This window comes from Bufo bufo, chromosome 1, assembly GCF_905171765.1.
Source record: "Bufo bufo chromosome 1, aBufBuf1.1, whole genome shotgun sequence".
In the NCBI taxonomy this organism is placed as follows: Eukaryota; Metazoa; Chordata; class Amphibia; order Anura; family Bufonidae; genus Bufo; species Bufo bufo.
In genome coordinates, this window is record NC_053389.1 from 816,700,267 (window position 1) to 816,988,624 (window position 288,358).

Consider the following 288,358-nt stretch of genomic DNA (forward strand, 5'->3'; position numbering starts at 1 on the left):
AGGAGGGTTTCTAATCCAGTCTACTACCCTTGAGAGCTGAATAGCCTTCATGTACATCTCCGGGTCGGGAAGTCCAATACCTCCTTTAGACCTAGGTTTGGTTAGAGTCTCAAAAGACATACAGGATTTTTTCACCTGCCAGATATATTTACGGATACACTTGTTGAGGGAGGAAAAGTAGGATTTGAGGATTTCAATAGGAAGCACTTGCATCAGATACGTAAGTCTAGGTATTACCAAGGACATGAGAATATTTTTCCTCCCAAACCAGGACAAAAAGGGGAAATCTAGAGATTCTAATTGGGTAATCAAAGATGCTAAAAGGGGTTTATAATTAAGTTTAAATAAGTCCACAACATGTGGGGATAGTTTCACACCTAGGTATGTCAATTATTGGGTTTGCCAATTAAAGGGGGAATTACTCTGAAGGGATGAGAGAGTATGTGGGGAAAGGCCCATATGGATTATCTGGGATTTAGAGGCATTAACTTTAAAATTGGATAGGGAGCCAAAGTGACTAAGTTTAGACAATATTACAGGTATAGATATAAGTGGGTTGGTCGTAAGTATCAATAAATCATCTGCGAATGCAGCCAATTTAAATTCACAGCCACTAACTTGCAGGCCTTTAATATCTGATTCTTGTCTAAGGGACTGTAGTAGGGTTTCCATCACTAGGACAAAAAGAAGGAGGGAAAGTGGGCAGCCCTGTCTTTTTCCATTTCTAATGGGGAAACCAGTGGATAAGGTATCATTGACTGACACGGACGCCGAAGAGTGGGAGTACATGGAAAAGACAGCATTGATTAATGGTACAAGTATTTGAAATTTAGATAAAGTCAAAGATATAAAGGTCCAATCTACTCTGTCAAATGCTTTTTCGGCGTCCGTGACAATCAATACTAGGGGGGGTGGATCTATGGGAGGCATAATATAAAGCATTTAATACTTTAGTGGTATTATCTTTACCTTCTCGACCTCTGTTAAAACCAACTTGGTCTGGATGAATTAATTGTGGCAGAAGGCTCTGTAATCTAGTGGCTAACATTTTTGATAGTAATTTAAGATCCACATTTAATAGGGAAATGGGGCGGTAATTGGAACATGAAGTGGTATCTTTGCCCTGTTTAGAGATAACTGTAATGATGGCTTTTGTCATATCTGCGGTAAGTGGATGTTTGTCTAAGGTGAGATTATAGATTGGGAGCACAAAGGGGAGAAGAATTTCCTTGAATGTCGAATAGTAAGTTATAGGCAGTCCGTCCGGACCAGGGCATTTTCCTTTAGGAGTCGATTTAATGGCAGCTAATACCTCAGGAATAGTAAATGGCTTGGATAGAGATATTTTTTGAGATATAGAAAGTGATGGTAATTTAAGAGAGGATAAGAAGGAATTGATATTGGATTTTCTATCTTGTGAGGGGTCTGGAAGTATAGAAGGGGGGAGATTATAAAGAGACTCGTAAAATTTCCTAAACTGTTCAGCTATTTCCTTCGCTTTAAACAGGTGAGTATTTTGGGGAGACTTAATGCTCTGGATATAACGGGATGTTCGTCTCTGTTTAATTCTCTGCATTGCAAATTTAGAGGCCTTATTTCCATGGGTAAAGACTTTCTGCTGAGCAGATAAGTAATATTTGGCTGATTTATCATTGAGAAAGTTTTTTAATTCCGTCCTGAGGGAGGTAAGTTCCGAAAGGTGCTGAGCTAGTAGCGATTGTTTATGGGCCTTTTCCAAGACGTGGATTTTGGATAATAAGGTGGAGAGTTTTTTCTCTGATTGTTTTTTAATAAAAGAGCAGAGACTGATTAATCTACCTCTGATAAAGGCCTTGTGGGCATCCCAAAGCATTTGGGGGGAAATATCTTGAGTATTATTGATTGAAAAATACTCTTCAAGAAAGGAGGATATTTGAGTTTTGTATTTCTCGCTCCCTAACAGGGATTCGTTGAGACTCCAGTTTGAGTTTTTATTTGATCTATTGAGTGGGTGGATGTCGCAAAATATAGGGGAGTGATCCGATAGTGTTATATCACCTATCCAGGAGGATGAGCATAATTGCAGGTTTTATTTTGAGATAGAAATGTAATCTATCGTGCTATAGGATTTGTTTGAAGGGGAGTAGAAGGAGTAATCTAATCCCTGGGGGTTATGACAACGCCATATGTCTAGGACACCAAGGTTTTGGAGTTTAGAATGTAGGAAGTTGAGAGCTTTTAAGGAGATAGATGATTTCTTGGAGGTGGTATCTACTAGCGGGTTAAAGGCTAAATTAAAATCATAATTAGTATACCTTCTTGATGAGTTTCTATTAATGATATTAACGTGGTGAGCCAGCTGATCTGTTCCGTATTAGGAGCATATATATTTACAAATGTATACATTGATCTGCCCACAAGGCCCTTGAGTATGAGAAACCTGCCTTCTGGGTCCTGTATATGGGAATTGTAATGGAAGGGTAAGCCTCTATGGAAACCAATACTGACTCCCCTCGAGGCGGCACCCCCAGCTCCGCAGTGGTACCAATTAGGAAATTTGGAAAAGGAGAGGTTGGGGAAATTGCCATGTCTAAAGTGAGTTTCCTGTAGGGAAACTATAGAACATTTCTCCTTATTTAAAAGAGAGAGAATCTGACATCTCTTCGAAGGAGATCTCAGCCCCTTGACATTATATGATACAACTCTAATGTCAGACATATTTGTAAAAATATGAGGGTGTAGATAGGGCTAAAAATGTGAATGGCAATTGTATGTCATCAACCAACCGGAGTAGAGGGAGGGTGCCACCTCAAGGTAAGTGTTGACTCCAACGAGTTCTGAGGGGAATGCCTATTTCAATGTTCTTGTTTTCCATGTTCCCAATATTGAACTGAATACAAATTAGAAAATTTAGACAATAGAGTATTTCACAGATCTGGAAATGCATCAGTTATTAAACTATATATTCTAATGCGCTCTTGGGACCTGTCAGAGGACAGAAAGAAGTTAATAACATAAACATTTAAACAAAAACAAAAACAAAGACAGCACCAGAATGGTACTAAAAAGTAAGAGCAATCTAGCTCTAAGGCCATGGGGGGGGGGGGTAATGCGGTTCTCTTACTAGAGAGCAACTATGACGATCCCTCATTAAAGAGAAAAATTCTTTGGATTTGAGCTCCAACTAAAACAGGAACTAAGAATAAGGGAGGTGGTACGACACATCTGATGAAATATAAGAAAAATGGGTACATATAGTAGAACATATTTCAATGTTATAACTATCAAGCATTTGAGAAATGAAAACTATAAGAGTTCTGAGTACTCTTTTTCTATTAATTAGGCTTCAACTGAAGGAAGGCTTGGACCATATTTATCTTCTCCTAGTGGTTCAGAGGTTATATCAGTTAAAGCGTCCTCTTCCAGTGTGAGGGTTAGAAGTAGAGTTGAGCGAACACCTGGATGTTCGGGTTCGACGAGTTCGGCCGAACTTTCGAAAAATGTTCGGGTTCGGGATCCGAACTCGACCCGAACTTCATCCCGAACCCGAACCCCATAGAAGTCAATGGGGACCCGAACTTTTGGGCACTAAAAAGGCTGTAAAACACACCCGGAAAGGGCTAGAGGGCTGCAAAAGGCAGCAAAATGTAGTTAAATCCCCTGCAAACAAATGTAGATAGGGAAATGATGAGTTAACATAAAATAAATAAAAATTAAACAATATTAATTGGAGTGAGGTCCCATAGCACAGAATCAGGCTTCAAGTCACCCACCAATGGAGAAGGTCACTTACTATTATTTTGACCACAGCACCCAGACAAAGGAGAGAGGTCCCACAGCAGAGAACCAGGCATCATATCACCCACCACAGGAGTAGGCCACCATTTAGTTACTTTGACCCCTACACCCAGACGGAGGAGAGAGGTTACACAGCAGAGAATCAGGCATTTAGATCACCCACCACAGGAGTAGGCCACCATTGAATCAGACCCCGGCAACCATGTCAGATGGCACAAGCATAAGCTTTATATCAATCAGCACAGGAGAAGGCGACTTTGACAGACTTTGACCCCTACACCCGGACGGAGGAGAGAGGTTTCAAAGCAGAGAATCAGGCATTTAGATCACCCACCACAGGAGTAGGCCCCAATTTAATGGGACCCCGGCAACCATGTCAGATGGCACAACCATCAGCTTCATATCAATCAGCACAGGAGAAGGCGACTTTGAAAGACTTTGACCCCTACACCCAGACGGAGGAGAGAGGTTTCACAGCAGAGAATCAGGCATTTAGATCACCCACCACAGGAGTAGGCCCCCATTGAATCAGACCCTGGCAACCATGTCAGATGGCACAACCATCAGCTTTATATCAATCAGCACAGGAGAAGGCGACTTTGAAAGACTTTGACCCCTACACCCAGATGGAGGAGAGAGGTTTCACAGCAGAGAATCAGGCATCATATCAACCACCACAGGAGAAGCCACCATTTAGTTACTTTGACCCCTGCACCCAGGAAGAGAAGAGAGGCACCACAGCACATATTCTGGCATCATATCAGCCACCACAGGAGAAGCCACCATTGAGTTACATTGACCCCCGCACCCAGGAAGAGGAGAGAGGCACCACAGCACATATTCTGGCATCATATAAGCCACCACAGGAGAAGCCACCATTGAGTTACTTTGACCCCCGCACCCAGGAAGAGGAGAGAGGCACCACAGCACATATTCTGGCATCATATCAGCCACCACAGGAGAAGCCACCATTGAGTTACTTTGACCCCTGCACCCAGGAAGAGGAGAGAGGCCCCACAGCACATATTCTGGCATCATATCAGCCACCACAGGAGAAGCCACCATTTAGTTACTTTGACCCCTTCACCCAAACAGAGGAGAGAGGTTCCACATCAGAGAATCAGGCATCATATCAACCACCACAGGAGTAGGCCACAATTTAATGGGACCCCGGCAACCATGTCAGATGGCACAACCATCAGCTTCATATCAATCAGCACAGGAGAAGGCGACTTTGAAAGACTTTGACCCCTACTCCCAGACGGAGGAGAGAGGTTTCACAGCAGAGAATCAGGCATTTAGATCACCCACCACAGGAGTAGGCCCCCATTGAATCAGACCCTGGCAACCATGTCAGATGGCACAACCATCAGCTTTATATCAATCAGCACAGGAGAAGCCACCATTGAGTTACTTTGACTCCTGCACCCAGGAAGAGGAGAGAGGCCCCACAGCACATATTCTGGCATCATATCAGCCACCACAGGAGAAGCCACCATTGAGTTACTTTGACCCCCGCACCCAGGAAGAGGAGAGAGGCACCACAGCACATTTTCTGGCATCATATCAGCCACCACAGGAGAAGCCACCATTGAGTTACTTTGACCCCTGCACACAGGAAGAGGAAAGAGGCCCCACAGCACATATTCTGGCATCATACTAACCACCACAGGAGAAGCCACCATTGAGTTACTTTGACCCCTGCACCCAGGAAGAGGAGAGAGGCCCCACAGCACATATTCTGGCATCATATCAGCCACCACAGGAGAAGCCACCATTGAGTTACTTTGACCCCCGCACCCAGGAAGAGGAGAGAGGCACCACAGCACATATTCTGGCATCATATCAGCCACCACAGGAGAAGCCACCATTTAGTTACTTTGACCCCTTCACCCAAACAGAGGAGAGAGGTTCCACATCAGAGAATCAGGCATCATATCAACCACCACAGGAGTAGGCCACAATTTAGTTTATTTGACCCCTGCACCCAGGAAGAGGAGAGAGGCCCCACAGCACATATTCTGGCATCATATCACACACCACAGGAGAAGGCCTCTTTCAGTGATTTAGGCCTTTGGACCCAGACAGAGGAGAGAGGTCAGAGATTAGCTTCATATCCCCCAGCACAGCAGAAGACCGCTTTATTTGACTTAGGCCTCAGCACCCAGACAGAAGACAGAGGTAGCATGGCAGAGGTTATGGCTTCATGTCACCCGTTAGTTTAACCGGCCACTTTCATCTGGTTAGGCCCCGGCGCCCAGACAGAGAAGAGTTTCATTCAACTGTGGGTTTCATAAAATTTGTATCAAATAAAGAAGTGGCCCGTAGCACAACAAGACATGTTTTAGGCAGTTAATAAGGACTACTCTGCACAAGGGAGGGACAGGTCCTGTGGGATCCATGCCTGGTTCATCTTTATGAAGGTCAGCTTGTCCACGTTGGCTGTGGACAGGCGGCTGCGCTTGTCAGTAATGACGCCCCCTGCCGTGCTGAATACGCGTTCAGATAAAACGCTGGCCGCCGGGCAGGAAAGCACCTCCAAGGCATAACATGCTAACTCTGGCCACGTGGACAATTTCGAAACCCAGTAGTTGAATGGGGCCGAACCATCCGTCAGGATGTGGAGGGGTGTGCAGACATACTGTTCAACCATGTTAGTGAAATGCTGCCTCCTGCTAACACGTTCCGTATCAGGTGTCGGTGCAGATAGCTGTGGCGTGGAGACAAAACTTTTCCAAATTTCTGCCATGCTAACCCTGCCCTCAGATGAGCTGGCCGTGACACAGCTGCGTTGGCGACCTCTTGCCACTCCTCTGCCTTCACCTTCCACCTGTTCCCCTGTGACATGTGGGAATGCTCTCAAGAGCGCCTCTATCAGCGTGCGCTTGTACTCGCGCATCTTACGGTCGCGCTCCAGTTCAGGAATTAAAGTGGGCACATTGTCTTTATACCGGGGATCCAGCAGGGTGGCCACCCAGTAGTCTGCACACGTTAAAACGTGGGCAACTCTGCTGTCGTTGCGCAGGCATTGGAGCATATATTCGCTCATGTGGGCCAGGCTACCCATGGGTAAGGACAAGCTGTCCTCTGTGGGAGGCGTATCGTCATCGTCCACCGTATCCCCCCAGCCACGCACCAGTGATGGGCCTGGGCTGCCACCCCGCTGTGAACTTGCGTCATCCTCGTCCCCCTCCACCTCCTCCTCCTCCTCGTCCTCCAGTACAGTGCCTTGGCTGGCGACTTGTGAACCTGTCCTCTGCTGCTTAAACAATCCTTTCTAATAAAGCTTAAGAGAAAGGGGTTTCTAATAGTAATCTTAAAAAGATCACAAATAAAAACAAAGTTTTGAAACCGCAAGCTCCGAATTCCTAAGAGAGGAGGGACAGCTATCTCTCAGTTCTTTAGGAGCTAAGGCGATCACGTCTTTTATAAAGGTAAAAGGAGAGGGGAGAGTTAAGGCCCCCATGCTGGCCGAGAACCACCCCCAGACCTTTAAGGTATTTCGAATCAAGGGGTTCGGTATAGAGCTGGGAACTGGGGGAGATTTATCAGCCAGAATCAGGGCCCGAATGGGGGAAGGTAAGAAAGCATTTTCTAAGACTAGCCAAGATTTATGAGGAGGGTTTCTAATCCAGTCTACTACCCTTGAGAGCTGAATAGCCTTCATGTACATCTCCGGGTCGGGAAGTCCAATACCTCCTTTAGACCTAGGTTTGGTTAGAGTCTCAAAAGACATACAGGATTTTTTCACCTGCCAGATATATTTACGGATACACTTGTTGAGGGAGGAAAAGTAGGATTTGAGGATTTCAATAGGAAGCACTTGCATCAGATATGTAAGTCTAGGTATTACCAAGGACATGAGAATATTTTTCCTCCCAAACCAGGACAAAAAGGGGAAATCTAGAGATTCTAATTGGGTAATCAAAGATGCTAAAAGGGGTTTATAATTAAGTTTAAATAAGTCCACAACATGTGGGGATAGTTTCACACCTAGGTATGTCAATTATTGGGTTTGCCAATTAAAGGGGGAATTACTCTGAAGGGATGAGAGAGTATGTGGGGAAAGGCCCATATGGATTATCTGGGATTTAGAGGCATTAACTTTAAAATTGGATAGGGAGCCAAAGTGACTAAGTTTAGACAATATTACAGGTATAGATATAAGTGGGTTGGTCGTAAGTATCAATAAATCATCTGCGAATGCAGCCAATTTAAATTCACAGCCACTAACTTGAAGGCCTTTAATATCTGATTCTTGTCTAAGGGACTGTAGTAGGGTTTCCATCACTAGGACAAAAAGAAGGAGGGAAAGTGGGCAGCCCTGTCTTTTTCCATTTCTAATGGGGAAACCAGTGGATAAGGTATCATTGACTGACACGGACGCCGAAGAGTGGGAGTACATGGAAAAGACAGCATTGATTAATGGTACAAGTATTTGAAATTTAGATAAAGTCAAAGATATAAAGGTCCAATCTACTCTGTCAAATGCTTTTTCGGCGTCCGTGACAATCAATACTAGGGGGGGTGGATCTATGGGAGGCATAATATAAAGCATTTAATACTTTAGTGGTATTATCTTTACCTTCTCGACCTCTGTTAAAACCAACTTGGTCTGGATGAATTAATTGTGGCAGAAGGCTCTGTAATCTAGTGGCTAACATTTTTGATAGTAATTTAAGATCCACATTTAATAGGGAAATGGGGCGGTAATTGGAACATGAAGTGGTATCTTTGCCCTGTTTAGAGATAACTGTAATGATGGCTTTTGTCATATCTGCGGTAAGTGGATGTTTGTCTAAGGTGAGATTATAGATTGGGAGCACAAAGGGGAGAAGAATTTCCTTGAATGTCGAATAGTAAGTTATAGGCAGTCCGTCCGGACCAGGGCATTTTCCTTTAGGAGTCGATTTAATGGCAGCTAATACCTCAGGAATAGTAAATGGCTTGGATAGAGATATTTTTTGAGATATAGAAAGTGATGGTAATTTAAGAGAGGATAAGAAGGAATTGATATTGGATTTTCTATCTTGTGAGGGGTCTGGAAGTATAGAAGGGGGGAGATTATAAAGAGACTCGTAAAATTTCCTAAACTGTTCAGCTATTTCCTTCGCTTTAAACAGGTGAGTATTTTGGGGAGACTTAATGCTCTGGATATAACGGGATGTTCGTCTCTGTTTAATTCTCTGCATTGCAAATTTAGAGGCCTTATTTCCATGGGTAAAGACTTTCTGCTGAGCAGATAAGTAATATTTGGCTGATTTATCATTGAGAAAGTTTCTTAATTCCGTCCTGAGGGAGGTAAGTTCCGAAAGGTGCTGAGCTAGTAGCGATTGTTTATGGGCCTTTTCCAAGACGTGGATTTTGGATAATAAGGTGGAGAGTTTTTTCTCTGATTGTTTTTTAATAAAAGAGCAGAGACTGATTAATCTACCTCTGATAAAGGCCTTGTGGGCATCCCAAAGCATTTGGGGGGAAATATCTTGAGTATTATTGATTGAAAAATACTCTTCAAGAAAGGAGGATATTTGAGTTTTGTATTTCTCGCTCCCTAACAGGGATTCGTTGAGACTCCAGTTTGAGTTTTTATTTGATCTATTGAGTGGGTGGATGTCGCAAAATATAGGGGAGTGATCCGATAGTGTTATATCACCTATCCAGGAGGATGAGCATAATTGCAGGTTTTATTTTGAGATAGAAATGTAATCTATCGTGCTATAGGATTTGTTTGAAGGGGAGTAGAAGGAGTAATCTAATCCCTGGGGGTTATGACAACGCCATATGTCTAGGACACCAAGGTTTTGGAGTTTAGAATGTAGGAAGTTGAGAGCTTTTAAGGAGATAGATGATTTCTTGGAGGTGGTATCTACTAGCGGGTTAAAGGCTAAATTAAAATCATAATTAGTATACCTTCTTGATGAGTTTCTATTAATGATATTAACGTGGTGAGCCAGCTGATCTGTTCCGTATTAGGAGCATATATATTTACAAATGTATACATTGATCTGCCCACAAGGCCCTTGAGTATGAGAAACCTGCCTTCTGGGTCCTGTATATGGGAATTGTAATGGAAGGGTAAGCCTCTATGGAAACCAATACTGACTCCCCTCGAGGCGGCACCCCCAGCTCCGCAGTGGTACCAATTAGGAAATTTGGAAAAGGAGAGGTTGGGGAAATTGCCATGTCTAAAGTGAGTTTCCTGTAGGGAAACTATAGAACATTTCTCCTTATTTAAAAGAGAGAGAATCTGACATCTCTTCGAAGGAGATCTCAGCCCCTTGACATTATATGATACAACTCTAATGTCAGACATATTTGTAAAAATATGAGGGTGTAGATAGGGCTAAAAATGTGAATGGCAATTGTATGTCATCAACCAACCGGAGTAGAGGGAGGGTGCCACCTCAAGGTAAGTGTTGACTCCAACGAGTTCTGAGGGGAATGCCTATTTCAATGTTCTTGTTTTCCATGTTCCCAATATTGAACTGAATACAAATTAGCAAATTTAGACAATAGAGTATTTCACAGATCTGGAAATGCATCAGTTATTAAACTATATATTCTAATGCGCTCTTGGGACCTGTCAGAGGACAGAAAGAAGTTAATAACATAAACATTTAAACAAAAACAAAAACAAAGACAGCACCAGAATGGTACTAAAAAGTAAGAGCAATCTAGCTCTAAGGCCATGGGGGGGGGGGGGTAATGCGGTTCTCTTACTAGAGAGCAACTATGACGATCCCTCATTAAAGAGAAAAATTCTTTGGATTTGAGCTCCAACTAAAACAGGAACTAAGAATAAGGGAGGTGGTACGACACATCTGATGAAATATAAGAAAAATGGGTACATATAGTAGAACATATTTCAATGTTATAACTATCAAGCATTTGAGAAATGAAAACTATAAGAGTTCTGAGTACTCTTTTTCTATTAATTAGGCTTCAACTGAAGGAAGGCTTGGACCATATTTATCTTCTCCTAGTGGTTCAGAGGTTATATCAGTTAAAGCGTCCTCTTCCAGTGTGAGGGTTAGAAGTAGAGTTGAGCGAACACCTGGATGTTCGGGTTCGACGAGTTCGGCCGAACTTTCGAAAAATGTTCGGGTTCGGGATCCGAACTCGACCCGAACTTCATCCCGAACCCGAACCCCATAGAAGTCAATGGGGACCCGAACTTTTGGGCACTAAAAAGGCTGTAAAACACACCCGGAAAGGGCTAGAGGGCTGCAAAAGGCAGCAAAATGTAGTTAAATCCCCTGCAAACAAATGTAGATAGGGAAATGATGAGTTAACATAAAATAAATAAAAATTAAACAATATTAATTGGAGTGAGGTCCCATAGCACAGAATCAGGCTTCAAGTCACCCACCAATGGAGAAGGTCACTTACTATTATTTTGACCACAGCACCCAGACAAAGGAGAGAGGTCCCACAGCAGAGAACCAGGCATCATATCACCCACCACAGGAGTAGGCCACCATTTAGTTACTTTGACCCCTACACCCAGACGGAGGAGAGAGGTTACACAGCAGAGAATCAGGCATTTAGATCACCCACCACAGGAGTAGGCCACCATTGAATCAGACCCCGGCAACCATGTCAGATGGCACAAGCATAAGCTTTATATCAATCAGCACAGGAGAAGGCGACTTTGACAGACTTTGACCCCTACACCCGGACGGAGGAGAGAGGTTTCAAAGCAGAGAATCAGGCATTTAGATCACCCACCACAGGAGTAGGCCCCAATTTAATGGGACCCCGGCAACCATGTCAGATGGCACAACCATCAGCTTCATATCAATCAGCACAGGAGAAGGCGACTTTGAAAGACTTTGACCCCTACACCCAGACGGAGGAGAGAGGTTTCACAGCAGAGAATCAGGCATTTAGATCACCCACCACAGGAGTAGGCCCCCATTGAATCAGACCCTGGCAACCATGTCAGATGGCACAACCATCAGCTTTATATCAATCAGCACAGGAGAAGGCGACTTTGAAAGACTTTGACCCCTACACCCAGATGGAGGAGAGAGGTTTCACAGCAGAGAATCAGGCATCATATCAACCACCACAGGAGAAGCCACCATTTAGTTACTTTGACCCCTGCACCCAGGAAGAGGAGAGAGGCACCACAGCACATATTCTGGCATCATATCAGCCACCACAGGAGAAGCCACCATTGAGTTACATTGACCCCCGCACCCAGGAAGAGGAGAGAGGCACCACAGCACATATTCTGGCATCATATAAGCCACCACAGGAGAAGCCACCATTGAGTTACTTTGACCCCCGCACCCAGGAAGAGGAGAGAGGCACCACAGCACATATTCTGGCATCATATCAGCCACCACAGGAGAAGCCACCATTGAGTTACTTTGACCCCTGCACCCAGGAAGAGGAGAGAGGCCCCACAGCACATATTCTGGCATCATATCAGCCACCACAGGAGAAGCCACCATTTAGTTACTTTGACCCCTTCACCCAAACAGAGGAGAGAGGTTCCACATCAGAGAATCAGGCATCATATCAACCACCACAGGAGTAGGCCACAATTTAATGGGACCCCGGCAACCATGTCAGATGGCACAACCATCAGCTTCATATCAATCAGCACAGGAGAAGGCGACTTTGAAAGACTTTGACCCCTACTCCCAGACGGAGGAGAGAGGTTTCACAGCAGAGAATCAGGCATTTAGATCACCCACCACAGGAGTAGGCCCCCATTGAATCAGACCCTGGCAACCATGTCAGATGGCACAACCATCAGCTTTATATCAATCAGCACAGGAGAAGCCACCATTGAGTTACTTTGACCCCTGCACCCAGGAAGAGGAGAGAGGCCCCACAGCACATATTCTGGCATCATATCAGCCACCACAGGAGAAGCCACCATTGAGTTACTTTGACCCCCGCACCCAGGAAGAGGAGAGAGGCACCACAGCACATTTTCTGGCATCATATCAGCCACCACAGGAGAAGCCACCATTGAGTTACTTTGACCCCTGCACACAGGAAGAGGAAAGAGGCCCCACAGCACATATTCTGGCATCATACTAACCACCACAGGAGAAGCCACCATTGAGTTACTTTGACCCCTGCACCCAGGAAGAGGAGAGAGGCCCCACAGCACATATTCTGGCATCATATCAGCCACCACAGGAGAAGCCACCATTGAGTTACTTTGACCCCCGCACCCAGGAAGAGGAGAGAGGCACCACAGCACATATTCTGGCATCATATCAGCCACCACAGGAGAAGCCACCATTTAGTTACTTTGACCCCTTCACCCAAACAGAGGAGAGAGGTTCCACATCAGAGAATCAGGCATCATATCAACCACCACAGGAGTAGGCCACAATTTAGTTTATTTGACCCCTGCACCCAGGAAGAGGAGAGAGGCCCCACAGCACATATTCTGGCATCATATCACACACCACAGGAGAAGGCCTCTTTCAGTGATTTAGGCCTTTGGACCCAGACAGAGGAGAGAGGTCAGAGATTAGCTTCATATCCCCCAGCACAGCAGAAGACCGCTTTATTTGACTTAGGCCTCAGCACCCAGACAGAAGACAGAGGTAGCATGGCAGAGGTTATGGCTTCATGTCACCCGTTAGTTTAACCGGCCACTTTCATCTGGTTAGGCCCCGGCGCCCAGACAGAGAAGAGTTTCATTCAACTGTGGGTTTCATAAAATTTGTATCAAATAAAGAAGTGGCCCGTAGCACAACAAGACATGTTTTAGGCAGTTAATAAGGACTACTCTGCACAAGGGAGGGACAGGTCCTGTGGGATCCATGCCTGGTTCATCTTTATGAAGGTCAGCTTGTCCACGTTGGCTGTGGACAGGCGGCTGCGCTTGTCAGTAATGACGCCCCCTGCCGTGCTGAATACGCGTTCAGATAAAACGCTGGCCGCCGGGCAGGAAAGCACCTCCAAGGCATAACATGCTAACTCTGGCCACGTGGACAATTTCGAAACCCAGTAGTTGAATGGGGCCGAACCATCCGTCAGGATGTGGAGGGGTGTGCAGACATACTGTTCAACCATGTTAGTGAAATGCTGCCTCCTGCTAACACGTTCCGTATCAGGTGTCGGTGCAGATAGCTGTGGCGTGGAGACAAAACTTTTCCAAATTTCTGCCATGCTAACCCTGCCCTCAGATGAGCTGGCCGTGACACAGCTGCGTTGGCGACCTCTTGCCACTCCTCTGCCTTCACCTTCCACCTGTTCCCCTGTGACATGTGGGAATGCTCTCAAGAGCGCCTCTATCAGCGTGCGCTTGTACTCGCGCATCTTACGGTCGCGCTCCAGTTCAGGAATTAAAGTGGGCACATTGTCTTTATACCGGGGATCCAGCAGGGTGGCCACCCAGTAGTCTGCACACGTTAAAACGTGGGCAACTCTGCTGTCGTTGCGCAGGCATTGGAGCATATATTCGCTCATGTGGGCCAGGCTACCCATGGGTAAGGACAAGCTGTCCTCTGTGGGAGGCGTATCGTCATCGTCCACCGTATCCCCCCAGCCACGCACCAGTGATGGGCCTGGGCTGCCACCCCGCTGTGAACTTGCGTCATCCTCGTCCCCCTCCACCTCCTCCTCCTCCTCGTCCTCCAGTACAGTGCCTTGGCTGGCGACTTGTGAACCTGTCCTCTGCTGCCTAAACAAACCTCCCTCTGAGCCACTTCGAACAGACTGGCCCGAAAGTGTTAGAAACGAGCCCTCATCCTCCTCCTCCACCTGGGCCACCTCCTCTAACATCATTGCCCTAAGTGTTTTCTCAAGGAGACATAGAAGTGGTATTGTAACGCTGATAACAGTGTCATCGCCACTGGCCATGTTGGTGGAGTACTCGAAACAGCGCAGCAGGGCACACAGGTCTCGCATGGAGGCCCAATCATTGGTGGTGAAGTGGTGCTGTTCGGCAGTACGACTGACGCGAGCGTGCTGCAGCTGAAACTCCACTATGGCCTGCTGCTGCTCGCACAGTCTCTCCAGCATGTGCAAGGTGGAGTTCCACCGGGTGGGCACGTCGCATATGAGGCGGTGAGCGGGAAGGCCGAAGTTCCGCTGTAGCGCAGACAGGCGAGCAGCGGCAGGATGTGAACGGCGGAAGCGCGCACACACGGCCCGCACTTTATGCAGCAGCTCTGACATGTTGGGGTAGTGGTGAATGAACCTCTGCACCACCAAGTTCAGCACATGCGCCAGGCAAGGGATGTGCGTCAAACCGGCTAGTCCCAGAGCTGCCACGAGATTTCGCCCATTATCGCATACCACCAGGCCTGGCTTGAGGCCCACCGGCAGAAACCACTCGTCGGTCTGTTGTTCAATACCCCGCCACAACTCCTGTGCGGTGTGGGGCCTGTCCCCCAAACATATGAGTTTCAGAATGGCCTGCTGACGTTTACCCCGGGCTGTGCTGAAGTTGGTGGTGAAGGTGTGTGGCTGACCGGATGAGCTGGTGGAAGCAGTGGAGGAGGAAGCCGAGTAGGAGGAGGAGGCTACAGGAGGCAGAGAATGATGCCCTGCGATCCTAGGGGGCGGAAGGACGTGCGCCAAGGAACTGTCCGCCGGGGCCCAGCCGCCACTACATTCATCCAGTGTGCAGTTAGTGAGATATAGCGTCCCTGGCCGTGCTTACTGGTCCACGTATCTGTGGTTAGATGGACCTTGCCACAAATGGCGTTGCGCAGTGCACACTTGATTTTATCGGACACTTGCATGTGCAGGGAAGGCACGGCTGTCTTGGAGAAGTAGTGGCGGCTGGGAACCACATACTGCGGGACAGCCATGGCCATCAGCTGTTTGAAGCTGTCTGTGTCCACCAGCCGGAATGACAGCATTTCAAAGGCCAGCAGTTTAGAAATGCTGGCGTTCAGGCCAAGGGCTCGAGGGTGACTCGGGGGGAATTTGCGCTTCCTCTCTAAGGTTTGAGATATTGAGAGCTGAACGCTGCTGTGTGATATAGTGGAGACGCTAGTTGATGGTGGCGGTGGTGGTGGTGTCGGTGGCACATCCTCTGTTTGCTGCTCGGCAGGTGGCAACATTCCTCTCGAGGCGGAAGCCGAGGCAGCAGCGGTAGAGGGAGCAGGGGGAGCCTCAGCGAGTGCCTGGTTTTTAAGGTGTGTACCCCACTGCAGTTCATGCTTTGCATGTAGATGCCTGGTCATGCAGGTTGTGCTGAGGTTCAGAACGTTAATGCCTCGCCTCAGGCTCTGATGGCAGAGCGTGCAAGTCACTCGGGTCTTGTCGGTAGGACATTGTTTAAAGAAGTGCCATGCCAGGGAACTCTTTGAAGCTGCCTTTGTGGGGCTGGGTCCCTGTTGGCGATGTCCAGTAGCAGGCGAACTCTGGGGGCGGCGGCTCGTCTGCTTTGGCCCCCTGCTCCCTCTTTGGCTTCGCTGTTGTCTCGGTCTCACCACTACCTCTTCCTCTGAACTGTGAAAGTCATCGCCACGACCTTCAGTCCATGTGGGGTCTAAGACCTCATCGTCCTCTGCATCGTCTTCCACCCAGTCTCCCTCCCTGACCTCCTCCTGTTCAGTCTGCACACTGCAAAAAGACGCGGCAGTGGGCACCTGTGTTTCGTCATCATCAGAGAGTCGGTGACTCTGCTGTGGTGGTATTCCCATGTCCTCTTCATCTGGAGACATAAGTGGTTGTGCGTCAGTGCATGGTATGTCTTCCTCCACTGGGGAAGGGCTAGGTGGACGCCCCTGGGAAACCCTGGAAGCAGAGTCTTCAAACAGAAGAAGAGACTGCTGCATAACTTGTGGCTCAGACCGTTTCCCTGATATGCTTGAGGGTGATGTGACAGACTGATGGGCTTGGTTTTCAGGTGCCACCTGTGCGCTTTCCGCAGAAGACTGGGTGGAAGACCATGTGGTGAACGTGCTGGAAGCACTGTCGGCCACCCAATCGATTAATGCCTGTACCTGCTCAGGCCTTACCATCCTAAGAGCGTCATTGGGCCCCACGAGATATTGCGGTACATTCTGCCGGCTAGTTGAGGGAGTTCGTTCCCTACTGTGTGCGCCTGGGGCCGAACGGCCACGTCCTCTACCAGCAACAGAGGCTCCACGGACACCACCACGACCGCGTCCTCGTCCCTTAATAGTATTTTTCTTCATTGTTGCGATTCAACTCGCACCACAATGAAATATATTATTTTTTATAAGCAAAATCCCCTCACTGGAATACTTTCAGTCTTTTGACTGTATGGATTACAGATGGAATGACTGTTATATGTGAGTACCGCTTTCTTTGACAGATTCTAGTATGGGTACATATATGTTTTCCCAACCCCAGCACATTAGTTTGCTAATTCCAGATGTATGAAACGCAGGCCTAACTGTATCTAGTATATTGAACGCCAGATAAACTAACTTGGCCTTTTTTAAATAAAAAAAAAATTCCCTCACTGGAATACTTTATGGCTTTTCACTGTATGGATTACAGGTGGACTGGTATTAGTAGGGGTGACACAAGCACACCCAAGTCCCTGATGTAGGATTTCTATGGCACAGACCACTATTACAAGTGATTAATGGACGTTGGGAGAGATTGTGCTGCAGCACTAGTCCCAAGATGGCCGCCGCCTATCAGCCCAGTAACATGTGCCACAAAATGGTCTGCACAACCTTTAAAAAAAATAGCCTTGGACTGTGCTGCTAAATCGCTATTGGTCTGAATCCCAGGTGTAGATGTCTGACTTGTTTGGAGCTTTGGAATGCACACTGTGGCAGCTTCTGCTGCTGCACTACAAGTCGCAAAATGGCGGCCGGCGGTCAGCCCAGGTACATGTGGATGGAAAAATCACTCTGGCCACTCTAAAAATAGCCAATCCCTATCAAAAAAGCAGCTCAGCTGCAGTTGTTCAGATGAATCACAGGTGGAGGAGAGAAATTTGCTTCCAGTTATTCAATTATCCCTGCCTATTCTCGCCCTAGCATCAGCTGCGTCTATCCCTGTTCTATTCACATCGGGAGTGAGCACGTCCCGACGTGCGCACAAGCTTATAAAGAGGCTGAGTCACATGCTGCACTTGGCCAATCACAGCCTTGCCAATAGTAGGCATGGCTGCGATGGCATCTTAGGGCAAGTAGTATGATGCATGTTGATTGGCTGCTTTGCAGCCTTTCAAAATGCGCCAAAATACATGCCGAACGACGAACCCGAACCCGAACTTTTACGAAAAAGTTCGGGTTCGGGTCCGTGTCACGAACACCCCAAAATTCGGTACGGACCCGAACTATGCTCGAACTGTTCGCTCAACACTAGTTAGAAGGACTAGCGTGAGTTAAGTCAGTCGTCTGTGAGTGTCAGACGCTTGGAAGAGGAGGACTGATGGTTTCTTCTGGTTCTTTGAGACCTTTGAGTGCGAGGGGTCTCCCACGGTTCATCTGGGGTCAAGCTGGGTATGTCAGAGAGATCTCTGACTATTTCCCAGTTTTCAATGGGAAGCGGTGGAATTTGCAGGATGTTGTAAGCTTTATCCAGGTCACCATATGATTGGATGGAGATTCTGCGCCCATTGTGAAAGAAGGACAGCCCAAACGGAACTAACCATCTATATACGATCTTTCTGTTTCTCATCAGGTCAGTGAGTGGTTTCAGGGATTTACGTTTTTTCAGTGTGGATTGGGCTAAGTCCTGTTATATAGAAATTGGGTTTTCATCCCATGACAATTGGAGGGTATTTCTTGCACTGTTTAAAATTGCCTCTTTGGCAGGAAAATGCAAAAATTTACAAGTTATGTCCCTAGGAGGGTCTGTGGGCTGAGGCTTGGGGCGCAGTGCTCTGTGGGCACGCTCAATGATCACTTCATGCGTGGAATCTGGGCCCAGGAGTTTCAGACATATTTGCATCACTGTTTCAGGTATTTCCTCAGGGCCCACCGATTCAGGGACACCTCTGAAACGCAGATTGTTTCTCCTGCCTCTATTTTCCTGATCCTCTAACTGCATATAGAGGGCGTTCAGATGCTTTTGGTGTATATTCAGATTAGAAGTGATCGCATTTTGATGAGCGGTAAGGGCTGTATGCGCTTCCTCCAGCGCTTCTACCCTTCTCCGTATATGTCTCACATCTTCCCTGATAGAGTTAAGGTCAGTTTTAAGTGGCTCTAGGGCCTCCGATAATGCTTCTTTTAGAAAAGATCTAGAGAGCGTGAGTGTATCGGCCCCAGGGGACTTATCTCTCACCTTCTCAGCAGCGCTTCCAGCTTGCTGCTTGTTTTTCGGTGTGCGAGGTGGTTCCGGCGCCATTTTGGAGTCTCTGGCCGCATATGTCTGGGCGGATTTCTTTATGGATTTCTCCATATTGCCGGCTTGAGACGTCGATTGGGTCGGCTTCTGAGTGTCAGCAGACCTTGGACCTCCGATTTTAACCATTTTGGGCTTGAATAGCTGAAGAACTGTGCTTATGAGGGAATCGTTCACTGCAGAGCTTCACATCACACAGCCATCCGGCTCTGGCGTTAGCTCCGCCCCCCACATCCTTGCTTTCTAGCAAGTATATTATAGTGCATTTGTATTGTGCGGCAGTTGTGTGCGGTTCTGCTGCGATACTGCAGGTATACAGGGAGTGCAGAATTATTAGGCAAGTTGTATTTTTGAGGATTAATTTTATTATTGAACAACAACCATGTTCTCAATGAACCCAAAAAACTCATTAATATCAAAGCTGAATATTTTTGGAAGTAGTTTTTAGTTTGTTTTTAGTTTTAGCTATTTTAGGGGGATATCTGTGTGTGCAGGTGACTATTACTGTGCATAATTATTAGGCAACTTAACAAAAAACAAATATATACCCATTTCAATTATTTATTTTTACCAGTGAAACCAATATAACATCTCAACATTCACAAATATACATTTCTGACATTCAAAAACAAAACAAAAACAAATCAGTGACCAATATAGCCACCTTTCTTTGCAAGGACACTCAAAAGCCTGCCATTTATGGATTCTGTCAGTGTTTTGATCTGTTCACCATCAACATTGCGTGCAGCAGCAACCACAGCCTCACAGACACTGTTCAGAGAGGTGTACTGTTTTCCCTCCTTGTAAATCTCACATTTGATGATGGACCACAGGTTCTCAATGGGGTTCAGATCAGGTGAACAAGGAGGCCATGTCATTAGATTTTCTTCTTTTATACCCTTTCTTGCCAGCCACGCTGTGGAGTACTTGGCCGCGTGTGACGGAGCATTGTCCTGCATGAAAATCATGTTTTTCTTGAAGGATGCACACTTCTTCCTGTACCACTGCTTGAAGAAGGTGTCTTCCAGAAACTGGCAGTAGGACTGGTAGTTGAGCTTGACTCCATCCTCAACCCGAAAAGGCCCCACAAGCTCATCTTTGATGATACCAGCCCAAACCAGTACTCCACCTCCACCTTGCTGGCGTCTGAGTCGGATTGGAGCTCTCTGCCCTTTACCAATCCAGCCACGGGCCCATCCATCTGGCCCATCAAGACTCACTCTCATTTCATCAGTCCATAAAACCTTAGAAAAATCAGTCTTGAGATATTTCTTGGCCCAGTCTTGACGTTTCAGCTTGTGTGTCTTGTTCAGTGGTGGTCGTCTTTCAGCCTTTCTTACCTTGGCCATGTCTCTGAGTATTGCACACCTTGTGCTTTTGGGCACTCCAGTGATGTTGCAGCTCTGAAATATGGCCAAACTGGTGGCAAGTGGCATCTTGGCAGCTGCACGCTTGACTTTTCTCAGTTCATGGGCAGTTATTTTGCGCCTTGGTTTTTCCATACGCTTCTTGCGACCCTGTTGACTATTTTGAATGAAACGCTTGATTGTTCGATGATCACGCTTCAGAAGCTTTGCAATTTTAAGAGTGCTGCATCCCTCTGCAAGATATCTCACTATTTTTGACTTTTCTGAGCCTGTCAAGTCCTTCTTTTGACCCATTTTGCCAAAGGAAAGGAAGTTGCCTAATAATTATGCACACCTAATATAGGGTGTTGATGTCATTAGACCACACCCCTTCTCATTACAGAGATGCACATCACCTAATATGCTTAATTGGTAGTAGGCTTTCGAGCCTATACAGCTTGGAGTAAGACAACATGCATAAAGAGGATGATGTGGTCAAAATACTCATTTGCCTAATAATTCTGCACGCAGTGTATAGAGGGACAAGCGTTATTGGAACAAATAATTTCCACTGGTGTCATATACCAGTCACCCCCAAAAAAAACTGATTGAAGCGGGGTGTTATATACCAATATACTTTCTTTATAGTGCATTTGGGTACTGTATAGTGCATTTGCGCATGCGCGTGCGCAAAAATTATATTGCCGATATTTCGCATTGAATAAAATAATGAATGGAGATTGCAAATTCGAATAATACATCTGGTATGTCACTGTCCATGTTGTGGGACTATTTGTGCACTTCTAGTAATTATTTCTTGGCTGCAAATATGAGCTGAAAGTTTTTCAGCTTCGCCTGCCATTAAAATGAATGGTTCCCGCCGCGAACTTGCGGTTTGCGAGCATTTGACCTTCCTGGCAGATGTTCGTCCATCACTATTGACAACATGAGCGGTGTCCCGAATGCTTAGTCCAGGTAGACGTGGGTCAGTCTTTGCCAACTCTAACTCCATGAGGAGGTCACTTAGATCTTGGAGCTTGTCATAGTCTTTGTTCCCTATTTTTGGGAAGTTTTGCAGTCTCTTGAATAGAGCGCTTTCTATGGCTTCAGAGCTACCATAGGTTTTCTCAAGTCTTGCCCATGCAGAAACAAGACTTGCATCTGGGTGGTCAACATGTACTGTTCTGAGTCTTTTATGCAGATTCTGGTCCCAGCCACTTTATGAGCAAATCAAGTTCTTCCTTAGCAGTAAGGTTGAGATCGGCAATAGTAGCCTTGAAGGTTGATCTCCAGGCCCTGTAGCTCTCTGGACAGTCGTCAAACCTTGAGAGGCTGGTGTTAATGAGCTTACGGCATACCATGTATTTGGCAAAGTCATTCATGTCTGGTCTCTCACTCCTTGGTGTCAAAGTAACTTGTGGAACCCCTTGGGTGTGAAAGTTCTCTGGTGATGTAGGGTGAGGTTTACCAGGGTAAAATGATGTTGCATGAGCGTTTAACTGTGGTGTAGTCTCTAAGGCTTGTGCTGGCTTTGGTTTGAGCTGCGGCTTATCGCTGGAAGTCAGCTTGTTGTTGACATGAGTTGATCCGGTTTGCTGCATAGATGTACTTGCGTTGTAGACTTGAAGAGGCTCAGACATATAGAGCTGAGAGGTCTCTGCGTTGAGAGTCAGAACAGTGTTGTTAGTAGGAGGTACAGGAGATGACTCTGAATCTTTGCAGATGTTATGCTTTAGAATGTATTCACTGGTGTGTTCAGCTGGATCTTCCAGTTCTGCTGGGATAAGGCAGTCTGAATTAGTACTTTGTCCCATTGCTTGTTCAAGGACTTTCAGCCTTGCTAGGGAAGCTGCTTCCTCCCCTTCCATTTGCAGAATCTTTATTTGTGAATCTGCCTCTGCTTGGAGAGCTTTGCTTTGAGCTTCCATATCTGCTTGACGAGCTGCCATCTCTGCTTGTTGAGCTGCCATTTGAGCTTCTATCTCTGCTTGCTTTCTGGTAAAGGAGCTTTGCGCCTTTTTTGATTCGGCCTCAGCGCGGGCCTCTATTAACTTGTCGCTTAATGTTGATCTTCTGGAACGAGAGGATCTGGAAGAAAGTGCAGTGTGCTTGGTTGTGGCAGATCTGTGAGATCTGGTCTCCTGCAGTTGAGTAATGCGGAGTTCTGCCTTAAGCTTAGCATTTTGCACTGCGAGATCCCTTTGTTGGTTCAGTGCATCAGTCTTGGTCAGTTCTGCTGAAGAATCCTCTATATTAGCGTCCTGCAAGAAAGCTGAGTATTTTGCAGACAGCTGCTGGTAGCGTACATACACAGCAAATAGGTGATTTATAGAGTCTCTTATTTCAGCTGGTTGATCATTAGAGTGTGACAAAACTGATATGCGGTGTGAGGCTCTGTCCCAGAGGTCTGACAGATTGCTGGAGAACTCATCTCTAGTGGCTTGATAGTTTTCTCTGAGTTTCTGTGTTGGTTTTAATGTACGTTTGGATCTTACACTCTGTTCGGTAATATCTGCAGAAATTGCTCCCTGTACGTCTGCCGGTTCAGAGGCATGATGTATCTGCGTTGGTTCAGCCATAAAAGAGTGTTCAGAGCCTTGTCTAGACATTTTTTATGGTTTTGCTAAAAATTGTACTGTCTCTTAAAGAAGACGAACAGCAGCTTAGACAGGTGAGGTAACACAGTGCAATGTAGAGAAACTGTTTTGAATATTCACTTGAAGTACAGTAAGCTTGTGAGACCATGTGCTTTCACAAGATGGCGGATGGCACTGAGCTTGATTGCAGATTAGGCACACACATATACACAGCAGGCTGTAGGAATTCTATGCATATTTTGACTATTCTGACTCAGAGTGTTGTAATAGTGATTTATCCCTAGTGAGACCTGTATGCCTGGCCTGTATATGCAGATAATAATCACTGTGGACAATCATTATCAGATAGCTTGAACTTACCAACACATAGTATATCCGTGTAAGTTGCTTTATTCTGTAAGCCAGATAACAGAGTACAGCAGTACAGATGGATTGTGGTGTTGTGCGGTCAAAAGATGATGCTTTTGTAAGCTTACATGAGAATACATGTGTACCTGTTCAATGCCTGGAGCAGTATGGAGAAACAGGAAGTGAGGTACACAGAAGAAGGGGTGGAGCAATGAAATGAATCACAGATATCACGAACAGAAAAACAAGTGCAATACTAAAAATGGCCACTAGATATGACCAAATATAGAATATCATATGAATTAAACGATATAGATTTTTAACTGCGTAGCAGCACACACTCTGTGTAGATGCGGTAACGCAGCAAAACGGCAGACAAATGCTGCACTACCTAAATGCACTGGGGGGCAACTCGTATATCACACCAGTAGAAATTATTTGCTCCAATAGCGTTTGGCACTCTGTGTAGCTGCAGTATCGCAGCAGAACCACACATAACTGCTGCATAATACAAATGCACTATAATATACGTTCTATGTTAGAAAGTATATTATAAGTATATTACACCCCTTAGTATATATCACTAGAGTTGAGCGAACACCTGCATGTTCGGGTTCGAGAAGTTCGGCCGAACTTCCTGGCAATGTTCGGGTTCAGGATCCGACCCCGACCCGAACTTCGTCCCGAACCCGAACCCCATTGAAGTCAATGGGGACCCGAACTTTTCGGCACTAAAAAGGCTGTAAAACAGCCCAGGAAAGGGCTAGAGGGCTGCAAAAGGCAGCAAAATGTAGTTAAATCCCCTGCAAACAAATGTGGATAGGGAAATGAATTAAAATAAAAATAAAATAAATAAAAATTAACCAATATCAATTGGACAGAGGTCCCATAGCAGAAAATCAGGCTTGTTGTCAGCAGAGAATCAGTCTTCATGTCATAGCAGAGAATCAGGCTTCACGTCACCCAAAACTGGAACAGTCCATTGTCAGATATTTAGGCCCCGGCACCCAGGCAGAGGAGAGAGGTCCCATAACATAGAATCTGGCTTCATGTCAGCAGAGAATCAGTCTTCATGTCATAGCAGAGAATCAGGCTTCATGTCATAGCAGAGAATCAGGCTTCACGTTACCCACCACTGGAACAGTCCATTGTCAGATATTTAGGCCCAGGCACCTAGGCAGAGGAGAGAGGTCCCATAGCAGAGATTCAGGCTTCATGTCAGCAGAGAATCAGTCTTCATGTCAAAGCAGAGAATCATGCTTCACGTCACCCAACAATGGAACAGTCCATTGTCATATAATTTAGACCCCGGCACCCAGACAGAGGAGAGAGGTCCCATAACATAGAATCTGGCTTCATGTCAGCAGAGAATCAGTCTTCATGTCATAGCAGAGAATCAGGCTTCATGTCACCCACCACTGGAACAGGCCACTGTCAGATATTTTTAGGCCCCGGCACCCAGACAGAGGAGAGAGGTCCCATAGCAGAGATTCTGGCTTCATGTCAGCAGAGAATCAGTCTTCATGTCACCCAACATTGGAACAGTCCATTGTCATATAATTTAGGCCCCGGCACCCAGAAAGAGGAGAGAGGTCCCATAACATAGAATCTGGCTTCATGTCAGCGACTCAGCAGAGAATCAGTCTTCATGTCATAGCAGAGAATCAGGCTTCATGTCACCCACCACTGGAACAGGCCACTGTCAGATATTTTTAGGCCCCGGCACCCAGACAGAGGAGAGAGGTCCCATAACAGAGATTCAGGCTTCATGTCAGCAGAGAATCAGTCTTCATGTCATAGCAGAGAATCAGGCTTCATGTCACCCACCACTGGAACAGGCCACTGTCAGATATTTTTAGGCCCCGGCACCCAGACAGAGGAGAGAGGTCCCATAACAGAGATTCAAGCTTCATGTCAGCAGAGAATCAGTCTTCATGTCATAGCAGAGAATCAGGCTTCATGTCACCCACCACTGGAACAGGCCACTGTCAGATATTTTTAGGCCCCGGCACCCAGACAGAGGAGAGAGGTCCCATAAAAGAGATTCAGGCTTCATATCAGCAGAGAATCAGTCTTCATGTCATAGCAGAGAATCAGGCTTCATGTCACCCACCACTGGAACAGGCCACTGTCAGATATTTTTAGGCCCCTGAACCCAGACAGAGGAGAGAGGTCCCATAACAGAGATTCAGGCTTCATGTCAGCAGAGAATCAGTCTTCATGTCATAGCAGAGAATCAGGCATCACGTCACCCACCACTGGAACAGTCCATTGTCATATATTTAGGCCCCGGCACCCAGACAGAGGAGAGAGGTCCCAGAGCAGAGAATCTGGCTTCATGTCAGCAGAGAATCAGTCTTCATGTCATAGCAGAGAATCATGCTTCACGTCACCCACCACTGGAACAGGCCACTGTCAGATATTTAGGCCCAGGCACCCAGGCAGAGGAGAGAGGTCCCATAGCAGAGAATCTGGCTTCATGTCAGCAGAGAATCAGTCTTCATGTCATAGCAGAGAATCAGGCTTCATGTCACCCACCACTGGAACAGGCCACTGTCAGATATTTTTAGGCCCCGGCACCCAGACAGAGGAGAGGTTCATTCAACTTTGGGTTGCCCAGCAATATAATGGTAAAATGAAAATAAAAATAGGATTGAATGAAAGAAGTGCCCTGGAGTACAATAATATATGGTTAAGGGGAGGTAGTTAATGTCTAATCTGCACAAGGGATGGACAGGTCCTGTGGGATCCATGCCTGGTTCATTTTTATGAACATTAGCTTGTCCACATTGGCTGTAGACAGGCGGCTGCGTTTGTCTGTAATGACGCCCCCTGCCGTGCTGAATACACGTTCAGACAAAACGCTGGCCGCCGGGCAGGCCAGCACCTCCAAGGCATAAATGGCTAGCTCTGGCCACGTGGACAATTTGTGCACAGGTACTGTTCCACCATGTTAGTGAAATGTTGCCTCCTGCTAACACGTTCCGTATCAGGTGGTGGTGCAGTTAGCTGTGGCATGGTGACAAAACTTTTCCACTTCTCTGCCATGCTAACCCTGCCCTCAGAGAAGCTGGCCGTGACACAGCTGCTTTGGCGACCTCTTGCTCCTCCTCTGCCTTCGCCTTGGGCTTCCACTTGTTCCCCTGTGACATTTGGGAATGCTCTCAGTAGCACGTCTACCAATGTGCGCTTGTACTCGCGCATCTTACTATCACGCTCCAGTGCAGGAAGTAAGGTGGGCACATTGTCTTTGTACCGTGGATCCAGCAGGGTGGCAACCCAGTAGTCCGCACACGTTAAAATGTGGGCAACTCTGCTGTCGTTGCGCAGGCACTGCAGCATGTAGTCGCTCATGTGTGCCAGGCTGCCCAGAGGTAAGGACAAGCTGTCCTCTGTGGGAGGCGTATCGTCATCGTCCTGCGTTTCCCCCCAGCCAAGCACCAGTGATGGGCCCGAGCTGCGTTGGGTGCCACCCCGCTGTGAACATGCTTCATCCTCATCCTCCTCCACCTCCTCCTCATCCTCCTCATCCTCCAGTAGTGGGCCCTGTCTGGCCACATTTGTACCTGGCCTCTGCTGTTGCAAAAAACCTACCTCTGAGTCACTTCGAAGAGACTGGCCTGAAAGTGCTAAAAATGACCCCTCTTCCTCCTCCTCCTCCTGGGCCACCTCCTCTTCCATCATCGCCCTAAGTGTTTTCTCAAGGAGACATAGAAGTGGTATTGTAACGCTGATAACGGCGTCATCACCACTGGCCATGTTGGTGGAGTACTCGAAACAGCGCAACAGGGCACACAGGTCTCGCATGGAGGCCCAGTCATTGGTGGTGAAGTGGGGCTGTTCCGCAGTTCGACTGACCCGTGCGTGCTGCAGCTGAAACTCCACTATGGCCTGCTGCTGCTCACACTGTCTGTCCAGCATGTGCAAGGTGGAGTTCCACCTGGTGGGCACGTCGCATATGAGGTGGTCAGCGGGAAGGCCGAAGTTACGCTGTAGCGCAGACAGGCGAGCAGCGGCAGGATGTGAACGCCGGAAGCGCGAACAGACGGCCAGCACTTTATGCAGCAGCTCTGACATGTCGGGGTAGTTGCGGATGAACTTCTGCACCACCAAATTAAGCACATGCGCCAGGCAAGGGATGTGCATCAAACCGGCTAGTCCCAGAGCTGCAACGAGATTTTGCCCATTATCGCACACCACCAGGCCGGGCTTGAGGCTCACCGGCAGCAACCACTCGTCGGTCTGTTGTTCTATATCCCGCCACAACTCCTGTGCAGTGTGGGGCCTGTCCCCCAAACATATGAGTTTCAGAACGGCCTGCTGACGTTTACCCCGGGCTGTGCTGAAGTAGGTGGTGAAGGTGTGTGGCTGACTGGATGAGCAGGCGGAAGAAGAGGAGGAGGAAGCTGAGTAGGAGGAGGAGGAGACAGGAGGCAAAGAATGTTGCCCTGCGATCCTTGGCGGCGGAAGGACGTGCGCCAAACAGCTCTTCGCCTGGGGCCCAGCCGCCACTACATTTACCCAGTGTGCAGTTAGGGAGATATAGCGTCCCTGGCCGTGCTTACTGGTCCACGTATCTGTGGTTAGGTTGACCTTGCCACAGATGGCGTTGCGCAGTGCACACTTGATTTTATCGGATACTTGGTTGTGCAGGGAAGGCACGGCTCTCTTGGAGAAGTAGTGGCGGCTGCAAACAACATACTGTGGGACAGCAAGCGACATGAGCTGTTTGAAGCTGTCTGTGTCCACCAGCCTGAATGACAGCATTTCATAGGCCAGTAGTTTAGAAATGCTGGCATTCAGGGCCAGGGATCGAGGGTGGCTAGGTGGGAATTTACGCTTTTTCTCAAATGTTTGTGAGATGGAGAGCTGAACGCTGCCGTGTGACATGGTTGAGATGCTTGGTGACGCAGGTGGTGGTGTTGGTGGTACATCCCATGTTTGCTGGGCGGCAGGTGCCAACGTTCCTCCAGAGGCAGAGGAAGAAGCCGAGGCGGCGGCAGCAGAAGAGGCAGCAGGGGGAGCCTGAATGACTTCCTTGTTTTTAAGGTGTTTACTCCACTGCAGTTCATGCTTTGCATGCAGGTGCCTGGTCATGCAGGTTGTGCTAAGGTTCAGAACGTTAATGCCTCGCTTCAGGCTCTGATGGCACAGCGTGCAAACCACACGGGTCTTGTCGTCAGCACATCTTTTGAAGAAGTGCCATGCCAGGGAACTCCTTGAAGCTGCCTTTGGGGTGCTCGGTCCCAGATGGCGGCGGTCAGTAGCAGGCGGAGTCTCTTGGCGGCGGGTGTTCTGCTTTTGCCCACTGCTCCCTCTTTTGCTACGCTGTTGGCTCGGTCTCACCACTGCCTCTTTCCTCCGAACTGTGAAAGTCAGTGGCACAACCTTCATTCCATGTGGGGTCTAGGACCTCATCGTCCCCTGCATCGTCTTCCACCCAGTCTTTCTCCCTGACCTCCTGTTCAGTCTGCACACTGCAGAAAGACGCAGCAGTTGGCACCTGTGTTTCGTCATCATCAGAGAGGTGCTGAGGTGGTATTCCCATGTCCTCATCATCAGGAAACATAAGTGGTTGTGCGTTAGTGCATTCTATTTCTTCCTCCCCTGGGGAAGGGCTAGGTGGATGCCCTTGGGAAACCCTGCCAGCAGAGTCTTCAAACAGCATAAGAGACTGCTGCATAACTTGAGGCTCAGACAATTTCCCTGATATGCATGGGGGTGATGTGACAGACTGATGGGCTTGGTTTTCATGCGCCATCTGTGCGCTTTTTGCAGAAGACTGGGTGGGAGATAATGTGAACGTGCTGGATCCACTGTCGGCCACCCAATTGACTAATGCCTGTACCTGCTCAGGCCTTACCATCCTTAGAACGGCATTGGGCCCCACCAAATATCGCTGTAAATTCTGCTGTCTACTAGTTGGTTCACTAGGACGTGTGGCTGTGGCAGAACGGCCACGTCATCTCCCAGCACCAGAGGGTCCACTAACACCACCACGACCATGTCCGCGTCCGCGTCCCTTACTAGATGTTTTTCTCATTGTTACCGTTCACCACAATAAGAAAAATATTATTTGGCCCAATGTATTGAATTCAAATTCAGGCCTTTTTTTTACAGACACCTAACACTATCTGGCTATCTATTTAGGTACCGTAATACACTAATACAGGCACACAAGTAATGACAGATTTAGCTGAATATAAATTTGAGGCCTATTATTTAGGCGCTGGGTGACAGGTATACGTTTACACACAGAATTAGACTTGGATCTGCACAGTAGCGTGTGTGTGAAGTTATTGAGAATTACCCTATCAGCACCTTGACTCTTATATACCCTTTTAGGGATAGATTTAAAGTAGGCCTGATACAGCAGAAACCACTAATTTAGAGAATTGCAAAATTGGGAATTGTATTTCAACCCAGAACAAAAACTGTGCTTTGACGGACACTAAATAACTTGACCAGCTAAAGCAATAATGACAGATTTGGATGAATATAAATTTGAGGCCTATTTTTTAGGCGCTGGGTGACAGGTATACGTTTACACACAGAATTAGACTTGGAATTGCACTGTAGCGTGTGTGTGAAGTTATTGAGAATAACCCTATCAGCACCTTGAATCTAATATACCCTTTTAGGGATAGATTTAAAGTAGGCCTGATACAGCAGAAACCACTAATTTAGAATTGCAAAATTGGGAATTGTATTTCAACCCTGAACAAAAATATATCCTTTGCCAGACAGCAGACAGTATTACAATTGACTGGCCACAGCTGAAACACCAGATTAAGGGTACTGCTATTTTGGCAATTGTATTTCACCCCTCAATAAAATAGCAAGCACAGCCAAGCCCCTGATGTAGGATATAGCCAAAAAACAACCACACTATTGATGGTTAAATGCACTTGGTGTGACAGCTTGCCCCATATGTAGGATATGGCCAAAGAACAACCACACTATTGATGGTTAAATGCACTTTGTGACAGGCTCAGCTTGCCCCTGATGTAGTATATGGCCAAAAAATAACCACACTATTGATGGTTAAATGCACTTTGTGACAGGCTCAGCTTGCCCCTGATGTAGTATATGGCCAAAAAATAACCACACTATTGATGGTTAAATGGACTTGGTGGCAGCTTGCCCTGATGTAGGATATAGCCAAAAAATAACCACACTATTGATGGTTAAATGTACTTGGTGGTAGCTTGTGCTGGCGCACCACAAGACACGAAATGGCCGCCGATCAACCCAGAAAAAAGTGAATGAAAAACGCTCTGGGCAGCCTAAAAACAGTGAGCAATTGAATAGCAGCAGTTCAATGATCCACAGCTGTAGATCGATCACTGAATGAAGTCTTTTGGAGGAGTTAATCACTGCCTAATCTCGCCCTAACGTCGCAGCTGCAACCTCTCCCTACACTTGTATCAGCAGAGTGACGTGCAGCGCTACGTGACCCAAGCTTATATAGAGGCTGGGTCACATGCTGCACTGGCCAATCACAGCCATGCCAATAGTAGGCATGGCTGTGATGGCCTCTTGGGGCAAGTAGTATGACGCTTGTTGATTGGCTGCTTTGCAGCCTTTCAAAAAGTGCCAAGAAAGCGCCGAACACCGAACCCGAACACAGACTTTTACGAAAAGTCTATATCACACCTATAGATAGCACACCTATACCAGTCCTTAAAAGGACTTTTGTGGCCCTATTAGCTAGCGTTTGGTATCCCTAACAGCCTGTCCCTGCTCCACACAGCAACCTCTCCCTACACTGGCAAAAGACTGAATGTAAAATGGCGGCCAGATCAGGTTTATTTATAAGGCAGGGTGTATGTCCATGAGCTGAAACCTCTCAATTGGCTGTCCTGTACCACCTGATGGATGTACCATGGGTCAAAGTTCTTCACAATGTAAAAGAATATGGCGGGTGCCAATATCGCCATATGTTTGCCCGTTCGGCAAACAGCGAACGAGCAAAGTTCGCTGCGAAACGACCGCCGGGCGAACTGCAAGGCCATCTCTATTCATCATCTTTCCCCCATCTTGCTCAACCCCCTCAACAGACCTATCTATCACGATCAATGGCTGCACACTCTCCCCGATCAACCAAGTCCGCTTCCTTGGAGAGACCTTGGATTCTGCACTCTCCTTCCAACCGCACATCCAAGCCCTTTCCACCATCTGCCGCCTCCAACTCAAAAGCATATCCCGCATCTGCTCTTTCCTCAACTTTCAGTCTGCGAAAATACTTGTACATGCCCTCATCATCTCCCACCTAGACTACTGCAACATCCTCCTCTGTGGCCTTCCATCTAGTACTCTCGCACCCCTCCAATCTATCCTCAACTCTGCTGCCCGACTAATCCACCTCTCACTCCGTTACTCCTCTGCCTCTCCCCTCTGCCAATCCCTTCACTGGCTCCTCATTGCCCAGCGAATTCACTTCAAAGTACTAACAAATACATACAAGGCCATCCACAACCTGTCCCCTCCCTACATCTCTGAGCTACTTTCCCGATACATCCCCACACGCACTCTCCGATCCTCACAAGACCTTAATTTGAGGCTATTTACATCTAAATCAGATGAACAGTGTAGGAATTACAGCAGTTTCCATATGTGCCTCCCACATGTTAAGGGACCAAAAGTAATGGGACGATTGGCTTCTCAGCTGTTCCATGGCCAGGTGTGTGTTATTCCCTCAATATCCCAATTACAATGAGCAGATAAAAGGTCCAGAGTTCATTTCAAGTGTGCTATTTTCATTTGGAATCTGCTGCTGTCAACTCTCAAGATGAGATCCAAAGAGCTGTCACTATCAGTGAAGCAAGCCATCATTAGGCTGAAAAAAACAAAAAACATCAGAGAGATAGAAAATACATTAGGCGCGGCCAAAACAACTGTTTGGAACATTCTTAAAAATAAGGAACGCACCGGTGAGCTCAGCAACACCAAAAGACCCGGAAGACCACGGAAAACATCTGTGGGGATGACCAAAGAATTCTTTCCCTGGTGAAGAAAACACCCTTCACAACAGTTGGCCAGATCAAGAACACTCTCCAGGAGGTAGGTGTATGTGTGTCAAAGTCAACAATCAAGAGAAGACTTCACCAGAGTAAATACAGAGGGTTCACCACAAGATGTAAACCATTGGTGAGCCTCAAAAACAGGAAGGCCAGATTAGAGTTTGCCAAACAACATCTAAAAAAGCCTTCACAGTTCTGGAACAACATCCTATGGACAGATGAGACCAAGATCAACTTGTACCAGAGTGATGGGAAGAGAAGAGTATGGAGAAGGAAAGGAACTGCTTATGATCCTAAGCATACCACCTCATCAGTGAAGCATGGTGGTGGTAGAGTCATGGCGTGGGCATGTATGGCTGCCAATGGAACTGCTTCTCTTGTATTTATTGATGATGTGACTGCTGACAAAAGCAGCAGGATGAATTCTGAAGTGTTTCGGGCAATATTATCTGCTCATATTCAGCCAAATGCTTCAGAACTCATTGGACGGCGCTTCACAGTGCAGATGGACAATGACCCAAAGCATACTGCAAAAGCAACCAAAGAGTTTTTTAAGGGAAAGAAGTGGAATGTTATGCAATGGCCAAGTCAATCACCGGACCTGAATCCGATTGAGCATGCATTTCACTTGCTGAAGACAAAACTGAAGGGAAAATGCCCCAAGAACAAGCAGGAACTGAAGACAGTTGCAGTAGAGGCCTGGCAGAGCATCACCAGGGATGAAACCCAGCGTCTGGTGATGTCTATGCGTTCCAGACTTCAGGCTGTAATTGACTGCAAAGGATTTGCAACCAAGTATTAAAAAGTGAAAGTTTGATTCATGATTATTATTCTGTCCCATTACTTTTGGTTCCTTAAGAAGTAGGAGGCACATATGCAAACTGTTGTAATTCCTGCACCGTTCACCTGATTTGGATGTAAATATCCTCAAAATAAAGCTGCCAGTCTGCAGGTAAAGCACATCTTGTTCATTTCATTTCAGATCCATTGTGGTGGTGTATAGAACCAAACATGTCAGAATTGTGTCTATGTTCCAATATTTATGGACCTGACTGTATATGCACATTATTGGTATTGATACCCACTTTTGTGCCCCCGTTACCAGACATACTTTTGTTACAGGGATATTCAAATAGCGTACACTGGTGGCATATCTGTAGGATATATCCCCACGGAATGATAGGTGTGGGTCTAGCACCTATGGGAACAATCAGCCATCTGGTAAACGAACCCAGTAAAGTCCTGAATGGGCGGAAATCAGCAGAAGCCATTGGAAGATCCTGATATCGCCCTTCAGGGTCCGGAAATCTCTCCCTTAGGCCTCTTGCATACGACCATATGGCTTTTTCAGTATTTTGCGGTTCGCAAAAAATGGATCCGCAAAAAATACGTACTACGTCCGTGTGCATTCCGTTTTTTGCAGAACGGAACAGCTGGCCCCTGATAGAAAAGTCTTATCCTTGTCCGTTATGCGGACAATAATTGGACATGTTCTATTTTTGAACAGAACGGAAAAATGGAAAAACGGAAACTGAAGGCATACGGAGTACCTTCCGTTTTTTTTGCAGATCCATTGAAATGAATGCTTCCATATACGGTCTGTATACGGAACGCAAAAAATGGAAAGGAAACAGAAAAAAAAAAAACGTTGTGTGCCCATGGCCGTATTGTGGCTAGTGATAAGTGGCATAGGCAATACTCGAATTTGCGATATTTTGCAAATTTTTGGGCCGAATATTCACCATAAATTTGCAAATTCAAGAATTTGTGATCTTCAGTAATTATTTTTTTGATTGAGAAAATCGGCAATGTAATATATTCGCGATAAAAATTTGCGATTAGGATTTTCGCGATCAACACTAAGGGGTAGGCAGCTTTCCTATTGGTTGCTAGGGATGTTGCTAAGTGCCGATATTCGCGATAAATTCACAATAAATTTGCGATTAGAATATTCGCGATCAACACCATTCACGAATACGAATATATAGCACTATAGTCTAAATATTTGTGAATTCTCGAAGCGGCGATATTCGCGATTAAAATTTGCGATTCGAATATTCGCACTCAACACTAATTGTGGCCTGCATATGGTGGTTCCGCAATCCACGGGGCATCGGCCATCACTTGAAGGGGTCCGCAATCACAGAGATGCGGAATGGAAGCACGGATCGGAATCCCATGGAAGCACTATGGCGTGCTTACGTGGTGTCTCTGTCCGTGCCTCCGCACCGCAAAAAAGTAGTACTTGTTCTATTTTTTTGCGGAGCGGACGTATCACAGACCCATTCAAGTTGAATGGGTCTGGATCCGTCCCGGCCGCCGCACAGACGTTGCACTTGCATTGGGGACCGCGAATTGTGGTCCCCAATGCACAGAACGGAACCACAACGTTCGTGTGCAAGAGGCCTTATTGTTCTTGTTACACAGGACGGGAGCGGTATCCGTACATGTTCTCCTAGGTATCCGTAAATCCAGGGGGTAAATTGTCGATAAGCTGTACGTCGAAGAGAACAAACAAAATAATGCTTAGTGTGGCAGAGGCTATCCGGCTGGTTCTCCTGATGGAGGGAAGTGCCGCTCACTCTGACAGCAGCAGTCGGACTGGCTGGGAATACAACTTTTAGGAATGTCAGCCACCGCCCCTCCAGCATAAGCCCTGCGGATGTCACTACTGCATGTGTGTCTTCCCCTCCCCCACCAGCTCTGTGGCTGAACCATCTCATATACAGCTCTGCTACATCTGTCTTCCCTGAACTGCTATATATATATACACACACACAGCTCTGCTACATCTGTCTATTCCCCTCCCTCTGGCTGTAGCTGCACATCCTGCCCCACTGTATGTCATAGACAGAAACACATAAACACTCCAATAAATAAGGTGCCACATCGCACACCCAGCTCTGCTTTAAAAGAAGAAAATTTAAAAGAAGAAAAACTGCCACAAGAGGACATAGTTTTAAATTAGAGGGGCAAAGGTTTAAAAGTAATATCAGGAAGTATTACTTTACTGAGAGAGTAGTGGATGCATGGAATAGCCTTCCTGCAGAAGTGGTAGCTGCAAATACAGTGAAGGGGTTTAAGCATGCATGGGATAGGCATAAGGCCATCCTTCATATAAGATAAGGGCCGGGGGCTATTCATAGTATTCAGTATATTGGGCAGACTAGATGGGCCAAATGGTTCTTATCTGCCGACACATTCTATGTTTCTATGTTTCTATGTTGTACGGACACGCAGCAGTACTGTGTATGTGATGTAGCACCTTACTTTACTAGTTAGTAGGTTTCTGTCTATGACATACAGCAGGGCAGGATTTGTAGCTATAGCCAGAGGGCCACAGTGCTGGTGGGGGAGGGGAATAGACAGATGTAGCAGAGCTGTATATATATATATATATATATATATATATATATAGATAGATAGCAGTTCAGGGAAGACAGTTGTAGCAGAGCTGTATATGAGATGGTTCAGCCACAGTATTGGTGGGGGAGGGGAAAAGACAGATGTAGAGCTGTATATTTATATATAGCAGTTCAGGGAAGACAGATGTAGCAGAGCTGTGTATGAGACGGTCCCACCACAGTGCTGGGGGGTAGAGATGAGCGAACTTCTGTTTTAAGTTCGGCGTCTAAAGTTCGGCTTCCGATTAGCGGAGAATTCCGATATGGATTCCGAATTCCGTTGTGGTCCGTGGTAGCGGAATCAATAATGGCCGATTATTGATTCCGCTACCACGGACCACAACGGAATTCGGAATCCATATCGGGATTCTCCGCTAACCGGAAGCCGAACTTTAGACGCCGAACTTAAAACAGAAGTTCGCTCAACACTAATTGGGAACACATTCTATTCCAAATCAAAACATGAAGAAAAATATATCAAATTTGTGTTGTTCAAAAATTGAAGAAAAGTGAATATTAGACTGTTCAAAAAAATAGCAGTGTTTGCATTCTTCTTTACAAACTCAAGCATTCTCTATATAAACTGAAAATTGTTTGAAGATTTTGCTTTCCTTCGAATCACTTCCGGAATATTTAGGCCTCATGCACACGACCGTTGTGTGCATCTGTGGCCGTTGTTCCGTTTTCCGTGATTTTCTGCGGACCCATTGACTTTCATCCACGGCCGTGATCCGTGTTTCCTATCCGTCAAAAAAATATGACCTGTCCTATTTTTTTGATGGACAACGGTTCATGGACCCATTCAAGTCAATGGGTCCGTGAAAAAACACGGATGCACACAAGATTGGCATCCGCATCCGTGGCCGTAGGCCACTTTCACACAGACGGATCGCAGATCCGTCTGCATAAAAGCTTTTTCAGAGCTGAGTTTTCACTTCGTGAAAACTCAGATCCGACACTATATTCTAACACAGAGGCGTTCCTATAGTGATGGGGACGCTTCAAGTTAGAATATACTAAGAACTGTGTGCATGACTCCCCCCTGCTGCCTGGCAGCACCCGATCTCTTACAGGGGGCTGTGATCCGCACACCCGATCTCTTACAGGGGGCTGTGATCCAGTAAATTTTGTGCATCATAGCACCCTGTAAGAGATCATGTGCTGCCAGGCAGGAGGGGGCACACCCCCCTCCCTCCCCAGTTTTAAAATCATTGGTGGCCAGTGGGCCCCCCCTCCCTCCCCTGTATTACTGTACATTCATTAATGGCCAGTGCGGCCCCCCTCCCTCCCCCTCTAATTAAACCCCCCCCTATCATTGGTGGCAGCGAAGAGTTCCGATCGGAGTCCCATTTTAATCGCTGGGGCTCCGATCGGTAACCATGGCAACCAGGACGCTACTGCAGTCATGGTTGCCATGTTTACTTAGCAATTTTTAGAAGCATTATACTTACCTGCGATGTCTGTGACCGGCCGGGCGCTCCTCCTACTGGTAAGTGACAGGTCTGTGCTATAAGCAATGCGCCGCACAGACCTTTCACTTACCAGTAGGAGGAGCGCCCGGCCGGTCACAGACATTGCAGGTAAGTATAATGCTTCTAAAATTGCTAAGTAAACATGACAACCAGGACTGCAGTAGCGTCCTGGTTGCCATGGTTCCCGATCGGAGCACCAGCGATTAAACTGGGACTCCGATCGGAACTCTCCGCTGCCACCAATGATGGGGGGGGGGATTTTAATTAGGAAGGGGAGGGAGGGGGGACCCACTGGCCACCAATGAATGTACAGTAATACAGGGGAGGGAGGGGGGGCCCACTGGCCACCAATGATTTTAAAACTGGGGAGGGAGGAGGGTCTGGCCCCTCCTGCCTGGCAGCACCTGATCTCTTACAGGGGGCTATGATACGCACAATTAACCCCTCAGGTGAGGCACCTGAGGGGTTAATTGTGCGGATCACAGCCCCCTGTAAGAGATCGGCTGCTGCCAGGCAGCAGGGGGCAGTCATGTACACAGTTCGTAGTATATTCTAACTTGAAGCGTCCCCATCACTATGGGAACACCTCTGTGTTAGAATATACTGTCGGATCTGAGTTTTCACGATCTAACTCAAATCCGATGGTATATTCTAACATAGAGGCGTTCCCATGGTGATGGGGAAGCTTCAAGTTAAAATATACCATCGGATTGGAGAAAACTCCGATCCGATGGTATAATAGGGACTCCTGACTTTACATTGAAAGTCAATGGGGGACGGATCCGTTTGCAATTGCACCATATTGTGTCAACGTCAAACAGATCCGTCCCCATTGACTTGCATTGTAAATCAGGACAGATCCGTTTGGCTCCGCACGGCCAGGCGGACACCAAAACGCCATTTTTTTCATGTCCGTGGATCCTCCAAAAATCAAGAAAGACCCACGGAAGAAAAAACGGTCATGGATCACGAAACAACGGAAATCCGTTTTGCGGACCGCAAAAAAAAACGTCCGTGTGCATGAGGCCTTAGTTGTATAACCGCTGTTTCTGAGAACTGCTGTACATCTGTGTTGCATGGAGTCAACCACCTTCTGGCCCCTGTGAACAGGTATTCCAGCCCAGGATGATTGGACTACAGTCGTGGCCAAAAGTTTTGAGAATGACACAAATATTAGTTTTCACAAAGTTTGCTGCTAAACTGCTTTTAGATCTTTGTTTCAGTTGTTTCTGTGATGTAGTGAAATATAATTACACGCACTTCATACGTTTCAAAGGCTTTTATCGACAATTACATCACATTTATGCAAATGGTCAGTATTTTCAGTGTTGGCCCTTCTTTTTCAGGACCTCTGCAATTCGACTGGGCATGCTCTCAATCAACTTCTGGGCCATTTCCTGACTGATAGCAGGGATGGACTGGGACAATAAAGTGGCCCTGGACTTCAGCCAGACCGGCCCACTTTATTTTTCCCAAACACACTCAAAAAAAAACATGTGAATGGCGCTGTTATGGAGGGGATCTGTGAATGGCACTTTTATGGAGGGGATCTGTGGATGGCACTGTTATGGAGGGGATCTGTGGATGGCACTGTTATGGAGGGGATCTGTGGATGGCACTGTTATGGAGGGGATCTGTGGATGGCACTGTTATGGAGGGGATCTGTGGATGGCACTGTTATGGAGGGGATCTGTGGATGGCACTGTTATGGGGGGATCTGTGGATGGCACTGTTATAGAGGGGGATCTGTGGATGACACATACCGTATATAGCATCTTATGCTATGTGTCATCCACAGATACCCCTCCATAACAGTGCCATTCACAGATACCCTCCATAACAGTGCCATCCACAGATCCCCCCCCATAACAGTCATCCACAGATCCCCCCATAATAGTGTCATCCACAGATCCCCCCATAACAGTGTCATCCACAGATCCCCCATAACAGTGTCATCCACAGATCCCCCCATAACAGTGTCATCCACAGATCCCCCCCATAACAGTGTCATCCACAGATCCCCCCCCATAATAGTGTCATCCACAGATCCCCCCCATAATAGTGTCATCCACAGAACACTGTTATGGAGGGGGATCTGTGGATGACATTGTCATGGGGTGGATCTGTGGATGACACATATAGCATAAGATGTTATATACGGTATGTATCATCCACAGATTCCCCATAACGGTGCCATCCACAGATCCCCCTCCATAACGGTGCCATCCACAGATCCCCTTCCATAACGGTGCCATCCACAGATCCCCCTCCATAACAGTGTCATCCACAGATCCCCCTCCATAAGTGTCATCCACAGATCCCCCTCCATAACAGTGTCATCCACAGATCCCCCTCCATAACAGTGTCATCCACAGATCCCCCTCCATAATGGTGCCATCCACAGATCCCCCCCATAAGTGTCATCCACAGACCCCCCCCCCCATAAGTGTCATCCACATGACAGACCCCCCCCCCCATAACAGTGCCATCCACGGATCCCCCTCCCTATAACAGTGCCGTCATCCATAGATCCCCCTCCCCGCCACTCACAGTAGTATACATTAATAAATCGGTAATATCCTGCAGGCTGCAGACAGTAACTTTAATTTTAACACAGCGCTCATCTCTTTACTACCTTACATTCAGCTCCCTCCAGCCTCCAGTAACAAGTGCGGGCGGCAGCGCTCACTCACTGACGTCACGCGCCTGCGCCGCCTAGTGGGAGGAGCAGGCGTGTGACGTCAGTGAGTGAGCGCCGCCCCCACACTGCCTGCTGTTACTGGAGCTGAGTCAGTGTAAGATAGTAAAGAGATGAGCGCTGATTTTAAAGTTAACACACTGACAGCAAAAAAATTAAAATGGCTCGGGACCGGCCGGGCCCCCCCGGGGTCCGGGCCCCTTACTGGGGTATCGGCTTTACCCAGGGGCGTACCTAGAGCATTTGGCACCCGGGGCGAACCCTTTGTTTGGCACCCCCCCCCCAAGAAAGTTAAGAAAACATGCACAAACTTTTTTCAATGTTTTCAATAATATTTATAAATAAAAATAAAACCCCTTAATAAAATAAACCTCTGCACACACCCTTAACCCCCCTTAATAGACCCCTTAACCCTTCCTTAATAAAATAAAAACCTGCACCCCCAACACCCTAGTATAATAAACATTGGTGGCGCAGTGTGCCCCCCCAACATAATAAACATTGGTGGGCAGTGCGCCCCCCCTCCCTAGCATAATAAACATATAAACATTGGTGGTGCAGTGCGCCCCCCCCCCAACACCCCAGTATAATAAACATTGGTGGCGCAGTGTGCCCCCCCCAACATAATAAACATTAGTGGGCAGTGCGCCCCCCCTCCCTAGCATAATAAACATTGGTGGTGCAGTGCCCCCCCCCCCCCCAGTATAATAAACATTGGTGGCATAGTGCGCCCCCCCCCCCCCAGTATAATAAACGTTGGTGGCATAGTGCGCCCCCCCCCCAACATAATAAACATTGGTGGGCAGTGCCAATGAGGGTTAAAAAAATAAATAAAAATTAACTCACCTCCTCCAATTGATCGCGTAGCAGCCGGTCTCATGTACTTTCTTCAGGACGCAGGACCTGTGGTGATGTCACTGAGCTCATCACATGATCCATCACCATGGTAATGGACCATGTGATAGAGGCTGGAGCTCAGTGACGTCACCACAGGTCCTGAAGAAATTACAAGGAGACCGGCAGCAGCTACGCGATCAATTGGAGGAGGTGAGTTAATTTTTTATTTTTTAACCCTCATTGCCACTGCCCACCAATGTTTATTATACTGGGGGGGGGGGGGGCGCACTCAATGTTTATTATACTGGGGGGGGGGGGCGCACTCAATGTTTATTATACTGGGGGGGGGGGCGCCGCAATCAATGTTTATTATACTGGGGGGGGGGGGCGCACTCAATGTTTATTATACTGGGGGGGGGGGGCACTCTGAAGATAACTGAGCTGTTAATACAAATACAGGAGGCGGGTGCTGGAATCACATAGCACCCGCCTCCTGTATTTGTATTAACAGCTCAGTAATCTTCATTGGTGGCGCAGTGGCCACAGCCCCTCCCCCGGCCCTGTCCCTCTTCTTATTGGCCGCGGCGGCAGCAGCACAGGGGGAGGGAGAGACCATCTGGAGCCCTGCCCCTATCACAGCGCCACGCCTGGGCCGGCCCACTCGCCACATTTTTTTTTTTTTTTTTTTTTTTTTTTTTTTATCCTCAGTCGCGGCTGGCACCCCCCTTGTGAGTGGCACCCGGGGCGGGCCGCCCCCCCCGCGGGCCGCCCCCCCCTTGGTACGCCACTGGCTTTACCCCCCTGATGGCGGCCCTGGCCGGCCCATAATTCGATCGGCCCACCGGGATTCTCCCGGTACTCCCGATGGCCAGTCCATCGCTGACTGATAGGAACCCATTCTTTCATAATCACTTCTTGGAGTTTGTCAGAATTAGTGGGTTTTTGTTTGTCCACCCGCCTCTTGAGGATTGACCACAAGTTCTCAATGGGGTAAAGATCTGGGGAGTTTCCAGGCCACGGACCCAAAATGTCAACATTTTGGTCCCCGAGCCACTTAGTTATCACTTTTGCCTTATGGCACGGTGCTCCATCGTGCTGGAAAATGCATTGTTCTTCACCAAACTGTAGTTGGATTGTTGGAAGAAGTTGCTGTTGGAGGGTGTTTTGGTACCATTCTTTATTCATGGCTGTGTTTTTGGGCAAAATTGTGAGTGAGCCCACTCCCTTGGATGAGAAGCAACCCCACACATGAATGGTCTCAGGATGCTTTACTGTTGGCATGACACAGGACTGATGGTAGCGCTCATCTTTTCTTCTCTGGATAAGCCTTTTTCCAGATGCCCCAAACAATCGGAAAGAGGCTTCATCGGAGAATATGACTTTGCCCCAGTCCTCAGCAGTCCATTCACCAAACTTTCTGCAGAAGATCAATCTGTCCCTGATGTTTTTTTTGGAGAGAAGTGGCTTCTTTGCTGCCCTTCTTGACACCAGGCCATCTTCCAAAAGTCTTTGCCTCCCTGTGCGTGCAGATGCGCTCACACCTGCCTGCTGCCATTCCTGGGCAAGCTCTGCACTGGTGGCACTCCGATCCCGCAGCTAAATCCTTTTTAGGAGACGATCCTGGCGCTTGCTGGACTTTCTTGGACGCACTGAAGCCTTCTAAACAAGAATTGAACCTCTTTTCTTGAAGTTCTTGATGATCCTATAAATTGTTGATTGAGGTGCAATCTTAGTAGCCACAATATCCTTGCCTGTGAAGCCATTTCTATGCAATGCAATGATGGCTGCACGCGTTTCTTTGCAGGTCACCATGGTTAACAATGGAAGAACAATGATTTCGAGCATCACCCTCCTTTTAACATGTCAAGTCTGCCATTTTAACCCAATCAGCCTGACATAATGATCTCCAGCCTTGTGCTCGTCAACATTCTTACCTGAGTTAACAAGACGATTACTGAAATGATCTCAGCAGGTCCTTTAATGACAGCAATGAAGGCAGTGGAAAGGTTTTTTGGGATTAACTTAATTTTCATGGCAAAGAAGGACTATGCAATTCATCTGATCACTCTTCATAACATTCTGGAGTATATGCAAATTGCTATTATAAAAACTTAAGCAGCAACTTTTCCAATTTCCAATATTTGTGTCATTCTCAAAACTTTTGGCCACGACTGTACATTCCACAGTTCTTCTCTATTTCTCGGTTTTGCCTCAGAAACTGCATTTTTGATGTCACCCCACAAATTTTCTATTGGATTAAGATCCGGGGATTGGGTTGGCCACTCCATAACATCAATCTTGTTGGTCGGTAACCAAGATGTTGCACGTTTACTGCTGTGTTTGGGGTCGTTGTCTTGTTGGAACACGCATTTCAAGGGCATTTCCTCTTCAGCATAAGGCAGCATGACTTCTTCCAGTATTCTGATGTATTCAAACTGATCCATGATCCCTGGTATGCGATAAATAGGCCCAACACCGTAGTATGAGAAACATCCCCATATCATGAGGCTTGCCCACTATGCTTCACTGTCTTCACAGAGTACTGTGGCTTGAATTCAGTGTTTGGGGGTCGTCTGACAAACTGTCTCCGGCCACTTGACCCAAAAAGAACAATCTTACTTTCATCAGTCCACAGAATGTCTCTTTAGGCCAGTCAATGTGCTCTTTGGCAAATTGTAACCTCTTCAGCACATGTCTTTTTTTCAACAGTGGGACTTTGCGGGGGCTTCTTGCAGGTAGCTTGGCTTCACATAGGCGTGTTCTAATTGTAACAGTTTTCACAGGTAACTTTAGACCTTCTGTGATCTTCCTGGAGCTGATTGTTGGCTGAGTCCTTGCCATTTTGGCTATTCTTCTATCCATTCGAATGGTAGTTTTTCACTTTCTTCCACGTCTTTCAGGTTTTGGTGGCCATTTTAAAGCCTTTGCGATCATTTTAGCTGAGCAGCCTATTATTTTCTGCACTTCTTTATATGTTTTCTCCTCTCCAATCAACTTTTTAATCAAGGTACGCTGTTCTTCTGAACAATGTCTGGAACGACCCATTTTCCTCAGAATTTAAGAGAGAAATGCCCTGTAACCAGCATGCACAACATTTGCTGCCTTCCTTCCTTAAATAAGGGCAATAATTGCCACCAGTTTTTCAAAGAATAAATGACCTCACTCATTGAACTCCACACTGCTATTATTTTGAACATGCCCCTTTCAATAAGTGATTGAATTACACAGAATCAGCAGCATGCATGTCATGACTGTTGGGTCTGTTGGATTTCTATTACTCTACTACACCTGCTAGTAAATTATTTGCCATGTAGAAGTATAATTTATACCAAAAACAGTGATTGATCAGGTTAGTGATGTCTGACTGCTATTATTTTGAACACAACTGTATATATATATATATACACACACACAATGACATGTTCACAGCTTATTCACCTCACAGCAGCTTCCCATAGACTTCAAACCCCCCATAGACATATGCTTGAAATTCTGAAGGGGGTTCAGTCCCTGCCCCTCATTGCCTTATTACTATTTCTAATAGGGCAATGAGCGTCAGGGACTGGATTCCCCTCAGAATTTCAAGTATATGTCTCTGTATTGTTATTAGGGATGTGCGAACTTGTGTTTTGAAGTTCGGCGTACAAGGTTCCGGTTATTTAAGAATTCCGTTATGGATTCCGTTACCAAGAACCATAAGTTATGGCCCGTGGTAGTGAAATCCATAATGGAATTCTTAGATAAGCCGAACTTCAAAACACAAGTCCGCTCATCCCTAATTATTATCTGTGTGTAATAATTAGGAAGTGATCCAGGGCACTGGGGAAGACAGATGTATCAGAGCTGTATATATAGCGGTTCAGCCACAGTGCTGGTAGGGCACTGGGGAAGACAGATGTATCAGAGCTGTATATATAGCGGTTCAGCCACAGTGCTGGTAGGGCACTGGGGAAGACAGATGTATCAGAGCTGTATATATAGCGGTTCAGCCACAGTGCTGGTAGGGCACTGGGGAAGACAGATGTATCAGAGCTGTATATATAGCGGTTTAGCCACAGTGACAGAGGGGGAGAGGAAGACAGATATAGCAGAGCTGTATATGAAGTGATTCAGCCACAGTGCCGGTAGGGGACTTGGGAAGACAAATGTAGCTATGCTGTATATGCATCTATACAGATACATATACACAACTGTAGTAGAGATGTAATGGAAACAAATCCGTGCTGGTCAGTGGGGGATAGTCATGTTTTATGGAGTCAGTAGCACAGCTCATATGGCAATAGCTGACATGCTTTAAGCTCTTCAGGACACATGACGTACCGGTACGGCATGTTGTCCTGGTACTTAAGGACACATGACGTACCGGTACGTCATGTATAGTTCCGATCACCGCCGCCCGGCGGGCGGTGATCGGAACCCGGTGCCTGCTCAAATCATTGAGCAGGCACCTTGGCTAGATGCGCCGGGGGGTCTTGTGACCCCCCCATGTCGGCGATCGCAGCAAACCGCAGGTCAATTCAGACCTGTGGTTTGCTGCGTTTCTGGGTTATTCGGGTCTCTGAGGACCTGATAACCCGGAACAGGATGGTGATCGGTGGTGTAATTTTACCCCACCAATCACCATCCTGCGATCCTGAGAGGTAATGTGACATCACCTCTCAGGATCGCCTCTGATTGGTAGGTGGGCGGACGGGCGGGAGATTCAAATGTTGCCAGCGCTCCTCTCCTCCTCCTTCTGTGTCCGGAGCGGAGGAGAGAGGAGCGCTGCAGTGCACGTCGTCGGATCTGTGCCAGCATCACCCCATCTGTGCCCCAGCACCCATCCTTGCCCCCAGGACCCGATCTGTGCCCCAGCACCCCCCATCTGATCAGCAGGTAATTAGGGAAAGTCTAGGGAAAGGTTGTGCTAGGCAGGGATAATAAAGGGAAAGTTAGTGTGAAAAAAAGTTTTATTGCATCACCCTAAGACCCCCCCAGGGGTGTTGCCAGCGTATGCTGACTGTGGCCGGCACTCTTAGCGTCCGGCCACTGTTAGCGCATCGCACACCCGACCACTAATCAACTTCAGCGGTTTTGAATTTTTTTTTCACATTTTTTTGCCCTTTTTTTAGTTAGTCTTTTTTTCTTTTTTCTGTTAGTTTTAGGGATAAGTCCGCAAACACCCGTGTCCCCACACACACGCACACCAAATAAAGATTTACACGCACGCACATACACACGCAGACACACACACACTCCCCTATGGCCTGCCGGATGTTCTCGGCCGAGGAGGCATACGCCCAGCTTACCTCTGAGTCCGAGAGTCCCAGTGAGGACGAGGATGACCCCACTTTCCTGTTGTCATCCGCGTCCTCCTCATCATCTAGCGATGATGATGAGCCTCCAAGGCAGCGGAGACGCCGCCAGGCGGAGCAAGTGGACCGCAATGTTAGGGACCCTGTGGCCCACTCCAGATTTCCACAGTGGGCTTCACTGAATATTACTTTTTTAGTCATTTTTTTCATTGACCAACTGGTGAATCTAATGGTGGAGCAGACGAACCTGTACGCCCAACAGTTCGTTGCTCAACACCCGGGCTCCTTTTTGGCTAGGCTCGGTGGCTGGATGCCGGTCAGTGCAGCCGAGATGAGGAAATTTTGGGGCCTCGTGCTGCATATGAGCCTAGTCAAGAAACCTAGTGTCAGGCATTACTGGAGTGGGGACGTCCTCTACCAGACCCCACTTTACAGTACGGCCATGACACGCTCCCGGTTTGAGGCCATCCGGAAATGCCTGCATTATTCAGATAATGCAGCATGTCCCCCCCGAGGTGATCCTGCCTATGACAGCCTGTACAAAATCAGGCCGGTCATCGATCACTTTGGGGCCAAATTTGTACAGGCCTATGTACCTGGAAGGGAGGTCGCGGTTAATAAGTCTCTCATTGCGTTCAAGGGGAGCCATATAATGCCATGCGCAAAACCCGGGCATGGTACAAAAAAGTTGCAGTCTACTTGGTGCAGGTTTCCATGCACAACTCTTTTGTGCTGTCCCAGAGCGCTGGCAACACAGGGACATTCCTTCAGTTCTATGACGCAGTCCTCAAGGCCCTGATCTTTTCGGACCGGGAAAGAGCAGGCCAGAGTACCTCGGGAACTGTAGGCGCCCGGAACGTCCCTGGCCAACACTTTCCAGGAGTGGTCCCCCATACTGGAAAGAAGGGACGGACCCAAAAAAGGTGCAGAGTGTGTCACAGGAGGGGGATACGGAAGGACACCACTACTCAATGTGACACGTGCCCCGATCATCCGGACCTCTGCATTATTGGTTGCTTCAGGGAGTACCACACTTCCATACTAAATATATATCCCAATGTAGACACTGATAATCGGATAAAAAAACTATGGTTCTCAGACTTGAGACACCAAAAAAATTGTAAAAACTAAAATAATTTAAAAAAGTAAACAAATTAGGTTTTTCCGCATCGGTAATAATCTCCTCTATAAAAATACCCAATGACCTAACCCCCCCAGATTAACACGGTCCAAAAAAAAAAAAAAAACGGTGCAAAAAAAGTTTTTTTTTGTCACCTTACATAACAAAAAGTTTAATAGCAAGCGATCAAAAAGTCATATAGCCCCAAAATAGTGCCAATAAAACCGTCCCCTCATCCCGCAAAAAATGAGCCCCTACCTAATACAATCGGCAAAAAAAAAATGACTCTTAGACTTTAGAGATACAAATTATTATTTTTTGTATCAAAAAGGATAATATAGTCTAAAACCTAAATAATTGTAAAAAAGTAGACTTATTAGGTATCGCCGCGTCCGTAAGAATCTCCTCTATAAAAATACCTAACCCCCCAGATTAACACGGTCAAAAAAAAAATGGTGCCAAAACAGCTATTTTTGGCACTTTTCCATTTCAATCCATTTTTTCCGGTAACAAAGCAAGGGTTAACAACCAAACAAATTTAATATTTATTACCCTGATACTGCAGTTTACAGAAATGCCACATTTGTGGTCGTAAACTGCTGTATCACTAAAAGGCAGGGAGCAAAAGGAAAGGACCGACATGGTTTCTGGAAAGCCGATTTTGATGGCCTTTTTTATTGACACAATGTCCCTTTTGAAGCCCCCCTGATGCACCCCTATAGTAGAAACTCCCTAAAAGTGACCCCATCTAAGAAACTACACCCCTCAAGGTATTCAAAACTGATTTTAAAAACTTTGTTAACCCTTTAGGTGTTCCTCAACAGTTAATGGCAAATGGAGATGAAATTTCAGAATTTCAATTTTTGGTATCCTTACCTCACAAAAATGTAATATAGAGCAACCAAAAATCACATGTACCCTAAAGATAGTCCCAACAAAACCGCCACCTTATCCCGTAGTTTCCAAAATGGGGTCACTTTTAGGGAGTTTCTACTCCAGGGGTGCTGAAACAGGACACGGTGTAAATAAACCGGTCCATAAAAATCAGCCCTCTAAAAACCACACGGCACTCCTTTCTCTCTACGCCCCGCCGTGTGGCCGTACAGTAGTGTACGACCACATATGGGGTGTTTCTGTAAAAGGCAGAGTCAGGGCAATAAAGATACAGTCTTTTTTGGCTGTTAACCCTTGCTTTGTTAGTGGAAAAAATGGGTTAAAATGGAAAATTTGGCAAAAAAATGAAATTCTCAAAATTCATCCCCATTTGCCAATAACTCTTGTGCAACACCTAAAGGGTTAACAAAGTTCATAAAATCAGTTTTGAATACCTTGAGGGGTGTAGTTTCTTTGATGGGGTCACTTTTTATCACGGTCGGCGTGACTATCACATACGTGACGCAGAGGGAGGGAACAAGGAAGGCCCTGCCCAAGTGAGAGGGAAGGTGGTGACCCCTGACTCACCTAGCGGCTGGCACCTGGCTGCCCTGACGTCCCTAGACGGGTTCCTCACCTGTACGCCGATCACGTGCCTAAAGCCCTGGCTTTCCCTAAGCTGAGCCCTAGATAGTGAACAGGGCGGTGGGAACACTAGTCTGCACCACTAGCTCTAAAGGAAAACACCAAGGGAAGGACAGACAATGCAAACTCAACATATAATCCCAGGTGGGCGACAACAGGAGACAACAAGAAGCCCAACAGGGATCCGGAGGGTAGCACACAGGAACAACAACCAGGATACACAACTCCAGTGGGTCAGTATAGATGTCCAGGCAGGAAGCTCTATAACTGGCAACTAGAGAAGAGTGAGGGGAGAATATAAGGAGGTTGGGAGTGGCAGACAAGAAACAGCTGAGGAGGAGAAGCTACGGATCCCTGATTGAGACAAAAAGGATAGCAAGGCAAACACAGAAAACAATCACTAAGAAACAACGTGATCTTTAGATATAGAGCGCGCAGCCACCCGCTGCGACCTCCTGACCCCGGGTATAACGGAGTCAGACGTGGCTCTTGATACCCTCGTGACAGTACCCCCCCTTTCACGAGGGGCCTCCGGACACTCAGGACCAGGTCTCTCCGGATGAGAGGCATGGAAAGCCTGAATTAACCTGTTGGCGTTTACCTCTGACGCTGGAACCCACATTCTTTCCTCGGGACCGTAACCCCTCCAATGCACCAGATACTGAAGAGAGCGGCGGACCCGACGAGAATCAACAATTCTGGCTATTTGAAACTCCAGATTACCATCCACAATAACAGGAGGAGGTGGCAGCGGTGATGGTTCTAGAGGTGGAACATACTTCTTGAGTAACGATTTATGGAAGACGTTATGGATCTTAAAAGTCTGAGGTAGCTCCAGGCGAAAAGCCACAGGGTTAATGACGGCTACTATTTTATAAGGACCAATGAACCTAGGGCCCAGTTTCCAAGAGGGAACCTTCAACTTAATATTCCTAGTAGACAACCACACATAGTCATTCACCCCTAGGTCCGGACCTGGCGACCGTTTCTTATCGGCCATGCATTTATATTTACCACTCATCTTTTTCAAGTTAACTTGCACCTTCTGCCATACCGAAGAAAGAGATGAAGAAAACCTTTCCTCTTCGGGAACCCCAGAAGACCCCCCCTCTTTGAAAGTACAAAATTGGGGATGAAAACCGTATGCACCAAGAAATGGTGACTTGCCAGTGGACTCCTGATAATGATTATTTATGGCAAACTCAGCTAACGGTAAATATGATGACCACAACTCTTGGTTTTCAGACACAAAACACCTTAAATATGTTTCTAGGTTTTGGTTGGTACGCTCAGTCTGTCCATTCGACTGAGGATGGAAAGCTGAGGAAAAGGACAAGTGTACCCCCAAACAGGAACAAAAAGATTTCCAAAACTTAGAAATAAACTGGGTTCCCCGATCCGAAACCACATCGGAAGGGACCCCGTGAAGCTTCACGGTTTCACTGATAAACACCTGAGCAAGAGTTTTAGCATTAGGAAGTGCGGGTAGCGCAATAAAGTGTACCATTTTGCTAAACCTGTCTACTACTACCAAAATAACTGTTTTACCCGCAGACAACGGTAAGTCAGTGATGAAATCCATCGACAGATGTGTCCATGGCCTATTGGGGATAAAAAGAGGCAATAAAGACCCTGCTGGACGTGTATGAGAGACTTTCGCGCGTGCACAAGTAGAGCAAGTAGACACGAAATCCATTACATCCTGACGCAACCTTGGCCACCAAAAACGACGAGATAATAGCTCCAAGGTTGCTTTACTACCCGGGTGCCCAGCAAGTGCCGAATTATGATGTTCTTTTAATAATTCAAGACGCAGGTTTAACGGTACAAACAATTTCTCTGAGGGGCAAGAGGCCGGGGCGTCCCCCTGGGCCTCTTACACCTTTCCCTCTAGAACAGAGTGTACAGCAGAGACAACCACTCCTCTTTGTAAAATAGGTACCGGATCACTAGCATTGCCCCCTCCAGGGAAACTACGAGATAACGCGTCTGCCTTGGTATTTTTTGCCCCAGGACGATAGGTGATTACAAAGTTAAATCTGGTAAAGAATAGCGACCACCTAGCTTGTCTAGGGGTGAGACGCTTAGCCGATTCTAGGTACAGAAGGTTTTTGTGATCCGTAATCACCGTGACGGGGTGGATTGCTCCCTCTAAGAAGTGACGCCACTCTTCAAGCGCCAGCTTAATCGCCAACAGTTCCCTATTTCCAACATCATAGTTCCTCTCTGCAGAAGATAATTTTTTGGAAAAGAAAGCGCAAGGGCGCCATTTGCCAGGAGACGGACCCTGAGACAATACAGCCCCCACTCCCACCTCTGACGCATCTACCTCAACAATAAAAGGCTCGGAGACATCAGGTTGAATTAGAACAGGTGCCGAGGTAAACCTCTCTTTTAGAGAGGAAAATGCATTTTTAGCGGCGTCAGACCATTTAGAAAAATCAGTCCCCTTCCTAGTCATGTCGGTAAGGGGTTTAACGATCACTGAATAATTTTTAATGAACTTTCTATAGAAATTTGCAAAACCCAAAAACCGTTGTAGGGCTTTAAGGTTCTCAGGAAGATCCCAATCTAAAATTGCCTGGACCTTCCCAGGATCCATACGGAAACCTGAAGCAGATAATAGATATCCCAGGAACTGTATTTCCTGAACGGCGAAGACACATTTTTCAATTTTTGCATATAATTTATTCGTCCGTAGGACCTGCAGTACTTGCCTGACATGCACCTCATGTGTTTTCAGATCAGCCGAATAAATTAAGATATCATCTAGGTATATGACTACAAACCTGCCGATGAGATGACTAAAAATATCATTAACGAAATGTTGGAAGACAGCGGGGGCATTGGTCAGACCGAAAGGCATAACTAGATTTTCATAATGCCCCTCAGGGGTGTTAAAAGCTGTCTTCCACTCATCCCCTTCCCTAATACGAATCAGATTGTAGGCCCCCCTAAGATCAAGTTTGGAGAACCACCTAGCACCCGCAATCTGATTAAAAAGGTCAGGAATGAGAGGAAGAGGGTATGGGTCTTGGATGGTTATCTGGTTTAGCTCACGGAAATCTAGGCAAGGACGCAGGCCCCCATCTTTCTTTTTAACAAAGAAAAACCCTGCAGCCACGGGTGAAGAAGAGGGTCTGATGTGTCCCTTAGCCAGACTCTCGGAGATATAATCTTTCATGGCTTGTCTCTCGGGACCCGAAAGATTATACAACCTGGACTTGGGTAATTTTGCACCGGGAATCAGGTTAACCGGGCAATCATAAGGACGATGAGGTGGTAGCTTCTGACAACCCTTTTCAGAAAAAACGTCCTCAAAGTCCGAAATAAATGTAGGTAGGGAAGCTATGGAGGCGATTAAGCAATTGTTATTTAAGCAATTCTCTCTGCAATGCTCACTCCACTCCAATATCTCCCTGGCCTGCCAATCCACCACTGGATTGTGCGCTACCAACCAGGGAAGACCCAATACCACAGGAGAGGGAAGGCCCTCCAGAACGTAACATGAAAGACACTCATTATGGTGGTCCCCTACCCGAAGGTGTAAATTATGAACAATGTGGGTGAGGTTTCTCTGAGACAGAGGAGCCGAATCTATAGCGAATACGGGAATAGGTCTCTGCAGCGTACAGAGAGACAAACCCATAGTGCGGGCAAAATGGGCATCTATCAAATTTACCCCTGCTCCACTGTCTAGAAAAAAAGAAATAGACTCCGTCTTAACACCAAAAACAATAACCGCTGGTAACACAAATTGAGATGTTCGTATGGAGGAAACGTATACCCCCCGGCTGACATCCTCCGCACAGCCTGGGGTTAGTAGTTTTCCGACGGTCTTTTGTTTTTGAGAAAGGAGGGACAGACATTAATGAAATGACCCTTCCCCCCACAGAAAAAACAAGCCCCCCCCCCTACGGCGAACCTCAGGAGGACGGACCTGACGAGAAGTTCCGCCTAGCTGCATAGGCACATCTAAGTCAGTACAGACTAATTGTTGCTTGGGAGAGGTAACCAATTGCTCAGGAATTTTCGATCTCTCCCTAAGACGCCTATCTATTCTGATAGAGAGGGACATAACAGCATCAAGGGAAAGGGGGGTCTCATACAGCGCCAGTGCATCCTTAACCCTTTCAGATAACCCAGAGCAGAACTGACTCCTGAGAGCCGGGTCGTTCCACTGAGTATCCGTAGCCCACCTACGGAACTCTGAGCAATATTCCTCTGCTGACCGATCTCCCTGTAGGAGTCTCCGTAACTTCGACTCAGCCAGGGCGACTCGGTCAGGGTCATCATATATGAGACCCAAAGCCCCAAAAAATCCCTCCACTGACCGGAGAGCCTGGGAACCAGAGGGTAACGAGAACGCCCAGGATTGTGGGTCCCCCTGAAGCAGGGAAATGACAATCCCTACCCGCTGTTCTTCATTACCTGAGGAGTAAGGGCGCAACTTAAAGTATAATTTGCAGGCCTCACGGAACGTCGCAAATTTGTCCCTTCCCCCAGAAGATCTGTCAGGAAGAACAACCTTGGGTTCTGTAACTACCTGGTTACCCATAGCAACCGCTGGGGGTGCGGTCTGCTGCATTTGCTGCTGTTGTTGGAGGACAGACGACTTCAATCCTGCCACCTCCAAAGACAGGCCTTGAAGCTGTTTTGCCAAGGCAGCAATAGGATCCATATTGGATTCTAAGTAGAGAAAAAAAAACAACAAAAATTTTTTATTTTATTTTTTTCTCAAAAAGTAAAGGCCAGTTATAATATCACGGTCGGCGTGACTATCACATACGTGACGCAGAGGGAGGGAACAAGGAAGGCCCTGCCCAAGTGAGAGGGAAGGTGGTGACCCCTGACTCACCTAGCGGCTGGCACCTGGCTGCCCTGACGTCCCTAGACGGGTTCCTCACCCGTACGCCGATCACGTGCCTAAAGCCCTGGCTTTCCCTAAGCTGAGCCCTAGATAGTGAACAGGGCGGTGGGAACACTAGTCCGCACCACTAGCTCTAAAGGAAAACACCAAGGGAAGGACAGACAATACAAACTCAACATATAATCCCAGGTGGGCGACAACAGGAGACAACAAGAAGCCCAACAGGGATCCGGAGGGTAGCACTCTGGAACGACAACCAGGATTCACAACTCCAGTGGGTCAGTATAGATGTCCAGGCAGGAAGCTCTATAACTGGCAACTAGAGAAGAGTGAGGGGAGGATATAAGGAGGTTGGGAGTGGCAGACAAGAAACAGCTGAGGAGGAGAAGCTACGGATCCCTGAGAGAGACAAAAAGGATAGCAAGGCAAACACAGAAAACAATCACTAAGAAACAACGTGATCTTTAGATATAGAGCGCGCAGCCACCCGCTGCGACCTCCTGACCCCGGGTATAACGGAGTCAGACGTGGCTCTTGATACCCTCGTGACACTTTTATGGAGTTTCTACTCTAGGGGTGCATCAGGGGGGCTTCAAATGGGACATGGTGTCAAAAAAACAGTCCAGCAAAATCTGCCTTGCAAAAACCATATGGCACACCTTTCCCTCTACGCCCTACTGTGTGGCCGTACAGTAGTTTACGGCCACATATGGGGTGTTTCTGAAAACTACAGAATCGGGGCAATAAATATTGAGTTATGTTTGGCTGTTAACCCTTGCTTTGTTACTGGAAAAAATGGATTAAAATGGAAAATTTGCCCAAAAATCTAAATTCTGAAATTTTATCTCCATTTGCCATTAACTCTTGTGGAACACCTAAAGGGTTAACGACGTTTGTAAAATCAGTTTTGAATACCTTGTGGGGTATATTTTCTAGAATGGGGTCATTTTTGGGTGGTTTCTATTATGTAAGCCTCGCTTAGTGACTTCAGACCTGAACTGGTCCCTAAAAATTGGGTTTTTGAAAATTTCTGAAAAATTTCAAGATTTGCTTCTAAACTTCTAAGCCTTGTAACATCCCCAAAATATAAAATATCATTCCCAAAATGATCCAAACATGAAGTAGACATATGGGGAATGTAAAGTAATAACAATTTTTGGAGGTATTACTATGTATTATAGAAGTAGAGAAATTTAAACTTTTATAAATTAAAAATGCATTTTTTTTACTTCATTTTACCAGTGTCATGAAGTACAATATGTGACGAAAAAACAATCTCAGAATGGTCTGGATAAGTCAAAGCGTTTTAAAGTTATCACCACTTAAAGTGACACTGGTCAGATTTGCAAAAAATGGCCTGGTCCTTAAGGTGAAAGGCTGTGTCCCAAAGGGGTTAAGCTGATGTATAGTAGTGAATTATTGTTTTGCTGCACAGAATGGGTTTGTAAAAGATAAAGAAAGGTTTTGTGTGTATTAGACTGCAGGACAGCGACATGTACTGTCTCCTGAGCTCACTGACCACTGCTCTCTGAGTGATGACACTGCAGGCTGCCAGACTGATGACTCCCACTATCCACACAAGGACTGAGTTCTCAGTGTGATGTCATAAAGAGGCGTGGCCGGCCTTCACTCACACTGCCTAAGCCTGCCCAGCCTTAAGCCTCATGCACACGTCCGTGGAACACAGACCGAGAGATCCCGTGCAGAAGCGCACAACGTCATTGGTTGCTATGTGCGCTTCGTGCCGCCGCTGCTGTACAGTAATACACTCGTATAGATCTGTACGAATTTATTACTGTACAGCAGCGGCGGCACGAAGCGCACAGCGTCATAGCAACCAATGACGCGGTGCGCTCCTGCACTCAGCAGGAATCCAGGCCGGGATCTCACCGTCTGTGTTCCACGGACGTGTGCATGAGGCTTTAGAAGCGGGAAACCCGGAAGAGAACAGCAGAGCTGGCTGCAGGTGAGGATTAATTAGCAAGATGGGAAAACCCCTTTAGGTTCACCTACAGTTTATTAAGCGCGGCAACAGGGCCCCAACATGCAGACCTTATATTTGATATTCAGACTGTAGTATAAATTATAGAATATCGTATATATATTTAAAATGCATGCAATTGTCGGAGGATTGTGAGATGTGTGATAATATCAACAGTATGCAAAAAGAGCAGAGCTATTTCCAAAAGTTTAATATCATATCTGCAGATGAGCAGATTTTTTAATAATTTGATTAGGGCCGGTTAGCAGAATTTTTTGTTTTTTCTTCGGGGCGAATCACGTTAAAAAACTGCTATTTCCTGGCTGCAGAGAGCCTGTATAGTGGTGTAGAACACTGTGCCTTGTAGTAACAAGCATGGGGAGTCTGCTGTGGTAGTGAATCAATACTGTGAGTCAGTATGACATGTAGATGACAGGTGTCGCTCTTAGAATCACTGCGCACTTCACTTATTTGGGCAGTCAGGGGGCCAAAACTGACCAAATAACTCAAGTATGAACTCAGCCTTACAGGTTGATGTTAGCGCCAAGAAGAAGCGCACTCCTTTTACACCGTCGCCAGCTGATTCCACATAGATGTCTACAGAACCTGTTCTATTAAACGCTTATACAAGTAGAGCCCCCCGACAGAGTGGAGAGGGTGTCAGCAGTAAGTTTGTGTTGATGTCACTGATTTTTTTGCCCTTCCTCTGATCCGTCAGAACAATAACCCCCAAAAAACGGATCCCGTCTGTGGAGCATCCGCCTTCACTCGGTCAGTATTTTGTCAGTAATCCATCAGTATTGCTAAAGCCCAAAAAAACAGGAGTGGATCCAAAACAGAGATGTTAAGTGAATGGAATATTTGCATGTCTACTGTGTTTTGTACCCACTCCTGCTTTTGGCTACCAAATCAGAAGCCAATTCTGATGGGACCATACAGGCATTGGTAGGTGGAAATCCTGGCTGATCCACGCCTGATTCATCTTGACAAAGGTCAGTCTCTCCACATTTGGACAGGCACGTTCTTCTTGGGGTAATTATGGCCCCCGCTGCACTAAACACCCGCTCTGATGCCGCACTACTGGCCGGGCAGGCCAGCTTTTCCAGGGCAAACTCGGACAGTTGCAGCCACAAATCTAGTTTGGCTGCCCAGTAGTCCAGCAGATCTTCAATGATGGCTGGCAGGGTGCACTCTAAATATGCCACCACCTGCTGGTTTAGGTTCTGCTCTATGTCTAGCTGCTGGTAAGTAGTTTCTTCACTTTGCGGGTAAAGAAAGCTGCTCATCAGCGACTATAGACTTAGGCTTCTGCTGATGGAGCTGGTACTGCTCCTTCCAACCCACCCCTCCCCAGCAGCCATGGCAGTGGAACGTGAACCCCCGGTCAGACCTGAGAGAGGATGGACGATGGCGCAGATTGGCAGTGGCCAACTGACTACATAGGATGTCTCTGTAGTAGTTCAGTTTGCCTTCCATCTCAGCGGGTGTAAAAAAGGCCCCCATTTTGGATCGGTAGCGAGGGTCCAACAAAGTGGAGAGGCAGAAGTCATCGCTCTGCCAAATGGTGACAATTCGTCTGTCACTACGCAAGCAAGTGAGCATGCAGCAGGCCATTTGTGCAAGTGACTCAGAGGGACTCCCTGCCTCCATCTCCACTGCATACTGCCACGATGTGTCTGGGTCCTCTGCCTCGTCTTCCTCATCACCCTTTAGCTCCTCTGGCTGCTCCTGCTATTCCTCTCCTTTCACCTGTGTGGAAAAACCACCCATTTCGCTACACATTGCTTGTGCTCCAATGTCCTCCTCCTCCAGTTCAGCCCCCACAGGGCTCATGTGGTCGTGAGATGGATTTACCAGCCTCTGTTCCAGGACATGAAGCAGTGGAATGACATTGTTCATCCCGTAGTCCTGGCGAATGACAAATAACGTGGCCTCCTCAAAGGGCCTGAGCAACCTGCTGGTGTCACGCATGAGCTGCCACTGGCTGACATCGAAGTTACACAGTGGAGTACTCCTATCCGCTTGCATTATCAAGAAATCATTGATGGCCTTTCTCTGTTCGTATAGTCGGTCCAACATATGGAGGGTGGAATTCCAACAGGTGGAAACGTCGCATATCAGCCTATGTTGGGGTATGCCGTTCTGCTTCTGCAGCTCAAGGAGTGTGTGCTTTGCGGTGTACGAGTGGCTGAAGTGCATGCAAAGTTTCCTGGGCATTTTTAGGATGTCTTGCAGTTGGGTGGAAGACTTGAGGAACCGTTTGACAACCAGATTGAACATGTGTACCATACAGGGCGCATGGCTCAGCCTTCCTTGAGGCAGCGCCGACACCATGTTCTTCCCGTTGTCGGTCACCATGGTTCTGATTTTGAGTTGTCGCAGAGAAAGCCAGGATTCGATTTCTTCATGCATCACATGGAGCAGTTCCTCCCCTGTGTGACTCCGTTCGCCCAGGCAAACCAGGTGCAGAACAGCGTGACACCGCCGTGCCCTGCACATGTGGTATGCTGGAGGGGCACTGTGAATTGTTCCTGCAATGGAGGCTGAGGACACGGTGTAGGATGAGAAGGCAGAGGCGGACATTGTCGCGGGACCAACGGCGTGAGAACGTGGAGGCGGAAGCGGCGTCATCTGGCCAAGTTTCTTGTTTGGCTGTGCAGGAACCACATTCACTCAGTGGGCCATAAAGGACATGTATTGTCCCTGACTTTAGTTACAGCTCCAGACGTCAGCGCTGCCATGCACTTTGGCAGACACCGACAGGCTCTAGGACTAACACACCTTATGTTCTACATATGTGTGCAGGGCTGGCACTGCCTTTTTGGCAAAGAAATGACTGCTTGGGGCTCTCCACCTCAGCTCGGCACAAGCCCTCAGTTCTCTGAAAGGTGCAGAGTCCACCACTTGGAAAGCTGCACCACCACATTGGAGCCACAGTTCTCCCAGGCCACTTTATGGTGACGCTGCATATGTTGACGCTGGGCCGTGGCACCTTGGTCACGCTTCACCTTCTGCCCACAGATTCTACATATGGCCAGGTTCACCTACTCCGGCTTAACAAAAAACTGCCACACCACGAGTAGCTGATTTTACCCCCAACACTCTGTACTGACTGACTGCTACCGCCGCTTCTTCCGTGAACCCGTGCACCACTACTTTCTGGGCAGGGAGGCTGCTGCGAAGTGGGTGGTCTACTCCGGGCACTTTTGGCTCCCGACCTCCCACTGCTGCCCCTCTGCTGACACCCGGCCATGTTAGTGACTTGCTGGCTCCGCTGCTGACTCATGAGCAAGCTGCCACCCTTTTCTCCCGATGATGATGAAGCCTCTTCGTCACCCTGTTCCCAAGTGTGATCAGCTACATCATGAATATAGAGTACTGTCTACACATCACTGATGTCCACCTCAACGGTCTCAGGGTCAGGAGCCTGACCGCTCGCAACACCAGCTCCCATGCCACTCTCCTTATCACTACTTGCCCGCCTAGCGGAGGAAGCGGCGGATGTCTCCTCCACATCTTGGCTGGCCAGTAGCTGCTGACCGCCCTCTAGTAGCTTGTCCTCGTTGTATAGTGGAGCTGAACCCACAGCATACAATACTTCTCTGGCTGAGGGAACAGAAAAGGACAGAGGCAGGTTGAATACAGGTGAGGGCACAGGGCCTGTTCCTGGGCCATGCCAACTAAGGTTTGTGTCTGACGAACCCACCGACTCTTGGCTGGGGGTGTCTGATGTCAGTTGGGATGTAGTGGATGACAGAGTTAACCATTTAAGAACCACTGGTTTGCTGGTCGAGACACAACCGCTAGATGACACTGGGAGCTCAGGCCTTTCGCTGCGACTCCTTCTGCCACGGCTCCTTACTCTGCTGCGACCTATGCCTGCGCCAGGAACATTTAGGCCTCTGGCACTCCCCTGTGCAGGGCCTGGCACCTCGCTGTCTGACATACATTTTAGCAGCCATTTTAGGAAATTCGGATTTGTTTTGCGAATCAAATAATTCCTGAAATTAGGATCTAATTCCACTTCGTCAGCTTCGATTAGCTCATCTCTAATTATATCATCGATATTATATCTATTTGGTGTCACGGCGGACGGAGAACTTAGACACACAGATAAACCAACAACCAGGCTCTAGGCGAGAAGCAGGGGAAGGGTCACCTCCTAGCTAAACCCTGACCTCTCTCCCTGCACTGCTCAGCCCACATTCAGACCTTGAAGGTAGGAATGAAGTGTCCTCGTGCCTGGGCTAAAACACCCTAGAATCCCTGAGATATGAAAAGGGGAAAAGGAGCAGCCTGCTCGCACAGATCCTGGATGGGAAAGATGACACAAACACAACCTAGACAGCAATCAACAAAAACTGAAACCACACTAATCTTTTCTGAGCTGGAACAGACAACCTTCCTTCCTTGCTTCCAAGGCCAGACTGATTTCTATAACCTGCTCAGAACACTGGATTAGAGTGATATTTAAACCAATGACCCCACCCAGTGCACCTGATGGGAGGCGGATCCAGCACGACTCCAAAACAAAACAAAACTAAACACGTGCTGCTATTCTGGCCGACCTCCGCACATAGTCAGAGCAGGGCATGACATTTGGTCAGTACCATTTGTCTTATCTGAATATCCCATTCTTATTTCTGATTGTCTCACCTTTAGGCCTCTTTCACACTGACGTGTGTGATCCGTGGCCGTATTGTGGCCCGCAAATTGCGGGCCGCAATACACGGCCACAGTTCCGTGTGCATTCCGCATCACGGATGCGGACCCATTCACTTCAATGGGTCCACAAATCCGGAATCGCGGAACAGCCGCACCGAACGGGACCCCTCGGAAGCACTACGGAGTGCTTCCGTGGGGGTTACGTCCCGTACTTCCGTTCCGCAAAAATATAGAATTGTTCTATCTTTTTGCGGAACGGGCGGATCGCGGACCCATTAAAGTGAGTGGGTCCGCGATCCGATGCGGCTGACCTACGGCTGGTGATCGTGCATTGCGGCCCGCTATTTGCGGGCCGCAGCACGGGCACGAGTCACACACGTCAGTGTGAAAGAGGGGGGGGAGAAAAATTATATACTGTGATAAAGAAGTACCCAGCTTTCCTGTGGCTGCCATTTTACAGACAGAATTTTGTGTTTAATTTCTATGTGCGCCATAAGAAGAGGGCGATGACTTATAAGCTAAAACTATAGAAGTTAGCAACTGTGTGTGATAAGATAAGATAAGCTGTGAACTGCTAAATAACCAGTGTGTATTTTACTAAAAAACATAGTCTGAGAAATTAACCCGTTAGTAGGAAACAGAAAGCTCATAGAATATTAACTAATCAATAGATGGATTCAGTTCTGACGAATTAGAAGTATTATTTGTGTACCAATGAGAAGCCATTGTTGGAGTATTGGTAAACCAATTATGTCAATACTTTGAGAAGTTACACAGAGTCCACCCTGTTGGAATGGGTATAAAAAGGGCTAGGACACGTCCCAATTGGGATCCCGGCAGATTTTTACCTGTATGCTGACTTCTGTCATTTTCCTCCTCGTCATTCACCTGGAACACGTGGCTCGATCCTCACGTGACCCTTAAGTGTAAACCTTGGAAGCTGTGGTCAAGCGAAATACATATACTTGAACTGTTCTATACCCAGCCAACTCATCTGACCTGAACTGTTCTACATTTAACAAACTAACCCGATTTGAACAGTTCTATACTGAGCCTACTAACCCGGCTATTATATGTTATTTTATTTATTAAATAGAGCTTTATATTTTAGCATTCTCCCGTGACCTCATATGTAAGTGTGCCTGTCCACTTATTAGTTAATGTATCTAACAGAATCTTAACCAGCCTATAGTTGTATAAAATCTGGCTAGATTATTTAAAGGGGTTTTCAGGGAGAGTTTTTACAGATGACTTATGCTCTGGATAGGTCATCAGTATCTGATAGGTGGGGGTACGACAACCGGGACACCCGCTGATCAGCTGTTTGATAAGGCAGCAACACTTGCAGTAGCGCTGTGGCACTCTCCAGCTTTTCATAGGCCGTGTGACATCCTGTTCATCGGTCATATGGCCTAGGCACAGCTCTGCCCCATTAAAGTGAATGGGGCTGAGCTGCGTTACCAAGCACAGCCGCTATACAATGTACAGTCCAGTGCCTGGTGCACACAGAGAAGAACGTGGCGCTACTGTGAGCAATGCCTTTTCAAACAGCTGATCAGGTAGAGGACTCCTGCATAAAGGAAACCAGACGGATCCGTTATGCGGTCCATAGACTTCTATTATGACGGAATGCAAAACAGAATGTCTCTTAAAGGCATTCCATCCTATAATTCCGTTATGGCCCGTGGTAACAGAATCCATAAATTGCTAGAAAACCTGAACGCTGAACTCGAACTTCAAAACATGAAATTTGCTCATCACTACTGATGACCTATCCAGAAGATAGTTCATCAGTGTAGAGATCTCTGAAACCCCTTTAAAAGACTATCCAGCTTATTATAGATGCATCGGGTAGCTGAGATGACTTCTAGACACAGAGGTAGGCCAGCCAGTACCCTCTTTCCCAGGGACCTACCTCTCAAGGACCCCCACAATCAACCATCTTGTAGCATTTTGCTGCTGGGGCTGTTTGTGCAGATATTCGCATGGCCCTCGGTCCGACTCTGTCTGTGAGTATAATCAATCTGTCTGTGGACATAAGCTTCTCCATGGTACCCTATATTTACACTACAGCCACACGTTCAGGTTTCTTGATGCAGTTTTGGAAGCTAAAACCAGGAGTTAATTGAAAAAGAGGAGGAGTTGTATCTGTCCTTTTATATTCCTGATTTTGACTTTCAAAACTACACTCAGAACCCTGACCGTGTGGCTGTACCCTAACACTGAAAAGACTAAAAGTATTTCACTAGTAGAACAAAATATAAACAAATCTTAAAGGCTTGATTAAGTAATATTTAACATTCCTTCTCCTTTAAAAGCAGAGGCTAAACTCAGTAAATCAGATTTGGGACCTCCCAGTGGGCAAGGATTCATGAGAACTCCCCCTAAGAGGAAGTATCTCAGGAACGTAAAACAAGAATGTATTATTCTCAGCAGATGTTACAGTATTCAGCATGAGATAATCTCCACTGGATCCAGTGTAGGGTATGTGTCTGGTTGGTGACTTCTCCGGGAGTCTTCTCTCGGTTCTCTCATCTCCATAGTGGGTGCATGTTTCTGCATGTGATGTCATTTACTTTCACTTTCATCTTCTAAAAAAATTGGGTGGAATAACAGGATCTGATAACATGAGAATGAGCTGGGACCCGAGATAGATGGTAGCCTATAGAGGTAAAGAATATAAAAAACTTTGGGAATTCTCATGTATAAATATTGTGGTAAGGAGTGAGTGACTATATTAAATTTGTAGCCTGTTTAGAGGAAATACTGCATGAGGAACATGACAAAGCTAGATCCAGTAAATATGACCACACACATCCAAGACTCCTGCTATGTCCACCACAAAAACCTTTCTGAAATCTGTACTTTCCTCAACCTGTAGTTAACAAAAATGTTTGCACATATTATTGTCATCTCCCACCTGAACTACAGCAACATCCTTCTATGTAGCCTCCCCAATAATACTCTTGCAACCCATCAATCAATCTTCAACTTATTTCCCAAGCTTAGATATATTTCTCCTTGTTCCTTACTGCTTTGCCTCTCCTTTTTGAATACATCCCCACATCCAATCTCTAGTCCACAACCTGTCCCCTCCATACCTCACTACACGTAATCTCCAGTCCACAACCTGTCCCCTCCATACCTCACTACACGTAATCTCCAGTCCACAACCTGTCTCTTTCATACCTCACTACACGTAATCTCCAGTCCACAACCTGCCCTTTCCATACATCTGTGATCTAAGCTAGGAAAATAGCTCAGCTTGCTTTTTTTTTTTAAGTTGCAAGGCCTTAAGGGGAACTTCTGGGTGGGTACTAATTCTATTATAAGACCAATTGATGTACAGTACTAGAGATGAGCGAATCGACGCTGACGAAGTGGAGTTCGATCCGAATTTCCTCACGCTTCGTGGTAACGACTCACATTTTTTCCTAACATGGTGTCACGCCTTGCCCTGTGAATGTGTGGAGGTCTGTCAGACTGGCTGCACATGTCTGACTTCTCTGTTTGTTTTGGTTTAGGTTTGAGCTGGATCCACCTTCCCTCAGGTGTACTAGGTTTGATTGTTAGTGAGGCTATTTATCCCTCCTTCCTCCAGTGGGGGTTATAGTTCTTTGCTGTGAGCTCTGGATGTGTAGTGGATCGTCTGCGTCAGCTCTGCTCAAGATAAGTCCTCTCCATTATTTCCCATTGTGTCTTTTATCTAGGCCTCTAGGGAGATGCTTGCTTCCTCCGGATTTGAAGAAGCAGGTTGCCTCTTCTCTTTTCCCTACAGCTTAGGGTTTGCCCAGGGTGCATAATTTTAGGCACGAGGGCATGTGCATATCCACCATTAGGGTATGCACATGGGCACAACAGTTTAGAGAAAACTTTTAGGGATCGCTAGGAGGTGACCCTTTTCTCCCTAGCTTTTGGGCCTAGTCATTTGTTCTGTTTGTTTTCCTGTGTTTGGTTATTTTCCTGCTTACCTACCTATTGTGAAATTATAACCCGCCAAAAAACTGTCATTTCCCTGCTGTTTGCGAAATGGAGGCTATTGAGGCTGTGGTTGATCGCATGCAGGGATTATCGCTGGAGGTTGCTGACCTCCGCAGTAATGTTGCATGGTGTCAGAATGCTCTGGCGTCTGGCACCGTTGGAGGAAATCTGGTCTGCTTAGAGTCTAAAGTTGCTCTCCCTGATAGGTTCTCAGGGGGTGGTGATGACTTTATTCGGTTTAGGGAGTCCTGCAGGTTGTATTTTCGTCTGTGGCCGGTTTCATCTGGTGACGAGAATCAAAGAGTGGGGATCATTATTTCTCTGCTCAAAGGGGATGCGCAGTCCTGGGCTTTTTTTACGCCGACCGATTCACCATCCCTCCGGTTGGTAGATACATTTTTCAGAGCCTTGGGCTTGATTTATGATGACCCAGACCAGGTCTCTATGGCTGAATCTAAGTTGCGCAGTTTGTTACAGGGAGAACGTACTGCGGAGTCGTATTGTACAGAATTTAGAAGATGGGCAACTGACTCGGGGTGGAATGATCCTGCACTCCGGAGTCAGTTTTGTCAGGGGCTATCCGAGAGGTTGAGAGATGCCCTTGCTTTTCATGAGTATCCCAATTCATTGGAGACGTCTATGTCTTTGGCAGTGCAGCTTGATAGACGTCTTAGGGAGAGGTATAAGATTCCTATTGAGCGGGGGGTCCCGTCTGAAAGTGGATCCGTCCCACCTATTCCCCGGGGTAATATGACATTTGAATCTGGGGCAGGAGAGGAGCCTATGCAGTTGAGCCAGGTTTCCTTTCGCTCAGATGATAGGGATTTTAGGAAGCTGAATAAGTTATGTTACTTCTGTGGAAAAGTAGGTCATTTTGTTTGTGCGTGTCCTTTTGTTAAACCTCAAAGCGGTAATGAAAAACTACGGAGGTATTCACATAAAAAGAAAAAAAAAAACTTCCCTGACTCTTGGTAGTGTGAATGGGGAGTCTGAGCAAGCAAATATGCATTCTCCCTGCAATACCCATTTCCTCCTGCCTGCCATGGTGGCGCTAGACTCTGGAAATTTTGATTTTGAGGTATTTGTTGACAGTGGTGCTGGGGTAAACCTTATTGATTTTCATTTCCTCCAAAATCTTGGTTTTAGAACTTGCACATTAGATAAAAAGATACCAGTGTTTGCTATTGATTCCTCCCCTCTCTCACAAAAGAGTCTTACTCATATCGTTCATGACATTCAGTTAAGGGTGGGTGATTCACATGTTGAGTTTATTTCTTGTTTTGTTATGAAGGGCTTGCCTGCTCCGATGGTTCTAGGTTTACCGTGGTTGATAAAGCATAACCATACTATTGACTGTCAAACAAGACAAATCAGTAGCCGGAGTGAATTTTGTACGGACAACTGTCTTTGTGCTTCTATCTCAGGGGTGTCAACTACCGACCTACCTCAATTTCTCTCTGATTTTGCAGACGTATTCTCGGCGGGTGAGGCTCAGGAGTTGCCCCTCCATCGAGAATATGATTGTCCGGTCAATCTCATCCCTGGAGCTAAACTGCCAAAATCTCGACTATACAACCTTTCCCAACCTGAAAGAGAAGCTATGCGGAAGTATATTGCCGAGAGTTTGGCAAAGGGACATATTATGCATCTAAGTCCCCTGTGGCCGCCGGCTTTTTTTTCGTAAAAAAGATAGACGGATCACTTAGACCGTGTTTAGATTTCCGGAAATTGAATCTCATTACGGTCCGTGATCCGTATCCCCTTCCTTTGATTTATGATCTATTTGATCAAATTGTCGGAGCCAAGGTGTTCTGCAAGTTGGATTTAAGAGGAGCTTACAATCTGATCAGAATTAAGGAAGGAGATGAGTGGAAAACGGCCTTTAATACACCCGAAGGTCATTTTGAGAATATTGTCATGCCTTTTGGTTTAACTAATGCGCCAGAGGTCTTTCAGCGATTTATCAATGATATTTTCCATCATTTAGTGGGAAGGTTCATTGTTGTTTACCTTGATGACATACTGATTTACTCACCCGATTTGGAGACCCATCAGGATCACGTGAGACAGATGTTGTCGATCCTTCGGGAGAATAAATTGTATGCAAAATTGGAAAAGTGTGTACTTGCTGTCCAGGAGCTACCGTTTTTGGGATACTTGCTTTCTGACTCTGGTTTTCGTATGGACCCCGAAAAGGTCCGGGCGGTACTGGAATGGGACCGGCCTGAGAATCAGAAAGCTCTAATGCGTTTTTTGGGTTTTACCAATTACTGCAAAAAATTCATCTTGAATTATTCCACCATTGTAAAACCTTTGACAGACATGACTAAAAAAGGCGCTGACTTCTCTGTCAGGTCGAATGAGGCATTACAGGCCTTTTCTGCTATTAAGAAATGTTTTGCGTCTGCTCCCATTCTGATGCAACCTGATGTGTCTCAACCATTCGTCGTGGAGGTTGATGCATCAGAAGTGGAGGTCGGAGCAGTTCTGTCGCAAGGTCCATCCCCTAGCAAATGGCGTCCATGTGCTTTTTTTCTCCAAGAAACTCTCGGCCGCTGAAAGAAATTATGATGTAGGAGATAGAGAATTACTGGCCATCAAATTTTCCTTTGAGGAATGGCGTCATTGGTTGGAAGGGGCTACTCATCCTATTATGGTATATACTGACCACAAGAATTTGGCTTAGGCCTCTTTCACACTTGCGTTGTCCGGATCCGGCATGTACTCCACTTGCCGGAATTACACTCCGGATCCGGAAAAACGCAAGTGTACTGAAAGCATTTGAAGACGGAACCGTCTTCAAAATGCGTTCAGTGTTACTATGGCACCCAGGACGCTATTAAAGTCCTGGTTGCCATAGTAGGAGTGGGGAGCGGGAGAGCAGTATACTTACAGTCCGTGCGGCTCCCGGGGCGCTCCAGAATGACGTCAGAGCGCCCCATGCGCATGGATGACGTGTCCAATGCGATCACATGATCCATGCGCTTGGGGCGCCCTGACGTCACTCTGGAGCGCCCCGGGAGCCGCACGGACGGTAAGTATGCTGCTCCCCGCTACACTTTACCATGGCTGCCAGGACTTTAGCGTCCCGGCAGCCATGATAGCCATTCAGAAAAAGCTAAATGTCGGCTCCGGCAATGCGCCGAAACAACGTTTAGCTTAAGTCCGGATCCGGATCAATGCCTTTCAATGGGCATTAATTCCGGATCTGGCCTTGCGGCAAGTCTTCCGGATTTTTGGCCGGAGCAAAAAGCGCAGCATGCTGCGGTATTTTCTCCGGCCAAAAAACGTTCCGTTCCGGAACTGAAGACATCCTGATGCATCCTGAACGGATTTCACTCCATTCAGAATGCATGGGGATAATCCTGATCAGGATTCTTCCGGCATAGAGCCCCGACGACGGAACTCTATGCCGGAAGAAAAGAACGCAGGTGTGAAAGAGCCCTTACCTGCAGTCTGCTAAGCACCTGAATCCTAGACAGGCTAGGTGGTCACAGTTTTTTACTAGGTTCAATTTTGTGGTCACCTTTCGCCCTGGGGTTAAAAACGTCCAAGGCAGATGTGTTGTCATGTAGTTTTCCTGGGGAGAGTGATTCGGTGGATCCCGCTCTGATTTTGGCTGATGGGGTGGTGGTTTCCGCTCTGTACCCCGAGTTGGAGATGGAGGTGTTGGGGGCCCAGGAGGAGGCTCCTGATTCTTGTCCTCCAGACAAGTTGTTTGTTCCTGCTGAACTGCGATACAAGGTGTTCAAGGAACATCATGATACGGTCCTTGCGGGACATCCTGGAAGCAAATTCAACATAGATCTTATTTCCCGGAGATTCTGGTGGCCGGGGTTGCGCAAGGGTGTGGAGGGTTATGTGGCAGCTTGTGAGACCTGTGCACGTGTAAAGGTGGCTCACACTCGGCCTTCAGGATCCCTTCTTCCTTTGTCCATCTTGTCTCGTCCTTGGACACATTTGTCCATGGACTTTATTAACGATTTACCGAGTTCCTCTGGGAAAACTGTGATTTTGCTGGCAGTGGACCGCTTCAGTAAGATGGCCCACTTTATACCGTTACCTAGCTTGCCCAATGCCAAAACTCTCGCTCAGGTTTTTATTGATAACATTGTGAAACTACATGGCATTCCCTCTGATGTGGTGTCTGATAGGGGGACGCAATTTGTTTCCAGGTTTTGGAGGGCGTTCTGCTCTCGTCTGGGAATTCAACTGTCTTTCTCTTCAACTTTTCATCCCCAGTCGAATGGTCAGACAGAGCGCACTAACCAAAACCTGGAGACCTATTTGAGGTGTTTTGTTGCCAAGAACCAGGATGACTGGTCCTCGTTCTTGTCTGTAGCCAAATTTGCCTTGAATAACCGTAGACAGGCGTCCACTGATAAGTCATTATTTTTTGGCGCATATGGTTTTCACCCTCAGTTTGATACTTTTTCTGGGACTGGATCTTCTGGGATTCCAGAAGAGGAGAGATTCTCTTCTGCCTTGTCCTCTATCTGGCAGGAGATCCAAGTTAATTTGGAAAAGATGGGTTAAAGATATAAACGGATGGCAGACAGGAGACGTGCGACTGGTCCGGACCTGTGTGTGGGTGATTCAGTGTGGTTGTCCACTAAAAACATTAAGCTGAAGGTACCATCTTGGAAATTGGGTCCAAGATTTATTGGCCCTTACAAAATCTCTGCTCATCTCTTGTGAACCCGGTGGCGTTTCGTCTGGATCTTCTGCAGACCTGGAAAATCCATAATGTGTTTCACAGGTCTTTATTAAAGAAATATGTGGAACCTGTGGAACCATCTCCATTGCCACCTCCCCCTGTCCAGGTGGATGGCAATTTTGAGTTTGAGATCTCTAGGATTCTCGACTCACATGTTCTTCGGGGTTCCCTTCAGTACCTGGTGCACTGGAAGGGATACTGTCCCGAGGAAAGAATGTGGGTTCCGGCTACTGATGTTAGTGCTAGCTGCCTGGTGAGGACCTTTCACAGGGCCCACCCGGATAAAGTTGGTCCGGGGTGTCCGGAGGTCACTCGTAGAAGGGGGTGTACTGTCATGCCTTGCCCTGTGAATGTGCATACGTCTTTCAGACTGACTGCACATGTCTGACTTCTCTATTTGTTTTGGATTGGGTTTGAGCTGGATCCACCTTCCCTCAGGTGTACTGGGTTTGATTGTTAGTGAGGCTATTTATCCCTCCTTCCCCCAGTGGCCTGTGCGGGTTATAGTTCTTTCCTGTGAGCTCTGGATGTGTGGTGGATCGTCTGCTCCAGCTCTGCTCAAGATAAGTCCTCTCCGTTATTTCCCATTGTGTCTTTTATCTAGGCCTCTAGGGAAACGGTTGCTTCCTCCGGGTTTGAAAAAAGCAGGTTGCCTCTTCCCTTTTCCCTACAGCTTAGGGTTTGCCCAGGGTGCATAGGTTTAGGCACGAGGGAATGTGCATATCCACCATTAGGGTATGCACATGGGCACAACAGTTTAGAGAAAACTTTTAGGGATTGCTAGGAGGTGACCCTTTTTTCCCCTAGCTTTCGGGCCTAGTCATTTGTTCTGTTTCTTTTCCTGTGTTTGGTTATTTCCCCGCTTACCTACCTATCGTGACACATGGCTGCTGCACGTGTGAGGATATGGAGCAAGGAACTCTGGGAAGGTGTGATCATCCATAATGCCATGCATGCAGCCAATCAGCAGCCAGCCAGCCCTGTGATGTCACAACCCTATAAATAGCCTCAGTCATCTTAGATTCTGCCATTTTCCATTGTACTTAGTGCAGGGAGAGACGTCAGCAGGTGCTAGGGACAGTGCTAGGAAAGACTTTATTGTGCTGAAAAAATGATTTACAAGTTCAGGGAAAGATCATTCAAGGTGTAGGGAAAGGATAGGGAGGAATCATTGCACAGCATTTATGTAAAACAGGGTTCAGTAGTGGAGGTTACAGCCTGGGTAATAGGAACAATCCTATTACACCTTGCTGCACTGACTGGGGATCCAAATTGCTATTATACAGCTCTGTAATTCCAGCAAACCGTTCTTAGGCCTCATTCACACGTCCGCAATTCTGTTCCGCATTTTGTGGAACGGAATAGCGGACCCATTCATTTCTATGGGGACAGACTTTGTCCCGCTCGGATCCGGAATTGCGGATCTGCACTTCCGGGTCCGCACTTCTGTTCCGCAAAAATATAGAACATGTCCTATTCTTGTCCGCAATTGCGGACAAGAAAAGGCATTTTCTATATAGTTCTGGCAATGTGCGGATCCGCAAAATGCGGAAAGCACATTGCCGGTGTCCGTGTTTTGCGGATCCGCAAAACACATACGGACGTCTGAATGGAGCCTTATTGGGGTACAAGTGCTGTTTGATACAGCCATTAACAGGGGTTATTACAAGGAAATATTTCTATATCTTATTTGCCCTTGTGCGGTGCAGTTATATGTTCTAAAGCCCTTTTTGCCGTGTATTAGTGGCAAAAGAAAAATATAAAATATTTCCCGTTCAGCGGTGCAGTTATAGATTGAAAAGCCTTTTGTGCCGTGTATAAGTGGAAAAAAATATGGCCCTATTTGCCATTCAGCGGTGCAGTTATATATTCTTTGCCATTCAGCAGTGAAGTTCCATTGTACTACAGCCATTAACAGGGTTTATTAACAGGATAGATACGTACGTTTTATTAGCTGTTCTGCAGTGAATTGTGATTGTAATATTTATTTTTTGGAGGTGTATTAATAGAAAAAAGAATACATCTTATTAGCCGGCCTGCAGTGAACTAACATTGTTATACAGCCATTGTTGGAGTCTATTAATGGGAAAAATAAGTACAGTACGTGTTATTAGCCATTCTGCCATGAATTTAAATTGTCATTCAGTAGTGAAATTTGTTTGTGATACAGACTTTTTGGGGAAAATTGATGGGTGATTGTAGACCACCTTTTGCTGTACGGACCGAATTACGTCAATTATCCTTTCGTTGGTTAAATTTTTTGTGAAACAACCTTTTTTGGGAAAATTGATGGGTGATTGTAGAGCTACTTTTGCTGTACAGACCGAATTAAGTCGGTTATCCTTTCGTTGGTTACTTTTTTTTTCTAAAACTGCCTTTTTTGGGAAAATTGGTCTCTAGCTGTAACTACGGTCAAGGACAATATATATCCTTTACGGCCCACTTAGTGAATGTGGTTCCTGCCCAACCACACCAGCAACTTGGCCAGGTGACGCCGCTTCCGCCTCCACGTTCTCACGCCGTTGGTCCTGCAACAATGTCCGCCTCTGCCTCCTCGTCATCCACAGGGTCCTCAGCCTCCACTGCTGGGACAATTCACAGTGCCGCTCCAGCATACCACAGAGCACGGCAGCGTCAGACTGTTCTCGTTTGCCTTGGCGAATGGAGGAACTGCTCAGTGTCCTTCATCAAGAAATCGAATCATGGCTTTCTCCGTGACAACTCAAAATCAGAACCATGGTGACAGACAACAGGAAGAACATGGTATCAGCGCTGCATATAGGGGGACTGAGCCATGAGCCCTGCATGGCACACGTGTTCAATCTGGTTGTCAAGCGGTTCCTGAAATCTTCCACCCATCTGCAAGACATCCTAGAAATGGGCAGGAAACTTTGCATGCACTTCAGCCACTCGTACACCGCAAAGCACACTCTCCTTGAGCTGCAGCGGCAGAACGACATACCCCAACATATGCTGATATGCGACGTTTCCACATGTTGGAATTCAACCCTCCATATGTTGGACCGACTATACGAACAGAGAGAGGCCATAAACTTTTTCTTAATCCAAGCGGACAGGAGTACTCCCCTGTGTAACTTTGATGTCAGCCAGTGGCAGCTCATGCGTGACACCTGCCGTTTGCTCAGGCCCTTTGAGGACGCCATGTTATTTGTCAGTCGCCAGGACTACGGGATGAACAACATCATTCCACTGCTTTATGTCCTGGAACAGATGCTGGTAAATCTGGCTGGTCAGGGGACTGGAGATGTGGTGCCTAGATCTCATTGCCACATGAGCCCTGTGGGGGCTGAACTGGAGGAGGAGGACATTGGAGCACAAGCAATGTGTAGCGAAATGGGTGGTTTATCCACACAGGTGACAGGAGAGGAGGAGCAGCCAGAGGAGCTACAGAGCAATGAGGAAGACGAGGACACACCGTGGCAGTATGCAGTGGAGATGGAGGCAGGGAGTCCCTCCGAGTCACTTGCACAAATGGCCTGCTGCATGCTCACTTGCTTGCGTAGTGACAGCCGAATTGTCACCATTCGGTAGAGGGATGACTTCTGGCTCACCACCTTGTTGGACCCTCTCTACCGGTCCAAAATGGGGGCCTTTTTTGCACCCACTGAGAGGGAGGACAAACTGAACTACTACAGAGACATCCTATGTAGTCAGTTGGCCACTGCCTATCTGCGCCATCGTCCATCTTCTAGCAGGCTGACCGGGGGGGGGGCCTCTGCTCTCACGTCCCACTGCCATGGCTGCTGAGGAGGGGTGGGGTAGGGTGGGGTGAGTCTAGAGTCGCTGATGAGCAGCTTTCTTCACCCGCATAGTGAAGAAACTACTCAGCAGCAGCTAGACATAGAGCAGAACCTGAACCAGCAGGTGGTAGCATACTTAAAGTGCACCCTGCCAGCCGTCATTGAAGATCCGCTGGACTACTGGGCAGCCAAACTGGATTTGTGGCCGCAACTGGCCGAATTTGCCCTGGAAAAGCTGTCCTGCCCGGCCAGTAGTGTGGCATCAGAGCGGGTTATCAGTGCGGCTGGAGCCATAGTTACCCCAAGAAAAACTCAACGGTCCACCCAAAATGTGGAGAGACTGACCTTTGTCAAGATGAATCAGATGTGGATCAGCCAAGATTTCCACACACCACACAATCAGATTAGATCATCCATGCTGCCTCACCCAAACCTTAACTAAAGAGATCAGTTTCTTCTGGCTACCTGCCTCAGCTACTATTCTGATGCTGCCACCCGCCTGATGCCACACATCTGTTGCCAAGTGCTACTTCTTTCACCCACCATTTTCAGCTGGTATTCGTATTGCCACCCACCTTCCCACTCTATCACCGGGTCACTCTGTGGTCTACTGATGCTGCTGCCACCTCCATACTGTCATTGTGTTGTTATGTGGCCTTCTGATGCCTCTGCCACCTCCAGACTCAGTCATTCGGCCACTCTGTGGTCTCCTCATGCTGCTTCCACCTCCATACTGTCATTGTGTTGCTCTGTGGCCTCCTGATGCTGCCACCACCTCCAGACTCAGTCATTGAGCCACTCTGTGGTCTCCTCATGCTGCTTCCACCTCACCACTTTGTCATACGGCCACTCTGTGGCCTTCTGATGTTGCCACCACCTCCAGACTCTGTCATAGGGCCACTCTGTGGACTTCTCATGCTGTTCCCACCCTCCCCACTTCCAGACTCTGTCATTGGGCCACTCTATGGTCTTCTCATGCTGCCTCCATCTCACCACTATGTCATTGTGCCACTCTGTTGCCTCCTCATACTGCTGCCACCTCCACACTCTGTCATTGTGCCATTCTGTAGCTTCCTCCTGATCCTCCCCACTTCATGACTTGGCGACTATTTTGCCTTTCGGCCTGGCTGACATAATTTATTTGACCCTTCTGATTTGGTAGCCAAAAGCAGAAGTGGGTACAAAACACAGAACATGCAAATATTCCATTCACGTGTCATCTGTTTTGGATCCACTCCTGTTTTTTTTTTGGGCATTTGCAATACTGATGGATTACTGAGTAAATGCTGACCGAGTGAAGGCGGATGCTCAACAGACAGGATCCGTTTTTTTGTGGGTTATTGTTCTGATGGATCAGAGGAAGGGGAAAATAATCAGTGACGTCAACACAAACCTTCTGCTGACACCTTCTCCACTCTGTCGGGGGGCTCTGCTTGTATACGCGTTTAATAAAACCGGTTCTGTAGACATCAATGTGGAATCAGCTGGCGACGGTGTAAAAGGAGTGTGCTTCTTCTTGATGCTAACATCGACCTGTAAGGCTGAATTCATACTTGAGTTATTTGGTAAATTTTGGCCCCGTATCTGCCCAAATGAGTGAAGTGTGCAGTGATTCTAAGAGCGACACCTGTCATCTGCATGTCATACTGACTCACAGTATTGTTTCACTACCACAGCAGACTCCCTATGCATGTTGCTGCAAGGCACAGTGTTCTACACCACTATACAGGCTCTCTGCAGCCAGGAAATAGCCGTTTTTTTTAAAGCGATTCCCCGTGAATAAATTTGGATCAAACCAAATCTTTTCAAAAAAATTCGGAGAACTGGCCGAATCGAATTTTTGAAAATTTCGCTCATCTCTATACAGTACGTGAAGATTATTTTAAAGGGGTATTCCCATCATAATGATCACTGTCCTGAACGCGCATGCCACCGCGCATGCCACCGCGCATGCGCGATGGTGACTTCTTCCTGGCCAGAATAGTACAGAGCGTCGAACGCGCACGCCGGCTCTGTACTATACTGGCCAGGAATAAGTCATCATGGCACATGCGCAGCGGCGTGCGCGTTCAGTCCAGCGCGCGGCCCGGCCGGGAGAAGACTTCAATCAAGATGAAGCCCGCCCCTACCCAGAATCCAGGAAGTGAATGGCGCGCTGGCAGCAGGTAAGTATGAAAAGGCGAAGTGGGATAACCCCTTTAAGCTAGACAACGCTAGATTTCTGTGAAAAATATATGCACATTTTCATGTCTAACATTTTCCGGCATCAGATTTTGGAATGCTAAATCTAATATATAGAGCTGAGTGTATGTATGTACGCTAAAGAAATCTGCACCATCGCATCACTGTTAAGGGAGCGGAGTGCTGTGGAGGTCACAGTTAAGGGGGCAGGCTGCTGTGGAGGTTACAGTTAAGGGGACAGTCCGCTATGGAGGTCAGTGTTAAGGGGAAGATTTCTGTAGTGGCCACTGTTAAGGGTCGGGGTGTTGTGAAATTACTGTTAAAGAGGACCTTTCATCGGTCCAAACATTGTAAGATAACTATCGGGCTGTGTAGAGCGGCGCCCCGGGATCTCACTGCACTTACTATTATTCCGCTTCGTATTCCTGCTATGTCCCCTGGTATTTTCGCTGACTTGGTAACACTAGGAGGAGACTGCCCTTTTTCTCCTGGGCGTCTCCTTCTCCCAGGCTGTAGTGCTGTCCAATCGCAGCACAGCCTGGGAGAAGGAGACGCCCAGGAAAAAAAGAGCATGAATAATAGTAAGTGCAGTGAGATCCCGGGGCGCCGCTCTACACAGCCTGATAGTCATCTTACAATGTTTGGACCGATGAAAGGTCCTCTTTAAGGAGATGTGGTACTGTGGAGGTCACAAATAAAGGTCCGGTCACTGTGGAGGTTACTGTTAATGGGTAAGGTGGACTCTGGAGGTCACTTTTAAAGGGGCAGCTGCTGTAGAGGTCACTGTTAAGGATGCGGGTTATTGTGGAGGTCACTAATAAAGGGGCAGCTACTGTGGAGGTCACTGTTAATGGGGAGGGTGCTGTGGATGTTACTGTTAAGGGGGCAGGCCACTAGGGAGGTCACTGTTAAAGGCGCGGGCATTGTGGAGGTCACTTAAGGTAACAGGGGACTGTGGATGCCACTATTAAAAGGGCAGCGGGGTACTGTGAGGTCACTGTTAGGGGAGCGGGGTACTGTGAGGTCACTGTTAGGGGAGCGGGGTACTGTGGCAGTCACTGTTAAAAGGGCAGTCGCTGTGGAGGTGTATTACGACCAGAGGATGTGGATCCTCTGGATCAGTTGATAGAGGACTGGGAATTAGCCCAATATTGCTGACTGCTGACTCCCAGAGTCAGGACCCTGGTGTTCTCACCAGTCACCCAGAACGCAGCTAACTGCAGCAGTGTGTACAGAGTCCAACAAAGGCACAGAGGTAGAGGAACAGATGATCTTTACTGGCAGAAGGTAGACAAAAGTCACTTGAAGAAAAGGCAAAACAAAGTTCAGAGTAATACGGTATACTGGATCAGGCGGACTCGTGGTCAGGCAGTGCAAGGTCAGGGGTCCAGACGAACTTACAGATGATGGCAGGCAGATTCGTAGTCAGGCAATGCAGGGGTCAATAGTCCAGGTAATCAAAGTAGCAGACGGCAGTCAGAGCCGTAGTCAGGCAATGCAGGGGTCAGTGCTGGAGACAGGCAGGAAAGGTCGGGGTAAACTTGGCAGAAGTCCAAAACACATCAGAAGTATAATCAGGTATACAACCACGCTTGGGCACTTCATGGTAAGTGAAGCTGCCCTATATACCAGTATCCCTGCCTCCAGGTGGAGCCAGTAATTAGGAGCATGCTCTCCACTCCCATAAGAAAGGGAGAGGTGCGCACGTGTGTGCTATAGCGCACCAGATGATACCTGGCAGTGATGATGGATGCAGCGGTTGCCTGCTTCTCCTGTGAGGTGAGCCAGAACTGGGACCCATGGGGCTGCAGTGTGCAGACGACGATCTGCCACCCTGCGGTGAGGTCACAGACCCAATGCTGACAGGAGGTCTCTGTTAAGGTAGCCGAGAATGGTGGAGGTCACAGTTAAAGGGGTTGTCAGAGTTATGAAAAAAAAAATATATATAGCACTGAAAATCTGATGGGCAGCAATATATAGCTAAGCTAAGCAAGTTTTATGCTAAAAAAAAAATATATATATATATATATATATATATATATATATATTTCCTTATTTCCCTGGTTCTCTTCTGGCCCTTTGTTTACATGCAATAAAAACAATCCCTGCCCCTCCCCCTGCTCTGCTAAGGGAGTGGATACAAGAACTGCCCTGAGTGACATGTCTGCCTGCTAGGAGACTCTGCAGCATGTTGTATGTGTAGAACTACAAGTCCCAGCTGTATAATGACACTGCTAATACACACAGGATCTTCCCCCTACCTCCTTGTGCAATGCTCTCTCTAGTATGTCAGCTCCATTGCCCAGCATTGTCTCCTTACTGTCTGCAGAGCTACCCAGTCTGTGCAGCTGAAGGGGTTAAGAATCCTAGCAGAGAGTAGATGGCAGTGAAGGGGGGGGGGGGCGTGGCCAGCACAGTGACATCTGGTTTACAGGTTTGTAAACGACCTTTATCAGAGCAGGGAGAGAAGCTGACATCACAGGTCATGTGACCCTCAGTGAAATCTGAGAAACCAGCCACTGGAGATAGTGAGTGAATTGGAAAGCTGTTACATTTGCTTAATTAGGAACATAGAAAGAACAAAAAAATAACTCGGACAACCCCTTTAAGGGGACTGTAACCGATGGTCAGTGTTAAGGGGGTGGGGTGCTGTGGAGCTTACTATTAAAGGGGCAGGCTGCTGTGAAGGTCAAAGTTAAGGGGGTGGGCTGATGTGGAGGTCCCATTTTAAGAAGACAGGGGCACTATGGGGGGGGGTCAATATGAGGGGTTGGGGGCTGTGGAGGTCACTTTTAAGGTGGCGGGGTACTGGAGATGTCATTGTTATGGGGAATACTGTCAATATTTTTTACACACGAACATTAAATGAAATAGATGAAATATTCTCGTGCGAATCCGTTTCCTTCTGCTAGTTGAATATATTTCACAGAAACCCAAATTTGGTTTCATGTTATTCACGAACCAGTTTGCTCATCCTTACCCCAAATGTAACCTCCAGTCCACAAACTGTCCTCTCTCACCTAATCTCCTGATATTTCCCCACTAGGAATGAGTGAATTGGTTCTAACAAATCTATTTGTCTCATTAGCAATAACTCTTCTTTCATGGCGGACAGTAAAATTATATCACTCGGTAGATATGCGCTAAAAATATATATTGCATGCTACATTGTGATTAAATAATATGTTTGACTGACTTCATCATATTAAACAAAAGCAAACAAATCTAGTAAAGTGTTAGCCAGTAGAAAACAGTTTTTTCTGTACTTAAGAGAAACTTAAACGAGTTCTCCAGGAATTAAAAAAATGAAAATACTTAAATATTATTTTATAATAAATATATTCACAAATACCTTTAATTACTTAGTAAGGCTTGTTTTGTCTAGGGAGTAATCATTAGGATAAATAAAATGGCCGCTGTCCTATTAGTACACACATAACCTGTCCTAATTACACTGGATGACAAGTTACTTCACCACAATGAGCCATAGAGCTGCCTCATCCTCCTCTCTGCTTGTCAGGAATCATGATCCTGAATACAGGTGAATCTCTGTGGGAATGGAGATGATGAGGAGACATGAGAGGAGGGTGACATAGTAACACAGTATATAAGGCCGAAAAAAGACATCTGTCCATCCAGTTCGGCCTGTCATCCTGCAAGTTGATCCAGAGGAAGGCAAAAAAAAACATGTGAGGTAGAAGCCAGGTGTAGCTAATGAGCAGCAAGTATGCAGTGTCCATTACCACAGCCTGTCCTGTCCGTCCTCTCTGTACTTCGTGTCTCCTCACGAACTCCATTTCCACAGACACTCAGCTGAAGATCTTATCAGCTGTATTCAGGATCGTAATCCCTGACAAGTAGAGAGGAAGAGGAGGATGAGGCAGCTCTTTACCTCAGTGTTGTAAAATAACTTGTAGAGATGGCCTTGCGGTCGTTTCGGGGCGAACTTTGCCCATTCGCGATTCACCGAACATGCGAACATATGGAGATATTTGCTCCCTCCATATTCGTTTACATTGTGAAGAACTTTGACCCATGACACATCCATCAGGTGGTACAGGACAGCCAATTGAGACATTTCAGCACATGGACATACCCCCTACCTTATAAATAAACCCGATCTTGCCGCCATTTTACATTCAGTGTTTTGCCAGTGTGGGGAGAGGTTGCTGTGTGGAGCAGGGACAGGCTGTTAGGGACACCAAACACTAGCTAATAGGGCCATAAAAGTCCTTTTAAGGACTGATATAGGTGTGCTATCGATATGTGTGATACACAGAGGGGTGCGATATACTTATAATATACTTTTATAATGAGTCATAAACACATAGAGCTATATAGTGATCACCTGGAAGTCAGGGGCCCAGGGGCTAGGGGCTTACTAGGGCCATTTTTATATAGGGTAAGGTTCCGGACAGGGTTGCTCTTATCAGGGCGGGTGGTCTGTGGTTAGGCTATCAGGGCCAGAATAGCACCCCTCTGTAGGGCAATATCAGGGACAGTTCTTTGCCCACCCGGTCCTTCAATACCACATCATCATCTAGCCCAGGGAAGGATGTTTTTTGCTTTCCCTCCTGGATTCATCGATGTGCACTGGAACCCCCCGGATTGTGGTAGGACATATGGTTTCTGATTTAGTGCCGCCGAGCACTTGTTATTGCCGACCACATCTATGCTTTTTGCTTAACTTTAATAATTAAATTTATTTTCATTTTGAGGGATATCTTTTCCATTCACACATCCGCAAAATGGGTCCGCATCCGTTCCGCAATTTTGCGGAACAGGTGCAGCCCCATTCATTTTCAATGGGGCCGGAATGTGCTGTCCGCAACCGCATTTGCGGATCCGCACTTCCGCATCTGTGCTTCTGTTTCCGCCAAAAAATAGAACATGTCCTATTCTTGTCCGCAATTGTACAAAAGATTAGGCATTTTCTATTATAGTGCCGGCGATGTGCGGTCCACAAATTGCGTAATGCACATTGCCGGTGCCCGTGTTTTGCGGATCCGCACAACCTTTACGGATGTGTGAATGGACCCTCATAGTAACATTATTAAAGGTTACGTTTTATCTTCCTGTATATTCTAATGGATTGCCTTCCTTGTACAATGTTATAATATACTGTCTGTTAGAAAGTATATTATAGTGCATTTGTATTGTGCGGCAGTTGTGTGCGGTTCTGCTGCGATACCGCAGGTTTATAGAGGGACAAGCGTTATTGGAACAAATAATTTCTACTGGTGTGATATACCAGTCCCCCCCCAAAAAATACTGATTGAAGCTGGGGTGTTATATACCAATATACTTTCTTTATAGTGTATTTGGGTACTGTATAGTGCATTTGAGCATGCGTGTACGCGAAAATTACATTGCCGATATTTCACATTGAAAAAAATAATGAATGGAGATCGCAAATTGGAATAATACCTCTGGTATGTCGCTGTCCATGTTGTGGGACTATTTGTGCACTTCTAGTAATTATTTCTTGGCTGCAAATATGAGCTGCAGGTTTTTCAGGTTCGCCCGCCATTAATATGAATGGGACCGCGTTCGCGAACCGTCCCGGCAGATATTCGTCCATCACTAATAACTTGTCCTCATGTGTGATCAGGACAGGTTTTGTGTGAACTAATGGGACAGCGGCCATTTTGTTCCCCCTGATGATTGCTCCCCAGACAAAACAAGCCATTATAACTAAGGGTACTTTCACACTAGCGTTTTTCTTTTCCGGCGCGGAGTTCCGTCCTAGGGGCTCAAATCCGGAAAAGAACTGATCAGTTTTAGGCCTCCTGCACACGACCGTTGTGTGCACCCGTGGCCGTTGTGCCGTTTTCCGTTTTTTTTTTCGCGGACCCATTGACTTTCAATGGGTCCGTGGAAAAATCGGAAAATGCACCGTTTTGCAGCCGAGACCGTGATCCGTGTATCCTGTCCGTCAAAAAAATATGACCTGTCCTATTTTTTTGACGGACAACGGTTCACGGACCCATTCAAGTCAATGGGTCCGTGAAAGAACACGGATGCACACAAGATTGGCATCCGTGTCCGTGATCCGTGGCCGTAGGTTACTTTTATACAGACGGATCCGAAGATCCGTCTGCATAAAAGCTTTTTCAGAGCTGAGTTTTCACTTCATGAAAACTCAGAACCGACAGTATATTCTAACACAGAGGCGTTCCCATGGTGATGGGGACGCTTCAGGTTAGAATATACTAAAAGAACTGTGTACATGACTGCCCCCTGCTGCCTGGCAGGTGCTGCCAGGCAGCAGTGGGCAGACTCCCCCCCCCCCCCCCCCCCCCCCCCCCCCCCTGTAGTTAACACATTGGTGGCCAGTGTGGCCGCCCCCCCCTCCCTCCCCTGTAGTTAACTCATTGGTGGCCAGTGCGGCCGCCCCCCCTCCCCTGTAGTTAACTCATTGGTGGCCAGTGGGCCCTCCCCTGTAGTTAACTCATTGGTGGCCAGTGCGGCCGGCCCCCCTCCCTCCCCTGTAGTTAACTCGTTGGTCGCCAGTGGGCCCCCCCCTCCCCTGTAGTTAACTCATTGGTGGCCAGTGTGGCCGCCCCCCCTCCCTCCCCTGTAGTTAACTCATTGGTGGCCAGTGCGGCCGCCCCCCCCCCTGTAGTTAACTCATTGGTGGCCAGTGGGCCCTCCCCCTCCCCTGTAGTTAACTCATTGGTGGCCAGTGCGGCCAGCCCCCCTCCCTCCCCTGTAGTTAACTCGTTGGTGGCCAGTGCGGCCGGCCCCCCTCCCTCCCCTGTAGTTAACTCGTTGGTCGCCAGTGGGCCCCCCCCTCCCCTGTAGTTAACTCATTGGTGGCCAGTGCGGCCACCCCCCCCTCCCCTGTAGTTAACTCATTGGTGGCCAGTGGGCCCCCCCCTCCCCTGTAGTTAACTCATTGGTGGCCAGTGCGGCCGGCCCCCCTCCCTCCCCTGTAGTTAACTCGTTGGTCGCCAGTGGGCCCCCCCCCTCCCCTGTAGTTAACTCATTGGTGGCCAGTGCGGCCAGCCTCCCTCCCTCCCCTGTAGTTAACTCGTTGGTCGCCAGTGGGCCCCCCCTCCCCTGTAGTTAACTCATTGGTGGCCCCCCATTATACTTACCTGCGAGCTGCGATGTCTGCGTCCGGTCGGTAGCTCCTCCTACTGGTAAGTGACAGGTCCGGCTGGGAGCTCCTCCTACTGGTAAGTGACATGACCTGTCACTTACCAGTAGGAGGAGCTCCCGGCCGGACTTGTCACTTACCAGTAGGAGGAGCTCCCGACCGGACGCAGACATCGCAGCTCTCAGGTAAGTATAATGGTTCTACAAATTGCTAAGTAACCATGGCAACCGGGACTGCAGTAGCGTCCTGGTTGCCATGGTTACCGATCGGAGCCCTAGCGATTAAACTGGGACTCCGATCGGTACTCTCCGCTGCCACCAATGATAGGGGGGAGATTTTAATTAGGAGGGGGAGGGAGGGGAGAAGGCCCACTGGCCACCAACGAGTTAACTACAGGGGAGGGAGGGGAGAAGGCCCACTGGCCACCAACAAGTTAACTACAGGGGAGGGAGGGGGGCCGGCCGCACTGGCCACCAATGAGTTAACTACAGGGGAGGGGGGGGCCCTCTGGCCACCAATGAGTTAACTACAGGGGAGGGGGGGGCCGGCCGCACTGGCCACCAATGTGTTAACTACAGGGGGGGGCTGCCCCCTGCGGCCTGGCAGCACCTGCCAGGCAGCAGGGGGCAGTCATGTACACAGTTCTTTTAGTATATTCTAACCTGAAGCGTCCCCATCACCATGGGAACACCTCTGTGTTAGAATATACTGTCGGATCTGAGTTTCACGATGTAACTCAAATTCGACGGTATACTCTAACATAGAGGCGTTCCCATGGTGATGGGGACGCTTGAAGTTAAAATATACCATCGGATTGGAGAAAACTCCCATCCGATGGTATATTAACTCCTGACTTTACATTGAAAGTCAATGGGGGACGGATCCGTTTGAAATTGCACCATATTGTGTCAACGTCAAACGGATCCGTCCCCATTGACTTGCATTGTAATTCAGGACGGATCCGTTTGGCTCCGCACGGCCAGGCGGACACCAAAACAACTTTTTTTTTCATGTCCGTGGATCCTCCAAAAATCAAGGAAGACCCACGGACGAAAAAACGGTCACGGAAAAAAGGAACCCCGTTTTGCGGACCGCAAAAAAATACGTTCGTGTGCATGAGGACTTATCCTAATGCATTCTGAATGGAGAGTAATCCGTTCAGGATGCATCAGGATGTCTTCAGTTCAGTCTTTTTGACTGATCAGGCTTTTCAGAAAACCGTAGCATGTTGTATTTTTACCTCCAGCCTGAACACTTTGACTGAACGCCGGATCCGGTCTTTTTCCCATTGACTTGCATTAACGCCGCATCCGGCGCCTTGTGGTCCGTCAAACCGGATCCGGCTTTTGCATGTTAAACCCGAAAAATGTGAAAAAAAAGTTAAAGTCCATAAATGGCTGATCCGTTTTTTCCAAAGCATTTTTTCATTGCGATCAAAATCTTGATCAGGATTCAAATGTAATCAGTTTTCACACGTTTTTCCGGATCCGGCGGGCAGTTCCGGTGTCGGAATTGAATGCCGGATTGAAACAACGCTAGTGTGAAAGTAGCCTAATGTATGGTATTTCAGAATCTATTTATAATAAAGTAATATTTTAGCATTTTCATTTTCTTAATTCCCGGAGAACCCCTTTAAAGGGATTGTCTCACTTCAGCAAATGGCATTTATCATGCAGAGAAAAGTCAATACAAGGCGGCACTTCCTAATGTATTGTGATTGTCCGTGTTTGAAAAATCGTCGGTCTCTCTGGTGGCTGGGCCCTTGAGAGTGCGCATAGTGCAGCACTTTTTCCTATAGTGTACAAGCACAAGATCTAAAGGGCCTTCTCTAGAGACAGTGAAGGTACCAGGTCCCTGAGATAACATCAATTTGGAGACCATAAAATGTTCCCACTGCTTATCTGTAATATAATTAAGGACTCATCCTCAAAATTTTTGATATTCTATTGTTGTTTGTCACACCATGCCTCTGCTCTTTTTGTATCTGTATGTTTTAGTGCGCGTGACAAAGGGCGATGTCTCGAAAGCTCTCTATGTAACATCATTGCTTTTACTTTTGTTAGCCATTAAAAGGTATCAGAACTGCAAGACTCTTATTTGGAGAGTAATAAACCAAGTTCAGCTCTGCTAAATTTGCATGGAACACAAAAAAAAAAAGTATAAAAAATTTAATTTGTAAAATAAAAACAATAGGAAAATACAAGATTTTCTTGAAAATAATTTACTGTAAATGTGCTTTCTCCTTTAAGATTGAGACATAAATTCAATCTTTCAGATTTGGCACCACCCGGTAGGTGAGGCTTTATGCTCATTGATCAGACAAGGAACTATCTCTAACAGAAGACAAGGAATGTAAGAAATGAAATTCTCCCAGCAGGTGCTACACTATCTGTATGAGACAATATCCAGTAGATCTAATGCCCTGGTCACTGAATTCTCCTGATGTCTCTTCTCAGTTTTTCCCTCTTTATAATCAGCACCAGGTTCTATATTTTACATCATTGACTCTTTTTCCACTAGGTACAGTGAAGTAACGGGATTTTATAACAGAAGAACAAGAACTGGGCCTGAGAGGAGAAATTATATAGAGGTAAAGAAGATATTAAGACTTCTAGGACTCTCACCTTCTGAGGTTAGGTATGAAAACGGTGGTCAGGAGGCGCACCTGAGACTCGTTCATAGAAAATGTTACAAGAGGATGAATCCAGGTCCATGAAGTATGTGCTTATATGTGGAGAGCAGATCAAAAACCTCTCCTTAATTTATTTTTTTCTAAAAAAAAGGTTCAGAAAAAGTATCATTTTCAGTACTTTATGTGTTTGTCAAGCTGTAGGCCACGTTGTGTGTTTCTCTATGAGTTGTGTCTTCACTAGATGTATCCTTTTATGATATCCCCACTCAGTATTGTCTAGTTCTTTTTTCATTGTATCTGTACATAGACATGATGATTCAGCAGCAGTGGCCTCACTGTGTACAATCATCCTGCTGTATGTGTACACTCAGGGGCGTAACTACCATACCGGCAGACCATTTGACTGCTATGGGGCCCAGAGCAAGAGGGGGCCCAGTCTTAGTTGGGATTATCTCCTCTTCTACTGGAGGTGAAAACTTGGTCAGGACTCTACCTACTCTAAAGCAGGCATCCTCAAACTGCGGCCCTCCAGCTGTTGCAAAACTACAACTCCCAGCATGCCCGAACAGCCTACAGGTATCAGCCTACAGCAGGGCATTGTGGGAGTTGTAGTTTTACAACAGCTGGAGGGCCGCAGTTTGAGGATGCCTGCTCTAAAGGAACAACTTTTAGCAAATGAGGCAGTGGAAAAATGTCCCAAGGTTCATTGAAAGGGGTTTAGGCAGAAACCTTCTGTCCTGTGTGGGGGGCCTGGTTTGATCCTTGCTAAGGAGCCCTTACTTCTCTATGTACGCCACTGATCACACTTCATGTATTCAGAGGAAGCCATGTTTCATGTCCTGGAAGAAGTTGTGCTGAAGAGTTTATGTATTCAGTAGAAAAGATATTAAAGACAAAGAACTGTTACAGTTAAATACATACAAGAAACCATTCAGGGAAGTATCTGTAGAGAGAGAGAGAGAGAAGAGATTCACAATTAAAGGGGTTATCCAATTTCTCAAACGGCCCCCCCATGTGCTGGCCCTGCATGGAGAATATACTTAGCCCGCTCCCGGCGGCGCTCCTGGTCCCCGCACCACCGCTGATGATTCTCCCTGTACACAGATGAAAACATCCGGTGTTCGGTGGAGCAGCCAATGGTAGGGGGGGATGGGGATGACCCTCCCTAGCTTCACCCATGGCACCAGGAGCAGGGAGCGGGGTAAGTATATTACCTGTGAGGGGCCCGGCATATGGGGGGGCTGTTTGAGAAATTGGATAACCCCTGTAAGATGCTCCTCTGCTGACATTCTAAATCCAGTTGTAATGCTTCATCCGAAGTCGGTTCAGTATCAGGGATGAGCGTTTTTAGAAACACGTATGCCCAAACATTAGCTTGTACAAATGATCACAGCAATCAGATAGTACCGCCTCCCTCAATCCCTCTTACAGATGCACTGTATGTGTAGGCACAGATAACACTGCCTTCCTACAAAAGTAATAGGCACAGGTAGTAATTTCCAGCTGTAACTCCCTGTAAATGATGTAGGTATAGGTCGTACTGCCTCCCTGTCTCTCCTTGTAAATGACGTAGGTACAGATAGTTCTGCCTCCCTTTCTCTCCCTGTGAACGATGTAGGTACAGATAGTACAGTCTCCTTGTCTCTCCTGTAAATGATGTAGTTACAGATAGTACTACCTCCCTGTCTCTCCCTATAAATGATGTAGGTACAGATAGCACTGCCTCCTTGCCTATCCCTATAAATGATGTAGGTACAGATAGTACTGCCTTCTTGTCTCGTTCTGTAAATGATGTATGTACAGATAGTACTGCCTCCTTGTCTCTCCCTGTAAATAATGTAGGTACAGATAGTACTGCCTCCTTGTCTTGTTCTGTAAATGATGTACAGTACAGACCAAAAGTTTGGACACACCTTCTCATTCAAAGAGTTTTCTTTATTTTCATGACTATGAAGGCATCAAAGCTATGAATTAACACATGTGGAATTATATACATAACAAACAAGTGTGAAACAACTGAAAATATGTCATATTCTAGGTTCTTCAAAGTAGCCACCCTTTGCTTTGATTACTGCTTTGCACACTCTTGGCATTCTCTTGATGAGCTTCAAGGGGTAATCTCCTGAAATGGTCTTCCAACAGTCTTGAAGGAGTTCCCAGAGATGCTTAGCACTTGTTGGCCCTTTTGCCTTCACTCTGCGGTCCAGCTCACCCCAAACCATCTTGATTGGGTTCAGGTCCGGTGACTGTGGAGGCCAGGTCATCTGGCGCAGCACCCCATCACTCTCCTTCATGGTCAAATAGCCCTTACTTTCAAAGTTTTCCCAATTTTTTGGCTGACTGACTGACCTTCATTTCTTAAAGTAATGATGGCCACTCGTTTTTCTTTACTTAGCTGCTTTTTTCTTGCCATAATACAAATTCTAACAGTCTATTCAGTAGGACTATCAGCTGTGTATCCACCTGACTTCTCCTCAACGTAACTGATGGTCCCAACCCCATATATAAGGCAAGAAATCCCACTTATTAAACCTGACAGGGCACACCTGTGAAGTGAAAACCATTTCAGGGGACTGCCTCTTGAAGCTCATCAAGAGAATGCCAAGAGTGTGCAAAGCAGTAATCAAAGCAAAAGGTGGCTACTTTGAAGAACCTAGAATATGCCATATTTTCAGTTGTTTCACACTTGTTTGTTATGTATATAATTCCACATGTGTTAATTCATAGTTTTGATGCCTTCATAGTCATGAAAATAAAGAAAACTCTTTGAATGAGAAGGTGTGTCCAAACTTTTGGTCTGTACTGTAGGCACAAATAGTACTGCCTCCTTGTCTCTCTTGTAAATGATGTAGGTGCAGATAGTACTGCCTTCCTGTCTCTCCCTGCAAACGATGTAGGTACATATAGTACTGAATCCCTGTCTCTTTCTCGGTAAATTATGTAGGTACAGATAGTACTACCTCATTGCCTATCCTTGTAAATGATGTAGGTATAGATAGTACTGCCTCTCTGTCTTTCTCTGTAAATTATGTATGTACAGATAGTATTTCCTCCATGTCTCTCCCTGTAAATGCTGTAGATACAGATAGTACTGCCTCCTTGTCTCTTCCTGTAAATATTGCTGGTACAGATGATACATTCACCCTGTCTCTCCCTGCATATGATATAGATATAGACAGTACTGCTTTCCTGTCTCTCTCTGAAAATGATATACTGTAGATAAAGATAGTACTGCCTCCCTGTCTCTTCTTGTAAATGATGTAGGTGCAGATAGTACGGCCTCCCTGTCTCTCCCTGTAAATTATGTAAGTACAGATAGTACTACCTCCTTGGTATTCCCTGTAAATTATGTAGATACAGATAGTACTGCCTCCCTGTCACTCTCTTTAAATTATATATGTACAGATATTACTGCCTCCCTGTTTCTCCCTGTAAATGATGTAGGTGCAGATAGTACTACCTCTCTGTCTCTCCCTGTAAATTATGTAAGTACAGATAGTACTGCCTATTTGGTATTCCCTGTAAATGATGTAGATACTGATAGTACTGTCTCCTTGGTATTCCCTGTAAATGATGTAGATACAGATAGTTCTGCCTATTTGGTATTCCCTGTAAATGATGTAGATACTGATAGTACTGCCTCCTTGGTATTCCCTGTAAATGATGTAGATACAGATAGTTCTGCCTCCCTGTCTCTCCCTGTAAATGATGTAGGTACAGATAGTACAGTCCACCTGTCTATCCATGTAAATGATGTAGGTACAGCTAGTATTGCCTTTGTCTCTCCCTGTGAATATTGCCAGTACAGATAGAACAGATATTACTTCATCCATGTGTGTCCTAGTAAATGATACAGGTAGAGACACCACAGCCTTCATTATATATAGTATACAGATTAAAATGTGTTTATCACTTAATTTAACAAGTTACTAGATTTGTTACAAAAAAACAAACAAACTTAAGTGGAGAATATTTACTTCTGATAATTAAACATGTATTTTCTCAGAGGAAGACGTGATACCACAGTTCACATCAAAAACCTCCTAGCTGTGAAATAAGGATGGGGCTGACATTACAGGAGGTCCTAGTAAGGGCTCTGAAGAAGCTGGAGGATTCAAGTTTCCAGAGATTCATACAGAAACTGAGTGTCTGGGAAGTCAGAGAAGAATATAAGAATATTCCTAAAGATAAACTGACCGGGAAAGATCCAGAACACGTCGCTGATCTGATCAATAGATATTACAGATATGGCTATGGGGCTGAGGTGACCCTGAGTCTTCTAGAGGACATAGGGGAGAAGAAAGTCCGGGAGGAACTCCAGCAGGACCTGAGGGAAGGTAAGATGTCAAAGTGGCACATTTATCATTTAAGAGTGGATTTGAGACAGGTTAAATTTGGGGCAGGTGGTCTATTGTGAGGGAGTTGCATAAAGATGTTGCAAGTATAGACCTGAGACTTTTCCAGTCTGAACCTATAAGAAGCATCCAAATTAGACCAGAGTAGACCAGACCACTTCTACACAGACATGGCACATAATGGAGCGAATCCAAAGAATATGGCCAACCTCTTAGCTGAGTTTCTTGCTGCAAAAATGGGAATACAAGAAACTTGTCAGCAGTCACATCATCAATAAATACAAGAGAACCAGTTCCATTGGCAGCCATACATGCCCACGCGATGGCACTATCACCACCATGCTTCACTGATGAGGTGGCATGCTTAGGATCAGGAGCAGTTCCTTTCCTTCTCCATACTCTTCTCTTCCCATCACTCTGGTACAAGTTGATCTTGGTCTCATCTGTCCATAGAACTGTGAAGGCTTTTTTAGATGTTGTATGGCAAACTCTAATCTGGCCTTCCTGTTTTTGAGGCTCACCAATGGTTTACATCTTGTGGTGAACCCTCTGTATTCACTCTGGTGAAGTCTTCTCTTGATTGTTGATTTTGACACACATACACCTACCTCCTGGAGACTGTCCTTGATCTGGCCAACTGTTGTGAAGGGGGTTTTCGTCACCAGGGAAAGAAATCTTCGGTCATCCACCACAGTTGTTTTCCTCAAACTGCGGCCCTCCAGCTGTTGCAAAACTACAACTTCCAGCATGCCCCTGAACAGCCTACAGGTATCAGCCTACAGCAGGGCATTGTGGTAGTTATAGTTTTACAACAGCTGGAGGGGTGCAGTTTGAGGATGCTTACGCTAGACTGTAGAATCAGAGCAGTGTTTATGCTAGACTGTAGAATCAGGGCAGTGCTTACACTAGACTGTAGAATCAGTGCAGTGCTTACACTAGACTGTGGACTAAGATACTTTGGAGGTTACACTAGACTGTAGAATCAGGACAGTGCTTACACTAGACTGTAGAATTAGAGCAGTGCTTACACTAGACTGTAGAATCAGGGCAGTGCTTACACTAGACTGTAGAATCAGGGCAGTGCTTACACTAGACTGTAGAATCAGGGCAGTGCTTACGCTAGACTGTAGAATCAGGGCAGTGCTTACGCTAGACTGTAGAATCAGGGCAGTGCTTACACTAGACTGTAGAATCAGGGCAGTGCTTACACTAGACTGTAGAATCAGGGCAGTGCTTACACTAGACTGTAGAATCAGGGCAGTGCTTACACTAGACTGTAGAATCAGGGCAGTGCTTACACTAGACTGTAGAATCAGGGCAGTGCTTACACTAGACTGTAGAATCAGGGCAGTGCTTACACTAGACTGTAGAATCAGGGCAGTGCTTACACTAGACTGTAGAATCAGGGTAGTGCTTACACTATACTGTGGAATCAGGGCAGTGCTTACACTAGACTGTAGAATCAGGGCAGTGCTTACAGTATATGGTAGAATCAGTGCAGTGCTTACACTGAACTGTAGAATCAGTGCAGTGCTTACACTAGACTGTAGAATCAGGGCAGTGCTTACAGTATATGGTAGAATCAGTGCAGTGCTTACACTAGACTGTGGACTAAGATACTTTGGAGGTTACACTAGACTGTAGAATCAGGGCAGTGCTTACACTAGACTGTAGAATCAGGGCAGTGCTTACACTAGACTGTAGAATCAGGGCAGTGCTTACGCTAGACTGTAGAATCAGGGCAGTGCTTACACTAGACTGTGGACTAAGATACTTTGGAGGTTACACTAGACTGTAGAATCAGGACAGTGCTTACACTAGACTGTAGAATTAGAGCAGTGCTTACACTAGACTGTAGAATCAGGACAGTGCTTACACTAGACTGTAGAATCAGGGCAGTGCTTACACTAGACTGTAGAATCAGGGCAGTGCTTACACTAGACTGTAGAATCAGGGCAGTGCTTACGCTAGACGGTAGAATCAGTGCAGTGCTTACACTAGACTGTGGACTAAGATACTTTGGAGGTTACACTAGACTGTAGAATCAGGACAGTGCTTACACTAGACTGTAGAATTAGAGCAGTGCTTACACTAGACTGTAGAATCAGGGCAGTGCTTACACTAGACTGTAGAATCAGGGCAGTGCTTACACTAGACTGTAGAATCAGGGCAGTGCTTACGCTAGACTGTAGAATCAGGGCAGTGCTTACGCTAGACTGTAGAATCAGGGCAGTGCTTACACTAGACTGTGGACTAAGAAACTTTGGAGGTTACACTAGACTGTAGAATCAGGACAGTGCTTACACTAGACTGTAGAATTAGAGCAGTGCTTACACTAGACTGTAGAATCAGGGCAGTGCTTACACTAGACTGTAGAATCAGGGCAGTGCTTACACTAGACTGTAGAATCAGGGCAGTGCTTACACTAGACTGCAGAATCAGGGCAGTGCTTACACTAGACTGTAGAATCAGGGCAGTGCTTACACTAGACTGTAGAATCAGGGCAGTGCTTACACTAGACTGTAGAATCAGGGCAGTGCTTACACTAGACTGTAGAATCAGGGCAGTGCTTACACTAGACTGTGGACTAAGATACTTTGGAGGTTACACTAGACTGTAGAATCAGGACAGTGCTTACACTAGACTGTAGAATTAGAGCAGTGCTTACACTAGACTGTAGAATCAGGGCAGTGCTTACACTAGACTGTAGAATCAGGGCAGTGCTTACACTAGACTGTAGAATCAGGGCAGTGCTTACACTAGACTGTAGAATCAGGGCAGTGCTTACGCTAGACTGTAGAATCAGGGCAGTGCTTACACTAGACTGTGGACTAAGATACTTTGGAGGTTACACTAAACTGTAGAATCAGGACAGTGCTTACACTAGACTGTAGAATTAGAGCAGTGCTTACACTAGACTGTAGAATTAGGGCAGTGCTTACACTAGACTGTAGAATCAGGGCAGTGCTTACAGTATATGGTAGAATCAGTGCAGTGCTTACACTAGACTGTGGACTAAGATACTTTGGAGGTTGCACTAGACTGTAGAATCAGGGCAGTGCTTACACTAGACTGTAGAATCAGGGCAGTGCTTACACTAGACTGTAGAATCAGGGCAGTGCTTACACTAGACTGTAGAATCAGGGCAGTGCTTACGCTAGACTGTAGAATCAGTGCAGTGCTTACACTAGACTGTGGACTAAGATACTTTGGAGGTTACACTAGACTGTAGAATCAGGACAGTGCTTACACTAGACTGTAGAATTAGAGCAGTGCTTACACTAGACTGTAGAATCAGGGCAGTGCTTACACTAGACTGTAGAATCAGGGCAGTGCTTACACTAGACTGTAGAATCAGGGCAGTGCTTACACTAGACTGTAGAATCAGGGCAGTGCTTACACTAGACTGTAGAATCAGGGCAGTGCTTACACTAGACTGTGGACTGAGATACTTTAGAGCTTACACTAGACTGTGGACTGAGATACTTTAGAGCTTACACTAGACTTTGGTCTGATGAACTGCAGTGTTTACACTAGGATTTAATATTTTTGTGAGAACCAACTATAATTTTTTGCCCAAGAGTGTCCACTAACTTCAGGCCTGCTGTTAAGTCTAGTGTCAGAAATCTTCTGTAACTATGCTAAGTGTAACTATTGAAAGGTTTATATAAAACTAATGGTATATAATAAGTTTTGTCTGTTACATCCAATAAAATGTTTGGCGTATAACAATGTGTTGTGCTCCATTATTCTGATGGCATTTCTGAACAGAAGCAATATCCCTCACTGCATGCAGAGCCTGTATGGCAGCACTTGGAGGCTGTGCAGCTCAATACCAGGGCTACCCTCTCTGCATTGTCGTATGAGCCCCATATAACCACTGTCACTTGTTTTGTTTACCTTATTCTTAAATACAAATTCAGAATGAGTAACTTGTGACTTTTCTGATTTTATATTCACAGTGGATTTTTCAGGACATGGACTTGGAACCACAATGTTTACAGGTACAGCATTTAGGTTTAATGGGTTAAAATTGGCTGATATTTTCATTGATTATATGCCTCATGCACACAACTATATATTCGGTCCGCATCTGATCCACATTTTTTTTGCGGATTGGATGCAGACCCATTCATTTCAATGTGGCTGTAAAAGGTGCTCAAAATCCAAATTTGGTTACATGTAGCAGGGTTAACCCACAAACTCTTAACTCAAATTTCTTAACTCATCTTGTTATCTTGAAACAAAAGCCATTGAAAAGCAATTTCTAAACGCATTTTGTTTAGATAACATGTCTCCTAAAGCATGTGTGTTAACTATACTACATCCATAATTCAGAATTGGAATTTGTTGAGAAAATATAATTGATGAGCTTTAACGATAGATAGATAGATAGATAGATAGATAGATAGATAGATAGATAGATAGATAGATGATACTCACACAGAGCTCTGGAATGTTTTGGACCAAATGTACTCAGTGTCAGTGGCATCACCAGATCCCAAAGCAGATGTGGCCCCGGGCTGTTCTTTGGGTGGGTACACGGTCTCTGCTCTTTATTGCTGCCACCATCACCTTCCTCCTCTGGAGATGCCTTGACACAGATTTCAGACTAGTATTTCAGGTGTTTTTGCTGAGATTTCAAATGCTATCTATCCTTTGCATGGTGAAACATGGGTTGTACAGTTTGAGCTTATTCCCCCCACAAAAAACTATATTTTTGTTAAAAAGGGGGGGGGGGGTGTTCTTAGAGGTAGCTGCTTTTAAGATTCTGCAGCAGATAGAGCTGAGTTAGACGAGGGCAATTTCAACTTGAGGATCTAAGGCCCCCAGCCTTAGATCCTCACTTCTCACTCCCTGGCTAACAGCTTCCCTGCTTGTCCCTATTCTACACGCACAAGTCTTCCTCTTTGTAATTCTAGCCTTTCCCTTCACTCTTCCTGGCAGTAGAATACAAGATTGAATGATGATTGATTTCTGACTGTCCGTGTAAGACCCATCCACCCTCATTTACAGCCCAGCACAGAATGGTGTTCTGCTCGTTCTGATAGGGCATCTCCCTGCCTTCTGCAGCACTGATTGGGTCTTAGGCTGACAGACAGGGCAAGTGTTCCCCTCCCATTTCCTCTCAGGGTCATGTGAGAACCCTTCTTCCTCCTCCCTAGTGCTTTTTCCAGCTGAAATTTGGGAAGTTGGTACTGAACCTAGTTCACTACAAACTGGTTCGCTCATATCTAACTGTGGTCAGCATGGTGGCTCAGTGTTTAGCACTGGTGCCTTGCAGCGCTGGGGTCCTAGGTTCGAATCTGACCAAGGACAACATCTGCATGGAGTTTGCATGTTCTCCCCATGTTTGCGTGCGTTTCCTCCGGGTACTCCGGATTCCTCCCACACTCCAAAGACATACCGATAGGGACCTTAGATTGTGAGCCCCATTGGGGACAGTTGGTTGCTAATGTCTGTAAAGCGCTGTGGAATATAGTAGCGCTATATAAGTGCATTAAATAAATAAATATCTAACACCATGCACTGGATTCGTGGTCAGACAGACCATGTTGTATATTTAAACTTCAGTCGTATTTAAGATAAGCCCGATTATAATAATGAGTTCTCTATATCAGTATATTATTATAAAGGTTTGTGACTGATGACATTTTTCGATAATTTGCTCATTCTCTGTGCCAAGTGTCTTCTAGAATTCTTAGAAATCACAAGCTGAAAATGTGAAAATATCTATAATGACCTATAATATAAAACATCTCCAGACATCTTGTGTCTTTTTCCTCATTTCCAGACAGGGTGAACTTTATATTCAATCACCGATCAGATCTTATCAGATGGATATCGGATATAGATCCAGTTCTATGTGGTCTCCGGAGCCAAGGTCTACTGACTGAGGAACAATACAATGATGTGATGGAAGAGAGAACATCTAAAGAGAAGATGAAAGCTCTGTGTGATATCATCAGTCACTGGGAGGACACTGGGAAGTATACAGCATATACACTTCTCAAACAACACAATGGAAAAATCATCAAGGACTTGGAAGAAGAGACTAAGATAAGGAAAAATCCTCTGTTCTATGCCTTGGGTAAGTCTAGAACTTTATTTTTCACTTTATATCTTACAGATTTTTTTCTATGGCATCATTTTGTGGTACAAGTATTGATTAACTTTGAATTTTTCCTTTTTTCTGAGGGGGAATGCAAGAAAAAGTATTATTATTTATGTTTTTGGGGGTTAAATAACGTGATAATTTTATAGTTTGGGTCATTACGAATTTGGCCATTATGTGCACTTTTTGTTTTGTGACATAAGAAGCCATTTTTTCCAGTGAAAAGGTCTATTTTTAAACATTTTGGTGGAGATTTATCAAAAATGGTGCAAGGGAAAACCGGCTTAGTTGCTCATAGCAATCAATCAGATTCCACCTTTCATTTTTCAGAACCCCTTTTGGAAAATGAAAGGAGGAATCTGACTGGTTGCTATGGGCAACTATGCCAATTTTCCCTTGCACCACTTTTGATAATTTCCCGCTTTTATTTTTACTCACACTATGGGACTGCGGGAGCTGAACACTTTGATAATGCACTGCAGTACATCTGTAATACAGTCTATTATACTTGGCAGTGTTATGCTGACAGGCAACCTATTAGACCCTGCCTCCTGTTGGTTCCCCATATGCCATATAAACCATTAGCACCTTGCAAACACATTGCAGAGGGAGGGGATGGTGTCAGAGAGATACCTTACCCCTGTTTAACTACCTAGATGCCACAGTCACTTTTGACTGCAATATCTAAACAGTCAAAGGGCTTCTGTCACGAAAAATATTCTACATTTTACAAATGAGCACCTGATTACTTTTGTAATTGCATATAATTTAAAATGTAATATAGCCAGTTAGCTAATTACTAAAATGTATCTGTATAGCGCCACCTTCTGTTTAATATTTTCCCACCTAATTGAGATAATCGAACATGCTCAGTTCAACTGACACCAGCCATATCTTCTGTTAGAAGCTGTAGCAGTTACAGGTAGAAAGGACACACCCAATGAGAAATGACACACCTTCTAAGCAGCAAACCTGTAGAGAATCTAGCAGAACGATTGTAGCAATGACTGGAAAGAAATCTGGACCCAAGTGCAGCACAGGGCTGGTTCTAGCTATGTTAGAAAGATATTGTCATTTACGTACTATTGATTTTCATCTTTTAAATCAATCATACCATTACATAGTTACATAGCTAATATGGTTGAAAAAAGACCTAAGTCCATCAAGTTCTACCAAGGGATAGTTGGGGGTGCGAATCCCAGAAGGAAGCGAGGCTCAGATTTCTACACATTTTTATAAGCATTAATGTTTTTTACTTTTAAGAATTCGTCTAAACCCTTTTTAAAACTGTCCACTGTTCCTGCTCTGACCACGTCCTGATAAAGTCTATTCCACAGATTCACAGTCCTTACAGTAAAGAAGTTTTGACGCTTCTGGAGACTGAACTTTTTCTTCTCCAGTCGGAGGCAGTGCCCCCTTGTCTTTTGAGGGTATTTTACATGGAACAGTTTTTTACCGTATTTTTTGTATGGTCCATTTATATACACTGCTCAAAAAAATAAAGGGAACACTTAAACAACACAATGTAACTCCAAGTCAATCACACTTCTGTGAAATCAAACTGTCCACTTAGGAAGCAACACTGAGTGACAATCAATTTCACATGCTGTTGTGCAAATGGGATAGACAACAGGTGGAAATTATAGGCAATTAGCAAGACACCCCCAATAAAGGAGTGGTTCTGCAGGTGGTGACCACAGACCACTTCTCAGTTCCTATACTTCCTGGCTAATGTTTTGGTCACTTTTGAATGCTGGCGGTGCTTTCACTCTAGTGGTAGCATGAGACAGAGTCTACAACCCACACAAGTGGCTCAGGTAGTACAGCTTATCCAGGATGGCACATCAATGCGAGCTGTGGTAAGAAGGTTTGCTGTGTCTGTCAGCGTGGTGTCCAGAGCATGGAGGCGCTACCAGGAGACAGGCCAGTACATCAGGAGACATGGAGGAGGCCGTAGGAGGGCAACAACCCAGCAGCAGGACCGCTACCTCCGCCTTTGTGCAAGGAGGAACAGGAGGAGCACTGCCAGAGCCCTGCAAAATGACCTCCAGCAGGCCACAAATGTGCATGTGTTTGCTCAAACGGTCAGAAACAGACTCCATGAGGATGATATGAGGGCCCGACGTCCACAGGTGGGGGTTGTGCTTACAGCCCAACACCGTGCAGGACGTTTGGCATTTGCCAGAGAACACCAAGATTGGCAAATTCGCCACTGGCGCCCTGTGCTCTTCACAGATGAAAGCAGGTTCACACTGAGCACATGTGACAGACGGGACAGAGTCTGGAGACGCCGTGGAGAACGTTCTGCTGCCTGCAACATCCTCCAGCATGACCGGTTTGGCATTGGGTCAGTAATGGTGTGGGGTGGCATTTCTTTGTAGGGACGCACAGCCCTCCATGTGCTCGCCAGAGGTAGCCTGACTGCCATTAGGTACCGAGATGAGATCTTTAGACCCCTTGTGAGACCATATGCTGGTGCGGTTGGCCCTAGGTTCCTCCTAATGCAAGACAATGCTAGACCTCATGTGGCTGGAGTGTGTCAGCAGTTCCTGCAAGGCGAAGGCATTGATGCTATGGACTGGCCCGCCCATTCCCCAGAACTGAATCCAATTGAGCACATCTGGGACATCATGTCTCGCTCTATCCACCAACGTCACGTTGCACCACAGACTGTCCAGGAGTTGGCAGATGCTTTAGTCCAGGTCTGGGAGGAGACCACTCAGGAGACCGTCCGCCACCTCATCAGGAGCATGCACAGGCTATTCAATCTATGATCTACAAGGACACCCAAATCCTTCTCTATAGGTGACTCTCCCAGTGTTACATCCCCTAGGACATATGAATCACAGAGATTATTACTACTGAGATGCAGAACTTCACATTTATCCACATTGAACCTTATTTGCCAGATTGATGCCCAATCACTCAGAGTGTTCAAGTCAGCTTTTAGTTTATGGACATCTTCCATAGACTGTACAGCACTACATAGCTTAGTGTCATCTGCAAAAATAGAAATGGTGCTATTAAAACTGTCCTCCATATCATTAATAAATAAACTAAATAATAAAGGGCCCAGCACTGAACCTTGGGGTCACCACTTATAACCCAGGACTATTCTGAATAGGAATCATTGACCACAACTCTCTGGACATGGACTTCAGCCAGTTTTCAATCCAAATACAAACTATACTTTCCAAGCCTATAGACCTTACTTTACCTAACATAGTAACATAGTTTATAAGGCTGAAAAAAAAGAAATCTGTCCATCCAGTTCGTCCTGTTATCCTGCAAGTTGATCCAGAGGAAGGCAAAAAAAAAAAACTCAGTTAGAAGCCAATTTCCCTCAATTTAGGGGGAAAAAATTCCTTCCCGACTCCAATCAGAATAACTCCCTGGATCAACGACCCCTCTCTAGTAGCTATAGCCTGTAATATTATTACGCTCCAGAAATACATCCAGGCCCCTCTTGAATTCCTTTATTGTACTCACCATCACCACCTCCTCAGGCAGAGAGTTCCATAGTCTCACTGCTCTTACCGTAAAGAATCCTCTTCTATGTTTGTGTACAAACCTTCTTTCCTCCAGACGCAGATGATGTCCCCTCGTCACAGTTACAGTCCTGGGGCTAAATAGATGATGGGATAGATCTCTGTACTGACCCCTGATATATTTATACGTAGTTATTAGATCTCCCCTCAGTCGTCTCTTTTCTAAAGTTAATAGCCCTAATTTTGATAATTAGTAATGTATTGTTATATTGAATACCCTTTCACTTATTTTAACAGTGCCTAACTGCTGGGTGACCTCCATCTTTTGACCTCCCTAAGCCGGCTTTGACATCTGTGCTAGATTACTGGGGTCATTCTTGCCCGTGTTGACATTTTTGTCTTGTGTGGGGGAGGTTGAACAACCTTTTACCCCTCACAATGTTTGATCTTATGTAAGTGTGACTATTGAGCATATACTCACTCTTTGACCCTAACCATTTAATAACTATCTGTGGATCTGGTTCCATTGTATCTATATTTTTGCCGTTTAACCTTTTTGGTCTAATCCCCTGATGAATCCTCTGCCCATCAGGAGGAGGAAATGCGTCGGGACTGGCTTTGTATGTGTGCATTCTGGGACTGGCTTTACTGATATATAGTGAATATTGTCCAAGTGTAGGCTAAAGACAGAATAAGGAAAGTGTAGCTCTAGGCACGAGGACGGGGAGCATCTACCATCAAGGTGCGTCCCCGGGCTGAGCAGGTTAGAGGGTGAGATCAGGGACAGTCTTATATTTTTCACACAGTCTCCCGGAGTACTCATCCCACTGCTTGAGCCCACGTGGATTTTGGTGATAGCTTTCTGCGGTGTTTTGTATAGGATCTTTTTGGATCCGAGTTATATATTATATATACAGTATACTGTCCTCTGTAGTACATATTTACAGTATACTGTCCTCTGTAGTATATAGACAGTATACTGCCCTCTGTAGTGTGTGTGTGTGTGTGTGTGTGTGTATGTATGTGTGTGTGTATATATATATATATATATATATATATATATATATATATACACAGTACAGACCAAAAGTTTGGACACACCTTCTCATTCAAAGAGTTTTCTTTATTTTCATGACTATGAAAATTGTAGATTCACACTGAAGGCATCAAAACTATGAATTAACACATGTGGAATTATATACATAGCCAACAAGTGTGAAACAACTGAAAATATGTCATATTCTAGGTTCTTCAAAGTAGCCACCCTTTGCTTTGATTACTGCTTTGCACACTCTTGGCATTCTCTTGATGAGCTTCAAGAGGTAATCTCCTGAAATAGTCTTCCAACAGTCTTGAAGGAGTTCCCAGAGATGCTTAGCACTTGTTGGCCCTTTTGCCTTCACTCTGCGGTCCAGCTCACCCCAAACCATCTTGATTGGGTTCAGGTCCAGTGACTGTGGAGGCCAGGTCATCTGGCGCAGCACCCCATCACTCTCCTTCATGGTCAAATAGCCCTTACTTTCAAAGTTTTCCCAATTTTTTGGCTGACTGACTGACCTTCATTTCTTAAAGTAATGATGGCCACTCGTTTTTCTTTACTTAGCTGCTTTTTTCTTGCCATAATACAAATTCTAACAGTCTATTCAGTAGGACTATCAGCTGTGTATCCACCTGACTTCTCCTCAACGCAACTGATGGTCTTACTGAATAGACTGTTAGAATTTGTATTATGGCAAGAAAAAAGCAGCTAAGTAAAGAAAAACGAGTGGCCATCATTACTTTAAGAAATGAAGGTCAGTCAGTCAGCCGAAAAATTGGGAAAACTTTGAAAGTAAGGGCTATTTGACCATGAAGGAGAGTGATGGGGTGCTGCGCCAGATAACCTGGCCTCCACAGTCACCGGACCTGAACCCAGTCGAGATGGTTTGGGGTGAGCTGGACCGCAGAGTGAAGGCAAAAGGGCCAACAAGTGCTAAGCATCTCTTGGAACTCCTTCAAGACTGTTGGAAGACTATTTCAGGGGACTACCTCTTGAAGCTCATCAAGAGAATGCCAAGAGTGTGCAAAGCAGTAATCAAAGCAAAGGGTGGCTACTTTGAAGAACCTAGAATATGACCTATTTTCAGTTGTTTCACACTTGTTTGTTATGTATATAATTCCACATGTGTTAATTCATAGTTTTGATGCCTTCATAGTCATGAAAATAAAGAAAACTCTTTGAATGAGAAGGTGTGTCCAAACTTTTGGTCTGTACTGTATATATATACACTCACCTAAAGAATTATTAGGAACACCTGTTCTATTTCTCATTAATGCAATTATCTAGTCAACCAATCACATGGCAGTTGCTTCAATGCATTTAGGGGTGTGGTCCTGGTCAAGACAATCTCCTGAACTCCAAACTGAATGTCAGAATGGGAAAGAAAGGTGATTTAAGCAATTTTGAGCGTGGCATGGTTGTTGGTGCCAGACGGGCCGGTCTGAGTATTTCACAATCTGCTCAGTTAATGGGATTTTCACGCACAACCATTTCTAGGGTTTACAAAGAATGGTGTGAAAAGGAAAAACATCCAATATGCGGCAGTCCTGTGGGCGAAAATGCCTTGTGGATGCTAGAGGTCAGAGGAGAATGGGCCGACTGATTCAAGCTCATAGAAAAGCAACATTGACTGAAATAACCACTCGTTACAACCGAGGTATGCAGCAAAGCATTTGTGAAGCCACAACATGCACAACCTTGAGGCGGATGGGCTGCAACAGCAGAAGACCCCAACGGGTACCACTGATCTCCACTACAAATAGGAAAAAGTGATAATGGATTTTATGGAGTGGCTCATTGCTGATTCTGGTTGGTACGGTGCTGCAAGCTCAGATTGAGGACACCCAACCTCAATTGTTAGAATAAGTGAAAAAATTTGTTATGAGCGAGCACTCACTCTGCGGCATAGATTATTATTTATTAAATGTTGTCTATCAATAATACATACAATAAAATATAAAATTCACAATCATAAAATGTATAAAAAAAATTTGGCCATATACTACATCAGGGGGAAGTTGAGCCTGTCACCCAGCGCCTAAAAAATAGGCCTCACATTTCTATTCAACCAAATCTGTACTGTTTTAGCTGGTCAAATTATTTGTAGTGACCGTAAAAGCACAGTTTTTGTTCTGGGTTGAAAATCTATTCCCAAATTTGCCATTTTCAAAATTGTGGTGAACGGGAACAATGAGGAAAACATCTAATAAGGGACGCGGACGTGGACATGGTCGTGGTGGTGTTAGTGGACCCTCTGGTGCTGGGAGAGGACGTGGCCGTTCTGCCACAGCCACACGTCCTAGTGAACAAACTACCTCAGGTCCCAGTAGCCAGCAGAATTTACAGCGATATTTGGTGGGGCCCAATGCCGTTCTAAGGATGGTAAGGCCTGAGCAGGTACAGGCATTAGTCAATTGGGTGGCCGACAGTGGATCCAGCACGTTCACATTATCTCCCACCCAGTCTTCTGCAGAAAGCGCACAGATGGCGCATGAAAACCAAGCCCATCAGTCTGTCACATCACCCCCATGCATATCAGGGAAACTGTCTGAGCCTCAAGTTATGCAGCAGTCTCTTATGCTGTTTGAAGACTCTGCTGCCAGGGTTTCCCAAGGGCATCCACCTAGCCCTTCCCCAGGGGTGGAAGAGATAGAATGCACTAACGCACAACCACTTATTTTTCCTGATGATGAGGACATGGGAATACCAACTCAGCACGTCTCTGATGATGACGAAACACAGGTGCCAACTGCTGCCTCTTTCTGCAGTGTGCAGACTGAACAGGAGGTCAGGGATCAAGACTGGGTGGAAGACGATGCAGGGGACGATGAGGTCCTAGACCCCACATGGAATGAAGGTCGTGCCACTGACTTTCACAGTTCGGAGGAAGAGGCAGTGGTGAGACCGAGCCAACAGCGTAGCAAAAGAGGGAGCAGTGGGCAAAATCAGAACACCCGCCGCCAAGAGACTCCGCCTGCTACTGACCGCCGCCATCTGGGACCGAGCACCCGAAAGGCAGCTTCAAGGAGTTCCCTGGCATGGCACTTTTTCAAACAATGTGCTGACGACAAGACCCGAGTGGTTTGCACGCTGTGCCATCAGAGCCTGAAGTGAGGCATTAACGATATGAACCTTAGCACAACCTGCATGACCAGGCACCTGCATGCAAAGCATGAACTGCAGTGGAGTAAACACCTTAAAAACAAGGAAGTCACTCAGGCTCCCCCTGCTACCTTTTCTGCTGCTGCCGCCTCGGCCTCTTCTGCTGCTGCCGCCGCCTCGGCCTCTTCCTCTGCCTCTGGAGGAACGTTGGCACCTGCCGCCCAGCAAACATGGGATGTACCACCAACACCACCACCTGCGTCACCAAGCATCTCAACCATGTCACACGGCAGCGTTCAGCTCTCCATCTCACAAACATTTGAGAGAAAGCGTAAATTCCCACCTAGCCACCCTCGATCCCTGGCCCTGAATGCCAGCATTTCTAAACTACTGGCCTATGAAATGCTGTCATTTAGGCTGGTGGACACACACAGCTTCAAACAGCTCATGTCGCTTGCTGTCCCACAGTATGTTGTTCCCAGCCGGCACTACTTCTCCAAGAGAGCCGTGCCTTCCCTGCACAAACAAGTGTTCGATAAAATCAAGTGTGCACTGCGCAACGCCATCTGTGGCAAGGTCCACCTAACCACAGATACGTGGACCAGTAAGCATGGCCAGGGACGCTATATCTCCCTAACTGCACACTGGGTAAATGTAGTGGCGGCTGGGCCCCAGGCGGAGAGCTGTTTGGCGCACGTCCTTCCGCCGCCAAGGATCGCAGGGCAACATTCTTTGCCTCCTGTCTCCTCCTCCTCCTACTCAGCTTCCTCCTCCTCTTCTTCCACCTGCTCATCCAGTCAGCCACACACCTTCACCACCAACTTCAGCACAGCCCGGGGTAAACGTCAGCAGGCCGTTCTGAAACTCATATGTTTGGGGGACAGGCCCCACACCGCACAGGAGTTGTGGCGGGGTATAGAACAACAGACCGACGAGTGGTTGCTGCCGGTGAGCCTCAAGCCCGGCCTGGTGGTGTGCGATAATGGGCGAAATCTCGTTGCAGCTCTGGGACTAGCCGGTTTGACACACATCCCTTGCCTGGCGCATGTGCTGAATTTGGTGGTGCAGAAGTTCATTCGCAACTACCCCGACATGTCAGAGCTGCTGCATAAAGTGCGGGCCGTCTGTTTGCGCTTCCGGCGTTCACACCCTGCCGCTGCTCGACTGTCTGTGCTACAGCGTAACTTCGGCCTTCCCGCTCACCGCCTCTTATGCGACGTGCCCACCAGGTGGAACTCCACCTTGCATATGCTGGACAGACTGTGCGAGCAGCAGCAGGCCATAGTGGATTTTCAGCTGCAGCACGCACGGGTCAGTCACACTGCGGATCAGCTCTACTTCACCACCAATGACAGGGCCTCCATGCGAGACCTGTGTGCCCTGTTGCGCTGTTTCGAGTACTCCACCAACATGGCCAGTGGCGATGACGCCGTTATCAGCGTTACAATACCACTTCTATGTCTCCATGAGAAAACACTTAGGGCGATGATGGAAGAGGAGGTGGCCCAGGAGGAAGAGGAGGAAGAATTTTTAGCTCTTTCAGGCCAGTCTCTTCGAAGTGACTCAGAGGGAGGTTTTTTGCAACAGCAGAGGCCAGGTACAAATGTAGCCAGACAGGGCCCACTACTGGAGGACGAGGAGGACAAGGATGAGGAGGAGGATGAGGATGAAGCATGTTCACAGCGGGGTGGCACCCAAAGCAGCTCGGGCCCATCACTGGTGCGTGGATGGGGGGAAACACAGGACGATGACGATACGCCTCCCACAGAGGACAGCTTGTCCTTACCTCTGGGCAGCCTGGCACACATGAGCGACTACATGCTGCAGTGCCTGCGCAACGACAGCAGAGTTGCCCACATTTTAACGTGTGCGGACTACTGGGTTGCCACCCTGCTGGATCCCCGGTACAAAGACAATGTGCCCACCTTACTTCCTACACTGGAGCGTGATAGGAAGATGCGCGAGTACAAGCGCACGTTGGTAGACGCGCTACTGAGAGCATTCCCAAATGTCACAGGGGAACCAGTGGAAGCCCAAGGCGAAGGCAGAGGAGGAGCAAGAGGTCGCCAACGCAGCTGTGTCGCGGCCAGCTCCTCTGAGGGCAGGGTTAGCATGGCAGAGATGTGGAAAAGTTTTGTCACCACGCCACAGCTAACTGCACCACCACCTGATACGGAACGTGTTAGCAGGAGGCAACATTATACTAACATGGTGGAACAGTACCTGTGCACACCCCTCCACGTACTGACTGATGGTTTGGCCCCATTCAACTTCTGGGTCTCCAAATTGTCCACGTGGCCAGAGCTAGCCTTTTATGCCTTGGAGGTGCTGGCCTGCCCGGCGGCCAGCGTTTTGTCTGAACGTGTATTCAGCACGGCAGGGGGCGTCATTACAGACAAACGCAGCCGCCTGTCTACAGCCAATGTGGACAAGCTGATGTTCATAAAAATGAACCAGGCATGGATCCCACAGGACCTGTCCATCCCTTGTGCAGATTAGATATTAACTACCTCCCCTTAACCATATATTATTGTACTCCAGGGCACTTCCTCATTCAATCCTATTTTTATTTTCATTTTACCATTATATTGCGGGGCAACCCAAAGTTGAATGAACCTCTCCTCTGTCTGGGTGCCGGGGCCTAAATGTGTGACAGTGGCCTGTTCCAGTGGTGGGTGACGTGGCCTGTTCGAGTTGTGGGTGACGTGAAGCCTGATTCTCTGCTATGACATGAAGACTGATTCTGTGCTGACATAAGGCCAGATTCTCTGTTACGGGACCTCTCTCCTCTGTCTGGGTGCCGGGGCCTAAATATGTGACAGTGGCCTGTTCCAGTAGTGGGTGACGTGAAGCCTGATTCTCTGCTATGACATGAAGACTGATTCTGTGCTGACATAAGGCCTGATTCTCTGTTACAGGACCTCTCTCCTCTGTCTGGGTGCCGGGGCCTAAATATGTGACAGTGGCCTTTTCCAGTAGTGGGTGACGTGAAGCCTGATTCTCTGCTATGACATGAAGACTGATTCTGTGCTGACATAAGGCCTGATTCTCTGTTACGGGACCTCTCTCCTCTGTCTGGGTGCCGGGGCCTAAATGTGTGACAGTGGCCTGTTCCAGTGGTGGGTGACGTGAAGCCTGATTCTCTGCTATGACATGAAGACTGATTCTGTGCTGACATAAGGCCAGATTCTCTGTTACGGGACCTCTCTCCTCTGTCTGGGTGCCGGGGCCTAAATGTGTGACAGTGGCCTGTTCCAGTGGTGGGTGACGTGAAGCCTGATTCTCTGCTATGACATGAAGACTGATTCTGCGCTGACATAAGGCCAGATTCTCTGTTACGGGACCTCTCTCCTCTGTCTGGGTGCCGGGGCCTAAATGTGTGACAGTGGCCTGTTCCAGTGGTGGGTGACGTGAAGCCTGATTCTCTGCTATGACATGAAGACTGATTCTGTGCTGACATAAGGCCAGATTCTCTGTTACGGGACCTCTCTCCTCTGTCTGGGTGCCGGGGCCTAAATGTGTGACAGTGGCCTGTTCCAGTGGTGGGTGACGTGAAGCCTGATTCTCTGCTATGACATGAAGACTGATTCTGCGCTGACATAAGGCCAGATTCTCTGTTACGGGACCTCTCTCCTCTGTCTGGGTGCCGGGGCCTAAATGTGTGACAGTGGCCTGTTCCAGTGGTGGGTGACGTGAAGCCTGATTCTCTGCTATGACATGAAGACTGATTCTGTGCTGACATGCAGCCAGATTCTCTGCTATGGCATGAAGAGACTGATTCTCTGCTGACATGAAGCCAGATTCTTTGCTATGGCATGAAGAGACTGATTCTCTGCTGACGTGAAGCCAGATTCTCTGCTTTGGGACCTCTGTCCAATTGATATTGGTTAATTTTTATTTTTTAAATTTTTATTTTAATTCATTTCCCTATCCACATTTGTTTGCAGGGGATTTACCTACACGTTGCTGCCTTTTGCAGCCCTCTAGCTCTTTCCTGGGCTGTTTTACAGCCTTTTTAGTGCCCAAAAGTTCGGGTCCCCATTGACTTCAATGGGGTTCGAGTTCGGGACGAAGTTCGGGTCGGGTTCGGATCCCGAACCTGAACATTTCCGGGAAGTTCGGCCGAACTTCTCTAACCCGAACATCCAGGTATTCGCTCAACTCTACTTTTGTTCTATAATCTTATACCGCATGCGGTTTTAATGCGGTTTTGTTGCGGTTTTTCCGATATTGATGCGTTTTTTCTCATTCTTGATTGTATTCAATGCGGTCTTATACTGTGTGTAATAAAAACTGTATCCAATGTTCTGGATATATATAAAATCGGAAAACATACATATCTCTTAAAACTATGCCAATCTTTCGATAGACACACACATTCGATAAAATTAAAATCGATAAAATTTGAAATTAAATCCCTTGTTCATAACATTAAATATTTGGCAGCATAAAATAACCATCTTAGTAAAATCGATAGATAAAATTCTGGATGTTATTGCTGATGATGGGGTTGGTTGGGATAGGTCGGATTCCCAAACCAGAGGATGGGTCCCAGTGCCGATAATCGGCCAAACATGGGACTTACCATCGGGGATGGGACACCGACCTTACAAAAACCCAAACAACTCCATATCCGAATTCAATCCAAATGGTAATAAGGATCCAAATTCATATATCTGTCTAGACTCTGCTCTATACATTTTCTGAATGTAGTCACCTCCCCTCCAATGTTGATTTATTTTCTCTAGTCCCATAAATTTAGAGTTTCCTGGATTACTATTATGTATTTCTTTATAATGTTTCGATAATGCATGTTTATCGTATCCTTTTTTGATATTTGAGATGTGTTCGTTAATTCTCGTTTTGAGGGTTTGTTTCGTTCCGCCTATATATTGGCGATTACACGGACACTGGATTAAATAAATAACCCCAGATGTATTACAGGAAATGCAATATTCAATTTCCCATATATAGTTATTTTGGGTCTAACGAATCTCCACAGTTTTTCGTGGTAAGTTATTAACTTTACATCCTATGCATCTTCCACATTTATAGAATCCTTTCATGTTCATAAAGGAGCTCAAAGTATTTGTTTGTCTAATTTTATTTAAATTTTTATTTATTTTATTTATTTATTTAAATAATTTAAAGGTACTACCTTTAAACCCAAATTAGTAGCTTTTGTAAAGGTTATTTTCGGTGCATGTGGTAGGAGGTGCCCAATTATCTTGTCACTAAGTAAATGTGACCAATGTGATCCAATCATTCTCTGGATTTTTTTGTAATTAGTATTGAAGGGGAGTATAAATCTGATATCCAACAGTTCATTGTCTACCTTCTCCAGTTGTCTTTCGTTAACCACCTCCCGACCGCCTAACGCACGGATGCGTCCGGAAGGTGGTTGATTCATTCCTCCTGGACGCATCCGTGCGTCATCTCGCGAGACGCGAGATTTCGGGCATTGCCGGCCCGCGCATGCGCATCGCGGGCCGGCAAAAGTTAAAGAACAATTTCGTCACCAGCCTGCCAGCAACGATCATTGGCTGGCAGGCTGGCGATTTTCAAAAAATCCAATCACAAGCCATATAACAGATCATATTAGTAAATATGATCTGTTATATGGCTTGTCTGCTCCTGTGCTGGTCCTTTTCGTCGGTTGGATCCAGCAGAGGAGCAGACTGAACTGTGAGTACACCAAACACTACACCTTAGCCCCAGATCACCCCCCTGCACCCCAATTAACCCTTTGATCACCCCTTTGATCGCCCCTGTCAATCACTAGTGAAAGGAAAAAAAGTGATCAGTGTAAACTGTCACTTTTTTTTTTTCACTGGTATTGGCTGTTAGGTTTTAGGGATAGTTTAGGCCCCTTGGTTAGGTAGTTAGCGTCAGTTAGCGCCCAGCCCACCGCACCGCAGTCACTTTTATTCGCTGAATAGCGTATCGCTAATCAGCATTTGTACTTTTATAGTATCTGTAAGTGATCAAAACTGATCACGGTCAGATCTATAATAGTATTAGTGTCACTTTAGTTCGCCCTCCACCCAAAACGCAGTGTTTGCCCGATCAGGCCTGATCGGTCGCCCACACGTGCGTTCACCCACGCCCGCCCCACCGCAGTGACAAAAAATATATATTTTTTGATCACTGCACTTTCATTTTACACGCACTGCGGCGATAAAAAAATCAGTTTTGATATTTTTTATCAACCGCAGCGGCCTCCGGTACTTCGCTAGCCTCCCCTTTGTAAGACAGGCTTGCTTTTTTTCTTGGGTAGTCTCAGGGAATACCCCTAAATTTAGTAGTCCAAAATGTCAAACAGGGGGTATTCTTCTGAAGAGGCCTACAGGATTCTGACCCAGTCGGATGAGGAGTGGGAACCCTCATCTGACGAATCTAGCGGGTCAGAATATGAACCTGTGGAAAGCAGTGGCTCTCTGACCCAAAGTTCGGACGAGGAGGCTGAGGTCCCTGATAGCACCAGGCGTACCCGGCCCCGTGTCGCTAGACCACAGGTTACGCAGGATCCGCTTCAAGAGCAGCAGAGTGGGGCTGTCGCTGCCAGATCACGTGGTGAGGCATACACCAGCAGCGCAGCCCTTCCTGGACCTAGTACCAGCACTGCCGTACAACATGGTGAAGTAGCGAGCACCAGAAGGGCAGTTGAAGCTGGTACGGTGGCACGTGCAGTAGTTACCCCGTCGCAGCCACCGCACAGACAGGCCCGTAGAGCCCCTAGAGTCCCTGAGGTGCTGGCAAACCCTGATTGGCAGTCACCAACTTCAGCCGCACCTGTAGTTCCCCCTTTCACCGCCCAATCTGGAGTTCGGGTTGAGACGGCTCAAATCGGTTCGGCCCTGGGATTTTTTGAGCTGTTCTTGACTGCGGAGCTCTTGGACTTAGTCGTGGCAGAGACAAACCGGTATGCCACACAATTTATAACCGCAAACCCGGGAAGCTTTTATGCCCAGCCTTTCCGGTGGAAACCAGTCCAAGTTTCCGAAATTAAAATTTTTCTGGGCCTTCTCCTCAACATGGGTCTAACTAAAAAGCATGAATTGCGGTCATATTGGTCCACGAACCCAATTCATCACATGCCCATGTTCTCTGCTGCTATGTCCAGGACACGATTTGAGACCATCCTCCGTTTTCTGCATTTTAGCGACAACACCACCTCCCGTCCCAGAGGCCACCCAGCTTTTGACCGGCTCCACAAAATTCGGCCCCTCATAGACCATTTCAACCAGAAATTTGCAGATTTGTATACCCCCGAGCAAAACATCTGCATAGACGAGTCCCTAATACATTTTACCGGGCGCCTTGGCTTCAAACAATACATCCCAAGCAAGCGTGCCCGGTATGGGGTCAAATTGTATAAGCTCTGTGAAAGGGCCACAGGCTATACCCACAAATTTCGTGTCTATGAGGGAAAAGATCAGACCCTGGAGCCGGTCGGTTGCCCTGACTACCTGGGGAGCAGTGGGAAGACAGTCTGGGACTTGGTGTCACCCTTATTCGGCAAGGGGTACCATCTTTATGTGGACAATTTCTACACAAGTGTGACCCTCTTTAGGCATTTGTTTCTAGAACGGATTTGCGCCTGTGGCACCGTGCGACCTAGTCGCCGGGGCTTCCCCCAACGGCTCGTTACCACCCGTCTTGCAAGGGGGGAGAGGGCTGCCTTGTGTAATGAAGAACTGCTCGCGGTGAAATGGAGAGACAAGCGTGACGTTTACATGCTCTCCTCCATTCACACAGACACGACAATCCAAATTGAGCGAGCAACCCGTGTCATTGAAAAGCCCCTCTCAGTCCACGACTATAATTTGCTCATGGGAGGGGTGGACTTCAATGACCAGATGTTGTCTCCGTATTTAGTTTCCCGCAGAACCAGACGCTGGTATAAGAAGGTGTCTGTATATTTGATTCAATTGGCGCTGTATAATAGTTTTGTTCTCTACAGTAAGGCTGGGAGAACACGATCCTTCCTCAAATTCCAGGAAGAGATCATCGAGAACCTCCTGTATCCAGAAGGTTCCGTGGCCCCATCCACCAGTGTAGTTAGCCGTCTACACGAGCGACATTTCCCCAATGTCGTTGCTGGTACCTCAATCCAACCGTCACCCCGAAAAAGATGTCGTGTCTGTAGCAGGAGTGGAATAAGGCGTGACACCAGCTATTTCTGTCCTGACTGCCCTGACCACCCTGCCCTATGCTTAGAAGAGTGTTTCCGGAAGTACCACACACAGGTACACCTAGCATAGGGATCACATCTCACCAGGACAGGCACACAGGGCTATTAGGGCCCATTCACTCACAGCTGCTGCAAACGTCTCCTTTCACATGGGACAAAGTGCATAACGTACTTCGCCACATCTTTGGGCGATTTGCGCTTTGCACATTGACCCATGGGGAAGGAGAGGTTTGTTCTATAAAGGTAAAAAAAAAAAAAAAAAAAAAAACACCAGTAAGCAAAAAGGTTAATGTTCAGTTCAAAAAGTTAAAGTTTCTATGTTCTCTTCCAAAGTTAATAAAATTATTGTGTTGCGGCCTGGTTTTTTCTCTTTTTTTTTTTTTTTTTTTTTACCTTCCAGGTGGACCAACCGATCGACTAGCTGCAGCACTGATGTGCATTCGGACAGAAGCATTGCGCTGCTGTCAGATTACACGCAAGTCGGTGTATGCGGCGCTGCAAGACGAGATTTCTCCTCTGCAGTAAAAGATACGTTTGCCGAGGCATATGAGCTGAGGAGGTGGCGGTGTTCATATACTTTGGCAAACACTTTGTATATATAAAAAAAAAAATCCCGGCAATGATTTATTCATCCACATCGATTGATGTGAATGGAGAAATCGGGTTTGCCAGGGCATACGAGCTAAGTGGGCATGGATGTTGGGCGGAGCTCCTATGTCCTGGCAGACGCCTTTCCCCTCCTTTTTCTTTTTTTGGCAGAGATTTTTTCATCCACATTGATCGATGCGAATGAAGAAATCTGTGCCGTTCATTTTTTTCTTTCAGCCCAGAGGCTGAACGGAAAAAAAAAATCTCATTACCTGTATGCTCAATATAAGGAGAATAGCAGAAACTCCTAATGCTGGGCATACATGTAATGATTGCGGAGACCCTCAAATGCCAGGGCAGTACAAACACCCCACAAATAACACCATTTTGGAAAGAAGACACCCCAAGGTATTCGCTGAGGGGCATATTGAGTCCATGAAAGATTGAAATTTTTGTCCCAAGTTAGCGGAAAGGGAGACTTTGTGAGAAAAAAAATTAAAAAAATCAATTTCCGCTAACTTGTGCCAAAATTTTTTTTTTTCTATGAACTCGCCATGCCCCTAATTGAATACCTTGGGGTGTCTTCTTTCCAAAATGGGGTCACATGTGGGGTATTTATACTGCCCTGGCATTTTAGGGGCCCCAAAGCGTGAGAAGAAGTCTGGTATCCAAATGTCTAAAAATGCCCTCCTAAAAGGAATTTGGGCCCCTTTGCCCACCTAGGCTGCAAAAAAGTGTCACACATGTGGTATCTCCGTATTCAGTAGAAGTTGGTGAATGTGTTTTGGGGTGTCATTTTACATATACCCATGCTGGGTGAGATAAATATCTTGGTCAAATGCCAACTTTGTATAAAAAAATGGGAAAAGTTGTCTTTTGCCAAGATATTTCTCTCACCCAGCATGGGTATATGTAAAATGACACCCCAAAACACATTCCCCAACTTCTACTGAATACGGAGATACCAGATGTGTGACACTTTTTTGCAGCCTAGGTGGGCAAAGGGGCCCATATTCCAAAGAGCACCTTTCGGATTTCACTCGTCATTTTTTACAGAATTTGATTTCAAACTCCTTACCACACATTTGGGCCCCTAGAATGCCAGGGCAGTATAACTACCCCACAAGTGACCCCATTTTGGAAAGAAGAGACCCCAAGGTATTTCGTGATGGGCATAGTGAGTTCATGGAAGTTTTTATTTTTTGTCACAAGTTAGTGGAATATGAGACTTTGTAAGAAAAAAAAAAAAAAAATCATCATTTTCCGCTAACTTGTGACAAAAAATAAAAAGTTCTATGAACTCACTATGCCCATCAGCGAATACCTTAGGGTGTGTACTTTCCGAAATGGGGTCATTTGTGGGGTGTTTGTACTGTCTGGGCATTGTAGAACCTCAGGAAACATGACAGGTGCTCAGAAAGTCAGAGCTGCTTCAAAAAGCGGAAATTCACATTTTTGTACCATAGTTTGTAAACGCTATAACTTTTACCCAAACCATTTTTTTTTTACCCAAACATTTTTTTTTTATCAAAGACATGTAGAACTATAAATTTAGAGCAAAATTTCTATATGGATCTCGTTTTTTTTGCAAAATTTTACAACTGAAAGTGAAAAATGTCATTTTTTTGCAAAAAAATCGTTAAATTTCGATTAATAACAAAAAAAGTAAAAATGTCAGCAGCAATGAAATACCACCAAATGAAAGCTCTATTAGTGAGAAGAAAAGGAGGTAAAATTCATTTGGGTGGTAAGTTGCATGACCGAGCAATAAACGGTGAAAGTAGTGTAGGTCAGAAGTGTAAAAAGTGGCCTGGTCTTTCAGGGTGTTTAACCCCTTCCCGACCACAATCTGTATATATACGTGATAGCTGCACATACCCCGTGCAGCTACCACGTATATAGACGTCAAGCCAGCTCTTTAATCCAAGCGCTGCAAAGCGCTTGGATTAAAGCTTCTGCCCGTGTCCTGCTGCTGTCACGGACAGCATACAGGCCAGTAATGCCAGCAAGGGGCCAATCAGAGTGGCCCCTTGCCGACAATCGATCCGATTGGTTAGTCTGTGCAGACTAACCAATCTGATCGCGGCAGTGAAAAAAATGCCGGTTTCATGCTCTGATCTGCGCTCTGCAGATCAGAGCATGAATTCAGGTAGGGTCCTCGTAATACCCCCCCCCCCTTCCCGATCTGTGCCCCCAATCTGTGGCTGTGCCCCCCTTTGTGTCTGCCTGCAGCTCATCTCCTAGCGGCAGCTGCCCTGATGCGGTCCGCCCCCTCCCCGCCCCACGCATTCAGTCTCACCCGCCCCTCCTGCCCCAGCCTCTCTCAATATTGGCGGCCGTACCCCCCGATCCCCCCCCCCCCTTTCCAGCGCTGCCCCCGATCCCCGCTGCCCCCGATCCCCCTGCTGTGTGTGATGGCGGCGGCTCCATTACTGAGCCGCCGCCATCAGCAGAGAGTGTCAGCTCTATGCTGACACTCTCCATTAACCCCAATAGATGCTGTGGTTGCGGCATCCATGGGGTTAACAGAGGGAGGGAGCTCCCTCTCTCAACCATCGGGGCTGCAGCGCTGTGATTGCGGCACCCGATGGTTGCCATGGCAACCGGACGCTTTGCAAAAGCGTCCGGTTGCCATGGCAAAGGCGTCCAGTGCTGCCACCTACAGGACATCTGGAAGTATTATACTTTGGAATGCAAGAGCATTGCAAAGTATAGTACAACTATCAGCCCCACTGGATCTTCAAGATCCAAGAGGGAACTGATAAAAAAAAAAGTGAAAATAATAAAAGTAAAAATAAATAAATAAAAATGTAAATTAAAAAAAGAAATTGCCTTTTCCTATAAAAAAAAAATGAAAAAATAAAATACACATATTAGGTGTCACCGCGTCCGTAACAACCGTCTCCATAAATATATCACATGATAGACCCTGTCCGATAAACACCATAAAAATAAAATAAAAAAAACAGTGCCAAAAAAGCTATTTTTGTCACCTTACATCACAAAAAGTGCAACAGCAAGCGATCAAAAAGGCTTATGACCCCCAAAATAGTGCCAATCAAACCGTCACCTCGTCCCGCAAAAAATGATACCCTATTTAAGACAATCGCCCAAAAAATAAAAAAGCTATGGCTCTCAGACTATAGAGACACTAAAACATCATTTTTTTGGTTTTAGAAATGCTATTATTGTGTAAAACTTAAATAAATAAGAAAAAGTATACATATTGGGTATTGCCACGTCCGTAACGATCTGCTCTATAAAACTGTCACATGACCTAACCCCTCAGATGAACGCTGTAAAAAAAAAAAAAAAAAACTGTTCCAAAACAGCCAATTTTTTGGCCACCTTGTCCCATAAAGTGTAATAATGAATGATCAAAAAATCCTATGTACCCAAAATGGTACCAATAAAAACCTCAACTCTTTCTGCAAAAAATGAGCCCCTGCACAAGACGATCGGTAGAAAAATAAAAAACATATGGCGTTCAGAAAACCAATCCAGCAAAATCTGCCTTCCAAAAACCATACGGCATTCCTTTTCTTCTGCGCCCTGCCGTGTGCCCATACATCAGTTTACGACCACATGTGGGGTGTTTCTGTAAACCGCAGGATCAGTGTAATAAATATTGAGTTTTGTTTGGCTGTTAACCCTTAATGTGTTAAAGAAATTTTTTTTATAAAATAGAAAATCTGCTAAAAAAGTGAAATTTAGAAATTTCCTCTCCATTTTCCTTTAATTCTTGTGGAACACCTAAAGGGTTAATAACGTTTGTAAAATTGGTTTTAAGTAACTTGAGGGGTCTAGTTTCTACAATGGGGTCATTTATGGGGGTATCTACTATATAGGCCCCACAAAGTGACTTCAGACCTGAACTAGTCCTTAAAAAGTGGGTTTTGGAAATTTTCTTAAAAATTTTAAGAATTGCTTCTAAACTTCTAAGCCTTGTAACGTCCTAAAAAAATAAAATAACATTTCCAAAATGATGCAAACATAAAGTAGACATATGGGGAATGTTATGTAATAAATATTTTATGAGGTATCACTTTCTGTTTTAGAAGCAGAGAAATTGAAATTTAGAAAATTGCAAATTTTTATTTATTTTTGGTAAATTTGGGATTTTTTCATAAATAAAGGTGATATATATTGACTCAAATATATGACTATCATGAAGTACAATGTGTCACGAGAAAACAATCTCAGAATGGCGTGGATAAGTAAAAGTGTTCCAAAGCTATTACCACTTAAAGTGACGCATGTCAGATTTGTACATTTTGACCTGGACACTGGGTCATCAATGACCCTTGGTCATGAAAGGGTTAAGCACTGGGGGCTGAGGTGGTTAAAGAAAGTTTTCCTATCTAGCTGATTTACATTGTCTAGGGCTTCATCTATTGATCCTATAGGATAATGTTTATCGACAAAGTAGGATTTCATTTTTATGGCTTCCTCCTCAAATTTGACTTCCTCGGTGCAATTCCGTTTAATTCTTCGGTAGGAATATTGATCAGCCACCTCGGTAGGTGACAGCTGGAAAAGGGGATAAAGTTATTAGTCGCTATAGATTTTTGAAACGTACTGCACTTATATTTTCCATCCTGTATCTCAATCAGTAGATCTAAATACTCTGTCTTGTTTTTAATATTTGAGGTGAAGAATAGACCTTTATCGTTGGTGTTCAATTTTTTCAGGAATTCTTCTAATTGCGAAGTTCCCTCTTTCCAAATAAAAATGACATTGTCAATATAGCGCCGCCATAGGACCAGGTCCGCCCACAATCTGTGGTCAATGGCAGTCTACTCCCATTCGGCCAAGAACAAATTAGCATAGCTAGGGGCGAACCTGGTACCCATGGCGGTGCCCTTCTGCTGTAAAAAATACTCTCCCTCAAAATAAAAATAATTGTGCTGCAAAATATATTCAATTCCCTCCAATAAAAAATTAATCTGGGAATTATCTAAGGAGGCATCTTTGGCCAACTGTCTCTTAATCGCATCCAGTCCCTGTACATGGTCGATCACTGTGTACAGGGACTGGATATCCAACTTGCCCATGATCCAGCCAGGCTCTACATCCAAATCCTCCAAAATTCCAATGATATGTGTAGTGTCTTTCACATATGACTTGGATTTTTTCACCAGTGGTTGAAGATGGGTGTCTATATATTTTGACAGATTTGAGGTTATAGAGCCTATTCCAGAAAGTATAGGACGTCCTGGGGGATTTTGCAAATTTTGGGCAAACAGTAGAAAGCGGGTAATCTTCCCTGTGTGCCCAATATAAAATCCAATTCTTGCTGGAGGAGAATTTGATCTCGAAATCCTTTTTCACATAATATTTTCAATTCTTGTTTGAATTTTTTTTTTTATATAATCACTGAGCACATTTTGCCACACAAGACATTGTGGTGCACTTAGCACGTTATTGAGACATCGACTGCTGCTATTTAATTATTTACTGCTTCCAAATATCGATTGCTACAATTGTTATTTATTGTTCATTGTTCCAGATACTAATTGTGGTCTTATATATATTTATGGTCGTCAGACCAAATCCTAGGAATTTTTATACATTTTATGATTGTGAATTTTATATTTTATTGTATGTATTATTGATAGACAACATTTAATAAATAATAATCTATGCCGCAGAGTGAGTGCTCGCGCATAACAAATTTTTTCAAATAGGAAAAAGATGCTACAATTTGCACGAGCTCACCAAAATTGGACTGTTGAAGACTGGAAAAATGTTGCCTGGTCTGATGAGTCTCGATTTCTGTCTAGACATTCAAATGGTAGAGTCCGAATTTGGCGTAAACAGAATGAGAACATGTATCCATCCTCTGATGGCTACTTCCAGCAGGATAATGCACCATGTCACAAAGCTCGAATCATTTCAAATTGGTTTCTTGAACATGACAATGAGTTCACTGTACTAAAATGGCCCCCACAGTCACCAGATCTCAACCCAATAGAGCATCTTTGGGATGTGGTGGAACGGGAGCTTCGTGCCCTGGATGTGCATCCCTCAAATCTCCATCAACTGCAAGATGCTATCCTATCAATATGGGCCAACATTTCTAAAGAATGCTATCAGCACCTTGTGGAATCAATGCCACGTAGAATTAAGGCAGTTCTGAAGGCAAAAGGGGGTCCAACACCGTATTAGTATGGTGTTCCTAATAATTCTTTAGGTGAGTGTGTGTGTGTGTGTGTGTGTGTGTGTGTATGTATGTATGTGTGTGTGTGTGTGTGTGTATATATATATATATATATATTACTGTCCTCTGTAGTATAGATATACAGTATACTGTCCTCTGTAGTATGTATATATACAGTATACTGTCCTCTGTAGTGTATATATACAGTATACTGTCCTCTGTAGTATGTGTATATACAGTTGCTAGAAAAAGTATGTGAACCCTTTGGAATGATATTGATTTCTGCACAAATTGATCATAAAATGTGATCTGATCTTCATCTAAGTCACAACAATAGACAATCACAGTCTGCTTAAACTAATAACACACAAAGAATTAAATGTTACCATGTTTTTATTGAACACACCATGTAAACATTCACAGTGCAGGTGAAAAAAGTACGTGAACCCTTGGATTTAATAACTGGTTGAACCTCCTTTGGCAGCAATAACTTCAACCAAACGTTTCCTGTAGTTGCAGATCAGACGTGCACAACGGTCAGGAGTAATTCTTGACCATTCCTCTTTACAGAACTGTTTCAGTTCAGCAATATTCTTGGGATGTCTGGTGTGAATCGCTTTCTTGAGGTCATGCCACAGCATCTCAATCGGGTTGAGGTCAGGACTCTGACTGGGCCACTCCAGAAGGCGTATTTTCTTCTGTTTAAGCCATTCTGTTGTTGATTTACTTCTATACTTTGGGTCATTGTCCTGTTGCAACACCCATCTTCTGTTGAGCTTCAGCTGGTGGACAGATGGCCTTAAGTTCTCCTGCAAAATGTCTTGATAAACTTGGGAATTCATTTTTCCTTCGATGATAGCAATCCGTCCAGGCCCTGACGCAGCAAAGCAGCCCCAAACCATGATGCCCCCACCACCATACTTCACAGTTGGGATGAGGTTTTGATGTTGGTGTGCTGTGCCTCTTTTTCTCCACACATAGTGTTGTCTGTTTCTTCCAAACAACTCAACTTTGATATAGAATATTTTGCCAGTACTGCTGTGGAACATCCAGGTGCTCTTGTGCAAACTGTAAATGTGCAGCAATGTTTTTTTTGGACAGCAGTGGCTTCCTCTGTGGTATCCTCCCATGAAATCCATTCTTGTTTAGTGTTTTGCGTATCGTAGATTTGCTAACAGGGATGTTAGCATATGCCAGAGACTTTTGTAAGTCTTTAGCTCACACTCTAGGATTTTTCTTCACCTCATTGAGCAGTCTACGCTGTGATCTTGCAGTCATCTTTACACTTTACAGTGCAGACGGCCACTCCTAGGGAGAGTAGCAGCAGTGCTGAACTGTCTCCATTTATAGACAATTTGTCTTACCGTGGACTGATGAACAGCAAGGCTTTTGGAGATACTTTTATAACCCTTTCCAGCTTTATGCAAGTCAACAATTCTTAATCGTAGGTCTTCTGAGAGCTCTTTTGTGCGAGGCATCATTCACATCAGGCAATGCTTCTTGTGAAAAGCAAACCCAGAGCTGGTGTGTGTTTTTTATAGGGCAGGGCAGCTGTGACCAACATCTCCAATCTCATCTCATTGATTGGACTCCAGTTGGCCGACACCTCACTCCAATTAGCTCTTGGAGATGTCATTAGTCTAGGGGTTCACATACTTTTTCCACCTGCACTGTGAATATTTACATTGTGTGTTCAATAAAAACATGGTAACATTTAATTATTTGTGTGTTATTAGTTTAAGCAGACTGTGATTGTCTATTGTTGTGACTTAGATGAAGATCAGATCACATTTTATGACCAATTTGTGCAGAAATCCATATCATTCCAAAGGGTTCACATACTTTTTCTTGCAACTGTGTATATATATATATATATATATATACTGTCCTCTGTAGTATATATATATATATATATATATATACAGTATACTGTCCTCTGTAGTATAGATAGATATAGTATACTGCCCTCTGTAGTATAGATATACAGTATACTGTCCTCTGTAGTATAGATATATACAGTATACTGTCCTCTGTAGTATGTGTATATATATATATATATAGTATACTGTCCTCTGTAGTATAGATATATACAGTATACTGCCCTCTGTAGTATATATACAGTATACTGGCCTCTATAGTATAGATATATATAGTATACTGCCCTTTGTAGTATAGATATACAGTATACTGTCCTCTGTAGTATATATATATATATTTATATATATATATACAGTATACTGTCCTCTGTAGTGTATATATACAGTATACTGTCCTCTGTAGTATATATACAGTATATTGTCCTCTTCCGTGTTATTTACTTTACATAGTTTAGTACCATCTGAAAAAAATATATATTTTACTGTGCAAGCCTTCTACAAGATCATTACCACCTCCCGTCTGCCCATCGACTCAGAAACGTCCATTCATAGATATAGAAACACCTCCCAGACGTTTTTAAAGTCTATACAGAGATTGCAGCTGTACGGTAATCGCGCAGCTGCAGAGCGGGTTGCCTGCTGTCAGTGACAGCAGGGCAACTCTTAGAGAAGGCAGGGACAGCGCCCAGCATCTAGCGATGATGATGAGCCTCCAAGGCGGAGCAAGGGGATCGCTATGCCAGGGCCCCTGTGGCCCACACTAGTACGAGCAGCTCTGGGGCTCGTACTAGTTTTCCGGCCCACCAGATAAGTCCACCTGAGCCCCCTACTGGTGAACTTGCATGGTGTACCCCAGAGGATTTTGAGCCCGTGATTCCTGATTTTGTTGTTTGCGAACAGGAATCCAGATTCCCACAGTGTGCTTCACTGAATATGACTATTTTAGTCTTTTTTTCAGTGACCACTTTGTGAATCTGATGGTGGGGCAAACAAACTTGTGCACCCAACAGTTCATTGCTCAACAACCGGGATCCTTTTTGGCTAGGTCCGGTGGCTGGATGCCGGTCAGTGCAGCCGAGATTAGGACGTTTTGGGGCCTCGTGCTGCACATGGGGCTAGTCAAAAAACCCAGTGTCAGGCATTACTGGAGTGGGGACGTCCTCTACCAGACCCCACTTTACAGTACGGCCATGACACGTACCCGGTTTGAGGCCATCCGGAAATGCCTGCATTATGCAGATAATGCAGCATGTCCCCCCCCCCCCAAGGTGATCCTGCCTATGACAGCCTGTACAAAATCAGGCCGGTCATCGATCACTTTGGGGCCAAATTTTTGGAGGCCTATGTACCTGGAAGGGAGGTCGCGGTTGATGAGTCTCTCGTTGCTTTCAAGGGTGTGCGAACATTTGATCGCATTAATGAAGCTTAAAATTAGAATTTTGTAAAAAGCTTCAATATTCTAGGCTCAAAGTGTTACTCTAGTCAGCTAATTAATCCATACCCCCTGAGCAAAGGGACCTCAAAATTGTGACTTTGGGGTTTCATAAACTGTAAGCCATAATCATCCAAATTATAACAAATAAAAGCTTTGAATATCTCATTTTACATGTAATGAGTCTATATCATACAGTATGTTAGTTTCACCTTTTAAGTTGCATTACTGAAATAAATGAACTTTGCAGGAAATTATAATTTTTTGAGTTTCACCTGTACATGCACACACCACCACCTATTCTGTTGACCCTGTCTTTTCTAAAGAGCGTAAAACCGTGAATAGTAACAGCCCAGTCATGTGACGAGTCCAGCCATGCCTCAGCCACACCAACTACATGAACTGGGTTAATTACAAATTACCCAAAAATATGGCTGCAAGATAACCCCTAAGCTTTTTTGGGTGTAATTCTCAGTATCTGCTCTTATTCTATATATATATATATATATATATATATATATATATATATATATATATATAGAAGATGAGAAAACGGACAGCACTCCAGGTAAAAGTAAGTGGTGTTTTATTCACCCATGTGGATGTCAACGTTTCAGCTCATACAAGAGCCTTTGTCAAGCTTGACAAAGGCTCTTGTATGAGCTGAAACGTTGCCATCCACATGGGTGAATAAAACACCACTTACTTTTACCTGGAGTGCTGTCCGTTTTCTCATCTTCCATTGACGGGGTAAGCTGCTACATCCCTAGACATAGCACCCTCCTTGTGTTATTCTTCCGGTGCCGCCATTATTTTCCTTTTTTTATATATATATATATATATACACACACTGCACAGTACCACTTCTCCTGTCCTGTATACTGGGTGTAATTCTCTGTATCTGCTCTTATTCTGTATACATGGACACTGCACAGTACCACTTCTCCTGTCCTGTATACTGGGTGTAATTCTCAGTATCTGCTCTTATTCTGTATATATGTCATGCCCTGCTCAGGCTACGTGCGGAGGTCTGCCAGATTAGCAGCACGTGTCTAGTCTTTGGTTTTGTTTTGGACTCGAGCTAGATCCGCCTCCCTTTAGGTGCACTGGGTGGGGTTGTTGGTTTAAATTACACCCACTCCCAGTGTTCTGTGCGGGTTATAGCTTCTGTCTGGCTCTGTGGAAGTAAGGAAGGAAGGATTGGCTTTTCCTGCTCAGAAAAGATAAGTTGATTGTTGTTTTCTTGTTGTTTGCTGTCTAGGCTGTTAGAGAGACGCCTGTCCCCTCCAGGTTCTGAGGGAGCAGGCTGGCTCTATTCCCCTTCACCATCTTAGGGATTTTAGGGTATTTGCAGCCCAGGCATGAGGACACGTTATTCCCACCTTAAGGGTCTGAACGTGGGCATAGCAGTATAGGGAGAGCTGGTAGGGAAGAGTCAGGAGGTGACCCTGTTCCCCAGCTTCTTGCCTAGATACTTGTTTGTTTATTTTTCTGTGTATCTGATATCCTGTCCGTTGTGACAATATATGGACACTGCACAGTACCACTTCTCCTGTCCTGTATACTGGGTGTAATCCTCAGTATCTGCTCTTATTCTGTATATATGGACACTGCACAGTACCACTTCTCCTGTCCTGTATACTGGGTGTAATTCTCAGTATCTGCTCTTATTCTGTATATATGGACACTGCACAGTACCACTTCTCCTGTCCTGTATACTGGGTGTAATCCTCAGTATCTGCTCTTATTCTGTATATATGGACACTGCACAGTACCACTTCTCCTGTCCTGTATACTGGGTGTAATCCTCAGTATCTGCTCTTATTATGTATATATGGACACTGCACAGTACCACTTCTCTTGTCCTGTATACTGGGTGTAATTCTCAGTATCTGCTCTTATTCTGTATATATGAACACTGCACAGTACCACTTCTCCTGTCCTGTATACTGGGTGTAATCCTCAGTGTGCAGGAGCCAGTGGACGGGTGTGGTCGTGTGTGGAGGAGCTCCTGCTGATTGTCCAGCCACTTCCAGGGATTTTTCCACCTTTCCCAGCCCAGGCCCTGCCTCTCTCTCCCCAGGGAGGTGGTGGGGTCCTGGGCAATGAAGCGACTGAAGACCCAGGATCCTACTTCCCGGGGTAGGCCGGCGGGAGGTAGGGGAGGTGAGCTACCGGCCTCAGTTCCATCTTCCGCCTCGGGGGTCAGAAGATCCAGCAGGAGTCGTGGTGCAGCGGCCCCTGCAGCCCCCGAAGGTGAAGCCGTGTCCATCGCCGGCAGTTCCAGGAGGGCGGACAGTAGCCCTCCAAGAGGTACGCGGAGTGCTCCTGGGGATGGGCTGGTTCCGGTTCAGGCTGACTGGAGCAACATGAAGCCCCAGGAACTAATCGCTGTTTACAGCTCCCGGATCACGGCCTACCTCCGGGAGTACGAGGAAGCGAATAGGACCCTCAAGAAGGTGAGGGAGAACCTAAAGCTTGAGAGGGGGAAGGTGGACAAAGCGGCCAGAAAACACAGGCCAGAAGTATCAAAAAAAATTAAAAACTTAAAAGAAGTTATTAAAGAGCTGCAGGAAAGAATGGGGGCCATTCTGGATAACAGTGGTCCCTTCAAGGAAAAGCTCATGAACGATCAAAGGTTTAATGAAATGGCTGGAAACAAAAAGCAGCAAGAAGATGACTCCTCTAGTGAGGAGGAAGAGTCGGACATGGGGGGGCAACCTGCGGAAACAGGCATCACCGCAGAGCAGGTATGCCTGCCCCCCACTAGTTCTGACGAAGAAAAAGACTACAGTGAGAGCAGCGGAGTTGGGGGGCAGCTTATGGCCGAAATACGCCACCTGGAGTCCCCCAAAATTTGTGAGGACATTTGTTTTGGTAATGAATTACCTGAAGATGAGCCGATGGGAAAGAGGAGAAAAACAAAGACATTAAAGCCAGAGGTGAGGTATGTCTATGTGACCCACCCTGCGTGCCCTGGGCCAGCTGAAAAGCCAGCTCAGGGCACGAACCCCACCATCCTCCCTGGCCCGGTCTCTGCTGTGGGATCGGTGCGTAGGAGTGGGGAGACAGACGTGGCAAAGATGGCGCAGGACGCCGTCCCTGTTTGCGGTAACAGGGGCGGTGAGGAGAAGCAGGAGGGGCCAGACAGGAAGGCTCCCGGGGCGGGTGGCGAGGGGGGCATGGTGGGTGGTCGGGTGGCTCCGCCCGCCTCTGCTGGGGCACTGGACAAGTGCCAGGTGGAGGTGCGGCAGGGCGGTGTGGCTGCCACTGCCCCCCTTGCAGAGGTCGTTGCCGGGATCCCTGTCCTGGGGTCTGCCTCCTCTGCACCGGTCTGCTTCGCCGCTCCCATGCGCCCTGCAGTCCCCCCTGTCGGTTTTGGCATGACAGTGGGGGACGGGGGGCTGGGGGTGGTGGGTATGGCTGTGGGTGGGGGGGTAGCGGCCGCGGGTACAGCGGTGTCCCGATCCGGAGTTGCAGGGGGAGGGTGCAAGGTGGCTGCCTCCGCCCCTCCCAATTTGTATGCCCAAGTCCTTGCTGGGGTTCCAGTCTCCTCTGCCCCGGTCTGCTCCGCTCCAGTCCCTTCCGCTGGTATTGTCGTGGCGGCGGGGAGTGGAGGCGCAGTGGGAGTGGTCAGGGGTGGAGTGGGTGGGGCTTTGGATATCCACAAAGTTGCTCAGAGCAGTGTGTGTGTAGGCAGAGAGGGAGGGGGCGGTCCTGATGCGAGTGTGGTGCGCACCGCCCCTCCCTCCTGCACTGTCCGTCAAGTGGATAAGGCCGGCGTGGCTGGGACCAGTGGTTCTACAGCCCGCCGGCCCGAAAAATCAGGAAAGACTGGTAAAAATGTGTCCAGCAAGGAGATGATGAACAAAACAAATAATGTAACCTCGGTTCCCTCTGGCCCAGCAGTGTGTGTGGGGGGAGGGGAGAGTGTGGTAGTGGGCACTGAAGAAGTGGTCACTTGTGTAAATACAGTTTATGTTAGTGGTGTTGCCCCGGGCCCTGATGGAGGGGTGAGTGTTGGAGGTCGGCCGGCCACTGTACAAGTGGACGGTGCGCCTCATGTAGCCCCTTCAGAGGGGTCTGGAGTGGCACCTGCTGTAGAAAGGTCTGGGTGGGGTGGGGGTGGGCCCGGTCCGGCTGCCCCTCCTGCGTCGGTTACGCCTGGCAGAAGTTATGCTGGTGTGGTCGCCGGCGCAGGGGGGGAGGGGCGGTCCCCATTGTCCTCCCCATTACCAATGTCTGGTGACGGTAACTTGCAGCGGCAACTTCTAGAGGCTCTTAGGAGAGGGGAGAATTCCATTACAGTAGGGGGGCAGCAGGTGGATCTATCCTTCTGGATAGACAGGCATGGCCTGCGTGCCTTCCGAGAGCAAGGCGGGGGCGAGACCACCTGGTCCTAACCCACAACCGGCCCCGGGTCAACCAGGCGGAATGCTGTCTGTCTGAAATGGAGAGGCAATGAAGCGTTCCCTACCAGGAAGAGGGTGGCAGAGCTTCTCTTTCGGATGGGCATCAGGGCATGTGACATATTTGCCCTGATACATCCGTATGGCACCCGGGAGTTTGATGTCAGTTTTGCCCGGCCAGAGGGTCTTTGAACTTTTCTGGTCTGGGTATGAACTGGCAAAAGACCAGCCGGACTGGCAGGGGTTTTTTGTGCAAGCGATAACCCGCCAGAATGAGGTCAAGAAGGTGACAGTTCTCACCCGTAACGAGTCACTTTCTTGTGTTGACATCTTGACCTGGTTGAGCAGGTACGGGGACGTCCAGGGTCTTCCTAGCAAGAACCTGTATGAGTTTGGCATCTGGTCGGGTGCCTGGACGTTTCAGATTAAGTTGAAACATTCAGGGGGGTCGGTTTCCCACATACCATCATCTGCTTTCCTTGGTCGGCATAGGATCATGGTGTTCTACAGGGGGCAGCCTAAGCTGTGTTACAAGTGCGGCAGCCCTTCGCACTTCAGCGCCAGCTGCCAAGTGCAGAGGTGCGCGTTGTGCGGGGGTGAAGGCCATCTAGCTGCATCTTGTGGGCAGATTAGATGCAACCTCTGTAGTGAGCTAGGGCACCCGTTCAGTCGTTGCCCTCGCTCTGTCGCCAACGTGGCTCGTGCACGCGCGGAGGCGAGTCGGGAGGCCCCCACCGCCGAGGCGAGTGCTGGCGAAGGCGACAGGGCAGTGGGGTCGATGAAGAGAAAAGATGGCCCGTCCCAGCAGAGACGGAGGGAGAGGCGTCAAATGGAGAGGGGGCAGGTGGAACCCCGTCCTGGGGTGATGCCTGAGCCCTCCCAAGAGAATGCCTCTCCTAGAGCTGAGACCCTGGGAGATATCGAGGGGAATGAGGAACTCAGGAGACTAGACCGTTCCGAGGTGACTCTGTCCTCTTGCTACGAGAGTGCAACAGAGGGGAGTGAGACAGAGTCTAAAAGAATAAGAAGGAAACGTCTGACCAAAAAAAGATCTAGCCCGACTAGAGTGCCTGTGGAAGGCAAAGCCAGCTCCCCCCTGGACCTCTCTAATCCTGACTCTCTTCCCCTGGATCTTTCCAACCGGTACCTCACCTTGGATGAGATCTCCGCCTCCTCTTCTTCCGGGGAGGAGGTTCAAGGTGGGGAGCCGGAGGGGCAAGAGAAGGAGCCTCTGGAAGGGCCCGCGCCCCCCTCCGGTGAGGATGCAAGGTCCTCGGGAGGTGGGGCGGGTCCAGACACTGGGAATGGGAATGACAAGGGTGGTGCGAAGGGGGAGGCGGTGGTGACTAATGAGATGGACACCACTGTCTCTCTCAAAAGAGATCGCGCCACCTTAGGGGGTAGCCCCAAGAGGGGTAAGAAGAGGAACAAGAAGAACAAGAAGGGGAAGGGAAGGAAGAAGGCCGTCTAACTTAATCACTCTGTATGGCGGCACTCACTCCGTTGACGCTGGCGACCATTAATGTCGCCAGTATTAAATCGGATGCGGCTAGGTTTGCAGCCTTTGATTTTCTCAGCCGGGTTGAAGCTGACATTTTATTTTTGCAAGAGACCAGGCTGCCAGATTTGGCGGCTGTGTATAAAGCAAAAAAGAAGTGGAGGTGCGGTCCATCATATTGGTCTCTTGCGGCTGAGCCGTATAGCGGAGTGGCGGTTCTTTTTACCGCACCAGTAGAAAGCCGACGAGTGATTGAGTTAGAAATGGGGAGGTGTTTGATTCTAGATGTCCTCATGAAGGGTCAAGAGCTTCGCCTGATAAACATCTATGGTCCCCAAACCAGGTGGGATCGGAAGCGTCTCTTTATGAGGATCAAACCTTTCCTTTTTACGAGTCGGCAGGTGGTCTTTGGCGGGGACTTTAATACAGTCACAAGGTCCCAAGCCCGGGGAGGCGCCAGAAACCGGCTGGCTTATGATAGTGTATCCCTGAATAGCATAGCTAGCGAGGCTCGCCTGGTGGATGTCCACATTAGGCACACCCCAGGCCACGGTGGTTTCACTTATTATAGATGTAGTCAGATTAGGTCTAGAATAGACAGGTTTTATTTAAAGGAGGAGACTACTTTTTCACCTTTAGAGGTGGTAGAGGTGGAATTCTCTGATCACTGTCTAATTATGTTCTCTTTGAATGTTGCAGAATCCCCCCAAATATGAAGAGGCTATTGGAAGCTAAATTCGGCCCTCCTGGAGGAAGCAGAGGTGAGACAATCCTTTAAGGACTTCCTTCAGAGTCAGGTAGAGTTGCTGGATCTTTGTGACACTAAGTCTGAGTGGTGGGAGATATTCAAAGATCGGGTGGCAAAATTCTTCCGCCAGCTCTCGAGCCTCAGGTCCCTGAACATGTACCGCTTGTATCAGGGTCTGAGGAGGAAACTCGAACAACTGGTCTCGACTGGAGGTAGCCGAGAGGATATCTCCAGGGTGAAATCTTTGCTTAAGAGGTGCCAGTACGATAGGCACACATCTTTGGTTTTTGAGAGGGATTTCGGGAAGTACCGCTCGCCCGACCCTTACAGAAACTGTAAGATGTCAGTGAAAAGTAAGTTGGTGACGGGACTGGTCGATGGTACGGGATCTCTGGATAGGTCCAGATCAGGGATCTTGGAAATCGTCAAGTCCTTCTACTCGTGCCTCTTGAGGAAGAAGGATCTGAATTGGGACAGGATTTCGGCTTTCCTGGCTGAAACCATCCCTGAGTCAAGAGTAGACCTCTCTCTTGGCGTTTTGATAGAAGAAATCAGAGAAGAGGAAGTCAGCCTGGCGATCGAAGGGCTTGCCCTAAAGAAGTCGCCAGGCCCGGATGGCTTAACATCCGAGTTTTATAAGACCTTTAAGGACTCCTTGGTTCCCCTCTTGACTAAGGTATTCAATGAGTGCCTTTCCTCGGGTGCTCTGCCGAAGTCAATGAGGAGGTCAGCTCTGATCCTTATATCAAAGGGTAAAAATCTGAGCCGTATTGAGAATTGGCGTCCCATAGCGCTTCTCAATACGGACAGAAAGATCCTGGCCAAGATACTGTTTAAACGGTTGGTGCAGTTTGCGCCCCGGCTCCTTTCGGAGACCCAACATTGCTCAGTTCCAGGCCGCAGCACGTTTAGTGCTGTGCTCGGTGTCCGAGAGACAGTGGAGCAGAGTAGGGCGGGTAACTGGAAGGGGTACATGCTGGCTTTAGATCAGGCAAAGGCTTTTGATCGGGTTGACCACGAGTTCCTCTGGGCAGTCCTTCTGAAATATGGCCTGCCGGGAGGGTTTGTCGATTGGTTAAAGATCTTGTATGCGGGGGCAGAGAGTTTCCCGCTGGTGAACGGTTGGTCTGGCAGCCCTTTTGAGGTCGGGTCTGGAGTCCGCCAGGGTTGTCCATTGAGCCCGCTCTTATACGTGTTTGCGATTGATCCTTTTATTAGGAGGATTGATCGGGGACCGTTAGCGGGAGTCAGGATGAGTCTGGAGGAGCCAGAAGCCACTCTGAGGGTGGTGGCGTATGCCGATGATGTCACTGTTTTCGTGTCCTCGGGAGGGGAGGCGGAATACGTGATGTCGGAGGTAGAACGCTACTCGGAAGTCTCCGGGTCCGTGATTAACCGGGATAAGTGTGAGAGTCTCTGGCTGGGAGGGGGTGATCCATCTTTCGGTCTCCCGGACACCCTCCCAGAGCCCCAGTCGTCAGCCAAAGTCCTAGGCGTTCAATTCGGCCATGGGGATTATCCCACCCAAAATTGGGACAGCAGGCTGACTATCGCCGCTCAGAAGGTTGACCAGTGGAAGGGTTGGTCTTTGACCCTCAGGGAAATGGTGAACCTGATCAAGACTTACCTTCTCCCTTTGCTTATCTATTTGGCCAGTGTATGTGTCTTGCCAGAACCTCTCTGGACTCGGGTTTACAGTCTGTTCTTTCAACTGTTATGGGGGAATAGGCTGAACCTAGTCAAGAGAGAGGTGACATACCGTACGAGGAGATTAGGGGGGTTGGGTATGGTCAACCCAGTGGTGTTCCTTGTGAACACCTTTGTTAAGATCAACCTGGCAAACCTCTGGAAAGAGAGGGCTCCTCCGTGGGTAGTCTCTTGCAGGGGTTGGTTTCGGCCTTTCTTCCAGGAGTGGGAGACAGGAGGGCAAGTGAAGGATTTGCGTACACCTCACGGATATCTTCCGGCTTATGTCACCCCGATTATGAAGGTGATCCGCCAGTGGGGTTTGGGAGTGAGGGAAATCAAGACCCAGTCAAGGAGATCCCTTGACTAGAGGGTCTTGTTGACCCACTTCTGGAAGCCCCTGGCCCTTAAGGATTGCCCAAGCCGGGATCTAGACAAGGGGTTACAGTTGTTAAATTCGGCAAGGATCCCCTTGAAGTTTTGGGACTTGGCTTGGCGCTGCTTTCACGGGAAGCTGTATGTAAGGGACAACTTGAAGTACAGGAACTCTGATGAAAGGGGTTGTCCCCGGGAGGAGTGTGGCGACATACTGGAAAGTAAGGAGCACTTCCTGCTTCAGTGTCCCTTTAATACAGAGGTATACAAACGGGTGGGTGCATCCATTGGCTGTCCTAGGCTAGCCAACCTCTCCTATGCGGAATGGGCTTATGGAGCATTCAAAGGTTTGGGAGGAAGGGACCCATGCACAGCTTTTATAGTTAGCATAGTGATCAGGTACTTCACATGGAACGCACGGTGTTTAGTTTCAACCCAGCAGAAAGTCCTCCCTGTGGAAGAGGTGTGTAGGAACATTCTAGGTGACCTGGCGAAGGTTCGCTCTCTTGAGTGCGAGAAGGTGTGTACGGATGGGGTCTCTTACCTCTGGAGAGGCTTCACCTTTGATGTGCCTTAGCCTCAGTAGCACTTTTCCTGGTGTTGGGCTGAGGCTTTCACATTAGGTTTTTGTTTTGTATTTAAGATGAGTTTTTGAAGGAAGGTTTGCAAATGACTGAACTTGGGCCTTCGGGTGGATTTTAATATTGGTTTGTATAGATTGATATGGTTGTTATAAGATGTATATATTGTATGATAGGGTAAGTGGGGTGTAGTTAGGTTGGGTGGGATGGGGTGGGGAGGTTCATATTTTTGTGTGGGGAGGCCTGCATCCAGCCCTGGACTATGCGGACATAGGAGGACATGAGGCGAGGGGCTGGGTGTGGGTGGTGGAGGAGGCGGAGGTTGGCCCTGGGTGAAGGTGATGGGATAGATTGGTAGGGTTAGTATAGGTTTGTTTTCTCATATATGTGTGTAAAAAAAATAAAAAAAAAATTTAAAAATATAAAAAAAAAAAAAATTATTATAGTTATTTGATATTTCTGTTATGATTATTTTATGTTTATTATTTTTTATTGTAAGAAGTTGTTATTTAGTTTCTGTTCTGATTCATTTGTATAAATTTGTATATAGTCGGGGCTCAGCCGGATCGGATGTTTACGTTAGGCTAGGTTTCATTTTCTCCCTTTTTTTTTTTTTTTTTTTTTAGTAGGTATGAATGAGATAGTATGCATGTAGCTGGGCCAGTAGGGTAAGTGTATATACTTTATAACTTGTTTGGAAAATTTTATGGCAACGTTTTTGTATTTTTATATAAAATTAAAAAAGAGTTCCTCAGTATCTGCTCTTATTCTGTATATATGGACACTGCACAGTACCACTTCTCCTGTCCTGTATACTGGGTGTAATTTGTATTGTGTTTGTAATTTATTATGTTTTGAGTTCTATATTTACCCTAGAGTTTGTGTCTGAAAACTCATTTATGTGGCTGTTCTACGGTTTAAATTCATTTTGGGGTGTGATAAAGAAATTGTGATTACTACTTTCTGCTGATTAGGTTAGCAATGTTTGGTGTGTATGTAACTGAATGGCACAGTGTGTGACGACACCATCATCACTGATGATAACACCTGGCGACTTGTGGGGTGGATTGTTCTTAATTTGCGCCAGGTATACTGTTTCTTTGCCCATCCTTTTGGGGAGGCAGTCAAGGACCTGACCTATTTTTTGATGTGTCTTTCCTATAGCTGTCTGACTTCCACAGCAACTTGAATAAATTATGCAATGCCTTTTGGTCTGACTAACAAGCCAGCAGATGTATGGGAAATGACCTGCTAATTACATCACCTGTGGATTGCATTACCCCCATGCTGTGTATTAGGAGCTGTGCAGCCTCTCTGGCTGAAGTGGAAAAGCTGTGTAATCGGAATGACACTATGCTGTCAGAATGAACTTACAACCAATGATGGAACAGCAATGATGATCTCCCACCAGTCCTATGGGGGCCAATGCACTGAAATGGCGGCTGACCCAGTCATCGGCGGCTATTCTACAGGACATCAGACTAGGGACTACAGTTCCATCTGGTGGACTTTAGAACTGCTCTTCTGCCCAACCTCGAGCCTAAAGATTTGGTGTGAGGGTCAAGGTTGGGACGATTGGGTCACCTGGCCACATGCCTCGCTGTACACTGCCAGCTCCCTAAGTTTGACGCTACCTCCACTTGGTGGGTGCCTGCCCAAAGTGGGATGCTACTGACCAGGGTACTTGGGCCTGGGTCCTCCCCCTTACTGAAGGTGCAAAGGTTTAATCCCTGATGAGCCAGTGGAAGGGTAAATCGCTGTCACCTGGTCCATCCTGTGTCCTTGCTGGGACTGTACTATATGCTGTTGTACCCTCACCCTGTGTTGTCTGAGTAGTGTTCCACCCACGGGAAAGGAGCACGGGCATTCTGTGGTATGAGCCCTGGCCCTGCACGGTCTTTATGAAGATAGGCAAGCCAGATAACGAGAGCACCCACTGACCCCGTGTCTACACACAGTGCATTACCTACAGTAACAAACATTCTGTGCATCAGAATATCCTGATGTACAGTAAGTAATGAAAAATAGTAAATGATGGTGGGTCTGTGTATGCTCTCTGTATGTTTGTATATGCCGTATTAAACAGCACTCTGGAAACTCAAAATTATATAAACTCATGCCATACTCACTATAAAACATATACCAGTACTAATGCTATACTTTTGATTTATATGTGAGGTTCTTGGCAAATACATTTTATGCAAAATATCCCTCAACTACAGTAAGGTGAACTTTTTAGGACGGGAACTTGCACTAAATGCTACATCTTTTTTTTCCAGCTGGCTCCCAATAAATTTAGGGAAGGCAGGTTCCTCATATGTACTGAGCCCACTCTGTATCCTACCTATGCTGGTGCCAACTGGCCTCCAATGAATATAGGAAGAGCAGCATTAAGCTTTATAGTGCATTCATCAACGCGTGAAAGAGATGTTTTAGTCAGGAGTGCATGACCCAAATGTTGTCTCTAAATTTATTGGCGGCCAGTTGGCAGAGGTAGCATTTAGCTTAGGTTCCCGTCCAAAAGAGGTCACCTTAGTGTAGTGGATGGGCACAAATGATTTTGATCATATACAGTACAGACCAAAAGTTTGGACACACCTTCTCATTCAAAGAGTTTTCTTTATTTTCATGACTATGAAAATTGTAGATTCACACTGAAGGCATCAAAACTATGAATTAACACATGTGGAATTATATACATAACAAACAAGTGTGAAACAACAGAAAATATGTCATATTCTAGGTTCTTCAAAGTAGCCACCTTTTGCTTTGATTACTGCTTTGCACACTCTTGGCATTCTCTTGATGAGCTTCAAGAGGTAGACCCCTGAAATGGTTTTCACTTCATAGGTGTGCCCTGTCAGGTTTAATAAGTGGGATTTCTTGCCTTATAAATGGGGTTGGGACCATCAGTTGCGTTGAGGAGAAGTCAGGTGGATACACAGCTGATAGTCCTACTGAATAGACTGTTAGAATTTGTATTATGGCAAGAAAAAAGCAGCTAAGTAAAGAAAAACGAGTGGCCATCATTACTTTAAGAAATGAAGGTCAGTCAGTCAGCCGAAAAATTGGGAAAACTTTGAAAGTAAGGGCTATTTGACCATGAAGGAGAGTGATGGGGTGCTGCGCCAGATGACCTGGCCTCCACGGTCACCGGACCTGAACCCAATCGAGATGGTTTGGGGTGAGCTGGACCGCAGAGTGAAGGCAAAAGGGCCAACAAGTGCTAAGCATCTCTGGGAACTCCTTCAAGACTGTTGGAAGACCATTTCAGGGGACTACCTCTTGAAGCTCATCAAGAGAATGCCAAGAGTGTGCAAAGCAGTAATCAAAGCAAAAGGTGGCTACTTTGAAGAACCTAGAATATGACATATTTTCAGTTGTTTCACACTTGTTTGTTACGTATATAATTCCACATGTGTTAATCCATAGTTTTGATGCCTTCATAGTCATGAAAATAAAGAAAACTCTTTGAATGAGAAGGTGTGTCCAAACTTTTGGTCTGTACTGTATATTTGCCAAGAAACTCACATTTTTACAGCATTAGCACCAGTATTTTTAGTTTTTTTTTAGTTAGGATGGCATTAGTTTATATGTTCTGTGCTTCCAGGTTGCTGTTGCATTGTTTGCTTTTTCATTTTCAGCTATGGTGATCCGCACATTTGTGTATGCTGTATACATAGCGTTGACACATTCTGCAGCACTATACAGACATTATCATCACTCCCTGTCCCCAGTGGAGCTCACAATCTACGTTTCCTATTAGTACTGAATTTCTTTGGAGTGCGAGAGTAAACCCATACAAACACGGGGAGAACATACGAACTCAATGCAGAACATACGAACTCAATGCAGATGTTGTCCTTGGTCAGATTCAAACCCAGGACCCCAGCGCTACAAAGCACCAGTGCTAACTACTGAGTCACTCTATACATGTGTGTGTGTGTGTATATGCTATATGTATGTGTGTATATGTTGTGTATGTACTCTATATTGTATATGTGAGTATATACTGTATATATGTAGACACCAAGAGCTTGACTCATTCCTTTCCATAGGGACAAGCTGAGGGCGAGCCCCAGAAATTTGCAGCAAAGTCTGAATGTTCTACGGTGGGTTTTGTCATGGAGCTTTTCCCAGATTTTGCAACAGAATCTACACTTTGCTTTGGAAAGTGTAAAGTCTAAGGCCAGACCTTAAGAAAAATGCTGCAAAATATACATTTTCTCTGGATTTTCTGACTGACATTGGAAATCTACAACACTGGCAGTGGGGGTGCAGGGGAGTTTACTTTACCCTCGGCTAAACCAGTGAGAATAAAAAAAATAATAATCCTACGGTGAAATATAATATAAAACATGAAAAACATCCCATACATCTAATGATCCTGTCTTTCTTCATTTCTTCCCTCTTTGTACAGACAGGGTAAATTTTATAGGTCATCATCGATCAGATCTTATTAGCAGGATAACAGATGTAGATCCAGTTCTACGTGGTCTCTGGGACCATGATCTACTGACTGAGGAACAGTACAATGATGTGATGGAAAAGAAAACATCCCGGGAGAAGATGGAAGCTCTGTGTGATATCATCAGTCACTGGGAGAACACTGGGAAGTTTACGGCATATACACTTCTCAGGAAATACAGTAAAGAATTAATCAAACACTTGGAAGCACAAGCAATGAAGATAAGAATTTTACATCACGGGGGTATGTCTAGAACATTGTGTGACACTTTACATCTGGTTGTCTTTAGATATAAAAAAGTGACTGATGAATTCTCTTCAGCAAATGTAAAGCAAGAAAGGGAGAATCATTCAGGGGAAATGCTAGGGGCAAAGCTTATGTACCAAATTCTCAATCCACTCCTACACCCCACTGTGCCAAAGACAAACTGTGGTTGGATATTAATTTTAAATTGTGACTGAAAATTCATGTTTAAAGGGCATCTGTCAGCAGATCTGTACCTATGACACTGGCAGACCTGTTCATATGTCCCCACATTGCTGAGAAAAGTGATGTTTTAACATATGCAAATGAGCCTCTAGGAGCAACAGGGGCGTTACCATTACTCCTAGAGGCTCTGATCTCTCTGCTACTGCTGGGGCCTCTGCACTTTAATTGACAGAACTAGGCACCAAGGGCGTAGCTATAAGAGGTGCAGAGGCAGCAGTTGCTACCGGGCCCAGGAGTCTGAGGAGGCCCAAAAACCCTTGTGCCACATAAGAAGTCACCGGTATTATAGAAAGTGCATGCTGGTCAATTTACACCTCTGATGGGGGGAAGGGGTTAAGTCAAGCATTTGGCATGGTGATGGGGGGGTGTTGTTTCAATGTTTGCCTCAGGAAGCACAAAGGCAACGGGCTTCCCTGCCCCTGGCCACAAAGCACTGAGGGAAGGGGGCCCCAGCTGAACTGCACCAGGGCCTATAATTTAGCTAAGCCCCTGCTAGGCAGTGTAGCTGTGATCACACCTGGTCCTGTCAATAAAAGTGCAGAGGGTGTGGCAGTTGCAGAGAGAGCTAAGCCTCTAGGAGTAACAGCAACACCTCCTTTGGTCCTAGAGGTTCATTTGCATATATAAAAAAAATAAAAATCTCTGAAATGGGCCTGGAAGGATGATAATGAGGAGGAATGCTGTGACCCCTGGCTCCAAGCTATGGTGTCAGACTTTCCACAATCTCATCTTTGTCCCCAATAACAAAGTTGCACCTTTCAGAAGCCAGGGAGGTGCCTACTACTACTACTACTACTACTACTACTACCTAATAACTTCTACTACTACCTACCACTACTACCCCCTACTAACTGCCACTACTACCCCTACTACCCAGATGGCTGTAGCTGCTACTTCTGCTACTCACATTATGACTCTGAGAGGATGAGTCCTATGTCTTTCATTTTGCACTCTTCCACTAATTTCTATAAAAGAAAAGTAATGGGTTTCCTATGAATGAGAAGTCGCGGGTTTGTTAGACACAGATTATTGAACAGTACTAGCAAAATTGCAAGTGTGTTTTCTGTAATTTAAAAGACAGAGGAGCAATTAAACGTCTATCCATTTCTACAATTACACTGCAAACTGGTATTGACAATTTACTTTGGGAATAATGCAATGTTTGTGGTGACATTTCTTTGAACTATGTGTGTTTAATATTTCCACAGCCATAGATATATACTTCTAGATTCCTAGGTGCACACAGTGTTAGATCCTGACTTCTGAATCCCCCCTGACTTGCTGTACTGATAAGTGATGGACAAACATCTGCTGGTACGGTTCGCGAACGCGATCAAATGTTCGCGAACCGCAAGTTCGCGGCGGGTCCCATTCATTTTAATGGCAGGCGAACCTGAAAAACCTTCAGCTCATATTTGCAGCCAAGAAATAATTACTAGAAGTGCACAAATAGTCCCACAACATGGACAGTGACATCCCAGATGTATTATTCGAATTTGCGATCTCCATTAATTATTTTTTTTCAATGTGAAATATCGGCAATATAATTTTCGCGTACGCGCATGCGCACACCAGTTATAATTATTTTTTCCAATACCATTTGTCACAGTGTGTAGCAGAGGGAACACAGCAAAACCGCAAACAAATGCTGCACTACCCAAATACACTATATAGAAAGTATATTATTGGTATATAACACCCCGCTTCTATCAGTTGTTTTGGGGGGCGACTGGTATATCAGTTATAATTATTTTTTCTAATTGGGTTTGTCACTCTGTGTAGCTGTAGTATCGCTGCAGAACTGCTCACCAGTCACCACCACTGCTGCACAATACAAATCCTCTATAATATGCTTTCTATGTTAGAAAGTACACTGCTCAAAAAAATAAAGGGAACACAAAAATAACACATCCTAGATCTGAATTAATTAAATATTCTTCTGAAATACTTTGTTCTTTACATAGTTGAATGTGCTGACAACAAAATCACACACAAAAAAAAAATGGAAATCAAATTTTTTAACCCGTGGAGGTCTGGATTTGGAGTCACACTCAAAATTAAAGTGGAAAAACACACTATAGGCTGATCCAACTTTGATGTAATGTCCTTAAAACAAGTCAAAATGAGGCTCAGTAGTGTGTGTGGCCTCCACGTGCCTGTATGACCTCCCTACAACGCCTGTGCATGCTCCTGATGAGGTGGTGGACGGTCTCCTGAGGGATCTCCTCCCAGACCTGGACTAAAGCATCTGCCAACTCCTGGACAGTCTGTGGTGCAACGTGACGTTGGTGGATAGAGCGAGACATGATGTCCCACATGTGCTCAATTGGATTCAGGTCTGGGGAATGGGCGGGCCAGTCCATAGCATCAATGCCTTCGTCTTGCAGGAACTGCTGACACACTCCAGCCACATGAGGTCTAGCATTGTCTTGCATGAGGAGGAACCCAGGGCCAACCGCACCAGCATATGGTCTCACAAGGGGTCTGAGGATCTCATCTCGGTACCTAATGGCAGTCAGGCTACCTCTGTCGAGCACATGGAGGGCTGTACGGCCCTCCAAAGAAATGCCACCCCACACCATTACTGACCCAATGCCAAACCGGTCATGCTGGAGGATATTGCAGGCAGCAGAACGTTCTCCACGGCGTCTCCAGACTCTGTCACATCTGTCATGTGCTCAGTGTGAACCTGCTTTCATCTGTGAAGAGCACAGGGCGCCAGTGGCGAATTTGCCAATCTTTGTGTTCTCTGGCAAATGCCAAACGTCCTTCACGGTGTTGGGCTGTAAGCACAACCCCCACCTGTGGATGTCGGGCCCTCATATCACCCTCATTGAGTATGTTTCTGACCGTTTGAGCAGACACATGCACATTTGTGGCCTGCTGGAGGTCATTTTGCAGGGCTCTGGCAGTGCTCCTCCTGTTCCTCCTTGCACAAAGGCGGAGGTAGAGGTCCTGCTGCTGGGTTGTTGCCCTCCTACGGCCTCCTCCACGTCTCCTGATGTACTGGCCTGTCTCCTGGTAGCGCCTCCATGCTCTGGACACTACGCTGACAGACACAGCAAACCTTCTTGCCACAGCTCGCATTGATGTGCCATCCTGGATAAGCTGCACTACCTGAGCCACTTGTGTGGGTTGTAGACTCCGTCTCATGCTACCACTAGAGTGAAAGCACCGCCAGCATTCAAAAGTGACGAAAACATCAGCCAGGAAGCATAGGAACTGAGAAGTGGTCTGTGATTACCACCTGCAGAACCACTTCTTTATTGGGGGTGTCTTGCTAATTGCCTATAATTTCCACCTGTTGTCTATTCCATTTGCACAACAGCATGTGAAATTGATTGTCACTCAGTGTTGCTTCCTAAGTGGACAGTTTGATTTCACAGAAGTGTGATTGACTTGGAGTTACATTGTGTTGTTTAAGTGTTCCCTTTATTTTTTTGAGCAGTGTATATTATAAGCAGCCCCAGCTAGAAATGACTGGGCCCCATAGCAAATAAAATTTATGGGCCCCCCCCTCCCGAATCTTCCACACCCACATACCTCTCGTACCTTGCTGCCACATCCGCAGCTCCTCATGCACTTGCGAAGGTTACTGAGACTGAGCACAGACAGTTGGTCACTGGCAACGCATTTGTGCCAGTGTAGGAAATGTATGAATCTAAATGTCTGTGTATAAGGGTCCATTCACACGTCCGCAATTTCGTTCTGCATTTTGCGGAACGGAATTGCAGACCAAATCATTTCTTCGGTCATTGGTGGCAGCGGCAGTTCCGATCGGAGTCCCAGCAGTGTAATGCTGGGGCTCCGATCGGTTACCATGGCAGCCAGGACGCTACCGAAGTCCTGTCTGCCACGGTCAGTTACTCTGCAGCAATATACTTACATGCGCTGTGGCCACCTGGCGCTCCTTCTTGTAACTCACAGGTCTGTGAGCCGCATTGCTTATGCTTATAGCAATGCGCCGCACAGACCTGTGATGAGTTACAAGAAGGAGGAGCGCCAGGCGGCCACAGTGCATGTAAGTATATTGCTGCAGAGTAACAGCCACTCAAATTTATTTATTTTAAATCCTCAGCCGGCAGCCCGGGACCCCAGTGGTGTAGGGCCCCATAGCCATTGCTATGGCGATCCCTACGCCACTGCCCCCCTTTCAAGATCTTCCCTACCCCGGCCTGTGCTGTTTGACGTCACTCCCTGGCCCCTGCTGCTGGGGAGCGCACAGAAGCTGATGGCTCTCTGCTTCACTATTCGGCTGTCCCTGCTGCATCCTCAGGACACAGACAGTAGATATGCCTCTGCCCTCCCGGAACAGTGGCCGAAATCCAGGAGGCCGACTGCATCAGTCAGTACAGCCAAACATTAGGCTGCTTTACACTGTGTTTGCAAAGGGCATAAGTCAAGCGGAGGCCATGAGAGCGTCCACTGCGTCCTCCCCCCAGGATGTGCTGCAGTGGTTTTTTTGGGCAGTATTATATAGTGCAGTGGACGGTGCTGTTCCTGTACAGTTCTTTTTTTACAATGGTAGCCTAAGGGCGACATATGCAGGTATACGCCTATACACTGCTCTCACCTCACTGCAGTGCTCACTCGCCCTCTTCCGGCCAGTACAACTCTGCCGCGGCCGCAGGGAGCAGAACCACTCCCTCTCCTGCACGCACGGCTCTGCCAGGCTCCGCCCCCTATGTGAAGCGGCCCGCAGCCCGTGCCATGCAGGTATAGTTAAATAGGGCTTTACTCTCTGTCTTTTCTGGAGGGGGCAATTGCGACCGCTGCGACACCTATAGCTACGCCACTGATTATAAGTATATTACACCCCTCAGTAAGTCACACCTATCGATAGCACACCTGAAAAGGACTTTTGTGGCCCTATTAGCTAGCGTTTTGTGTCCCTAACAGCCTGTCCCTGCTCCACACAGCAACCTCTCCCTACACTGACAAAAGACTGAATGTAAAATGGCGGCCAGATCAGGTTTATTTATAAGGTAGGGGGTATGTCCATGTGCTGAAAAGTCTCCATTGGCTGTCCTGTACCACCTGATGGATGTGTCATGGGTCAAAATTCTTCACAATGTAAAAGAATATGGCGGGCGCGAATATCACCATATGTTCGCATGTTCGGCGAATCGCGAACGAGCAAAGTTCGCAGCGAACCACAAGGCCATCACTAGTACTGATGGCCCGCAGCACCATCCAATGATGTAATGATGATTCATTTAGTATAATACAGCACCAAATACTTGAGGGACTCAGGAGAGTCAAAATGTTGCTGTATTTGGCGCTATGTTATACAAAATAAATCATCACTACATCAATGGAGAGTGCGGCGGGCAATCAATGTTGCATATAAAAACATGGAGAACATCCCCAGGCATGTAATGATCTTGTATCCTTCTTCTTCAATTCTATCCTACTCTACAGGCTGTAGATTCATAGACATTCACCAATCAGTTCTTATTAAAAGGATATCGGATGTAGATCCAGTTCTGCATGATCTTCGGAACCAAGGTCTACTGACTCAGGAACAGTACAATGATCTACTGGAAAAGAGAACATCAGAGGAGAAGATGACAGATCTGTGTGATATTATCAGATATTGGGAGGATACTGGAAAGGATGATGCTTTCATAGTTCTCCGAAAACACAACAGAGCACTTTTCAAAGACATGGAAGCAGAGGACAATATAAGGAGAATGGATCTGTTAAAGATCAGGTGTAAGTCTAGAACATTATGTGATATTTTATATCTGATTGTCTTTAGATATAACCAAGGGGTAATGAACTCTCTGTATGATCTGTAAAGCAAAAAACTTTTCTTCATCATATAGATTCTTTGTTTCTGTAGAGAAAAGTCCTGTTTACCCGGAAGGATCTGATGGCCAGAAAAGAAGACTTTGGGTGCTGGTCAAAAGACACAATCATTCATCAGAAGATTGGTGGCACCTTTACACTGGGCACTAGAGATGAGTGAATCAATTTGTAAGAATTGATTTGTCTCATCAGTTGGGGTTCTGCATCTGTGACCGGGTGTCCCCGATGCTAAGGATGCTTGTCCCAAAGCTTGATTGACTGGCTCAGACATCTCAGCAGCAACTGCTTGTGCACCTCTAAACTTTGGGTAGTGGCCCACAAACAGTTGCTGCTCCTGTAGCGGAAGCAAAGCCTCTGCATTTGGGACGCTACCCAGAGCAGTGACAAATGCATAAGATTTTCAGGGTCAACCAATATATCTGATCCTGTCAATCAAGCGGCACGGTGAGTGTCCTCAGCTTCTGGGATACCTTGTCACAGATATAAAACCCTGCTTGGTGAGACAAATTGATTCTTACACATCGGTGCACTCTACTGGGCACTTGTTGGGAACAAGCACTTCTAGTTACTCTCCAATAATGGCCCAATTGGCAGCCCATGGAAAAGAGCCTTTAGAGTCCAATTCCAGTTAACAACAATAGTAATAAAAAGAACCATGAATAGCTAAGATGGGAATGACCCTTCATGTTGTAAATTCTTTACCCCTTTCCCTCTAGTTTTGTAATTGCCAATATTTTGGTTCTTTTGTATTTTCCACTTGATGTTACTTTCTGTCGTTCTGTGTCCACTCATTGGAGATAACTCCTTAACATTAATTATGTAGCAAGGGTTGGACAGTATTATTACAATTATCAATGTGTCTTCTTCAGTAGATAAAGATCACTTTGTGAACAGACACAGGTATGATCTGATTTATAATATAAAGGAAGTGAACCCAGTTTTAGATGATCTTCAATCCAATCATCTGCTGACTGGAGAACAGTATGAAGATCTACAAGCGATGACCACTCCTGTAGAAAAGATGAGACGTCTATGTGATATTCTCTGCCATCAGTCAGACACAATGAAGGATCAGTTCTACAATTCTCTCTGGAGATACAACTACACCGCCATCAGTGATTTAGAAAAAACAGATGAGACATCAAAATCGGCAAAATCTTACCACATGTCACGAGGTAAGACTCATAAACCCATAAAGGAGATCAGGAAAATTATTATTTTATTTTGCAGCTTTTATTTGTTTTCCAGTGAGAGAATTAAGCTGCAGACATTTGTCAGAAAATTGACTTTAAATGCAAGTCCAATATCAAATCTATCAGTAGTCTTCAGAATTTGCACCCTGCTGCCATTTTATCAACTTATTAATTTTAAACCACATCTGTCAGCAGATTTGTCCCCATGACGCTGGCTGACCTGTTCCATGTGCACTTGGCAGCTGAAGACATCTGTGTTATTCCAATGTCCATATGTGCCCACATTAGTGAGGAATATGAAGTTTTAATATATGCAAATGAGCATCTAGGAGCAACAGGGGTGTTACGGTAAGAGCAGTGAGACTATGGAGCTCTCTGCCTGAGGAGGTGGTGATGGTGAGTACAATAAAGGAATTCAAGAGGGGCCTGGATGTATTTCTGGAGTGTAATAATATTACAGGCTATAGCTACTAGAGAGGGGTCGTTGATCCAGGGAGTTATTCTGATGCCTGATTGGAGTCGGGAAGGAATTCTTTATTCCCCTAAAGTGGGGAAAATTGGCTTCTACGTCACTTTTTTTTTTGCCTTTCTCTGGATCAACTTGCAGGATGACAGGCCGAACTGGATGGACAGATGTCTTTTTTCAGCCTTATATACTATGTTACCATTACACCTGGAGGCTTGGCTCCCTCTCTAACTGCTGCGCCCTCTGTACTTTGATTGGCAGGTCCAGGCAGTGTAAGTGTGATCACGTCTGGCCCTGTTAACCAAAGAACAGAGGGAGCAGCAGGTGCAGAGAGAGCTGAGCCTCTAGGAGTAATGGCAACGTCTCCTTGCTCCTAGAGGCTCATTTGCATATATTACAACTTCTGTAAGCAATGCGGGCACATATGAACATGGGACCAACACAGATGCCTTCAGCTGCCAAGTGCACATGTAACAGGTCAGCCGGTGTCATAGGTACAAAACTGCTGTCATGGCTGACCTCCTCAATCAGTTGCACACTATACATGCAATAGATATACGGGGTGGCCCACAAAAAAGAAGCCTGTCTACAGTATCTTCAAATCAAACTGCCTAATAGTATATATATCTTAGTTGTTCATAGCAATCAGAGCTCAGCTTTCATTTTTTCAGAGCCCTGTAGGAACTGAAAGCTGAGCTCTGATTGGTTGCTATGGACAATTAAGACAGATTTATTATTCAGTTTGATTTGAAGATATTGGAGGTGGGTTACTTTTTTGTGGACCACGTAGAAAAGGATTCTTTATGGTAAGAGCAGTGAGACTATGGAACTTTCTGCCTGAGGAGGTGGTGATGGTGAGTACAATAAAGGAATTCAAGAGGGGCCTGGATGTATTTCTGGAGCGTAATAATATTACAGGCTATAGCTACTAGAGAGGGGTCGTTGATCCAGGGAGTTATTCTGATTGCCTGATTGGAGTCGGGAAGGAATTTTTTATTCCCCTAAAGTTGGGAAAATTGGCTTCTACCTCACAGGGTTTTTTTTGCCTTCCTCTGGATCAACTTGCAGGATAACAGGCCGAACTGGATGGACAAATGTCTTTTTTCGGCCTTATGTAATATGTTATGTAATATGTTATGTACTATGTTATGTACTATGTTATGTACTATGTTATGTACTATGTTACTCTGTAGTATTTGTGGTCACCAGTAGAGACAGTTGAAGTGGAAGAAACTATTGGATTGCTCATGGCAGCCATGTTTAGTTATCATTTTGTCATGACCAGCACAGGATTAGGCTTGGTCTAGTAGAGGATTTCCAGTCACTGACCAGTGACTGAATGGTCAACTTTAGGTCTCATGCAAACGAGGTCCACAAAATGCACAATGGAGCATATGTGGACAGCACCCTATGTGCTGACTGCATCTTTTGTGGCCCCATTGAATGGGTCCACATCCAACCCTAAAAAAATGTGGATCGAATGTGGACAGAAAACAGTCATGTCAATGAACCCTAAGTCTGGAATTAGACTTTGACACCATATGATGTTAGAGATATAAATCATCTATATCCCTGGTATCACATATAAATGTGTGGCCACGGTAATGTTTACTCAATGTCAGTACACTTCTCTATGAAGGCATATATGGCCAACTATACAACCAGTCATGGTAATGGTCCCAACGGTCATATGCCCCACAATGGCTTCAGGCAAAGCAGTGATCCTCACTCACAGTATGATCCTTGTATTCCTCTCTCTACAGCTGGAGATAATTTCATAGACAAACACAAAGAGGATCTGATTGAACGAATACAAAATGTGCTCCCAGTTATAGGGGATGTGTATCGTGAAGGTCTGCTGAATAAATATGAGCAAATTTATATAACGTATATATCAGATCCAAAGACCATGATGAGACGTCTGTATGACATCATCAGACACTGGGATGATGATAATAAGAAGGAGCTTATTCAAATTTTGTACAAGCACAATCCCAGCCTCATTGAAGATTTGACAATGCTGGAAGGTTTTTCCAAATTAAAGGAACCTGGTAAGTGTAAATATGATCCATGTCCACGGGGTCTACTCCTCTGTATGCTAAATTATTGTCACCGCCAGCTCTCTGAGAAGATCTGGCAGACGTTCTTCTGTACCTCTTGCATGATGTTCTTTGTTTTGGTTTCACTTTGTCATCTCCTTTCCTTCTCCCAGCTGTCACCTATTCACACTAATTGCCTCCCTTTATATTCTCTCCCATACTGCCTCACTTTGCGGTTTATACTACTTCCTGGATTGAAGTGATCACTGCTGGAGACTTCTGTTACTGCTTGTTAAGATAAGTCCTTTCTTGTATTGTGTTTCTTTGCTGGCTTGATTCTAGGTGACCCTGACTCCCTCCGTATTAACTGCAGGGAGCCGGTGGTCGTGTCCCCTCACTATTATAGGGTTTTCAGGTGTCACACAGTCTAGGTACGAGGGCATGCAATCGTCTACCTCTGAGACCCTTGTATGTGCTTAGCAGTCAGGGTGAGCTCTTAGGGTTTTCAGGGGTCACCTTTATGCTCCTTAGTTTGGGATCAAGCCAGTCTGATGTTTATCCATAACTTGACCGAGATATTTATCTCACCCAGCACGGGTATATGTAAAATGACACCCCAAAACACATTGCCCAACTTCTCCTGAGTACGGCGATACCACATGCGTGACACTTTTTTGCAGCCTAGGTGGGCAAAGGGGCCCACATTTCAAAGAGCACCTTTAGGATTTCACAGGGCATTTTTTACACATTTTGATTTCAAACTACTTCTCACACATTAGGGCCCCTAAAATGCCAGGGCAGTATAACTACCCCACAAGTGACCCCATTTTGGAAAGACACCCCAAGGTATTTTGTGATGGGCATAGTGAGTTCATGGAAGTTTTTATTTTTTGTCACAAGTTAGTGGAATATGAGACTTTGTAAGGAAAAAAAATAAAAAAATAAAAAATCATAATTTTCCGCTAACTTGTGACAAAAAATAAAAAGTTCTATGAACTCACTATGCCCATCAGTGAATACCTTAGGGTGTCTACTTTCCGAAATGGGGTCATTTGTGGGGTTTTTCTACTGTCTGGGCATTGTAGAACCTCAGGAAACATGACAGGTGCTCAGAAAGTCAGAGCTGCTCCAAAAAGCGGAAATTCACATTTTTGTACCATAGTTTGTAAACGCTATAACTTTTACCCAAACCATTTTTTTTTTTTTACCCAAACATTTTTTTTTTCTCAAAGACATGTAGAACAATAAATTTAGAGAAAAATTTATATATAGATGTCGTTTTTTTTTGAAAAATTTTACAACTGAAAGTAAATTTCGATTAATAACAAAAAAAGTAAAAATGTCAGCAGCAATGAAATACCACCAAATGAAAGCTCTATTAGTGAGAAGAAAAGGAGGTAAAATTCATTTGGGTGGTAAGTTGCATGACCGAGCAATAAACAGTGAAATTAGTGTAGTCCAGAATTGTAAAAAGTGGTCTGGTCATTAAGGGTGTTTAAGCTAGGGGAGCTGAAGTGGTTAATTTGCTGCCACCACTCTTCTTATTGAATCGGGGCGAAGAGAACCCGGTTAGCTATTCCTAAAGGGAAAAACGGTTATTTGCAACCTAGCTAACCAATCAACAATGTGTAAAAATAAGACAATGCGGTAGTATGTCTCCTTTGAGGACAGAGTTCTTAGCATAGACCATATAATCAGGTAACTAGGGAAAAACTGGAACGATTAAAGCGTTAGTTTTATTATAAAAACTACACACATAAATATACATTAAAACTGCCAGTCGAACAGATTGGTTGGATAGAAATAAGTAAGAGATGAAAGGGAATAGAATGTCTGTAAGTTCAGAATTACCGTAGTAGAGTCCAGTAAAAGAAAGTCTTTGCAAGGAATATTCCAAAATGTCCAGCGGACCGTCATGATGTTATTCGACCTTAGATGGTAGATCAAGGACCAGGACCTGAGTGGGTCACTGTGTTTTACCCACTCTGGAGCTGGGAGTGACTATGACATGCACAAGTCCAGCTTTGGGTAATTGGAACAGGGGGCAGTTCTTGCCCCAGAGAGAGAAAATCTGACAGAATCCATGCTTTGCCAGTTTCTCTGTACCCGTAAGTCAAATAAAAAAATAGAATTCATATTTACAATGAGTAGAACTTTACGAATCATCTGATACCAAATATGACCGGAAGACAATACCGTGTGTCTGAGAACCTTTATATCTCGAAGCAAGAATCTCCGATTTGTGTGAGGATTTCCTGGAAGGTGTGTTAGAATAACCTCAACCATTTCTGAAGAGATTGTTCATTCCGTATTTTCCTAACCCATGAAACATGAAGAAAATATGGGAAAAAATATGCAATCTATGGATTGGAGGTGACTTTAAAGGTCATCTCCCTTCTTGTACCAACCAGCTGCGTGATAAGGATCTGTCATTTTCTTGAAGTTTCTGACCAGGTTTAAGGGTGTTAAGACCCCTGCTATGCTGGGGCTGCTCAGACTAGAGAGAGGGCACTTTTATGGGGTTTTGTCAAGATAATATCAGATTGATGGATACTTAGCCTGGCAGGAGTTTCTCCTAGGGCCAGGAAGAATCTAGGATTGAATTAACTTCTGGGTTGAGAGATTTTTAACTCTTTGTGTAAATGAGAGGGCTCTTGTGATTCTGTAATTTTAAAACAGGATGCATTCGCGATTTCTTCGGTAATCGGTATTGCCGAGATCGCGAAAGCGTCAAAGGTGGGCGGAGATTTATCAAACTGGTGTAAAGTACTGGCTTAAGTGACCATAGCAACCAATCAGATTCCTCCTTTCATTTTCATTGCTCCTTTGGAAAATGAAAGGTGGAAGCAACTAAGTCAGTTCTACTTTACACCAGTTTGATAAATCTCCCCCATAAGGACTACAGATCGAGCTGACAAAGCATCCATCTAGAGGAATTCAGTGAGAAGCCGGAATAGCAGTCTGACCAGAGAAACTGAAGCCATGTATATGACAAACTTTAGAGAAGTAATAAATAGATTAGCGAATTTCTGAAATATTTGATTCGGCCAGTTCGTCGAATTTTCAAAAACACGTTGTGAATTTATTTGCAGTGAATCGCAATAAAAAAAACAGCTATTTCCGGGCTGCTGAGAGCCTTTATAGTGGTGTAGAACACTGTGCCTTGCAGTAACACGCATACGGAGTCTGCTGTGGTAGTGAAACAATACTGTGAATCAGTATGACATGCAGATGACAGGCGTCGCTCTTAGAATCACTGCACACTTCACTTATTTGGGCAGTCACGGGGACAAAACCGACAAAATAACTCAAGTATGAACTCAGCCTTACAGGTCGGTGTTAACGCAAAGAAGAAGCGCACTCCTGTTCTATTAAACACTTATACAAGTAGAGCCCCCGACAGAGTGGAGAGGGTGTCAGCAGTAAGTTTGTGTTGACGTCACTGATTATTTTGCCCTTCCTAAGAACCGTCGTTCAGAGGAACCCACAAAAATAACCCACAAAAAATGGATCTTGTCTGGGGAGTATCTGCCTTCACTCAGTCAGCATTTGCTCAGTAATCCATCAGTATTCCTAATGCCAAAGAAAAGGAGTGAATCTAAAACAGAAATGACACGTGAATGGAATATTTGCATGTCTTCTGTGCTCTTGGCTACCAAATCAGAAGCCAATTCTGATGGGACCATACAGGCCTTACAGCTGCTACACAAACAGGATCCATTGTGCGTCTTATGTTTCTCTCCTTCTGACAGATCAGAAGAAAGGTCAAATAAATGGTGATTTCAAGAAGGCCAAACAAGGACAATAGTGACCCCTTCATAGAGTGGGGAGGGTGGTAACAGCATGAGAAGTCCACAGATTGGCCCTATGACATAGTGGTGAGGTGAAAGCAGCATGAGGAGACCACCAAGTGGCACAATGACAGGGTCTGGAGGTGGCGGCAGGATCAGGAGGCCACAGAGTGGCACAATGACAGAGTGTGGAGGTGGCAGCAGCATGAGGAAGCCACAGATTGGCAAGGTGACTTAGTGTGGAGATGGCAGCATCAGGAGGCCACAGAGTGGCACGGTGACATAGTGTGCACATGACAGCATCAGGAGGCCACAGAGTGGCACACTGACATAGTGTGGACATGGCAGCATCAGGAGGCCACAGAGTGGCACACTGACATAGTGTGGACATGGCAGCAGCATGATAGCACAGGGTGGCAAGGTGACATAGTGTGGAGATGGCAGCATCAGGAAGCCACAGAGTGACAAGGTGACATAGTGTGGACATGTATTCACCCCAAAGATACACAACACAGCAAGTATAAAGTACAAATAGATTATTTTATTGTTCATAAATACATAATAGTCTATGGGTCATGGGTGAACACATGAAACCTCCCTATGTCCCAAAATAGTAGACAGAAAGGTAGAAGTGCTTAGTGCATAAGGACAAGCACATCTGGGAGGAAAAAAATAATAGTATACAGACCAGTGCAGTCCTGACCCAGACGCGCGTTTTGCCATCGCTTCCTCAGACGGACAGGTTTTCTTTCCTCCTGAGGAAGCGACGGCGAAACGCATGTCGAGGTCAGGACTGCACTGGTCTGTATACTATGAATTTATTCCTCCCAGATGTACTGTTTGTTCTTATGCAATAAGCACTTTATTTCTTGTGGCTAGGTTTTCCTACCTTTCTGTCTACTATTTTGGGACATAGCGAGGTCTCATGTGTTCACCCATGACATTATGCTTGCATTCCTGTGTTGTATCTTTCCTGTGTATGCTAAGCTGTTTTTTTTTAGACTATTATGTATTTTTGAACAATAAAATATTCAATATGTACTTTATACTTGCTGTGTTGTGTATCTTTGGGGTGAATATATAAGCTTTGTGACTCACAGCAACTATTTTACTAGGAGCCTTTAGTGCTGTTTGGTGTTGTGTATAGTGTGGACATGGCAGCATCAGGAGGCCACAGAGTGGCAAGGTGACAGTGTGGAGATGGAGGATCTAATCTTCTGCATCAGGCATTGGTGGGTGGAAATCCTGGTTGATCCACGCCTGATTCATCTTGACAAAAGTAAGTCTCTCCACAGTTTGGGTGGACAGGCGAGTTCTTCTTGGGGTAACTATGGCCCCCGGCACGCTAATCACCCGCTCTGATGCCACACTACTGGCCGGGCAGGACAGCTTTTCCAGGGCAAACTCAGCCAGTTGTGGCCACAAATCCAGTTTGGCTGCCCAGTAGTCCAGCGGATCTTCAATGATGGCTTGCAGGGTGCTATCAAAGTATGCCACCACCTGCTGGTTCAGGTCCTGCTCTAGGTCTACCTGTTGCTGGTGAGTAGTTACTTCACTATGCGGTTGAAAAAAGCTGCTCATCATCAACTCTAGTCTCAGGCTGCTGCTGATGGAGCTGCTACTGCTCCTGCCACCCCTCCCCTCCCCACCAGCCATGGCAGTGGAACGTGAGCGCAGAGGCCCCCCACCCCGGTCAGACCTGCGAGAGGATGGACGATGGTGCAGATAGGCAGTGGCCAACTGACTACATGGGATGTCTCTGTAGTAATTAAGTTTGTCCTCCCTCTCAGGGGGTGTAAAAAAGGCCCCCATTTTGGACCAGTAGCGAGGGTCCAACATGGTGGAGAGCCAGAAGTCACCCCTCTGCCGAATGGTGACAATTCGGCTGTCACTATGCAAGCAAGTGAGCATGCAACGGGCCATTTGTGCAAGTGACTTGGATGGACTCCCTGCCTCCATCTCAACTGCACACTGCCACGGTGTGTCTGGGTCCTCTGTCTCGTCTTCCTCATCTCCTTCTTGATCTTCTGGTTGCTCCTCCTCTCCAGTCCTCCTCCCCCTTCTCCTCCTCTTCCAGTTCAGCCCCGACAGGGCTCATGTGGCAGTGAGATCTAGGCGCCACGTCTCTAGTCCCGACCAGCCATTGTTACCAGTATCTGTTCCAGGACATGAAGCAGTGGAATGACGGCGTTCATCCCGTAGTCCTGGCAACTGACAAATAACGTGGCCTCCTCAAAGGGCCTGAGCAAACAGCAGGTGTCACACATAGGCTGCCACTGGCTGACATCGCAGTTACACAGGGTAGTACTCCTATTCACTTGGATTATCAAGAAATCGTTGATGGCCTTTCTCTGTTCATATAGTCGGTCCAACATATGGAGGGTGGAATTTCAACGGGTGGAAACGTCGCATATCAGCCTATGTTGGGGGATTCTGTTCTGCCACTGCAGCTCAAGGAGGGTGTGCTTTGCAGTGTACGAGTGGCTGAAGTGCATGCAAAGTTTCCTGGCCATTTTTAGGATCTCTTGCAGATGGGTGGAAAACTTCAGGAACCTCTTAACAACCAGATTGAACACATGTGCCATGCAGGGAGCATGGCTCAGACTTCTTTGACGCAGCAACAACACTATATTCTTCCTGTTGTCGTTCACCATGGTTCCAATTTTCAGTTGTCGTGGAGAAAACCAGGATTTGATTTCTTGATTAAGGACATGGAGCAGTTCCTCCCCTGTGTGACTCCGTTCACCCAGCCAAACCAGGTGCAGAACAGCATGACACCTCCGTGCCCTGCACATGTGGTATGTTGGAGGGCACTGTGAGTTGTCCCTGCAGTGGAGGCTGAAGACATGGTGGAAGATTAGGAGGCAGAGGCGGACGTTGTCGCAGGACCAGCGGCATGAGAACGTGTAGGTGGAAGCAATGTCACCTGGCCAAGTTACTGGTGTGGCTGTGCTGCAACCACATTCAACCAGTGGGCGGTAAAGGACATGTATTGTCTCTGACCGTAGTTACAGCTCCACACGTCGGCGCTACCGTGCACTCTGGCAGACACCGACAGGCTCAAGGACTGGGCCACCTTCTGTTGTATATATTTGTGCAGGGCTGGTACTGCCTGTTGGGAAAATAAATGACGGTTTGACACTCTCCACCTCGGTTCGGCACAAGCCATCATTTCTCTGAAAGGTGCAGAGTCCACCACTTGCAAAGGGAGGACCTGCAGCACCAGCAACTTGGCCAAGAGCACATTCAGCTTCTGCGCCGTTAAATGAGTGCACACATACTGTTGTCTCTTGGCAATAGCTTCAGTGATCAATTGCTGATGGAATGACTGACGAGGAGTAGGAGGAGAAGGAGTATCAGGACCATCAAAAGATGGCAATGACAGACAGCTCCCTTCAGCTGAGGTGGCGGAGCCTTAACTGCCTGCAATGGGGTGCGTGCCACTGGGTGATGCAGCAGTTGCTGCGGCAGGCTGGGCCACCATATCGGAGCCATGGTTGTCCCAGGCCACTTTATGGTGATGCTGCATATGTTGACACAGGGCCGTGGTTCTAACATTGGCACCCTGGACACGCTTCACCTTCTGCCCACATATTCGACATATGGCCATGTTTACCTCCTACAGCACCTTGACAAAAAACTGCCACACCGCCAAGTAGCTGATTTTACCTCCAACACTCCGCACTGACTGACTGCTAGTGCTGCGGCTTTTGTGGACCCGTGCACCACTCCTTTGCGGGCAGGTAGGCTGCTGCTCAGCGGGTGGTCTACCCCAGGCACATTTGGCTGCCAACCTCCCACTGCTGCCACCCTGCTGACTCCCAGCCATGCTATAACCTTGCTGGATCAGCCGCTGCCTCACGGGCCAGCTGCCACCCTCTTCTCCCGATCATGATGAAGCCCCTTCAGGAGCCTGACCGCTCTCAACACCACCTCCACTGCCACTCTCCTCATCACTAACTTAGCGGAGGAAGTGGCAGATGTCTCCTCCAGATCTTGGCTGGCCAGTAGCTGCTGACTGTCCTCTAGTAGCTCGTCCTCGCTGTATAGTGGAGTTGAGCCCACAGCATACATAACTACTCTGGCTGAAGGAACAGCAAAGGACATAGGCAGGTTGAGGACAGGTGAGGACACAGGGCCTGCTCCCAGGCCATGCCAACTAATGGTTGTGTCTGACAAACCCACCGACTGTTGGCTGGGGGTGTCTGATGTCACTTGGGATGAAGTGGATGACTGAGTTAACCAATCAAGAACCGCTGGGTTACTGGTCAAGACAAGACCGCTAGATTACACCGGGAGTTCAAGCCTCTCGTTGCGACTCCTGCTGTCACGCCCCCTTTATCTGCTGTGACCTCTGCCTGCGCCAGAAATATTTATGCCTCTGCCACTCCTCTGTGCATGGCCTGGCACTTCTCTGTCTGACATACCTTTAGCTGAACTAAATAAATTAAAAGCAAATTAAAACACCCCTAAAAGCCCAGAATATATTTTTCTTTTTGGACACAAATAGGCCACTAAACATTTTTAGCACAAATACAAGTTAACGTGAAATGCGTTTATTTTTCTCATAGTCGACTGAAATAGACCACTAAATGATTTTAGCATAAATAACAACAAAAGTGACCTGCGTATATATAAGGCTTTTCATATGACTCTCCATAGCGAAACGATTCCTCACTATCCTTTCCCTGCACTAGTAAATCTCCTTTTTACGTTTTTTATTTTTTTTTAACAATTAGGTTTTCTTTCACTCTCCCTAGCACCTGCATACATGTCTCTCCCTACACAAAGTACTCTGGTGAATGGTAGAATCTAAGATGGCCGCCGTATTTATAGGGCTGTGACATCACAGGGCTGGCTGTTGATTGGCTGCATGCATGGCATTATGGGTCATCTCACCTTCCCAGAGTTCCTTGCCCCATGTCCTCACACGCATGGCGGACATGTTACCAGCATCACAGAGGGCTGTCAGAATGCAGCATTTCCAGGCCTTGCTGCGAGAGATGATGCATTATGCTGTTGCGGGAGCTGGCAGAGGAATTTCCACCCAAAGCAAAACAGGTGTGGGTACCAATCCTACCGCGCCTGCAAGAAGAGGGTGGTTTGAAGATGTGTTGGTCATTTCGGATATGAGATCATTCTTGCAGCCAACCCATCGACAGCCGCCTTCCGGATCCAGCCTCAGGAAACGCCTAGACCGACAGGTGTCTGACTACATTGGGTTAACGGCCGATGTGGACGCTCTGAGAAGAGAGGAACCCCTGGACTACTGGGTGTGCAGGCTTGACCTGTGGCCAGAGCTGGCACAATTTGCCATGAAACTCTTGGCTTGCCACTCGTTGAGTGTCCTGTCCGAAAGGACGTTCAGCGCAGCCACATAATCACTTGATTTTTTCTGTCCTGTGAAGTAATATTTTTTGGGGCCTGTAGTCCACTTGCCTGCAGTAAAATTGATATCCATTGACCACCTAATGTACCTCCAGCCATATAATCACTTGAACTTTTCTGTCCTGTGATTGCCTAATTTTTGGGGCCTGTACTCCACTGGCCTACAGTAAAATTGTTATCCAGTGACCGCCTAATGTACCTCAAGCAACATAATCACTTGTTCTTTTCTGTCAGTTGAATGCCTAATTTTTGGATTCTGTACTCCCGTGGTGTAAAATAAAATCTTTCTAGGCTCCAGCAGGGCACATTTTTGAGCCTTTTAAGACCCACAAAAATGTCCCCTGATTAAAATACATATTTTTTGTGGTAATTTTTGCCATTGATTCCCCTCTGGTATGTCACTGTCCATGTTGTGGGACTATTTGTGCACTTCTAGTAATTATTTGGTGGCTGCAAATATGACCTGAAGGTTTATCAGGTTTGCCTGCCACTAAAGTCAATAGGGTCCGCCGCAAACGAACGGTTCGCGAATATTTGATTGTGAACACGTGTTCACAAATTGTCCCGGCCAATGTTCGTCTATCACTATTCATAACATTAGTTTGCCCTTTATCAAACCATTACTTTGTATGTGTTTTTGTATGTTTGTATATGTTAGTGCAGTAGACTGTAGAAGGATCTGGGCCCCTACTGCTCTCTGCTTCTGACTTCAGTCTCAAAGTGCAGGAAATATCATAGAAAGCCCTCTCAGCCAATCACTGCCTAAAACCAAAAAGGACAACAGGATGCACTGAGGGTTGATACGTACATAAAAATGGAAATCAATCATGCGTGCCACAGTGGAATGCATCGGGAAGTAACTCTGTGTCGGCATAGTCTAAAGTTAGTGTTACATTGTTAATGCCGATGCAATCGAAATGGAACTGTAACTTTTTTCATTATACAAAATATAGGAAATCTTCCCTGCATGGGAGCCATGTCTACTGTGGCAATGTGAACATTGAGGTGTTGTTTCCCCAGGTTCCAGTCCGGGACTTAGGCCATGCTCATGTCCAGGGATCCTATTTAATCCTGCTACTGGATCCTGGGTGGGTCTCACTCTGGAGAGTGTGCAGACAGAGGCCTGGTGAGGCTCTGTCAGTGTGGTCTCAGCTAGGCAAGGCTGAGGGGCCATGAGGCTAGGCAATAGCCTGGACGTTGGGGGACTCAGCGACACCTGGGAACAAGCATTGAAAGGTCAGAGTCGGGAGGACTGCTAGACCACAACCCCCTCCAAAGGTACTGCATTTGTTACAGCCTGAGGGCTGGTGGACTGTATGTCTGGGGTAAGCCGCACCTGGTTCCATGTGTGAACGCTATCGTATAGCTGAGTTAGGGTTATGATGTTTATTATGTTTAGGTAGAGCCCAGACGGGCAGGCTTTTGTTTTATGCCATGTTGTGTATGAAGAGTGTCAAATAAATCGCACTGTTTGGACCTGAAACCCAGTGGTTATTAAGATAATTCTGTGAGAATGACCCCCGAATAAGAGACGATCCCTTACACTACATATAATACATTATATAATGGAGCACATGGCCATTCAACACACAATTATCACCCTAATTATTACCAACCAACGGAACTAAAAAGTGTAAAAAAAAAAGTTTAACTTTTTTTATCTAAAAAACTTAAATATTAAACATTCAACACCTTTTTATTTTAAATATACAGTATTTGGTTTATTTAGTTCTGTGCAAACATGTTAGGCAGGTTTGGAAATGCTACAAAGTAGGAATGCTAAAATAAAAGGGATAATAGTTTATTTTTATCAATTAACAAAATACATGAATGAACAAAAGAGACCTCTAAGTCCTGTCATTATTTAGTTTGACCGCCCTTTGCCTTCAGTATCAGTTCTTCTAAGTAGACTTGCACACAGTTAGTGAAGGAAATCGGTAGGGAGGTTGTTCCAGACATCTTGGAGAATTAACCTCAGATCTTCTGTGGATGCAGGCTTGCTCGAATCCTTCTGTCTCTTCATGTAATCCCAGACAGACTGGATGATGTGGAGATCAGGGCTCTCTGGGGACCATATAATCGCTTCCAGGAATGGCATTGGCTGGATATTTGGAGTTGTTGTCCAGAATAAATTTGGAGCCACGGAAACGCCTTCCTGATGGTATTCCATGATGGATCAGTGTCTGCCTGTATTTCTTAGCATGGATGACACCATTATTCCTTACCAAATACCCAACTTCCCTTGCTGAAATGTAGGAAATATTCCTTACCAAATACCCAACTCCCAGAGGAAATATTTACATTAAAGGGGTTATCCAATTTCAATAAACCCCCCCCACATGTGCCGGCCCCTCACAGGGAATATACTTACCCTGCTCCCTATGCCACTCCTAAAACTGATTTACAATTAAGTAGAATCCTCCCAAAAATCTTGTTTCCTTATGTTACTGCTGTCATGGCTGACCTCCTCAATCAGTAGCACACTATACATGCAATAGATATACGGGGTGGCCCACAAAAAAGAAGCCTGTCTACAATATCTTCAAATCAAACTGCCTAATAGTATATCTATCTTAGTTGTTCAGAGAAACCAATCAGAGCTCAGCTTTCATTTTTTCAGAGCCCTGTAGGAACTGAAAGCTGAGCTCTGATTGGTTGCTATGGACAATTAAGACAGATTTATTATTCAGTTTGATGTGGAGATATTGGATGTGGGTTACTTTTTTGTGGACCGCGCTATAGTATTTGTTGTCACCACCAGTAGAGATAGTTGAAGTGGAAGAAACTATTGGATTGCTCATGGCAGCCATGTTTAGTTATCATTTTGTCATGACCAGCACAGGATTAGGCTTGGTCTAGTAGAGGATTTCCAGTCACTGACCAGTGACTGAATGGTCAACTTTAGGTCTCATGCAAACGAGGTCCACAAAATGCACATTGGAGCATATGTGGACAGCACCCTGTGTGCTGACTGCATCTTTTGTGGCCCCATTGAATGGGACTGCATCCAACCCTCAAAAAATGTGGATCGGATGTGGACAAAAAACACAGTCATGTCCATGAACCCTAAGTCTGGAATTAGACTTTGACACCATATGATGTTAGAGATATAAATCATCTATATCCCTGGCATCACATATAAATGTGTGGCCGCTGTAATGTTTACTCAATGTCCGTATACTTCTCTATGAAGACATATATGGCCAACTATACAACCAGTCATGGTAATGGTCCCAACGGTCATTCGCCCCACAATGGCTTCAGGCAAAGCAGTGATCCTCACTCGCTGTATGATCCTTGTATTCTTCTCTCTACAGCTGGAGATCATTTCATAGACAAACACAGAGAAGATCTGATTGAACGAATACAAAATGTGCTCCCAGTTATAGATGATCTGTATCATGAAGGTCTGCTGAATGAACTAGAGAAAATTCATATAACGTACATATCAGATCCAAAGACCATGATGAGACGTCTGTATGACATCATCAGACACTGGGATGACGATGATAAGAAGGAGCTTATTCAAATTTTGTACAAGCACAATCCGAACATCATTGAAGATATGCTGAAATATTTTTCCAAATTAAAGGAACCTGGTAAGTGTAAATATGATCCATGTCAACAGGGTCTTCTCCTCTGTATGCTAAGAAGTGTATTTAATTTGAAGAAACCTAGAAGCGAGAGGAAAGAACACTTGTCCACTAATCAGTTTGATAAGAATATAACCTAAATGAGCTGTTAGGAACATAGATGGGGGGAGATTTATCAAACTGATGTAAAGTAGTACTGGCTTAGATGACCATAGCAACCATCAGATTCCACCGTTCATTTTTACAGCTCCTTTGGAAAATGAAAGGTGGAAGCAACTTAGTCAGTTCTACTTTACACCAGTTGGATAAATCTCCCCCTATAAGGACTACAGATCGAGCTGACAAAGCATCCCCTCTAGAGGAATTCAGCGAGAAGCCGGAAGAGCAGTCTGACCAGAGAAACTGAAGTCATGTATAAGACAAACTTTATAAAAGTAATAAATACCAAAGGTAAAAAGGATTTTTAGCTGAAAAATAATTACAATAAAATAATAAAAAATACCCCAAAGACATAACTAGAGATGAGTGAATTTCTAAAAAAATCTATTCGGCCGGTTCATAGTAACATAGTACATAAGGCCGAAAAAAGATATTTGTCCATCCAGTTCGGCCTGTTAAGTTGATCCAGAGGAAGGCAAAAAAAAAACTGTGAGGTAGAAGCCAATTTTCCCCACTTTAGGGGAATAAAAAATTCCATCCCGACTCCAATCAGGCATCAGAATAACTCCCTGGATCAACGACCCCTCTCTAGTAGCTATAGCCTGTAATATTATTACGCTCCAGAAATACATCCAGGCCCCTCTTGAATTCCTTTATTGTACTCACCATCACCACCTCCTCAGGCAGAGAGTTCCATAGTCTCACTGCTCTTACCGTAAAGAATCCTCTTCTATGTTTGTGTACAAACCTTCTTTCCTCCAGACGCAGAGGATGTCCCCTCGTCACAGTCCTGGGGATAAATAGATGATGGGAGAGATCTCTGTACTGACCCCTGATATATTTATACATAGTAATTAGATCTCCCCTCAGTCGTCTTTTTTCTAAAGTGAATAACCCTAATTTTGATAATCTTTCAGGGTACTGTAGTTGCCCCATTCCAGTTATTACTTTAGTTGCCCTTCTCTGAACCCCGCTATGTCTGCCTTGTTCACAGGAGCCCAGAACTGTACACAGTACTCCATGTGTGGTCTGACTAGTGATTTGTAAAGTGTTAGGACTATGTTTTTATCACGGGCATCTATGCCCCTTTTGATGCAACCTATTATCTTATTGGCCTTGGCAGCAGCTGCCTGACACTGGTTTTTGCAGCTTAGTTTGCTGTTTATTAAAATTCCTAGATCCTTTTCCATGTCAGTGTTACCCAGTGTTTTACCATTTAGTATGTACGGGTGACTTGCATTATTCCTTCCCATGTGCATAACCTTACATTTGTCAGTGTTAAACCCTCATCTGCCACTTCTCTGCCCAAGCCTCCAATCTATCCAGATCCCTCTGTAGCAGTATACTGTCCTCTTCAGTGTTAATTACTTTACACAGTTTAGTGTCATCTGCGAAAATTGATATTTTACTATGCAAGCTTTCTACAAGATCATTAATAAATATATTGAAGAGAATAGGGCCCAATACTGACCCCTGAGGTACTCCACTAGTGACAGTGACCCAATCTGAGTGTGTACCGTTAATAACCACCCATTAATAATCACTCAGCCAGTTACTTACCCACATACAGACATTTTCTCCTAGTCCGAGTATTCTCATTTTATATGCTAACCTCGCCGAATTTTTAAAAAATATTTGCTTCGATCCAAATTTATTTGTGGCAAGTCACGTTAAAAACATCTATTTCCTGGCTGCTGAGAGCATTTATAGCGGTGTAGAACACTTTAGCTTGCAGTAACACGCATAGGGAGTCTGCTATGGTAGTGAAATAATACTGTGAGTCCGTATTATATGCAGATGACAGGCATCGCTATTAGAATCACTGCACACTTCACTTATTTGGGCAGTCACGGGGCACAAACTGACCAAATAACTCATGTATGAACTCAGCCTTACAGGTCGATGTTGGAGCCAAGAAGAAGCGCAGTCCTTTTAACCCTCGTCAGCGGATTCCACATAGATGTCTACAGAACCTGTTCTATTAAACGCTTATACAAGTAGAGCCCCCGACAGAGTGGAGAAGGTGTCAGCAGTAAGTTTGTGTTGACGTCACTGATTATTTTGCCCTTCCTCTGATCCGTCAAAACAATAACCCACAAAAAACGGATCCTGTCTGTGGAGCATCTGTCTTAACTCGGTCAGCATTTGATCAATAATCCATCAGTATTGCTAATACCAAAAAAACAGGAGTGGATCCAAAACAGAGATGACAAGTGAATGGAATATTTGCATGTCTTCTGTGTTTTGTACCCACTCCTGCTTTTGGCTATCAAATCATAAGCCAATTCTGATGGGACCATACAGGCCTTACAGCTGCTACACAGACAGGATTCGTTGTGCGTCTCATTTTTCCTTCCTTCTGACAGATCAGAAGAAGAGTCAAATAAATGATTGTCAGCCAGGCCGAAAGGCAAAACAGTCGCCCAGTCATGAAGTGGGGAGGGTGGCAACAGCATGAGAAGTCCACATAGTGGCCCAATGACAGAGTATGGAGGTGGCGGCGGCAGCAGCATCAGGAGAAGGTGACCAAGTGGCACAATGACAGAGTCTGGAGGAGGCCACCGAGTGGCACAATGACATAATATGGATATGGTAGCAGGAGCATCAGGAGACCACAGAGTGGCAAGGTGACATAGTGTGGAGGTGGGTGGCCCTACCAGTAACCGCTGACAAAGGTGGGCGAAAGAACGACCACTTGGCAGCAGATGTGTGGCAGCATCAGAATAGTAGCTGAGGCAGGTAGTCAGAAGAAACCGGTCTCTTTTGTCAAGGTTTGGGTGAGGCTCCATAGATTATCTAGTCTGATGCATCAGGCATTGGCAGGTGGAAATCCTGGCTGATCCACGCCTGATTCATCTGGACAAAGGTCAGTCTCTCTACATTTTGGGTAGACAGGAGAGTTCTTCTTGAGGTAGCTATGGCCCCTGCAGCACTAAACACCGGCTCTGATGCCACACTACTGGCCGGGCAGGACAGCTTTTCCAGGGCAAACTCGGCCAGTTGCGGCCACAAATCTAGTTTGGCTGCCAGTAGTCCAGCGGATCTTCAATGACAGCTGGCAGGGTGCACTCCAAATATGCCACCACCTGTTGTTTCAGTTTCTGCTCTATGTCTCGCTGCTGGTGAGTAGTTTATTCACTATGCGGGTGAAGAAAGCTGCTCATCAGCGACTCTAGACTCGGGCTGCTGCTGATGGAGCTGCTACTGCTCCTGCCACCCCACCCCTCTCCAGCAGCCATGGCAGAGGAACATGAGTGCAGAGGGCCCCCCGGTCAGACCTGTGAGAAGATGGACGATGGCGCAGATAGGCAGCGGCCAACTGACTACATAGGATGTCTCTGTAGTAGGTTAGTTTGTCCTCCATCTCAGTGGGTTTAATAAAGGCCCCTATTTTGGACTGGTAGCGAAGGTCCAACAAGGTGGAGAGCCAGAAGTCATCCCTCTGCCGAATGGTAAAAATTCTGCTGTCACTGCACAAGCAAGTGTACATGCAGCGGCCCAATTGTGCAAGTGACCTGCTCCTCCTCTCCTTTCACCTGAGTAGAAAAACCACCCATTTCACTACACATTGCCTGTGCTCCCGTGTCCTCCTCCCTCTCTTCCAGTTCAGCCCCCACAGGGCTCATGTGGCCGTGAGATCTAGGCTCCACATCTCCAGTCCCCTGACGAGACAGATTTGCCAGCATCTGTTCCAGGAAAAGAAGCAGTGGAATGATATCATTCACGCCTAATAAATTTTTTCATTTTCTATTGAAATACACCACTAAAGACATTACCACATATAACTGCAGCGCTGAACGCAGAAGAAATTTTGTTTGTCTACCGAAATACGCCACAAATGGTTTTACCAGATATAACTGCAGCGCTGAACGCTGAATACATTTAGTTTTTTTTAACTAAATAAGTCACTAAAGGCTTGGGACTCTTCACCTCAGCTCGGCACAAGCAATCAGTTCTCTGAAAGGTGCAAAGTTCACCACTTTGAAAGGGAGGGACTGCAACACTAGCAACTTGGACAGGAGCACGTTCAGCTTCTGTGCCGTTGGATGAGTGCACGCATACTGTTGTTCCTTGGGAATTGCTTTGGTGATCGATTGCTGACGGAATGACTGATGATGAGAAGGAGGAGCAGGATCATCAGGACCAGCAGACAATGGGAATGTGAGACAGCTCCCTTTGGCTGAGGTGGTGGAGCCTTGACTGCCTGAAATCGGTTGCGGCATGCCACTGGGTGATGCAGTGGTTGCTGCTGCAGTCTGGACAACCACATCGGAGCCACGGTTCTCCCAGGCCACTTTATGGTGACGCCGCATATGTTGACGCAGGGCCGTGGTGCCAACATTGGCACCCTGTCCATGCTTCACTTTCTGCCCACATATTCTACATACAGTCAGGTCCATAAATATTGGGACATCGACACAATTCTAACATTTTTGGCTCTATACACCACCACAATGGATTTGAAATGAAATGAACAAGATGTGCTATAACTGCAGACTGTCAGCTTTAATTTGAGGGTATTTACATCCAGATCAGGTGAACGGTGCAGTAATTACAACAGTTTGCATATGTGCCTCCCACTTGTTAAGGGACCAAAAGTAATGGGACAGAATAATAATCATAAATTAAACTTTCACTTTTTAATAATTGGTTGCAAATCCTTTGCAGTCAATTACAGCCTGAAGTCTGGAACGCATAGACATCACCAGACGCTGGGTTTCATCCCTGGTGATGCTCTGCCAGGCCTCTACTGCAACTGTCTTTAGTTCCTGCTTGTTCTTGGGGAATTTTGTCTTCAGCAAGTGAAATGCATGCTCAATCGGATTCAGGTCCGGTGATTGACTTGGCCATTGCATAACATTCCAGTTCTTTCCCTTAAAAAACTCTTTGGATGCTTTTGCAGTATGCTTTGGGTCATTGTCCATCTGCACTGTGAAGCGCCGTCCAATGAGTTCTGAAGCATTTGGGTGAATATGAGCAGATAATATTGCCTGAAACACTTCAGAATTCATCCTCCTGCTTTTGTCAGCAGTCACATAGTCAATAAATACAAGAGAACCAGCTCCATTGACAGCCATACATGCCCACACCATGACACTACCACCTCCATGCTTCACTGATGAGGTGGTATGCTTAGGATCATGAGCAGTTCCTTTCCTTCTCCATACTCTTCTCTTCCCAACACTCTGGTTCAAGTTGATCTTGGTCTCATCTGTCCATAGGATGTTGTTCCAGAACTGTGAAGGCTTTTTTAGATGTCGTTTGTCAAACTCTAATCTGGTCTTCCTTTATTTGAGGCTCACCAATGGTTTACATCTTGTGGTGAACCCTCTGTATTCACTCTGGTGAAGTCTTCTCTTGATTGTTGACTTTGACACACATACACCTACCTCCTGGAGAGTGTTCTCCAGGAGGAGGGGTATTTTCTTCACCAGGGAAAGAAGGGTATTGTCTTCACCAGGGAAAGAATTCTTCGGTCATCCACCACAGTTGTTTTCCATGGTCTTCCGGGTCTTTTGGTATTGCTGAGCTCACCGGTGCGTTCCTTCTTTTTAAGAATGTTCCAAACAACAGTTGTTTTGGCCACGCCTAATGTTTTTGCTATCTCTCTGATGGGTTTGTTTTGTTTTTTCAACCTAATGATGGCTTGCTTCACTGACATCTCTTTGGATCTCATCTTGAGAGTTGACAGCAACAGATTCCAAATGCAAATAGCACACTTGAAATGAACTCTAGACCATTTATCTGCTCATTGTAATTGTGATAATGAGGGAATAACACAAACCTGGCCATGGAACGGCTGAGAAGCCAATTGTCCCATTACTTTTGGTCCCTTAACAAGTGGGAGGCACATATGCAAACTGTTTTAATTCCTACACCGTTCACCTGATTTGGATGTAAATACCTTTAAATTAAAGCTGACGGTCTGCATTTAAAGCACATCTTGTTAGTTTCATTTCAAATCCATTGTGGTGGTGTATAGAGCCAAAAATGTTAGAATTGTGTCGATGTCCCAATATTTATGGACCTGGCTGTATGGCCATGTTGACCTCCTCCGGCGGCTTTACAAACATCACCACAGATAACTGCAACAGTGAAGTGCGTATATATTTTTATTTTAGTACTGAAATAGGACACTAAATGCTTTCACCACAAATAACTGCAAAAGTGCAGTGCGTATATATTTTTGTTCTTTGTGTACTGAAATAGTCCACTGTCATGGTCCTTGGAAGACTGAATCATGTTACCTTGATTATATTACACAGTGGGGGGTCCTCAGTTTTAGGGTTACATTGGTGGCAGCAGTGGGATAAGCTCTCCAGTTACTGGGACAATCCCAAACCACCACAAGGAATGACCAGCTACGAAGCGTGCAGGAGAGACACGCTGAAACACATACTTGAGAGCCGAGGAGGGACTGCTGGGACAAAGAACAAGGCCACCCTGATCAGTGAGTTAGCCGAGATGGATCAGAGGGATGGTGATGCTGGACCTCAGTCCGTTGAAGACTTGTTTCAGCAACGAGTTTGAGACTAGTTGGCATTATATGGTGCCAACCCATCAGAGACCGCCATACTGAGTGCCATTAGAGACATCCAGCTGCAGGATGAGTGACAAGAGAGTGAACTAGAGCGGCAACATGAGTTGAAAATAGCGCAAATGCGGCGGCAATCGGATGCAACACCTAGAGATACAGCGCCTGTCCGTAAGTTGCCCTTTCACGCATTCAAACAATTTAAGGAAGGAGAGGAGGAAATTGAAGCGTTCCTACAGGACTTTGAGAGACTATGCCAGATACATAAAGTGCTGTCCCAAGATTGGGTCGCCTTTCTGGTGAGTAATTTAACTGGCAAAGCCGCAGGTGCGTATCGGGCCATGGAGGACAAGGACGCTATGAATTATGACAAGGTAAAAGGAGCCCTGCTAGCCCGATTTGCCATTACACCTGAAGCCAGCCGGATTATGTTTCGAGAATCCCGGAAACAAGCCAACACAACCTACGTGGAATGTGCACATCGCCTGCAGTGGGTCCTTAAGAGTTGGTACCAGGGAAGCCACTCTCATACCATAGAGGACATTACTCAGCTGATCCTCTTGGAACAGTTCTTTGACCGTCCACACCCCTCTGATGGTACTGGGTTGGGTGCGAGATAAGCGGCCACGGACTATACAGCAAGCGGCTACTTTGGCCGATAAATATCTGGAGTCTCGGAGGTTAAGCGGAAGCGAGAGCCATCCACTATCTCAGCCCAGTTTACCAGCCTCTAAACAACTCCTCTACCTCAGTGGGATGCCTCTAGACCCTCAGCCCGACCAAACCCTCCTACCGGACCGAAGTGCTTTACCTGTAACCAAACGGGTCATCTGCAGCGATATTGTCCTACCCGATCCACGAGATACCGAGAGACTGCTTGTCCACGCAGGCCGGCGGCTCATTGCTTCCAGCATGAGCCCAACCCTCAAGATGTTCAGGAAGATTGCGGCAAGCTTTTTGAGGCTGATTTTGTCCAGGCTGCTGCCGGAGATAATCGGCAGCACCATCGTCAGGCAGTATGGGTTAATGGGCAGCTGGCCCAGGGAATACACGATTCTGGGGCTACGATTACCCTCATTCAGCCTCATATATTTCCCCAATCGGCCAGACTGTTGCATTCCGGGTAGCAGGGGGCGAGGTGCTACATTTATCCACTGCCTGAGTCCACTTAGATTGGGGCTCAGGGGCGCGACAAGTGTGAGTGGGGTTACTACGTGAGTTACCCTCAGATGTACTTTTGGGGAATGATTTGGGACATTTAACTTCCTCATAAGCCCCAGAGACCGCCATTTCATTCTCGGGAAACAGCAGTGTCATTGATGAAATGAGTGGCTACTGAGTATTTATAGGGAGGCTCATGCATGAGTCTTTATGCACATGAAAGAGATGTGGAGAAGTTTTTTAAGGCATATGGGCGTATTAGAGAAATTAACTTGAAAAGTGGATTTGGTTTTGTGGAATTTGAAGACAACAGAGATGCAGATGATGCAGTATACGAGCTAAATGGAAAAGAACTGTGTAATGAAAGAGTCACAATTGAACACGCCAGAAATTGAAGAGGAGACATGATGGGTGGTGGAGGAGGACGTTACCCAATGCGCTTTGGCTACCGTCAGTCAAATAGTTCTGAACCTAGGTATGGACCCCCAGTATGCACAGAGCATCGAATAATTGTGGAATACCTCTCCTCACGTGTCAGCTGGCAGGATCTGAAGGACTTCATGAGAAAGGCCCGAGAGGTCACATATGTGGATGCACACAGGAGTAACAGAAATGAAGGGGTTGTGAAATTTGTATCCTACAGTGATATGAAGAGTGCTAAGTTGGACGGCACGGATCGTAGTGGTCGAAAAATAAAGCTGATTGAGGATCGCTAAAAAAACACTCGATCTAGATTGAGAAGCTACTCCAGATCCCGCAGCAAGTCCAAGTCTCGTGGATCGTCCAGGTTTGCAAGCAGATCCTGCTCCCCCAGCCGTACACCTGCAAATACATACAGTCAGAAATCTAACAGCAGTGAACCTTCCCAGAGCTTCCTTAAACGTCAGTCCCGGCAGACGGACGTGGAACCTTAAGACTACTTTTCCAACATCCTCGAGTTGACCCGGTGAGGGTCCCACTGTGGCTGTTGGACTGTTTCCCAGGGGGGAGTAGTGTCATAGTCCTTGGAAGACTGAATCATGTTACCTTGATTATATTACACAGTGGGGGGTCCTCAGTGTCAGGGTCCCTGGACTACTAAGCCAAGTTACCTTGATTATATTACACAGTGGGGGGTCCTCAGTCCTGTCTTAGGTTTGAAGCTCCCAGTGGTTGTTTGGGGGAAGTGTTCAAACTGTTGGGTTTAAAAGTGTGTTGTGTGCATTCAATAAAGTGTGGATTCTGTTTGAACTTACATACAGTTTACCTGGTGTCTGCTCTGCGCTATTACCACTGGAGTTAAAATGGCACGTGGCTGGCGTTCGAATCCCGGATCATCGACGACTGAACAATCAGACATTGTGGCTGAAATCTGGGAGTGCTGGGAGAGTGGACCAGAGCGAGCAAGGGGCTCATTACAGTCCACTAAACTCTTTCAACACAAAAAACTGCAATAGTAAAGTGCGTATATATATATATATATATATATATATATATATATATATATATATATATATATATATTTTTTTTTTTTTTTAGTACTGAAATAGGCCACTAAACTCTTTCACTGCATATAACTGCAGATGTCAACTGCTTATATATTTTTCTTTTTCCAGAGATATAAGTTACTAAAGGCTTTTTAACATAGCACTTGGACCCCAATAACAAGAACAAATTGCTGGAATGACAGAGCTGTCTAATCGCTATTTGTATCCCTAAATAATCTTTCCCTGCACTTGTAAATCGCTTTCTTTTCACAATGAGGTTTTTCCTATCACTGTCCCTAGCGCCTTCTGACATCTCTCCATGCACTAAGATGCTGTGAAATGATTCCTCCCTATCCTTTCCCTGCACTTATAAATAGTTTTCCTATCACTGTCCCTAGCGCCTTCTCACATCTGCTCCTGCAATCATAACGCTGGAAAATGTCTTAATCCAAGATGGCCGAGGCTATTTATAGGGCCGTGACATCACAAGGCTTGCTGCATGCATGGCATTATGGGTGATCCCGCCTTCCCAGAGTTCTTTGCCCCATGTCCTCACACGTGTAGACGCCATTTTAGGAAAAATTGCGATTCATTACCACGAAGCGTAAGAAAATTTGCATTCCGTGCAAATCACATTTTTCCTGAAATTCGGATTGAATTCCACTTCGTCAGCTTCAATTCACTCATCTCTAAACATAACCCTCAGGTTCGACCTCCAACATACTCAAGAAATTGCAACAAACCACCCGATTTGGGGTAAATTTCCTCAAATTTTATCCCATCCCCAACCCTTTGTGGTCAACTCCTTGGTTGAACTTGATGGACTTATGTATTTTTTCAACTGTATTAACTATGTAACTCACCCCACACCTCCTTCAGCCTGCTTTCTGGGACTGTTGAAAACTATTGCGTACTCTTCTTATTTCTGTCAGGTTGTCAGTAAAATCTTGGGCATTTATGGATCCATAGATACCACATGAGTCAACAAGTCATCTTCCTCACATTGTTCTATTCCATGTAGATATTTTCACACACAGTAAGGGCAGGTTCATAACATTAGTTTGCCCTTTATCAAACCATTACTTTGTATGTGTTTTTATATGTTTGTATACAGTGGGATGCGAAAGTTTGGGCAACCTTGTTAATCGTCATGATTTTCCTGTATAAATCGTTGGTTGTTACGATAAAAAATGTCAGTTAAATATATCATATAGGAGACACACACAGTGATATTTGAGAAGTGAAATGAAGTTTATTGGATTTACAGAAAGTGTGCTATAATTGTTTAAACAGAATTAGGCAGGTGCATAAATTTGGGCACCACAAAAAATAAATGAAATCAATATTTAGTAGATCCTCCTTTTACAGAAATTACAGCCTCTAAACGCTTCCTGTAGGTTCCAATGAGAGTCTGGATTCTGGTTGAAGGTATTTTGGACCATTCCTCTTTTACAAAACATCTTTAGTTCATTCAGGTTTGATGGCTTCCGAGCATGGACAGCTCTCTTTAAGTCACACCACAGATTTTCAATTATATTCAGGTCTGGGGACTAAGATGGCCATTCCAGAACGTTGTACTTGTTCCTCTGCATAAATGCCTTAGTGGATTTTGAGCAGTGTTTAGGGTCGTTGTCTTGTTGAAAGATCCAGCCCCGGTGCAGCTTCAGCTTTGTCACTGATTCCTGGACATTGGTCTCCAGAATCTGCTGATACTGAGTGGAATCCATGAGTCCCTCAACTTTGACAAGATTCCCAGTCCCTGCACTGGCCACCCAGCCCCACAGCATGATGGAACCACCACCATATTTTACTGTAGGTAGCAGGTGTTTTTCTTGCAATGCTGTGTTCTTTTTCCTCCATGCATAACGCCCCTTGTTATGGCCAAATAACTCAATTTTAGTTTCATCAGTCCACAGCACCTTATTCCAAAATGAAGCTGGCTTGTCCAAATGTGCTTTAGCCTAACCTCAAGTGGAGAAAAGGCTTCCTCTGCATCACTCCCGCATACAGCATCTCCTTGTGTAAAGTGCGCCGAATGGTTGAACGATGCACAGTGACTCCATCTGCAGCAAGATGATGTTGTAGGTCTTTGGTGCTGGTCTGTGGGTTGACTCTGACTGTTCTCACCATTCGTTGCTTCTGTCTATCTGAGATTTTTCTTGGTCTGCCACTTCGAGCCTTAACTTGAACTGAGCCTGTGGTCTTCCATTTCCTCAATATGTTCCTAACTGTGGAAACAGACGGCTGAAATCTCTGAGACAGCTTTCTGTATCCTTCCCCTAAACCATGATGGTGAACAATCTTTGTCTTCAGGTCATTTGAGAGTTGTTTTGAGACCCCCATGTTGCTACTCTTCAGAGAAAATTAAAAGAGGAGGGAAACTTACAATTGACCCCCTTAAATACTCTTTCTCATAATTGGATTCACCTGTGTATGTAGGTCAGGGGTCACTGAGCTTACCAAGCCAATTTGAGTTCCAATAATTAGTTCTAAAGGTTTTGGAATCAATAAAATGACAACAACAGTGCCCAAATGTATGCACCTGCCTAATTGTGTTTAAACAATTATAGCACACTTTCTATAATCCAATAAACTTCATTTCACCTCTCAGATATCACTGTGTGTGTCTCCTATATGATATATTTAACTGACATTTTTTATCGTAACAACCAACGATTTATACAGGAAAATCATGACGATTAACAAGGTTGCCCAAACTTTCGCATCCCACTGTATGTTAGTGCAGTAGACTGTAGAAGGATCTGGGCCCCTACTGCTCTCTGCTTCTGACTTCAGTCTCAAAGTGCAGGAAATATCATAGAAAGCCCTCTCAGCCAATCACTGCCTAAAACCAAAAAGGACAACAGGATGCACTGAGGGTTGATAAGTGCATAAAAATGGAAATCAATCATGCGTGCCACAGTGGAATGCATCGGGAAGTAACTCTGTGTCGGCATAGTCTAAAGTTAAAGAGTTACATTGTTAAAGTCGATGCAATCAAAATGGAACTGTAACTTTTTTCTATTATACAAAATAAAAATATAGGAAATCTTCCCTGCATGGGAGCCATGTCTACATATAATGCATAAAAGAATGGAGCACATGGCCATTCAACACACAATTATCACCCTAATTATTACCAACCAATGGAACTAAAGTGTAAAAAATAAATGTTTAACATTTTGTTTCTGACCTAAAAAACTAAAATATTAAACATTCAACACCATTTTATTTTATATATACAGTATTTGGTATATTTAGTTCTGTGCACACATGTTAGGCAGGTGTGGAAAAAATGCTACAAAGTAGGAATGCTAAAATAAAAGGGATAATAGTTTATTTTTATCAATTAACAAAATACATGAATGAACAAAAGAGACCTCTAAGTCCTGTCATTATTTAGTTTGACCGCCCTTTGCCTTCAGTATCAGTTCTTCTAAGTAGACTTGCACACAGTTGGTGAAGGAAATCGGTAGGGAGATTGTTCCCAGTGGCGTACTAAGGTGGGGGGCGTGTGGGGGGGGGGGGCGGTACGCCGCCTGGTGCCGGCTCTCAGGGGGGTGCCAGAAGCAATGAGCGCTTCCATTAATACAGATAGAAGCGCTTATAAGCGCTTTATTACTATGGAGGGGGCACATAGGGCATTACTAATGTGAAGGGGGCACATTGGGCATTTCTACTATGGAGAAGGCACAGAGCCAGAGGGCATTACTATAATGAATGCGGCACAGAGGGCATTATTACTGTGAAGGGGGCACAATGGGGATTTTTACTATGGAGGGGGCACAGAGGGCATTACTGGCACAGAGGGCATTACTAGCACAGTGGGCATTACTATTAAGGGGGCACAATAGACATTATTAATGTGAAGGGGGCACAATGGGCATTATTACTGTGAAGGGGGCACAATGGGGATTATTACTGTGAAGGGGGCACAATGTGGGCATAACTACTGTGAGGGGGCATACATCTGTAAAAAACTACTGTGAAGGTTGTACAATGAGGGCAGTACTACTGTGATGGGGTACAATTTTGTATGGGGGAGTGCTATAGAAAGCACTCGCCCCGGGTGCCAAACACCCTAGGCACGCCACTGGTTGTTCCAGACATCTTGGAGAATTAACCTCAGATCTTCTGTGGATGCAGGCTTGCTCCAATCCTTCTGTCTCCATGTAATCCCAGACAGACTGGATGATGTGGAGATCAGTTGTTGTCCTGCTGCAGAATAAATTTGGAGCCACGGAAACGCCTTCCGGATGGTATTGCACGATGGATCAGTGTCTGCCTGTATTTCTCAACATGGATGGCACCATTATTCCTTACCAAATACCCAACTCCCTTTGCTGAAATGTAGGAAATATGAAATGTGGCAATAAAAAAAAAAAAGCAAGTTTTACATACCAAATTTGGCTGGACATTGCAAGTGCTATACCTTACAAATATATTATTTGAGCCCAGAGGAAATATTTACATTAAAGGCATCACCGGTAACATACCTAATCGGTAACCTACTTACCCCGCTTCCAGCACCGTTCCTGGTCCCGCACCTGCGCTGCTGCTTCTCTCTGTACACTGATGAAAACATTCAGTGTCGGGGGGGGGGGGGGGGAGCAGCCAATGGCAGGCGGGGATGAGCCTCCCTAGCAACGCGGGTGACGTTAGGGAGGCTCGTCCTCGTCCATGCCTGCCATTGGCTGTCCCCCCTTCCCCCAACACCGGATTTTTTTTCTGTGTGCAGGGAGAAGCAGCAGCGGTTGTGCGGGGACCAGGAGCGGCGCCGGGAGTGTAAAGTAGGGTAAGTATATTACCAGTGAGCGGTCCGGCACGTGTGTGGGGGGGTTCTTGAAATTGGATAACCCCTTTAACTGAAGTCTTCTCCATTTACAGAAACAAGTGAGAAGAACGTGAAGCCGTGGACGAGTTGTGTGAAGATGACTGGAGGAGACATCAGCTGTAAACTTTGTGGAGAGGTAACATTACACTGATGAAACATACTATATGAAATTATTCCTACTTTTTATGATCAAATGCTAAGATGTTAAAGATGCATGTCAAACACATAACATACTGACATATAGATCTGGTTAAAAACTCCAACTTTTTATTAAATAAATTCAGTACAATATCATGACATGCTATCTAAGTTCTTGACACGCTGCATCACAACTGCTAGATGTGCTTACTAAAATCTATACCTTTATTATTAGACTGGGTAATGGAGCAAAGACAGTTTGCTCAGGTGATGTCCTAAGTACGATGGATATTTTGAACAAAAAAACTCCTACTATGGATAGGATAAACTTTTAGGTGGGGTCAATAGAATGCTGACTAGGAAACTGGGGGTAGTAGGTAAATGGGTGGGAAAAGTCTTTCCCTAGATAACCCTCTAGATCTAAAATCCTGTGCACAGGGATGTCTCATGATGGCGGAGACACCCTGCCCCCGTACCTAAGTCTCTCTATTGCCCTAATGAAGCCCTACTCACAGACCTGGATTGGAAATAAATAAATCCAGGGAAAACAAGGACACCTACAGATGTAATTGTGTATAAACAAAAAACAACCTCAACGCGTTTCAGCTGCATACAGCAGCTCATCAGGAGGTGATGGAAAATAATGGACGTAGGGAGTAACGGAAAAAATGAAAGATATAAATAAAGATGATACTTAGCTCCTATATATGGAACCTGTTAAGCTCTATTCAAAGATGAAAACCTCTGTCATATAGATACTTGGATCGATCAGAGGGGGGCAAATGCAGCAGGTATATAGGAAGCTGGAGCCCTTGCTCTCCAGCTGGCCCTGTCTGCGCCTGCACGAGTTCAGTATTCCCGCACGTGCAGTGAGGAAGCCGGCAGCCGGCGAGCTGGGGAAAGGGGGGGGGGGTGGGCTCAAAACCGTACAACATATTTACCAACCAGATAGATGTAGCATTGGAAATCTCAGCAAAAATACCTGAAATACTAGTTATACTAGTTCAAACGCCGAGTTAAGGCATCTTCACATAGTTTTTTTTTAAGTTTAGAAAAACAGCATCCATGTGTCATACAATAAACAGGGTAGCAGATGATAATATCTCTGACTGCTAACTTGATATATGAATGCAAGAAAAAAAAAAGAGCGAGGACAGCGCCTTATATGTGGTGTTGCTTGAAAGTATTATCGTATACAAGTATATAGTTTGCTTACCAGAGTTTGTTGTGAGGTAGTCACAACAGCTATACAGGCTCCTGCTGGTATATATCCCGACCAGCACACGGGGACTTGGCTGCAGCCTGGGTTCCTGCCTGCGCCCAAAAATACGGGTGCTGGAGCTTTAGTCGGACGTGGGTAAAAAGAAACAAGATGAACCTTTTCTGTGGGCACTACCAAGGATACCATCAAAGTCGTATAGTTCCAAAATCTTTATTGTCTACGCGTTTCAGGGAGTGAATAACCCCCTTCATCAGGACAATGATACACAGACTAATATATACAGTACAGACCAAAAGTTTGGACACACCTTCTCATTCAAAGAGTTTTCTTTATTTCCATGACTATGAAAATTGTAGATTCACACTGAAGGCATCAAAACTATGAATTAACACATGTAGAATTATATACATAACAAAAAAGTGTGAAACAACTGAAAATATGTCATATTCTAGGTTCTTCAAAGTAGCCACCTTTTGCTTTGATTACTGCTTTGCACACTCTTGGCATTCTCTTGATGAGCTTCAAGAGGTAGTCCCCTGAAATGGTTTTCACTTCACAGGTGTGCCCTGTCAGGTTTAATAAGTGGGATTTCTTGCCGTATAAATGGGGTTGGGACCATCAGTTGCGTTGAGGAGAAGTCAGGTGGATACACAGCTGATAGTCCTACTGAATAGACTGTTAGAATTTGTATTATGGCAAGAAAAAAGCAGCTAAGTAAAGAAAAACGAGTGGCCATCATTACTTTAAGAAATGAAGGTCAGTCAGTCAGCCGAAAAATTGGGAAAACTTTGAAAGTAAGGGCTATTTGACCATGAAGGAGAGTGATGGGGTGCTGCGCCAGATGACGTGGCCTCCACAGTCACCAGACCTGAACCCAATCGAGATGGTTTGGGGTGAGCTGGACCGCAGAGTGAAGGCAAAAGGGCCAACAAGTGCTAAGCATCTCTGGGAACTCCTTCAAGACTGTTGGAAGACCATTTCAGGGGACTACCTCTTGAAGCTCATCAAGAGAATGCCAAGAGTGTGCAAAGCAGTAATCAAAGCAAAAGGTGGCTACTTTGAAGAACCTAGAATATGACATATTTTCACTTGTTTCACACTTTTTTGTTATGTATATAATTCCACATGTGTTGATTCATAGTTTTGAGAAGGTGTGTCCAAACTTTTGGTCTGTACTGTGTGTGTGTATATATATATATATATATATATATATATTAGTGTTTGTGACAGTTTTTTGGCGCCAACATGTGGGGAGGTTTATTTTTTATTTTTGGGGGGAGTGTCTGCAGGAGGGGCAGAGCTCGTCGGGGTGCTCATGATGCAGTGTGTTTACTCTTGGAAATATACAGCACGCTGAAGCGCTCAGCGAGTCGGGGGGTGTGGTTCAGGGTCCGGCCTCTACTCAGGATCAGCGCTTCCTTCACTGGTGCCGGAGTAGCTACACCCCTATCTTGTGTTTCGGGCTCATGGTGCACTCACTGTACTGACCGGGACAAGCCACGATCCAGCAGCAGCAGCGGGTACTACATGTTACAGAGGCGTAGTTCATGTCTCAAGTTCTGCTGTAAAATCTAGGGTGGCTATATCTCAAATCTAGGGTGGCTATATATGGTTATTTATATATACAGTATACCTTAAGTTTAGGGCTAAAAAACAGGGTTTTGACCACCGCATTTTTGAAATTATAAGCATTATGAACATTATTACATATGTATACATATAGGCAAATATATGTGGGAATGTGTTAATTGATACCTTAAGCTCTACTGCGGCATCTAAAGTGGCTAATAGTGATGGACGAACATTGACCCGGACGGTTCGCAAACTCAATCAAATGTTAGCGACGCGGCGGGCCCTATTCACTGTAATGGCAGGCGAACCTGAAAAACCTTCAGCTCATATTTGCAGCCACCAAATACTTAGTAGAAGCGCACAAATAGTTCCACAACATGGACAGTGACATACCAGAGGGGGATCATTGGGAAACATTCCCACACAAAATATGTATTTTAATCAGGGGCCATTTTTATGTGTCTAAGGGAATCTCTCTGAAATGTGCCCTGCTGGAGCCTAGAACATTTTTATTTTAGGCCACGGGAGTATGGGCCTTAAAAATTAGGCATTCACCTGACATAAAAGAAATTCTGATTATGTGGCTCGGGGTACATTATGCGGTCAATGGATACAAATTTTACTGTAGACCACTGGACTACAGGCCCCAAACATTAGGCATTCACCGGACAGAAAAGATCAAGTGATTATGTGGCTGGAGGTAGATTACCGTATTTTTCGCCCTATAAGACACATCGGCCCATAAGATGCACCTAGGTTTTTGGGGAGGAAAATAAGAAAAAAAAATTTTTTAACCAAAAGGTGTGCTTTTGGTGGATTTGGAACTAATGGTGATCTGTGGATGGCACTATTACTGGGGATCTGTGGATGACGGACACTGTTATGGGGGGATCTGTGGATGACGGACACTGTTATGGGGACATCTGTGGATGACTGACACTGTTATGAGGGGGGATCTGTGACGGACACTGTTACGGGGGGATCTGTGGCTTGCACTGTTACAGGGGGATCTGTGGCTGGCACTGTTACAGGGGGGATCTGTGGATGGCACTGTTATATATGTGCCATCCACAGACCCCCCCAGCCCATACCAGTGCCATCCACAGACCCCCCCAGCCCATACCAGTGCCTTCCACAGACCCCCCCAGCCCATAAGTGTGCCATCCACAGATGTCCCCCATAAAAATGTCATCCACAGATCTCCCCCCGCCGCTCCAGTATACAAATATAATGTCTTATTCAATTAAAAGTTATTACACATGCCCCCCAACTCCTACTAGTACCGTACATCCTAACCGCTTCAGTACAACGCAGGCAGGCCGGGTGGGCGGCGCATCACTCACTGACGTCACTTGCCTGCGCCGCCTGCTTCATTCATAAAGTAGGCGGCGCAGGCATGTGACATCAGGGAGTTACGCTGCCGCCCGCCCGGCCTGCCTGCCTGCATTCTACTGAAGCGGTTAGGATGTAAGGTACTATTAGGAGTGAGGGGGCATGTTTAATAACTATTAATTGAATAAGACATGTTATATTAGTATACCGGAGCGGCGGGGCGGGGCTATAGTACACTGACTGCACCGCCCCACCGCTATTGCCGACCCCCAGCTCCTCCTCCCAGTCCCAGCCAGCGATGTAAAACTGCCAGCATTCGCCCCATAAGACACAGGGGCATTTTTTCCCCCATTTTGGGTGGAGAAACAGTGCATCTTATGGGGTGAAAAATACGGTACACGGTCAATGGGTATTAATTTTACTGCAGGCCAGTACAAATACAGGTCAAATACATAAGTTTAAAAGAACTAAACATTTAAAATTGGATTAAAAACATGGCTAACGAAATCCCCCCTCTTGAACAAAACCCTAATAATAATAGTTGAAATTAGATAACACGTTGTCGTCACTGGTGTTGAATTCCTCCGAGGCCCCAAAAATTATGCATTCAGCGTACATGAAAAAACAAGTAAGTAGGTGGCTGGAGGTAGATTACACGGTCATTGGTTTTAGCGCAAATTACTGCAACAGTGACTTGCGTATATACTTCTCTTGTAGTACTGAATTACTACAATAAACGTTTTTAACGCAAATAACAGCGAAAGTGAACTGTGTATATATATTTCTCTTGTAGTACTGAAATATGACAATACACGCTTTTTGTGCAAATAACAGCAAAGGTGAACTGCATAAATATTTCTCGTATTGTACTGAAATAGGCCAATAAATGATTTCAGCGCAAATAACAGCCAAAGTGAACTGCGTATAGATTTCTCTTTTTCCACAGATATAAGCCACTAAAGGCTTTTCAACATAACACTTGCAGCCCAAGAACAAATTACTGGACTGACAGAGCTGTCTAATGGCTATTTGAATCCCCAAATAATCTTTCCCTGCACTTGTAAATCGCGTTTCTAGCACTGTCCCTAGCGCCTTCTGACATCTCTCCCTGCACTAAGATGCTGTGAAATTATTCCTCCCTATCCTTTCCCTGCACTTATAAATATATATTTTTTTTTCACAATGAGGTTTTCTTTATTACTCTCCCTAGCGCCAGCACGTCTGTCCCTGCACACAGAAAGCTGTACAATGTCGGAATCCAAGATGGGCTGTGACATCACAGGGCTAGTTGCTGCTGATTGGCTGCATGCATGGCAGACATTATGGGTCATCCCGCCTGCCCAGAGTTCCTTGCCCCATGTCCTCACACGTGTAACCGCCATTTTATCCACCATTTTAGGAAAAATTGCAATTCGTTACCAGGAAGCGCGAGAAAATTAGCATTTATTGTGAATTGAATTTTTCCGTAAATTCGGATTGAATTCCACTTCATCAGCTTTGATTCGCTTATCTCTAATTATCACATTCTTCTTCTGCCAAGACTTCTCCTTGTCCTTTGCTCCATCGTGAGGCATGTTACATATTTAGGATGAAAAAAAATAATTCAACCAGCATTTTGCTTGTCTACAAGCTAAACCCCCACCTGGTCCCGTAGCTGGTTGTGCAGTCACTGTAGTACCATTGTAGTAGACCCTTGTACTCTCATGTGGCAGAGAATTTGGCCTGATCCTTGCGATTCTTGTTGTGTGACAAGCCGGACTCCACAGTTGACACCTGATGTAGCTGTTACGGGCAGGGGCAGTATATAGGGATGAGCGAACCCGAACTGTATAGTTCGGGTTCGTACCGAATTTTGGGGTGTCCGTGACACGGACCCGAACCCGAACATTTTCGTAAAAGTCCGGGTTCGGGTTCGGTGTTCGGCGCTTTCTTGGCGCTTTTTGAAAGGCTGCAAAGCAGCCAATCAACAAGCGTCATACTACTTGCCGCAAGAGGCCATCACAGCCTTGCCTACTATTGGCATGGCTGTGATTGGCCAGTGCAGCATGTGACCCAGCCTCTATATAAGCTTGGGTCACGTAGCGCTGCACGTCACTCTGCTGATACAAGTGTAGGGAGAGGTTGCAGCTGCGACGTTAGGGCGAGATTAGGCAGATTAACTCCTCCAAAAGACTTCATTCTGTGATCGATCTCCAGCTGTGGATCATTGAAGTGCTGATATTGAATTGCTCACTTTTTTTAGGCTGCCCAGAGCGATTTTATATCACTTTTTTCTGGGGTGATCGGCGGCCATTTTGTGGCTTGTGGTGAGCCAGCACAAGCTACCACCAAGTGCATTTAACCATCAATAGTGTGGTTATTTTTTGCTATATCCTACATCAGGTGCAGGCTGAGCCTGTGTCACCCAAGTGCATTTAACCATCAATAGTGTGGTTATTTTTTGGCCATATACTACATCAGGGGCAAGTTGAGCCTGTCACCCAGTGCCTAAAAAATAGGCCTGACATTTCTATTCCTCCAAATCAGTACTGTTTTAGCTGGTCAAGTTATATTTAGTGACCGTAAAAGCACAGTTTTTGTTCTGGGTTGAAAAACTATTCCCAAATTTGCCATTCTCAAAATTAGTAGTTTCTGCTATATCAGGCCTACTTTAAATCTATCCCAAAAAGGATATCTTAGATTCAAGGTGCTGATAGTGTCATTCTGAAAAACTTAACACACACGCTACAGTGCAGATACAAGTCTAATTCTGTGATTAAAGGTATATCTGTCACACAGCGCGTAAAAAATAGGCCTCACATTTATATTAAACCAAATCTGTCATTACTAGTGTGCCTGTATTAGTGTAATACGGTACCTAAATAGATAGCCAGACAGTGTTAGGTGTCTGTAAAAAAAAGGCCTGTATTTTAATTCAATACATTGGCCCGAATAATATTTTTCTTATTGTGGTCAACGGTAACAATGAGGAAAACAACTAGTAAGGGACGCGGACGTGGACATGGTCGTGGTGGTGTTAGTGGACCCTCTGGTGCTGGGAGAGGACGTGGCCGTTCTGCCACAGCCACACGTCCTAGTGTACCAACTACCTCAGGTCCCAGTAGCCACCAGAATTTACAGGGATATTTGGTGGGGCCCAATGCCGTTCTAAGGATGGTAAGGCCTGAGCAGGTACAGGCATTAGTCAATTGGGTGGCCGACAGTGCATCCAGCACGTTCACATTATCTCCCACCCAGTCTTTTGCAGAAAGCGCACAGATGGCGCATGAAAACCAAGCCCATCAGTCTGTCACATCACCCCCATGCATATCAGGGAAACTGTCTGAGCCTCAAGTTATGCAGCAGTCTCTTATGCTGTTTGAAGACTCTGCTGCCAGGGTTTCCCAAGGGCATCCACCTAGCCCTTCCCCAGGGGTGGAAGAGATAGAATGCACTAACGCACAACCACTTATGTTTCCTGATGATGAGGACATGGGAATACCACCTCAGCACGTCTCTGATGATGACGAAACACAGGTGCCAACTGCTGCGTCTTTCTGCAGTGTGCAGACTGAACAGGAGGTCAGGGATCAAGACTGGGTGGAAGACGATGCAGGGGACGATGAGGTCCTAGACCCCACATGGAATGAAGGTCGTGCCACTGACTTTCACAATTCGGAGGAAGAGGCAGTGGTGAGACCGAGCCAACAGCGTAGCAAAAGACAAAGAGGGAGCAGTGGGCAAAATCAGAACACCCGCCGCCAAGAGACTCCGCCTGCTACTGACCGCCGCCACCTGGGACCGAGCACCCCAAAGGCAGCTTCAAGGAGTTCCCTGGCATGGCACTTCTTTAAACAATGTGCTGACGACAAGACCCGAGTGGTTTGCACGCTGTGCCATCAGAGCCTGAAGCGAGGCATTAACGTTCTGAACCTTAGCACAACCTGCATGACCAGGCACCTGCATGCAAAGCATGAACTGCAGTGGAGTAAACACCTTAAAAACAAAGAAGTCACTCAGGCTCCCCCTGCTACCTCTTCTGCTGCTGCCGCCGCCTCTGCCTCTTCCTCCGCCTCTGGAGGAACGTTGGCACCTGCCGCCCAGCAAACATGGGATGTACCACCAACACCACCACCTGCGTCACCAAGCATCTCAACCATGTCACACAGCAGCGTTCAGCTCTCCATCTCACAAACATTTGAGAGAAACCGTAAATTCCCACCTAGCCACCCTCGATCCCTGGCCCTGAATGCCAGCATTTCTAAACTACTGGCCTATGAAATGCTGTCATTTAGGCTGGTGGACACAGACAGCTTCAAACAGCTCATGTCGCTTGCTGTCCCACAGTATGTTGTTCCCAGCCGGCACTACTTCTCCAAGAGAGCCGTGCCTTCCCTGCACAACCAAGTGTCCGATAAAATCAAGTGTGCACTGCGCAACGCCATCTGTGGCAAGGTCCACCTAACCACAGATACGTGGACCAGTAAGCACAGCCAGGGACGCTATATCTCCCTAACTGCACACTGGGTAAATGTAGTGGCGGCTGGGCCCCAGGCGGAGAGCTGTTTGGCGCACGTCCTTCCACCGACAAGTATCGCAGGGCAACATTTTTTGCCTCCTGTCTCCTCCTCCTCCTACTCAGCTTCCTCCTCCTCTTCTTCCACCTGCTCATCCAGTCAGCCACACACCTTCACCACCAACTTCAGCACAGCCCGGGGTAAACGTCAGCAGGCCGTTCTGAAACTCATATGTTTGGGGGACAGGCCCCACACCGCACAGGAGTTGTGGAGGGGTATAGAACAACAGAACGACGAGTGGTTGCTGCCGGTGAGCCTCAAGCCCGGCCTGGTGGTGTGCGATAATGGGCAAAATCTCGTTGCAGCTCTGGGACTAGCCGGTTTGACGCACATCCCTTGCCTGGCGCATGTGCTGAATTTGGTGGTGCAGAAGTTCATTCACAACTACCCCGACATGTCAGAGCTGCTGCATAAAGTGCGGGCCGTCTGTTCGCGCTTCCGGCGTTCACACCCTGCTGCTGCACGCCTGTCTGCGCTACAGCGTAACTTCGGCCTTCCCGCTCACCGCCTCATATGCGATGTGCCCACCAAGTGGAACTCCACCTTGCACATGCTGGACAGACTGTGCGAGCAGCAGCAGGCCATAGTGGAGTTTCAGCTGCAGCACGCACGGGTCAGTCGCACTGCGGAACAGCACCACTTCACCACCAATGACTGGGCCTCCATGCGAGACCTGTGTGCCCTGTTGCGCTGTTTCGAGTACTCCACCAACATGGCCAGTGGCGATGACGCCGTTATCAGCGTTACAATACCACTTCTATGTCTCCTTGAGAAAACACTTAGGGCGATGATGGAAGAGGAGGTGGCCCAGGAGGAAGAGGAGGAAGAGGGGTCATTTTTAGCACTTTCAGGCCAGTCTCTTTGAAGTGACTCAGAGGGAGGTTTTTTGCAACACCAGAGGCCAGGTACAAATGTGGCCAGACAGGGCCCACTACTGGAGGACGAGGAGGACGAGGATGAGGAGGAGGTGGAGGAGGATGAGGATTAAGCATGTTCACAGTGCGGTGGCACCCAAAGCAGCTCGGGCCCATCACTGGTGCGTGGCTGGGGGGAAACACAGGACGATGACGATACGCCTCCCACAGAGGACAGCTTGTCCTTACCTCTGGGCAGCCTGGCACACATGAGCGACTACATGCTGCAGTGCCTGCGCAACGACAGCAGAGTTGCCCACATTTTAACGTGTGCGGACTACTGGGTTGCCACCCTGCTGGATCCCCGGTACAAAGACAATGTGCCCACCTTACTTCCTACACTGGAGCGTGATAGGAAGATGCGCGAGTACAAGCGCTACTGAGAGCATTCCCAAATGTCACAGGGGAACCAGTGGAAGCCCAAGGCGACGGCAGAGGAGGAGCAAGAGGTCGCCAATGCAGCTGTGTCACGGCCAGCTCCTCTGAGGGCAGGGTTAGCATGGCAGATATGTGGAAAAGTTTTGTCACCACGCCACAGCTAACTGCACCACCACCTGATACGGAACGTGTTAGCAGGAGGCAACATTTCACTAACATGGTGGAACAGTACCTGTGCACACCCCTCCACGTACTGACTGATGGTTCGGCCCCGTTCAACTTCTGGGTCTCCAAATTGTCCACGTGGCCAGAGCTAGCCTTTTATGCCTTGGAGGTGCTGGCCTGCCCGGCGGCCAGCGTTTTGTCTGAACGTGTATTCAGCACGGCAGGGGGCGTCATTACAGACAAACGCAGCCGCCTGTCTACAGCCAATGTGGACAAGCTGACGTTCATAAAAATGAACCAGGCATGGATCCCACAGGACCTGTCCATCCCTTGTGCAGATTAGACATTAACTACCTCCCCTTAACAATATATTATTGTACTCCAGGGCACTTCCTCATTTAATCCTATTTTTATTTTCATTTTACCATTATATTGCGGGGCAACCCAAAGTTGAATGAACCTCTCCTCTGTCTGGGTGCCGGGGCCTAAATGTGTGACAGTGGCCTGTTCCAGTGGTGGGTGACGTGAAGCCTGATTCTCTGCTATGACATGAAGACTGATTCTGTGCTGACATGAAGCCAGATTCTCTGTTACGGGACCTCTCTCCTCATTCTGGGTGCCGGGGCCTAAATATGTGACAGTGGCCTGTTCCAGTGGTGGGTGACGTGAAGCCTGATTCTCTGCTATGACATGAAGACTGATTCTGTGCTGACATGAAGCCAGATTCTCTGTTACGGGACCTCTCTCCTCTGTCTGGGTGCCAGGGCCTAAATGTGTGACAGTGGCCTGTTCCAGTGGTGGGTGACGTGAAGCCTGATTCTCTGCTATGACATGAAGACTGATTCTCTGCTGACATGAAGCCTGAATCTCTGTTATGGGACCTCTCTCCTCTGCCTGTGTGCCTGGGCCTAAATATGTGACAATGGCCTGTTCCAGTGGTGGGTGACGTGAAGCCTGATTCTCTGCTATGGCATGAAGACTGATTCTCTGCTGACGTGAAGCCAGATTCTCTGCTATGGGACCTCTCTCCAATTGATATTGGTTTATTTTTATATATTTTATTTTTATTTTAATTCATTTCCCTATCCACATTTGTTTGCAGGGGATTTACTTACATGTTGCTGCCTTTTGCAGACCTCTAGCTCTTTCTTGGGCTGTTTTACAGCCTTTTTAGTGCTGAAAAGTTCGGGTCCCCATTGACTTCAATGGGGTTCGGGTTCGGGACGAAGTTCGGGTCGGGTTCGGATCCCGAACCCGAACATTTCCGGGAAGTTCGGCCGAACTTCTCGAACCCGAACATCCAGGTGTTCGCTCAACTCTATCAGTATACATTTTTTATGGCCCACTGGATCAATGTTTTTGTGGCAGCAGCAAGGCAGCACCCCAGCAACATGGCCAGGGTCTTTTGACTCCCCTCATACATGATTTCATCAGGATGGCTGCCACAACAGGGACTTATCTGCTTCCTTCATGAACATTCTCTTTCTTCTTTTTTGCCCACCCCCCAGTTGCATATTGAAGAGGGTTTTTAGGAGGAAGTACAAGGGCGGGATGACGTGAGTGCACGTCGCGTCTCGATCTTCCCCACTGCTGGCCTCCCCCTTCCAGGTTGATGCCGAACAGCTGACGCCGAACAACTGATGCCGAACAGCTGAGATCGAACAGCTGATGCCCTGAGTTGTGAGCCGCGACGCGCCGCTGTACTTCACCTGGTCTTGTCGCCGGATTGTTTCTGCCGGTTGTGGGGGGACGTCTGGCTGCTGCTGCCGTTGCTGGTTGCTGGTTGTTGCCGTTTCGTCTTCTCTCTTGGCTCTCTTGGCTGTGGGTGCCGTTCTCCGGCTCTGCCCCTCGATTTGGTTCCCTCGCTGCCTCGCTCCTGGTACCTCCATCTGCCGCCCTCGCTTGCTGCTGCTCTGCCTGCTCTATCTCTCCACCGGCTCCTATTGATTGGTTTTGCCTGGGTGTTCGCTCCATCTGCTGCTTTCCTGCTCTTCTCGCCACCGGACCGTCTGATTCCACCTTGCCGCTTCTGCCTGCTACCGGACCGCCGCCTTGTTGGATACCTCGCTGCCACTTCATATGATACCCTGTCTCCCCTTCACATCGCCACCGCACCGCCACAGTCACGGCGTGCTTCGGGACCAGGCCTCGGGACACGTGAGAATAGAAACTCTATTCAGTTATTCTATACCTGCCGTACTGTTGTTTTTTCTGCTATATTGCTGCAAGAGGGGATAGCAGTGTATATTGTTGTAAAGAGGGCATAGTTTTTTGTTTTGTTTTTTGAAATTTTGTGCCGTTCAGAGGAAAATGGGAAAGGAGGGGACAGGGGGGAAGAAAAAAAAGGAAAAAAAAGGGGAAAGAAGGGACAGGAAAAAGGGTTAAAAGGTGAAAGAACATTAGGGGAGAAAAGAAATAAAAGAGATATAAAGGAGAGTATAAATCAAAAGAAAAGAAAAGATAAAGGCTAGGATATAGGGGAGGCAGGGGGGAAAGGAGTAATATCAAATATACAAAAAAAAGGAGGGAAAAAAGCTGTGGAAAATAAAAAATATAAAAAAATAAATAAAAACCTGGTAGGGGGAAAAGGGAAAGGAAGACCCAAGTAGAAACTCAAGCAGAAGGGGAAAAAAAAAGGAAAATTGGGGAGAATGCCCCCAAAGCGACGTTCAGTTGACTCCTCTTCAATTAAGTCTGGGGCCAAGACCCCAGAGAACAAAATCGATAAGTTTCTGAAATCGCCCTTTTTAAATGAAAAGAATCCAGCCAAAACTAAACCTCCTGCTAAGCTGAAAAAAATTCGCTAAAACTTCCCAAAATGATGAACTTTCTGAGGATGGACTGGAGGATGCAGACCAGGAGGCGGGCGAGGAATGTCTCTCTGCACAAATGCGAACTGAATACGACCCATCTGTCTTGGACAAAATCCTATGCGCTGTGGAAAATAATGGCACTTTAGTGCAAGGAATGTCCACCCAATTGGGGTCAGTGCAGAGCGATATTTCACTAATAAGAGAAGACCTAGTAAAGATCCGGGACCGAGTCCTCAGTGTGGAAAAAACTGTTGACTCTTTGCAAACTGACATGGGCACGTTAAAATCTAAAACTCTGCTTCTAGCCTCAGAAAATCAAGCACTTCAAAATAAGCTAGAGGACCTAGAAAATAGGTCAAGGCGCAACAATGTCCGCATAATTGGTTTTCCAGAAGGAGTTGAAGGCCGACAGCTGGAGGAACAACTTAAAGATGTGGTTATGCATAGTCTTGGCAGCGATAATTTCTCTTGTATGTTTCAAATAGAAAGAGCTCACCGAATTCCAGGAGGGAAATTTACTCCAGAGAGACCGCCGCGTGCAGTTTTAATCAAATTACTACTGTCCGCGGATAGAGAGATGATCTTGAAAAGAGCAAGAGAATGTACACCTATTGAATATCAGGGCACTAATCTGCTCTTCTTTCCTGATTTTGCGCGGCAGACCCATCAAAGAAGGAAAAGCTTTATAGAGATAAAGAAACGCTTGGCGGCTAAGGAGATTAAATACTCCCTACAGTATCCTGCGAAATTAAGAGTAATTCATAACGGGACTTCCCTTTTTTTTGAGACACCACAACAGGCATCAGACTGGATGGATCAAACAGGCATTTGAAATTGTGCACCATTATGATTGAAGGGATGAGGGGGGGGGGGCCAGGCTGGGGGAGAACGGCCGGAGGTTAGAGGTTCGCTGACTAGTTCGGGCGGATCAATGGAAAGGGGGGGGGGGAGGGGTACCCACCTTGCAGGAACGGGGTTTGTTCTTTTTTTTATTTTTTTTATGTGAGCGATGTCCACTAGAATTGTAGCTTGGAACGTCAGAGGACTTGGGGAAAGAGTTAAAAGGCAAGCGATCATGGATGCACTAAAAAGATATCTTCCAGCAATTATCTGTATAGTAGAAACCCATCTAACCAAAGAAACCTTGTTCCGCCTGACAACGGGATGGCAGTCCCAATCGTATCACTCCACCTTTAGTGGCTCCTCTAGGGGTATTTCGGTTCTTATTCATAATTCCATAGATTTCACCCTTATAAAATCCTATATAGATGCTCAGGGTAGATTTATCTTTTTGCATGGTAAGCTGCATGGCGACAGCTATATCCTTGCTTTTTTCTATATACCTCCGCCATTCCCAATGTACCCACTGCTTCAACTAATGCTTTTTTTTGAAAAGAGACCAGAATGCCGCTTAATCCTGATGGGGGATTTTAATGCGGTCCTGGACCCTAATAAAGATAGATTTTCACTAGATGCAGAAAGGGGGAGGAATTTCTGTAATTCCCCGTTGCCTCAATTCTGTTTAGAGGTGGGAGTGGTGGATATATGGGAATATCTTGGCGGAGGAAAGAGAGTATATTCCTGTGTCAGCAGGGGGGGTAGAGCAATGTCTAGGATCGATTTAGCACTCACCAATGAGAGCAACTTGAGTAATATCCGCAGGATGCGATACGGAATAAGAACAGTTTCGGACCACTCACCCGTACTGATTGAGGTTCGCAGCGGGGAGAATAAGGATACTAGGGGGCTAGGATTTAAGTTGAATCCATATTGGCTCACTATTATGGACAATCTGCAGTCGATGAAACTACTGATGTCCTCCTTTTGGGAGGTCAATCTTCCCTCTGCCAACATCAATATAGTATGGGATGCCTCGAAAGCATATTTGAGGGGGGTTTTTATAAGTGAGATTGCCGCAGCAAAGAGAACATTTAGGAAGAAAGAGGAGGAATTGGTCAAGATTGCTGTACTTACAACTGAGAGATATGCTAGCCACCCAACTGAGCACAACAGGGAAGAGATGCAGAAGGCTAGCTGCTCTTTGGAGAAATATGTAACAGAGAAAGCAAACCACAGGGTATTTTTTAAGGGGCTTAATTACTTCATCGAGTCTGGACGTCCGGGTAAACTTTTAGCTAGAATAATTTCACAACAAGACAAGAAAAAACAATCCACTACTTCGATCCGCAATGTAGAGGGCAAAACCATAACAGATTTAGAGGGAATTAGAAATACTTTTTTACAATACTTTGCCCAGACATATAGATCCTCCCCTGGTCTGTCATCTGATCTGGCGATGCGATTCCTGGAGAAAATTCCACTTTCTACTTTAAATGAAGTTCAGAGAGAATATTTGGAGGAGGAGATGTCTCTTATGGAGCTGCAGGAGGCCCTTGGGTCTGTCTCGGGGAACTCATCGCCAGGAGTGGACGGCCTCCCACATGAGGTCTATCGCAAGTATAGTGATGTCATCCTCCCTCAGTTGTTAGAGGTTTTCTCCCAAGCAACACAGGGAGGGAGACTACCACACTCTATGATGGAGGCTCTCATTGTTTTAATTCTAAAAAAGGATAAAGACCCGGTAGAATTGAGCTCCTATAGACCAATATCATTATTAAATACCGACGCTAAGTTACTATCAAAAGTTCTGGCTAGGAGGCTTTCGCGGGTTATGCCCACGATTATCCACCCAGATCAAAATGGCTTCATGCCAAATAGGGGCACTCATCACAATCTGCACAGGCTATTTATGAATATTCAGTCCCCAGGGCGTGGTGCCCGCTCCATCCTGTCGTTGGACGCTACTAAAGCCTTCGACAGGGTGGAGTGGATTTTTCTCTGGGAGGTAATGAAAAGAATGGGCTTTGGCCCAAGATTTATGGCGATGGTCCAGTTACTTTACAATTCCCCAGTTGCCAGGATCAGGATTAATGATTCGACGACAGAGAGTTTCACTTTGGGAAGAGGCACCCGCCAAGGCTGTCCCCTTTCCCCCTTTTTATTTAATATTTATATTGAACCTTTAGCGGCTTTGATAAGACAGGATTCGGAGGTGGCTGGTTTTGGCATAATGGGGCAGCACGACCGCGTATCCCTTTACGCAGATGATATCCTGGTTTTTATTCATCAAACAGATACCACCCTTCCTCGTATAATGGACCTGGTTGGCCATTTTTCCGATTTATCTGGACTTGAGATCAACTGGGATAAGACCGTCCTCCTCCCTATAGATGAGTTGCGAGGCGAATCTAGTAATCAGGTAACGATTTCTGATTCAATAAAGTACCTGGGGATAACAGTTTCTACTAAACCTCAGGAATATTTACAACTTAACTTGATTCCTTTGTTAGTGAAGTTAAGAGCAAAAATTAAGATATGGCAAAAAATTCTTCTAGCAAGAGCGGACAGAATTTCATTAATAAAAATGGTAGTGCTTCCCCAGGTTCTTTATGTCTTGCGCAACTCGCCTATATGGATTACAGACAAGCACTTTAGATTGATAGAGCAGATGCTCAATGATTTACTATGGGGGAGGAAGCGCGTGAGACTGAAGGCACTCTATTTTTCTATGCCCTACAATCGGGGAGGTCTTAACCTCCCCTATTTTAGGGGCTACTTTGTGGCCTCCCAACTCTGCCTTTTTAATGATTGGGAAAATAGCCCTTTCTGCAGTAAAGTGGTGAAAGATGCAGGTTTCTCCGATTTTTTCACCGTACTGGAGTCTGATTATCTATCAAATACACTTAGCGGGTACACATTGTTTTGCAGAATGGCTATAAAGACTTGGTCGGCCATAAGGAGCTGGTGTGGAGTTAAGGCATCGCTTATTTGCACCCCATTATGGCATAACCCAAAACTTTTCAATTTAAATGATTTAAGCTGCCGCCAGTATTGGAGGACCAAAAATGTGCAGTACTTACATCAAGTAGTTAGTGGTGGACAAATTTTGCCCCTTATGGAATTAAGGGCAAATTTAGGTGAGGTGGCTTGGTACGCATATTTCCAATTGAGGTCAGCACTTTCTAACACTTTTATTATAGATACTTCTGTATTTTTACAGGATTTAATTTGTAAGAAAATTGCCACGAGAATTAAACTATCTCACTGTTACAGACACTTAATGGATAATTTTTTTTTGGATGTTTTCTCTCCAGGACAGAGAGCCTGGTCTTCTCTCCTTTTAGAGGTAGGCCCTCCTAACTGGGAGAATATAGGGGAAAGTTTAAAACTGGTTTCACACAATTTTAACCACACTGTTGTACAATTTAATATTTTGCACAAAATCTATGTGACACCCATATGGCTATATAGAAGAGGACTTAGGGCTTCCTCCGACTGCCCCCGTTGTGGCGATCCCGAGGCAGATCATTTACATCTGTTCTGGGACTGCCCAATGGTGAGTAGTTATTGGAGCGTGGTACAAAAGAATCTGGCGCGTAAACTTTAAATTGTTGTTCCTTTGTCTCCCAGGATATGGGTCCTGGGAGATTTATCTGAGGTTAATTATCAACCCATAAAAAGCCACTTGTTGATTAAGGTGATGTTCTTAGCTAGGCTCCTGATTTCTAGATCTTGGTTTTGCTCTTCTGCCCCAGACTGTAATAACTGGCTGGGCTTGGTAGAGAAAGTGAAAAGCTACGAGAAGATCCTGTACAAAAAAAGAGGATCCTATTTAAAGTGGAATAGCTTATGGAAAGATTGGGATACGGCTAATTAATTATGATCCTTCCTTCCTTTCCTTTGTCGTTTTTTTTTTTTTTCTTTCTTTCCTGCAAGGTGGGGGGGGGGGTGGGTTGGTGGGGTGAGTTGGGGAAAATTCTAGTTGTCCGGCTTTTCTGTATGTATCATATTGATGAAGAATGTGAAGGTATATTAGAGCACAGGAGGGTCTCTAGGACTGGTGGAGGGGGGACTTCCCGGTATTAAATAATGGTGGGAATTTTTATCCATTTATAATATCGAGCGGTACATGGGTAGGGGACCGTGGCTCGGAACCCGGGGGTGCCCGGGTATCGGGCGCAGCTCGGGATACGGCTCTTCCCGTCAGACATGAGGTTCGATTGCGGGCAGGGAGGTGACACACGCGGTGGGCGCGCTACTATGTGCTCCTTTAAAGAGACAGAGCAGGTCTCTGGCTCTGTTTTTTGTTTATATCCTCTTTAACTGCCGAGTAACACTCGTCTCGAGTTCTCTGCCGCACGAAATATCAATGTGAATAAACGCGAACTATGGCGAACCATGTAACGGATAGTTGATTTAATCATATGGGGATGAGGCAGTAAAATATACGAGTGGGTTTCCACCACTGTGGTAAAAGACTGCTGGACCCCCCTCTCCGGTTTTTGCTTTATCAAATGCCTGCGATTAAAGATCGCTGCAAGCTCGCCTTTAGGCAGTATGTGAGCATCAAGCGATCGGCCACATGAGTGCCAATCCTTCTGTTCGTACTTACCCGTGTCTGGGGGAGGGTGTGCGCGAGCGGCGCTCGCTGCTGGGCGGCTGTCTGGATTTCAGGCCTCTTATCCCTGCAGCCTATGGAGAACCTGGGCTAAATGGGTTGCTTTGTCCATCTGCTTTATTAAGCTTTGGATGTCGAGTGAGTCCTGTCACCCTCCCCAGTAGGAGACCTCCTTTTGATTTTCAAATATTGACATTACTATGGATATTTGCAGGAAATTATTGTCAATTATGTCCACAGATTAGAATTGGCGGATTTATGGAATTTATAATATCAAGTATGTAATATGGATTTAAATTTTTGTATTATAACAATAAAATATTTATAAAAAAAAAAAAAGAAGAGGGTTTTTAGTACTGCATATGCCGTGGTGACACCCAAATGGAATGTCCTCTGCCAATGTCCAAAACATCACTTTTGTCAAAATGAACTAAGCCTGAATTCAGGAGGATTTTCACACTACTCCGGCTGAGTTTGATGAATAGATTTGACCTTGCTGATATGCCTGCTGTCCTGCCTACTATCATGTTGCCTGCCTACCATTAATGTTTCTACTGTACTGCTGCATCCATAATGCCACTGCTGCTGCCTGACTACCATCATGTTGCTTATGGCTGCTGCTGCTTCCCTCAGACTACTGCCTGCCAACATTTACCATAATTCTACTGCTGTTGCACTGCCTTAGCTGCTGGTATATGCTGCTAATCTTCTACTGCCACACCTATTAACGCTATGCATCTGCCACTACTACCACTACCACTACTACTACTACAACCACCCATAGACAGCTGACCTACTGCCTTGTATGTTACATCCTATGCTGTTTCTGCTGCTGCTATCATTCCAGCCACCCGCCTCTTATTACCCTACCTTTTCCACATCCACACTGCATTGCTGCTGCTCCCAATTAAGAAAGATAACATAGTGATATTACTTATGCTGTCTTTGTGTTAAAGAGCTTGAAAGGGGTTGGACAGAGTCCTAGCAGAACTCAATGTGTCCTACATAACTTTTCAGGGCAATCTGTGCATTGTGGTTATGAATGAATAGGACCAAGTACACATTTTGGGAAATTTGCTCTTTTTTATTTCAAATATATGCTCATCAATCCAAACTGTAGTCACTTTTTTTTTTTATTTATTTTTTTAGTGTGGGATACTTTTTTTATTTTTTATTTTTATTTCAAAGGCTTTATTGAATAAGTAAGATCTGTTACATATAAATCTGGTCTTTAGGAAAGGAGGAGCAAGCCCCCAATGTACATACATTGTCTGTGTAACAGTAGCAGGTATAGAACAGTCAAAACATAACAACAGTAAAGGATGTATGTTAACAGTGTAAATGTTGAATAACCTTTAAGTATTTCTTATCTGTATTCCTAGAGTAAAAGGACATAAATCAAAGATATTGTCTGAGGCGAGTGGGGCAAGATGCACAGTCTAATGGAAGCCTCTGAAAGATCTCCATTTTTCCCAAATGGTTGAAAATTTGTGATGGGACCTATTTTCCCAAGCTGCTAACTCTTCGAATCTATATATAGAGTCGACTTTATTGGACCAATGTTCTAGGGAAGGGAGATCCTTTTTCAGCCAATGTGTCGGGATCAGGAGTCGGGCAGAAATAAGCAGGATTCTAAGGAGGGGGGAGGGTTTTGTCTCCAGAGGTAGACCTAATAGGGCCAACAAAGGTGATGGGGTAAAATTAGAGTTGCAGATCTCATTACTTTTTTTGAAGATCTTACCCCACCAGTCGGAAATCAGGGGGCAGGTCCACCAAATGTGGAACATGGTTCCACGATCCTGCTCGCATCTCCAACAGACGTCGGAGCTACCGTCTCCGTATCGACACGTAATGTCAGGTGTTTTGTACCACCTAGTTAACACTTTATATCCATTCTCTTGGATTCTAGTACATCTTGAAGAAGTATGTGGTATCATGAATAAGGCGGGTAGCTCCTCAGACGAGAAGTGTATATTTAAGTCTCTTTCCCATAAGTTTATAAAAGAGGGTTTAGTGGGTAGAATAGTTGTACTTAGGTACTTATAAAGTGAGGATATAGGTTTCTTCGGGGGGGGAAGGGTTTTGGATGAGGCTTTCAAACCATGTAAGAGGTCTCAGAAGAGAGGACATGGGGATGTGTTTGTTTATATATGTCATCAAGAAAGAGAGCATATGGGGGTAAGAATCAATCCCGGGTATAGATGAGACAAGGATCTCTCTGTCTATGACACCTCCCTTACTTGTAATAAGGAAAGGATGGGAATTTCTGACGCGCGTAGGGCTTTGGGGACACTTTGTCTAAGTTCTAAGGGAGCTAAGCCGACTACGTCTCTGATCTGTACAAGAGGGGAGGGATACGGGAAACCCCATTTCGAATTTTGAAACCACTTCCAAGCCTCGACAGTAGCTGATGACAAGAGATTGTGTTTAAAGGTTGAGAGTGTATTGTTGTGGGGATCTACTAAGAGGACCCTAAGGGTTGTGAGGTAAGGGGGGGTTTCCATACCAATCCATGATTTGTGATCGGGTTTTCTGAACCAATCCAAGGCTCTGGACAGGAGTATGGCTTTGTTATATAGTAGGGGGTTCGGAAGACCAATACCCCCCTGAGTTCTAGGCCTCTGTAGGGTGTTAATGTTAATTCTTGCTTTCTTACCGTTCCATATGTAACCCTGTGAAGTTACACCGGCTGCGTTATCTGAAATGCCCAGTAGATGGACTCAGTATGCTGTTAATAAGACATTGAGCATTGATCACATGACTGGCTGAAATGAGTCACATGGTTAGTGACATCATCGCAGGTCCTAAAACGACATGGGCTGCACAGCTCTAAAGAGGAAGGTCCTGGAAAAAGTTTCTAGAAGCTACGATTTGCTGAGCCAGAGGGAGGACATGGGTCTGGCATTGAGAGACTGCAACACAGAGATAGAACCTGGCGGAGAGAACTTACTTCACCCAAGATCACACCTGCTGAGAGAGGGACCGCTGGCAAAGACAAGCACTGAGTCCAGACGTCTGGTGAATCCAGTGAGAGGAGATTGCTGCGGACTGGCCTGGTAAATGGTGTTGTGAGGGTAAGTCAAACCTCTCCCTGTATCACCACAGGGCACCTGTCTCCTCACCACAATAAAGACTCTGAGGTCCAGTGACGGACATTACACAGCTCAGGCTGCTTCAGTGACCCTGCGGAGCAGGACTTATAAGGGCCCCAACTCTTCTATGTGCACCAACGGCCATTAGGGCAAAGATAGGGGGTGGGACGCAGGTGTGCTAGTGGGTGGGTGAGGAAGAATCCACATTACCCTGTTATTTGTGTTACGCTATTGTATTTTCCTGTGTATGTTGGTTCATTTTGTTTTGCACTATATAAAGTTAATCCCAGTTAGGCTGTGTCAGTCTCATTTGCACCAAGTATGTTCCCAGTGGAGCCTCACATCCCTACCCCGGATGCTCCACTGGGTGGAGGTACTGCCGCAGATATGTACCCCAACTCCCAGATAGCGGAGGCTCAGGATCCGCCTGTCAGGCATAGTGAGTTAACTAGGGTTAGGGACCCCATAGACACTAGGGGGCGCCACCAAAACCCCGTTACACATACAAAGGAGCGAATATATTTTCCCAGAGATTGGAAAAAGGAGACGGGAATAGGTATGGGAAGGACCTGGAGGAGGTAGTTCAATCTGGGCAGGATGAGAGACAAGACCATATTTTTACGTCCAAACCAGGAAAGTAAGGGGGGGTTTAGGGCTTCTATTTGGCATTTAATCAAATTCAATAGAGGGACATAGTTTAGATTATATAACGTGGCTGTGTCAAAGTGGATCTTGACTCCTAGGTATGTTATAAAGGGAGAGTCCCAGTTAAAGGGGGAAGAGAGGATTAAATTGGATCTGAGTTTATGGTTGAGCCCTATACTGAGGATATGTGATTTTTTCATGTTTATTTTAAAGTTGGAGAGGTAACTGAATTTTTACAGAATGGGGTATATGAGCTGGAGAGAGGTTTCAGGGTTGGAGGATATTAATTCCAATTAACCCGATCGAATGCTTTTTCGGCGTCGGTGCTGATCATGACTTTATTGAATAGAAGATGGAATTTTGATGCATGAAGTAAGGCGTTTAATACCCTTGTCGTGTTGTCTTTACCTTCCCTTCCCTTAATGAAGCCCGTTTGGTCTCTATGAATAAGTTGGGGGAGTATAGGGGCTAAGCGGTTAGCTAAGAGTTTAGCTAGCAGTTTTAAATCCAAATTTAATAGGGAGATGGGCCGGTAATTGACACAATCGGTGGGGTCCTTCCCCTCTTTGGGGATAATAGTGATGTTGGCTCTGGTCATGTCTTGGGATAGAGGGTCTCCCCGTTGAGATTGATTGCAAACTTTAAGTAGGTATGGCAGGAGGATGGAGCTAAAAGAGCGGAAGTACAGAGCAGGGAACCCATCTGGGCCGGGAGCTTTCCCTTTCGGGAGCTGTTTGATCGCTAAGAGGAGTTCTTCGCTGGAGAAAGGGGAACTAAGGGAATTAATCTGAGTTTCTGGGATTTGAGGAATTTTTATGGAGCGGAGGAAAAGTTTTATTGAGTCTTGATGTGAGACATTCGGGTCATTGTTTCCCTGGGGGGGAAGATTATAAAGGGAGTGGTAAAATTCTGAGAATCTCCGGGCTATATTATGTGTGTCACTGAGCATGTTTCCCTCATTATTACGTATTTTGCATATAAAGTTTTGGGTCTTCCTTTTTTTAATACGAGACATCATGAACTTAGTTACTTTGTCTCCATGGGCAAAGTATTTATATTGAGCATGGAGGAAGTATTTGGTGGACTGGGTATTGAGAAGATTTTTTAAGTCAGCTCTGAGGAGTGTTAATTTTGCTAAATGGGTGTCCAGCAAGGATCTTTTATGAAGGGCTTCAATATCCCTGATATTCTTTAGGAGGGATTCAATACGGGCAAGCCTGTTTTTTTTTTAACATAGGAGCCTAAGCTGATAAGTTGGCCACGGATATAGGCTTTGTGTGTGTCCCATAGGGTATAAGGGTGAATACCTGGGGTATCATTGGAGGAAAAAAAGTCCCTTAGCCATTTAAGGACTTTTTCTTTATTGTCAGGGGATTGAATTAGTTGTTCATTGAGCTTCCATCTAAATGTTCTGGGAGGTCTGTCTGGAGTGAGTATATTGATCCAGATGGGTGCATGGTCAGAGAGATTAAAGGAGCCAATTTGGGCCTTAGAGCAAAGCTGAATATGTTGGGAAGAGACTAATAAATAGTCTAGGCGTTGGTATGATCTATGGAGGTAGGAGTAGAATGTATAGTCTTTAACATCAGGGTTCAGGGTTCTCCAGATGTCAACCAGGCGGTGGTCGTGGAAAGATTTCCTCAATTTACTAAGGGCCTTATTAGAGACCGAAGATTTTTTGGAGGAAGAGTCTATAGGGGGGGACTAATGTAAGGTTAAAGTCACCTCCCATAACGGTTACACCTTCACAGAAGTGGTCCAAAGTCTGGAGAACATTATGGAACCAAGCAGCCTGGTTGACATTTGGGGCATATACATTAACAAACGTATAGGTCTGATTAGCAATATCACCTTTTAGAAAGATGAACCTCCCTTCTGGGTCCTGGATGTGATCCCTGTAGGCGAAAGGGGATGTTTTGCTAAAGCCCTCGCTAACTCCTCTAGAAGTGGAGGAATCTGCGCCGCAATGGTACCAAGTAGGGAAGCAAGAGTGGGAGAGGTTCGGGTAGTGATTGAATTTAAAATGTGTCTCCTGGAGGAGCACAACAGAACATCCCATTTTCTTTAATGTAGAGAAAATTTGGCAACGTTTGGAAGGGGCGTTAAAACATTTCACGTTGTAAGATGTAATTTGTAGGTTCGCCATGTTACCTTTATAGAAAGAGGGAGGGCAGTCACGTCGCTTTTCACCACCAGGGACTCACACCCAAGACCCATCTAGAAGTACAGATAAGCACATAGCATCTTTCCTAACTGCAGGAAATTAAAGAGTCTGCAAAGCGGCATACATCCTAGAACATAAGAAAAAGCATCAAAACTAGAAACAAACAGTACTAGCGTGACTAGTAAGAAAGAAGGCATGTAGATGCCTGTGTTATGTTGGGGGAAATAATGAAAGAACATGTTGGAGAGATCACCAGGGTGTTAAAAATCTGGCTAATATAATGGGCCTCTGAAGGACCTGGTTAGTTGTCCATAGGTAGTCTTCTGGACGTAATTTTTCTGGAGTTTCTGGGGCTTTTCTGGCGTTTTGGGGTGCGTTGACGTTCCCAGATGCCTGGTTGTGGTAATTCAGGAAGGTTGCATACGTCCTAGATAGGGTCCCAATTTTCTATCTGAAGGGGCTCAATCTGTAGATGGTCGAAGACTTGATCCAGGTCAGCATAGTTGGAAATAGAGAGTCTGCGACCTTCATACGTGAATGATAGGCCAAAAGGGAAGGACCATCTGTAAGGGATCTTGTGTTCCCTAAGCCAGCTAGTGAGAGGTTTAAGGGACCTTCTTTTGTCTAGGTTTGATTGTGCTAGATCTTGAAAGATTTGTATGTCTTGGCCATCCCAGGATACTTTGCCAGACTGTCGTGCTTTAAGGATGACTGCTTCTTTAACAGGAAAGCTGAGAAATTTACAGATAATGTCCCTTGGTGGGGCTGAGGGAGCTGGTTTGGGCCTTAGTGCATGGTGTGCTCTCTCTAAAATGACCTCATGGGCGGACTCAGGGCCCAGAAGGGACATGCAAATTTGCACCACTGTGCTGGCGATATCTCCTGTGTCTACGGTTTCAGGGACGCCACGGAATCGTAGGTTGTTGCGCCTACCTCTGTTTTCTTGGTCTTCTAGGGAATTGCAGAGACAGTTCATCTTCTGTTGAATGGCTTGGAAGCGCTGCGTCACTTCAGATTGGTGACGGATAATGGCTTCTTGAGTGATTTCCAAGGTCTCCACTCGTCCTCCCACCTGCGATATATCTTGTTTAATCGCGGCTAAGTCGGAGCTTAATGGCTCCAGGGCGGATGCTAAGGAAGATGATAGCAATTCTTTCAAGAAGGAGCGTGAGATTGGAAGGTCATCCGTGTCATCTTCACCTCCGGTGGCTTGATCCTGCAGCTCGTTTTGTTTTGAGCACGGGTAGGGGTCTGCGCCATCTTGGGATCTTTAGAGACGTGAAGAATAGCAGCTTTTTTAATACATTTATCCATCTCACCGGTCTAGGTCCTCCAATTTTCACCATGATCTGAGCGCCAGTTTGTGCTAACGGAGCTACGGTGGTGATCTCATTAACGGAGCTATAGCTTCAAGTGTTCATGATGTTCAGGCGATAAAATCGCCCCTCTTTTAGTGCTTTTGTAAAATAGGTTACTGTCTCTTTAAATCTGCTGATTAAATCTGGGATGGTTCCTTGTGTGCAGATTATGACAGAAGTATAATGGTGAGTAGCAAGGAGGAGGAAGCGACTGTAAATTTTTTGAATTCAATTTTCAGTAGTTTTTCTGTGATCCGATTTTTTTCTCTACGAAAATTCGCAACATCCGATTTTTCCTTCTACGAAAATTCGCAACATCCGATTTGTCTCCTTCTACGAAAATTCGCGGCATCCGATTTTTTCTTTCAGCGAAAAATCACAACGTACACGGGAGAGAGACAGCGGGGCTATTGCATGGATAGGTGCTTAGGACTCACCCGCTCTTGTGGTCTCGATCCGAATTCTCGGTGAGTACTCTGCCACCCGACTCTGTAATCGGAGTCTGTGCCACTAGATGAGCAGTGGACTGGCTCGGTCCAGTTGTTATTAATATGCTCTGGATGCTTCTTTTATTCTGGGCCCGTTCGCAGTCACCCAGCTTCCGACCTGTCCTCCTGCCTTCGTAAGCTGTAATATAAGGCAGTTCAGGTTGGTCGCTAATGTTCCTGAGCGGCGATGACACAAGGAGCTGCCGGGGAACAGCTCCTAGGTTACGGCTGAGAGTCTAATTGAGCCCGGTGCTTTAAGCTGTTTAGTAGGCCGCAGCGTTCGGCCACTTCAGAACCCAATAAGGTTGGCATCTTCAGGTTCCGGGCAGTTTCCTGAGTCAGGATATAGTAATTTTAGGCTAGGCAATCTCAATTTGGTAGAGTTATGCCAAGTTATAGTCAAGTTGCTTACAGAGCTCCTCCAATCTGCTTCCACTTAGCTCTGCAGCTAGCTCCGCCCCCCCCAAACTGTAGTCACTTTTAACACACAATGGTAATTGAATCCATATCACCACTTTAGCTCTATTCTTGTCAATAAAGGCCTCATATTCAAGAAAGCCTAATTATTTATATAAGCTGACATATTGATACCTAAGTACACAAATTGTTAGCCTCTCTCCCAGTCCACTCACTTCATCTTATAGTGGAAGTAAGATTTGCCACAGGCTCTTAGCACGGAGAAGCAGCAGCCATATGGTACATCTGTCATGAATAAGGGGAGAGGAGGAACACCAGAATAACAACAGAAGGGTAATGACAAGGAACTAGGCCTCAAGGCTTGGGAGAGGGAAATGGTCACCACCTATGGAATCCCTAAACCTAGCTCTGACTCCTGTCAGTATGTATAGACCCTGAAGGTGGGAAAATACATACACCGGAACCTAGACCCTAGGAGCACTGAAAAGCCATAGGAGTAGTGGCAGGGTATGAGAATACTGATTCCTTCCTAGATTAACGAACCAGCGTCTCCCTGAGGCCCAATAACAACAAGCACAAGGGAACAACAAAACAGAAAGAACAGTACAACTTATCCTCAATAGAAAATGGATGAGCGGGAACACCGGAAAGGTCCACAACAGCTCTTCCAAATCCAAGCAGAGTATATCAACTGCATGGCATGAAGTGTGCGGTCAGACTAAATAGAGGAGCCGTAATGACCACAAGCTAGACCTGGGACAAGAGGTCTGGTCATTATCAACATCAGAGTCAAGAGACTGTCAGATAACCTCACATGCAGCCAGTCTCTCAGATCTTCTAACCTCTGTCATGGGAGGGACCGTAACAATACCCCCCCTTCTACGGATGACCTCTGGACACCCAGGACCGACCTTATCTGGATTAGCTCTGTGAAAGGCTTTCACTAAGGGACTAGCATTAACAACGGCCGCTGGAACCCACATTCTCTCCTTTGGACCATAACCCTTCCCGTGAACGAGATACTGAATGGATCTACGGAGAATTCGGGCAATATGAAATTTAAGATTATCGTACACAATGACAGAATTGACTATGGAGAGTTGGATCATTCCACTCCGTATCCGTAGCTCATCTCCTAAATTTAGAGCAATAGGTCTCCGCAGAACACTCTCCTTACCGTAAGCCGCACAACTTGGTCTCGGCCAGGGAGATCCGATCTAGGTCATCATAGATAAGCCCTAGGGCTCTAAAACATTCGTCTACCGACAAGAGGAACTGTGATCCAGTCGACAACGAAAAAGCCCAAGACTAAGCGTCACTTTTTAGCAAAGAAAGGATTATACCCACTCTTTGACTCTCATCCACAGAAGAGCGTAGACACAGTTTAAAATATAATTTGCATGACTCCCTGAACCAAATACAATTGTCACTTCCTCTGGAAAATCTGTCTGGAAGAGCCACCTAAGGTTCAGGGTAGGCCTGATACAACTTATCTTCAATAGAAAATGGAAGAGCAGGAACAAAGAAATTACACCAGCTCTTCCAAATCCAAGCAGAAAATATCAACCGGATGGCATAAAGTGTGCGGTCAGACTAAATAGAGGAGCTATACTGTATTAACCACAAGTAGAGTTGAGCGGACACCTGGATGTTCGGGTTTGACGGGACCCGAACTTGACCCCGAACCCCATTGACGTCAATGGGGACCCAAACTTTTGAGCACTAAAATGGCTCCAAAAATGTCATGGAAAGGGCTAGAGGGCTGAAAATGCCAGCACATTTGTGGTTAAGAGCATAGCAAGTGCTCTGCAAACAAATGTGGATAGGGAAATGACTTAAAATAGCATAAAATAGGTAAAAATAAGAAATAATAATCTTGATCAAGGAGAACGAGGTCCATATGGTGTAGGAGGTTGAGGAGGCAGTGGGTGGAAGCAGCAGTGAAGGAGGAGGAGGTAGACTAAACTGGTTTTTGGTTTTAATTATTATTATTTTTTTTATAAATTAGGGTACACCCCAAAACATTGGGAAATATAACCTGTGATAACCCCCTCCAGTCGTGCTAAACAAATTTTCAGACAATACACTGGCTGCAGGGCAGGCCAGCACCTCCAAGGCGTAAAGGGCAAGCTCAGGCCATGTGCCCAATTTGGAGACCCAGAAGTTGAAGGGGGCAGACCCATCAGTCAGTACTTGTAGGTGTGGGCACACATACTGCTCCCACCATGTCGCACGTCCCTGTGATGTCCACTATCCAATTGGATATCTGCTCTATCAACTTTCGATGTTCTTTTCTGCGCCTACCATGTTGATCACGGTTAGCGGCGAATCAGGGTTCCTTGCCGGAGGGGGTCGTGAGAAAGGGATACCACATCCAAGCGAGGTTAATTATTTGAAATTAAACATGATCGAGCGGAAAAGTGGGAAAAATTATTTAAGCCCAAATATGGGACAAGTTGTTAAAGTCTAAGCATTGAATGAAAGGAGGGGGGGCGAGTGAATTTAAAAATATTTTTTTAAATGTAATTCCCTGTCAGCTATGCAGCTCTGTTTGAATAAGGCAAAATTGGTAAAATGTCACCTGACAATGTTACAGACGATTTTTTTTTTATTTATGTCCCTGTCACCTATGCAGAGCAGGGGTTTAATCACGGCAAAAATGGTCAAATATTACCCAGACATATTAGTGAAATGTTTCCTATCTACTAGGTAGAACAGGGGTATATCACACCCAAAAATGGGTGAATTTCACCCGAAAATGTAACAGAATTAGTGAAATGTTTTTACCTGTCTACTAGGTACAGCAGAGGTATATCACACCCAAAAATCTGTGAATTTCACCCGCAAATGTAACACACAAATTAGTGAAATGACATAAAATAAAATACATACAAATAAAATAAAAAATCTTGATTTTATGAGGTGGAGGTCCATATGGAGTAGGAGTTTGAGGAGGCGGTGGACTCTGCACATCTTACGATCACGCTCCAGTGACGGAATTAAGGACGGTACGTTGTCCTTGTAACAGGAATCCTTCAGCGTGGCCACCCAGTAATCAGCACAAGTTAGAATGTGGGCAACTCGGAGGTCGTTGCAGAGACACTGCAGCATCTGATCGTTCATGTGTGCCAGGCTGCCCAGAGGCAACGAAAAGTTGTCCTCTGTGGGAGGTGTATCGTCTGTGTCCTCTGTATCCCCCCCCCCAGCCACGCACCAGTGATGGCCATGAGCTGGTTTGGGTACCACCCTGCTTTGAATATGGTTCCTCCTTCTCCATCTCCTCCATCATCCTCCACCTCATCATCCTCCAGAACTGTGCCCTGGCTGGACAATTGTGTACCTGGCATTTGTGGGTGCAGGAACCCACCCTCTGAGCCACTTGTGAATGACTGGCCGGAAACCCTATGAAATGATCCCCCTTCCTGCTCCTGTGCCACATCCTCTTCCATCATCGCCAGAAGCGTTCAAGGAGGCATAGAAGTGGGATAGTAACGCTAAGAACGACGTTATCAGCACTGGCCATGTTGGTGGAGTATTCGAAACAGCGCAATAAGGCTCACAGGTCTCGCATGGAGGCCCAGTCATTGGTGGTGAAATGGTGCTGTTCCACAGAGCGACTCACCCATGCGTGCTGCAGCTGAAACTCCACTATCGCCTGCTGCTGCTTGCACAGTCTGGCCAGCATGTGTAAGGTGGAGTTCCACCTTGTGGGCATGTCTCATATGAGGCGGTGAGATGGAAGGCCGAAGTTACGCTGCAGCGCTGACAGGCGAGCAGCAGCAAGGTGAGAACGCCGAAAGCGTAGACAGATGGCCCGCACTTTATGCAGCAGCTCTGACATATTGGGGTAATTTTTAAGGAACCTCTGCACCACCAAATTCAGCACATGCGCCAGGCAAGGGAAGTGCGTCAAACCGGCTAGTCCCAGAGCTGCTAGGAGATTTCGCCCATTATCGCACACCACCAGGCTTGAGGCTGACTGGCAAAAAACATTTATCGGTCTGTTGTTCAAGTCCCGTCCACAGCTCCTGCGCAGTGTGGGGTTTGTCCCCCAAACAGATACGTTTTAAAACTGCCTGCTGTCGTTTACCCCTGACTGTGCTGAAGTTGGTGGTGAAGGTGTTACGCTGACCGGATAAGGAGCCGGTCGATGATAAGGAAGTGGAGTAGGAGGAGGAAGCAACAGGAGGCAAACTGAAGCGCCCTGAAATCCTCGGTGGTGAAAAGACATGCGTCAAACTGCTATCCGCCTCAGGCCCAGCCTCCACTGCATTTACCCAGTGTGCTGTTAGGGAGATATAACGTAATTGACCGTGCTTACTGGTCCACGTATCCGTAGTTAGGTGGGCCTTGCCACAGATGGCGTTGCGCAGTGCACATACTTTTTTGTCCCCCACTTGTGCAGGGAATTTATGGCACACCTGGAAAAGTAGTGGTGGCTGGGAACGACATACTGTGGGACAGCCACCGCCATAAGGCTTTTAAAACTCTCCGTCTCTACCAGATGGAATGACAGCATTTTAAAGGCCAGTAATTTTGAAATGCTGGCATTCGGGGCCAGGGATCGCAGGTGGGTAGGGGGTACTTCCTCTTCCGCTCCAGTGTTTGTGAAATAGAGAGCTGAACGCTTCTGTGGGACATTGTTGAGATGCTTGGTGACCCAGGTGGTGGTGTTTCTGACAGATCCTCTGTTTGCGGGGTAGCAGGTGGCACTGTCACTCCAGAGGTGGATGAAGAGGCCGAGACTACAGCCGAAGAGGAAGCAGGAGGAGCCAGAGACCTTTCTTTGTTCTTGAGGTGTTTACTCCACTGCAGCTCGTGCTTTGCACTTAAATGCCTGGTCATGCAGGTTGTGCTCAGGTTGAGAATGTTTATGCCTCACTTCAGGCTCTGATTGCACAGCGTGCAAACCACTCGTGTCTTGTCGTCAGCACATTGTGTGAAGAACTGCCACGCCAGGTAACTCCTTGGAGCTAGCTTTGGTGTGCTCTGTCCCTTGCTGCGGTGGGCAGTAGGAGGTGTACTGTCTAGGGGACGGCCGCTCTGCTTTTGCACCCTGCTTCGTTTTCTGCTGTGCTGGTGGCTCTGTGCGACCACCGCCTCTTCCTCTGAACTGCACAAGTCACTCACATGACCTTGATTCCATGTGGGGTCAAGGAGCTCATCATCCTCCACATCATCTTCCATTTAGTCTTCACCCCTGCCCTCCTTGTCGGTCTGCACACTTTCGAAAGCCACAGCAGTTAACACCTGTTTCATCATCATCCGAGACGTGCTGCGATGGTCCTCCCATGTACTCATCTTGAAAGATAAGTGGTTGGGCATCGGTGCACTCAATCTCTTCCACTTCTGGGGCAGGGCTAGGTGGATGTCCCTGGGAAACCCTGCTAGCAGAGTCATCAAAAAGCAGAAGAGACTGCTTCATGACTTGGGGCTCAGACTGCTTGGCTGATTTGCAAAGGGGTGAGGTGAAAGACTGATTGACATCAGCTGCAAGTGCCAACTGTGATCTTTCAGCAGGAGACAATGTGAAGGAACTGGAAGTACTGTCAGCAACCCAATCTATTATCGCCTGTACTTGTTATGGCCTCACCATTCGTAGAGCAGCATTAGGCCCAACCAAATAACGCTGAAGATTCTGTTGCCTACTTGCACCTGAGGAAGTGTTTTACTTGCGAGTACCTAGCACAGATCGACCCTGTCCTCTCCCTGCAACTGGAGCTCCACCAGCAGCACCACATCGGGGCCACTTCCCTTATATGACACTCTCCTGATATTTTTCAAATTTAGGATCTTGCCCAAAATGGGTTTTTTTTTAATAACAGAATAGAACAAAAGTATCTAACGTGTGTATTTCACACTGACAGATGCAGCAAAGGCTGCAGATTTATTATTTTGCCAAAAATGGGTGTTTTTTTTTTATAACAGAATAAGTCACCAGAATCTAACGTGTGTATCTCACACTGACAGATGCTACAAAGGCTGCAATATTTAGTACTTTGCCCAAAATGGGTGTTTTTTTTATAACACAATAGAACAGCAGTATCTAACACGTTTATTTCACACTGACAGATGCAGCAAAGGCCGCAAATTAATTTTTTTGCCCAAAATGGGTGTTTTTTTAATAACAGAATAGAGCACCAGTATATAATGCGTGTATCTTACACTGACAGATGCAGCAAATCCTGCAAAATTACGTTTTTTGCCCAAAATGGGTGTTTTTTTGCTAACAGAATAGAACAGCAGTATATAACACGTGTATCTCACACTGACAGATGCAGCAAAGGCTGCAAATTTAGTTCTTTGCCCAAAATAGGTGTTTTTGTTTATAACAGAATAGAACACTAGTATCTAATTTTTGGGATTTCACACTGACAGATGCAGCAAAAGCCGCAGATTTATTATTTTGCCCAAAATGGCTGTTTTTTAATAACAGAAAAGAACACCAGTATCTAATGTGTGTATCTCACTCTGACAGATGCAGCATAGGTCCCTGATGTAAGGTATTGTAAAAAATTTGTGTTTTTTTAAACCCAGAATATAACTGCAGCATTTCAAGCTTGTATTTCACTGTGAAAAATGCAGCAAATGTCCCAGATGTAGGGGATTGCCAAAAATTTGTGTTTTTTTTAAACCCAGAATATTATTGCATTATTTTAAGCTTGTATCTCACACTGAGAGATGTAGCAAAGGCCACAGAATTATTATTTTGCCCAAAATGGGTGTTTTTTTATAACAGAATAGAACATCAGTATCTTACGCGTGTATCTCACACTGACAGATGCAGCAAAGGCTGCAAATTTAGTTTTTTGCCCAAAATGGGTGTTTTTTTAAACCGAGAAAATTATTCAAGTATTTCAAGCTCGTATTTAACACTGACAAATGCTGCAAAGGCACCAGATGTAGGATATTGCCAAAAATAGGTGTTTTTATAAACCCACATTATTATTGCAGTATTTCAAGCTTGTATTTCACAATAAAAAATGCAGCATAGGCCCCAGATGTAGGGTATTGCTAAAAATGGGTGTATTTTAAACCCAGAAAATTATTGCAGTATTTCAAGATCAGATTTCACACTGACAAATGCTGCAAAGGCACCAGATGTAGGATATTGCCAAAAATTGGTGTTTTTTTAAACCCAGATTATTATTGCAGTATTTCAAGCTTGAATTTGAATGTCACAAAAGCACATACGTTGTGCTGGTGTACTGAGCTTTCATAAAATGCCTGACGCCGCCCACCTAACTAACAGACGGATAAAAGTTATTGTTCTCTGTCTCTGGGCTCAGGGCAGGGTAAAAAGATTGTGCACTGCACCCACAAAACTAAATCTAGATAGATCACAGAGTTAACAAGCACTTCTGATTAAAGATTCTTTCCTATTCTCTCCCTCACAGCAGCAGCATCCTCTCCCTACACTAAGCACAGCAGAGTGACGTGCAGCGCTACATGACTCCAGCTTATATAGAGGCTGGGTCACATGGTGCACTGGCCAATCACAGCCATGCCATTAGTAGGCATGGCTGTGATGGCTTCTAAGGGCACAGAGTTAAACGCTTGTTTATTGGCTGCTCTGCAGCCTTTCAAAAAGCACCATAAAATAACTGAACACCGAACCCAAATTTTTACTGAAAAGTTCGTGTTTGGGGTCCAAAAATCCTAAAGTTCGGTACGAACCCGAACTTTACAGTTCCACAAGCTACACCTGGGACAAGAGGTTTGGTCATTACCAACAACAAAACTGAAAATCAAGAGACTGTCAGATATCCTCATGTGCAGCCAGTCTCTCAGATCTTCTAACCTCTGTCATGGGAGGGAAGGGACTGTGAGAACATTTATTTTATGCCCTGCTCCCATGCAAGGGAGACACCCACAACAAATATACATTAACCAATAACACAAAGGTACAACCATGACATTTAACATCCCAAAATGGCACGAATTAGACCAGGGGTTCAAAAGTTAGTAAAAGTTTCTTTGGCCTGGCTGTACTCATGGCTTTTCTGCCCAAAACCGGTCCTACACAGTCTTTTGTCCTGGAGACAATTGAGAAGTGATCCACTTATCTCCCAGGGACAGAGGCCAGACTCCATTAGCCACATGGTAGCAAAAGACAGCAAAATACATGAACTTATATAACTATGCAGCTATTACATAAAACAGGTACATTCAACATGGGACCGTAATCACATGGTAAGAGGCTGGCAAGTAGTCCTCTGCAAGTACTCGTGGCAAACTCAAAAAAGGGGGATTTGTCACAGGAGCCAGATGACACAATCGTACTGCGGCGTCTGGACAGCCAGCAACATAGCCAGGCGAGGGTTCAGTCTGTACACAAGCTAATTGATGGTGGGGAAACGTTTTTTTTTCATGGCCAAACATTCCGTCATACAGTAGATGTCTCAAGGTGGAGCTGAGGACAAAAAGGAATCTTAGCAGGAGAAAAAGAGGATGATGATAATGACAAGGGCACCATCTTGCTTGGGGATGCAGGTTGGCTGCCAAAAAAAGGACCAGGAGAAGACTTGTTCTGATTGGGAATGCTGGCCAGTTGTATTCTCACAGAGGATCCGCTGATGCAGCCTGATGTGCTATAATAAACCTTTGGTACCTATGATTGTGTTTGAATGGCCAAGGCTTATTTTAATCCTTCATATCTTGCACACAGCTAGGGTTCTGTGTGCCCACTTGTAGAGAAAAAGCATCATATGGGAGTTGCTCGCACAGAGCTACAGGCAGCCAAGCTATGCCTAGCTCTGGCACAGTGTGGGCCTTACCCACCCACTGTTTCTGCACCATCACCAGATCCTGAAGCAGATATGTTTCTGGCTGTTCTTTGGGAGGTATGTCACCTCTGCTCTTTATTACTGCCACTACCGCCCTTCTCCATTTGTGTTGCCTTCTCCTCAGCACCTCGATCCCAGGTCCTGTGCAGCACAAAATCATTATTAAAGTCCTTGCCACCCCTGCTGCTTTTATCAAACTGTAAGATATCAAGGTGGGCTTCTTGACCACCCTTCCCTGCTCTTAGTTTTTCCCGATTGCGACTGTCACTGCCCCCAGCACCAGTCCCATGGCTTCAGTTGCCACTATTACCACAACCATCAACACAGCCATTCATGGGGTCCCCAACGTTCTCCTGAACCTCCTCGTCAGGGCTGCCACAACTGTGACGGCTTTCACACAATTTGTCAACAGGGAGGTTGACGCTGTAGATCGTGATGGGTTTGAAGGCACCCCTCTAAGAAGGGACAGTGAAGACTGAGAGGGCTTCACTGAAAGCCTTCTCTGGAGCTGCAGTGAGGATGAGCAGAAGGAGCGCTGTGACCCCTGGCTCAATGGCCCCATGTCAGACTTCACATCATGCTTCTGAGGAGTGAGCAATCCAATCCACAATCTCACTCTCTTTTTTTCCATCAAACATAATGTTGCACCTTTCAGAAGCCAGCAGAGACAACTGCAGCCTTCTACTACTATAACTACTTCTAGCTGGATAGCTGCTGCTGCTGCTACTACCCAGATTCTGGCTCTAGGTCTTTTGTTTGGAACCTTTCCTCAGCCCTGACATTTTTGAGCTTCACATATATTGTTGTGCACTACCCTTTGTATTAGTGTGGTAATCACCTTTATTTTGGTTTGAATATATTCAACAACCCCCAAAGAATTGTCACCTATATTCTAGTTTAATTAAATTGAACAACCCCCCCCATCCAAAAATAAAATAAAAAATTCCAACCATGTGGAGATGGAATAAATGGAAACGGATGATTAAGGTCCAGGACTGATGCTTAATATCCAGTCCGGTACTTTGTGTATTTTGTATGATTTTTAAACTTTTACCAAAAACAAATATTTTAATCAACTATGTGAGATACCCTGACATGGAGTATGCACTAGTATTTCAGGATTTCTGTTAAAATGGGGAGCAATTAAAGGATTGTCCTTGTTCTGCTAGGAGGCACAGAAGCTACAGCTCCTCACTTCTCACTCCCTGGCTGATGGCTTCCCTGAATTTTCCCATTATACAAACACATTTCGTCTCTGTAATGCTAGACTTTCCCTTCACTCTCCCTGGCAGTACAATGCAAGCTTGATTATGACTGTCCCTGACCCCCTAAGATCATTTTTCTGGCAAGCATTACTACACCCAACCACCCTTGTTCACATCCTAACACATAATGATGTTCTTCTCTATCTGCCAGGGCACCTCTTTGCCCGCTGCAGCAATGATTTGGTGTCTTTCAGCCCGGGAGTCAATCAGGGCAAGACCTCACCCAACCACCCACTTCATTTCCACTGTATGTCAGTGGGAAAAAAGTGACAAAAATAGCTGGATTGTCATTGTGATGAGCTAAAAAGGAAACAATTGACAACTTAACGTACTATTATCATTTATTGATTTGTCTCTTTGCAGCAGACACAGGATTCCGCCTATTCAGTTAGTCCTATTGGCAGTATATACCGGTAAGTTCTACCCAGCTCTTGATCTCTACTACTACTTGGCTACACATGATCTAATTGAGCAAACTGTACAGCCACAAAAGGGCCCTACACTGGAAGTGGCAACTGCTGCCTTAAAAAAATGTCTGCTCAGTTAGATCCCTTGTATGGAGCTTTACTCATGTTTATCCGTTAAAAAATGTCAGATGGATCCAGCGAGTAAAATCAATAGTTCTTTATTCTATGTAGGAAATATTAAAACATGTACACAGACAAAATGGCAGGCTGACGCGTTTCGATCAATAAAGTCCTAATCATCATGTCTATGTTTAAGACCTTATTGGTCGAAACGCATGAGACTGACATTTTGTCTGTGTACATGTTTTAATATTTTCTACATGGAATAAAGAATTATTGACGTGACTCGCTGGATCCATCTGACATTTTTTCAAGGATTATCGTTGTGCATGAAGACACCTCTAGGATCTGTACTTGAGAAGACTAAGATATTCCACCTGAGAGCTGGACTTCACTTACTATCTTCATGTCTATCCGTGTCTCACCATTACTGTACATTCATGAGCCATGACTCAGATGGTTAGCCCTGTATCAGAATTTAGAAAAACCAAATGCTCACTGTTCTCTCGATCTCTCAGATTGGAGCTCAAATCTTCCGGTCTCTACCGCTGCCAGAAGACTGGAATCAAATTCCTGGTGAAAGGTCCAGTTGTCATTGAATATAAACTGGATTCTTGGAGCGATCATTTGAAACACATTTCAGGAAATCCTTATGAGATTTTGGGTCCACTATTTAACATACTGAACTGTGGGGAACCTAATGCCGTGTCAGCCGTGTACCTACCTCATTACCTGTGTTTAAACGGTAAGTCCATTTTTATAATAAGCACATATTATAGTCTATAGGGGAGATTTATCAAGACCGGCACTTTCTGCGCTGGTCTTGATATCCATCTGTGCTGCCAGAGGAGGTGCCTAATTTAGGACGAGGCACAGGCCTCCTCTTATATTAGGAGGAACCATCACTAGTCCACACAGCTAGATAGAAATCTACTGCAGCTCTGAGGTGCCGTAGATTTCTGTCTTCATTTGCCACGCCCCTTATTGGAGAAGTAAAAATGTAATGGTGGTTAAAGTCAAAAAGGGAGATGATCTCCCCTGCATGTTTGACATTTTCTCAATTTGAGAATGAAAAATTAGAATAAAGAAAAGAAAAATGTTTTTTTTATATGCTGATTAAAAAGGCATAATTTGAATTTAAAAGTGGTGGTTTAGATGAAATGAAAGTGAGGATATTTTTGAAGTATGACAGGAAACCTGAATAACCAGAAGAGGTCAGCCTAAGTGTCCTCCAAGCTTTGTGTAGATGTTATTTTTAGGCTTCTCTCATGCAGGCTCACATTTATTAATTTGAGTGCACTAAAATGTTGGCATAAGCCGTGGCAAAAATGTTAAAATTTTTTATACATCTAGCTTTAGAGAAATTTTCTTAGCCTAGCATAAGGGGTGTGGCTTTACAGAAAAGGGGCACGGTAAAAGGGATGTGACCCAACAGCTCCCAGATAGCTTTATACCATGTTCAGATAAATTGTGCCTAAACCTAGAAGTGTACGTTTTATACCAAACTTTGTGGCTACATGCCTCTTTGTGCTGTAGATAGGGTTCCCAGCCCTGTAGTCATCAAAATCATAAATCACAGCAGAAGGGTTTCTTTCATAGATTTTATTTGCAAAATAATGTTGCGTAAATAAACCTAGAAGTGCCCAGTGTCCTTATTTCCAAGACACTTATCGTTTTGCAGCCTGAAGTGATGTGTATGCCGGCTGCAGAGGTTTTTTCTGATTTGTCTTATTTTTATTGCCAGATTGTGACATAATCTCCTTATTCAGTACTTGTAAGACTTTTATTATCTGCTCCATCTTGATAAAATGTCCTATTTGTATCCAATAGTATTTGATGAAGACCTATCACAGATTAAATGTGCTCACTTTAGAGATGGAAACATGACCCTGGAGTCACCGGCACAGATTGAACCGTACTATATCAAGTTAGAGAATCCCACATTTTCCTGTCTGGGACCTCTGCTGTCACTTATAAAGAAAAAGCTCCCGATACATGGAAGCGTCTTCATTTACTTCAGGATTCTATGTAAAGGTTATCCTTATGAGGAATACAAAATCCATCTCTATGTACTAACCTATTCCACAAATGCCGAAAAGGTAATGAACATATCACATCTTAGATAAAGATTCATGTCCAGGTTCACACAATGGGCCAGATTTATCATTAGCTCAGGTCAGAATAATGGAGTGAAAAAGTCCCCAAAAAAGTCCCAAACGCTAAAACTGCGCTCAAATTTGCTCTGCACTATGCTCGCCAGTTTTCTGAAAGTGGGCGTGTTTTCTTATGTAAATGAATCTCTAGACAGATTTACTATTGGGACTAAAAAAGTCGCAAAAAAGTCGCAATTTCACTCCAGTGAGGACCACGCTTATCTTATAAGACTTTTTAATAGAACATGCAACTTTTTCATAAAAACGTGCGACTTTTTCATAAAGATGTGCGACTTTTGTAAAGATGCTTACTGACAGCTAAACTGTTACCGTCAAACCACATTTATCAAAGTCTTAAAGGGCCGATCATAAATCTGACTTGGCTAAAACTGACTTTAGCCACATGTTAAAGTGGAGTGAGCTGTCAGAGTCATGATAAATCTGGCCCAATGTGTTTAGTGCATGGCCACAAAAATGCCTGCAATTTCTGATTTTTTAATGTAGTTTTTATCACAGTGTTTGTAGTGGCATTTAACCCTTCAGTAACAACCAAAAAGCTTTTCATGGTATTGTAGAATAAGCCTTGCATGGTCTCCCGTCCAGCTGTTGAGCAGACACAATGTTGTCTAACCTAATTAAACATTTGATTTCTTGACATGAGAAAACTTCCACTAAACAATTCCCTGGATGTATATCTACATGCTGCAAGAAAAAGCTTTGCAATGCACCATCTATACACAAGAACTATAATTATGCAGCCAATCTGAGCTATTCGAGCTTGTCAGTCAGGGGTATAGAAATCTTTAAACAGTCCAACCAACTAAATTTCACAGTAAAAAAAAAATTCAACAAACTCTGGTCCTTCGGCACAATAGCAACTGATCAGTCCTATTTGGCCAATCACTATGTACAAATGTAATTTTGTCCGACAACATCCTAAATTTTTCAACCTGATGGATCACAATTTTGGTAGACTGAAGTCTTCAATTGCTACACTATATTTTTTATTGATTATAGGACAAAATTGGTGAAATTTGCCATTTTGTCTAGCTTTAAGGCTACATTACACAGGTTAACAGTTGGTGCAATTATCGAGAAGGGAGCGTTCTTAGAAATACTCACGATTCCCCGATGAACAAGCAACCAATCGACCATCGGGGGAAAGCATCCCTGATGTGGCCGTCTAGATCATTGTTTCTGGGAAGAAAATTGTCCGGTTTAAATAGGAATCTTCTGCCAGAAAAAAATGGATCTGCATGGAGACTAATGAATTCATGCCCTATATATGTAGAAACACCTCCTTTATGTGCAGCTTTAGTATGTTTTTACTATTTATCTTTTGCCCTAAGGTCATTGAATTATCTATTGTTTCAGATTTTGTAGCTCCCTTTAGTGATGTTTTATTGAATATTAGTAAATGTTTCTGTACTTGGATTTATGAATTTTTTTGTTTGCCTTATTTTAATTTCAGATCCTTGACAAAAAAAACAAAAAATGTGGATTTCAGAGAATCAGAAAACCTGAGCACACCGACACTGTATATACTAAAATAAGATACCTCATCACCGGCAATCCGGGAGTATTGGCTCATCCTAAGGTATATTTTATTAGGCCTGCACGTTAGCCCACATGTTTTTGAGATGACAAATTTTTTACTTAGTTGATCATCCTCATAACACTGCCATTAACCTTTCACACAGGATAAAATTATTCAAATTTTCCTACACCAGGGTCTGTTTTTCTTATTTGCAACTACTTTTCATAATTGCATTTGACTAAGGATCCAGAATTCACGGGCACTGGCCGTGTGAACTCCTTGCTGTGGTGCACATTGACTTGAATGTGTCTGTGATCCGCAACATATGGCAAAATATAGGATATATTTTGCGGTGTGGAGGCACAGATTGGAATAACACGAAAACACTTGGAAGCCTTTCTGTTGGCTTCTGCTGTTGGCGGTCCACAACACGGGCACAGAGGCCATGAGCCCTAAGTGTAAAGGCCCCTTTACATGGGCCAACTAAGCAGGCAATTTTACAGACCAAACCATTCTTCAGAGGAGGTGAGAGCTGCATTTAGAGGCAGCAATCGACTTCTCTGTATGGAGACCAGTCATTGGGGAGAACATAAAAACTACATACAAATGTTTCCTTAGTCGAATATTAACCTTACCTTAAATGCTCCTTTAACTTCCCACCCCTTACACCCTTTTAAAATAACTGCTCACTATTTTTCCATTATGTCAACCCCTATTGTCCTACTGTTTCCTAGATCTCCTGATGCCACTGGCTGTCCTCAATACTTATTTCTCCTAGGACCTAGCATCTATCTCTACAATTTAAAAGGGCTTTCCTTTCTTTTTAATGAAGACCTATCAGGCACCCACTGATCAGATATTGATGACCTATCCAAAGGATACGTCATCAGTAGTGTTGATCACGAATATTCAAATTGCAAATTTTTATCTCGAATATCAGCACTTCAAGAATTTGCGAATATTTAGAATATAGTGATATATATTTGTAATTTCGAATATTCGAGATTTTTTTAAAATCAGTACACATGATCCCTCCCTGCTTCTAGCTTGTGGGCCAATGAGAAGACTGCAATATCTTTGACTTTAGGAGTAGTATAGATTGCGAATTTTTGTAATGCGAATTTGTGTAATGAGAATTTTCGTAATGCAAAATCAATGAGATCGTGAAAACTCAGATCCGATGGTATATTCTAACCCCCAGGCATTCCCATGGTGACGGGGACTCTTGTCGGGGAGGAGTATGGAACAACTGTACAGAGAAAAATAAAAGAGGAATATTCTAGAAAATGAATATATTGTTTTTTTCGAATATTCATAATATTCAAAAACAAGAATATATAGCAATATAGCGAATATTCAAAAAAAAAAACGAATATAGAGCAATTTAGCTAATATAGTGCTATAATCTTCTTTGTCTAATAGTTCTAATTTTTTTCTCATCTGAAGTTCAGAATGGAAAAAAAATGACAACTATAAAAAAAAAGATTATAGCACTATATTAGCTAAAGTGTTCTACAATATTTTTTTTTCGAATATTTGCTATATTGCTATATATTCTTGTTTTAGAATATTACAAATATTCGAAAAACTAATATATAGCACTATATCGAATACAGTATATTCGTTTTTAAGAATATTTGTCTTTTTTTCCATTTGAAGTCATAATTCCTCCCTGCTTAAGTAACTTAAGCAGGGAGGAATTATGACTTCAAATGGAAAAAAAGACAAATATTCTTAAAAACGAATATACTGTATTCGATATAGTGCTATATATTAGTTTTTCGAATATTCGTAATATTCTAAAATAAGAATATATAGCAATATAGCAAATATTCGAAAAAAAAATATTGTAGAACACTTTAGCTAATATAGTACTATAATGTTTTTTTTTTAATAGTTGTAATTTTTTTCCAATCTGATTTTCAGCTGAGAAAAAAATTACAACTATTAGACAAAGAAGATTATAGCACTATATTACCTAAAGTTTTTTTCAGATATTCGCTATATTGCTATATATTCTTGTTTTTGAATATTACGAATATTCAAAAAAACTAATATATTAGTTTTCTAGAATATTCGTCTTTTTAAAAAAAAATCTGTACAGTATTTCCACTTTGGCATACTCCTCCCCGACAAGCGTCCCCGTCACCATGGGAACGCCTAGGGGTTAGAATATACCATTGGATCTAAGTTTTCACAATCTCATTGATTCTCATTACGAAAATTCACATCACGAAAATTCGTATTCCGAAAATTCACAATCAACACTACTCCTAACGAATATTCGAATTTGCAAATATTCTACTAATATTCTATGAAATATTAAATTCGAAATATCAAGAATTAGAATATGACCCCTGAAGCTCATCACTACTCATCAGTATAAAGATCTCGGAAAACTAGCATTATCCAGGAAATGCTAATGATAACCTATCCTCAGGATAGCATATCATTATTTGTACCCGGTACCAATCAGCTGTTTCAGGGAACTGCTGTGTCATGGGAGCTGTGGCGAGTGCTGTGGACTCCCAGCAGCTCACCAAGGACAGCATTGTACATTGTATTGCGGCTGTGCTTGGTATTGCAGCTCAGCCCCATTCTTAAATCAATGGACTCGAGCTGCAACTTGGCCATGTGACTTATGTACGATGACATCACATTGCCTAGGTCCCCCGCCAATATGATATTGATGACCTATTCTGAGGATAGGTCATCAATAATTATTCCAGGATAACCCATTTAATGTAATATTATTATTATTATTATTATTATTATTTTTATAGAATTTACGGAATTTAGTTAAATTTAATTCAGAAAATTATTTGGAGAGACAGCGAAAGAGAACATGTCATCCACAGCTTTTCAGGCGATTGAAGCACTTTCATCTCGAGTCTGAATCAAATTAGATGGTCATTTTGAATTGGAATTAAATTTACACAAATTTGCTCGTCACTATTAATAATTATAACAACAATAAATGTTTTCTGTAAAATCCGTATAAAATAAAAATGTAATGACATTAATATCGAAATATTCAGCGAACCGTTTAATAGTCACAGACTTGTTTGGTCTTTCCAATAATCCTGCCGTTTCACTTTTCAGACTCTGAAGTTTGATTCAGAACGCTATCAGTTTACAGAGCTGAGACTTAAGGAAAAAGATGTAGATACTTATCTGAGTGTATCAGAAGAGACCTCTGAGGACACAGTCTGGGACGCTCACCTGACACAAGGTTCTAGTCGCTTGTTGTCTTTGTTTTAATTTCTCAAAATGAATTTCACATTCTTAATTTATGTCTTTTGCAGGTGATATAAAGGACATTGCACAATTATTATCATCACTGACAATCCGTGAAGGTAGATCTATCTTTATATATGTAAATCTCTCTTATTATTTATTACTGTCATGTCATTGAGTTCCAGTCACATATCTTTACCAGAAAGGCCACACTCAAAGGTGCTGCTGGCCCGAGAAATTCAAATCACAGCTTTATGCCTTTTTTTTTTTTTATAATCTTAAAAAAGCTTCCAGAAACTGTGTGACTTGATCATTTGTTTTTTTTGTTTTTTGTTTTAGGCGTTTTAAAACTTTATTTTGCCGTTAAACTGTTTTTTACCACCTGATATATTTTGCATGCCTGGCTCTTTTCTACATTAATGTATGTGTCTCTTGTGATGTCACTTTCTTGGTAGAGCAGCATTGTAAAAAAAATATATATATATAGAAAAATGCAACGCAAAAAAGGCATTAATAATACCAACGCACATTGCATATACATTTAGTTTGAAGCACCAAAAAATGCCAAACGCTGAAGGAAGAAAAAAAATCCCATTGAGGCAAAAAGCGCTCCTTAAGAGTGAAAAAACACCACTACAAATAATGTCTATTTGCCCTGTGTTTAACATTTTCCATAGATTTTCATAAGACATCAGAAAATTCCACTTTTTTTGCTTAAAATCGATGCAAAAAAACAGCAAAAATGTGGGTAACTATAAAGGTTTACACTTTAGCTGTGGAAATAAATTCTACAATTATTTATTAAATAGTAAAACACTGGGTAAAAGTACCACTGAAATAGACTGGAGATATTGTAGACAGTAAACCTTTGTCACCAATGCTAGGCAGCTGCTAATGAAGCAAATACAATAACATACGGGGAGTAAAGGAAAACCAGCTTAGTTGCACATAGTAACTGACATAATAATTTACATTATTTGTATCATATCATACATGGACTACTGTATGCAATTTTTAGGGCCCCTTGCATAAGTGGATAACAGCTGAACTAGAGTGGGTGCAGAGGACGGCAACCAAGATAATTAAGGGGAGGGGTGGATTGTAGGTTATCAAACTTGGGTTTGTTTAGTCTGAAAAAAAGACTATTTAAGTTTCATTACACAACAAATTATCTTCAGGACAGCATCGACTTATTGAACAAGCTGTCAACCATAGGTCCCCTTGCTAAAGGCACCATCTTGGCCACCTAGGATGTGGAATACTTGTATTCAAATATCCCACACGATGATGGATTAACTGCTTGCGAGTATACCTGGAGGCTGATGGGATTGTCTCAGAGTCTGTACTGACCAACTCGCCAAATTCATCCTCACCCATAACTATTTCTCTTTGGCAAGGAGATTAATTTATAATGTACTGGAACCACAATAGGTAGCAAAAAAGCACCGGAATATGCAAATCTCTTCATGGCAAAACTGGAAAGTGACTTCTTGTTATCTTGCCCCATCAAACCCTTGGCCTACTTCCATTTCATTGATGATATCCTAATAATCTGGACTGACTATGAACATAATATTCCATGCATAATTCAATAAATGTCATCCCACCATAAACTTGACCCTCAACTATACAAATGAGCTTTTTGGAAACCATTATAAAACTTTAAAGTAGCTCAATACATACATCATTATATTGGAAACCTATTGATCAGCATACATACCTCAAATAGGACATAGGGTTGAGCGAATCTAAATATCCAAAGTGGACATTGATCCGAATTTCAGGGAAAATTCGATTTGCCAAGAAGCCAAATTTTTTCATGCTTCGTGGTAACAAATCCATTTTCCCTGAAATGGCGTAAAAAAAATAAAAAAACACAATCGCCTTATCCATTTGAATGTGAAGAGGCCACCATGGCCATCTTGATTGAAGATCCCTTGCGAAGTCCAGTGCGCGGTGACACATGATGTCATCATGCACCGCACGAGATTTCACGTGTGATCTTCAATCAAGATAGCTGCCGCAGCCTCTTCACGCTCAAATGGATAAGATAAGTATATATCTTTTTTTACCCCTAGAAGGCCTCCATTGTTACACCACATGCAGCGATCAGCGATCAACACAGCATCTGAGGAGTTCAATGGTGTGGGGAGGGTGGCACAATGGTTGTTTTTCATCATTGCGGACTCTACTTCCAAAGAAATGTGCTTTGTGACAAAATAATTCGTCACAAAGCGAATTTTTTGTGAAATTCGGTGAAGAAGCAGATTCAAAGTTTTCATAACTTTGCTGAACACTAATGGGACACCTGTAACCCCCAAATACTGTACATCAGGCTGAGGGAAGTGCTGTGTCCTAGCATCTACATATTGTATCACTATGTACTATAGCTTCATCACACTGAGATCTGCTCAGAAAGCGAATATACAGTACATATTAATGCTGTATTCACTGACACAATATATGATTATACAGACACCAGTGTGTATAGAAAAAACATACATCAATATGTGGTAGTGTTATAGCTTAGAGGTTAAGTTCTTGGTTTTGCATGTAGACATCCCAGGTTTGAATCTCAGGAGAGACCAGTGAAGTTTTTTTCTTCCACATTTACCCCATAAGAAAAGTCTATGTCATGTTGAGGATATTATTTTTAGAAAGCTAATAAATATTGCTGGTTTCTTTATAATCATATATTGTGTCTATGAATAAACCAGTAATAGGTCTTAGCAAAAAAAAACAAAAAAACTGTATTTTCAATGTACAGGGTGGGCCATTTATATGGATACACCTTAATAAAATGGGAATGGTTGGTGATATTAACTTCCTGTTTGTGGCACATTAGTATATGTGAGGGGGGAAACTTTTCAAGATGGGTGGTGACCATGGCGGCCATTTTGAAGTCAGCCCTTTTGAATCCAACTTTTGTTTTTTCAATAGGAAGAGGGTCATTTGACACATCAAACTTATTGGGAATTTCACAAGAAAAACAATGGTGTGCTTGGTTTTAACGTAACTTTATTATTTCATGAGTTATTTACAAGTTTCTGACCACTTACAAAATGTGTTCAATATGCTGCCCATTGTGTTGGATTGTCAATGCAACCCTCTTCTCCCACTCTTCACACACTGATAGCAACACCGCAGGAGAAATGCTAGCACAGGCTTCCAGTATCCGTAGTTTCAGGTGCTGCACATCTCGTATCTTCACAGCATAGACAATTGCCTTCAGATGACCCCAAAGATAAAAGTCTAAGGGGGTCAGATCTGGAGACCTTGGTGGCCATTCAACTGGCCCATGACGACCAATCCACTTTCCAGGAAACTGTTCATCTAGGAATGCTCGGACCTGACACCCATAATGTGGTTGTGCACCATCTTGCTGGAAAAACTCAGGGAACGTGCCAGCTTCAGTGCATAAAGAGGGAAACACATCATCATGTAGAAATTTCGCATATCCAGTGGCCTTGAGGTTTCCATTGATGAAGAATGGCCCCACTATCTTTGTACCCCATATACCACACCATACCATCAATTTTTTTGTTCCAACAGTCTTGGAGGGATCTATCCAATGTGGGTTAGTGTCAGACCAATAGCGGTGGTTTTGTTTGTTAACTTCACCATTCACATAAAAGTTTGCCTAATCACTGAACAAAATCTTCTGCGTAAACTGAGGGTCCTGTTCCAATTTTTGTTTTGCCCATTCTGAAAATTCAGTGCGCCGATCTGGGTCATCCTCGTTGAGATGCTGCAGTAGCTGGAGTTTGTAAGGGTGCCATTTGTGAGTAGCTAATATCCGCCGAAGGGATGTTCGACTAATGCCACTCTCATGTGACATGCGGCGAGTGCTACGCTGTGGGCTCTTGCTGAATGAAGCTAGGACAGCCACTGATGTTTCTTCATTAGAGACAGATTTCATGCGTCCACATTTTGGCAAATCCAACACTGAACCAGTTTCACGAAACTTAGCAAGCAGTTTTCTAACTGTAGCATGGGAGATGGGTGGTCTCGTAGGGTGTCTTGCATTGAAATCTGCTGCAATGACCCGGTTACTGCGTTCACCAGACATCAACACAATTTCTATCCGCTCCTTACGTGTTTACCTCTGCAACATGTCAATGGCTGTAAACAAAGAGAAACTTGTAAATAACTCATGAAAGAATAAAGTTACTTTAAAACCAAGCACACCATTGTTTTTCGTGTAAAATTCCCAATAAGTTTGATGTGTCACATGACCCTCTTCCTATTGAAAAAACAAAAGTTGGATTCAAAATGTCCAACTTCAAAATGGCCGCCATGGTCACCACCCATCTTGAAAAGTTTCCCCCCTCACATATACTAATGTGCCACAGACAGGAAGTTAATATCACCATTCCCATTTTATTAAGGTGTATCCGTATAAATGGCCCACCCTGTAGTTTGTGCAATTTCCTAAAGTCTCTACTACCAGAACGGAAAGAAACCTGACTCAGCTGCATGGGTTCCTCCCCTACCCCAGAGTTACCTGTAACATCACCCTGGGAAGCAGTAGAGACGAAACCACTCACAGAAGGGATCCCTTGCGCGGAGGGAGCCCTACACCTTTCTCTAATACGTCTATCTAATCGTACTGCTAAAGACATTGCATTCTCCAAAGAATCTGGGTACTCATGAAAAGCAAAGGCATCTTTCAATCTCTCAGATAACCCCTGACAAAACTGACTACGTAACGCAGGATCATTCCACTCTGACTCGGTAGCCCATCTCCTAAACTCAACACAGTAAGCCTCTGCAGTATGTTCACCCTGTAATAAATTACGTAATCTCGATTCAGCCATCGAGACCCGATCTGGGTCATTGTAAATTAATCCCAGGGCCTTAAAAAATTCCTCTACTGACCGGAGGGCCCGAGAACCGGGCGGCAGAGAAAAGGCCCAGGATTGCACATCCTCTTTAAGCAGAGAAATGATTATACCTATCCTCTGACTTTCATCACCTGACGACGATGGACGCAGCCGAAAATACAATTTGCATGACTCTCTAAAATGGATAAAGTCATCCGTACCCCCTGCAAATCTATCAGGAAGAGCGACTTTAGGCTCCCCACAAATTTGACCTGCACCTGATGCCAGAGCATTCTGACACCGTGTGACTGAACCACGTAGCTCCGCAACCTCTAGGGATAGCCCCTGCATGCGGTCAACTAATGCATCAATTGACGCCATCACAAAACCGCTGAGCAATGACAGTCAAAGTATTGGCGGGTTATAATGTCACGGCGGACGGGATCTCAGAAACACAGATAAACCAACAAACAAGTTTCTAGGCGAGAAGCTGGGGAAAGGTCACCTCCTAGCAAATCCCTGACTTCTCTCCCTACACTGCTAAGCCCACATTCAGACCTTGAAGGTAGGAATAATGTGTCCTCGCGCCTGGGCTGCAAATACCCTAGAATCCCTGAGATGGTGAAAGGGGAATAGGGGCAGCCTGCTCCCTCAGAACCTGGAGGAGACAGATGACACACAAACAACCTAGACAGCAAACAACAAAAACAGAAACCAAACTTTTCTTATCTGAGCTGGAACAGACAATCCTTCCTTCCTTGCTTCCAAGGCCAGACTGATTTCTATAACCCGCACAGAACACTGGGATTGAGTGAGATTTTACCAATGACCCCACCCAGTGCACCTGAAGGGAGGCGGATCCAGCACGACTCCAAAACAAAACAGAAAACTAAACACGTGCTGCTATTCTGTCCGACCTCCACACATAGTCAGAGCAGGGCATGACAGAACGATAAAAGAATTGTCATTTGCAACCTGTGCCGTACCAAAATGAACAGGGGCTTGAACGCTAGCAACCTCACCACCAAAAGCATGATCCGCCACATGGCATCAAAGCACCCTTATAGATGGGCCAAATGCCTGGTCCACAACGAGTTTCCGCGGGTCACATCACTGCCTCCTCTTCCCCTGTGTTATGTGCTGGCCAATCCCCTGTCCAAGACGCAAGGCCCGGATGCCTCCCGCCCTGCACCTGGACCTTCGCAAGCACCATCAGCTAGCACATCCATTCTATGTCCCAGTGAAGTGTACAGATGTCCATACCCCAGGCCTTTAAACGAAAGCGCAAATACCCAGCACCTCAACCATCATTTTTTTTGATGGTTAGCTCAGTAGCAGGCATTCGCCCCTAATGTGTTAGAGAGTCAGCTCATCAGCAGACCCTCACCCATAATATTTTAGATTGTCAGCTCAGCAGCAGACCCTCAACCATAATTTTTTCGATGGTCAGCTCAGCAGCAGACTCTCAACCAAAATGTTTTTGATGGTCAGCTCAGCAGCAGGCCCTCGCCCATAATTTTTTACATGGTCAGCTCAGCAGCAGACCCTCAACCATATTTAAGTGTAGGAGTCCCACTACCTGAACAATTGTACCACAATGCGATTGAGGCCCTCCATTATGTAATATACAGGTTGTATTGGAGTGCCTCTTGCTTGTAATTTTTGGCAGCACTTGCACTTTATATATGAGGAAATATACAGGAAAGAATGTTTCCTAACAATTTTGTCTCTAAAATCGATTTTATCTTTGGTTTTGTGCGTATTATTGTCAGTCTGTAAAAGTGGCATACTACTCGGACAACATGTTTCCAAGTAGCGACCTGGGAGTCCAAGATGCATCCAGACATCCTCCCCATGCTGTTCCCGAACCATTTCAGCGGTGATTCCATAAATTTCTGACCTTTTCATTTGAACCAGACACACTCCCCTCTTCAGAGCAGGGGGTGCCTGGTTTAATGCTCGGGTTCTCCCATTGACTTCCATTGTGCTCGGGTGCTTGGTAGAGCACCCGAGCATCCCGATGTGTTCGGCCAGAGCACACGAGCACTTAGGTGCTCGACCAACACTAATAATATTACATTATTATATAAAGAAAAACATTATGAAGCCCCTTGGTCACCTGGCTCCCAAGTGCGATCAGCTACATCATCATCTTCGAGTATTGTCTGCATGCCACTGATGTCCTCCTCAACCGTCTCTGGGTCAGGAGCCTGACCTCTTGCAACACCAGCTCCCACGCCACTCTCCTCATCACTACTTGCCCGCCTAGTAGAGGAAGCAGCGGATGTCTCTTCTACATGTTGGCTTGCCAGTAGCTGCTGACTGTCTTCTAGTAGCTCGTCCGCACTGAATAGTGGAGCTGAGCCCACAGCATACAATACTTCTCTGGCTGAGGGAACAGAAAAGGACAGAGGCAGGTTGAGGACAGGTGAGGGCACAGGCCCTGCTCCCGGGCCATGCCAACTAAGGGTTGTGTCTGATGAACCCATCGACTCTTGACTGGGGATGTCTGATGTCACTTGCGACGTAGTCGAAGATCGAGTCAACCATTCAAGAACCACTAGGTTGCTGGTCAAGACACTACTGCTAGCTGACACTGGAAGCTCAGGCCTCTCGCTCCGATTTCTGCTGCCACGGCCCCTTACTCTGCTGCGACCTGTGCCTGCGCCAGAAACATTTAGGCCTCTGCTACTCCCCTGTGCAGGCATTGCACTTCTCTATCTGACATACTGTTTGATCAAATAAATAAAAAGTAAATTAAAACACCCCAAAACAGTCTGTAATTTTCTCACTTGACCACACAACCGCTAATAAGCCCTTTTTCCCCCTACTAATACACACAAAAGAGGGCTTCACAACATATAACTGCACCGCTGAACGGCAAATAAATATACAGTACAGACCAAAAGTTTGGACACACCTTCTCATTCAAAGAGTTTTCTTTATTTTCATGACTATGAAGGCATCAAAACTATGAATTAACACATGTGGAATTATATACATAACAAACAAGTGTGAAACAACTGAAAATATGTCATATTCTAGGTTCTTCAAAGTAGCCACCTTTTGCTTTGATTACTGCTTTGCACACTCTTGGCATTCTCTTGATGAGCTTCAAGAGGTAGTCCCCTGAAATGGTCTCCCAACAGTCTTGAAGGAGTTCCCAGAGATGCTTAGCACTTGTTGGCCCTTTTGCCTTCACTCTGCGGTCCAGCTCACCCCAAACCATCTCGATTGGGTTCAGGTCCGGTGACTGTGGAGGCCAGGTAATCTGGCGCAGCACCCCATCACTCTCCTTCATGGTCAAATAGCCCTTACTTTCAAAGTTTTCCCAATTTTTCGGCTGACTAACTGACCTTCATTTCTTAAAGTAATGATGGCCACTCGTTTTTCTTTACTTAGCTGCTTTTTTCTTGCCATAATACAAATTCTAACAGTCTATTCAGTAGGACTATCAGCTGTGTATCCACCTGACTTCTCCTCAACGCCACTGATGGTCCCAACCCCATTTATAAGGCAAGAAATCCCACTTATTAAACCTGACAGGGCACACCTGTGAAGTGAAAACCATTTCAGGGGACTACCTCTTGAAGCTCATCAAGAGAATGCCAAGAGTGTGCAAAGCAGTAATCAAAGCAAAAGGTGGCTACTTTGAAGAACCTAGAATATGACATATTTTCAGTTGTTTCACACTTGTTTGTTATGTATATAATTCCACATGTGTTAATTCATAGTTTTGATGCCTTTAGTGTAAATCTACAATTTTCATAGTCATGAAAATAAAGAAAACTCTTTGAATGAGAAGGTGTGTCCAAACTTTTGGTCTGTACTGTATATATTTTTGCCAGTAATACACGCCAAAAAGGGCTTTATAACATATAACTACACCGCTGAACGGCAAATACTTTTTTTTGTGCCACTAATACACACCAAAAAGGGCTTTAGAACATATAACTGCACAGCTCAAGGGCAAATAAGTCCCCAATAACAAGAACAGTTTGCTGGAATTAAAGAGCTCTATAATAACTATTTGGATCCCCGGTCAGTGCAGCAAGGTGTAATAGGATTGTTCTGATTACCCAGGCTGTAACCTCCCCTACTGAACTCTGTTCTGCTTCAAAACTGTGTAATAATTCTTCCCTATCCTTTCCCTACACTTCTAATGCTCTTTCCCTGAACTTGTAAATAGTTTTTTCAGCACAATGAAGTCTTTCCTAGCACTGTCCCTAGCGCCTGCTGACGTCTCTCCCTGCACTAAGTACACTGGAAAATAGCAGAATCCAAGATGGCTAAGGCTATTTATAGGGCTGTGACATCACAGGGCTGGCTGGCTGCTGATTGGCTGCATGCATGGCATTATGAGTGATCCTGCCTTCCCAGAGTTCCTTGCTCCATGTGCTCACACGTGAAGCAGCCATTTTAGGAAAAATGCGATTTGTTACCACGAAGCGTGAGGAAATTTAGATTCGGTGCGAATTCTACTTTGTCAACTTCGATTCACTCATCTCTAGTGCTTTTAGTGAATCAAGTGTCAGAGTTCAAAGGCAACAATCCTGTCTACCTACAACCTATCTCAGTTTCCTCTCCAGTTCACGTAAGAGGATTTAATTTTTTTTCATGAACCAGTAAATGTGGTATGTTTTATTATAACACATTGTGACCAATACCCATGACCCTTGTGTCAGTACATCATGCAACCTGTAATTGCTACCAAATAATCAGTATATCCAACATTAGATTCCTACAGCTCACTGTTAGAGGAGACTGATCTGCTCTCGTTTCACCCTCCTTCAATATTTGAATTGATATGACCAATATATCTAGCATGTAATATCATTGATAATGTACTAGGTGAAACTATAGTGTATTATTATTATTTTTTTTTTGTGAAGCCATCACTTCACTTACCCTTCATCTGGATGAGGGGACCATCTTCTACTTACAAAGCAGAAAAGAGGCTGAATACCCAGTCCTTTATGTCTACACTAGGAATGATCATTTAAGAAGGGGATTGATAGACTTTTGTACATATAAATCAAACTTCCTGTACATAAAATAAGCATGTGAATTATTTTCTGTAGTTGCAGGTGCCTGTCCTTCACCGCATCACTTTGTGGATGGACACAGAGACGCCCTGATACAGAGGACAACAAACATCGATCCAGTCCTCGATAATCTGCTGAGCCAGAGACTGCTGGGTCAGGAGCAGTATAACACCTTGCGCCATTTAAGACCTCGCCAGGAGGCGATGAGGCAGCTCTATGATTATATGACAAGCTGGGGTCACAGCGACAAGGAGAAGTTTTATCAAGCCCTACAGATGCACAATGGGCGTCTCATCAGAGATCTGGAAAATGAAGACCCCGCCGTATAGATGTAAAAACTCCTAATCTGGAGTCTCTTCCAATGTGTTTACATATAGTTTGTAAGGCTGAAATACGACATTTGTCCATCTAACTTCAGCCTGTCATCCTGCAAGTTGATCCAGAGGAAGGCAAAAAAAAAAACCTGTGAGGTAGAAACCAATTTTCCCCACTTTAGGGGAATAAAAAATTCCTTCCCGACTCCAATCAGGCATCAGAATAACTCCCTGGAACAACGACCCCTCTCTAGTAGCCATAGCCTGTAATATTATTACACTCCAGAAATACAGGGAGTGCAGAATTATTAGGCAAGTTGTATTTTTGAGGATTCATTTTATTATTGAACAACAACCATGTTCTCAATGAACCCAAAAAACTCATTAATATCAAAGCTGAATATTTTTGGAAGTAGTTTTTAGATTGTTTTTAGTTTTAGCTATTTTAGGGGGATATCTGTGTGTGCAGGTGACTAATACTGTGCATAATTATTAGGCAACTTAACAAAAAACAAATATATACCCATTTCAATTATTTATTTTTACCAGTGAAACCAATATAACATCTCAACATTCACAAATATACATTTCTGACATTCAAAAACAAAACAAAAACAAATCAGTGACCAATATAGCCACCTTTCTTTGCAAGGACACTCAAAAGCCTGCCATCCATGGATTCTCTCAGTGTTTTGATCTGTTCACCATCAACATTGCGTGCAGCAGCAACCACAGCCTCCCAGACACTGTTCAGAGAGGTGTACTGTTTTCCCTCCTTGTAAATCTCACATTTGATGATGGACCACAGGTTCTCAATGGGGTTCAGATCAGGTGAACAAGGAGGCCATGTCATTAGATTTTCTTCTTTTATACCCTTTCTTGCCAGCCACGCTGTGGAGTACTTGGACGCGTGTGATGGAGCATTGTCCTGCATGAAAATCATGTTTTTCTTGAAGGATGCAGATTTCTTCCTGTACCACTGCTTGAAGAAGGTGTCTTCCAGAAACTGGCAGTAGGACTGGGAGTTGAGCTTGACTCCATCCTCAACCCGAAAAGGCCCCACAAGCTCATCTTTGATGAGACCAGCCCAAACCAGTACTCCACCTCCACCTTGCTGGCTTCTGAGTCGGACTGGAGCTCTCTGCCCTTTACCAATCCAGCCACAGGCCCATCCATCTGGCCCATCAAGACTCACTCTCATTTCATCAGTCCATAAAACCTTAGAAAAATCAGTCTTGAGATATTTCTTGGCCCAGTCTTGACGTTTCAGCTTGTGTGTCTTGTTCAGTGGTGGTCGTCTTTCAGCCTTTCTTACCTTGGCCATGTCTCTGAGTATTGCACACCTTGTGCTTTTGGGCACTCCAGTGATGTTGCAGCTCTTAAATATGGCCAAACTGGTGGCAAGTGGCATCTTGGCAGCTGCACGCTTGACTTTTCTCAGTTCATGGGCAGTTATTTTGCGCCTTGGTTTTTCCACACGCTTCTTGCGACCCTGTTGACTATTTTGAATGAAACGCTTGATTGTTCGATGATCACGCTTCAGAAGCTTTGCAATTTTAAGAGTGCTGCATCCCTCTGCAAGATATCTCACTATTTTTGACTTTTCTGAGCCTGTCAAGTCCTTCTTTTGACCCATTTTGCCAAAGGAAAGGAAGTTGCCTAATAATTAGGCACACCTAATATAGGGTGTTGATGTCATTAGACCACACCCCTTCTCATTACAGAGATGCACATCACCTAATATGCTTAATTGGTAGTAGGCTTTCGAGCCTATACAGCTTGGAGTAAGACAACATGCATAAAGAGGATGATGTGGTCAAAATACTCATTTGCCTAATAATTCTGCACGCAGTGTACATCCAGGTCCCTCTTGAATTAGTTTATTGTACTCACCATCACCACCTCCTCAGGCAGAGAGCTCCATAGTCTCACTGCTCTTACCGTAAAGAATCCTCTTCTATGTTTGTGTACAAACCTTCTTTCCTCCAGACGCAGAGGATGTCCCCTCGTCACAGTCACAGTCCTGGGGATAAATAGATGATGGGATAGATCTCTATACTGACCCCTGATATATTTATACATAGCTATTAGATCTCCCCTCAGTCGTCTTTTTTCTAAAGTGAATAACCCTAATTTTGATAATCTTTCAGGGTACTGTAGTTGCCCCATTCCAATTTCTAAAAAGTTTTAAGGGGATTCAGGTTAAAATAAGTTCTCCCCTACCTGCAGGATAGTGCATAACTATGTATTGCCGTAGGTTTCATCACTGGAATCTCCACTGATCATGAAAATGAGGGGATGGAATTGGAAAAAAAAATAATAATTCTGCCAGTCTTATGGGTTTCATTTTTATAGCATTTTCTATGCGGTAAAACTGACCCATGCCTTACAATTACCACATTTATATAGTTTTGCTTGTGTTTTAATACTGAAAGTAAGAAATAAAAATTAAAAACTTTGTAAAAATTATGTTTTTGTTTTCATTCCCATATTCTGATTACATAACTTTTTAATAGTTTTCACTATGGAGCTGAGTGGGAGTTCACTTTTTGCTGTTATGCCATTCACTGTATGGGAAAAACTATTTTAAATTCGAATAGTATGGACATTTTGAGACACAACCATGCCTTGATGATTTTTTGTTTGTTTGTTTGATTTTAATGATGGGGAAAGGGCGCGATTTTTTTTTTTTTTAGCATTAGATTGCTTCTACAATACATTGCATTTAGAGAAGAGCAAATTTGATTCAGCTGGTTTGCCAAATTTTTCTAAAAGATTTGCTTCTATCCGAATCTATTTGTGGCAAATTACATTAAAAAACTGCTATTTCCTGGCTGGAAAGAGCCTTTATAATGGCGTAGAACACTGTGCCTTGCAGTAACACGCACAGGGAGTCTGCTGTCTTAGTGAAATAATACTGTGAGTCAGTACAGATGTAGCCCTTAGCACTCAAACTCTTAACTCAAATTTCTTAAATCATCGTGTTATTTTGAAACAAAAGCCATTGAAGGTATTTGCTTAGTTTAGATAACACATCTCAGAAATCTCAGAAAGCATGAGTGTTAACTCTACTACATCGGTATGACATGCAGATGACAGGCGTCGCTCTTAAAATCACTGCACACTTGAGTTATTTGATCAGTTTTGGCCCTGTGACTGCCCAAATAAGTGAAGTAAGAACTCAGCCTTACAGGTCAATGTTAGCGCCAAGAAGAAGCGCACTCCTTTTACACCGTCATCAGCAGATTCCACATAGATGTCTACAGAACCTGTTCTATTAAATGTTTATACAAGTAGAGCCCCCCGACAGAGTGGAGAGGGTGTCAGCAGTAAGTTTGTGCTGACGTCACAAATTAATATGCCTCTGATCCATCAGAACAAAAAAAATAAAAAATTTGGATCCTGTCTGTGGAGCATGCGCCTTCACTCAGTCAGCATTTGGTCAGTAATCCATCAGTATTGCTAATGTCAAAAAAAAGGAGTGGATCTAAAACAGAGATGACACGTGCATGGAATATTTGCATGTCTTCTGTGTTTTGTGCCCACTCCTGCTTTTGGCTACCAAATAATAAGCCAATTCTGATGGGACCATACAGGCCTTACAGCTGCTACACAAACAGGATCTGTTGTGCGTCAAATTTTTTATTCCTTCTGACAGATCAGGAGAAAGGTCAAATAAATGATTGTCAGCCAGGCCGAAAGCCAAAATAGTGGACCAGTCATAAACTGGGGAGGGTGGGAACAACATTAGAAGTCCACAGAGTGGACCTATGACATAGTGGTGAGGTGGAAGCAGTATGAGGAGGCCACCGAGTGGCATAATGACAGAGTCTGGAGTTGGCATCATCTGGAGACGGCCACGAGTGGCACAATGACAGAGTCTGGAGGTGGTGGCAGCAGCATCATCAGGAGAAGGCCACCAAGTGGAACAATGACAGAGTCTGGAGGTTGCAGCAGTATGAGGAAGCCACCGAGTGGCACAATGACTGAGTCTGGAGGTGGCAGCCATATGAGGAGGCCACCGAGTGGCACAATGACCGAGTCTGGAGGTGGCAGCAGCATGAGGAGAAGGCCACAGAGTTGCAAGGTGACATAGTGTAGAGATGGCAGCAGTAGCATCAGCATCAGGATACCACAGAGTGGCAAGGTGACATAGTGTGGATATGACAGCAGCAGCATTGGGATACCACAGAGTGGCAAGTTGACATAGTGTGGAGATGTCGGCAGCAGCAGCAGCATCTGGATACCACAATGTGGCAAGGTGACATTGTGTGGAGATGGCAGCAGCAGCATCAGGAGACCACAAAGTGACCCAGTGACAGAGTGGGGCGATGGGTGGCAATACCAATACCCGCTGACGAAGGTGGCTAAAAGAAGGAGCACTTGACATCAGATGTGTGGCATCAGGTGGGTGGCAGCATCAGAGTAGAAGCTGAGGCAGGTAGCCAGAAGAAACCGGCGACATGAATGATCCTGCCTGATCCACGCCTGATTCATCTGGACAATAGGTCAGTTTCTCCACATTTTGGGTGGACAGGCAAGTTCTCCTTGGGGTAACTATGGCCCCCTCCGCACTAAAAACCCGCTCTGATGCCACACTACTGGCCGGGCAGGACAGCTTTTCCAGGGCAAACTCTGCTATTTGTGGCCACAAATCCAGTTTGGCTGCCCAGAAGTCCAGTGGATTTTCAATGTGGGTTGGCAGGGTGTTGCCCAAGTATGCCACCACCTGCTGGTTCAGGTCCTGATCCAGGTCTACCTGCTGCTGCTGCTGGTGAGTAGTTTCTTCACTATGCGGCTGAAGAAAGCTACTCATCAGCAACTGTAGACTCAGTTTGCTCATGATGGAGCTGGTACTGCTCCTGCCACCCCACCCCTCCCCAGCAGCCATGGCAATGGAACGTCAGCGCAGTGGGCCCCCACGGTCAGACCTGCGAGAGAATGGACGATGGGGCAGAGAGGCAGCAGCCAAGTCACTAAATAGGCTGTCTCTGTAGTAGTTGATTTTGTCCTACCTCTCAGTGGGTGTAAAAAAGGCCCCCATTTTGGACTGCTAGCGGGAGTCCAAAAAGGTGGAAAGCCAGAAGTCATCCCTCTGCCGAATGGTGACAATTTGGCTGCCACTACGCTGTCACGGCTGAGGATGGGGAAAACCCTCTGCCGTGCGGTGCCAGGTGATGGTAAGGTTGCTACTTGGCCAGAACCACAGAATTAGGGAGCAGGTCACCTCCTAGCGCTTCCCTAATCTGACCCTGACTCCTAGCTGCATGAGCCGCCCTTAAAGGTAGGAGGGCCCATGCTCAGGAACCTCAGATCCCTACTGACCCTCCGTCGTTCCCTGAACTAGGAGCTGGGTAGACAGCCCGTTCCTCCTGGACACGGAGAAACAGGAGTCTAAAGTGGCCAAGCTACAAGGGGAACAGAAACAACTTATGGCAGTGACAGGCAAATGCAACCAACACAACACTCACCTGCCACAGACAACAAAGCCTGGAACCCATGTGCAAGTGCTGCTGTTCAGAACACAAACGAACACAGCACACACCAGACATCACACAGGAACCCAGGACCATAAGCTGCAATAATAAGGAAACCCCACACACACCTTCATAACACCGCGTAACATAATTTTATGACCAGAAGGGTGGCCCCCACTGGCAGATGGTGATTACCCAGGAGGATGTCTCCAGCACTACATGGCTGAAGAACCCCCTCTGACTACTGCTCTAAGCAGAGGCTTTATAGCCCAAAGTAGCCACACCCATACTCAGACACACCCAGTGTTCACACAGAAAGAAGGGAGTTAACCCTTCCTACACCAGGCAGGGTAGTGAAGCCACACAAAGGGAAAAGCACACCAACACACTCACCTGTTACCGCCGGCAACGGCATGCGTGGCAACCATGTCCTGAAGAACAGCCAGCAGGCCGAGACACTGCCACCACATGCACACAACACCAGACGTTGCCGCGGACAACCGCAAGTGAAGGGAGGTGTCCAAGTGCATACAAACATAACCTCATGCACAACAAACAGACAAAGTGCATACATAAAACTACACGTTACCAAAGACAACCGCATGCACATCTGTTGTCCGCGGCAACCACATTTGAGGCATACAACTGCCCCCAGCTGCGGTTGACACAACACCCAGACCGCGTGCAACTGCATGCGGCTCCCAAGTGCATACATACACACACAACAGGTGAAACCGCATGCACTTGACAGTAAGCTGCCTAGCAACAGCTCAGGCTGCTATACTGCCAAGTACCCAATCAAGTGTTTAGAGAGGGCTCACCTGAATACTCAAAAATGGAAATGGGTGCTCCTACAAAGAGGATTCACCCAATCCTCCAAAAAAATTGGAATCAAAAAGGAGTATAGTAGGGCACACCAATATCTGGTTCCACACGGACAATTAGTATAATAATATTTATTTTAGCAATATACACTATTAAATATACATACATAAAATATCCCACTATAAAATAATAAAATACATAAAATACATGCAGTAAAAACCATATATCTATATAAATATATAAATATTTCTATTAATTTCTATAGGTTTTCTGCATTTTTAGTACAGTAGTGTCCTTCCAACTAATTGCCACACTCAATATCCCAAAAATATAGTTATAGAGATGGGAATGACTGTTTAAGTTTTTGAATGCAGTTTTTGAAGTAGTCACTTGTATTGTTGCGACTTAATAGTCGTTGCGTATATACTGTCGCTCCAATCTCGCTGTCTGTTAATAGAGATAAGCCGAAGCTGTTTTACTCACAGTTTGAAGTAATATCGGCTTTTAGTAAATCACTGGTGGCGTCCCACGTGTGATGAACTTTTTACAGGCTGCGGTTTGTAGAGGTCGTGTAACTTCGGGATCCTCGGTGATCATAGGCGGCGGTGCTGTCTTGGAGATCAGTCGGTAATATAATTCTTCTGCGTTTTGGATGTATATCGCAGGAGTGGACTTTGCCAAAAAAAACGACTCTCCAGGAAAACAGATGTCCGGCTTGACTTTACTTTTAAAGATAAAGGTTCACCGATCCCTCACTTTTTTCTTTTCTTTCAGCGCTTTCGATCCTCCGGTAATAAACTGTGTTCCATGCGGTAGTTACCATACGCGTTTCGGAGTGGGCTACGACTCCTTCTTCAGTGGCTAGTTTACCCATGGAATTGACTAACTTTTATACCCCTCAAACAGGTGCGGGCTAATTCATTTAATTTTGAATAGGAAGTGACGTGCATTCCTCTTCAATTAAGGATAGCAAGCATGTTGCCTACAAATTCAATCTAAAAACGAATTAAATAGTAGAATAGGTATATCACTTTGAAAAAACTATATAAAATATGTCCATATAAGATTACAAACAAAAATAGACCCATATGTGTATATATACACACATGGGACCACAAGGTCTTCATAAAGTATTTAATATTTTTACAAAGTATCCTTACACAATAAAGGAGAACGAATTTTATTGTGTAAGGATACTTTGTAAAAATATTAAATACTTTATGAAGACCTTGTGGTCCCATGTGTGTATATATACACATATGGGTCTATTTTTGTTTGTAATCTTATATGGACATATTTTATATAGTTTTTTCAAAGTGATATACCTATTCTACTATTTAATTCGTTTTTAGATTGAATTTGTAGGCAACATGCTTGCTATCCTTAATTGAAGAGGAATGCACGTCACTTCCTATTCAAAATTAAATGAATTAGCCCGCACCTGTTTGAGGGGTATAAAAGTTAGTCAATTCCATGGGTAAACTAGCCACTGAAGGAGTCGTAGCCCACTCCGAAACGCGTATGGTAACTACCGCATGGAACACAGTTTATTACCGGAGGATCGAAAGCGCTGAAAGAAAAGAAAAAAGTGAGGGATCGGTGAACCTTTATCTTTAAAAGTAAAGTCAAGCCGGACATCTGTTTTCCTGGAGAGTCGGTTTTTTTGGCAAAGTCCACTCCTGCGATATACATCCAAAACGCAGAAGAATTATATTACCGACTGATCTCCAAGACAGCACCGCCGCCTATGATCACCGAGGATCCCGAAGTTACACGACCTCTACAAACCGCAGCCTGTAAAAAGTTCATCACACGTGGGACGCCACCAGTGATTTACTAAAAGCCGATATTACTTCAAACTGTGAGTAAAACAGCTTCGGCTTATCTCTATTAACAGACAGCGAGATTGGAGCGACAATATATACGCAACGACTATTAAGTCGCAACAATACAAGTGACTACTTCAAAAACTGCATTCAAAAACTTAAACAGTCATTCCCATCTCTATAACTATATTTTTGGGATATTGAGTGTGGCAATTAGTTGGAAGGACACTACTGTACTAAAAATGCAGAAAACCTATAGAAATTAATAGAAATATTTATATATTTATATAGATATATGGTTTTTACTGCATGTATTTTATGTATTTTATTATTTTATAGTGTGATATTTTATGTATGTATATTTAATAGTGTATATTGCTAAAATAAATATTATTATACTAATTGTCCGTGTGGAACCAGATATTGGTGTGCCCTACTATACTCCTTTAAGTACCCAATCAAGTTGCCAGCGGCAACCACACGTGAGGCAACCTACAAGCAGCCCTCACCATGTGGTTGACAATAGAACCGAACCTCAGGCAACCGCATGCGGATCCAGAGTTACGAACAAGACCACGGGTCGTGACATACGCAAGCAAGTGAGCATGCATCAGGCCATTTGTGCAAGTGACTCGGAGGGACTCCCTGCCTCCATCTCCACTGAATACTGCAACTGTGTGTAGGTGTCCTCTGTCCCATCTTCCTCATCTCCTTGTAGCTCCTCTGGCTGCTCCTGCTCCTCCTCTCCAGTCAGCTGAGTAGAAAAACCACCCATTTTGCTACACATTGCCTGTGCTCCAATGTCCTCCTCCTCTTCCAGTTAAGCCCCCGCAGGGCGCATGTGGCCATGAAATCTAGACGCCACGTCTTCTGTCCCCTGACCAGCCTTTTCCCCCATCTGTTCCAGGACATGAAGCAGTGGTATGACATTGTTCATCCCGTACTCCTGGCGACTGACAAATAACGTGGCATCTTCAAAGGGCCTGAGCAAACGGAAGGTGTCACGCATGAGCTGCCACTGGCTGACATCGAAGTTACACAGGGGAGTATTCCTATCCGCTTGAATCATCAAGAAATCGTTGATGGCCTTTCAATGTTTGTATAGACGGTCCAACATATGGAGGGTGGATTTCCAATGGGTGGAAACGTCACATATCAGCCTATGTTGGTGGATGCCATTCTGCCACTTCATCTCAAGGAGGGTGTGCTTTGCAGTGTAAGAGTGGCTGAAGTGCATGCAAAGTTTCCTGGCCATTTTAAGATGTCTTGCAGATGGGTGGAAGACTTCAAGAACTGCTTGACAACCAGATTGAACACATGTGCCATGCAGGGCACATGGCTCAGCCCTCCTTGATGCAGCGCTGACACCATGTTCTTCCCGTTGTCGGTCACCATGGTTCCGATTTCTAGTTGTCAGGGAGAAAGCCAGAATTAGATTTCTTGCTGAAGGACACAGAGCAGTTCCCCCCCTGTGTGACTCAGTTCACCAAGGCAAACGAGGTCAAGAACAGCGTGACATCGCCGTGCCCTGCACATGTGGTATGCTGGAGGGTCACTGTGACTTGTCCCTGCAGTGGAGGCTGAGGACATAGTGGAGGATGAGGAGGCAGAGGTGGATATTGTCACAGGACCAACAGCGTGACAACGTGGAGGCGGAAGTGGCGTGACCTGGCCAAGTTGCTGGTGTGGCTGTACAGGAACCACATTCACCCAGTGGGCCGTAAAAGACATGTATTGTCCCTGGCCGTAGTTGCAGCTCAACACATTGGCGCTGCCGTGCACTTTGGCAGACACCGACAGGCTCAAGGACTGGATCACCTTCTATTCTACATATTTGTGCAGGGCTGATACAGCCTTTTTCACAAAGAAATGACGGCTTGGGACTCTCCACCTCGGCTCGGAACAATACATCAGTTCTCTGAAAGGCGCAGAGTCCACCACTTGGAAAGGGAGGGACTGCAGAACCAGCAACTTGGCCAGGAGCACATTCAGCTTCTCCCCTGTTGAATGAGTGCACGCATACTGCTGTCTCTTGGCAATCGCTTTGCTGATCGATTGCTGACAGAATGACTAACAGGGAGGAGGAGGAGTATCTGGACCAGCAGAAGATGGGAATGACAGACAGCTCCCTTCGGCTAAGGTGGTAGAGCCTTGACTGCCTGAAACGGGGTGCATGCCACTGGGTGATGCAGCAGTTGCTGTGGCAGGCTGGACGACCACATCAGAGCCACAGTTCTCCCAGTCCACTTTATGGTGACACTGCATATGTTGACACAGGGCCGTGGTGCCAACATTGGCACCTTGTCCACGCTTCACCTTCTGCCCACATATTGTACATATGGCCATGTTAACCTCCTCCGGCGGCTTATCAAAAAACTGCCACACCGCCAAGTAGGTGATTTTCCCCCCAACAGTCTGCACTCACTGACTGCTACCACCCCTGCACCACTACTTCCCGGGCAGGTAGGCTGCTGCCATTCTGCTGACTCCCAGCCATGCTACCACCTTGCTGGCTCAGCCGCTGCCTTACAGGCAAGCTACCACCCTCTTCTGATGATGATGGATAGTGTTGAGCAAGAATATTCGAATAGCGAATTTTAATCGCGAATATCAGCACTTCGCTAATTTGCAAATATTTAGAATATAGTGCTATATATTCGATAATTCGAATATTCTTAATTATTTTTATTTTTTTTGTTGTTCCCACTTCCCAAAAGCAGTTCTTCTTACATGTCCGGGGGACTCCGTGCTCCTTGCCCGCTCCAGTCAGTGCCCGTTGGCGCGTCTGCCGAGTGCCGACTTTGCGTGCGCATGGAGCGTCCCCATCATCATGGTAACGCCTCCATGCTATAATGTACTGTCGGATGTGAGAATCATGGTCAGACTCATATATACAACGCTCAAAGTTGGATGCGCAATGTGAGTAAAATTACACATCCAACTTAGTTCTGTGTATAGGCAACGTTCCTAATGGTTGGCTTGCTTGAATTAACGAATATAACGAATACGAATATAGCGCTCGATTCTCCATATTCGTTAATTCTAGCAAGCCAACCATTAGGAACGTTATCTATAAACAGAACTAAGTTGGAATAATCGTCAAATATTTGTGTGCACACAGATTGTATTCATAAACTTCGGCAATAACATAGTCGTATGCGCTTGCGCACATATGGGCGTAGCTTCTTCCTGGGAGCGGTTAAAAGAAGTTTAGTCTGTGGGTCCGATCCATCCGAAGAAAATGGTTGGAAACAATTTCACCAAAGCGGAGGAAGATCTCCTGATCACAGTAAGGTATTCAACATTACAGCTAATACACTTCACACGTTCGAATGTATGTTTATGGAGATAAAAGTTTCTAAAATTTACTAATTAACTACATTTTTTTTGCAATACATATAGAATCTCTTTTCACATACTTTGCTTACATATAAATGATTTTTGGTAACAAGTATTGTTGGCATTTAAAATCAATACTTATTGCCACAAAATCCTTAATATCTACTCATCCAATATAATATGTGATTTTAGGCCTCTTTCACACTTGTGTTGTCCGGATCCGGAGTGTACTCCACTTACCGGAATTACACGCCGGATCCGGAAAAACGCAAGTGAACTGAAAGCATTTGAAGACGGATCCGTCTTCAAAATGCGTTCAGTGTTACTATGGCAGCCAGGACGCTATTAAAGTCCTGGTTGCCATAGTAGTAGTGGGGAGCGGGGGAGCAGTATACTTACCGTCCGTGCGGCTCCCGGGGCGCTCCAGAATGACGTCAGAGCGCCCCATGCGCATGGATGACGTGCCATGCGATCACGTGATCCATGCGCCTGGGGCGCCCTGACGTCACTCTGGAGCGCCCCGGGAGCCGCACGGACGGTAAGTATACTGCTCCCCCGCTCCCCACTACACTTTACCATGGCTGCCAAGACTTTAGCGTCCCGGCAGCCATGGTAACCATTCAGAAAAAGCTAAACGTCGGATCCGGTAATGCGCCGAAACGACGTTTAGCTTAAGGCCGGATCCGGATTAATGCCTTTCAATGGGCATTAATTCCGGATCCGGCCTTGCGGCAAGTCTTCAGGATTTTTGGCCGGAGCAAAAAGCGCAGCATGCTGCGGTATTTTCTCCGGCCAAAAAACGTTCCGGTCCAGAACTGAAGACATCCTGATGCATCCTGAACGGTTTCTCTCCATTCAGAATGCATTAGGATAAAACTGATCAGGATTCTTCCGGCATAGAGCCCCGACGACGGAACTCTATGCCGGAAGAAAAGAACAACGCAAGTGTGAAAGAGCCCTTATATGTAGTGTTGAGCGAACAGTTCGAGCATAGTTCGGGTCCGTACCGAATTTTGGGGTGTTCGTGACACGGACCCGAACCCGAACTTTTTCGTAAAAGTTCGGGTTCGGGTTCGTCGTTCGGCATGTATTTTGGCGCATTTTGAAAGGCTGCAAAGCAGCCAATCAACAAGCGTCATACTACTTGCCCCAAGAGGCCATCACAGCCTTGCCTACTATTGGCATGGCTGTGATTGGCCAGTGCAGCATGTGACCCAGCCTCTATATAAGCTTGGGTCACGTTGCGCTGCACGTCAATCTGCTGATACAAGCGTAGGGAGAGGTTGCTGCTGCGACGTTAGGGCGAGATTAGGCAGGGATAATTGAATAACGAAGCAAATTTCTCTCCTCCACCTGTGATTCATCTGAACAACTGCAGCTGAGCTGCTTTTTTGATAGGGATTGGCTATTTTTAGAGTGGCCAGAGTGATTTTTCCATCCACATGTACCTGGGCTGACCGCCGGCCGCCATTTTGCGACTTGTAGTGCTGCAGCAGAAGCTGCCACAGTGTGCATTCCAAAGCTCCAAACAAGTCAGACATCTACACCTGGGATTCAGACCAATAGCGATTTAGCAGCACAGTCCAAGGCTATTTTTTTTAAAGGTTGTGCAGACCATTTTGTGGCACATGTTACTGGGCTGATAGGCGGCGGCCATCTTGGGACTAGTGCTGCAGCACAATCTCTCCCAACGTCCATTAATCACTTGTAATAGTGGTCTGTGCCATAGAAATCCTACATCAGGGACTTGGGTGTGCTTGTGTCACCCCTACTAATACCAGTCCACCTGTAATCCATACAGTGAAAAGCCATAAAGTATTCCAGTGAGGGAATTTTTATTTTATTTAAAAAAGGCCAAGTTAGTTTATCTGGCGTTCAATATACTAGATACAGTTAGGCCTGCGTTTCATACATCTGGAATTAGCAAACTAATGTGCTGGGGTTGGGAAAACATATATGTACCCATACTAGAATCTGTCAAAGAAAGCGGTACTCACATATAACAGTCATTCCATCTGTAATCCATACAGTCAAAAGACTGAAAGTATTCCAGTGAGGGGATTTTGCTTATAAAAAATAATATATTTCATTGTGGTGCGAGTTGAATCGCAACAATGAAGAAAAATACTATTAAGGGACGAGGACGCGGTCGTGGTGGTGTCCGTGGAGCCTCTGTTGCTGGTAGAGGACGTGGCCGTTCGGCCCCAGGCGCACACAGTAGGGAACGAACTCCCTCAACTAGCCGGCAGAATGTACCGCAATATCTCGTGGGGCCCAATGCCGCTCTTAGGATGGTAAGGCCTGAGCAGGTACAGGCATTAATCGATTGGGTGGCCGACAGTGCTTCCAGCACGTTCACCACATGGTCTTCCACCCAGTCTTCTGCGGAAAGCGCACAGGTGGCACCTGAAAACCAAGCCCATCAGTCTGTCACATCACCCCCAAGCATATCAGGGAAACGGTCTGAGCCACAAGTTATGCAGCAGTCTCTTCTTCTGTTTGAAGACTCTGCTTCCAGGGTTTCCCAGGGGCGTCCACCTAGCCCTTCCCCAGTGGAGGAAGACATACCATGCACTGACGCACAACCACTTATGTCTCCAGATGAAGAGGACATGGGAATACCACCACAGCAGAGTCACCGACTCTCTGATGATGACGAAACACAGGTGCCCACTGCCGCGTCTTTTTGCAGTGTGCAGACTGAACAGGAGGAGGTCAGGGAGGGAGACTGGGTGGAAGACGATGCAGAGGACGATGAGGTCTTAGACCCCACATGGACTGAAGGTCGTGGCGATGACTTTCACAGTTCAGAGGAAGAGGTAGTGGTGAGACCGAGACAACAGCGAAGCCAAAGAGGGAGCAGGGGGCCAAAGCAGACGAGCCGCCGCCCCCAGAGTTCGCCTGCTACTGGACATCGCCAACAGGGACCCAGCCCCACAAAGGCAGCTTCAAAGAGTTCCCTGGCATGGCACTTCTTTAAACAATGTCCTACCGACAAGACCCGAGTGACTTGCACGCTCTGCCATCAGAGCCTGAGGCGAGGCATTAACGTTCTGAACCTCAGCACAACCTGCATGACCAGGCATCTACATGCAAAGCATGAACTGCAGTGGGGTACACACCTTAAAAACCAGGCACTCGCTGAGGCTCCCCCTGCTCCCTCTACCGCTGCTGCCTCGGCTTCCGCCTCGAGAGGAATGTTGCCACCTGCCGAGCAGCAAACAGAGGATGTGCCACCGACACCACCACCACCGCCACCGTCAACTAGCGTCTCCACTATATCACACAGCAGCGTTCAGCTCTCAATATCTCAAACCTTAGAGAGGAAGCGCAAATTCCCCCCGAGTCACCCTCGAGCCCTTGGCCTGAACGCCAGCATTTCTAAACTGCTGGCCTTTGAAATGCTGTCATTCCGGCTGGTGGACACAGACAGCTTCAAACAGCTGATGGCCATGGCTGTCCCGCAGTATGTGGTTCCCAGCCGCCACTACTTCTCCAAGACAGCCGTGCCTTCCCTGCACATGCAAGTGTCCGATAAAATCAAGTGTGCACTGCGCAACGCCATTTGTGGCAAGGTCCACCTAACCACAGATACGTGGACCAGTAAGCACGGCCAGGGACGCTATATCTCACTAACTGCACACTGGATGAATGTAGTGGCGGCTGGGCCCCCGGCGGACAGTTCCTTGGCGCACGTCCTTCCGCCCCCTAGGATCGCAGGGCATCATTCTCTGCCTCCTGTAGCCTCCTCCTCCTACTCGGCTTCCTCCTCCACTGCTTCCACCAGCTCATCCGGTCAGCCACACACCTTCACCACCAACTTCAGCACAGCCCGGGGTAAACGTCAGCAGGCCATTCTGAAACTCATATGTTTGGGGGACAGGCCCCACAGCGCAAAGGAGTTGTGGCGGGGTATTGAACAACAGACCGACGAGTGGTTTCTGCCGGTGGGCCTCAAGCCAGGCCTGGTGGTATGCGATAATGGGCGAAATCTCGTGGCAGCTCTGGGACTAGCCGGTTTGACGCACATCCCTTGCCTGGCGCATGTGCTGAACTTGGTGGTGCAGAGGTTCATTCACCACTACCCCAACATGTCAGAGCTGCTGCATAAAGTGCGGGCCGTCTGTGCGCGCTTCCGCCGTTCACATCCTTCCGCTGCTCGCCTGTCTGCGCTACAGCGGAACTTCGGCCTTCCCGCTCACCGCCTCATATGCGACGTGCCCACCCGGTGGAACTCCACCTTGCACATGCTGGAGAGACTGTGCGAGCAGCAGCAGGCCATAGTGGAGTTTCAGCTGCAGCACGCTCGCGTCAGTCGTACTGCCGAACAGCACCACTTCACCACCAATGATTGGGCCTCCATGCGAGACCTGTGTGCCCTGCTGCGCTGTTTCGAGTACTCCACCAACATGGCCAGTGGCGATGACACTGTTATCAGCGTTACAATACCACTTCTATGTCTCCTTGAGAAAACACTTAGGGCAATGATGTTAGAGGAGGTGGCCCAGGTGGAGGAGGAGGAGGAGGATGAGGGCTCGTTTCTAACACTTTCGGGCCAGTCTGTTCGAAGTGGCTCAGAGGGAGGTTTGTTTAAGCAGCAGAGGACAGGTTCACAAGTCGCCAGCCAAGGCACTGTACTGGAGGACGAGGAGGATGAGGAGGAGGAGGTGGAGGGGGACGAGGATGACGCAAGTTCACAGCGGGGTGGCAGCCCAGGCCCATCACTGGTGCGTGGCTGGGGGGATACGGTGGACGATGACGATACGCCTCCCACAGAGGACAGCTTGTCCTTACCCATGGGTAGCCTGGCCCACATGAGCGAATATATGCTCCAATGCCTGCGCAACGACAGCAGAGTTGCCCACGTTTTATCGTGTGCAGACTACTGGGTGGCCACCCTGCTGGATCCCCGGTATAAAGACAATGTGCCCACTTTAATTCCTGAACTGGAGCACGACCGTAAGATGCGCGAGTACAAGCGCACGCTGATAGAGGCGCTCTTGAGAGCATTCCCACATGTCACAGGGGAACAGGTGGAAGGTGAAGGCAGAGGAGTGGCAAGAGGTCGCCAACGCAGCTGTGTCACGGCCAGCTCATCTGAGGGCAGGGTTAGCATGGCAGAAATGTGGAAAAGTTTTGTCTCCACGCCACAGCTTTCTGCACCGACACCTGATACGGAACGTGTTAGCAGGAGGCAGCATTTCACTAACATGGTTGAACAGTATGTCTGCACACCCCTCCACATCCTGACGGATGGTTCGGCCCCATTCAACTACTGGGTTTCGAAATTGTCCACGTGGCCAGAGTTAGCATGTTATGCCTTGGAGGTGCTTTCCTGCCCGGCGGCCAGCGTTTTATCTGAACGCGTATTCAGCACGGCAGGGGGCGTCATTACTGACAAGCGCAGCCGCCTGTCCACAGCCAACGTGGACAAGCTGACCTTCATAAAGATGAACCAGGCATGGATCCCACAGGACCTGTCCCTCCCTTGTGCAGAGTAGTCCTTATTAACTGCCTAAAACATGTCTTGTTGTGCTACGGGCCACTTCTTTATTTGATACAAATTTTATGAAACCCACAGTTGAATGAAACTCTTCTCTGTCTGGGCGCCGGGGCCTAACCAGATGAAAGTGGCCGGTTAAACTAACGGGTGACATGAAGCCATAACCTCTGCCATGCTACCTCTGTCTTCTGTCTGGGTGCTGAGGCCTAAGTCAAATAAAGCGGTCTTCTGCTGTGCTGGGGGATATGAAGCTAATCTCTGACCTCTCTCCTCTGTCTGGGTCCAAAGGCCTAAATCACTGAAAGAGGCCTTCTCCTGTGGTGTGTGATATGATGCCAGAATATGTGCTGTGGGGCCTCTCTCCTCTTCCTGGGTGCAGGGGTCAAATAAACTAAATTGTGGCCTACTCCTGTGGTGGTTGATATGATGCCTGATTCTATGATGTGGAACCTCTCTCCTCTGTTTGGGTGAAGGGGTCAAAGTAACTAAATGGTGGCTTCTCCTGTGGTGGCTGATATGATGCCAGAATATGTGCTGTGGTGCCTCTCTCCTCTTCCTGGGTGCGGGGGTCAAAGTAACTAAATGGTGGATTCTCCTGTGGTGGCTGATATGATGCCAGAATATGTGCTGTGGTGCCTCTCTCCTCTTCCTGTGTGCGGGGGTCAAAGTAACTCAATGGTGGCTTCTCCTGTGGTGGCTGATATGATGCCAGAATATGTGCTGTGGTGCCTCTCTCCTCTTCCTGGGTGCAGGGGTCAAAGTAACTAAATGGTGGCTTCTCCTGTGGTGGTTGATATGATGCCTGATTCTCTGCTGTGAAACCTCTCTCCTCCATCTGGGTGTAGGGGTCAAAGTCTTTCAAAGTCGCCTTCTCCTGTGCTGATTGATATAAAGCTGATGGTTGTGCCATCTGACATGGTTGCCAGGGTCTGATTCAATGGGGGCCTACTCCTGTGGTGGGTGATCTAAATGCCTGATTCTCTGCTGTGAAACCTCTCTCCTCCGTCTGGGTGTAGGGGTCAAAGTCTTTCAAAGTCGCCTTCTCCTGTGCTGATTGATATGAAGCTGATGGTTGTGCCATCTGACATGGTTGCCGGGGTCCCATTAAATTGGGGCCTACTCCTGTGGTGGGTGATCTAAATGCCTGATTCTCTGCTTTGAAACCTCTCTCCTCCGTCCGGGTGTAGGGGTCAAAGTCTGTCAAAGTCGCCTTCTCCTGTGCTGATTGATATAAAGCTTATGCTTGTGCCATCTGACATGGTTGCCGGGGTCTGATTCAATGGTGGCCTACTCCTGTGGTGGGTGATCTAAATGCCTGATTCTCTGCTGTGTAACCTCTCTCCTCCGTCTGGGTGTAGGGGTCAAAGTAACTAAATGGTGGCCTACTCCTGTGGTGGTTGATATGATGCCTGATTCTCTGATGTGGAACCTCTCTCCTCTGTTTGGGTGAAGGGGTCAAAGTAACTAAATGGTGGCTTCTCCTGTGGTGGCTGATATGATGCCAGAATATGTGCTGTGGTGCCTCTCTCCTCTTCCTGGGTGCGGGGGTCAAAGTAACTCAATGGTGGCTTCTCCTGTGGTGGCTGATATGATGCCAGAATATGTGCTGTGGTGCCTCTCTCCTCTTCCTGGGTGCGGGGGTCAAAGTAACTCAATGGTGGCTTCTCCTGTGGTGGCTGATATGATGCCAGAATATGTGCTGTGGTGCCTCTCTCCTCTTCCTGGGTACGGGGGTCAAAGTAACTCAATGGTGGCTTCTCCTGTGGTGGCTGATATGATGCCAGAATATGTGCTGTGGTGCCTCTCTCCTCTTCCTGGGTGCAGGGGTCAAAGTAACTAAATGGTGGCTTCTCCTGTGGTGGTTGATATGATGCCTGATTCTCTGCTGTGAAACCTCTCTCCTCCATCTGGGTGTAGGGGTCAAAGTCTTTCAAAGTCGCCTTCTCCTGTGCTGATTGATATAAAGCTGATGGTTGTGCCATCTGACATGGTTGCCAGGGTCTGATTCAATGGGGGCCTACTCCTGTGGTGGGTGATCTAAATGCCTGATTCTCTGCTGTGAAGCCTCTCTCCTCCGTCTGGGTGTAGGGGTCAAAGTCTTTCAAAGTCGCCTTCTCCTGTGCTGATTGATATGAAGCTGATGGTTGTGCCATCTGACATGGTTGCCGGGGTCCCATTAAATTGGGGCCTACTCCTGTGGTGGGTGATCTAAATGCCTGATTCTCTGCTTTGAAACCTCTCTCCTCCGTCCGGGTGTAGGGGTCAAAGTCTGTCAAAGTCGCCTTCTCCTGTGCTGATTGATATAAAGCTTATGCTTGTGCCATCTGACATGGTTGCCGGGGTCTGATTCAATGGTGGCCTACTCCTGTGGTGGGTGATCTAAATGCCTGATTCTCTGCTGTGTAACCTCTCTCCTCCGTCTGGGTGTAGGGGTCAAAGTAACTAAATGGTGGCCTACTCCTGTGGTGGGTGATATGATGCCTGGTTCTCTGCTGTGGGACCTCTCTCCTTTGTCTGGGTGCTGTGGTCAAAATAATAGTAAGTGACCTTCTCCATTGGTGGGTGACTTGAAGCCTGATTCTGTGCTATGGGACCTCACTCCAATTAATATTGTTTAATTTTTATTTATTTTATGTTAACTCATCATTTCCCTATCTACATTTGTTTGCAGGGGATTTAACTACATTTTGCTGCCTTTTGCAGCCCTCTAGCCCTTTCCGGGTGTGTTTTACAGCCTTTTTAGTGCCCAAAAGTTCGGGTCCCCATTGACTTCTATGGGGTTCGGGTTCGGGATGAAGTTCGGGTCGAGTTCGGATCCCGAACCCGAACATTTTTCGAAAGTTCGGCCGAACTCGTCGAACCCGAACATCCAGGTGTTCGCTCAACTCTACTTATATGTATTGCTAAAAAATATAGTTAATCATTTTTGCTATCAAACGATAAACGGTTGGTCTGGCATCTGATATATATTTATATGCTATCCAAACATACATGTGGTCAACACAATGTCCTTATGTATGGATAGCAGACAAATATATATCAAATGCACATTGCACATCTAATTTCCCACCTCACACAATATACCCACACTATATGCCCACCACTATATACCACATTGTACTACATGAATTTGAGTCAATATATTTTACCTTTATTTATGAAAAAATCCCAAATTTACCCAAAATGTAGAAAAATTAGCAATTTTCAAAATTTCAATTTCTCTGCTTCTAAAACAGAAAGTGATACCTCAAAATATTTCTTACCTAACATTCCCCATATGTCTACTTTATGTTTGCATAATTTTGGAAATGTCATTTTTTTTTTTTAGGACGTTAGAAGGCTTAGAAGTTTAAGCAATTCTTAAAATTTTTAGGAAAATTTCCAAAACCCACTTTTTAAGGACCAGTTCAGGTCTGAAGTCACTTTGTGGGGCCTACATAGTGGATACCCCCCATAAATGACCCCATTGTAGAAACTACACCCCTCAAGTTACTCAAAACTGATTTTACAAACTTTGTTAACCCTTTAGGTGTTCCACAAGAATTAAAGGAAAATGGAGATGAAATTTCAAAATTTCACTTTTTGGGCAGATTTTCCATTATATTACATTTTTTTCTTTAACACATTGAGAGTTAACAGCCAAACAAAACTCAATATTTATTACCCTGATTCAGCGGTTTACAGAAACACCCCACATGTGATCGTAAACTGATGTAAGGGCGCACTGCAGGGCGCAGAAGGAAAGGAGAGCCGCATGGTTTTTGGAAGGCAGATTTTGCTGGAATGGTTTTTAGACACCATGTCCCATTTGAAGACCCCCTGATGCACCCTTACAGTAGAAACTCCCAAAAAATGGCCCTATTTTGGAAACTAGGGGATAAGGTGTCAGTTTTATTGGTACTATTTTGGGGTACATATGATTTTGAATTGCTCTATATTACGTTTTTTGTGAGGCAAGGTAACCAAAAAATTGCTGTTTTGGCACCGTTTTGTTATTTTACAACATTCATCTAGCAGGGTAGATCATGTGCTATTTTTATAGAGCAGGTTGTTACGGATAAAGTGATATCAAATATGTCTACTTTGTTTGTTTGTTTCAGTTTTACATAATTAAGCATTTTTGAAAAATAAATTATGTTTTTGTGTGTTCATTTTCTGAATGCCATATGTTTTTTTATTTTTCTGCTGATCATCTTGTGCAGGGGCTTGTTTTTTGCAGAAAGAGTTGAGTTTTTCATTGGTACCATTTTAGGTTAGGTCATGTGACAGTTTTATAGAGCAGATCGTTACGGACATGGCAATACCCAATATGTATACTTTTTCTTATTTATTTAAGTTTTACACAATAATAGCATTTCTGAAACCAATACAATTATGTTTTAGTGTCTCCATAGCCTGAGAGCCATAGCTTTTTTGGGCGATTCTCTTAAATAGGATATCATTTTTTGCTGGATGAGGTGACTGTTTGATTGGTACTATTTTGGGGTGTATGCGCCTTTTTTATCGCTTGGTGTTGCACTTTTTGTGATGTCAGGTGACAAAAATTGCTTTTTTTTTACACAGTTTTAATTTTTTATTTTTAATGGTGTTTATTGGATGGGATCGATCATGTGATATATTTATAGAGACGGTCGTTACGGACGCAGTGATACCTAATATGTGTTTTTTTTTTTTATAGGAAAAGGCAATTTATTTTTATTTATTTATACTGTGGGGGATCCGCTCTGGTAGGCAGTGGTAGCGAGTGCAGTATAGAGGCAACACAAACCGGTCTTGGTGTAAAATACGATGCTTTGTTTATTCACACGGTGCATACAAGTGAAAGACCGTGCAGTTCATAGGGAGGGTGGTCACACACAACAGAAAAATAATAGTTCAAACACAGCAAGTCCCTGCTGCAGGCTACTTGAGGCCTGTTTCAGTCACATAAAGCAAAGTCTATTTAAAGCCAGTAGTAATGTCACCTTTTTCTCCTTGGTGAAATAAGTCCATGGGTCCTGCTTCTAGCCACAGGACACGGATCCCTCCTGGCTTCAGCTTCGGGATCCTGTACACTCCTTTACAGGCCTCAGCACACAGCCCAGCTCACCTCCACTTCTCACTCTCACAGCCAGAGAACACACAAGCTCCACATTGCGCACCACACCCTTGTTGCTGGTCGGGTTTTAACCCTTCCCTGCAAAACCTGGCCTGGTCCGTAGGGAGACAGGCACCCAACCGCATATCTGCCTGCTCCCAATAAGAGCCGGCCCAGATCCGCTGTGTTAACAGCATAACCGCTGCAAAATGCACTTTTCCGGCTCTTACTCCACCGGGGCCAGGACCCCCGGTTGCACGTACCTCCCGTCTACCACCACCCCAGGTACTCTCCTACAATACTTTTATTATTTTCACTTTGTTTTTATCAAGTCCCTCTTGGATCTTGAAGATCCAGTGGGGCTGGTGGCTGTGCTATACTTTGTAATGCTCTTGCATTGCAAAGTAAAATACTACCAGATTTCCTGTAGGTGGCAACACCGGACACCTTTGCAAAGCGCAGCAGCCCCGATGGTGGAGAGATGGAGCCCCCTCCCTCTATTAACCCCATGGATGCCGCTGCCGTGGCATCTAAGGGTTTACACCACAGTGTCAGCATACAGCTGACACTCACTGCTGATGTCGGCGGCTCAGGAATGGAGCCGCCGTCATCAAACACATCAGGGGGACTGCATCGGGGGAAGGGGGGACCAATGGGGCAGGACCGGAAACGGGGGGTACGGCCAGCATGGAGTGGGCACAGATGGGGGCAGGATGAATGTATTGGGCGGGGAGGGGGCGGACCGCATCAGTGGCACGATACATGTATGGGGGGGTGGGGATCGCATCAGAGGCAGGCAGAGGCAGGGCTCACGGTGGTGGTTGGAGGCGCACAGGAAGGGGGCACAGATCGGGGTCTTCAGAGCCTGAAATCAGGTAGTGTCCTGATCTGCAGAGTGCAGATCAGAGCCTGAAACCGGCATTTTAACACTGCTGCAATCCGATTGGTTAGTCTGATTGGTCCCTTGCCGGCATTACTAGACTGTATGCTGTCCGTGACAGCAGCAGTGCAGGGGCAGAAGCTTTAATCCAAGCGTTTTGCAGCGCTTGGATTAAAGAGCTGGCTTGACGTTTATACATGTGCTAGATGCACGGGGTATGTGCAGATAGGACGTATATAAACAGATTGCAGTCGTGAAGGGGTTAAAAATGTTATAGATGTAAAAAATATTTTTATAATTATGGCAACTATGATGATATAACAACAAGCACACCAGTAATTGAAAACAGCAACACTACTGTGACAATCACTCGCCAATCCCGTCATACTATGCCAGCGTTGCGATACATGACTCGTTCACTAGAAAGTGTAGACTTCTAGAGTTGAATCCACTGTGAGCACAGTTGATCTTTAAGATTGGTTGGTGTTCCTGCATATGATAGAAAACTATTTATATCTCAATGAATTATATATAGGTAGTTGTTTATTTCGGAATAATTCATTAGAGTCTAGTGTTTTATACGTGAAAAGTTAATGGTTATTTTGTAGATTAATTAATGAGTTTCTAGTGTTGACGTCTGCTTTTAAAATTACAAAAATCACAAGAGCCCTCTCATTCATACCAATTGTTCAAACTTTCTGTTACAGCTGACATAGCAGAGGTAAATTAGAACATGTATGCCAAAGACTATTCCTGCCACAATGGCAGATTATACATCCAACAAACTGATTTTATGTCTACAGAACCTCAGAAGAAGTCTGTGTGGCTCCTACAATCTCCATTAGTCAAAAGCTTGAGACAATAATCACAAAATAATTTTTAATATGATGACAAATGAATATTATATATTTTTTTTTACAGTACTGAAAGAAATGAAAAAAATAATTATGGACCTTCAGCGGGAGCACCGCAAAGATGTGCTGGAGCTCCAGGAGCAACATGCCCAAAAATTTAGGAAGTTGAAGCTCCAGTTCACGCACAGATTGTGCATAATGGTGGAGAAACACACTAAGACCATGAAGGTGCTTTTAAACCTCCACGACAAAATGAAAGCTTTGCCCTAGTGGGAATTGTTCTGTTAAAAAGTTTATTTAATTTTTATATTAACAAAGATTTTATTGTTAAATTATATTGTTTCATGTTTTTTATTTTTTTATTAAAAAATAATGAAGGTCTATTAATAATTGTTAAACATTTGGTTACAGTAAAGGCCCCTAGAATAATTTTATTTTTTCATGAAACAATTAAAGGGCTTCTGTCACCCCACTTGTCATTTATTTTTTTATTTTTTCGGCTACTTAAATTCCTTATACTGCGATATATCAATATATAATGTTCTTACTCATTTTCCTTCAACAGTTTCTTAAAAAAACAGACTTTTATCATATGCAAATTACCTCTCTACCAGCAAGTAGGGCGGCTACTTGCTGGTAGCAGCCGCATCCTCCTTTTATAAAGACGCCCCCTCCTCATGTTGATTGACAGGGCCAGCAAACGCGGTCGTCTTCTGGCTGGCCCTGTCTGCGTTCAAAATCTGGCACCTGCGCCGTGCCTGTCTTCAGTCGGCGCAGGCGCACTAAGAGGAGGAGGCTCGCTTAGCCGCTCCATCCTCAATGCGCCTGCGCCGATGACGTCACATCTACACCCGGCGCAGGCGCACTGAGGAAGGAGCGGCCGAGCGAGCGTCCTCCTCTCAGTGCGCCTGCGCCGACTGAAGACAGGTACGGCGCAGGCGCCAGATTTTGAACGCAGACAGGGCCAGCCAGAAGACGAGCGCGTTCGCTGGCCCTGTTAATCAACAAGAGGAGGGGGCGTCTTTATGAAAGGAGGATGCGGCTGCTACCAGCAAGTAGCCGCCCTACTTGCTGGTAGAGAGGTCATTTACATATTATAAAAGTCCTTTTTTTTTTTTTTTTTTTTTTTTTTTTGTTCTTTGATTTTTCAAAAGCTTTATTGAAAAATAAATATCTGTTACATTCATTTCAATTCAATGATACGAGGGAGTAGACTCCCCTTTTACAAAGGAGTGTTCCGGTAACAAATATAAAACACAGAACAGTAAACCAACATTGAGGATGTACATTAATAATGCTTTGTTCTATGTATCTGTAATCCGGGCCTAGTGAGAGGAGGTAAAGAAGTACACCAAGAAGACCAAGAAGATGACTAAATTAGAGGAAGCCTCTAAAGGATCTCCAATTTTCCCAAAGAGACCTAAATTTGTGGTGTGATCTGTTCTCCCAAGCCGCAATCTCCTCAAATCTGTAAATAGAGTCTACCTTGTTGAACCAATGATCGAGGGGAGGAAGGTCAGGTGACAACCAGTGGGTGGGGATTAGGAGTCTGGCGGTTATAATTAAAATCTTGAAGAGTGGGGTAACTTTTGTTTTGTGGTCCTGTGGCAGACCCAAAAGGGCTAACGTTGGTGAAGGGGTGTTGTTGGATTTGCAAATTTTGTTGCATCTTTTAAATATATTATTCCACCAACTAAGGATAGAAGGACAGGTCCATCAAATATGGAGCATTGTTCCACGTCCCTCCCCGCATCTCCAGCAGATGTCCGATCTACTTTTATCATAACAGGAGGTATTATCAGGAGTTTTGTACCACCTAGTTATTATTTTGTATCCATTTTCCTGGATTCTGTTACATCTTGAGGATGTATGTGGTGTTTTGAAAAGAAGTATTTGATCTTCAGGCGAAAACTGGGTATTTAAGTCTTTTTCCCATTGGCTTATGAAAGAAGGTTTTGGAGGCGAGATAGGTGTACTGAGATACCTGTAGAGTGAGGATATGGGTTTCCGTGGGGGGGAGTGGTTGTGGATAAGGCTTTCGAGCCAGGTGAGAGGTCTGAGTAGAGATTTAAAAGGGATGTTTTTATTTATATAGGTAAGTAGAAAAGAAAGCAAGTGAGGTTGGGATCTGATACCTGGGAGGGAGGAGATGAGGAATTCCTGAACTATTCTGCCAGTCTCGGTCCTCAAAAAAATGGAGAGGATAGACACTTCAGAGAAGCGTATGTTGTGGGGGACACTTTGTCTGAGCTCTGGAGGGGCTAAACCTATAACATCTCTGACCTGAATCAGGGGGGAAGGGGATGAAAACCCCACTTTGAGTTTTGGAGCCACTTCCAGGCCTCAAGAGTAGCTATCGCTATGGAGTTATACTTGTAGATGGAGAAAATGTTGTGATGAGGGTCCACAAGTAGAGCTCTTAGAGTCGGGAGGTATCTAGGAGTTTCCATTGCTACCCACGATTTTTGTTCAGGGCCTGTAAACCAGTCAAGGGTTCTGGAAAGAAGTATGTCCCTATTGTATAATAGGGGATTTGGAAGGCCTATACCCCCATGTGTTCTAGGCCTCTGTAAGGTATTGATGTTAATCCTTGCTTTTTTACCATTCCAAATGAAGAAACGAGTGGCTTGTTCCAAGGAATGAAAAAAAGAGTTAGGAATAGGAATGGGACCGACCTGGAGAAGTTAGTTTATTCTAGGTAGGACTAGTGACATAACCATATTCTTACATCCAAACCAAGATAGTAAGGGGGGGTTTAGGGATTTTAGTTGGTTTTTGATAGCGCTAAGTAGAGGGAGATAATTCAGTTTATAAAATGAAGATGGATCCGGGTGGATTTTTACTCCTAAGTATGTAATGTGGGGTGAGTCCCAATTGAACGGTGAGGAATGCAGTAATTTGGACCTTAGTCTGGGACTGAGTCCCATACTGAGAATGTGGGACTTTTTCATATTAATTTTAAAGTTGGAAAGAAAGCTAAAATTGTCCAGGATAGTATAGATCTGTTGTAAAGAGGTTTCAGGGTTGAAGGACATTATTAAGAGGTCATCAGCAAATGCTGCTATTTTATGCTCACAATCCCCTAATTTAAGCCCTGCAATGTCATTCTCTGAGCGTATGAGAGCAAGGAGGGGTTCAATTGTTAAGACAAAGATTAAGGGGGAGAGGGGGCACCCTTGTCTAGTCCCATTTTTTATGGAAAAAGGTTGTGAGGTGGTGTCATTAATCAGCACCGACGCTGAGGCATTGGTGTACATAGCTTTGATAGAACGTATAAAAGCTAAAGGTATACCAAACTGTATCATAGTGCTTTACATAAAATTCCAGTGAATTCGGTTGAATGCTTTTTCGGCGTCGGTGCTGATCAGGACTAAGGGAAGATGGTGTTTTGAGGCGTGAAGTATGGCATTAACTACTCTTGCTGTATTATCCTTTCCCTCTCTTCCTTTGATAAAACCTGTTTGGTCTCTATGGACAAGTTTAGGTAGAAGAGGGGCAAGTCGGTTCGCCAATAACTTGGTCAATAGTTTTAAGTCTATGTTTAGAAGAGATATAGGGCGGTAGCTGCCACATTCAGTAGGGTCTTTCCCTTCTTTGGGTATAATAGTGATGTTGGCTTTTTTCATCTCTTGAGAAAGAGGATCACCTTGTAGGGATCGGTTGCAGACATTGAGCAGGTGAGGGAGGAGGATGGTTTGAAAAGAGCGGAAGTAAAAAGCTGGGAACCCATCTGGGCTGGGGGATTTCCCTTTAGGGAGCTGTTCAATTGCTAAAAGAAGTTCATCGCCAGTGAATGGGGATTTTAGGGCTTTAGTATGAATACCATCAATTTGGGGTATATTAATGGAGCGGAGGAAAAGGTCTATCGAATCTTGATGTGTATGGTTCGTGGTGTCACTTTTCTGGGGAGGTAGGTTATATAGGGAGCTATAAAAATCCTTAAATCTCTGAGATATGTCTTGTGTATTAGTAAGTAAGGTGCCGTCATTACTGCAAATTTTGGGCCTTTCTTTTTTTGATTCTAGACATCATAAACCTTGACACTTTATCCCCGTGGGCAAAGTATTTATATTGCGCGTTGAGGAAAAATTTAGCAGATTGGGTGTTTAGTTGGTTCTTTAGTTCGGCTCTTAATAGCATTAATTTAGATAAATGGGAGTCTAGCAGGGATCTCTTATGCAGAGCCTCTATATCTCTAATGTCTTTCAGGAGGGAGTCAATGCGAGCAAGTCTTAGTTTTTTCGTATATGAGCCTAAGCTTATCAGTTGTCCCCGGATAAAAGCTTTGTGGGTGTCCCAGAGGGTATATGGATGGATATCAGGTGTATCATTGGTTGTAAAAAATACATTCAGCCATTTATGGACTCTCTCTTTATTTTCTCTGGTTTGGATCAGCTGTTCATTGAGTTTCCAATAAAACATTCTGAGAGGCTTATTAGGGGTGAGTATATGCATCCATAAAGGGGCGTGATCAGATAGACTAATAGAGCCTATTTGGGCCTTGGTGCATAACTGGATGTGTTCAGAGGAAACAAAGAGATAGTCCAAACGCTGGTATGAACCGTGCGGGTTGGAGTAAAAGATATAGTCCTTAACATTGGGGTGCAAGGTTCCCCAGACGTCGACCAGGCGCCGGTCGTAGAGGGATTTTCTCAATTTACATAAAGCTTTATTAGAGATAGCAGACTTTTGGGATGAGTAGTCTACCGGGGGGACCAGCGTAAGGTTAAGGTCACCTCCCAGAACAGTCACTCCTTCTCTAAAGTGGTCAAACAACTGAACAACTTTATTGAGCCAGGCAGCCTGGTCGACGTTCGGAGCATAAACATTAATAAATGTGTAGACTTGGTTTGCTATATTACCCTTTAAAATAATACATCTAGCCTCAGGGTCTTGGATATGGTCCAAGTATATGAATGGTGTGTTCCTGCTGAAGCCTACACTAACTCCTCTAGAAGCAGATGAATCAGAACCACAATGGTACCAAGTGGAGAAGTAAGCGTGAGAGAGATTTGGATAATAATTAAGTCTAAAATGTGTCTCCTGGAGGAGGACTACAGAGCAGCCCCTTTTTTTTTTAATTCAGAGAAAATTTGGCAGCGTTTAGAAGGGGCATTAAAGCCCTTTACATTATAGTAGGTAATTTGTAAATCCGCCATGACCAGTCATAAATTAAAGGGTACGGCCCTGCCGTTCCTCACTCCAGAGGGCACATACTCCAAAATCTCTGCACGGCACGGACAGACACACAGTATTCCCTCCATCTGTGGGAAATCAGATAAACTGTGCAATATAGTACATCCTAGAATAAAAAAGGAATAAACAGTATAAACAACAAGTAACCGAGCTAGCATAGCTAGTTGCAAAGTAGGCATGGTTATGCCTAGGGTTGGAGAGGGGGAGAAGAAGAAATAACATGTTAGTTATCACCAAAAGCTTGGAGAACTGGCGGGTAAGGGATATTCAGTTGTCCATAGGAAGTCTTCTTGGTGTTGTTCTCCTGGAATTCCTAGGACTCTTTTGACGCTTAGGAGTACGTTGACGTTCCCAGATGCCTGGATGCGGGATTTCGGGGAGATTGCCCAAATCCTGAATGGGATCCCAGTTTTCGATCCTGAGGGTCTCTATCTGCAGATGATCGTAGATTGAGTTCAGATCAGTGTAGTTGGATACAGAGAGTCTGCGTCCCTCAAACATGAAGGATAGGCCAAAAGGAAAGGACCATCTATAAGGAATCCTGTGTTCTCTGAGCCAGCTTGTTAGCGGTCTCAGGTCTCTTCTTTTGTCTAGGGTGGACTGGGCTAGATCCTGAAAGATTGGAATATCGTGACAGTCCCAGGATATTTTGCCAGACTGACAGGATTTGTAAATGACTGCTTCTTTAACAGGAAAGCTGAGGAATTTACATATTATGTCCCTTGGTGGGCTGAGGCAGCAGGCTTGGGCCTTAGGGCTCAGTGTGCCCTTTCAAGTATAACTTCATGGGCTGTTTCTGGCCCGAGAAGGGACATGCATATCTGCACCACCGTGCTGGGAATGTCTCCTGTGTCAACGGTCTCAGGGACACCCCTAAATCGCAAGTTGTTGCACCTACCTCTATTTTCCTGGTCTTCCAGTGAGCTGCAGAGGTAATTCATCTTAAGTTGGATAGCCTGGAAGTGCTGGGATACCTCCATCTGGTGCTGTATGATAGCCTCCTGCGTGCTCTCAAGTGTCTCAACACGGTTACTCACTTGAATAATTTTCTGCCTTATTGCAGCAAGGTAGGAGCTTAGGGGCTCTAGTGCAGAAGTTAATGAGGAAGATAGAATCACTTTCAAGATGGTACGCGAGATAGGGAGCTCATCAGCGTCATCCTCTTCTCTGGCTGCATGATCCGACAGCTCAGGTTGTTTGGAGCGCGGGGCGCGGGTCGGGGTCGGCACCATCTTGGTGTCTCTGTACACGTGCATTGCCGCCGCTTTTTTGATAAATTTATCCATGTCCCCGGAGGTGGGAGCACCTCTATCTTGTGCTGTGTGATCTCCGGTTCTGGGACCTCTGATTTTAACCATGTTCGGAGCGCCAGCATATGGTAAAAAGGCTTCTGTGGTGATAACAGACACGGAGCTGCAGCCTCAAGCGTCCATGCTGTTCCGGCGCTCATAAAAGTCAGTTTTTGAAGAAACTGCTGAAGGAAAATAAGTAAGAACATTATATATTGATATATGGCAGTATAAGGAATTTAAGTAGCCCAAAAAAATTAAAAATGACTTTAGTGGGGTGACAGAAGCCCTTTAACGGTAAACACATTAATAACAACAAAAAAAACATTTATATTACAAATTACAAATATTTATTTAATGAGAAAAATTCTTAACAATTACAAACTATAACAAATTGATTCACAATTAATTATAATAATAAGAAAAACAAAAACGGTAAGAATGTTAAAACAATAAAATGGTAGGAAATAACCAGCATGGATCTTCAATAGCATAATTTTTTTATACTTTGCTTATTGTTGCATAGATTCTGCCGTACAGACAGAAACATGTGCTTACATGACTCTGAGTATATGAATTCTCTAACTGGGGACATGGCTTTAACAACATCATATAGTACACAGTTTATACTGGAAATTATAAAGCAGTGGTTATATATAATTAACATGTGCAAATGCATTACATAATTTCCAATAAGTAACATAAACTAGAAAAGTATCTATCCATATATACATGTTGCAATATGGCTCCATTCACAAAACCGGATTTCCACACGGATGAGTATAACGCCAGTCACACCCAACCATGTAGAGAGGTCAACACGGAAGTCAGCCATCCCTCCCAGGACGACAGACAACACCGTGTTTGAACCTAAATCCGTATGTAAACAAATAAATAAATAAATAATAAAAAATCAGTAGGTTCATCAATCAATACTGTACAATGTTAACCGCACAAGACCTTTTGACAAGGGAAGGCCACATGCGGTCCACAACTTGCTACAGCGTGAACCACAAGCTGGCCGCCACAAACCCCACTTTAAAAAAAATAAAAGATAAAAAATAAAATAATGTAAACAAATTTCTTTTTGTGAATGAAGCCAAACAACGCATGATATATTTTTTTAAAAGATTATTGATATACATATTTAACTGTCTAAATATTGACAAGACATAATTAGCATAGCACATGCGAGAATGTGAAACATGCAAACCAGGTTAATAGAATTCATAATTATATACTTAGTAAAGTGCAAGTTAAAGTGCAAGGGAGAAAAACAGATCCATGATGGTTGTCAATGCACGATCATAACATACAGCATCTACAGTTAACACAGTACTAGAATGCTGACTCCTAAGTTAACAGTTATAAGTAGGCCGAATAACGGAAGACACTAGCAGGTGAGTACACTGCCTGTTTGTTTTGTTTTTTTCTATAAAAAATTTTTTAATTATCCAATCAAAAAAATATTTTCTAAAAGGTGTGAAGGTATGGACTCTGTCATTGGTCCCTGTGAGAACATGATGTCTCATGATCCATCAACAACTAATGCACAATGTGAGCACGATGAATGCTGGTATTATAATATAGAAAATTTCCCCTGCCATCTGTGTAGAAAATATGCTTTTATATATTAATACCATGGTCACTCGATCAGTTCAGCCACTCAGCGGAACTAATTCTTGTAGAAGATACTGTTGCTGAACCTCAACCTTGACCGACTGCAGTGTTAAAGATGTGTAAATTTTATTCAATATTTTTTGTGTATCTAGGACTGTAATGAGTTAACTTTTTCTTTTCCAAGTGCCTTCCTTGCAGAGAGAAGGGGGCAAAGAGCTGTGCTGTGGGAAGTGTCTGATTTCTCATCTTTCTACAGGTGTCCCATAGAGTGTGGTGGAATGCGTAAGCCAATCATATGGCTTGATGATATATATATTATTCACTGCCTATAGAGAAGCACCTCTTTGAAGTGTCACATATGACGTATGCAGTATTATTGTTAGATTGTCCGCCATTACAATATGGCGAACACCTAGATGTTTACATTAGTTCACATTCCAAAGTGGTACTCACTGCGCAGATGTTGAAGTGTTATCTCTGTTTCTCTTATCACTTTTTCTTTTTTGACCAATGAAACAATGTTTTAGCCTCAGAGAGGACTGCCCTCTTCTGAAGATGTATATACGCTTACCCCATGTAATAAAAGTTAGAGATTGCTTTGACCAACTTCTGTGTCAGCGTCTAGTCTCTCAGCCACGCGTGGATATTAACCCCTGGGGGGGTACATTGATTTGGAACACCAGAGTGTATCTTAAATGCCCTAATTTAGGGCGGTTTCAACAAATGGCACCCCAGATGGGACCCCAAGGCGAAGGGAACATAAACAGCCGACACACAAGAGGCCCCAGGACTTGACGAACGGCAGAGAGGAGATGGCCGGCTTTAATAGAACGGTAAGAATACTCTTACCCGCCTTTCTGCCATTTAGTTTGTCACTTCATGTTGGCCTAGTCTGCTGTGAGGTGGTACCCATGTAAGTATAGTAGTCGGCTAATATGCTGAAAGCCTGGGGTCCATAGAACCATAATCTGAATTGATAGATCACTCTGGTGTGTATATGTTTTGTGTGTGTCTGTGATTTATGTGAGGAGTGAGTTGAGCATAGACGGTAAAACCACAGACAAAGGGAGGGGACAGTAACCTCCTGGTTTGGAATGGGGCGCTGTAGCGCCGAGGTGTGGGACAAGAAACTCTGGCTGACCTGGCCAGGAAGACTGTAGAGCCTCATGACTTTTTGATCAAGGGGAAGACTGCGGAGACTACCTGACCTGACCCCAGGAAGACGGTAGAGCCTCATGACTTTTTGATCGAAGGGAAGACTGCGGAGATATTCTCTACCTGACCTGACCCCAGGAAGACGCGACTTAACCCGCCTGACCCTCTAGGGGGAAGACGTGCGGGGAGTCCCAGCTGACTAGTCAGACGTGATAGTCAGATTTGAGCAAACCAGTGGGGAGGGTGAATCCTTTGTCTACGGAGGAAAGGGTTAAAGGTGCTGATCACTCCTCTGTTTTGTGTGTGTGTCAGTCTGAAATACTGTTGTTGATATGGGTCAGTCCCAGTATTATGAAGAAAGAGAAAATAGAGCCCCTAGCTAGTAGCGAGGGAAGAGGGAGATTATAGGATGTGATATTAAGAATTGAAAGTTAAAATGTGAAAAAGAATGTTCGAGAAAGTGTGGCCCCGGACAGAGGTCGCCCGGCTGGCAACAGGGATGAAGATCTGTAAGAATCTGTGAAGTTAGAGCTTACAGACTGTGGGCATCAGAAATCCCGTGATGTTGAAGGGGGGGGGTTCTAATGAGTGAGAAAACAGAAGCAGTGTCAGGATGTTAATTGATGCCATTAGCAAGAAAGAAAGAAAGTGCCCCAGTGTCTGCAATCAGAAAGGCGCTTGTGTTAGGGTACTGCGCTGAGTTCCGTCCTAGGGGCTCAAATCCGGAAAAGAACTGATCAGTTTTATCCTAATGCATTCTGAATGGAGAGTCCGTCCCTCAGGATGCATCAGGATGTCTTCTGTTCAGTCTTTTTGACTGATCAGGCTTTTCAGAAAAACGTAACATGCAGTATTTTTACCTCCGGCCAAAAATCCTGAACACTTTGACTGATCCGGCCTTTTTCCCATTGACTTGCATTAACGCCGGATCCGGCGCCGTGTGTTCAGTCAAAACGGATCCGGCTTTTGCATGTTAAACCCGAAAAATAGGAAAAAAAAGTTAAAGTCCATAAATGGCGGATCAGGATTCAAATGTAATCAGTTTTCACAAGTTTTTCCGGATCCGGCGGGCAGTTCCGGTGTCGGAATTGAACGCCGGATTCAAAAAACGCTAGTGTGAAAGTAGCCTTAAATGTTCCGAAATGAACTGGTTAAGTTTTGTTGCCCTAATGATATAAAATGGTCAGTAAATGGATAAGTGTATTGAAGGAAAAGAGAAGTTGGTTGAAGAATAATAATAGGCTGGTGCATACTGAGTTATGGATTAAAGTGTCCATGGAAGTAAGTGAGAGAAATTGAAAGTTGGAGAAATGTGTAGCATTTCTTATTACAAGATGGAGGATTATGAATCCTATAGAGAACAAAGAAGTTGCCATGTGGCATCCCTTCCCCCACCACATCTTCTGTAAATTCCAATGAGTAAAAGTTTGAGGAATATTTAGGACGGTTGAGCGTCCTGTGATGGATTGCTTTACTTCCCCTGCCTGAACATTCCTGAGATAAGAGAGACTGTGGGAATCCAGCTTTTAACAAAATGACTGTATGATTATAACATGTCTATTGTCTTACAGCGGCAGACCATCAGCAATTCTGGGTGTGGTGTGGCTATCTGTTTTCAGGAAAGCTGTGTTTGTCTGTGCTGCAAGTTTTGGGATGAAACAATGTGGGTTGGAAGACATAAATGATTCAGTGGAATGTGAATGGGTGTGGCTTTGAGTTGTAGTTGAGGCGAATATGTGTGAAGACTGATTATGATGAGTAGAGTTGAGCGAACACCTGGATGTTCGGGTTCGAGAAGTTCGGCCGAACTTCCCGGAAATGTTCGGGTTCGGGATCCGAACCCGACCCGAACTTCGTCCCGAACCCGAACCCCATTGAAGTCAATGGGGACCCGAACTTTTCGGCACTAAAAAGGCTGTAAAACAGACCAAGAAAGAGCTAGAGGGCTGCAAAAGGCAGCAACATGTAGGTAAATCCCCTGCAAACAAATGTGGATAGGGAAATGAATAAAAAAAAAATAAAAAAAATTAACCAATATCAAATGGACAGAGGTCCCATAGCAGAGAATCTGGCTTCACGTCAGCAGAGAATCAGTCTCTTCATGCCATAGCAGAGAATCTGGCTTCATGTCAGCAGAGAATCAGTCTTCATGTCATAGCAGAGAATCAGGCTTCACGTCACCCACCACTGGAACAGGCCACTGTCACATTTTTAGGCCCCGGCACCCAGACAGAGGAGAGAGGTCCCGTAACAGAGAATCTGGCTTCATGTCAGCACAGAATCAGTCTTCATGTCATAGCAGAGAATCAGGCTTCACGTCACCCACCACTGGAACAGGCCACTGTCACATATTTAGGCCCAGGCACCCAGGCAGAGGAGAGAGGTCCCGTAACAGAGAATCTGGCTTCATGTCAGCAGAGAATCAGTCTTCATGTCATAACAGAGAATCAGGCTTCACGTCACCCACCACTGGAACAGGCCACTGTCACATATTTAGGCCCAGGCACCCAGGCAGAGGAGAGAGGTCCCGTAACAGAGAATCTGGCTTCATGTCAGCAGAGAATCAGTCTTCATGTCATAGCAGAGAATCAGGCTTCACGTCACCCACCACTGGAACAGGCCATTGTCACATATTTAGGCCCCGGCACCCAGACAGAGGAGAGAGGTCCCGTAACAGAGAATCTGGCTTCATGTCAGCAGAGAATCAGTCTTCATGTCATAGCAGAGAATCAGGCTTCACGTCACCCACCACTGGAACAGGCCACTGTCACATATTTAGGCCCAAGCACCCAGGCAGAGGAGAGAGGTCCCGTAACAGAGAATCTGGCTTCATGTCAGCAGAGAATCAGTCTTCATGTCATAGCAGAGAATCAGGCTTCACGTCACCCACCACTGGAACAGGCCACTATCACATATTTAGGCCCCGGCACCCAGGCAGAGAAGAGAGGTTCCGTAACAGAGAATCTGGCTTCATGTCAGCACAGAATCAGTCTTCATGTTATAGCAGAGAATCAGGCTTCACGTCACCCACCACTGGAACAGACCACTGTCACATATTTAGGCCCAAGCACCCAGGCAGAGGAGAGAGGTCCCGTAACAGAGAATCTGGCTTCATGTCAGCAGAGAATCAGTCTTCATGTCATAGCAGAGAATCAGGCTTCACGTCACCCACCACTGGAACAGGCCACTGTCACTTATTTAGGCCCCGGCACCCAGGCAGAGAAGAGAGGTTCCGTAACAGAGAATATGGCTTCATGTCAGCACAGAATCAGTCTTCATGTTATAGCAGAGAATCAGGCTTCACGTCACCCACCACTGGAACAGGCCACTCTCACATATTTAGGCTTAGGCACACAGGCAGAGGAGAGAGGTCCCGTAACAGAGAATCTGGCTTCATGTCAGCAGAGAATCAGTCTTCATGTCATAGCAGAGAATCAGGCTTCACGTCACCCACCACTGGAACAGGCCACTGTCACATATTTAGGCCCCGGCACCCAGGCAGAGGAGAGAGGTCCCGTAACAGAGAATCTGGCTTCATGTCAGCACAGAATCAGTCTTCATGTCATAGCAGAGAATCAGGCTTCACGTCACCCACCACTGGAACAGGCCACTGTCACATATTTAGGCCCCGGCACCCAGGCAGAGGAGAGAGGTCCCGTAACAGAGAATCTGGCTTCATGTCAGCACAGAATCAGTCTTCATGTCATAGCAGAGAATCAGGCTTCACGTCACCCACCACTGGAACAGGCCACTGTCACATATTTAGGCCCCGGCACCCAGGCAGAGGAGAGAGGTCCCGTAACAGAGAATCTGGCTTCATGTCAGCAGAGAATCAGTCTTCATGTCATAGCAGAGAATCAGGCTTCACGTCACCCACCACTGGAACAGGCCACTGTCACATATTTAGGCCCCGGCACCCAGGCAGAGGAGAGAGGTCCCGTAACAGAGAATCTGGCTTCATGTCAGCACAGAATCAGTCTTCATGTCATAGCAGAGAATCAGGCTTCACGTCACCCACCACTGGAACAGGCCACTGTCACATATTTAGGCCCAGGCACCCAGGCAGAGGAGAGAGGTCCCGTAACAAATAATCTGGCTTCATGTCAGCACAGAATCAGTCTTCATGTTATAGCAGAGAATCAGGCTTCACGTCACCCACCACTGGAACAGGCCACTGTCACATATTTAGGCCCCGGCACCCAGACAGAGGAGAGGTTCATTCAACTTTGGGTTGTCCCGCAATATAATGGTAAAATGAAAATAAAAATAGGATTGAATGAGGAACTGCCCTGGAGTACAATAATATATTGTTAAGGGGAGGTAGTTAATGTCTAATCTGCACAAGGGATGGACAGGTCCTGTGGGATCCATGCCTGGTTCATTTTTATGAACGTCAGCTTGTCCACATTAGCTGTAGACAGGCGGCTGCGTTTGTCTGTAATGACGCCCCCTGCCGTGCTGAATACACGTTCAGACAAAACGCTGGCCGCCGGGCAGGCCAGCACCTCCAAGGCATAAAAGGCTAGCTCTGGCCACGTGGACAATTTGGAGAGCCAGAAGTTGAATGGGGCCGAACCATCAGTCAGTACGTGGAGGGGTGTGCACAGGTACTGTTCCACCATGTTATTGAAATGTTGCCTCCTGCTAACACGTTCCGTATCAGTTGGTGGTGCAGTTAGCTGTGGCGTGGTGACAAAACTTTTCCACATCTCTGCCATGCTAACCCTGCCCTCAGAGGAGCTGGCCGTGACACAGCTGCGTTGGCGACCTCTTGCTCCTCCTCTGCCTTCGCCTTGGGCTTCCACTGGTTCCCCTGTGACATTTGGGAATGCTCTCAGTAGCGCGTCTACCAACGTGCGCTTGTACTCGCGCATCTTCCTATCACGCTCCAGTGTAGGAAGTAAGGTGGGCACATTGTCTTTGTACCGGGGATCCAGCAGGGTGGCAACCCAGTAGTCCGCACACGTTAAAATGTGGGCAACTCTGTCGTTGCGCAGGCACTGCAGCATGTAGTCGCTCATGTGTGCCAGGCTGCCCAGAGGTAATGACAAGCTGTCCTCTGTGGGAGGCGTATCGTCATCGTCCTGTGTTTCCCCCCAGCCACGCACCAGTGATGGGCCCGAGCTGCGTTGGGTGCCACCCCGCTGTGAACATGCTTCATCCTCATCCTCCTCCACCTCCTCCTCATCCTCATCCTCCTCGTCCTCCAGTAGTGGGCCCTGTCTGGCCACATTTGTACCTGGCCTCTGCTGTTGCAAAAAACCTCCCTCTGAGTCACTTCGAAGAGACTGGCCTGAAAGTGCTAAAAATGACCCCACTTCCTCCTCTTCCTCCTGGGCCACCTCCTCTTCCATCATCGCCCTAAGTGTTTTCTCAAGGAGACATAGAAGTGGTATTGTAACGCTAATAACGGCGTCATCGCCACTGGCCATGTTGGTGGAGTACTCGAAACAGCGCAACAGGGCACACAGGTCTCGCATGGAGGCCCAGTCATTGGTGGTGAAGTGGGGCTGATCCGCAGTGCGACTGACCCGTGCGTGCTGCAGCTGAAACTCCACTATGGCCTGCTGCTGCTCGCACAGTCTGTCCAGCATGTGCAAGGTGGAGTTCCACCTGGTGGGCACGTCGCATATGAGGCGGTGAGCGGGAAGGCCGAAGTTACAGGCGAGCAGCGGCAGGGTGTGAACGCCGGAAGCGCGAACAGACGGCCCGCACTTTATGCAGCAGCTCTGACATGTCGGGGTAGTTGTGAATGAACTTCTGCACCACCAAATTCAGCACATGCGCCAGGCAAGGGATGTGCGTCAAACCGGCTAGTCCCAGAGCTGCAACGAGATTTCGCCCATTATCGCACACCACCAGGCCGGGCTTGAGGCTCACCGGCAGCAACCACTCGTCGGTCTGTTGTTCTATACCCCCCCACAACTCCTGTGCGGTGTGGGGCCTGTCCCCCAAACATATGAGTTTCAGAACGGCCTGCTGACGTTTACCCCGGGCTGTGCTGAAGTTGGTGGTGAAGGTGTGTGGCTGACTGGATGAGCAGGTGGAAGAAGAGGAGGAGGAAGCTGAGTAGGAGGAGGAGGAGACAGGAGACAAAGAATGTTGCCCTGCGATCCTTGGCGGCGGAAGGACGTGCGCCAAACAGCTCTCCGCCTGGGGCCCAGCCGCCACTACATTTACCCAGTGTGCAGTTAGGGAGATATAGCGTCCCTGGCCGTGCTTACTGGTCCACGTATCTGTGGTTAGGTGGACCTTGCCACAGATGGCGTTGCGCAGTGCACACTTGATTTTATCGGATACTTGGTTGTGCAGGGAAGGCACGGCTCTCTTGGAGAAGTAGTGCCGGCTGGGAACAACATACTGTGGGACAGCAAGCGACATGAGCTGTTTGAAGCTGTCTGTCTCCACCAGCCTAAATGACAGCATTTCATAGGCCAGTAGTTTAGAAATGCTGGCATTCAGGGACAGGGATCGAGGGTGGCTAGGTGGGAATTTACGCTTTCTCTCAAATGTTTGTGAGATGGAGAGCTGAACGCTGCCGTGTGACATGGTTGAGATGCTTGGTGACGCAGGTGGTGGTGTTGGTGGTACATCCCATGTTTGCTGGGCGGCAAGTGCCAACGTCCCTCCAGAGGCGGAGGAAGAGGCCGAGGCGGCAGCAGCAGAAGAGGTAGCAGGGGGAGCCTGAGTGACTTCCTTGTTTTTAAGGTGTTTACTCCACTGCAGTTCATGCTTTGCATGCAGGTGCCTGGTCATGCAGGTTGTGCTAAGGTTCAGAACGTTAATGCCTCGCTTCAGGCTCTGATGGCACAGCGTGCAAACCACTCGGGTCTTGTCGTCAGCACATTGTTTGAAGAAGTGCCATGCCAGGGAACTCCTTGAAGCTGCCTTTGGGGTGCTCGGTCCCAGATGGCGGCGGTCAGTAGCAGGCGGAGTCTCTTGGCGGCGGGTGTTCTGCTTTTGCCCACTGCTCCCTCTTTGTCTTTTGCTACGCTGTTGGCTCGGTCTCACCACTGCCTCTTCCTCCGAACTGTGAAAGTCAGTGGCACGACCTTCATTCCATGTGGGGTCTAGGACCTCATCGTCCCCTGCATCGTCTTCCACCCAGTCTTGATCCCTGACCTCCTGTTCAGTCTGCACACTGCAGAAAGACGCAGCAGTTGGCACCTATGTTTCGTCATCATCAGAGACGTGCTGAGGTGGTATTCCCATGTCCTCATCATCAGGAAACATAAGTGGTTGTGCGTTAGTGCATTGTATCTCTTCCACCCCTGGGGAAGGGCTAGGTGGATGCCCTTGGGAAACCCTGGAAGCAGAGTCTTCAAACAGCATAAGAGACTGCTGCATAACTTGAGGCTCAGACAGTTTCCCTGATATGCATGGGGGTGATGTGACAGACTGATGGGCTTGGTTTTCATGCGCCATCTGTGCAGAAGACTGGGTGGGAGATAATGTGAACGTGCTGGATGCACTGTCAGCCACCCAATTGACTAATGCCTGTTCCTGCTCAGGCCTTACCATCCTTAGAACAGCATTGGGCCCCACCAAATATCCCTGTAAATTCTGGCGGCTACTGGGACCTGAGGTAGTTGGTACACTAGGACGTGTGGCTGTGGCAGAACGGCCACGTCCTCTCCCAGCACCAGAGGGTCCACTAACACCACCACGACCATGTCCACGTCCGCGTCCCTTACTAGATGTTTTCCTCATTGTTACCGTTCACCACAATAAGAAAAATATTATTCGGGCCAATGTATTGAATTAAAATTCAGGCCTTTTTTTTTTACAGACACCTAACACTGTCTGGCTATCTATTTAGGTACCGTATTACACTAATACAGGCACACCAGTAATGACAGATTTAGCTGAATACACTGATTGCAGAATTATTAGGCAAATGAGTATTTGGACCACTTCATCCTCTTTATGCATGTTGTCTTACTCCAAGCTGTATAGGCTCGAAAGCCTACTACCAATTAAGCATATTAGGTGATGTGCATCTCTGTAATGAGAAGGGGTGTGGTCTAATGACATCAACACACTATATTAGGTGTGCATAATTATTAGGCAACTTCCTTTCCTTTGGCAAAATGGGTCAAAAGAAGGACTTGACAGGCTCAGAAAAGTCAAAAATAGTGAGATATCTTGCAGAGGGATGCAGCACTCTTAAAATTGCAAAGCTTCTGAAGCGTGATCATCGAACAATCAAGCGTTTCATTCAAAATAGTCAACAGGGTCGCAAGAAGCGTGTTGTAAAACCAAGGAGCAAAATAACTGCCCATGAACTGAGAAAAGTCAAGCGTGCAGCTGCCAAGATGCCACTTGCCACCAGTTTGGCCATATTTCAGAGCTGCAACATCACTGGAGTGCCCAAAAGCACAAGGTGTGCAATACTCAGAGACATGGCCAAGGTAAGAAAGGCTGAAAGACGACCACCACTGAACAAGACACACAAGCTGAAACGTCAAGACTGGGCCAAGAAATATCTCAAGACTGATTTTTCTAAGGTTTTATGGACTGATGAAATGAGAGTGAGTCTTGATGGGCCAGATGGATGGGCCCGTGGCTGGATTGGTAAAGGGCAGAGAGCTCCAGTCCGACTCAGACGCCAGCAAGGTGGAGGTGGAGTACTGGTTTGGGCTGGTATCATCAAAGATGAGCTTGTGGGGCCGTTTCGGGTTGAGGATGGAGTCAAGCTCAACTCCCAGTCCTACTGCCAGTTTCTGGAAGACACCTTCTTCAAGCAGTGGTACAGGAAGAAGTCTGCATCCTTCAAGAAAAACATGATTTTCATGCAGGACAATGCTCCATCACACGCGTCCAAGTACTCCACAGCGTGGCTGGCAAGAAAGGGTATAAAAGAAGAAAATCTAATGACATGGCCTCCTTGTTCACCTGATCTGAATCCCATTGAGAACCTGTGGTCCATCATCAAATGTGAGATTTACAAGGAGGGAAAACAGTACACCTCTCTGAACAGTGTCTGGGAGGTTGTGGTTGCTGCTGCACGCAATGTTGATGGTGAACAGATCAAAACACTGACAGAGTCCATGGATGGCAGGCTTTTGAGTGTCCTTGCAAAGAAAGGTGGCTATATTGGTCACTGATTTGTTTTTGTTTTGTTTTTGAATGTCAGAAATGTATATTTGTGAATGTTGAGATGTTATATTGGTTTCACTGGTAAAAATAAATAATTGAAATGGGTATATATTTGTTTTTTGTTAAGTTGCCTAATAATTATGCACAGTAATAGTCACCTGCACACACAGATATCCCCCAAAAATAGCTAAAACTAAAAACAAACTAAAAATGACTTCCTAAAATATTCAGCTTTGATATTAATTAGTTTTTTGGGTTCATTGAGAACATGGTTGTTGTTCAATAATAAAATTAATCCTCAAAAATACAACTTGCCTAATAATTCTGCACTCCCTGTATAAATGTGAGGCCTATTTTTTAGGCGCTGTGTGACAGGTATACGTTTAATCACAGAATTTGACTTGTATCTGCACTGTAGCGTGTGTGTTAAGTTTTTCAGATTGACCCTATCAGCACCTTGAATCTAATATACCCTTTTAGGGATAGATTTAAAGTAGGCCTGATACAGCAGAAACCACTAATTTTGAGAATTGCAAATTTGGGAATAGTTTTTCAACCCAGAACAAAAACTGTGCTTTTACGGTCACTAAAAATAACTTGACCAGCTAAAACAGTACTGATTTGGATGAATATAAATGTCAGGCCTATTTTTTAGGCGCTGGGTTACAGGCTCAACTTGCCCCTGATGTAGTATATGGCCAAAAAATAACCACACTATTGATGGTTAAATGCACTTGGGTGACACAGGCTCAGCCTGCACCTGATGTAGTATATGGCCAAAAAATAACCACACTATTGATGGTTAAATGCACTTGGGTGACACAGGCTCAGCCTGCACCTGATGTAGTATATGGCCAAAAAATAACCACACTATTGATGGTTAAATACACTTGATGAAAGCTTGACCCTGATGTAGGATATAGCAAAAAATAACCACACTATTGATGGTTAAATGCACTTGGGTGACACAGCCTCAGCCTGCACCTGATGTAGTATATGGCCAAAAAATAACCACACTATTGATGTTTAAATGCACTTGGTGGTAGCTTGTGCTGGCGCACCACAAGCCACAAAATGGCCGCCGATCACCCCAGAAAAAAGTGACTGAAAAACGCTCTGGGCAGCCTAAAAACACTGAGCAATTGAATAGAAGCAGTTCAATGATCCACAGCTGTAGATCGATCACTGAATGAAGTCTTTTGGAGGAGTTAATCTGCCTAATCTCGCCCTAACGTTGCAGCTGCAACCTCTCCCTACGCAAGTATCAGCAGAGTGACGTGCAGCACTACGTGACCCAAGCTTATATAGAGGCTGGGTCACATGCTGTACTGGCCAATCACAGCCATTAGTAGGCATGGCTGTGATGGCCTCTTGGGGCAAGTAGTATGACGCTTGTTGATTGGCTGCTTTGCAGCCTTTCAAAAAGCGCCAAGAAAGCGCCGAACGCCGAACCCGGACTTTTACGAAAATGTTTGGGTTCGGGTCCGTGTCACGGACACCCCAAAATTCGGTACGAACCCAAACTATACAGTTCGGGTTCGCTCATCCCTAATTATGAGCTGTTTGTGAAAATTAGTACATGGAAAAATTAATGCGTGTGGAGTACGATATTTGTTTTTTTAAATAATATGCGCATTGAGAATTTTTTAAAATTTTTTCTTGGAAGTTTTTGGTTTTTATTGGTGCCAACAGTATTGATCAAGCTGTACATTTTTATTTATTTATTTTATTTTTAAATTGAAGTCAATTAAAAGTTTCTTATGGGCCCTTTGTGTGTTCACGTCTGTATTGTCAGATCTGTTTGTTTCAATGTTTGAAGTTACGTGTTACATGTTAAGTGTTGTGCTAAACATCAGAGCTCTGTTCTAATGGACAGCTGGCAGATTACTGACTGACAAAAGGAGGACCACAGCATCCGACTGAAAGGGGTGGACTTAGATGACTCAGAGCGGAGGGAGGAGGATAGGGGTGGACATTACAGACAACGACAGTCCTTGTGCCCATCCCCTAGTTATAAGACACTCCCATGGAAGATGAGAAGTCCTGTTTTGTTTTCCAGTCTATTAATTCTGCGATAGGAAAAGTTGGATACTTCTGTAAGCCAAAATGCAGAGTAACATCAAGCGGCATTGGCTGGTTCAGTGGTGCCAACCATAGGTAGTGTTCCTTTGGCATTGCTTCAGCCCTGGTGTCAAACGCCTCATTGAAGTGAGGAAAAAGTAAGTCTGCCACCCTATGGTGGGCCTGCAGAGTCTGTGGGACCCAGATCCCAGAAGAGAGAGTGTTGTGCTGTGTGTGGTACTCCTGGTCCACACCACACGGGAGGATTGTATTCTATGTTGACCATGCCCGGATCACTGTCCGTCCACACAGACACCCATGTTTTTTTGTCATAAGGAGAACACAAAGACAGTAAAGGGGGGGGGGTTAGATCAAGATTAGGAAACAGGAATTCCAGTATCGGCTCTACTTTTAAACATTTTTAGCAGATTCAGTCTGGCCCAATGATATCCCTCACTCTGGGCGATAAAGAAGTAGTCCCGTTTTTGATTGATACTGGAGCAGCCAAGACAGTTGTGCACAGCAAACATGGCCTCCCCTGATTTACTCTCCAAGGACACCAGTCTTTGGGTAGAAGTGAATGGGAAAGTAGTACGCTCCCTTTTTTAACAGAAACCATCCATATTAGATTTGCCCCTAACCAAGATGCGCTTGCCCGTTTGCTGGTCAGTGGTAACGCCCCTTGTTGCCTCCTAGGTGCAGATTTGTTTGCAAAAGTACATGCTGGTATCTCACATCAGGAGGACGGCACTGTGAAGCTTACAGGTGCCCTCAACGACCAGGAACTTTATTTGTTGGCCATTAGTGATAAAATTCCCTAGTCCATGTTTGTATCAGTACTCCCAGAAGCTGAGAAAAGCAAACCACTCACCATTGGATGGTACATGACCTACATGCCATTAATGAAGCCACAGTTTCGAACACCCACATCGTGCCCAACACACACACACCTTGTCGGCTCAGGTTCCCATTACCCCTACTCACTCCACTGTGATTGATTTGTCCTTTAGTCCCTACCGCCTCACAGATGAGGTGGTAGATGCTTTTTATGCCTAGAACTGGCAATTTTGTGTTCCCCCACACTGAGCCTATCAGATTATTACATTTAAATTGTATTGTTATGAAGTGAGTGGCCATGACTCAGCAGTCCTCACCCAACTGCATGGCCAGCAATAACGCCCCGTAGCATATTTTTCAGTCAGACTTGATCCCGTGGCCAGAGGTGCCCCTGTCTGCATCAGAGCTGTAGTAGTTGTACTAGCTATGCTTGATGAAAGCTCTGAGATAGTTCTGAACCACAAAGTGATGGTGATATTACATCTATCCTCATGAACGTACAATCCAAATGATTGTTTTGTTGCCCGTTATTTGAGAATGCAGTGTTCAATTTTGTTGCCTGACAATGTTGCTCTCCAAAGGTGTAATACTTTGGACCCAGCCACCCTGTTGCCTCTGGATCAAGGGGGGAGGGAAGAGTTAGGGCATCGCACTTTAAACTTTTCTTCCAGATTCAAAGTAAGAGGCTCCGGACTGTTTGCAGATGATGTCCTTAATAGAGTGCCTGCTGGTAGCCCTCTTTTAGTAAGCCTAACCGTGAGACAGGCCTTTGTCTCTATAAAGGTCCTTTTTGGGTCAGCCCCTAGAATAGGATTTTATTTCCCACAGCAGCTTCAGATGCAACATGGTTGTCTGACAGATTATGTGATCAGTTTTGTATAAGCATTTGACTAAAGTACATTTTCGAGTTTTTGCTTCACTTCCAGGTTTTGATAAAGTACCAGGAACCCACCCACTTGGGTCTGGAAATTGGGTGGTAGAAAAAGACATGTTAGGAAAGTCCTAAAACCCTGGTTTGATGGTCCATTCCGAGTGTTGTTGACCACAAGCACAGTGAAGCTCAAAGAAAAGCATAATTGGATTGATTTCAAGGAAGTGTTGGGACTGGTTTTCCCTTGTGTGACTGTTGATCATGACTCGAAAGAATATGGAAAAATTGTATGAAAACTTCGATCCAGAAAATCAGGAGCACTGATGACCTCCAGTCCCCCCATATAATGTCAACGCCAGTTAGGGAAAGATCATCTGACTTCCCCTTACTCAAATCCAGCGTCACGGGAGGCTGTTCACTAGGAATGGCTTGTCGTGCAAGCTGGTGAAGAGGAGGCGGAGCATTGGGACAGATGGTTAGGTTTAGGGAGAGAATGAAATTCAAGGGGGGACTGTTAAAGATGTGTGAATTTTATTCTATATTTTTTGTATATCTAGGACTGTAATGAGTTAACATTTTATTTTCCAAGTGCCTTCCTCCCACCCCTCTCTTTGTTTCAAGACTGGAGAGGAGAGAGAGGGGGGCAAAGAGCTGTGCTGTGGGAAGTGTCTGATTTCTCATCTTTCTACAGGAGTCCTATAGAGTGTGGTGGAATGCGTAAGCCAATCATATGGCTTGATGATATATATATTATTCACTGGCTATAGAGAAGCACCTCTTTGAAGTGTCACATATGACGTATGCAGTATTATTGTTAGATTGTCCGCCATTACAAAATGGCGAACACCTAGATGTTTACATTAGTTCACATTCCAAAGTGGTACTCACTGCGCAGATGTTGAAGTGTTATCTCTGTTTCTCTTATCACTTTTTCCTTTTTGACCAATGAAACAATGTTTTAGCCTCAGAGAGGACTGCCCTCTTCTGAAGATGTATATACGCTTACCCCATGTAATAAAAGTTAGAGATTGCTTTGACCAACTTCTGTGTCAGCGTCTAGTCTCTCAGCCACGCGTGGATATTAACCCCTGGGGGGGGTACATTGATTTGGAACACCAGAGTGTATCTTAAATTCCCTAATTTAGGGTGGTTTCAACAGCAGCAATCCAACATTATTATATTGTCCGCACAGGCTTGTACAGTAGGCTCGAAGCATGATGGGTGCATCTCTTCATCTGCCTCTCTTCTTACCCTGAAGCACCCTTCACTCTTGATCAGGGCAAATCGGGACTCATCTGACCACATAACATTCTTCCATTGCTTCAGAGTCTGATCTTATGCTCCCAAGTAGAGTTGAGCGGACACCTGGATGTTCGGGTTCAGCAGGTTCGAACGAACTTTAATTTTGACCACTAAAATGGCTCTAAAATAGCCCTGGAAAGAGCTAGAGGGCCGCAAAAGGCAGCAAAATGTGCTTAAGAGCATGACAAATGCTCTGCAAACAAATGTGGATAGGGAAATGAATTAAAATAACATAGAAAACCTTAAAAAATAAAAATTAGGAATGATCTAGGAGGAAGAGGTTGAGGAGGCAGTGAATGGGTGGATGTGGCGGTGTGAGCTCACGTGGCGCTCTTGGTGGAAGCGGCGGCGTAGGAGGAATACAGTAGGTAGCCAACACAGATGTGTGTTATTTTGCATTTTTACATATGGGTATCCCCCAAAATATTGTGACATATAAAACAAAAACAAAAGGAGAAAAAAAGGAATAAGTGCACTTGAGTACAAGGATGGATGGTTGAGGCTTTTAGAACTGTCTATTCTGCACAAGGTACAGACAAGTCTTGTGGGATCCAAGCCTGGTTCATTTTAATGAACGTGAGCTTGTCCACATTGGCTGTGGACAGGCGGCTGCGTCTGTCTGTAATGACGCCTCCTGCCATGCTAAATACACGTTCAGAGAGTACACTGGCTGCAGGGCAAGCCAGCACCTCCAAGGCATACAGGGCAAGATCTGACCATGTGGACAATTTAGAGACCCAGAAGTTGAATGGGGCAGAACCATCAGTCAGTATGTGTAGTCGTGTGTACAGGTACTGTTCCACCATGTTGGTCAAATGCTGCCTCCTGCTAACACGCTCCATAAGAGCAGTTGGGGCCGGTTGTTGCGGTGAGGTGACAAAGCTTTTCCACATGTCGGCCATGCTAACCCTGCCTTCTGAGGTGCTGGCGCTGACACAGCTGCGTTGGCGACCTCTTCCTCTCTGGGGTGTAACCCTGATTCGCCACTAACTGTGATCTACATGGTAGGCGCAGAAAAGAACATCAAAAGTTGATAGAGCAGATATCCAATTGGATCGTGAACATCACGGGGACGTGCGATATGTTGGAGCAGTAAGTGTGCACATGCCTACGCGTACTGAATGACGGGTCTGCCTCCTTCAACTTCTGGGTCTCTAAATTGGGCACATGGCCTGAGCTTGCCCTTTACGCCTTGGAGGTGCTGGCCTGCCCTGCAGCCAGTATATTGTCTGAACGTGTGTTTAGCATGGCTGGAGGGAGTTATCACAGATTATATTTCCCAATGTTTTGGGGTGTACCCTAATTTAAAAAAATAAAATTTAAACCAAAAAACAGTGTAGGCTACCTCCTCCTCCTCCACCGCAGCTTCCACCTACACCGCCACATCCACTGCCCACTCAACCTCCTACTCCATATGGACCTTGTCCTCCTAGATCAAGATTATTATTTTTTATTTTTATGTATTCTATGTTATTTCAAGTAATTTCCCTATCCACATTTATTTGCAGAGCACTTGCCATGCTCTTAACCACATTTTGCTGGCATTTGAAGCCCTCTAACCCTTTCCATGACATTTTTAGAGCAATTTTAGTGCTCAAAAGTTCGGGTCCCCATTGACCCGAACTCAAACTTTTTTGTGAAGTTCAACCAAACCCGTTGAACCCGAACATCCAGGTGTCCGCTCAACTCTATTCAGGACGTCTTGCGGCAGGCCAGGAAAATATCTGGCCGTTTTAGGAGACTTTACACGGCCATGGCTCGCCTTGCTGACATTCAGCGGCGACACCACCTGCCCATCAGACATCTGATTTGTGACTGCCCGATGCGCTGGAACTCCACTTTGTATATGCTTGATAGGCTGCTCCATCAAAAACATGCAGTTAACGACTACCTGCACAAATTATGCGGCAGGACAGGTTTTGGGGAGCTTGTTTTCTTTTCACCGCGTCAGTGGCTGCTCATACACTCATTTGATGGGATTACCAAACTGGTCAGTCGCAGCCGGGGCACCATCAGTGACATCGTACCTTACACCTTCTTTCTGGAGTGTGCATTGCGTCGTGTCATTGATCAAGCCGTCGAGGAACAGGAGCAGGAAGATGAGGAAGTCGCAATGCTGAATGAATTCCCAGGGGGGCTACTCCATCTGAGACAAGTAAACAGGAGTCTGAAGAGTAGTCAGAGGAGGATGGTGCCGGGGCAGAGGAGGAGAAGGCGCAAGAAGAGCATGCTTTAAACTTTTCTGGGATCCCTGGTGTTGTCCGTGGCTGGGGGGAGGAGACCGAGGATAACATTATCCTGGACGATGAGCAGGAGCCAGGCCACTTCACTGCTTCCAATTTAGTGCAAATGGGGACCTTTATGCTCCAGTGTTTGAAGAGGGACCCCCATATAAAAAGCATAATGGGCAAGGACCAGTACTGGGTGGCAACGTACTTAGACCCCCGGTACAAACACTAAATGGAGGACATGTTACCAGCATCACAGAGGGCTGTCAGAATGCAGCACTTTCAGACCTTGCTTCGAGAAATGCTGCATTCTGCTTTTATGGGCGCTGGCAGAGGAATTTCCACTCACAGAGAAACATTTGCGGGTACCAATCCAACAGTGCATGAAAGAAGAGGGCAGTTTGAAGATGTGTTGGTCACTTTGGATATGAGATCATTCTTGCAACCAATCCATCAACAGCCGCCCTCCGGATCCAGCCTCAGGGACCGACAGGTGTCCGACTACATCGGGTTAATGGCCGATGTGGACGCTATTAAAAACGAGGAACACCTGGACTACTGGGTATGCAGGCTTGACCTGTTGCCAGAGCTGGCACAATTTGCCATGGAACTCTTGGCTTGCCCCTCGTCGAGTGTCCTGTCCGAAAGGACGTTCAGCGCAGCAGGGGGGAATCGTGACCGAGAAGCACACTTGCCTAGCTCACAACAGTGTGGACTACCTCACATTTCTAAAAATGAATGAGGCATGGATCTCTGAGGAATTCAACACCTGTGACGACCACGTGTAATTGAATTTCCTCATGCCAGCTGTAGGAAGGTGCAAGGATCCGTCATTAACGGAAGGTACGTGTCACCGAGGTTCCTGGCCTCGGTGAGATAAGAACCGGTAATTTTATGTGTCAGCGGCAGCTAGTGCTCGCTGACACTGTTTTACTTAGTGTAAAATCCAGGCTGGTTCTTATTGGGAGCAGCCAAAGAGCAGGGTGGGTGGCTGTTCCCCACGTCCAGGCCAGGTTTTGGGCTGGGAATAAAAACCCAGCCAGCAGTCACAGCTGTTTGTGGATTACCCTGAAATTTCATAGTGGATCTTTGAAGCACTGAGGTGTTTGGGTTCCAGCCATTTGGTAGCGTGCTGGAGAACCGAACGCTGAAAATCAGGCGCCCTAAAGCCTGCGTTGGACGGCTGTGGATTGCCCTGGACAAAACAGTCTGCCAGGTGACACGTTTGTGCTGTGGACTTTATGTGGTGTGAATTAACACCAGGACTCTGCACAGTGTTATTTTTTCTTTGTGGCTTTTTGTGTGAATAAACACTGAACTTTTGCTTTATTACCGTGTTCTTGCCTCTGTACTGCGTCCGCTTACCCTGCCTACCAGAGAAAATCCTTACACAGCCAACACATATCCTACACCACCAAGAACAAAGAATGATCCCTGTCTTATGTAAATACAGCTACATAAAAGACCTTTTCTGTCTGTTGAATGCCTAATGTTTTGTGCCTTGGAGGAATTCAACACATGTAACACATGTGACGACCACGTGTTTCAACTATTATCATTAGGCGTTTTTTTATGAGGGGAGATTTCGTTAGTCATGTTTTTAATCCAATGTTATATTTTTTGTTCTTTTAAACATATGTATTTGACCTGTATTTGTACTGGCCTGCAGTAAAATTGATATCCATTGACCGTGTAATATACCTCCGGCCACATAATCACTTGATCTTTCTGTCCAGTGAATGCCTAATGTTTGGGGCCTGTAGTCCAGTGGCCTACAGTAAAAATGTTATCCATTGACTGCATAATGTACCTCGAGCCACATAATCAGAATTTCTTTTATGTCAGGAGAATGCCTAATTTTTAAGGCCCGGACTCCCGTGGCCTAAAATAAAAATTTTCTAGGCTCCAACAGGGCACATTTCAGAGAATTTTCCTTTAAGACGCATAAAAATTTCCCCTAATTAAGATACATATTTTTTGTTGGAATTTTTGTCATTGATCCCCCTCTAGTATGTCACTGTCCATGTTGTGGGACTATTTGTGCGCTTCTACTAAGTATTTGGTGGCTGCTAATATGAGCCAAAGGTTTTTCAGTTTCACCTGCCATTAAAGTGAATGGGGCCCGCCGCGAACTTGCGGTGTGCGAACATTTGATCGCGTTCGCGAACCGTCCCGGACGATGTTCGTCCATCACCAATCCCAAACATAATACATTTCCGTAGAGCCCTTAGTAATGTTCCAGATAACAGATATCTCTTCCTGAATAGATCGATGTTCTTCAATGAGACTCAACCAATGTGAATTAACCCACCGACAAACTCCACACCTTCTGCCCCTGCCAAGGTCGATCTCCAACAACAAAATAGAGTGATCGGAGAGCGACCTTGGTTTGCATCACATTTTAACCATACTGCCCACATAACCATAGTTGACAAACGCCATGTCAATACGATACATGGAGCCCCCTGTTCTGCTACAATAAGAGAAAACCTTATTACAGCTATTTCTATGCCTCCATAGGGAAATATCTAGGTTTAAGTTCAATGATACCTAGTAGGTGAGGTGTCATGAGCACCAATCACACAAGGAAGTATCTCAGGAATCAAGGGGAAGAAATGTAAGATTCAGATGTGAGATAACTTTGGAGGATCCAGTGCAGGTCTGTCCCCAGTCAGTGACTTCTGGAGTCTCCTCTCAGATTTCTCCTCTTTATAGTCAGTGCAGGGTCTGTCCCCGGTCAGTGACTTCTCCTGGAGTCTCCTCTACTTTTCTCCTCTTTATAGTCAGTGCAGGGTTTGAGTTTTTTACTATCACTTTCTTCTCTGGAGTCCAGATCAATAAGGAGGAGGAACATGATCTGATCACAGGAGAAGGAGCTTGGACATGAGTGAGGAGATTACATCTACTCTACATCTCACAGGTAAAAAGAATGAGGGATCAATTTATGAGATGTTTCTTTGAAAAAGAAGATTTTGACAAATTAATACAATATTAATAGCTTCTCAGTGGGGAATTTCTTTTCTTTAATTTAAAAAAGGTTTATAAAAAATGAGCACAAACGGGGAATTTATTACAAGGAAAATGATTGAAGTCAGTTGTGGCAGAGTTTACGTTGGTGTACTTGGTGCCATATCTTTCAAAAGTCACACTTTGCTTCCTTTTGCTTAACACTTTTTCTCTAGAATTACTACTTCAACTTTTTATACTCCACCCTCTCCAGTGAAACTAATGAACCTATCTAATGACACCCACCTTCCAAAACTGCAGAGAACGGTGTCAACAATACTTTTTTTAAGTTAACCTGAATAGTTCTATTTTGCAACTTTATGAAGACAGAATTCCAGACTCAATGGCGTGATAAATTCCTCCCAAAATGTTTAACTTATTAAGTTTAAAATAGATCTGTAATAGTACATTCATTTTAAAAGGAACCACCAATAATAATTGCGCCAGCTTATACCCATCAGAAGTTTTACTGATGGCAGGAGACATGTTCCAGAGCTGCTTCATTATCAGAAGTATCCTTTAAAGGGGTTCTTCAGGACTTCAAAAAGATAGCTGCTTTAATGGAAAAACAGCACTACACCTGTCCACAGTGTGTGTATGGTATCACAGCTCAGCCCCATTCATTTCACTGGAGCTGAACTGCAATACCAGACACCACCCAAGTTTTTTTTAAGAAATCAGCATTTTTTTATTTTTTTTATTTATTTTTATTTTTTGCAGTTATGGAGAACCTCTTTAAGTTAAACTATTAAATTAAATTAGCATTGAAACGCTGTCTGCAAATATAACTGTATCTGAACCTAAGACTGAATAAACAACACATTTCCCTAATTTAATATAAAAGAAGTAAAGGAAAATATAACATCTTCAAGGACCCTCTCTTTCTAGGATCATGTAAGAAAATTATGGTCAGGTGCACTGATAACATCAAACCTGAGACCTGTTTGTAGAAAGTGATGCATGAGGAATGTGACAAAACCAGGTCCAGGGATTAGAATATGAGGGTATACGTGGTCAGTATGTTTTACTAAAATAATAGTTACCAAAAGTTCCGGAAAATAAATCATGCGTTTCTATAGTTTGTTCTTGTGGACTCTTGTGTCCCATTGTAGCTTTCGAGATGACAATTCAGCAATCGGTGCAATCACTGTGTTCAGTGATTCAGAAAAGTATCTGTAGAAAGAGAGAACATTTTTACAACTATGAAGATAATTTTATATATTATAATTCACTTGATCTGTGTGTTATTCCTTGTAGAAATGCGCATCTAAATAGGAGTACCACTTACTGATCACCAGCAACTCCCATCTCCGTAGGTGCAGTGTTCTGGTGACTGACAGCCAGCGATAATTGTCAGTACAGCAATCCTCATCATAACAGGAATAACGGCAGTACAAATGGTGCTAACCTGACATGGTGGTACTAGGGCAGGCACAACACTGATTATAGCAGAACAGAGGAAAGTCACAACGCCTTATAGTACAGCAATCCTCATCATCAGTGTTGCGCGTATCAAAGTATCCGAAGAAATATTGTCGCAAAGTCAAATTTCCTTGTGCTTCATGGTAATGAATCTATTGTCCCTAAAATGCCGCAGCCATCTTGATTGAAGATACCGTGGGTCATCATGTCACTGCGAGGGATTTTGAGCGGTGTCTTCAATCAAGATGGCCACGGCGACCTCTATGCAACCAAATGGATAAGGTGAGCATTTTTTTTTTACCGGATTAACCCTAGAAAGTCCTCAATGTTAATCTCAGATGCAGCGATCAGTGATGAACACCACAGCTGGAGTTTCAATGAGGGGGGCTGGCGCAATTGCCGTTCTCTGTTATTGTGCCCTCTACATACAAAGAAATGCACTTTGTGAAAAAGTAATTTGTCACAAAGCAAATTTCTTTGTTAAATTCGGCGAAGAAGCATAATCACATTTTTCATAACTTTGTTCATCTCTACTCATCGTAATTGGAATAACAGCAGCATAAATCAGTATTGTACTAACCTGACATGGTGGTACTAAGGCAGGCACAACACTGATTAAAGCAGCACAGAGGAAATACATGGTGCCTTATAGTACAGCAATCCTTATCATAATAGGAATAAAGTACAAATCCGTATTGTACTAACCTGACATAGTTTTACCATGGCAGAAACAACACCGATTACACCAGGTAGACACTCATTTTCATCTTCTTACAAATGGCATATTAAGAAGATCATCACCACAAGTCAAAACATCATAGGCAAAGGGTGAAGATTTAGAAAACACCACTGAAAGACCTAACAGAGGCCCAGGGTGATGAAGACGCCCATCTGGCATTGAACTGCTTCAGTAAAAAAAGCTATGTTCACCCTAAGTCTGTGTCTAAATGATACCATCTTGACTTCCTCCTTTTGTCCATGAAGTTAGAAACTGATATTTGCATGGACATACTTGTCTCCATCTTATGCTGTAAATGTTGAAGGCACATATAGTACTGCCTCCTTGTTTCGTCCTGTAAAATACGTAAAGATAGCACCACAGTACCTCCTTGTCTCTCCCTGTAAATGATGTAGTTACAGATAGTACTGCCTCCCTGTCTCTCCCTGTAAATGATGTAGGTACAGATAGTACTGCCTCCCTGTATCTTCCTGTAAATGATGTAGGTACAGATAGTACTGCTTCCCTGTCTCTTCCTGTAAATGATGTAGTTACAGATAGTACGGCCTCCCTGTCTCTCCCTGTAAATGATGTAGGTACAGATAGTACGGCCTCCCTGTCTCTCCCTGTAAATGATGTATGTACAGATAGTACTGCCTCCCTGTCTCTTCCTGTAAATGATGTAGGTACAGATAGTACTGCTTCCCTGTCTCTTCCTGTAAATTATGTAGCTACAAATAGTACTGCCTCCTTGCCTCTACCTGTATATGATGTAGGTATAGATAATACTGTCTCTCTCTGTCTCTCCCTGTAAATGATGTAGGTACAGATAGTACTGCCTCCTTGCCTCTACCTGTATATGATGTAGGTACAGATATTACTGCCTCCTTGTCTCTCCCTGTAAATGATGTAGGTACAGATAGTACTGCCTCCTTGTCTCTCCCTGTATATGATGTAGGTATAGATAATACTATCTCTCTCTGTCTCTCCCCGTAAATGATGTAGGTACAGATAGTACTGCCTCCTTGTCTCTCCCTGTAAATGATGTAGGTACAGATAGTACTGCCTCCTTGTCTCTCCCTGTATATGATGTAGGTATAGATAATACTGTCTCTCTCTGTCTCTCCCCGTGAATGATGTATGTACAGATAGTACTGCCTCCTTGTCTCTCCCTGCAAATGGTGTAGGTGCAAATAGTACTGACTCTACCTGTAAATGATGAAGGTACTGATAGTACTGCTTCCCTGTCTCTCCCTGTAAATGATGTTGGTACATATAGTACTGCCCCTCTGGCTCTTACTGTAAATAATGTAGATACAGATAGTACTGCCTCCCTGTTTCTCCCTGTAAATGATGTAGGTACAGATAATACTGTCTTCCTGTCTCTCCCTGTAAATGATGTAGGTACAGATAGTACTGCCTCCCTGTCTCTCCCTGTAAATGATGTAGGTACAGATAGTACTGCCTCCCTGTCTCTGCCTGTGAATGATGTAGGTACAAATAGTACTGTCCCCCTGTCTCTCCATGTGAATGATGTAGTTACAGATAGTACGGCCTCCCAGTGTCTCCATATAAATTATATAGTTACAGATAGTACTGCCTCACTGTCTCTCCTTGTAAATGATGTGGGTTCAGATAGTACTGCCCCTGTCTCTCACTGTAAAAAAATGTAGATACAGATAGTACTCTCTCCCTGTGAATGATGCAGGTACAGATAGTATGGCCTCCCTGTGTCTCCATATAAATTATATAGTTACATATAGTACTGCCTCCCTGTAAATAATGTAGGTACAGATAGTACTGCTTCCACGTCTATCCCTGTGAATGATGTATGTATAGATAGTACTGCCTCCCTGTCTCTACCTGTGAATGATGTATGTACAGATAGTACTGCCTCCCTGTCTCTACCTGTGAATGATGTATGTACAGATAGTACTGCCTCCCTGTCTCTACCTGTCAATGGTGTAGGTACAGATAGTACTGCCTCCCTGTAAATGTTGCACGTACAGATAGTACTGTCTCCCTTTCTCTTTCTGTAAAATATATTGGTACAGATAGTACTGTCTCCTTTTTTCTTTGTGAATATGATATAAGTACGGGTCTGTTCACAACATCAGAAATCACAACACTCCTATGTAAGTGAATGTGAACTTCTATTCACTTAATAATAATAGAGCAGCAAGATGCACATTGAAATGTGAACACAAACAAAGACATTAAATGGACATTTTATGGACCATACAGATATTAATAGTTTGTGGTGGGGTATTCTATTCATCACAGAATATAATGTGGGGTCTAAGGGTTATGTGGTGATACAGATTTTTTAACCGCTTTGCACAACTGGGCATACATCCAGGCAAGCCCTTAGTTTGTGCACCTGGGAATAGAATTACACCCGAACTCTTAGGCCCCTTTCACACGGGTGTTGCGGGAAAAGGTGCTGTTGCATTGCGGGAACACGCACGATTTTTCCGCGCGAGTGCAAAACATTGTAATGCGTTTTGCACTCGCGTGAGAAAAATCGCGCATGTTTGGCACCCAAACCCGAACTTCTTCACAGAAGTTCGGGCTTGGGATCGGTGTTCTGTAGATTGTATTATTTTCCCTTATAACAGCTGAGAAAGGTAATAGATCCCTAGTGAATGGGACTACAATGTCTGCGTACTGAAAGACACCAAACTGAAACCATAGTCTCATTGCTGAAGTGGTGAGACTAGCTGGGAGTAGTGGGTGATATAAAAAAGAAGTCATGGAAGAGTGGTGGGAGACAAGAGGGAATCTACTACTACAGGTCAGCCATATGAATTTAGTGCAGGCCATGGGTCCCAAAAGTTCCCTATGTGATGACGTACTATAGGGGCTAGACCATAGCAGAGAATTAGGGTGTATGGGAGCTAGCCAGAGTCTCTCTATCTGCATCCAAATAGAATAAGGTTGCAGAGATGCCCAGGCTGTGATGCAGTGTAACTGAGCTGCCCAGTAATATTTGATCAGGTCAGGTGCTCCCAGACCAACCTGATGCTTGCTAGACAGGAGTACTGACCTAGGGATCCTATGGAGTCTCTCAGCCCATATAACTTGGAGGAGCTGGGATGGAACAGATCTCAAATCTCTGAGGGGAATCGGAATGGGTAAGGTCTCAAAGAGATACAGGATCTTAGGTAGGATTGTCATCTTTACCGCTGCGATGTGACCCAGAAATTTCTCTAATTTCTTTATATATGTGAGGAAAATTTCATTTATAGAGGTCTGTGTAATGGGGGTAAGGTTCACACCCAAGTATCGTAAGGAATCCTCCTTCCAATGGAAAGGAAATGTCAGAACTATTGGGCATAAAAGAGTCCATCGTATAAGGCCTATACAGATATATGGACATAAACATTAAGAGAAGCCATCTTGTCTGGTCTTGAAAAGGGCAGGATGAGTTCAAAATATTTGGATTTCAAATACAGTGAATATAAAAAGTCTACACACAAAAATGAGACAAAGATAAATCATTTCAGAACTTTTTCCACCTTTAATATGACCTATAAATTGTACAACTCAATTAAAAAACAAACTGAAATCTTTTAGGTGGAGGGAAGAAAACAAAAAAAATAATAATAATGTGGTTGCATAAGTGTGCACACCCTCTAATAACTGGGGATGTAGCTGTGTTCAGAATTAAACAATCACATTCAAAATCATGTTAAATAGGAGTCAGCATACACCGGCCATCATTTAAAGTGCTTTGAATAACCCCAAATAAAGTTCAGCTGCTCTAGTTGGTATTTCCTGAAATCTTCACATCCTACAGCAAAAGCCATGGTCCACAGAGAGCTTAGATATACCAAGGCATTAGATATACCATGGAGCACAGTGAAGACAGTCATCCTCAAGTGGAGAAAATATGGCACAACAGTGACATTACCAAGAACTGGACGTCCCTCTAAAATTGATGAACAGACTAGAAGAAAACTGGTCTGGGAGGCTACCAAGAGGCCTACAGCAACATTAAAGGAGCTGCAGGAATATCTGGCTGTGTGCTAAATGTGACAACAATCTCCCGTATGTCTGGGCTATGGGGTAGAGTGGCAAGACGAAATCCTTTTCTTACGAAGAAAAACATCCAAGCCAGGCTACATTTTGCAAAAACACATCTAAAGTCTCCCAAAAGCATGTGGGAAAGGGTGTTATGGTCTGATGAAACCAAGGTTGAACTTTTTGGCCATAATTCCAAAAGATATGTTTGGCCCAAAAACAACACTGCACATCACCAAAACAACACCATCCCCACAGTGAAGCATGGTGGTGGCAGCATCATGCCAAGGGGCTGTTTTTCTTCAGATGGAACTGGGGCCTTAGTTAAGCTAGAGTAAATTATGAACAGTTCCAAATACCAGTCAATATTGGCACAAAACCTTCAGGCTTCTGCAAGAAAGCTGAACATGAAGAGGAACTTCATCTTTCAGCATGACAACGACCCAAAGCATACATCCAAATCAACAAAGCAATGGCTTCACCAGAAGAAGATTAAAGTTTTGGAATGGCCCACCTAGAGCCCAGACCTGAATCTGATTGAAAATCTGTGGGGTGATCTGAAGAGGGCTGTGCACAGGAGATGCCCTCGTAATCTGACAGATTTGGAGTGTTTTTGCAAAGAAGAGTGGGCAAATCTTGGCAAGTCAAAATGCGCCATGCTGATAGACTTATACCAGAAAAGACTGTGTGCTGTAATAAAATCAAAAGGTGCTTCAACAAAGTACCGTATTTTTCGCCCTATAAGATGCACCGGCCCATAAGACGCACCTAGGTTTTTGAGGAAGAAAATAAGAAAAACAAAATTTGAACCAAAAGGTGTGCTTTTGGTGGGTTTTGAACTAATGGTGGTCTGTGGATGACACTATTATGGGGGACCTGTTGAGAACACTGTCATGGGGAATCTGTGGGTGACACTGTTATGGGGAATCTGTGGGTAATACTGTTATGGGGAATCTCTGGATGGCTCTTGTTGGGGTCTCTGGATGGCACTGTTATGGGGGATCTGTTGAGGACACTGTTATGGGGGATCTGTGGATGACACATATATAGCATCTTATGCTATGTGTCATCCACAGATCCCCTCCATAACAGTGTCCCTGTAGTGTGAATGACCCCCAATACAGGGGGTGGGGGTCGCATCTGGTTTTAGAATGACAGAGGGGCCTGTGCAGTGACTGTATTCTACTACACGGGCCCCGCTCACTGTATATAATCTTATCTATAATTGTATGCATTGTTAATATATAAAAGTTCAGGGTAATCAGCGCCTGTATACCGTACTTACAAGCGCTCTTAGCAGAGAGGAGGGAGGAGGCAGACCGGGAGGACGGGCGCTGGCAGCGTGAGTCACTACGTAATGCGCCCATACCTCCTGCTTCATTCATAAAGTGGGCGGCGCAGGTGTGTGACGTAGTGACTCACGCTGCCAGCGCCCGTCCTCCCGGCCTGCCTCCTTTCTCCTCTCTGCTACGAGCGCTTGTAAGTACGGTATACAGGCGCTGATTACCCTGAACTTTTATATATTAACAATGCCTACAATTACAGATACGATTATATACAGTGAGCGGGGCCCGTGTAGTAGAAAACAGTCACTGTACGGGCCTCGCTGTCATTATAAAAGCAGATGCCGGCCCCCAGCCCCTCCTCCCTCTCAGCTGATACACCCGCCGCGCGGCGCATCATTGAAAATACGGCAAAATGCAGCATTCGCCCCATAAGATGCACTGCTATTTTTTCCCCACTTTTAGGGCGAAAAATACGATTAGTTTAAGGGTGTGCACACCACATTATTATTATTTTTATATTTTTTCTTACCTCCACCTAAAAGATTTCAGTTTGTTTTTCAATTGAGTTGTACAGTTTATAGGTCACATTAAAAGGTGGAAAAAGTTCTGAAATTATTTATCTTTGTCCCTTTTTTTTACATCACAGAAACCTGACATTTTAAAAGGGGTCTGTAGACTTTTTATATCCACTGTGAATATATTTAATTAACCATACTTTGTGTATAGAATCTGCTTTGGAATAAGGCTAGTTTGTAACTGCAGTATCATTCTGACCTGTTTCCAATTCAGGGAGATTTATAAATACTGTTGAGAGTTATCATGGTATTATCTCCAGAGACCTGAGTTCCGTTCCAGGCATGTGTGGTTTTATATATATAAATATATATATATATATATATATATATATATATATTTATATAATCAGTGGCGTACATACAGGGGTCTCAGTTGTGACCAGGCCCGGCACTGTGGACACACCTGACCCCTGCAGGTTGGGGGGGGGGGGGCGGGTTTGGGGGATGGATGGGGAGGGGGCCCCATGGATCAGTTTTGCATCGGGGCCCCATGGATTATGTGTACGCCACTGGATAAAATGAAACATTAGGTAAACTTGATTTTAGTTTAATTTGATTTATCTGTTGGCTGAGAGAAATCAGGTCTTAAAGTGATTTAAAATATATTGTAAGATGTTATCAAAATAAGGAATTGTAGGGAATAAAGATGGCCTTGCTGTTCGCCCGGCGGTCATTTCGCGGCAAACTTTACTTAGGTGGTACAGGACAGCCAATTGAGACGTTTTAGCACATAGACACACCCTCTACCTTATAAATAGACCTGATCTGGCCGCCATTTTACATTCCGTTTTTTGCCAGTGTAGGGAGAGGTTTCTGTGTGGAGCAGGGGCAGACTGTTGGGGACACCAAACGCTGGCTAATAGAGCCACAAAAGTCCTTTTAAGGACTGGTATAGGTGTGCTATCGATAGATCTGACTTACTGAGGCAGTTGTGTGCGGTTCTGCTGCGATACTGCAGCTAGATAGAGGGACAAATGCTATTGAAGCAAATAATTTATACTGGTGTGATATACCAGTTGCCCCCCCCAAAAAAAATGATTAAGGGTTTGAATATATTTGCTTCTAGCAAATACTCATTAAGGGGTTCTATATACCTGCTTCCACAGTGTCATTTTGAAAATGACAGGCAGAGGAAGAGGCAGGCTATTCCGCAGGGGTGGTAGGGGCTGGGCAGGTGCACCAGGCCGGAGCATAAGTGGGAAGTTGGAGAAGGAACGTGCAATAACTTCAAAGGCCGCACCAGAGTTGGTTGAGTGGCTCACTCAGCTTTCCGCTTCAGCACCCTCCTCATCCTCTGCATCTGCACCCTCCTCACTTTCTGCTGCGTGCACCCCCAAAGACACCACCACCACCACCATAGCCCCTCCACTCGAGTGAGAGGAATTATTTTCCCATCCATTCCCAGACCTTACCGATGCGTAGCCATTCTTGGCATCGGATGAGAAAGAGGAGGTAGCAACGACCGCCACCAGCTGTTGCTGTCTACTCCGAGATCTCTCAGTGGTGGTGAAGTTGACTATGACGTATCGATGGATGTCACTTGGGTGCCCACAAGAAAGGAAGAGGAGGGGAGTTCAGAGGGAGAGACGGAGAAGCTGGCAGAATTTGCAGTGCACAGGAGGCAAAAAGCAGACTGCAAATGTATATGGAGCGAGCCATCCACCATGCACAGTCACATCTGGCGCTCCCAGGATGCTGGCACATGGCTCCGCAGTGTGGGATTTTTTTAACGTGTCCGCTGCTGACAATAGTGTTGCCATCTGCAGCTTGTGCTGTCAACGCATAAGTCGCGGTGAGCCCAACACTCCCCTAGGGACGACCGCCTTAGGGCACCTGGCCTCCCATCACCGAGCCCAGTGGGA

At 45.4% G+C, this 288,358-nt stretch overlaps 1 protein-coding gene, 1 long non-coding RNA gene and 1 pseudogene across 4 annotated transcripts; 2 read left to right on the forward strand and 1 right to left on the reverse strand.

The window, feature by feature from the left end:
- Window positions 1-62,588: 62,588 nt before the first annotated feature.
- LOC120986628 lies at window positions 62,589-226,105 on the forward strand. 3 transcript variants are annotated; one of them, XM_040415292.1, is made up of 17 exons: window positions 62,589-62,698; window positions 84,477-84,546; window positions 88,595-88,925; window positions 92,906-92,947; window positions 94,738-95,034; window positions 134,656-134,946; window positions 140,614-140,907; window positions 141,873-142,178; window positions 144,426-144,713; window positions 171,682-171,764; window positions 208,755-208,804; window positions 209,437-209,663; window positions 210,749-211,017; window positions 212,543-212,668; window positions 215,711-215,840; window positions 215,914-215,964; window positions 225,750-226,105. In XM_040415292.1, the coding sequence occupies exons 3-17, from the start codon at window positions 88,649-88,651 to the stop codon at window positions 226,040-226,042; spliced, it is 3,024 nt and encodes a 1,007-aa protein (XP_040271226.1). In that variant the 5' UTR covers window positions 62,589-62,698; window positions 84,477-84,546; window positions 88,595-88,648; the 3' UTR covers window positions 226,043-226,105. The 3 variants fall into 3 exon arrangements, with proteins under 3 accessions (XP_040271226.1, XP_040271228.1, XP_040271229.1); XM_040415294.1 differs by lacking the exon at window positions 94,738-95,034; XM_040415295.1 differs by lacking the exon at window positions 94,738-95,034 and having other exon boundaries at window positions 134,656-134,673; window positions 140,629-140,907.
- Window positions 135,375-152,580, reverse strand: LOC120986629. Its single transcript, XR_005775711.1, has 3 exons — window positions 152,570-152,580; window positions 145,771-145,773; window positions 135,375-135,506 (listed from the first exon to the last, which is right to left on the reverse strand). It is a non-coding gene; the product is annotated as an uncharacterized LOC120986629 (long non-coding RNA).
- LOC120986768 lies at window positions 165,268-166,242 on the forward strand (annotated as a pseudogene).
- Window positions 226,106-288,358: the final 62,253 nt, after the last annotated feature.

What these genes read in the sequence shown, in the direction of transcription:
- LOC120986628 (XM_040415292.1), top strand. Translation starts at nt 88,649, where the DNA reads ATGGGGCTGACATTACAGGAGGTCCTAGTAAGGGCTCTGAAGAAGCTG. An exon ending in TCCTCTGTTCTATGCCTTGG is followed by an intron (nt 95,035 to 134,655) that starts GTAAGTCTAGAA and finishes CTCTTTGTACAG; the next exon opens with ACAGGGTAAATTTTATAGGT. An exon ending in CCTATTGGCAGTATATACCG is followed by an intron (nt 208,805 to 209,436) that starts GTAAGTTCTACC and finishes TCGATCTCTCAG; the next exon opens with ATTGGAGCTCAAATCTTCCG.